At 44.0% G+C, this 286932-nt stretch overlaps 4 protein-coding genes and 1 long non-coding RNA gene across 12 annotated transcripts; 3 read left to right on the forward strand and 2 right to left on the reverse strand.

The window, feature by feature from the left end:
• Nucleotides 1–1278: 1278 nt before the first annotated feature.
• On the reverse strand, nucleotides 1279–26257 carry ITIH2 (inter-alpha-trypsin inhibitor heavy chain 2). Its single transcript, XM_021530943.3, has 21 exons — nucleotides 25704–26257; nucleotides 24125–24199; nucleotides 18959–18994; nucleotides 18042–18214; nucleotides 16453–16557; nucleotides 15972–16134; nucleotides 15357–15464; nucleotides 14501–14629; nucleotides 13724–13840; nucleotides 12366–12534; nucleotides 10620–10745; nucleotides 9449–9630; nucleotides 8476–8661; nucleotides 7359–7498; nucleotides 6964–7136; nucleotides 6012–6146; nucleotides 4720–4833; nucleotides 3488–3686; nucleotides 2887–3059; nucleotides 1877–1988; nucleotides 1279–1626 (listed from the first exon to the last, which is right to left on the reverse strand). The coding sequence occupies exons 1-21, from the start codon at nucleotides 25785–25787 to the stop codon at nucleotides 1479–1481; spliced, it is 2847 nt and encodes a 948-aa protein (XP_021386618.2). The 5' UTR covers nucleotides 25788–26257; the 3' UTR covers nucleotides 1279–1478.
• A 6020-nt stretch (nucleotides 26258–32277) lies between these two features.
• Nucleotides 32278–79506, forward strand: ITIH5 (inter-alpha-trypsin inhibitor heavy chain 5). Its single transcript, XM_021530942.4, has 14 exons — nucleotides 32278–32496; nucleotides 36073–36117; nucleotides 41677–41840; nucleotides 42567–42674; nucleotides 43201–43451; nucleotides 51035–51204; nucleotides 52348–52464; nucleotides 66250–66421; nucleotides 68966–69275; nucleotides 71970–72523; nucleotides 72936–72986; nucleotides 74031–74147; nucleotides 75447–75824; nucleotides 76833–79506. Exons 1-14 carry the CDS (start codon nucleotides 32377–32379, stop codon nucleotides 77129–77131), a joined length of 2856 nt encoding a protein of 951 aa, XP_021386617.3. The 5' UTR covers nucleotides 32278–32376; the 3' UTR covers nucleotides 77132–79506.
• Nucleotides 79507–81741: 2235 nt separating this feature from the next.
• Nucleotides 81742–111503, reverse strand: LOC110470966 (store-operated calcium entry regulator STIMATE). Its single transcript, XM_021531052.4, has 8 exons — nucleotides 111304–111503; nucleotides 100347–100395; nucleotides 100029–100124; nucleotides 98206–98327; nucleotides 90271–90383; nucleotides 89166–89249; nucleotides 88068–88184; nucleotides 81742–82374 (listed from the first exon to the last, which is right to left on the reverse strand). Exons 1-8 carry the CDS (start codon nucleotides 111410–111412, stop codon nucleotides 82261–82263), a joined length of 804 nt encoding a protein of 267 aa, XP_021386727.1. The 5' UTR covers nucleotides 111413–111503; the 3' UTR covers nucleotides 81742–82260.
• LOC146763529 (uncharacterized) lies at nucleotides 98321–124460 on the forward strand. 2 transcript variants are annotated; one of them, XR_014952031.1, is made up of 4 exons: nucleotides 98321–111239; nucleotides 114116–114205; nucleotides 116321–116494; nucleotides 118195–124460. It is a non-coding gene; the product is annotated as an uncharacterized LOC146763529 (long non-coding RNA). The 2 variants fall into 2 exon arrangements; XR_014952030.1 differs by having other exon boundaries at nucleotides 116321–124460.
• Nucleotides 124461–134907: 10447 nt separating this feature from the next.
• SFMBT2 (Scm like with four mbt domains 2) lies at nucleotides 134908–241956 on the forward strand. 7 transcript variants are annotated; one of them, XM_085569296.1, is made up of 22 exons: nucleotides 136204–136347; nucleotides 143242–143445; nucleotides 148515–148675; nucleotides 153026–153120; nucleotides 155760–156000; nucleotides 180698–180786; nucleotides 183949–184195; nucleotides 188965–189062; nucleotides 200730–200831; nucleotides 201490–201637; nucleotides 206259–206341; nucleotides 209405–209531; nucleotides 213688–213801; nucleotides 215042–215084; nucleotides 215668–215738; nucleotides 217443–217582; nucleotides 222002–222111; nucleotides 229031–229206; nucleotides 230644–230816; nucleotides 232590–232838; nucleotides 233644–233772; nucleotides 235736–241956. In XM_085569296.1, the coding sequence occupies exons 3-22, from the start codon at nucleotides 148570–148572 to the stop codon at nucleotides 235874–235876; spliced, it is 2682 nt and encodes an 893-aa protein (XP_085425422.1). In that variant the 5' UTR covers nucleotides 136204–136347; nucleotides 143242–143445; nucleotides 148515–148569; the 3' UTR covers nucleotides 235877–241956. The 7 variants fall into 7 exon arrangements, with proteins under 7 accessions (XP_021386616.1, XP_021386614.1, XP_021386615.1 ...); XM_085569297.1 differs by having other exon boundaries at nucleotides 148534–148675; XM_021530941.3 differs by lacking the exons at nucleotides 136204–136347; nucleotides 143242–143445 and adding an exon at nucleotides 134908–135038 and having other exon boundaries at nucleotides 148534–148675.
• The last annotated feature ends 44976 nt before the right edge of the window (nucleotides 241957–286932 follow it).

Consider the following 286932-nt stretch of genomic DNA (forward strand, 5'->3'; position numbering starts at 1 on the left):
TGCTGATTTGTGGTTTCCAGGGGAAACCTGCACAAAACTGGAAGTGTGCAGAGGTTTAATGAAACAGCTGCTGTCTGAGGTAGTCTGGAACAGCCTCACACAGGACATCAGCTGTCTTTTCAAGCATAAGGTGGAGAACACTTGTCTGTAAATCCAGGCTCTTTGTGCAACCTGGGCTGTGTTAACAGCACTGCCCTCTCTCAGACTGAGAGAGAGGTTTGTGGGAGGGTAATGAGGGCAAGTGACAGAACAGATCAGCTTCTGTATCACTGAAAATAATTAACTTGACATTCTGCAACCTGATGAATTAGAGTAAATATAGTAGGCAAGTTATAAGTTGTGTAGGGAAGACCAGAGAATGGTATCTCACTGAAGTGCCTGCTGCTGAAAGTTGTGGAGGCCAGAATTGAGGGGTGAATTGAAAGAATCAATAAATAATTTGTAGGAAGTCGCTGACCCTTCCAAGAGGAACTTTGAAGGGACATTTCAAAACCACATTGATCCTGACACAGCTGTAAGAAAGATCCTGTACCAGCTTTTAGTGCCTAAGTGAAGGAAACCAAAGTTGAGAAGGGCAAGGAGACTACTTGAGTTCCTTCCCTAAATTAGGGCTGCTGAAAAGGATAAGGCCAATGTGTTTTAATAAGGTGTTCAAAAAGCAGAGTTTTAAATACAGTTTTTGGTACACACACAGGTATTGTTTATTTCACTACTGATCTCATTCATCGCCGAATGCTCCCAAAAAGTAAATGATCTTTTGGGAGCTAAGCCCTCTGGAAGGGAAACTTTTAGTACTGATTATTATTTCTATATAGTGTGAATGTTTCCCACTTTCAAAGATTTGTGTGTGAAGCCCCATTCTGGTGTTGAATTTTCACAAAAAGGCTGGAGGCTGTCTGAGACTCATCTAATTAATTTCTTGCTAATATAGTAGCAACAATTATTTCAAGGACCCTCCTCACCACTGGTTAATCCATCTTTGAATTTTGGAGACTGCTCATGACACCCATTCCAGACCCATGTTCCTTTCCTGTTAGATTTTCCTTATGCACATCCTTCTTTTTGCCCTTCTTTTTGTACGAACTTATATTTTCCCAGCAGTCTGGAAACATAAAGGTGTAAGTATTAAATACATATTAAATATGATCATGTGTGTTACCCACACTGCAGGAGCCACAACAATCTTGCACCTCTACTATGAAATGGATATTAGAAAATAGTGGAAGTTTTTAATGGAGTTTACAGCCCATTAAATCAGACATAGCAAGAGGGACACACTTCCTCCTCCCAGCATGTCACTTTATTACAGATTTAATTTCTCAGCAGAAAAGGGAGTTTACATGTCTTTGAAATACTGATAAAACAAAATAAACAGTGGTGGGGTCCCCTCCAGTCACCCTGGTGTGACAGGTGCTGCTCAGAGGAGTTGTTTGGGCATGAAGGAGCAGATGGGAATTTTTTGTACTAAACTGGAGCATTCAGGGTTTCTTCATGAAGCTGTAGAGGTGGGGGACCAGGTAATCCCTGTAGTGGCCATCTATGAAGCCTTTGCCACTGTTGTGCACAAACCAGCAGAGCACGTCAGTCCCCAGCACACGGTCTGTCCTGTAGTCCTTCTGCACGCCCCTGCAGGGAGAGGACACCCAAAGGAGGGTCACAACATGGCCAATAGTCACTGAGACATCCTGCTCAATATTGCTGCTGTTCTTCCAAAGTGGGGAGATGTTCCTTCCACCAGCAGGAAGTGGCAATAAACACAAAACACAATTAATTTTACAGTTCTGTGACCTCGTGGGCCTATTCTAGGGAGTTCCAGGTTGGGCAGCTTCAAGGACAGAGCCGATTTAGAAAGAGCAATAAAGCACATGATTCATACCTGGTAACAGTGAACTTGTTGCCCTTCACTTCCATGATGGCTTGTGGTTTCTCTGGAGCTTGCCCAGGTGTTTGGTGGTGGATTGACACTTCTGGTTCAGATGCAAACTGACCTGGTCAGGGAGAGTTTGGAGCTGTTTGTGTGGCCTGACCTTTGAAGTGCCATGCTGCTGCCAGGCACTTTTGGAAAATCAAACTAGTTCCAACAGGCAAACCAATCCTGCATGGACCACAGGGCACTGTCTCTCACAAATCAAGAAAACAACCTCTGCTCCTCAAGAGGAGTTCTGCCTGGGTCCAGGACATGGAAGGTTGATTTACCTTATGAGCTGAGGCCTTGCTTTCATTTTATACCACTGCCAGAAAGGGCTGTCATTTAGGGAAGAGATTATTACAGATGTTTGCACAGAAATCTTCCCAGAAAATTTTGAGGGGTTTGTTTTGAGGAGTTTGTTTCTGTCTTTTTATTTTCAACATGCAGCAGTTTAGCCAGGCAGGGAAAGTCCTGTCTCAGTGTCACCAAGTCTACTCAGGTCTGTTTTGAAAACACCCTCCCCAGCTGAAATAAGGAATAATCTCCTGGTCCCTGATGTTCCATTATGTCCTTGGGGCTTCCAGGACATTACAGGAATGTCTCTATTCTCTTTTTGAATAATTTCCATAGCTTTTCCATCAGGACACAATCACCAACAAATTGACAGCATGAAGATGTGCCAGGGGATATTTAGGCTGGATATTTGGAAAAGGTTCTTTGCTCAGGTGGTGGTTGGACACTGGAAGAGGCTCCCCAGGATGTAGTCACAGCACTAAACAAGAATTAAGGAGCATTTGCAAGATTCTGTCAGGCACATGATGGGATTCTTGGGAGTGTCCTGTGCAAGAGCTGGAGTCTTGTGGGTCCCTTCCAACTCAGGATATTTTAAGTCTATGGTCTGTAAAATTCCCTTCAAGCTCTAGAAAAACCCCTTCCTCATGTCCCACCATTCCCACTGCCCGGCCCCCAGCCCTTACCTATCAGCCCATGGGCTGCAGGAGAGAACTGGTTTTCTGGGGGAATGTAGATTCCCAGGAAGTCAACATTCACTGGGTGTTTCTTCCACACACGGTGCAGCAAAACCATGAAGGACATCTCCTCCCCCACAGTGATGGTAACGTTGCTTTCTTTCTTCACAGATATGAGAAGCCTGGCAGAGAAGGACCAAAAGGGCAGGGTCAGTTCATCTGCCCACACCACAGCTCTCAGCCCCTTGAGATTCACTCAGGCATCCAGAACAATCCCACAGGGATGACAGGTATGTCAGAGGATCCATTAAAAACCCTGAACCTTGGGAGTGGTACCCAGAGTTCTGGCAGGACAGTGCCTAATAAACAGGCACTTCATCCCCATGTTGAGGCAACCTAATTTCCCCTAAATTTAAGCTCTTTCTACAGTGAATACAGATTTTGGATGTGATCCTGTTGCCTAAGCAGTGCTGGAGGGTGTCCAGCATGGCTGAGAGCTGTTAACCTGCAGGGGAAGCTCTCCTGGATGATGTGAGTCCAGGCATGGCAGGAACCCTGAGGGTATCTCCAATAGAATTAGGTGGGAGCAGGTGAAAAATGATCAACTCACTGTTTGCGAATGATGTGCCCTGTGTCAGCCCAGGTCAGTGTGATGGCATACGAGCCATCTTTCAGCGTGATTGTTTCCGTGGTTATCTCCACTTTCAGGCCTTTCTTTTTGAAATAAAACCCAATTCTGCCAAAGTATGTGTTGAGTTTCTTATTCTCTGCTTTCTTGGCCCCGACGAGCTGCCCATTGACCACAACTCCTGTGAAGAGCAGAGAAGGAAATGTTGCCTCACTCTTGGAGCACTGCCTGGAGACTTGGAGTTCTGATCTCACCAGGGAGCACCATGGCATCAACAGAAACAGAAACCCTTCTGACCCCCTGTTTCTCATTTTTCCACCCAAGAGAAGAGAATAATTTACTAAATTGCCTCCTGATGCTACTGTTCACCCCTTAACACAATAATCTGGTGGGAATTGCTGTTATATCTTGCTGGGAGCAAAACCCCTTCAGGTGTAGTGTAAAGGATGCATACGACAAGAGGAAGTGGCCACAGGCCATGGGAGGTTTAGATTGGATATTAGGGAAAATTTCTTCACTGAAAGGGAGGTCACTGGGACAGGCTGCCCAGGGAAATGGTGGAGTCACTATCCCTGAACATGTTAAATAAAGCCTGTGGATGTGATTCTTGGGGACATGGTTTCATGGTGGAGTTGGCAGTGCTGGGTTAAAACTTGGACTTGATAATCTATGGTCTTTGCCAACTTCAGCCATCCTGTTATTCCATGGGCTTGGCTCCTTTCTCTGTGTTTGGCCATCCTCACAGTGAAAGGGTTTTCCCCAGTAGCTCACTTCTACTCTGAGTTTCACCTTCTCTCTGTAGCCTCTTGTCCCTTAGCTGTGCACCTTGGAGATGTGCAAGGCTTCACCTTCACCTTCTGATCACATGGTTGAGAATAACAAGATCCACCATAGATCCACCACTTCTTTTCTTGAGCTTAACCAAACTCAGCTGTCTCAGCCTCTCCCTCTCTGTCCTCTGCTTCAGCCCCAAAATCATCTTGGTGGCCACCACTGAATTGAGTCCAGTTTGTCAACATATCTCTTGTACTGGCAAGATCCAAACTGGATCCCTCCAGATGTGGAGGGAAATAACAATTTTCCACAGCTTGCTGCTCACACTCCTGCCAGCACACAGTTCTCCCTCTAGGCACTTCCCCATGCCCTTCCAAACACCTTTCAAACCCAAAAGAAAAAAACTGTGCTGTAAAATAAGCCATGTTTTACTCCCTTACCAGTGCCAGGATCAGAAACCAAGTTTAGGATCTTCCCAGGCTCCGAGTTGATATTGAAGCAGATGTTCCTTTGGCTCTTGGGCAGGTGAATGATGAAATGTGGATCATTGTCCACTGAAACACGGAAACAAACAAGTGTGAGAAGCAGGTCAGCACCTGCCCTAAAGGGGAGAGACACAAAATCTTTTCAAAAATATTTTTAAGCACTTTTTGGGATTCTTCATAGTAAAATGAGGGCCCTTTCCACCCTAAGGTAGCTAAAAAAGTTCTCAGCTGCTCCTCACAAAAGCCCCTCAGACACTTCTTCCTCGTACAATTCCCTGGTTTAAGGGAAGGAAGTGACATACCTGGTTTGAGTGCTGCTAAATGCAGTGAACCATAGTGATGCCAGCTAAAGACACATCCTGCCTACTAATCCCACTGAGGAGTACAATCCAGCACTGGTTCTCACAGTATATTTAATGACCTGACAAGATTGGGCCCCTCAGAAATTCATATATCCTTTAAAATTTGCCTCAGATGAGCAAACAGCTGCACCCAACACTGCAGGCAGCTGCTTCCAGTCTTGCCTTGCAGTGCAGAGCTCTGCCCAACTCCTGCTGGGCTGGTGGTGTCTGGCATTTCTCTGTGCTGAGAAGGAGTTTGGGAGTTCTTTGAGTAACCACTACACAAATACACACATCTCACAGAGAGTTATTGTAGTAACACCGTCTTTATGGGCAGTGAGTCTCACAGCTGGCTTGCTCAAATAAACTGCCACTAAACTGTGGCAAAGGCCCAAGAATTAACAGGATCCATCAGTCACCAGTGCACTCAGAGATTTTTATCTGCCACAGAACATTTATCTGCCATTTACAACAGCAGTAACTCTACAATAGCTTTCATCTGTCATTTACAATGGAGGTAACTTTGCTACTGCAGAGAAGCTAAAGTTAAGCTCAGCAAACAGCCTCAGCCTCAGGGAAGCACGCAGCAGCTTATGAGGTCACTTAGATACTTTACATCCTATTAGGATCCAAAATAGTTTCATCCTTGTAGCTTACAGCATATTTTTACAGGTTAATCCATTCAAAATCAAAATTACTCCATGATTTATAAATAAAAACCTTGGGTTGGAAGGGACCTTAAAGAGCATCTTGTTCCAAGCCCCCTGCCAGGGGTAGGGACACCTTCCACTAGACCAAGCTGCTCAAATGCCCATCCAGTCTGGCCTTGAACTCTTCTAGGGATGGTGGTGAGTCATTAGGTTGATGTGTCTGGTGTTCTTGGCAGGGAAATGCTGTAGGTTTTACCTCTGTTGATGCTCAGAGAGGACACGGGAGGGCTCCTCTGCTCAGGCATGAAGCTGACTGGCACAGCTGTGACATTGGCCCAGGCTGGGATCCCTTTGTTGTTATTGGGTGCATTTGGGGTTAATCCCAGAGTACCTGTTAGATGACAGTCACAATTAGGGTTCTGTAAGTGCTGACATATTTTATAGTGTAATTTTTAGAGCTCTTCAGTAGATCAAAGCCTGATCTTGTTATACCAATATAAAGCAGGTGCAACACCATTTACAGCGGATTTGTATAATGACATAAGGCTGGATTTGCTCCAGTGTCTTCACCAATGAAATATAAGGCTAGATAGTACACCATAAGTTATCAATTAAAAACAGAGCCTGGCTTTTTATCTCTCATTCATGAGAGCAGGTCCCACTTTAACAAAGCCTCCAATGTAAGGGCTAAAGTGTTTGGGCTAAAGTTTTGCCAAGAAAAAACCTGACTTTTAAAAATTCAGCATATGGTAAAAGCTTTGCTGACTTAGGTTCTGAGTTTGAGGTGCCTGAGAAAAGGCAGGACTCTTTCTACATGCTCTGGAATCACCCATGTGATAAAGGTTTCAGAGAAGTGCAATAATTTAATATCTGTGATTATGTTCCTCTGGACTAGCACTCTCTCTGCCTTTGCCATGATGGAGACAGCACAAAGTAACTTGTCCTGTGTCTCTCCCATTCAGTTCATAAAGCAACATGATCTTAAACAATTCATGAAACTTGGTTTGTTTAATATGCTGGGCTGACAGTCACATCTGCTGACCCGGCTCTGAAGACGAGTAAGGAGCAACAGGAGCTGGGGAGAACAGCAGGGCTGAAGATTGCACAGGTCACATTTCTGTCACCATCTTCACCATTGTGTCTAGTTCAGACCAGAGGCTGTTTTTACACAATTTTGGAGACACAGTAATTGGCAGTGAGACACTGACCTGGGCAGCAGCCCTTCCTGGGGTCTTTGGGCTGGTCTGCCAGCATTATCTCATCCTTTTCAGCATTCTCTATCAGCATGGCCGTGAAGGGGGTGACGATGTGATGGTCCAGAGACATCTGCAGGATGGATTTCGTGATGTTCCTCTTCAAAGCTGCGGTGGGGGCTGCGTTTCTGGGTGGAAGCAGAAGCAGAACTCACAGTTAGCAGCTCTACAGGACAGCTGCCATGGCAATTCTGTCATGGAGGGGTCACAGAGCCAAGTGGTGTTGCAAGAGGAAAGGCTGAGGGGATTAATCCTGAGCTGTTCCATGGCTCTCACTCAGGCTCCATGAGGTAAATCTCCACCATTCCATTCCCTCAGCCCCACAGCCAGTTGAGCACAAATCTCCTCACCTCTCTGCCATCATCTGGTTGACAGTCAGATAGGCCCACAGCTTCCTGGTGAAGTCAGGATCTGCATATTTGTCCTTCTTCATGAATCCATCCAGCTCTTCAACATCTCTCAGGGTTTCCATGACGAGCTCTGCATTTGCCTGTGCAGTCAGAGAGAGAAAGATCAGGGGTGGGAGCCAGGAGAATGGGGTGCCTTGAATCCCTCTCTTGGTTGGCATTAAGGACCCACTCTGGCTCTGTCCTTGGTCACTTCTAGATCAGAAAATCCCAACACCGTTGGCCTGACTGCAAGGGAGAGGGAAGATGCAGCAGGAGATCCTTCTGTTAAAGACACTTCTGTGGCAGTGGATTAAAGTAGTTCAAAGAGCTGTTACCAGGAACCCAAGGGGTGCTACCTCATGCCAGAAGGAGAGGCTCTTGACAGAGCTCTGTAATCTGCCCCTCAGGCTTTTTCACATCCAATTCCACAAACCAAATTCTACTTTCTCACACAGACCCTTGGACTGCACTGTGCTTTGGCAGGAAAAAATACTGAAGATGTTTGGGTTTTTTCCAACAACTGACAAATGATAACTCCTAAGCCCTGTAAGAATGCAGATAATTCTGTTCCTCCTCAAAAAGAAGAGTCTCAATGTACTATTCCCATCCCACCACACTCCATCCAGAAGAGCAACCCTGAAAACATGGGAAAGGCACATCACACATAAAAGGGCAGTGCTAGGATTTGATATGCTGTAGATCCACCAGCTTGAACTCCCTGACGGTGGGAAGTTTAGTCATTAAAGGAATTACCTTAGGGGATCACTCCTGCATCTCCACAAAGCATGAAGGAAAATCCATACTTTTGTCCAGATTTAATCTTTTTTGGTACATTTATTAGCAGGAAGTTCCCCTGATAGGCTGCAGGGTGCAGGGAGTGACTATTCCTGACTGTACTTGTTGCTGTTGTGAAACGCTCTTGGGAAAATCTTCCCATGAGTATCCCCATGTTCCCACCCAGAACCCAAGAGGACAAAACCATCCACTGGCATTAACTTTCAGCAGGGAGACTGCACACAGGAGGGAATGGAGCAGCCCAAATCCCCCAAGCAGGTGTCCCAGGGACACCTTCACTCACTGCAGTCGCGGTGACGATGCTCTCCAAGTGCTGCAGGTTCTCCGTGTCCACCTTCCCAGCCACTACTATCTCTGAGCCACCAAAGTAGTTGTGGAAGCTGCTCTGGGTGACATCTGACACTGACTCCTGGGGGTAGTTGAACTGAATCTTCTTCAGGAGCGGGGTGGAGACCTGGTTGTAGAAATTCTGAGAGGGAAGGAGACAGAGAAGTGAGTTTGTTGTGCATGAAGTGAGTCTTGCACAGGCCACTCTTACTGGAAGGACAGCGAGTGACAAATCCTGGAGCCCTAATGAGCAAGAGGGAATTTCCTCATCTCATCAAATGCAGACTTTTTCATGCTTGGCACACTTTTAAGGGGGGTACACAAGAATATGTGGTCCAATTCTTGTGAAAGTCAAAGGATGGTCAGAAGTCCATGGGCTATGGACTTCATCCTGGCCTTTGTTCCCAGACCTAAAAGTCTTGAGCACAGATGGATGTAGGCCTGAATCCCTCCTCAGGATGGTCAGCACACAGCTAGTCCCCACCTAATTCTTGTATAGTTGGTAAATCAGGGAACAGTAACAGTATAAGGATGTCAGAGTTTGATCAGAAACAATTCCTGCTCACTGATTTGGATCCAGAGCTAGACTTGCACTTTGCCTTACATTGGCTAAATCTGGATTATGCTTTATCACTTATATCTAGGGATTTTGTTAGTGATGAAATGGCCTAAAGTAACATCCAGATCTTAATTCAGACTTTAATTCAGAAAATCTTTTTTTATAGTCAAGGCTGTTTTATAGAATATTAATCCTACACAGGGAAGTGAAGTGTGTGTTATAGATATAATTAAAACTGTAACTAGGACCACTTAAGCTGAATTGATTGATATTTTGCAGGACTCTCCAGAATAAATGATGGGTTTTGAGAACTACTTGCTGGTGGAGTTACAGCTGTGAACAGAACAGAGGCAATGAGGCAGAAACTCACCTTCATTTGGAGAGAAGTCTCCTGGTTTCCAAAAATCCTGTGGGCCATGCCACGGTTGTCGGTTGCGATCCTCTGCAGGAAATCGTAATCTACATCGAACCCAATTCCGAGGCAGAAGAGAGAGAATTCATCCTTTATGCTCTGCTTCACGTTCTTCTGGATTGTTGTCAGCTTCAGCTCACCTTGGAGACACAGAAAGGGTGACATTCACCTGAGCAACAGGAAAGTCGCCATCAAGGTGAGCACATTCCTGCTCTCCCCGTGTCTCTGGTTCTCTCTGGATATTAGAGAAATCCAGACAGCAAGCTCAATGCCAGATTTCCATTGCCTACAGCAACATTTAAGCTTCTCCTGGATAGAGATAAACAAAGTGTTTGCACTGAAGATGATTCTTTTGGACACTTTTTTTTGATATCTGATGTGTTTTCATTGTATATCCAGGGCTCTTAGTAACATCCTAGGGGGATTTGAAATTCTAGCACATCTAGAATTCTCCCAGAATTAGTTATTTAAAATCTCTGCAGATTAAGGCATCTCCATGAAGACTTTACTTTGTTTCTCATAAAGATGTTCTCTGTCATCATTGGGACTGAGTTTTTTTTCAGGCTTATTTTTAATGGCAGAATTTTTGGACCTGACATCTTCAAGTCAGCAATTGCTTTGACCTGTACCAAATCCAATCCAAATTAATTTGCTTTCCACTCTCTTTTCCTGCTTTTGATGTTATGCTTGTGACTGCACAGATCTGTGTGGGCTAAGTTCATAGGAAGAGGAAATTTTTGTACAATCATAGGATCATAGAGTGGTTTGTGTTGAAAGGAACTTCAAAGATCATCCAGTTCCAGCTCCCCTGCTATGGGCAAGGACATTTCCACTAGACCAGGTTGTTCAAAAGCTCAATTTCTCTAAGGTTGTTTGGATTACCTGTCCTACAGGACTTGTGCACTTCTATAAATTGCAAAAAAACCCTAACCTGCATAACAAGCTGCTCATCTTTCAAAAGCTTCAGTGCAAAGCCCTGTGGCACTTCTAGCACTTGGCAAAAGGGCAGCAGAAAGGATTGGAAGAAAGATGAATGGAATTTTTTAAACTTACTGCCAAATTGTCTACTTGTTGCTCTTTTCAGGCTTAACCCACCAGCCTTTCTTCTCACCCAAAGCAGGATCCTTACCTACTGTCGGGTCTCCATCAGACACCAATACAATCATGGAAACTGAGTTTGGGTCCAACATTCCTAAACTTTTGGCTTCGTTCAGGATGAAAGTGGCTCGGAGAAGAGCTTCATTGATATTTGTGCCTGTCAAAGACACAATGAAGAAAACAAGTTTTTTACTCTTGTTGACTCCAGATCAGTTCTAAGACTCTAGTGGAGTTAAAAAAGACAAGAGCTGAGATCAAGGCAGCAAAACCCCTCCTCTCTGATGTTTAGCTACACCTTTCTTCACTCTGGTTCCCTTTTTAATCCCCGGCTGTCATCTTCATGAGGTTCCTCCACTCCCCCTCACTAATTCCAGTGTGACCATTTGTGGTGTTGGGAACTACTTGGTATGGGAAGAATTATTTGGTTTACAGGCAGGTGAATGAATGAGAGCATGGAAAACCGTCCTGTTTTGGCCATAAGCCCATTCCTTGGACAAGAAGAGGTATATGTTTGCTGAGCTTATCTAAGGTTTGATTTGTGACACAGAAGGAGCAGAGTAAGAAATCAGGATAAGAGGAACAGAAACCCGAAGGCTGAGCAGTCAGAAAATAGGTAGGGTTTTTTTGTCAAGAAAGAAAAAAATCAGCAGCTCCAGAGACAAGATAATAAAATGCTGCATTTAAACCTGGCTTTGCAGGATGGGATCCCTAAGTTTATCTGTCAATTCTTTTTGAGGTTACAAAGTCAGTCACTCATATATCCAGCTTGGTTTCCTATTTCCAGTACACTGATGATTTTGGACAAGTCTGTAACTTCATGTTCATTGTAGTGAAAACTTCTGAAGTTGAAGGTGCCACAGCACCAGAAGGCTCTGATGTTAGGGAGAGTCTCTACACTGTTGATGCAGAAATAACTGAATAACAAATCCAAAACTGCACTTCAGAGAGTGGCAGATTAAAATCATCGTAAGCCCCTTCGAAAGATCTGTGCAGCTGAAAAAGGCATCTGTTCTTGTTTATCAGACAGGGAATGAAGGCACAAAAAGGAGAAACAGTTTGCCCACATGGCATTTAGCAGCTCATAGAATTATTGAATATTTAAGGTTGGAAACGACCTCTAAGATTGAGTCCAACCATTAACCCCAGTCCAACACTAAACCATGTCCTTAAATTTGTGCAGCTGTTTTTTGTAGGACTTGTGATCCAGCCCCTTCCTCAGATCCATTGTCCTTCTCTGGACATTCTCCAGCCTTTCAAAGTATTTCCTGTCGAGAGGGACCAAAACTGAACATGGGACTGGAGGTGTGGCCTCACCAGTGCCCAGCACAGGGGATGGTCACTGGCCTGGCCCTGCTGGCCACACAAGGACTGATCCAAGCCAGGACACCACTGGCTTTCCTGGCTACCTGGGCACACTGCTGGCTCGTGTTTAGCTGGCTGCCAGCCCAGGGCAAATTATTGTGATTCTCTGCTTAGAGAATCCAGGCCTATGAGATGGACTTCATCTTTCAATGATATTTGGGATCTCTGAGGTGGGAGGTAAAATGGATTAAAGGCAGCTGTTCTGTGGTCTGTGTTCTATCTGCCAGAGAAGGAAATGCTATCCCATCCCCTAATACAATAAACTGCAATTCTTGCTCCTGTTTTAGGCATGCTTTTTCTACTTTGGGAATCAGACTCTGTTTTTAGGAATACTCTGACAGTCTGAAGGCTGTCTGAGGTACCCATCCCTGTGAGAAGCAACTGCTGTGAGCACCCTGCAATCAAAACCTCATACCCCCATTGGGATGGATTGTCTGGATGTACTTCTTAGCATCTTCCACCTGTGATGGGGTGGCTGAGACCAGATTATCTCTCCAGCACCGGACGTTGTGGTTGAAGTCGATCAGGGAGAACTGGTCAGCAGCGCGGAGCTCACTCAATATTGCCTTCATGGCCTCGATGGTCTAAGGAGAAGTTTAAGAGAAGACAGGTTTATGCTTCCTGCTTATAAAAGCCTCTTCTTAACTTGTGACCAGGAGAAAATACTGGCCTTTGAGGAATAAGCACATGAGCACTGAAATCCAAATTAGAATCACCTGTCCTAATCTCTCTCTCTCTCTTTTTTTTTTTTTTACTTCTTGCATAATGTTGACATTTTCACCAATGAAACAGAAAAATTGCAATTATGAAGGATAAATTCATGTGGCTCAACTTGCTTAATTCCTGCTAACACAGAGTAAGTGAAAGGGAGAAACATTTGTGGTTTGGGAGAGAGCAACTGCTCAGATCAGCTCAGGAGACAGCTCTGTCTGCAGCGCAGTCGTTTCAGGCTGGGTAACATCTCTTTGAAGATGTGTGATTTAAACAAGTGACAATTAACTTGTATCCCAGTTTCAAAGCACTGATTTCCCCAGGGAAGCAATCTGCCAAGCTTTACTATTGTGCTCTGAAGGAAATTCAAATATACCTGGATGATCCCCAGCTAATGTTTGTCAAGTCACTTCTTAAAACCCTTCAGTGACACATGATACACAATCTCCCAAACTCCTCACTCAGACCTATATAATTTCCTTAATATATAACTTAAAGCCTCTCCTGCTGCAAATCCATCTGATTCCATCTTATTCTACCCTGTCTGGGCATGAAAGTCAGTTGATGAGTTTCCCTTTTAGAAAAATTTCATATTTGGAGGCTGATTATATTTCTTGAAGCATTTTCTCTTGCAGACTAAAATATCTTATTTTAACATGTCTTCCCCTTTATGGGTTATGTTGCCTAAACAACCCTTAGTGGTCTTCAGAGTGCTGTCAACAATTCATCCATGTTTGGAAAGCAGGGATGTAGTATCCCCATTGAGACTTTCCCAGGATTCAGTATGGAGCGTTAGAGAAAAAGAGGGTCAGAGCCTTTACAAAATATTTTGTGATTTGTCCATTAAAATTTAAATTTAGAGTTAAAATCTGGCACCACCTCTTCCTTAAAGCATGGAAAAAGCATTATAAATAATGGTGTGAAATCATGAAGTATTTGGTTCCAAATATTCTCCAAATTAAGCTGCTAATTTTACATGCCAGTGTACTACGGAGCTGCAAGGTAAAGCACATGGGGAAAGTTTGCAGTACGTTCATTTTACAGCAGAGGTCAAACACTTACTTGTTTCATTTTTAGTCCCCACATCGAGCCACTGACATCTATAACAAATAAAATATTTTTGGGCAGTGGATCAAGATTTTCCGGAGCAAAGAAGTGAATAAAATAGCCATTAAAAATCTGTAAAATAAAATTACAAAATCACAGTGAAATGAGCTATAGTGAAGACTTCAGAAAACTCAAGCCAGCAACAGAGCAGAAAATTCTTATTTTCTTAATGATCTAATTATTTTTCCCTATTGTCTTTTTCTCTTTATTGGCCAGTTCTAACTTTCAGCTTTGCATGTCTCTGTAGCCTTACACCATTTTTACTCAATAAAAGCAGAGCCTGGTTCTCAGACAACTTCCATGCCGTAGCATAGGGAGGAATGAAAAATGCTTTGAAAAAGACTGTTCTGCCTGTAATAATTCAACCTCATAACTCAGCTTCATGTTAACATAAAAATAGTGATGTTCTGGTTGTCTCCTTGTGATGTATTGGTACAACATCCAATGACTCCATCCTCTGATTCTACATTAAATCACTAGAGTGCTGCCAGGTATAAAGGCATTGGCTTTTGGACATGACAGGAATCTTCTCCTACTATATGTAAGCCCATGTCTTAGTCATAAATTAAATAAATCCATTCTGCCCACTTAAAATCCCTCTGTTCTTTCAATTGGATACAGAGCTCGTCCTCATGCTTATTTCCCTGAAGGATGAAGTTTAGCACAGTTTGCTGAAGGACAGCAATTCCTTTATTCAAATCTCTCTGGTCCCAGCTGAGCAGCCACACTTACTTCCAGTTCTCCCCCCGTGGTTTCTCTGTTCACATCGTACTGCACCACAAAATTCCCATCCACGGCTGTGGATGAGCACTTGGGGCACTTTCGTTGTTGATCCATTGTTGGCTTGAAAGAAACGTGAGCCTTGAAATGAGGGGAGACCATCAGTCAGGCAGGTGTTGTGTGAGAGGGGGTGTCTGACACAAAGAGACTCCACATCTTCATGAAATGTCTGATTTCACTGAACACTTTCCTGCTTTCGTTATTTGTGGAAAATGGACTTTGTCACTTCAGAAGAAAAACAGCACTAAGGTTTGCTTCGATATATTTGATTAAATAGTAGCAACTGTGACACAAACCACATGACCCATCTACAGCACCAAATATTTCCACTAGAGCTGTGCAAACCATTTCTAAGCAACACATTAGGTTTTATTAACATTTTTCTAGTTGAAACTATCCATAATTTTATCAACATTTTAAATAGGTTTCTAATTGACTTTTTCCCCCCTAAAAAAAGAGGATTGCCATTTTTCTGTGAATTGAATAGTAGGAAACATTTTCATTGGTCATGTGATTGATTCTGCACACTTTATGGCATATTTTTCTGTTTTAAGTGGATAACTTGAAATTGCCTGAGACGATAAGACTTAATATAGACACAATGTACCTCCGAAATAATTTGCTAAACTAGGAATGGGGGTGACTTTGAATATCAGGAAACAATACTACCTCCATACTCTTATGGAAATATAGACTGATTTTGCTACATTTTTGCATGCTTCTAGCAGGTACAAAAAATTGCCAGGACTGTGTAGAGTTAGCGTGAAAATGGAAGATTTTGGGCTATTTCCAGTCTGTGACTGGTTACCTTTTTCTCTCCCTTGGAGATGGTGGTGATTCCATTGAAATGATCTCCGAGGGAATTAGGAACATGCACGTAGCGCAGTCCCTGCGGCTCAATGATGCGGACATCCACCTAAAGGCAGGAAGGGAGCACATTTATTGTGGAGAGCTGCCCCATCACAGGAAGTTTTCAAGGCCAGGTTGGACGGGGTTTGGAGCAACCTGGTTTAGAGAGGAATGAATGTGTCCTGTCCCCACTCATAAACACAGCTGAGAATCTCCTGAGTCGTGACTGACTCACATCAGAACCACTTGGCCAAACAAGCTTTGACATTTTTATACTCTTGTGTAAACCTGACTGAAGGAAAACAAACAGTACTTGCTATTTTTTGGAGCAGTGCTTTTCACAAAAACCCAACTTCATGAAGTAGTGTCCTATGAGAGCTGATGATTTTTGGTTGTCCCTCCAGAACCATGATTTGTCAGAATCACAGAATGGTTTGGGATGGAAGGGATCCTAAAGTTCATCCAGTTCCAAGCCCCCTGCCATGAGAAGGAACACCTCCCTGAAATCCATGGGTGCTTTCTCAGCAAGGATTCACCTGTGGGGTTCTTCCTACACAGCCCAGCTCTGCTTTACCTCCATGTGCTTGGCCAGGCGTCCTGGCTTCACAGAGATGATGTGCTCGTAGGAGCTCAGCTTCCTTCGGATCATTTCATGGTAGTGAAGCTGGAACTGGATCCTCATTCCTGGGGGCACATTCACTTCGGTTTGGAAGTTTTCCATGTCCAAGGCATTGCTCCTGAAAAATCAGCTGTGGGGTTATTTTGAGAAAATACAAGGAGAAGGAAAAGCTTCCTTGAACTTTGACTTAGATTGAGGCTTTTGATTCTAACTGTGGCCTCTGTCAGGGAGCTGCAGTTATCTTCCAGCGCTGGGTGTTTCAGCAAGCTGAAAGCTGAAACACAGTTTAAGTCCATGACAATTAAATAGCAGAGCTGCTGCAAGTAAGCATTTTCCTTTCCAGGATTCCCCCTCATCTATCTCCTCCTGGGATGGGTCATCTCAGTTCTCCTGTGAGTGAGTTCAGGACAAAACCCAGACACCAGAGTGTTTATACCTGACTATTCCAGCAGCTTTGCCTTTGGCTTTTGCTTGAGCGTACATTTTTCTGGCTTCAGATTTTTCCCGAATATGGCTGGTAAATGTGATACCATTGATATCCCTAGGAGAGAGAAACACAGTCAGCTTGCAAAAGAAACAACTTTACAATCAAGGACTGTTTCTTCAGTTTACATCAGTGAAATCTAAGTCAGTGGGAAATGAAATAACAAGGTTCTTGCTTAACCCCAAAGTAATGAATTCTGATTTCACTAGAGCTCTATCTTTTTCCCTGCCTAATTTTTATTTCAGGTAGCCAGCACCATTGTGCTCTGAGGAGGATCTGCTCTCCTCCAGCTCCTTAACACTTTCCCCATGCTTTGGGCAGGGAAGGCAGTTCCTGATGTCATGGCTGGTTTGGAACATGCATCAGGACATCTCCTGAGCAGCAGCCTGGCTGCTGCCTCTCTGAATGGAAAGTGAACCAGGCCAGGTTCTGTTCAATGAGGGCTCTGCCTGGGTCTCTCTCCTTCGATCTGGCAAGGTGGGGGCTTAGTCTGTTTGAGCCTTTTGTCCATTTTTGTTGATATTGACAACAGCTCAGTCATTACTGGAGAGGAGGACCTGGACAGACAGACAGACTGATGACATGAACCTCTTGAGAAAGCCTGCAAAAATTACACTGAACCTGGAAAATAATAAGAGCTTTTTGTGTTTACAAATACTTCCTTCCCAGCCCATTGAATGCTTCCAGAAGACAAGGCTGATACCTTGTTGATTTAATTGGGCCTTGGGTCTTCAAAGAGACACGAGTAGTTGTTAGTTGTTATGAAGTTGTTTATTGTATGAATATATTAGTTTCAAAGGTAAAGAGTTTAAGGTATTAAAAGCTGTGTTAAAAACTTTCTGGTATAGAGTTCTAAGGTTCTGTGTAGGAACAGTGGTGGTAGTAGTGATAGTTGTTCTCTGATAGAGTCTGATGTTTTTAGTAGAAGTCAGAACTAAAGTTTTTTTTCTTTTTCTTTCTTCTCTTTTTTTTCTTGTTCTTTTTTTCTAATACAGTGGGATTTTTATACATAAAATCACTTATTATCCAAAATAACAATTCTAAAATATTATTTCTAAACTAGTCTAATCTTAATTTTAATGTATGAAAGTAGGGCTAGTTTTTACTTTAAAAACTATGTATATATTATTTATTTATGTAATTATATTATTTGTTTTCTTACATAAAATTTACGCATATACGTTTATTTATTTACATGAATAGTTATATTTATTTATGCATATAGTTCTATCTATTTTAGAGATATAAGTAAAGTTCTGTTATGCTTTTGTTATGTTTGGAGTTAAGTTATTGAACTTTAAACTTAGCCTTTGGGCCTTTACTAGTTAACACAATTTTTAAAGGTACTTAAAATGTTCTTCTACTTATTTAAAATTATAATTTATACTTCTATTTACTTTAAACACAAACTTTTACTTCATATTTATGTGGCTTAATATAACTTAATTTTTAAAAAGGTTTAAATTTTACTTTCATATTCATCTCTCTGTGTGAGGCGCTCAGAGAAGCTTGTATTCCAACATCACCTGACCACTACTTACATGGTGAAGTTGTCAATGAAAGCTCCTTTGGGGACTTGCACGTCAAACACGATGGGCTGGGGCCGCCTGGCGTTGTTGACCATCTTGGCTTGGATCATTGTGTTGGCCAGCCGAGATGTGATGGTGGATTGCACCTTGTAGCTGTAAAGACCTATCTTGTCATCATCCTCCACCTGCATTTGACAAAATCCCTCTATAAATTTAGGGCACCGCTGGGAAAAAACGCCCTAGAGGGCAATATCAATAATTTTTTTAGTCTCAGTGCTACTTTTTAATTGCTGCTCCTTACAATATGGCATCTAGAGGGGGTATGAGCTCAAGTTCAGGACTTCTCCGTATTTTACATGGATATTGTGGTGGGATAATCACATAAATATAGTTCATTTTAACATATCAGCTGAAAAAGGGTATTTTTTAAGCTGGAAGGTTTTCCTTGCTTTTCACCATGTAACCAGTCCTTGGAATGACTCTATGGGTGCAATCAAGCATGAAAAGCTACACAGAAATCCTGAACATCATATAATGAGGAGAGAGCTCACAGTTTCATTTTCCCAAAATTTAGGACTTTCAATAGAAGTCCTAAATAGAGGAGACTGGAAGCGCTGGTTACTGACCTAGTGTTGTAAGTGGTTAAACCACAGCAGGGGGATAACTGTAAGCATTTTATTAAAACATTATCTTTTACTAATCAGTTTTGATGCTTATTTCTTCATATTTACCATACCCTTCTCCCTCCAAGAGCAGATGTATCAATAATATTGTGCAAACAGCACTCTGTTTAAAGAAAATAGGTTAATACCCAACCGGCAGTAAAAACAAGGAACTGAGCAAACAGAGGGATTGATTTCCAAAAAAATGGTTAACTAGAAAATCACTTTGTTCAGTATTACTTACCACAGAGGAAGAAAAACACTCACCAGATCTCCAACGTACCCCCAGTCAGATGTGCTCCGCTGGAAAACAAAAATATGGAGGGGATATTTCAGCAAAGCTAAGAACATTGACTGGCTGTTTCAAGGCAGGGATCAGTGTCTAAAAGCAGTTTTCAAAGATTATGAATCACAGAATCACAGGGAACCACTGAGTTTAGAAAAGACATCTAAGAGCAAGTCCAACCATTAAGTCAACACTGCCAGGGTCACTAAACATTTACATGTTTTTTTTAATATTTCTATCAATACTGACTCCAAAACTTCCATGGGAAAACTGTTTCAATTCTTGACAACCTTTTCATTGAAGAACTGTTCCCTAATAACCAACCTAAACCTCTCCTGGCACAACTGGAGGCCATTTCTTCTTGTCCTGTCCCTTGTAACCCAGGAGCAGAGCCTAACCTCCACCTCATTGTCCCCTCCTGTCAGGGACTTGTGCAGAGCCACCAGGTCCCCCTGAGCCTCTTTTTCTCCAGGCTGAGCCCCTTCCCAGCTCCCTCAGCTGCTCCTCCTCAGATCTGTGCTCCAGACCCTTCCCCAGCTCCATTGCCCTTCTCTGGATATGAATGAAAATTAGTTTGGGTTCCCAAAGTGTGACTATTCCTTTTGTCTTAATTAATTTATTCCTACATGAGATATTAGAGCATGTGATCTCCCAGCTGTGCCTCAGAACCTGTCATAAACAGGACAGCTTTCTTCCTCTGTCTTTTATTTTATTTTTAAAGAAAACAGTCTCTTCTAGAAAAACATTCTTCCTGAAAGCAAATGACGCTGGCAGAAAGTCATCCTCAGACACCCTTGTTTTTAACAGAAAAGTTCTCTTTGTTTTTCCATGAAAAGTGAAACATCCTCAAACTCCAGTCTTCTTTAGCTCAATTTGTTGTCATTTACATTAGAAAATATTTATGTATTTTATGCAATTTGTATAAATTAAGAAACCCATTGTCTAATCGATATTACATTTACATGCTTGTGCCTATGAAAATTAGTTATGCATGGATTACTTAGACAAAATTGCTCATTAATGGTTGTGGCTTTCCCCCTGCCCTATGAATTGCTCCATTTGGAAATTTCTATGGCAAGGTGCTGACATCTTGTGGCCATTCAAATAATTCTCTTTAATTCCCAAAAAATCTCCCCCACATAAGGAAAGTTTCTATTAATCCCCTGAAAGGGAATTTGGCTCACCTAAATGCAACTTTTTAATACAGAGATCTACTTTCATGCTCTCATCACACCTAGGTCAGCTCTTCAGGTCAAGAGGACCCAAAACCACAGAAGATGCTAATGAAAACAGCTTTAATCCCATGATGCACTGGAAGATTGCTCTGTAATTGTTAAGTTCATTTGAAGCTAATTAATATACTGTTTAATGGAAATCTTGTGCTGTATAAAAGATGATGATGTCATAGCAAGTTCATGTTAAAGACATTATTTTAAGGACCCTTTAAGGGCAGATGGAGAGGATTTCTCCCAGCCTGAGAACAGATGCAGGTTTTCATTTTCTAGCTCTAAAAACTCTACCTGAATCATTCTGACTGGGATTTCAGGATATGGAAGTTTATGGCTCTCTAGAGACCCTCTGCAGACTGATCCTGTCACACCCCACAATGTTCACTGTACAGTGGATTGAACTTTCACACCTGATAAAGGACCAGACCACGAGGAATGATTTTTTGGCCCCACATATGCCCTTGGCACAGGGAACATCACCAGCTTGAATACAAATTAAGATTAAACCAACATTAACCAAAACAAATTTAATTTTGGAAAGATGAAGACAAAGACTTTAGAACACAGGGGTTTTGTTTTATTGGGGGTACTTTTCTGGTTCTCAGCTTAGGGCTGCTGACCCACTTTAGGAATGGTGGTTAAAGTTTTCAGGATGCCCAGGTTTCCCTCCTGATTGTTCTTGGTGGAGAAGAGGGGGTATCTGAAGGAGAGGGAGCTTATCATTGACACTTGTGGTGACTGCCAAGGCTGTTGTTAGGGATCAGACATGGGCTGGGCCAGCCGTACCCCTGGGAACTCAGAGGCTGCAGAGGGCAGCCACTCCAACAGGCCAGGAGGACAGAGCTGTACCTTTATCTTCACCTGAGCCCCAGAATCATGGAAACACAGAATCACAGGTTTGGGTTGGAAGGAAACCTAAAGATCCTCTAGTTCCACCTCCCTTGCCATGGGCAGGGACACTTCCCACTAGATCAGGTTAATCCAAGCCCCATCCAGCCTGGCCTTGAAGATCCTACTTCAGGTCTGAGTGCTGATGTGATTGTTGAGAACAGGGATTCCTGTGGCACCTGAGACTGTTTCCAGCATGAGGATTCAGGCAGATTCTGGTTTTTAAACTACATCCAGACCTGTTGATCCCTGCACAAAACCAGGATCCTGAGACATATCTCATGCATGCCAAATTGCTAATCAGAATGAAGACAACATGTGCCTTTGCTCCACATCTGTTTGAAGCACAGATGCTGGGCTCTGTCTTCAGACACTGAGAGGCATCTTCTGAAACCTGTGCAGGACATGGACATTTAACCCTTCACATTGATCTTTGTTCAAATCACTGTGCATGGATGGATATTGCAGTTATTTTGCAAAAGAAGGAGAGCAGAATCACAGATGTCCTGCATTTGACAGAAATTTCTTTTCTACTAGGGCATGAAAAATGTTGAAAAGCAGATGCCCCACAGAAGGAACCAGAAAGAAGATGTGATTTGCAAGTGTTCAAGGCCAGGTTGAACAGGGTTCAGAGCAACTTGGTCTACTGGAAAGTGTCCCTGCCCATGGCAGGGGGTTGGAATATGATCTTTCAGGCCCTTCCTGTTGGAATACCAGTGTTCCAACACCTTCCAACCCAAACCATTCCATGTTTCTGTGATTTTATGATCTACCTGAAATGCCCTTCCCGTTCTTTGAGGGGCTGTTCCCTCATAATTCACTTATTTTCCTGTAAGTTCCTAAGCAGTTTTTAACACACTCCAAATCCATTGCAGCCTCTTCACACTCCTTTCAGGGGATCCTCACTGTGAGATGCAAGAAGAGAAATTTCAGACCTAAGGCAGCTTGTCTTCACAGTGCTGCAGATGCATCCTTGTCTGTTTGGTTACATTTACACCCTGGCAGCTGGGGGAGTCTCCAACCAGCTGATTTAGGAAGAAATTCTTCAGTGTGAGGCTGATGAAATCCTGGCAGAGGATGTCCAAAGAAGCTGTGGCTGCCCCATCCCTGGAAATGTTTAAGGCCATGTTGGGTGGGGCTTGGAGCACACTGGTCTAGTGGAAAGTTTGGAAGGTGTTCCAGGGGGGTTGGAATGAGATGAGCTTTAAACTCCTTTCCAACCCAAACCATACCACATTTCTATCATTCCACCCTATCTCTTTCCATATATCCTTCCTGTGCTGCTTCTCTTGGAGGGGAAACCAGGCAGGCAGAAAAGGAAAAAGGAGTGATCTCACCCCCCTCTGGACAGCCAGAGATCAGGACCCAGATCTGGGCAATGTGTTGCAGAACATCCCACCTCACAGGGTGCCTCACAGGTCTAGACACTTTATCTGTCTCCCAAACAGAGATAACAGCTGTGCACCACCATGCAGAGGCTCACAAGGTCACCTGCATTCCAGCCCATGGAACACTCAGCTGATGTGGTCACGAGGACCATGCACACACCTGAGGCACAGCATTTTGAGAATTACTCACAAGCAAAATAGCAGAACACCTTATCTGTACCTACAAAACCATCCTCTGTGTTTAGAGCCCATCAACAGGGTCTGCAGGGAGCTCTGTTTCCTTGTTGCCAGTGGGCTGGTGAGATCTTTGCAGGAAAGCATAGTGTGAAAAAATTATTTGGGAGGCTGCCTTCTTGCAGTGATGAACAGGAAATAACTGTGTGCCTTCTGCTGGTCAAGAGCTGCTGTCTCAAGATGACTTGCACAGTTCAGTTTAATCTAATTTATTATATTTTATTGTGACTCAACTAATATAAAAGTAGCCGAGATCTTCATTCCACTGGTTTGCAGAGATTTATTTTATAGGTAAAGAATGGGAAATAATGTATGGGAATAAAAGCAATAAAGGGTATAATGCAACCAGTGGTAGAATTGTAAATTACTGCATGCATATGTCTGTGCCTCTATGTACCCAGAAATTTTGGGAAGAGAGGCAACATAATACATATGGCACTGATACAGACATATTGGAAAGAAATGGTGCCCTGAAGAAGTGCAGCTAGGAGGGATTTCTGTTTGGATCATGATTCTGTTTGGATCATGATTCAATTATTTAAATACTGGGCTGGCAAGAGAGAGAAGGCTTGATTCATACTCATGCTAAAAGCTACCATTTTCTTCCACTGTTATGCAGGCTTTACCTATCAATAAATTCAATTCAAAGCCTTAGGATAAAGGAAAATCATGTTTGCCTGTGTGTGACTTCAAAGACTCTGGGAAATCCAACATACTCAAGCAGATCTTTCATTTTCACTACATTGAACAAGCCAAGAAAAGTGGCACCAGAGCTTGGTGGAGGACAAGGTCCACTCTGATCATAATTTCTTTCATACAGTGCAATGAAAAACGAATACATTCAAACAACTGATTTCATTAATATTATAATTAATTGCTACTGTGTAAAACACAGAAAAATTCTTGCAATGCTGCTCTAAATGTTTCTGTCTCCCAAGCCAAGAGACTAAAATAATCTGCAACCCATCAGTGTGCTGGAAACAAATTTTCATCCCAGGTCTCAGATGGTGCCAGCTCATCACTGAGTGTCACTCTCTGACCAGAGTTAAATATGAATGCATGAACTGAATGTTTACAGCCTGCACTTGCCAGTGTCTGAAGTCCTTTTCCACTTTCTCATGGAAAAACCTCACCTGTTTCAATGGGATTTTCCCCAGACATGAAATTAGCCAAGTATCTCCATTGTTTATCACCTCGGGAGCACAGATACAGAACAAAGCCTTGTTGTGCTTAAGGGAGAGCAGCAGTTCTTGTCCCAGCCAGACATATGGAAGTCTCAATGCCTATAAAAACCAGCTGATCCCACATGATTGTACACTCACAACCCTGGACATGGAAAAAGACACCTGGAGAGAGCTCCCAGGCATCCTGGCTTCCCTCCTCTTTGGAGCATTTCTGAGTACTGTACCTGGTACCTGCCATTTCTCGCCTTGGAGGTTGTGGGAAATCCATCAATTTCCAGATCAATCAGGTTTTCCACTTCCTAGAGGAAGGAGAAGAAGAAAGAGTTGATGCTGCCTCACTGTTTGTTTTATAACTTGATTTATTATTGATTAGAACTTTACAGGAGAGTTACGAAGGGAATTTTACCTCCCATGGATGCTAACAGGGAGCACAAACCATCTCAGACCAAAATCCTCAACATTCATTTTCCCTCAGTGGCCAACCAACCATGACCTTTACCATCACTTTACAGCCTTTCCTTCTGAAACAAGGAGTAATATTTAATATAAAATGACCACCAAGAGCAAGAGGCAGATGATGATCATCAGGATGGATCTAGCCATGGAAACTACAGCATTTCAGACACTGATCTCACTCAAAGCAAGTACAGAGAATTTCTCCTCAAACCAGTAGAAATTGTCTCTGGTTTTACACCAATATACCTGAGAACTAAATTTCCCTCAATGACAGCAGAATCAGCTGGAGTGATTCATTTAGAAGTGTGGGTCACACCCACACTTAATTAATTTTGTTATGACTTTAATTTATGGTAATAAAGAAATTTAAGTGCATGAGTTCTTTTACAACTTATGTGATAGCATACCCACAAAGGTTCTCACAAAATTAATTTAAATTGTTTAAGCACGTTGAGGTTGAATTGATAAAGCATCTACAATTAGAAAGAATCACAGATCTGGAATATTTTTCCTGGGAATTACAAACCCGGGTTTAAAATCTCATTGAGTCAAGAAAATGGCTATAAAAATAAAGAAAAACAGGATATCCCACCTCACTGAAGATTTTTATTGATTCTGGAAAGGAAAAGAAAGCCTCATATCATCCCTGCTGACTTCACAGAAATGTTTCAAAACTACAATGTGGAAATGGGTGTAGACACCAAATCTAAGTTCACCTGAGCCTGGGGGTTTAAATTTAGACTCAGTTTCAGAGTCAAAGCTATAACTAAACTTCTTTTCATCATAGTATTATCCCAAGAAATGATGGACTCTTTTATAAATTCTCTCACCCCTCTGCTGAGGAATGTAAAGTCCATAGGATATTCACTCTGTATTTGAATTCCTGTTAACAAAAAACAAATTCCATGCAGAGCTTTGCTGAAGTTCACAGTGTTCCACACAGAAGGCCCCATTCATAAAGATGTCTAGGTGCCCTGTTTCTGCTTATTCCAGGGAAACAGGTATAAAATATGCTGAAGATCTGAGTATAGAAGCCCACTTAAAGGTTTAAAAGTGAAAACCACACCAGAAAAAGCAACACTGAAGCAAAAATATGAAACTGCTTGGAATGAAATTTGGACTTATGCTCACACTCTCCCTTTAATAATATTAAATAGTAATAATAATAAGCTTTAATAATATTTAAAAAAATAAAACAACATTACAAATGAGAAATTAAGACCAATTATCAGAGATAGTCACAGCTAAAAGTAGAAGAGAATTGTGAAGCAGTGACACAATTCTGCTTCCACTGCTGCTTCCACCCAGAGTTCAGCAAGGAAGGGAGACCTGCCTCCAAATACTCACATCTGGGATGTCATCAATAACCAGATCAAAGCCCTCGACTCCAGAAATGAGGAACAAAACCAGGAAGCTGCTCAGATAATTCATTTTCTTCCCGCTTGTCTCCTCCCGAGAACAGCTCACACGGGTACAGACACAAGTTTTTCCCTTCTCTGAGACAAGTTCAAGGAAACAGCCCAGGTTTGTGCAGCATTTTGAGCAAAGTTCTGAAATGCTGACTTTGTTTAGGCTGTAGGTAAATATTAGCCTTGCAACGCAAGCCCGAGCTGTGGTGCCTGAGCAAGGGTTATCCAAACAGTGTCTTCACTCGCCTCTGCCCTCGATAACAGCCCTGCCTTGGATAGGCTCACTCCCTGCTTTTGGAGCTTCCCGTGATGTTTGGCTAATTTCCTGCTAGGCACAGAGCTTGCAGTATCCAAAAACTTCAAAAGATCTCAGCAAGAACTCCAGCGTGTCTGTTTATAGCAACCCAGGCGAAGTTTGGCTCTTGGCTGATGGAGGCAGCGGTGCTGGGCTGCTCCAAGGGCCCTCCCACCCACCAACCCCAGGGGCTGCCTGAGACCTGGCCCACACAAACAGCCTTTTTTCCACTCTCCTGGGAAAAAAAAATCGTAGCTGATGATGGGATAGTTCCAGTTGTCCAAAATCAGTCACTTGAGAACATCTGATGATATTTTCAGGTGTGCGTTCCATGGCTCCTGGGTGCTTTTGAAGGCTTTTTGCCTCGCTGGTTCTCTGGGTGATCAAAGTGATGAGATAAAGGGAGCAAAGCAGAAGGGGGAAAGAAGGGAGGAAGACTCCTTTTGGAAAAAGTTGTTGGGGTACTTTTCCACAAAGAAAGGATTGTTGGAGACACCTGAGCAGCTTCAATGAAAATGACAGAATTACTGTGTGAACTCTGTGACAGAAGAGCAGCCAAATATATATTATTATATATTATTCTATTCTATTCTATTACATTTTATTACATTACATTCTATTACATTACATTATATTACATTATATTACATTATATATTATATTATATTACATTAATGATATGATATGATATGATATGATATGATATGATATGATTGATAGATATGATATGATATTATTGATATTATATGATATTATATTATTAATTATAATGTTCCATTACAGTACATTACATTTTCTTGTATACTATATTGTGCTATATGATAAGCACTATATAATACCAATAATATTCTGTGATCTTGCCTTATGTTATGTTACACTTTGATGTTTCAGTAAAAGATTTCTGTGGCACAAGTCTGCTGTTACTCATCCTTTCTTTTCCACTGATTGTTTCTCAGTCTGAGCCCTGAACTTACCTCCAGAAGTTGACAAGAAATGCCAGCAGAGTCTTTCAGCTCTCTGCCAGGTAAGAGAGATGGGAGAAGTGATGTGTTTGGAAGAGGGGAGTGTACAGCAGGAGGTGGGAGCAGGGTTTTTATCAATAATCATAGAATCATTTAGGTTGGAACAGACCTTCAAGACCATCCAGCACTGCCATGCCCACCACAGCGACCCTCAACTTCCACATCCATGAATTTTTTTAATATTTCCAGGGATGGTGATTCCATCACTGCCTTGATCTTCCTGTTCCACTGCTTGGCACCACTTTTGGTGAAGAAATTTTCCACAATGTTCAACCTGGATATCCCCTGGTGCAGTTTGAGGCCATTTCCTCTCATCCTGGTTACCCAGGAGAAGAGATTGATCCTTGCCTGGCTGCACCCTCTTCTCAGGGAGCTGAAGAGAGTGAGAACTTCACCCCTGAGCTCCTTTTCTCCATGCTGAGCTCCTCCAGCTCCCTTATGGTGCTCCAGAGCCTTCCCCAGCTCAGTTCCCTTCTCTGGACACACTCCAGCACTTCCATTTCCTTCTTGTAGTGAGTGGCCCAAAACTCCAGAGCAGCAGCACAGAGCAGCCAGTCTTTGTTGTGTTGATGGTACCTACTTTAGCTTGAATTTTGTATATAAATTAATTTTTATTCACACATGTACCCCTAGTTTAGGGTGACCAGTCCTGTCTCATCAGAAACTCAAAGCTGTTCTGAAGTCACCTGGGCTTTTGGACCAGGAAGAAAATTCCTGCTGCTCTGAAGAGATGAAAAAGTCCCTTTAGAACAATGTTCATATCAAAAAACAAATTTGCAACCCCTTATTTCAGTCGTCTCACACCCCTTAAATGTGGTTTAATTTTTTTTTTTTTTTTTTTTTTGGTGGTAAAAATATCAAGCTTGGAAAATTAGTTTGACCACTAGATGGCACAAACTGTTCAAATATACTGCCCCAAAGAGCTAAAAAAAGCTGAAACCTCTCAGACAATACGCGAAACGAGTGCTGAGGATGCTCAGAGCCCTACCATCAGTTTAGGTGAACCTCCTCAGAATTTCAATTCCGTGAGGAGGACAGGATCTCAGTAGGATGTTTTGTGCTATGTGTCCATTGGGCTGTTCCATGAGTTGTCCTCTCATGGCTGGGATTCATTTGGAAGGAAGTTTTAATGCACTGCTTGCCCTGAACCATCTGAATTTGTGCTGTGCAGAGCCTGTCCCTCAGAATAATTAAATTTTGCTAGTTTGGCTTGCACCTGGGGAGAAATGTCACAATTTCTGATGAGATATTATGCTGGTCTGATGAGATAACCAGCATCCTCTTCCCATAAGGAATTCCATATCTGGGAATTTCTGGTGATCCAGGTAAGAACAGGGTGTGCCTGCAAGGAACAGACTTGGTGCGACTGCCCTGACATTAATCCCATCACACATCAGCCATTCTGGGAAATTATATATATGAATGTACAGCAGTGCCCCAGAGACAGTCAGACACCCCCAGAATCAAGGCCCTTTTGCAGAGGCTTTGGGCAATTTTCAGCAGAATAATACCAGATTTGGAACTTTTGAAATGCTCTGCTGGGCCATGGTGCATACAGCTAATGGCAGCAGGAAGATCAGCAGACACTGGGACCCCAGAAAATACCTTTCTACTCTTCTCTGTCTTCATGGAACCCTGACTGGAGGGCTTCATCCATAAAAATAATATGTTGGAGCAGGTCCAGAGGAGGCCACAAAGATGCTCTGGGGGCTGGAGAACCTCTGCTAAGGAGACAGACTGGGAGAGCTGGGGGTGTTCAGCCTGGAGAAGAAAAGGCTCTGGAGACACTTTATTGCAGCTTTCCAGAACTTACAGGGAGCTTATAAAAAACAGAAAGACTGACTTTTTACCTGGATATTTAGTGACAGGACAAGGGGTAACAGTTTTAAACTAAAAGAGGAGATGTTTAGATTAGACATTAGAAATAAATTATTTTTGCAGATGATGGTGAGGCACTGAACAGGCTGCCCAGAGATTCCTGCTTTTGGCAGGGGGGTTGGAACTAGATGATGTTTATGCTCCCTTCCAACCCAAACCATTTTGATTCTTTCAGGATCACAGGCACCTCTCAATAGTGTCAGAATTGGAGAGCAGCAGATCACATCCAGATGTTTCAGAGGAGATTGCTCAGATTAAGGCCTGAAGGAAAATACGGAATTCAATTCCTTGAACTTCATGGTAATTAATTTTACCTCAGGACATTTCTCTATGATTACACCTGTGTAACCCTTTGGGAATTTGCCAATTTCTTGATCCATTTGCTGGCTTTGAATGCCACTGAAGTGTACAGTTTGTTGGTGCTTTGGGTACATTTAATTGCTGTTTCAGACACTTCTGGTTGGGCATTTAACCCTGCATGAGGTCACCAAGGTGGTCATGTTTGTGTGTCAACACAGAGAGACTTCCTTGATATAAAACAATCTGTTCCAGGTGAAAGCTCAGCTGTTGGATCATGCCCCTCTCCCTGCTGTCTTTGCTCATGCTGGCTGCAGGCACATCAGGAAATTTAATTTGCTGAGCTCCCATCCAAAGAACATCTGCTCATCCTGCTAAGTCTGCAAAAGTCAGCATTGAACATGTCTGATGTGAGCACACCTGAGTAACTGCTTGTCTCGGACTCCAGCAGCATCCCCAGAACAGTTCCTGCCATGTTCACACCCTGAACCAGGAGAATGTATCCCAAGGAGGAGGAAGAGGGGATAATGTGAACAATCAAGACCCCAGGCTCAATGTTCACTCAGCAAACCCAACTGCATCCGAACCACATTAAAACACACCCTGGTCTTCCCCACGTGCTGTGTCCTTACGTGCCCTTGCTGAGGGGAGCATAAGCAGATCTGGCTGCTCCTAATCCCTTTAGGAAGGGCAGCGCTTTTCCTATCTCACTCTGTCATGCTCCTTGGTTATCCTGTACCTGCTGGAGGATCCTGTTCTGGCTTGAATTCCCTCTTTTCACCAGGTGTGCTTAGGCTCAGCTTTACTGCAGCATCTTTGCAGTGTCTCACTGTTCTGATACACCTCAGATCCCCACGTGGGCAGTGGGAGATGCAGAGTGGCCAAATGCTGCAGCTGGTGAAATTTGGATGGTTTTCCAAATGCCTCCTGACTGCGCAATGGTCATTTCAAACTGGCAAACACCTCCCCTTTCTGACCAGAAACTACTGTTACCTCTAGGGTTAGCAGGCTGCTTTTGGCTTGTGTTTACAGAGGTGTTTTAATTCCCTTTAGGTTTTCCAGAACAGGAGGGAAATCATGCTATATGTATGGCTTGGATACCTGTTTTCAGCATTTCCACCACTGCAGGACTTTTACATATCTCTGTCCCCAGGCCAGTGAAGCACAGAGCACGTTGAGAGCATCCTAATGTCAGCACAAAAGGCTGCAGTCCTATTTCCCACACTGCTCCCATGCACTTCTCTGAGCTAGGCAAGACATGTGGGAGCAAAAACTAACGGGAAACAGAGGAAAGATAGTTAAAACCATCCTGTTGGCGTGTTCTTCAGCCAGGTCTCAGCCTGAACCATCACAGTGTCTTCACTGATTCCCAAATGGATGGTTGAGACCTCTTCTATTGCATTTTGAAATGGTGAAAAGCTGAAGAAAATGCTTCAACTGTCTTCCGGCAGGGATAAAATCAGTACAGGAACCACTTGGGGTGTCCCTGGGGCCTGAAGCATCCTGTCCAGCCTGCATCCAGCTTTCTGCCAGCATCTTCTCTTCCCCATCCACATCAGCCTTCCACCATTCCTTGCAGTGCTGCCCAGTTCTGCAGCTCCCATTGAGGGCTTGGCCCCTACAGAAGCCTTTGGAGTTGACAGTGGTCCCAATGGGAAAAGGACTGGACAGGTTTTTTATTCCTTCCCTCCTGCTGGCAATGAGGAGAGGAGAGGAGAGGAGAGGAGAGGAGAGGAGAGGAGAGGAGAGGAGAGGAGAGGAGAGGAGAGGAGAGGAGAGGAGAGGAGAGGAGAGGAGAGGAGAGGAGAGGAGAGGAGAGGAGAGGAGAGGAGAGGAGAGGAGAGGAGAGGAGAGGAGAGGAGAGGAGAGGAGAGGAGAGGAGAGGAGAGGAGAGGAGAGGAGAGGAGAGGAGAGGAGAGGAGAGGAGAGGAGAGGAGAGGAGAGGAGAGGAGAGGAGAGGAGAGGAGAGGAGAGGAGAGGAGAGGAGAGGAGAGGAGAGGAGAGGAGAGGAGAGGAGAGGAGAGGAGAGGAGAGGAGAGGAGAAAGCAAACACAAAAAACCCCCAAAAAATCAAAAGACAAACAAACAAACAAAAAACCAAAAAACAAAATTCCAAAACAAATCAAAAAGAGGAGGTTTGCTAGATTTGAGAAGTTACTGCTGTCATAGAAGAACAAAGTAACAAATACGCCCGATTTGGGGTGAGGTGAGCGCTGCAGATACAAGCTCCCGAACGCCTGGAGGGAAGAGCTGCCAGGTCGGTGCCAGCTGGCATTGCCATGCCCCAGGAATGTCCCTGGCAGCTGCCAGGCAGAATCCAGCCTGTCCCACAAGTGTCCACCTTCACCCGGGGCCTTTGGGAAATGGCAGGAAGGGCAGGAGGTCACCCCAGCTTTGTCCAGCTGAGAAACACAGCCTGGATGGAGAGAGGGAGGTGGAATTCCGTGTCTGGGCCACCTTTGCGCTGCCAAGGTGAGGGTGAGGAGGGAGCCCTGCCCTGCCCTGCCCTGGGGCAGCTTTCCTAAACCAGCCAGGGCTCTCCAGATGGAGAGCAAGAGAAGCTTTCCCTTCACGGAGGGTGGAACCAGAGGATTTTACCACCCTTTAGGAAAGCCCTAACCTTGAATCATCTCCTGGGCTTGCACTCCCCAAGGGCGTGGGTAGGAGCCACTGGCACTGGGGCACCATCCTGCCCCTTCCAGCTGTAGGAACTGTCCCCTCAGCCGAGAGGGGCTGGAGGTGCCGAAATGACAAAGTGGCAGCGCCTCGGGAGCGCCCGGCACCAAGAGGGGGCTGAGGAAGAGCGCGGAGCCCAGCGGGCACGGGATGCCAGCCCTGCAGGGATCCCCAGCGGGCACGGGATGCCAGCCCTGCAGGGATCCCCAGCGGGCACGGGATGCCAGCCCTGCAGGGATCCCCTGCGGCACGGGAGGCCGCCCTGCGTGGAAAAGGGGCCGGTCCCGAGCCGGGCAGGAGGAGGAGGAGGAGGAGGAGGAGGAGGAGGAGGAGGAGGAGGAGGAGAGGGTGGGTCGCTGTGTCTCCTGTCGGGCTCCCGCAGCCGGCAGCGGGGCTGGCTGAGCGCTGGCCGCGGGGCAGCAGCCCCGGCGCTCCTCTCCACCATGATCCTCTGGCTGTGCCTCTGCTGGGGCTTCTCCCCCTCGGCGGCACAGCCCGACTCGGAGCTGATGGCCAGGTACCTGGAGGAGCAGCTGCTGGCGGATTACAGCATCGCGGAACAGGTAGGTTTTGAGGCAGAGCATCAGGCGGCCGCGGCTGGCTTGTCCCCTCTCCAGCAGAAGTATTGCCAAGAGGGGCAGTCTGATAAAAATGCGTTTATTCCACCTGTCCGTGCAGCCGAGCTGCGTGGGAGGCGCTGCGGGCAGCACGGGGTTGTGCTGGAGGGGCTAAGGCTGGGACCAGCCCGCCGGGCTGGCGCTGCTGCCCCGGCACGGCTCGGTCCGGCACACATCCATCCCCACGGCCGGGCTAAGCTGGCATTCCACAGCACAGGGCAGCCAACGCCGTGTCCCGGCCACGCTCCAGTCCGAGTCATTCCGAGTATTCCGAGCTCGGGGGATAGTTTTTTCTGCCTATGCTCTTACTGTACTTGATTTTTAACTCGTGCTGGATGAAATAAACCACATGAATTTCAGCTTCTAAAACGCTTCTTTGACAATGAAGGAAAAAAAAAAAATTCTGCAAGTGGGGGCTATTATGTTGTGTTATTGTGTGGCTTAGATCTAAGAAAATAGGGTTGAAAGAGCAATGAACAACTTGCAAGAGTTTGAGTGGTAGTTTGGGAGGCTGTGATCTATTTCAAGTGGAAAGTGTTCCTGCCCATGGCAGAAGGTTTGGAACTGATGATCTTTAAGGTTCCTTCCAATCCAAACCACTCGGATTCTATAAAAGAGGGCTTCAGGTCTGTGCTCACATCTGTCAGTTCCATAAGAGATACCACGTGTGACTTTGGGCCACTAAGGGCATCAGTAGTTTATCTAAATCTGATCAGATCTGAGAGGCTCTGTAGCAACTGAGGCACCCATGTGGGCCTGAGACACAATGCAGGAACTGTGGAATACCTGTGCCTTGCTGGAGGTCAGGTGGGACAATCCATTTTGTCCAATATGTCAGTAGTTGTCTGTATTTGGCATTTTCTGCCATGCAGCAGGTGGGAAGAGTGAAACTCTTCACGTGTGTCTGTATCTATCCCACTTAGAATAGAAGGAATCTCTCTCCAGAAGTATCCTCATCTCTCCCCTGTGGGGACACCAAAAACTTTGTCTTCAAGGTCTACTTTTGTGTACATGTCTACTATGGATGCATATTCCTTTTGGGGGAATTCAGACACAAACCAACATTGTTTTTCAAACCCACCTGTCCAAGAGGGAGGGTCTCCACCACTGCCAGTGGAGTGGTATCTGGGATCACCCACCTGCTTTAGGGGAAAAATCAGTTGCAAAGCTCAAAGAACTGGCTCACAGTGCTGGAGTAATCTGGTTGATGTTGCTTGAGGCACAAGAGGGTGTTTTCACAGGAGCTGTGTGCTCTGGCAGGTCAGTGGCAGCAGTCATTTCCACCAGAAATGCAGTGATGTGTAAATAGGTGTGGTGACCTGGTGCCCTGGGACAGTCAGATCTAGAAGAGGACTTCTGTCTGTCCTCACTGAAGACCTGAGCCAGGCTGAGAATCTCCCCTAGATTGAGATACTGCACTAGAAACAAATCCACTGCACAGTTTATGTCCTATACACCATGCTGGGACTAACAGATGGCAGTAACTTAGAGGGTCACTAGTAGCAATTATCTGGCTTTAATGAGTGTGCTGGAAAGCTTTAAAGCTAAATGTTGATGATAATTTGGAAATTGTTCCATTAGATGATGCCAGGGAAGCTGCCTGATTGGAACAGTCCAATGGACTGATAACAAACCCCACAGCAATGTTTTGGCAGTCGTCATGAAGTCCTAGAAAACGAGATATACCTTTCTGGTGATCCTTAGCTCCTCACTGATGTCCACTGGGTATCCCCAAGACTTTAGAAGGTGGTTCTTGAAGTCACACACAGAGCCTTCTTGTGCAATTCAGCAAGCAAAAAAAATGGGTTTTGGTGGGGAAGGATAAGAATAGGAACCAAGTTTCCAGTTTCACTGATTAGTCTTTGAAAACCCCTGTGATCAGAACAACAGGTGGATTTGTTCCAAAAGGTAAACCTTCAGTAAAAAAAAATACTGAGGGCTATTGATCTCTCATCCCTGCCTCTGCTCCAAGCAGAGCCAACTTCACAGACATTTATCTGTCTTGTTCTGAAGAACCTGCAGCCTCTCACAGTAGTCTCCTGAGGGGCTTTGTTTATCTGAGATAACAGACCCAGACAGAAAGTTTTTTCCAAATCTTAAGATGCAAACAATTCCTCTCCTCTCCTCTCCTCTCCTCTCCTCTCCTCTCCTCTCCTCTCCTCTCCTCTCCTCTCCTCTCCTCTCCTCTCCTCTCCTCTCCTCTCCTCTCCTCTCCTCTCCTCTCCTCTCCTCTCCTCTCCTCTCCTCTCCTCTCCTCTCCTCTCCTCTCCTCTCCTCTCCTCTCCTCTCCTCTCCTCTCCTCTCCTCTCCTCTCCTCTCCTCTCCTCTCCTCTCCTCTCCTCTCCTCTCCTCTCCTCTCCTCTCCTCTCCTCTCCTCTCCTCTCCTCTCCTCTCCTCTCCTCTCCTCTCCTCTCCTCTCCTCTCCTCTCCTCTCCTCTCCTCTCCTCTCCTCTCCTCTCCTCTCCCCTCATTTCCCAAGGGAGCTGTTTTCCCTTGATTCTAATTTCACAAGATGTTGGCTAAAATGATGCAGAAGGAAATAGTAAAGATTCTCGTGCATGAAACTTTAATTTCCCCGCTGGGCATTCCTGAGCTTTTCAATGCACAATATAAACAGACATAAAATCATCTCTTTGGCAAGGGCTGCTGCTATTTCAGAGTAAATCAACTGAAAGGGCAAATCAGGTAAAAACATATTGTTGTGTTCTTCTGCTCTCTGGGCTTTTCCTGACATTTTAAGATGGCACTTGGCTTCCCTCATTGACAAAAGACTTGCTTTGGGAAGGGACTTGATTTAGAGATGCTGAACTGGGTCTCACACCATGTGAGAAGAAGTCAGAGGAGTTAATGAGAAGGGTGAGACAGTGAGTACAATTGCACTGTCCTAAGTGAAGCACTTTGTTTCATAATAAGGTCTGTGGCTGAATTTAAATATCTTTATTCCTGTTTTGCACATAACTAGTGCTTTTCTGTCACTGCACAATAAATACACAGTACCTGTGGAGAGTATTTAGGCAACAGAACTGCTCTTGAGCTAATATTCATGCAGCTGAAGCTATGGGATTAATTTAAACAAGTTATAGAACCACAGTATGATTTGGGTTGGAGGGAACCTTAAAGAGGATGCAAGTTCCAAACCCTTGCCATGAGCAGGGACTTCTTCCACTAGACCAAGATGCTCAAAACCCCCATCCAGCCTGGCCTTCAGTACTTCCAAGGATGTCCTTAGCATCCAGGGCCAGTGCTAAAGGCTGCCCTTCCTGCCATCATATAGAGGGTTCCTTGCCAAGCACCATTTGCCAAACAGCCAGCACCTCCTTGCCTGAAACAGCCACATTCCACTGCTGAGCTTTGATCAGTGGGTCTGTTAATACCGAAGAGACTCAGGTTTTAATTTTAACCAGAGGAACATTTGAACCTGGCCATGGGTGATCAGTCACACAGCCCCGTGTCTGGGATTAAACAAGTGACATGTCTGCTGGAAGCTGAACAGAACCCACTCACTCCCTTAACTCTTTGCAGGTTGCTCGCCGTGTCCCAAGACAGGCCAAATTCCTGCAGAGGCTGGTATGTATCACACCCTGTCTTTGTTTTACCTCATGGGAACTACACCTTCCCTGGATATGTGTGTGTGTGTGTGTGTGTGTGTGTGTGCATCCCTCTAATTGATGGTAGAGTGAGATTCTGGGTGTCTTGGTTTGAAAAGACAGGAGACTGTGAAGGAAGGCAAGAGCCTCCTGTGAAATGGAAAAGGTAAACCCCCTCCCTCCAAATTACCACAATTTCAAAATTAAAAGTCTCTCGGGCAAAGATATGGGAATAGGAATAACGGTTCTTTACTAGGAGAAAAACTAAATGAAAAAAATAATAAAAAAATGTAATTAGTACAAACAAAACTACTGATAGAGTCAGAAACCTGACGCCCTGAGGAGTCAGGATGTTGGTAGCAGTCCAGTTAAATGGTGGCTGCTCCTCCTGGAGTGGCAGATGAAATGCTGCTGAAGTGGTGATTCTGTGGAAGGGTGGACTTTTCTCTGAAGTCTGGTGATGGAGTAGTTGGGCCTGGTCTTCCTCTGGGAATCCACCAGGGAAGAAGCTGCTCCTCTGGGAATCCAGCAGGGAAGAAGCTGCTCCTCTGTGAATCCAGCAGAGAAGAAAGCTGCTCCTCTGGGAATCCAGCGAAGGGCTGCCTTGATGTCCCAAAAATGCTGATTTTATGCAGGTAGGAATGCTTGGCTCCTCCCTCTGGGTGGAGCATCTCACAATGGGATGATGGAACTTTACCAGTCATGCAGTGAGTCATTCCATGGCCATTAAGGAGGGAGACATTGTTCTTGGAAGAGATAAAAAAACTGCCCAACCTCCAACAGATGGCAAATAGAATACATGCTTATTTTACAAGCCAAGACAGTAAGGTAAAAAAAGATATCTTCATTTTGATCAATGCAACAGGTACAGGTTCTTCTAATACTTCCCAATCCATTTTCTCAAGCCCAAATTTGGAGGAAGAATATCTAATGTTACCAACCTTAATAACTCAGTGAACATTAGTCTTATGAAATCTCATTGAGTTTGAAGAGAAATGGAGCTTGCTTTGGAATTTGAATATCTCTGTTGTTCTCTGAGAAAATCTCCTGGAGAAAGGAAGAAAACAAGGAAGCCAATATCCTTCTTCCAGCACAGAAATCTAAAATTTAGATGTAGAGAGGCAGAGACTAGAATTGCTGATCATGGCCAGTTATTTTTCTGGCTTTTCTGGGGGACTTCCCAGTTGAGAACTGGTGGAACTCATTTCAGACACTGAGCAGCTGAGCAGCCATCACCTTAACAGCTTCTTATCCCCTTCATCGTTGACATACTGGAATCAGCAGCCTAGAGAGAAACTCTCAGGCTTATTACCAGTTTATTTCTTCTAATCTGAGAGACAGTCAATTTGTTTTGATGAAAGTAACTGATAAAGGCAAAAATACTAAATGGCTTTCATATATTCAGCTCTTTTTTCTGTTCTTCCAAATATTTCATGTAAATAATCATAACATAATTTGTTTGGTGAGAAAATCTCTGCTGCCAGTTCATCATCATAACCAGGGCACCTCGACAAAGCATCCAGCCAACATGCCTCATGGCAGTGTGCTAATCTGCTGCCTTGGCATTCCCTCACTTAATTTTTAATAGGGATGATAAGTCATGGTAATATTAACATTAAATAAATTGTTTGTTTTGCTTTTTTTTTTTCTTTTTTTTCCTTTGAGCTGCCTCATCTTCTGAAGGTTGTCCTGGCTGTCTGAAAAGCCAGGTGTCTGCTAAGGAAGGCAGGAGCTTCCCCTGAAATTGAAAATGTAAACTCCCTCCCCCTGAATTACTGTAATTTTGAAATTAAGGGGCTCTCAGGCAAAGATATGCGAGTAGTTCTTTACTAGGGAAATTAAAAATACAAATGTAATAGTACAAAAAAGAAAACAACCCCCTGCCAGAGTCAGCAATGCCCTGAGCCCCTGTGGGTCAGGGAGGTGGCTCAGCCCCATCCCAGGGGGGCTCAGCCCTCCTGCAGTGCCAGCTGTGCTTCTGCTGGAGCAGGATCCTGCACAAGGGGGGAGTTTTCCTCTGGAGCTCCAGGGCTGGGGGAGATGGGCCTGGGCTCCTCTGGGAATGCAGGGGGAAGGAAGCTGCTCCTCTGGGAATGCAGGGGGAAGAAAGCTGCTCCTCTGGGAATGCAGGGGGAAGGAAGCTGCTCCTCTGGGAATGCAGGGGGAAGGAAGCTGCTCCTCTGGGAATGCAGGGGGAAGGAAGCTACTCCTCTGGGAATGCAGGGGGCAAAGGCTTCTGCGGGGTTCCCAGGTCAGATTGGATCCAGGTAGGAATGCTTGGCTCCTCCCCTGGGCAGAGCATCTCCCCATGGATGATGGAATTTTCTCAGCCATGCAGGGACACTCAGTGGCCATGGACAGCAGAGATCTCCTGGAGGGAGGATGGGCTGTGGGAGAGATCAAGAAAAAAACTGCCCCATGGACAGCAGAGAACTGCCCCACTTCTAACAGACAGGAATAGAATACACACCCCCATTTGCAACCTAAGACAAGGCCTCAATAAAAAGTGCAGAAAACAAATAACATTTGTGCAGCTGTAAGTCAGAGCACCAGGCACTGATGGATTGTGCAAGAGCTCCAGGGAATGCAGCGCAGGAATCACAGAGTGGAACTCGGGCTGCGTGCCCAGCCTGACCGAGCAACCTGTTTGGAAATGCCTGTGCCCCCATCATTTGTATTTTCTATATACAGGGAATAGCAGATCTCTTCCAAGGATGGGAAGGTGAACCAATTCTTTCAACCTCAGCTCTATGTGATGCCCTTATTCAGTGTTTGATTTTCCCAACAGCAACTCACATCCACCAGGAAGAGGGAAGGATGTTGAATGTCTTTTTTTGTTGTGTATTTTTTTTTTTTTTGCCATTCCTCAGATTGTAAGGTTATCAGAACTGGAGCTTGTTCAGTGGGATAGAGATATTTCCCCATCCCTGGAAGTGTCCAAGGCCAGGCTGGACAAGGCTTGGAGCAACCTGGTCTAGTGGAAGGTGTTCCTGCCCATGGCAGGGGTTAGAACTGGATGGGCTTTAGAGGTCCCTTCCAACCCAATCCGTTCTGTGATTCTGTAACAGAGATCAGCTGAAGCCAGCAGAGTGGATTTAGCAAAAAAAACCCTAATGACTTTTTTTTTGCATATAAAACATCATTAAGCTGCGGAACTTGCAGCAGGATGTTGTGGATGTTAAAAGTTTACATGGATTCAAAAAGCAGCTGTGTAAAGTAATAGAAGAGAAATCCACAGAATACAAATATACCACAAAAATACCACCCTTGACTCTGGAGTTCCTTCAGCCACAAATTGCTGAAAACTGAGAGACTATTTCAGGGTAGTATCAGTGCAGGTTGGACTGATTTGCCACTCTACTCTAAGCATGTGCTGTTGGTCTCTGTTAGTGACAAGCTACAGGGTTAGAATGGATTTTTTTTTCCTCACCCAACACAACCATTCTCCTGTTGTTGTCATAACAACAGCAAGTTCATGCTCTCTGTCACATTTGAAAGACTTCCTGAGTTCCTCTGACTCCATCAGTGCATGCACAGTGTCAAACAGGTCATTGCACAGCCACTTGTATCTCAAGTGAAAGGCAAAGGGCTTGATCCTCTTTTGCTGATCATATATCAGCTACATATAAACCCACAGATTTTTTATGAACTGCAGCACATGGGGTGAATGCCAAAGGTCTGACACCAAAGAATTTGCTTTAGTGTCTGATTCTTTCTATAACTTCTGTTATTAAATCCTCTGTGAACCTTGCTATGCCACAGGCAATTAGTGGGATGGACATGGAATGAAACATCAGCTAATTATATCTGAAAACATTCCTACAACTCTATTTCAATCAAAACTCCCCATCTTCTCCACCTTCAGGATAATGAGACCGGGAAGCCATGCCTATGTATCAGGGAAGGTCCTGAGAATAGCAGGATCTAGTTCTAATTAACAGCAGTTAATTAAGCAGTGGTCTAAGGTTGGGACATTAGATCTGTGCAGGGGTGTTCTAGCCTAGATCCACCGATCCATTGCACTGATCTGCCTAAAATCAGTGAGGTGACTCCTATCCTAGAAGCTCTAATCTTTTGCCATTGTGCTCCGTGTGAGCTGAGCAGGATCCTGGGCACAGAGCACATTCCCCAGCTGAAGATACCAATCATGACCAGGTTCATCTGAGACACATTATCAGTCTTTCCAAGCCTTGCAAGTGTAGGCAGGCAGGGCTTTGTGCCAAGTCTGTTGGTAGATCTGTGTTTCCAGTGGATCCTCATTCTTCCATTTGCCTGGAATTCACTAGCCCAGCAGCTTGTTTAGTTGGATTCTCAGTTATTTTTGATACCATGAGCTACTGCACAAATGTTCTTGTTTCATACTTACACAAACACTTGCTCCCTTTCTTGAGCTGTTTGCCAAAATTATTTTTGTTCTGAAAGAAAGCCTGGACATGCAGCTGAAGAGCCTGTTCTTGTCCTCACAACTCTTACGTGACTGTGAGTTTTTACCAACCTCAATAGGAAGAGTCTTGCTGTATTTAGTTTAGTGGGGTTACTCTGTATTAACACCACATTTTACCCTTTATCTGCCTTCTGCATTTGAGGTTTTGGTCTTTGATTGTGTAAGTCGATGCACAGATTTTCTTTTTCAAGGGCTGCTTACAGTTAAGTATACTGAAGTATTCCAGGAAGAAAACATTTGAGCTCCATGGAGATGGTGCTGTCAAAAAACACATTAGTCTGGAGGAATGCTCCAACTCAGGACTTGTGCACGAAAACACATTCCCAAGAAGCAGAAATTGGCTTTCAGCTTCCATTACTACATCATGTGTCATTCACTGCTGTCTCTGCTGCTTCTCTGCTGGAAGGAATCCAGTGTGAGCTAAAAAGCTTAAAATATTTTGTTTGAGATGTCACAGTGTCAATGTTTTTTATTAAGTGTCTTCATCCATTGGTGCAGAGTTCCAGGATGGATTCTCAGCAGAGGAGGACTCAGCTGACTCCATTGACAGCAGTTTATCTGTTTACGTAACTCAGGGATCTCACTGGATGAATTTGGAGGTGCTTCTTTCTAAATGGTGATGTCAGTCTTTCAAGTCTTCCATCTGCTCTTGTGCACAGTGCATAGAGCAGGGTCTGTGACACAGTTCTGGACCCCAAGGGGGATGTATTTTGGGCTTTTCTTCCCAGGCCACAAGGGAATAATCCTGATCCTCTCACACAGTCACAATTGAAGGCTTCAGTTTAGGACACAGATGGATTTTGTCAGGGTGTTTCACAGCTTAAAGGGTGGCATAAGCAGAGCTCTCAGAACTTTCCCAAGCACTGGACAAAGTTTGTGGCCTCTGTGCATGAACAAAGGCAATACCACATTCCTGATTTACTCTTTGCAGCTCACCTGAAATTTTGAGGACAAGCTCACTTTGCCTGTTGCTGTCAGGAGGTCTAATACTCATTGGGAGTTTGCTAGTCCATGTTAAATCTTAAATACATTGAAACATTGAAGGGGTGAGTTATCCAGCTGCCTGTTTAGGGGTGACCTTTTGGATTCCCATAGGAAACCAGGCCTCGGATGTCTGAGTTCCACGTGAGATCCACGATCATTTCCCGGTATGCTTTCACCACCGTGTCCTGCACCATGGTGAACAGCGGCTCCGAGGCACGGGAAGCCGTGTTTGAGATGCAGATCCCAGCTGCAGCTTTCATCTCCAACTTTACCATGTAAGTAAGTAATGCACAGACCAAGTCTATGGGTACCACGGCACCAAATTCAAATCCTCAGTGTAAACAGGGAGGAAACTATTCTATTTCCCCTCTGAGTGTCTTTCAAACACTTCCTTCTCCTCCTCTCTGATTTGAATGAGAAAACTCTCTTCAAGACCTTAAAGACCTTTCCAGAGAAAGTTTCAGCAACACTGGTAGATATATTTATCTCACCTGACTGTCTGTAATGCCTAAGAATCTTCTTGTTATTTCATGTTCTCCACATTGTCAATGGAGCAGAAGTCAACTCCAACCAGCAGATAGGTTCAGTGGCTGCTGGAGATGTGAATGATAAACCAAATAGAGAGAAACCTCATAGTGAAATGATCAATAAATTAAACTTTTGGTCTCAAACATGTTTGGTTTGATCATGCTCAGATCCTCCCTACAGACAGCTTCAGACTTGACCAAAGGGATAGGGGACCCACTCTTTAAGAAATATTTCCATTTAGAGTGAATAGGAAGAATGAGAGACTTTTGCATTTGTACTGGGCTGGTATTTCCAGCCAGGGAACTTCTCAGTTGGCTTCTATCCCAGAGACTTGGGTGGACTCAGGAGAGTGACACCAGCAGCACTCGGAGAGTCTTCTCACATCCAAGTCTGTGAATGCACCCGCAGCAAATGTACACCTGCCACTGTGCTTGGGTGCAGAGTGACCATGCTGACATCTCTGATCTCTCCAGGAGCATTGGCAACAAGACTTATTATGGAGAGGTCACGGGGAAAGAAAAGAAAAATAGCACGGATGACAAAGAAAGGCACAAGAAACCTCCAAGCCCCACAGAAGGAAGGTGAGTGCTGTGCATTTGGCTGTGTTCTGGGAAGTGATGCAGTCTCCTGCCATCTTTATATTGGCTGCCTTGGCATGCCCATCCATGGATTTACAGGAAGGAGTAACTAAACTGAATATTACCTGCACTGCCTGGTGTCATTCCTATACTCCAACCCATGAAAAATTGTGTGTGGCCTTTTCTAATCCTGTCACACAACTTTTTAAATTCCAAGATGCTCCAGGATGTACTACTGGGGGAAAGAATTCTTGTTACTTCTGAATAAGAGAAAGGAAAATAAGGGTGCTGTCATGAACAGAGTTATCCACTTCACTCAAGAGGGAAGCAAGAACATATTTTATTTATATAAAGTAGTAAATGAAGAAAATTCAATGGTAAATGCAACAGGTGTTCAACAAGATTCAATGGGAACGTTCAGTTGATTATTTACAGGGAACAGGGTCAGGCAAAACTATTGTGGGGAGGCAAAGGAGGTTAACGTGCGATGTGCATGGGATGTGAAGCTGCCTTTGGATTTTCCTTCCAGGGAGAACGGCTATGAGACATTCAAGGCCTCTGTCTTCATTCCTCGCAAGATGCAGGCCAGGTTCATTTTGCATTACGAAGAACTTCTGCAGAGGCGCCTGGGCAAATACGAATACACCGTCAGCATCCGGCCCCAGCAGCTGGTGGGGCGGCTCCGGGTGGAGGTGAACATCCTGGAGAACTCAGGAATAGTGTCCCTGGAGGTGCCTCCCCTTCGGAACAGCAAGCAGAAGGGCAATGGGAAGGTTGAAGGTAAGGAAAGATTTTGGTTCTGTTATTTGTGGGGCCTCGATCACTTTTAGAGTGATGGAACCCAGACCTGGTTCAGGGGCTCCGTGTGGTGGAAAAGTCTCTCCTCCAACCCGAGCTTCCAAAGAAAGGCTCAGCAGTCTCTTGTTGTTCGGTCTCAAGGCAGTTTATTGCAAGTTATCTAAAAGATTTTCTTCTCTGGCTACTGTGGTTTGCTCACAGCTCAGGCAGAGGCACACACACACCCTGACATCCTCTCTGACCCCGACTGCTTCTTCTCTCCCCACCCAGGGCTGCTGCTGTCTTTTATATGGTACATAACGTGTTACATGTTTACAGTTTTTCCCCAATGCCTATTACCTATATTAAATGGTGATTTTCTATCTTTTATGTGGTACATTACGTGTTACATGTTTACAGTTTTCCCCCAGTGCCTATTACCTATATTAAATGGTGCTTTTCTACCCTAAACCAATCTGTGAGTGAAAACATCACCAAGAACATGGAGGTAAGGAAGAAGAAAGAGGAAGGACAGGACAGGCCCAAATCCCTCCATCCTAAAACCTCTGACCCCCATGTACAAAGTAAAAACCCCCCTGTATAGGTGTTAAACCCCCCCTGTACTACATTAAAAATTCTTCCCTCTACTTTATAAGTACTTCTACTATAATATCTAAACTTTTGTGACTTCTTGTTCTTCCTGCAAGGTTGGTAAATCGTTCCATGGTTCAAACCCAAAATCACAGCTGTTTCCAGCTGCCTGCCAGGGTCTCAGATGCTTCTGACCAGGGCTTGGAACCTCCAAAAATGTCTGAGGGACATTTTGAGTTCCAGCACTCGAGAAGTGGCCTGGCAGTGCTGAATCTGTTTTCTCTGGGTGGCTGTGTCTGTGTGGAATCTGTGCCTCAGCCTGTGAGGACTTTGAAGCCTAATGAATGCAGGGCTGATCCCATTCATCTCAATTGGGTTTTTTTTTAATTTGCTATTGTCTTTAAGAGCTTTGAACTGGGCCTTCAGGCCTTGTGCTCAGCACTGGAGCAGGCTCTTCCCTGGCCTCTGCATCTCCTGGGAACTGTCTATTTTAAGTGAATTGTTTTTTCCATCCATCCATGCCAAGGAAGATAGGAAATCCTGCACTTCAGGACATGGGAAATTCCAAGAGGAAAATCCATATTTTGCCAAAGCACTAAGTGCTATCTGAGCATCAGCTCTTACCCCTAACCATCCTTGCTCACTGTTCAGACAGTGTAAATGCATTTTTTTTCTGCCACAAATCAACAGCTCAGGATACTGTGGTTGCTACATGTTGTCAAACACCACCAAAAAAGAAGGATGGAAGGAGGATGCAGAGTCTTTTGGGACTTGGCCATCAGTCACTCCAAGTGACACAGTGCCAGCAAAATCAGTGGAGCTGCTCATATCTGCCACAGAAAGATCCTAATGCATGTGAACTGGAGTTAAACTGATTGCTCAGTGGGATCCTACTGATTCCATCCAAATCACATTAAGGCTCACAGTGACTTGGGCTATCTTCAGGTCAAACCTCATTAGTCTCTGTGTCATACATCCACATGCCAAGTGATAAATGTGCTCTGCCCCTCATCAGGAGAGGCAGGAAGCCTTTTTCACCTATCAGGGAATATCACAGTGCATTGCTGGCATGTGGTTTCCTGCAAGACATCTGGCATTGATCAAGGGTAGAGACAGACTAAGCAGAGCAGACACACTGTTGGTCCGGCACAGTATGGAAATTCCTCTATGTAAATGACTACAGGGAGAACTCATGTAACTCACTATCCAAATGGCAATCTGGGAGCACTGACATTCTTGGCATCATGCTTCAGATTTCAAAGAGCTCATATAAAAATGGGCCTGAGCTGTTGCATTCTATAATCCTCCCTAGCCAGTAAAATGTATATAAAATAGGTGTTCCATTGCAGGGCGGGTAATGCAACTGAAGCTCAGATTGCCTGTGCTTTATCTGTGTTCAGAATTCAATTTCAGACCCTTTTGGTCTGGAATCATCCCATGTAGTTGTCCACTATATTCCAGCTGACTGTCACCTCTCAAGATGGATCCAAAACCAAACCATCAGAGCCATTAGTTGCTCCCTGTGAAGCTTTCTTGCTCATATGACACCCAAAAAGGATGGAATTTGCACATCCAGTGAGACCTCCAGGGAAGGCTGTGAATTTTTAAGTGAAAGGCAGGTGAATTGTGAACTTCACATTTCAAGAGGAGATGCTTTGCTGACAGTCTGTATACTGGGAGTAAGCCAGAAAAAAGTGACTGCTCCCTCTTGGATTCCCATGGCTTAAAACTCTTTAGTACCACTTGGTTGGACATTGGAACATTGGAAAATGGTACTGTCTGACTGGTTTGAGGTTGAATATGTCATGAAAGCTCTCTTCCTCTATTTCCTACATCTAAACCATTTCACAGTTAATGATAAAATATGAAATTTTGATAAGTAATTATAAATTACCTTGAGAATAGTGGAAGAAAAATATATTGTGCCATCAAGTTGTTACAACCCACCCCAAAACGTGAGGGTAACCCAGATTCTGGAAATAACACTCATTAATAAGTATTTGTAAATGCACAAATAGGTTTATTTAGGTTTATTTTATTTATTGTCCTGTTTGCACAGGAAATTAGATATGTTTTGCTTCTTATTATCTACAGTAATATGACAATATAAAATCATAAATATATCACTTAAGAATATGTATAAGAGTAGAAAGATCTCACCACCTGAAAGACTTGTGAGGAGACTTGGTTGTTGCAATGTCAATGCCTGTTGGTCAAAGGGGTGGTCACAGGCTAGATCCATCATGTGCTGAGGAGAATCCTAGGGAAACCCAGAAAATGCACAATGTGTTTGGTTTATATTCACTCAGATTCAGGTACCTGCCCAGGGGTGGGGAGCTTGTAAAGGTTGTTGGAATGCTGTGGGTCAAGGACACCTGAATGTTGGAATGTTGTGGATCAGGGGACAATTGGGGAGTTTTTTACACCTTCTTACAAGATACAGCTACCTGATAAATTACCACTGTTGTCAATTATGTCCCATCATGGCCCATCAGCAGAGTGAGCACCTTCAGGTTCTGTGTGAATGTCCTGGCACTGCCCAGGGCAGGGGGGTTATCACAGCTGAGTTCACTTGATAAGGACAAAGCTCTTTCTTTATCTGGTCCAGCACCAGCTGCAGCCTGGGCTGGGCTGTGCTTGCCCCTGGCACCTGGGTGGGAGCTTTGCCCATGGCAGCTTCTCCTGAGTGTTTGAGCCACCAGCATCCCAGTGTCTCTTCCCTAACTTATGGATATGTCCTTTTCTCTCAGAGAGTCCTGCATCCCTCCTCTCTGAATGGGGAGCAGAGACAATGTGATGACAGGTCTTTCTAGGATATTTCCTTGTTTAGTAAGTCTTGTGCACATGGCTCCATCTGGGAGTTGTATTTTTCCCAAAGGAAGGCATTAGGCATGTGAGTTTTGGAAAGTTATCATTTGGCATGTGCAGGTGTTGTCTTCTATCAGATACAAACCCCAAAACAGGAGAAACCCCAGTGATCCTGACCTTCTCTGGCAACCTCAGGACGCAGCCACTTTCTGAATGATGTCCTGGATGCTGTCCCCATCTTGCTCCTGCGGTGTAGCTGTGTGAGAACCAGCCATGGACTTGGGCAGGAGACACAGGCTGCTTGAGGATGACTGTTTCTTTCTGAAGTCAAAGGTCTCAGAAAGCTTTTTGTTTCTTATAACAGCTGTCTGGAAGTTTCCACATGTTAGCAGAGGACAAACTTTGCATTTGAGCTCTAATCCTGAATCTGCCAGACTCCAAAATAATTTAGGTTTAACTGTTCCTCTTGTGAGGACAACAGTTTCATCTGGAAAATGCGTTTTCCTGCTCTGTTTACTTCTTCAGCTGAATTTAGTGGAAAGTTTGTCTGAAGGCTCTACTAACTCTCTCAGTGTGAGCACAAACCAGCCTAAGCATTTGGAGCTCATCCATGCTCTGGACTCTGAAATATCTCACAGATTTTTCTCTCTCTGCCATTTGTTTAAAAAGAATAAACAGAGAAGAGTAATTGTGATCCAGATATCAAGTGCTGCTTAAAAAAGAAACCTGGGGAAGACATAGGAACTGTGTTCAAGAACATAAAAGGCAGCTGCAAGAAGGAAAAGGATACTGTGGCTTCTGTGTCAATAACCAAAAAAACCCCAAAGAAGTCATGGGTTTATAATCCACAAGGAAAAATGTAAATTAGACACTGAAAATGTTCAACAGTGAAAAAAGTGAAGTTCTGGAAAGGACTGGCAAGTGCAGGCACTGAGTTTCCATTACTGGAGGTCTGAAGTGTTTACTGATTGTATCAAAAAATTAAAAAAACAAAAAAACAAAAAAAAACCAAAAAACCCCCAAACAAACAAACAAACAAACAAAAAAACCCTGAAAAAACCCTAAGTAGGAAGGGATTCGGTCTGGGAACATGGGATGAATTAGATAAGTTACCTTCCAGACCTGATTTTTGTTATTCCAGGAAAAAAAAAAAAAAATTCCTGGACTCTCTCTATCAGACCATTTTTTGGTTTCTTACTTCTGTCCCAGGCATGGAGACGAGTGGTTATGAAGAGGATGGGAGCGACTCCTCAGCCATTCTTGTCACATAAACTGGCCTTGTGAGACAGCCTTGGAAACTAAAGCACTGTCTGTGTTAGAAAGGATGACATTTATCACCTACAGAGAGTGTTCTGAGGAGCAATAGAAGGATTCACCTAGACTCTACATTGCTTTAAAAAACGTGTGATTATGCTCATTTAAGAGGTGGGGAAACTGAGGCATACCTAAATCAGCTGATTCCCAATGGTCCAAAGTGTTAAGACTGGAGTTTGTGCTGTTGTGGCACGGCATCTTGTCCTCACCCATCACTGTATTTATGGCAGAGAAACATGGAAGTGCTGCCCAGAGGCCACGGACGTGCAGGAGGAATAAGGAGGGAGCTTCTGACTGGTTCTCACTGACCCTTGGTGTGCTATGAGCAGGCAGCCACAGCAGGCTGTCCTTTCAGCAGCTGAGGGGCAGTAATGTGAAACCCTGAGATCAGAAATGATACATGAACTTTGAAGTCACTTCTACGTATTTTAGGCTTTTCCCACATACTGGAAGTTAAATGGGATTTCTGGAAGCAATAGAAGACAGATGGAAAATTAAGAAGGCAGATACAAGCAAATCTGGTGCATTTTGTATTAAAAACATATTGTATCTGTTGATTCATCAGATCAAAGGGCAGCTATAAAAATAAAAAACAGATTAAGACTGAGGTAAAACCTTATAGTGACGTTGATTTATAACTTTTCTTTGCCAGGAAAAATCTGAACTGTACATAGATTTTAGAAAAAAAAATGTCAAAGTTCTGGGTAATCATTTTTTAAGCCCCCTCTAAGATACAAAACTATGTGATTTCAGTGTATTGGCTGGGACCTCTCTCCCTCTGTTTCCATCAGGATGAATGGCTAGGAGCTCTCACAGAGAAGTTGTGATGCAGAGTCAGTTCTTGATTTTACTGAAATTGTGTGATCTCTGTCATTCAGTCTCCTTGCGCAAGGCTTTTGCTGAGGAGTTTGTTTCACAGTCCAGGTGCTCTGACTATAATTTGCTTGTGTAAAATTTGGCCTGTGATAAAGCCCTTCCCTATCTCAGTAGAACAGTCTTGTATCCTGTCTTTTCAAATGCACTCACAGGACAACTGTAAAAACAAAGCAAAATTTTCCTGGCAGTAACATCCTAGAGTGCTATTGATTTATGAATTTTACTCTAATTTCTTTGCCTAGAAGAACCTAGATTGTACATGGCATTTCACAGTAAAAGTTACAGATTTGTCTAATCATTTCATAAACCCACAAGGACCCTAATCCTGGCATTTCTATGGACTTTCACCTGTGGGAAGTCAGGTACCACCCCATGCTTCTATTATCCTACTTGTTAAATGGACATAATCACATATTTCTGGTTTTGTAAATCACTGTGGGATCTGGATATGAGGCTGTGCTCATTGTTGCTCACTGATATCACATTGCATTTCCCAAATGCTGCTCAAAGCCCTTTACAAAGGTGAAGTGCCACTGCTCATTACATAAACATAGTTATGGGATCCCCTGGAATGGAGCTTTCCCAGCCACCTGCACCTTGTCATTTGGATCACTATTGTTAATTTATTGTTAATTAAAATTATCCTAAAGCAGATGTCTGTCTGGCCAGATGTATCATACCCTAATCTCTGATACTCTTGACCTGATCTCTGCTTGCATAGTGGAGCCTAGAAAATAAACTTATACGTAGCTGTTTGCATTGTGTACACCTGAACTGGAACTGAACCTCTCCCATCCCTAATTTCCCTGTCACACCACAGACCACAGATTTTTTTGGCATTCTTGGCAGACATTTGAGATTTCCCCTAACAGTGTAATCAAGCATCTGATTCCTACCAATTCTAACTAGCCCAGGAGCAGACAAAATAGAACTTCTGTGCCTCAGAGGATTGTTGGAATAATCACTGTGAGAGCTAAGCACCTGAGAGCAACTTCAGCTGACAATATATTTTTGTGTTTTCAAAAGCCAGTTAGGAAAAGGGTGAAAGCCCTCAAAATCTGGAGAAGCTCAGGGGCCAGATCCATCTCATGTAAGGGTGCCAATGGAGTTCAGAGGGAAACAGCTGGCAAACAAAAAAGGGTAAGGTGGGATTTTGTTTACACAGAGAGGCAACAGGGAACTTCCACATCCCTCAACTTTTTGAGAATGAGCACAAAAAACAATACAAGGAGAATTTCCTGCAGGATGACTCAGACCTAAATAATTGTCTTTATCTGAGGTGCCCTCTGCCAGGCACATCCCTCTTTATTGATTCAGGAAGGATTTTCAGAGTTTAGGATGAGTTACATTTTAGGGATGCAATTTGTGTGACTGCACTGGCAGTGATTGCAATTGCAGTGGTTATAATGATAACTTTTGCTGAACATAAAGGCAGCTAAGGTGACTTGTTAAAATGTAGACATTACACATAAGAGAGTTTTCAGATCAAGAGATCAGTCAGATCAATCCCACCCCACATGCCTGCAGTACCTGAACATGCCACCTCAAGAATTCCTTATAATCAATAAGGAAAAATCTGCAGTGTGATTTATCTAATCCTGTAAGAAATGTTCAAACAGGTCAAATGAATTATACCTGCATTGATTGTCAGGATTTCAAGTGTAGGATTTGTGTCCTGGATGTCTAGAGCTACCTGGAATGAACAGCATGTGCATGTCTGAGGTTGTGTGTTTGGCCAAACAGAACTGAATAAAGGAATTTTCACAAACATTTATACCCCTGAGAGCATTGCAAGATGAGTTTCAGTTTAAAGTTTGAGGAGATGGGTTAATTTTTTTTTTTTTTAATCTTTCTTTTTTTTATCGTTGGAGAGCTGAATTTTCAGAGCAAGTCACTCTGCTGGCTGACTTCGCTCCATGGCAACACCACCTGTGCTGTGCTTTGACATCTGTAAGCCAACGGGAAAAAGCTGTAATATTGTGGTTTTATCTCAACAGGTGATGTGTCTCCTCCTCCCTCTACTGTCATTGGGCACACCAAAACCTTAGCTAAGGTTACATTCAACCCCAGTGTTGTTGAGCAAACCAAGATTGCCCGAAATGGAATTTTGGGAGACTTCATAATTAGATATGATGTCAGCAGGGAGCTGAGTGTTGGGGATGTTCAGGTACTGTACACATAATTCCTCTTTTCTGTCTTATTAACTGTGCCTGAGATGGTTCAATTGTTTTGCCTGCTCCAAATTCTTAGAAAATGTTTTCCAAGTGAAGGCTACTCCTCCATCTTGTAAGAACTATCTAAAATAAAACCAATCAATTAGCAGCCACAAGATGTACTTAAATCCCATCTTCATGGAGCTTATTTTTTGTGTGTGCTTTTCAGTTTCTCAACATACTGGCTGTACATATCTGGATACCAGGCCAGTTCCTCAAGGGAATGTTGTGGTTCTGATCTGTGGGCACATATGTTACATCCTTGCTGCATTTGGAAGGAAACCCTGATGTCAGCCATGGAAGGAGATGTGGAGAGCTCCAGCTGGCTCATCCAGTTTGGATAAACTGAATTAAGGGGGGATCCCAAGGGTATCCGGGAACAGAATTCAGAGGGATTCCAAGGAGCATTCATACCCTCCAGTGCAGACACTGTTGCTGGCCGGGGGCTATGTACAAATCACAAACAGGATGGGATTGCTCTAGAAATCATCTCGAGCTGTTTATTTTTTAGCATCACTCTCATTCCATGGTTATGACAATGGGAAGATGCCAGCAGCTCACATCCAGGCAACAGACCAAGAACTTAATGTTACAGCTTACTTTAAAAGCTTTTTGACCAATCACACAAAGCAAAAGCATATTGACAGTAGTTCTATCCAACCACTATAAGCACAAGTACCTTTGGTTAAAACAATGCTTGCTTATTTTGAATACAATACTTGCTTGTAAGCCTTAAGATACAATGCACAGAGCTCCATTATTAAGCTTAGAACTTCCTAATTTCTCACCAGATATACTTTTCTGCAACTTAGGGAGTTATTCTACCCAAGCGTTAATACACAGACCATTGTTCTATTTGTCCTTTCTTTCTACTTCTTGTATAATTTTACTGCTGACAAATCTTACAGCTACTGCTTATCTCTAATCATCATCCTGCTGTCTCTGAGGCCTGCCTTTTGCAACGTGCCCAAAACCCTCTGATTTTAAGGAATCCCACAGACAGAGCCACTGAAAGCACCCAAATGTCCCACAGTGATGTGTGTAGAACATTGCATCACGATCTCCCTTTGATTCCTGACTCCCTTGCTCTTCCACAGATCCTGAATGGATATTTCGTGCACTACTTCGCCCCCACGGATCTTCCTCCCCTGCCCAAGAATGTGGTGTTCGTGCTGGACAGCAGCGCTTCCATGGTGGGCACGAAGCTGAAGCAGGTGAGCTCCTCGTGTCTCTTCTGGGCTGCTCGGCTCTGAGGTGGCAAAGCTTGGCTCAGATTTGTCAAATCTTGGTTCAGATTTCCCCATTTCTCTCCTGCAAAATGTTTGCTGTGTCTGAGGTGAGAGGTGGCTCTGAATACGCCTCAAGGCAAGGTGATCTACCTGCAATGAGAAATGATTGTGTCAGTGAGAATGGGATGGGAACAAGGAATGTGGAAGGATTCATCACCCTATAAAAGTCTGTGCTGCCAAAATTGAGCATAGGATGGTCTGGGGCAGTTCTGTTCTGAGCAGTTTGAGGAGAGGCAGATCAGGCAAAATTCCCAGCAAAGTGCATTCAGCCGACTCTTGTATCCAGTCTAACAGCACAGAGAAGACACTGCTGTCTTTAAATTACCTTGGCAAAACACTTAGTGAAGTATAACTCAAGAGGTTCTGCTGAAAGAAAAGTAATTTTGTCCTCTTTGGGAATCTGAGTCTTTCAGAACAAATCTCAGATGTTTTTCCAGGACACAGACCTTAATATGAGCCACCATACCAAGTTGAAGGGCACATCAAACATAAATGGAATATGGATTCTATGGATCCAAATTTATCTTCCCCAGTGACTGGGGAAGAAGATTACTCATCAAGAGAGTTGTTAAAAAGCAATCCTAGTCCTCCTGAATGAGGTCTCAAATCAATATACCTTTGAATCTGTAAAAAGCTCTGTGGACAGAGCCTGGCTCTTGGCTTTCTGTTATCCTCCTGCTGAAAAATGACCACCCTGCCTCTGAGAATAATCAATTTGGTACAAATGCCCCCAGTCCTCCAGGCTGGAAGCAGACACCCAGTGACCAAGTGCTGAACCAGGGAGATTAAAACTCTAAAGGGCTTTGGTGCTTTTGTGAGCTGCACAAGTAGTCAGCAGATTAACCTTGCACTATGAAAGCTTTTATTCTCCTCCAGAGTATCAGAGTTTCTTTTCATTACACCTACTAATAACAACACAGCCATTAACCCCTAAAGGTTTAATTCATAGCCTAAGCAGTTTGTGCTGCTAAACATGGATCTCAGGCAAATTAGCTACAGAGTGGTTCCTCTTGAGCCTGAAGTGAGAGAAGTGTCTGTCCAGAACCTTTGTGAGGCTGTACCCAACTTTTTGTCTGGTATCTCAATGTATTTTTTTTTAATGGAAAACCACTGGTACATTGGAGGAGTGCTATGGGATGGAAGCACTTACCTTCCTTTGATTCAAGCTGCTCCAAAAAATAGAACTTTGTGGAGTTAAGATCAAAAATCAAAAATCCTCCACACAGATTAATTGAGAAAAGACCAAAATCTAGGACTGGCTGAATAATAAACCTCTCTTGGTTCTCGAGGAAAGTGTGATCAGTTACAGCCGTGTCTGCTCAGTGTCCTTTTTACCAGTTGTTGATGTCATTAAGATGCTTATTAAATTAAAAACAGATTCCCTGGTGGCAGGGTACATCTGAGCAGAGGAAATGTCTCCTTTTTGTCTTTTCTCTTGGACTTTCACAGCTGTGGTGATCTGTGGTGGTATGTGGAGAGCTGGGAAATCCCATGGGACTGTCTTTCCTCATTTCTCTCTGCTGAGTCACATGCAAGGTCAGCTAAAAATACAGTCAGCAATTGTAAAGAGTGCTCCTGTGGGTCAGCTGCAGTGACTATGGCAAAGGACAGTTTTTAAGATGGTATAAGCAAGGATGGGAAACATGAGCTGTGCACCTTTTTCTGTGGCAGCTGGAGGAGATTTTGGACTCTTCAGTCACCTGTCTTCACAAAGTAAATGGCAAAGTGACTCAAGTGGGATCAGGATTTCATGCATCCTACAGTTCCCACAACCCACTTGTGAGTCATTTATCTTTTCCTCTCCCAAGGTTTTCCTTTTTCAACATGAATTTTTATCTGTTGGTGCCATCCCTTTTTTCCTAAGATATCTCAGTCTTTGAAGCAACAAATGTCCAGTTGCAAACACATAGAATGAGACTGATTGATCAGCTTCAATCAAATCATTGGATGTGTTTTAAAAGCATGTGGATGTGGCACTTGGAGACATGGTTTAGTGGTGAGCACAGTGGTGCTGTGTTAATAATTGGACTTGATGACTGTAAAGGTCTTTTCCAGCTTTAACAGCTCTTTGGTTCTGTGATTAGGACCCTTGATACATTCCCCTCATGTCACTAGGAGATGTACTAGCTTTGAGGGGAAGATATTTCTCCTCAGTTTTCACAGCCTCTGAACTCTGGTGATGTCCAGCAGACTCAGACGTGTTGCAGCAGTCAAACTCCTCTGTGAATTTGATCCTTTGCTACAGTCTCATTTTAGCACTGGCAGGGAGAAAAAGTTCATGAATAGGAAATTCTTGAGCATGATGACAAAAAAATATTCATGTGCTCAAGGCTTTGCACATCGTTACTGCTGTCCCACTGGCAAGGAAAATCCCCATGAACTTTGTTCCATCGTTTGCCAAGAGACAGCAAGTTCTGTGTGGAATAGCTGCTTTTAACAACCAGGAGAGCCTGGGGAAGAGGTTATATCTGCAGGATTTACTGGGAAGAATAATTATTTGCCCTTTGAGCAGTCTACTCTGCTGATTTTATGGTACCTTTGGCTAGGTAGAAGGGGATGTAGCAGCTTCACATTGGTATAACCAGGAGAAAAAGGGGCCAGTTTTATTGTGATAACCATCATTGCACCCAGCTTCACTGAACATGGTGAGAAAGGTTCTTGTTACAGAACAAGAACATTCCCAACTGTGAATATGTCCACAAGAGGATGAATTTGCAGGTATTTTGCAGAGGTACGGTAAAATAGAGTTGTTTCAACCACAGATTTGTTTCACCTTACCTTTCCCACAGGCAATAAATGCCACACACTCAGTTAAGCAGTTGGCTTCACCACAAGCCTGGCAACTTGTCAGTGGTGGCGTGCCAGACTGTAATTTTCTCTGAGGTTAATTGCTCCAGGAGGAACCCAGCTGAAACTGGGACCTGCTGGGAATTTGCAAGGGCTTCAGTTCTCTCAGGGTCTGTTGTGCTGGGATGACCCCAAGAGTGTAAAATTCCTTGTTTCCCAGCCCGTGTAGCCAAAGAAGGAGTCTGAATGTATAGGATCAGCTTCTCAAGGTTGTTTTTCCTTATCTATAACATTCTTTCTCTGACCTGCTGAGCTCTGTCTAGCAAGGAGGCCGTGGTAATCTGTGTGTCACCTTGGGCAGCGTTTACATTTTATATCAGAAGTTATGTGTATTATATTTACAATATTGTGCCAATATCTATCATTTATGTTAGACAGTGTGTCTCTACCTTAAACCAATAGAAAAGTGTCACCATAACACCAAGACATGGAGGACAAGAAGAAGGAGAAGAAAGCCAGGACACGTCCAAATCCCTCCATCTTGACCCCCTGACCTACATTCTAAAAGCTCCAAATTTCTACTTTTCCATCCTGTGTTAGCTCAACTATCACACTACTCAAACCCTTGTGGTTTGTAATTCGTCATACAGAGTTGGCAGTTTTTCCACTGGCTAAAATGGAAGCCACAGGTGTTTTTGACTTCATGCCAAGGTTTCTGAGCCCCCTGCCAGGGTCTGGAGACAGCCAGGGCAGCCAGAGGGATGTCCTGGACTCCCAGGCAGTTGATCTGCCTGCACCTGTCCAAGGGACACTGTTGATACCCTTGAGTCACCCACACTGCTGAGCCCATCTGAGGGTCCTGTGTGCCCAGCCCCTCACCCTCTGTGCCTCAGCACTCACACCCCTGAGGAATTTCAGCGTGGTGAAGGAGCAGACAAGCACCTGAGCACTCAATGTTCTCCTTCCAAATTGCCCTGACTTCTGCTGGTGGCTGCAGAACTGGGTGTGAGCCCATTGTCTGTCAGTCCAAATAACAGCTGCTGCCCAGGAGAACAGCCTTAAATTGCCAGGGAACTTTGGAAAAAATGTTAATTCCAATTACAGCCTTCAGAGCATTCAAAGCTACTGTGACGAGGGAAGTTTGGTCAGGTTTTCCATTTCTGCTGGAAAGAAACAACCCCAGAGAACACAGAAGAGCTGTCTGCAGCACCAACAACCCCATGCATCTGCCTCCTGCTCAGGAATACACCACAGCAGTGTTATCTCTGTCCTCTCTGGAGGTGTGAATATGGGATATAAGAAATACTACAGCAAATAAGACATCAGATCTATGTAGACTTTATTTGTTCAAAGAAAATAAAATTTCTCTTCCAAGAGAAATGCAAGTACTTGGCACAAAGCAAAATAATCTGCCTAACCCTAAAACTACTAAATAATGATGGGGTCACACAGAGAAACAACCTTCAGAGCAAGATGCTCTCAAGTATCCAGGACATGGAGCATCTGCTTCTGGTCTTGGGACTCACAGCCAATTTTGCTTCATGCTGAGGCAGTAGGAGCAGAGACAAAATTTCTCAGGAAGGTCCCAGACCACCTATAAAGTGCAAGTCCTTTAACTGAGTTTGGAGTAAATAGGAGGCAAAGGTGAGGGCAGAGTTTGCATGGGAACGCTGCTGAGGCTTGAACTGAAAATTCATGAAGATGCTGAGAGCTCTCCCAAATGTTTCAGTTGGACCGTCACTAACTTCAGCAAAGGATGAACTGGAAACAGGTGCTGCTGATGTTCCAGACACAGCCCAGTGACCACCAGACAAAGCTGTAGTGAAATGGAAGTGGCTAAATGAAGCTGGGAAGTCAGTCATGGACTGGGGTCATTGAGGTTTATGTAGCAGCGCTACAGACAGAACAGGTCTTGGTCTGAGACTGGGATGAGGGCCCAGGCTGGTGCTTAAATGAGCAGGAGAGTGGGTGGAGGCTCCAGCTGGGGCTGGGCAGAGCTACTAAAGACTCTTGGTATCCTCAAGGCTCTGGCAAATGCATAAAAGCCAGTGAAGTGAAAGATCTTTCTTTAGTAGTCCTTTCCAAGCTTGAATTAAAGGGTTTTTTTCCAGCTGCTGGAGCAACACCTGGAAGCCAGACCTGGTTTCTATATGTGTTTTCATCATGGATCTGTTATGTGAATTTAGGTAGGTTATTTTCTTTGCCTGTTCTTGTCTCTTTGCAGAGTCTTGTCTCTTTAGCTGGCAAACCCATGCCTGGATTATGGCTGTACAAAGATCCCCCAGGCCTAAAAGACACCAGACCTTTGTCAAGACTGAAGTTACCAGATTAGCACTGTTTGCAGCAACACTGCTGTTTCCAAGCAGATACCCCTTCACCCTAAATCAGGGCATGTCCCACACATTGCTCAACTGGGGCCATTTGTTTCTGGCTGTGGAGAGCAGCTGAAGCTCAGAAGTGCTTGTGGCACCTCTTGCTGGAGTGGAGTCTTCCATGCTGCATTACTGTCATCAAACAGTGTTCACAGGCAGCTCTGAGGTCCACATGATGTAATTTGAAGTCCCTTAGGAATGAGGGATATGATGCTGTGTCATGAGGAGAGAGCTCTTGCTTGGATAGTTACCCCTGACGAAGTGACATAATCTTCTCCAAAACATCTGCTCTCTTCTCTGCAGAGTTTTGGGTGAAGAATTGGCTTCTTCTCATGTCTGAGGCAGTGGCTTAGGATGGAAATGGGCAGGGGAAGGGCTGGAGGCAGAAATGTGTAGGAGGGAATGGGGATCCTGCAGCTGGAGATGCTGAGGGGGTTTGGAAATGGTGAAAATTGGAAGAGGGCAGGTGTTGGAGGACTGTGAGGGCCCTGTGGCACACTCTTAGGTGGGAAAACTGGCAAATTTGCTTCTTTAAGGAGCAATTTAGTGCTCATGCATTGCTTAATGCTAACCCTGAGCAAAAGTGCTGGGGCTTTGCTTCAATGAATAAACCAGTGTCACCATCCCTCACTGACTGGAGATCAGAGAATCCCAGAATGGTGTGGATTGCAAAGGACCTTAAAGATCATCCAGTTCCAACCCCATGCCATGGGCAGGGACATTTTCCACTACATCAGGTTCCTTCAAACCCTGTCCAGCCTTGCCTTGGACATTTCCAGGGATGGAGCAGCCACAGCTTCTCTGGGCAGCCTGTGCCAGGACCCCACTACCCTCACAGAGAAGAATTTCTTCCCAATATCCAACCTAAATCTCTCCTCTTTAGTTTAAACCCACTCCCTCTTGTCCTATTACTAGGATCTACTTGTAAGGTTCCTACTGCATGTCCTGTAGGAAGAAATGAAAATGGGGAAGTCCCAAGGGAGGAGCAGCACATCTCTCCTGGCAGGTCACACCCATGGATGGGATGTTCTGAGTAGGGGCCAGAAAGCTCCAGAGCTGGCAGGCTTCTGGCTGCTGAGACACCCACTCTGTGAGAGTGGCCACATGATGAAGGATGGTTGTAATCAGTGTGAAGAGCATGATGAGCTCTCAGCTCAATTCCTGCTCTGTAGAACAGCAGCTGATGAGTGCTGAAATTGAGGGGATGTGTTGTGGACAGCTTTTGGGCATGTCAGCTCTTCCCAGCATTGTGTTGGGGCTGATCTTTTTGAGAGAAAATGACAGTACCCAATTATTGGAACAGTTTTTGTGCCCTGGGATGAACTCCATCTTCTGAGGATGGGCAGAGGGAGAGATGTCAAGCTCTGCATCGAGGGCATGGGGCATTTTTCCCTTGGTGCTGACCTTTTTGCTGCTCTGTCCATGGAAATTTTTCGTCATGCTGACAGGGTGGGGGTTTGACTGTCTGATGGGCATGTTTTGGGATCTGATTCCACTTAAAATGAGCTAAGCACAAGAGAAGAATGTGGCCTTCAGACACTGCTGTGTCAGTCTGGCTGTGTGCCCATGCAGCCTCGTTGTTTCCAGTGGGGTTATTTCAGTGTAGCACTGTGGGACAGCCCTTAAGCTTTTCCCTTTGCCTTATTTACTGTACGGAATTGTTCAGTACTCCAACTGTAATCCATTCTGCACTGGGATAAGGGCTTCAAGTAACAATGCTTGGTGCTGATTAGAACTTGCCTCCTTAAATCTTCACACTGGCATTTATTCACATCCTCAGTGCTGCAGTGAGATGGCAAAGACTGAACACCCGGACCCATGGAACTCCAGTTCCTGAGAAATCAGATCTGCTTTTGATCATCAGATTAGTTTTTCATGTTTATCCTCACCATCTTTACTAGACAAGTGAGTTACCCTAACTGCTCACATCCTTGAAGACAGTTTTATCATCTACTGAGCAAAAATTCAGTGCTTAAGTGTCCTGGATGGATGTGCAGCTAAGTGTTTTACTCAATGCTAAATAGAAAACCTTTTTCAGAAAAGGCAATAGGAACAAACATTTGTTCTAAAGGATGGTTGTTTTTCAGCCCGGGAAACAACAAAGCAGTTTTTTTTAAGGCCATACTGGGAGTCAGCAATGTTCAAGTGACCAGCAAAGGACCTGGGATGCTCAGGAGGAGACTGGACCATGGACTGGAGACAGACCTTTATTGTCCAGAACTCCACATTCAAACTCACTCCCATCACAGGCCTGTGTCAGTATTGAACAAAATGCTTGTTGTCCAGAATTGCGAAGGAGTTTTCCCTGGCTACGCTGTTCTTGTCTGCCAGGAAGAAAGCACAAAGATACATTGACAGGGAGAGGGGCAGTTGCAGTTCCTCAGCTGCAGGACATTCCCTGTGGAGGCAGAAAGGGCCAGTTGTCCTCTCTGAGAGTGGGATGCAGGAAGGTAAAACAATCCAAGTGTACACTCCTGGGTTAACCCCTGGTTTTGGTACAGAAGTCCCTGATGCTGGCAGGTGACTTGTCACCAGCATTATGTGGGCAGAAAGGACGCTGGGACACGGAGGAAAGCAAAACTCACGTGATGTGGCTTCCAACCTCAGCAGGAAAAACACTGCCCAAACCTCTCCCCTCCCTGTGACTTGGCTGCTCCCTGCAATGTGGCAATGGTGCTCCCACTGCATTCCCCTTGGCTCTGGATCCAAACCAAACCTATGGCAGCACCTTGTCTGACCCTGTTAGCACCATTTCAGGTGTGACTTTGATGCCAGCCTTTCCTTAAGTCATAGTACTAATTAATCCTTCTATTAGGACATTGATGGGTTTTGGTTGTTGCTGTTTGAAAAACCCAGCTCTGGACATTTTTATCAGCTGCCTCTGCATGTTTGGAAAGGGAAAGAGAAGAACCAAAGCATAGAGGATATTGAAGGGGAAGAAGGAGCTCTTTTGGTTTTTCTCCCTGTATTTCCTTGTAATCTTTTTGCCAAACTATATATTCACTTGTACTTTTCTCCTTTTTGCTGTAGGACATCTCATTTCTGAGCCCTTCCCTGCACTGCTGCACTCTCAGACACATTACTGGACAGAGCTATGGTTTCCTAATTCCCTCTGAGCCTACATCTTGTGCCTTAGCTCCTTTCTTGTCAAATTTTGTTTCTCACAAGGAATCTGGAAAGACAAAGGGTGCTGAAATTTTGTCTTTAGTGGTGGGATCTTTTAGCACATGAATGCAGGTGGCCCCAGGTCTGCTCTCTGCAGGCTGTTCTTGTGCGTCTCCTCCTGTCAGTGGGTGCTGTTTTCTAAAGGCTGTGTTTGGGAATACTTTCCCCTCTGCTAGCAGATCCCAAGCCCAAGCAGCTCCCTGGAGCTGGAAGAGGCTGTGTCACTGGTGATGAAGTCCTGCTGCCCAGCTGTTGCGAGGGTGGCTGGATGAAACACTTAGAAGTGCTCCTAAGGCAATGGAAAGTGTGAATACGTGGGCTTGGGATATGCATTTTAATGAGGTGCTTGAATTCTCCCCTTGCTGCCCAGCAGGGCCAATGTCTGGCAGTGCCACAGCTCCTAACAACCACATATTGTGTCCCTGTGAGCTGCACAGCTCTCAGGGTAGCCAGGCCTCACCCTCGCCCTGCTCCCCAAACAAACAAGGGACTGTGAAAGAAATGTCAGATTCCTCCTAAAAGGTGCCCAGATGGTCTGACATCATCCCAGATGTCTCTGAGGCAGATCTTTGACCCAAAAAAAGGCTGAAAGCTCTCAGCTTTCTCATAAGAGTGTATATCTTCCCATGCTTTGCTCCACCAGTGTTTAAGCAAGATGAGGTCTGCCAGAGCTTACTCCAAGGGCTGGGTACAAGGGTGATAAATCACAGCCAAACTCGATGTAGCTGAGGGAGTTCTGCTCTTCCTGCTGTTGCTGGGGCTGGTACAGCTCTGATTCACCTTGGCTCTGATGCAGGGGCTGCAGCAAACAAGAACCAGACAGGCAGCAGCTGTGTTGCATGTCCAGGTGTCAGTGCAGAGGTGACAAGAAAGGTCAGAGTGGTGGCTGGGAGCTGGCTTGTCTCTGGCCTTGTAGGCTTGAGCAGACACTGTTGGCACATCAATCATTTAATTCCTCTCCTCTCTCATCATTCATGAAGCACGGACCTAAGTAAACTGTGGCCACTCCCTGACAGTCATGGTCACATTGCCTGTCCCCAGCTGTAGAGCAGGGTTGTACTGCTCCAGCTTTGGGGGTGATATTTTGTGGCCCTGGAGGTGGCTGGTTCAGTCCCAAGGTTCCAGCTGTGTTGGCAGCTCATTCACCAGTACAATTTCTCAAATGCAGTGGCAATTCAGTCTCCACCTCTCACCTCAATTTTATCTGAGCCAATTTGAGGGAAATGGAGGAATCTTCCTCCACCAAGTTATCCTCTTTTAAATCCTCATTTAAAACCTGACTACAAACCATTCCCAAATGGTAAAAAAGGATTTTTATTCAGCTGTTCTGTATTGTTACTTTCTGCCATCCTCTCCTTTAATCCTTGCTCCAAATGGATCTCCCCAGGCAAACATGTTGGGAAAAGTATTTCACTTTGCAGCACCTGGCATAGAGGCACTGGACCCCTAAACTCTTTTCTCTCAGTGTGAGTGGGTCCAGTTTATCTCCAAATGAACAAGTGTCATGTGCACAGCCATGGAGGAATGACCTGGCCCTCAGCAGGGTAGAAATGGTTAATTTTCTGCCTCTTTGGCAGCAGTTTCAGTGGAATGACTCACTGTTCCAGGTGGCAGTGGAACTGCAAGAACCCCATTGGCAGCATAGCAGTTTGGGAATCCCATGGCAGCCACAGCCCTTGGCTTCTTGGAGAAGTTCCAGCTGTGGCCTTGCAAGGACAGAAGCAGGAACCTGCTGCTGTATCCCAGCTGGAGCTGCAGCCAGAAGAGCTTTGCAAAGTCTTGCTGGGGTCTGGTGGAGATGGGAGGAGAGGGCTGGGCACCAACTGCGCTTGGTCGTGGCTGAGTCCTTCAGGATTTCAAGCAGTGCACTTTTACCAAGATATTCTACTTATTGAAAGCTGGTTTTGCCTGCCAGCTGCTGAATCATATCCAGCACTCTGAGGGAAGTCACATCTCTCTCATAAGGCATTAGTGGGTGAATTTTTTTATTATGAACAGGTGAGGAAGGCTGATAGATAGAAAATAATGTTGCTCCACCCCATGAGGAGTGTGGTCTTTAGGACATACCTGGGAGTCCTCATGAGCTGGGAAGAGAGATGGAAATAGGAAGAGACAGAGGATTCAGAGCACTCTGGGAGAGGTGGAGAGACAGTTCAGCTCCTTTTGGCTCCAGCAAGAATCAGAATGCTCAGGATGGGGCAGGATTAATTCTTGAGGTAAGTCCCACCTTCTCTGCTTGAAGGCAATGCCTGGAGACAGGAAGTTCCAGACAGTGACTCAGCCCACCCTAAAACCTCTCCAAAACAGGTGGCATGGATTATTCCCTGGAGGTGGCTTCCCCTGCTTTGAGCAGGATTAGATGTGATGCCCAGCTTTCTGATGACTGAGTTGGCAAAGCTGAATCCCACCCTTTATTTTTTGCTGTGAATGGAGTAAAAGCTGCAGGAGAATGAACCATATGGCCTCCCTCACTCTGTTTGCTTTGGAGCAAAACCATGTGCACACACGCACACTTGTACATATGTTTGTGTGCATGTCACATAAATTCAAAGGGTTTTAATTTAAGTTGCAGAGGCAAGCACAGGATACAGATGCCAGAATCCAGGCTGTCAATGCATATCCTTTAAAATATGACAAGTTTTTTCCTGGGAAAAATTGACTCAAACCCCATGGAGTGACGAAAATGAGACAAAAAGCAAAGAAGAAATGGAAGAAGGGGAGAGAGAGAGATGGTCCCAGGCCCACATTTGGCCCCTGTATGAGGGTGTGGAGAAGTGCTGGATTTCCTGGGAATGTGTGTTTCAGTTCCCTCCTGATCCTCTCTGCAATTCTAGCTTGGATGCTGTGTACACCAAGCTACTTCTGCTTTGTGTTGTTTTACTTTTTCCTTTCCTTTTCTTTTGGCTGAACACAGGCAAGAACGTCAAAAGGAATTTGTGAGCACAAGGGAAGTGAGATGCAGCCTCTCTGCAAGTAGGCCAAAACAAGATTATTTCTCCTCTTGCCTTGTTCTCAGAAGCAGCAGAGCTTATTTGGGCCCAATAAATCCCTCTGAGAAAAGTACAGTTTCACAGAATTGGAAAAAAAAAAAAAAAAACAAAACTGAAGAGAGGGGTTTGGTAATGGGAGAGGTCAAGCAATGTTAATTATAATCAGAGCTGTAATATAGATAATGAGATTTGGGGAATTTTTCTTTAACTCCTTGCCTCTAGGAACTTCTGTTTCTCTCCTTTGTGGGAGCAGAGGGGGGATGTGTATGTAGGGAGTTGTGGTCTTGTTGTTCCCTGCTTTAACACCCTGCCCAAATTTCCCACAGCAGATCTTGGCATGGAGGCCTGCTCACACATAGGATAGAAGGTTCTCCATTTTCACTTTCTACTTATTTTGACACATTTTTTGAGGGACAAATACTTGGGCCAACCTTGTTATCATGGAATAAATCTGAGAGTCTTTTCTCCATGGTATGATTCCTGCCTGTGCATGTGTGGGATGGTTTGGCTGACTGAACTGAGGGCTGGGAACCCCAAGTTTTCAGAACCTCTCACTTTCTGACTTTGACATAATTACAAAAGTAGCCTGGTTTTCCTCTCTGTAAAATGGGATGTTGATGGAGGGTGTCTCTGAAGGCTGATGTCATGCATTATCTGAAGCATTTTTTACAATACAAAGGGTGCTGTAAAAGAGCAGATGAGAGAGAGTAAAACCTTCTCTTCTTTTTCAAACAGCTGATTATTTTGCCCAACTTTTCCATTTTCTGTGGACTGTTAGACTGGAGGCAGCCTCCATGTTTGGGGCAGGAATTCACCTTTGTGAAGGTTTGCTTGGTGCATATCATGATGTGAACAGAGTGGGAATCTCCTGTTCTCTTTGAAAGAACCTTTTCCACCAGCATTTGCTTTATTATTCTTGTCTGTGAAACAGTGGTGGGACGTGGAGGAATGTTCCAGCTAAGCAAGTGGAGGGATTAAGCCTGAGATCCCTGCAGAGCAAAATGATTTGTACAGAGGACAGAAACAGGCAGGGAGAGTCTCCAGACCTGGCTCCAGAATGTTTGAAGCTATGGGAAATATTCCCCTTAATTTCAGGTGGACTGGGAGCCAAGGCACCAGCTGTGAGGATTAGATTTGTTTGCATCATTGCATCATCATCTGCCATGCACAATCCAGGGGGATTTTGATGACACAACTTGATCAGTCTTTGAGCCCTTTTCCAAACAGTCTTTACATAGCAACATCAGGCCTGGGCTTAAGTGGTTTCTAGCATTGCTGATTACTTCTACATTTCTTCTGGACAAGCCCTTCACATTTTTTCCTGACAGGCATGAGAGGAACCTTTAAATGCTAGTGAGCCCATAATATAATTTCTTGCATAGCTATTCTTGGAATTTGAAGGCTTAATGGTGGCCAAGAAGGGGCTGAGCTGAGAACCTGCTGATTCCTCTGCCTAGATATTGCCTCATATTTTTGCATCCAAATATAGGGCATGTTTGCATGGACAGAGCAATTTCTCTTGGGCAATTTCTCTGCATCTTACTCAGCTGAAGTCTGTCTCCATGTGAACACAGCTGCATGGCTGCTAAATCCAAGCTGGTCTCACTGAGGGGAGCTGGACACTTCTGCAGTCTTCCTCTTGCCTCTTCCTCAGTGATCTGGCTTTCCCAGAACCCAGGATCCTCAACCTCCTTTGCTAAGAACTCATCTTGTGATCAGCTTTCATCACTCTGTTGCCTGTGTTTACACAGGATGATGAACAGTTGGCATATTGATGAAAAATAATATGCCTGGGACAAAAGTGACTGGCAGGTAGAATCTGCAATGACTAGTCAGGGCTTCTTTTTATATCTAGTTAATTTCATATATTAACCTAAACATTTATTAATTGCTGAAAGTTTTCATTAGAATGTATATGTAGCAAATAGTATCCTAATTATTAACAAAAAGTGTGCATCCTTTGACATGTTTAGTGATTTTTTAAACTTATAAGTCACCTATTTTAAATATATGCCATTGCAGCTTCCTGCCAGTCTAGAGGGCATTAGACAAACTCTAAGAGTTTGTTATTAGTCATTATTATTCACCATCCCTTAATTCAGAACATGGTTCTCCCAATGCCTGGGAGCTTTTATCCTAATTGTGGTGCCTGATTTTTAAGCTTAGTTAGGTCTAGATGTGCCTTACAGGACCTTTTGGACAAGAGTTGTTTTTCATCTCATGTTTGCCCAGCCCCTGGCATCACAGAGGCCTTGAGACAGGGGATATCCCAGTTTTCTTCATCAGCCAAACTGACAGTGTAGAAATATCTAAAAGATCAGCAAACATCTTAAAACTAAATTCTTGCCCACTAAAACACTGACAGCTGTGCCTGCTGCTCTCTTTTCTCTTTCTAGACCAAAGAAGCTCTCTTCACAATTCTCCAGGACCTAAGGCCTGAAGACCACTTCAATATCATTGGCTTTTCCAACAGAATAAAGGTCTGGCAGCAGGACCGGCTGGTGCCAGTTACTCCAAATAACATCCGGGATGCCAAAAAGTACATCCACAACATGTCACCTACTGGAGGTATGATCAGAGATACAGATGGCATTATCTGTGTTGTCCGACTAACTACAATGGAACAGTGAGTGGTGAATGTGGTCCTGGAGCATATAGAATAAAAAGACTTTGGGATTTAGGTCATGGGACAAGGGGATCCCTTTACCTCTGCTCAGGGTTATGTCTTCTTTATTAACATACATGATGGAAAGGTTTCCTCAGGGAAACCTTCCTTTCCCATTGCAGGAGGTTTGGACAAGATGGGCTTTAAATGTTCCTTCCAACCAAAATTAGTCTGTGATTCCATACACTTATTAAAACAAATTTGATTCCATTCTCTTGCTTATCTGGTGACACCCTCAAAATGGGAGATCTTCCAAGGTTATTTCTTGAGGATGCAGATGAAAACATACCCTGGCAAAGGACACACAGTGCCAGTATTGTGTAGTTTCTGAAAGGCTCTGTGAAAGCAGGCTCATGATTTTGTCTGGGCTGGAAATTCCAGGGATGGAGCACACGCTGTGGGATGCTGGATTGACTACTGCAGATTGCCTTCTCACCTAGTACTGTCCTCTTGTCTCTACCAAGGAGTACCCCAAATTATATTTAAGAATTTCTAAGCCCTTTTTGCTTGTGCCTTGTTGCCTGGGGCAAAGCAAACAGAGAAAACCCCAGAACAGTGGCAGAGTGCAGGTGTGAGTTTTAATTTGATTCATAGGTCTCCTGTGAGGCTATGGACAGTAGTGTAAAAAGTCTCCAACTACAAATATCCTCATTACAGTGAGGTTTGCAATCAAACATATTCCAGCAGCTGTGCCTAGAGAGCTGCAAAATGACCTATTCAAACCCTTCCCCGTGGAAGTGGTCACAGCTGGTTGAAGGTCAGGGAGGGCCTTCCCATGGCTGCCCTGAGCAGTGACCACTCCTAGCAGAGGAAACCCTCTGATGGAAAAACACAGCAAACAGGATGGTTGGCTCTGCTGTTTGTGTCGTGTGAGGAATTGCTTAGGAAGTGGTTAAGGGACCTGCCCAGTTAAACAATTACCAATAATGGGACTAAACTCAGAGAACAAAGCCTTTTACTCCTGAAGTGCCAAGAGAGCTGTACAGGAACCAGCTGGGTTTGCCCATGAACCTGCCAGAGAACAAAAGTCAAAGGAAATTATTGACTGTGGTTCAATAGGAAGATGCAGTGTTTCTTCACCACACGTGCTTCAGGTTTTTTCCAGGTTTGGCTGACTCTGTGTTTTCCCTATAAAGTGATGTTCCTTGAGTATCCTGAACACACACAAAGAACATGGTTTGGCTACACCTCTGTGTTGTACTTACACACCAAAGAAATGGGAGAAAAACCCTGCTGCTAAATACCTGAACATGTAACAAAAGGCAGTTTTCAGTTCTTAGTAGTTCTATGATACAACTGAGTATAAAATTACATACTCTGCTATGTGACATGGTTTTCTTCTGGTTTTTGGGAAAAAGTTCTTTCTGAAATTTTGGATCTTGCTGGAGATTGAGAGAGTTAGAATATTTGGGTGCAGGTTTTGTGGTTGAGAACCATTTTGCAGAAGACAGAGTCAGGATTTTGAGGACTTTGCAGAAGCCTTTGCTGCTTTCCTGTTCCTTGTCTTGCTGCACACTGTGCACACTGAGTTTCTAGGTATGTTCTGTATGAGGTGACTTTCTATCACATCCTGTTGATAACCTTCCTAGCTCTCCCTTTCTGGACCCCCAGGGGTCAGCTGTGTATAGTTCTTAAACCATTTCACCTGCTTTGTTTTTAAGAGCTGTTTCTAACCATGATGTGCTGATTTTGCAAAGGTCCCACAGCCAATCCCTCTGTGCTTTGACTAGAAATACATGGAAAAAGTGAATACTTGCACTCATTTTCCTGTTTTCCTTTTTTTTTTTCTGAACACTCAGTGGGCTTGGATCCTTTTCATGCCTATTCTAATGTGCATCTGCTCCCTCATTTACTTTGTTTTCTCCCTCCCACCCCACTTCAGGCAGTTCTATTCTTCACTAGCCAGTTGTTTTGTGCAAATACACTCCTCAGCTAACCAAGCTCTTCCCTTTAAACTTTCTAACCCTGGGGTGTAAAGAAGGAAGCCATCCACTTGTTTTCCCATTTGAAGGCTTTTTTCCTGACTCCAAGTGTTGTGCCCTTCAGAAAAAAAAAAAAAAAAAAAAAAAAAAAAGCTGAACTTTTTAGTTCAGATATCATCTGTGAGAGTCCTGTAATTAAGTTTAACAATTTTTATTTGTACCAGACAGACATAGTAGGACTATTTACCAGGCTGATTGTTGTACATTGAGACATTCAACAGCAATTTCACATGACAAACTGAAATTCATAATTCAATTCATAAGACCATAAACAGCTGTGCCAAACTTGTGCTAAGCAACAGAGCTGAACTGAATTCAAGGGCTACAACAACTTCATGTGGAGAAAAGGGACATCCTGATGTCCCTGACAGAGAAGCTGTCACCTCACTAAAGGGAGCTCAGGGAAATTATTCACACCACTCTTAGAAGGAGAAATGATCTCTGATCATTCTTCTACCTTCCCAGGGACTAATATTAATGGGGCTCTGCAGACCGGGGCAAAGCTGCTGAATGATTACATTGCTCAGAACGACATCGACGCCAGGAGCGTGTCCCTGATCATCTTCCTCACGGATGGGAGGCCGACTGTCGGGGAAACACAGTCATCCAAAATCCTCAGCAACACCAAGGACGCCATCCGGGATAAATTCTGCCTCTTCACCATCGGCATTGGCAACGACGTGGACCACAAGCTGCTGGAGAGGATGGCCCTGGAGAACTGCGGCATGACGAGGCTTTTCCAGGAGGATGAGGATGCAGCCAGCCACCTCAAGGGGTTTGTTCTGCTTTTTCTGTTCCTTGGGTTCTCTGGGAATGTATTTTAGGATGGAAAATCCTTTAATGAGATATGGCATGAAATTGGAGTTTCCCTGAGGCTCAGCTCTGGTTGGGAGAGGCAGAGTACAATCAGGTACTCTGAATGTCTACCCAGAAATTTCCTTTTTCTTAGCAGACCCCCTGAGATGTACTGGAGCTTCCCAGCCCCTCAGAACAAGGCATTTGTTTCCCTAATTCAGATCATTGTTTTGGACATGTAGACCCAGAGAGCTGGGGGCCACAAGACTCAACTCCTCACAGGTAGATTGCAGGATGAAAGGATGCTTTTTACACATCAAATCAACAACATAAACAGCATGGAGGGGATCAGGAATGAAGATTCCAATTTGGAGCAAAAAAATTATTTATTTATTTTTTGAAAATTATAACCTTTTGCCCAAGATCCAAAATATTTGACTTGGAAAAAAACACTAAGATCATTTCTGGATAACTACAGTCACTTAGTGACTGGGGATAACATAGTCACTTAATTTCCTCATTCTTTGTGACTCAAACTCCTCATAAGTTTCCTGAAATCCTCATCCTTTAGTAGGACCAGAGATTATGTTCCTTTTCTGTAAAAAGGGAGCTGTAGTCCAAAGGGAGACCCTGGTAATGAACAGCAGAAAGATGTGTGATGACATCTCTGACCAAAATGTTTGGCAATGTGTCAACGTTTCCAAATAAAAATGTTTGGCTTTCACTCCCAAAATATTAGTGTTTTAACCACAGAAACCAAAAAGAGAAGGTTATTAAGTACTGACCTCTCTCCTGGCTCAGGCCTAACTCCTCTGGAACAATAAATCCAAGCACTTTCCACCAGAACTTTGCCGTCTGTGGCAGTAATGCATGGACAAGAATTCCTTCAAAACTAAATTCTCTAGATCCATCTGTCACTCCACCCACACCATTTCCTCCCCAGGACATGTATTTTGGATAGCAAGTGGCGTTCCCTGGCAGATGGAGGATGTTCTGATTGATTGGGCTGCAGGAGCCCAGTGCTGCAAGAACTTGTTCAAACGCCTCTCTCCGATGAACAGCTCACTGTTTATCAAGCTCAGTCATGGCAAACCCATCTGGCACCTGGTGCCAAATTTATATAGAAAATCACAATCACTGCTGGAGGCCAATTCAAACCTCGGTTGGAGGGAAAACCTAAATGGGTGCCAATGTAATTTTTTTTTTATGCTCTGCAGGTTGTATTTTTATACAGATACTTCCTTGAATTGTACTCTAAGACAGGTTGTGTATCTCCACCATTTGTTACAACTCAGAAATTAATTTACAGAGAGACCTCAAGTTTAATTTAATCATGTTTTTAAATCTGGTGAGGTCTCTGCATGAAAGACAATGAGCGCTCAGACAGACTTTAAAAGAAAGTCAACCAATTCAGGCTTTGGGTTCCCTTGGAGAGAGAATAAAGCAGAAAGTGTGACTTTAGCTTCCAGACAGTCTGTTTAACCAGATGTGTCAAATAAATGCAGCTTGACTAAAAAAAGGGCTGAGGCCAATTCTTTGTTTATTTACCAAATTAAACTCAAATGACTTGCCAAGAGATGAGCAGTTTGGCATTTGAATGGGAAATATGGTATTCTTGGAGCAGCTTGGGAGGAACCTTCAAAAGCACATTGCTGTGGGGAAAACACAGTATTGTAAACTTGGGCTTTGAGCCTTGTGAAGGTTTTCTTGGCTGTACAGTGTGAGGTGTTCTCACAAGTGTGGTTGGTCATGTTAACAAGGCATTAAAGGGTTAAGCTCCCTGGCTCCAGGAAAGCCATGCCCTGACCAACAGAAAATCAGCCACAAAGAAATGAGTTCTCTTGTGCCAGGGTGCCTGTATTGAGCAGCTAGGATTCCTCCATTTCTCTGAGATGTTCTCATTTATGGGGGGCATGGTGAGATTCTTTCTTGATTTACTTTCTCTGTTGGCTCTCAGAAAACTGTATTCCTGCCTGTCCTACACTGACCAACCCAATCTAGGAGTCTTTCAGAGATTCAGAAGCTTTGGTTTGGAATCTCTTCAGCTTTGGTGGACCCAAATTTTGGCCTTACAGTTTCTAGCTCTGGGATAGGTAACACCACTAGAAACCTGTGGGTAACAGCATCTCATCTAAGTACTTTTCTTAATAACCGGGGTGCTTTCTGTAATCTTGGAAGCCAATAATTTACTTTTAAATGGTCACAAATATCTTCTTGCAGAGATCTGGAACCGTAGTGGAAGTGACTCCCAGGCCATGCTGGGATGGTTCTGAACATACTTAAGAGACTCCATTTAGATTCCTAAGGAACAGGCATCTAAACATCCAAAATCTAAATGAGGCAGAGAATAACTGTGGTTGACAGCGACCTCTGGAGATCCTGTAATTCAACCTCCTGCTCTGAGAAGAGCTAACTTCAAATTTAGGTGAGGGTTCTCAGGGCTTTGAAAAGCCCTAAGGGCAGAGACCTTGAAAAAGCCCTAAGGGCAGAGCCCCCCCTGTTTTTCTAGGCCAGTTAGAGTGGATGTGGTAGTTAAATTTGCTTTCTGATGGCCCAAACTACCCCTGAATGACTTCAGAGCCATTTTACATAACCTGACTGTGTCCTTGTCAGTGTACAAGTGCAAGAGTGTGTTCACACAGTGCTAACAGTGAAAAATGTGTCTTGCTTTAAGGTTCTATGATGAAATAGGGACACCCCTTCTCTCTGACATCCGTGTTGATTACCCTGAAGATGATGTAGAACAGGTCACCCAGAACTTCTTCCCCAACTACTTCAATGGCTCTGAAATTATCATAGCCGGCAAACTCATCAACCGCACCTCGGATAAACTCCACGTGGAGGTGACTGCCAGCAATTCCAAGAAGTACATCCTGCTCAAAACAGATGTGGCTATTGACCTGCTGAGCAGAAATGACATCAGAGGTGTCCCCGGCCTGGAGGATGGCAAAGGTGACAATAACTACATTGAGAGGGCGTGGAGTTACCTCACCATTAAGGAATTGCTCAACTCTCGGCTGAAGAGTGATGACACTCAGGAAAAGGACAAACTGATGGAAAAAGCCAAGTCGATGGCTCTAGCTTACAATTTTGTGACTCCCTTCACTGTTCTGAAGATGAAAGAGGCTGGACTCCACTCAGAGCCATCTCAGGAGGAGTTTATCAGCCCTTCTACTGATGGCATCGGGGAAAAGGTGCAGAGCCTGCAGGGGCACAAGGCCCCACCAGGTATGAGAGAAGAATAACCTCATTCTGGTAAAAAATCCTCTTTCATGGGCAATGTCTCATGGCCAACTTTGGCACAGGGGTGATCTAAACAGTGAACTGAGGAATAAAGCTGAGATTTTCATACCAATTTTGCTAATTGTGGGCTGGGTAAGCTGGGTAACCTTTAGCGAACCTTTTAGGCCCCTCACTCACCCCCTTGAAGCACTTACTGCTTTGTAGAAACTATTGGAGAAAAATTTGTGTTCTGCATCAAACTTAAAGTGGCTGCAGGAATATATCCCATAATCTCTCAGAATAATATTTGGGGAACTGTAGTATATTGTATTGTAATATATCTCTTGTAATATATTGTAATATATCTCTTTCTGCTGCTCAATAAGTAATTGTAACAACCTTCCTTCCCCACTTCTAGGTATACGCAGAGGGCAAGATAAACAGAGAATTAAAATCTCCAAAACTTCAGGTCAGTGCCTGTTTTCATGCCTTTCATAATGCAAAATAATAGTGATTGATTTATGAAAACCTCAGATTCATATCACTGTGGTATAACCATCCAAGTGACCAGCCAGAATTCTGTTTGTCAGACCTACAGAGTAGGGAGGAAAATGAAAACAAAACCAAAATACAGAGAGGGTCAGTAATGAGAAGGAATATGAGCAAGGCAGATGATCCTCATGTTTGAGACTTCTGCAGGTTAGGGGAGAACAGAAACACATTCTCTCAGTACTAGAGATAGTGAAAAAACCTTTCTAAAATAATAATGCTGAAATGTAAAAAAAGCTGTTTAAGATGGAAAAAATAGAAAATTATATAGTATTTTACAATTTTTCTGTTCATCCTGTACCTTTACTTAAGTTTTCATACATTAAACACTGAAGAATAAGTCCAGATCAAGAACTCTGACTTGAATTTCTCTTGATAGGGTCAATTTTACCTTAGAAACTAGCATTTTTGGCTTGCCTTATTAATGGCAGCTGTCTGATAGTTGATGATAGGTCAAGGACTGTTGAAAAATTAAAATTGTGGGATCAACAGCTGCTGTTGACTGCTCCAATCTCATACTGAGGGCCAGGAGGGGTCAGTGTGAGGTGGAGCCATGCAGCAGCCCTTGGTCAGAAAGTACATTTCTGTGTGCTGTGGGGGATGTAGCTTGCCAAGAAAGAATGGAGAAGAGGAGTTTAAAACACCTACATGATAATTCCCATAAATCACCAAAATTATATTCCGGGAAGAAAATATCCTGATTTTCATCTAGACTGTTTTGGGTTTCGAGTTGTCCTTGAAAACCCATCCTCTTCTGTGAGAAAAACAAAACAATCTCTGTGAAAAACAAAGCAAAACTTGGCATTTCCTGGCAAACTCCATCTGACCCTCTAAAAACAACAAACCAGGAGGACTTAGAAAAAACAGGGACAAACACACTTTAAACAGCATTTTTGTTGCAATCTTGGACAATGCAGTTTTGTGTGAGCCTCTCCCATTTATCTCTTTTTCCATGTCTTCTCAGCGGATGGGGACCCTCACTTCGTCATTGATTTTCCCTCCAGCAAGTTCTCTGTCTGCTTCAATATTGATGGAGAACCAGGAGACATTCTCCGGCTGGTCTCTGATCACAAGGAATCTGGTGAGCAGCCAAATTAAGCAGTTTCTTGTGGAGGAAAATCAAAGTGTAAAGCCAGCCCTGCAGCAGACCAGGCACCAAGGTGCCTCACAGGCAAGAAAGTGATAGGAAATTAAAAAAAAATTTCTTCTATGGTTCAACTTCACCCAGATATAAAGTCACATCTTGCAAATAAAAGTTTTGGACTCACCAAAATTGCTCTGCTGTGGGTGTTTCCCTCTTTACTCACAGCAGTATTTGATTTAGGACAGAGCAAAGTCAAGCTCACCAAGCATCGTGGCTCTTTCAGTAAAGAACCATCAAACTGGCTAGAGAGTCATGACAGTCTTGAGAAAACCCACATGATTCAGGATCTGCTTTACCCAAGCCAGTCTGAGCCAAAGTGTGGTCTGATCCCATCTGGAATTCTAAGCAGGGCAGCTAATAAGCAGATTATGTCCTGCTCAGGGCAACAGTGGGAGAAAGGGGTGTAAAAACCAGAGACAATTCACAGGCTTGTTTTACAAAACCCCATAAAAAAGTTGTAAGGATTCTGCTCTGTCTGGCAGTGGTCTAGCCCCCATATTTCTGTGTTCATGTCTGCCTTAGTAAAATACAGCTCCAGGCAATGCTTCCCTTCAACTTCCTTCACAGACTGTTTGTGCTACTGCTTGAATGATTTTGTGGCTCAAATGCAGAATGAGCTTGAGGAAAACAGACTCTGTAGCATGAGAACCTTGAATCTTTGAAGACAGAAATGAGAGATCCCATCAGGAATAATGGGATATGGAGACATTTCATCTCAGTGTTAATGGCTTGGGTTGGCAACAAGCCTCCTCCTTAATTGTCATTCTTCAGTGGGTCTTCAGAAGCTTGTGGGAAGTGAGTCACTGTCTTATGGACAATAGGTCACCACAAATATTAAAATGGCTGGGAATCTTACTGTGGACATTTAGGCTTTAATTGACTCAGTAGGCTCTGCACCTTAGAATATTCAAAAGTGATTCTTTTTGTGGCACTGTGTATGCTGTGATTAACGGGGCTGGGGGCACCTGCCTGCAGAGAAGGCCAGTATTTCTGAGCTTGGGTAAATTTATGTGCTCTGCATGAGGTCATAATTTCATAACAGACTGATTATACTCGTTTGAATACTGGTAAGTGAAATAATTGAGCATGAGGTGGCGAGCCTGCATGCCCTCAGTCACAATGCTTGTGTCATTGAGACAATAGACCTGTTCCTGCTGGGCCCCTTCCAGCTCAGACTGTTCCGTGATACTGTGATCCTGGGTTCCAGATTTAATTTACTGATTGTTTTCCTGCAAGGTGTAACCGTGAATGGCCAATTAATTGGAGCTCCTGCACCACCCAATGGCCACAAGAAGCATCGGACTTACTTCAGCACCATCACCATCCTCAGCAATAAGCCAGAGAGGTCTTACCTGGAGATCACACCCAAGAGGGTCATCCTGGATGATGGGGAAAGGCTTGTCCTGTCCTGTGGCCGGAGTGCTGTCGTGAGGAGCAGGAGCCTGGAGGTGTCCATCTCTGCCTACTCCAACATCACCGTGACCATCCGGGACTCCATCAGCTTCGTCATCCTCATCCACCACTACAAGAAGCCTGCCCCATACCAGAGGAATCACCTGGGGTTCTACATCTCCAACAGTAAAGGCCTCTCTTCTGACTCCCATGGGCTACTGGGTAGGTGACAGGTTCTCAGGTTCAGAGCTGTAAATCAGACAAAAATGGTATTTCTGAGCAGAGACAGGAGGGAAAGAGCAAAGTAGGTGGGGATTAAGCTCCCAGGTGAGACTTTCACATCCTCTCTCAAACAACTTCTTTCTTTCTAGCACCTTCAACTCCTCTTATCTTTTCTTGTAGGAGCTATCTCTTCCTATACCAGCTGTGCCTAGTTTTCACATTTCCACTTTCTTAATGATTTTTCAATACAGTTACTATTAGAATACACATGCTTGGGTGCTCCCAGTACAGAGGCAGAAACCAAATCTTCCACAAGAAGTTTTTGTGGCTCCTTTAAAATGTGAAATAAAAAAAGAGCCACCCCTACCTATTGAAGGAACTAGGCTTTAGGTAGGATCAGCTAATGGCCAGATGGTTGTGCTCTTTCAGCCAATGAGAAGTATTGATGTTTTGGGTCATGTACAGGTACAGAACTCTAAAACTTCTGCTGTAGTTTCTGTGCCACTCAGACACTCCCAGGTGAAACAGGAGATGATCCTGTAGGAGTGGTGTTTTGGACTCAGGCCACTCTCATGGACAAACCTCTAAATCCACACTTAGGTTTGGCCTAGAAGAACGTTCTCCCATGAAGGCAAGGGAACAGAACTTGAATCTTCAGGCCTAGGACTTTTTGCTTCCTGAAAGACATTGTGTGAGTTATTAACCTCTAGTAACCATGGCCCACAGAAGGGAGCTTACTACTGGCAGCTAAAAAACTTCTTTAACTCTTTAGTGACCCGTGGAAAAAAAAATAGGGTTTTATTCTAACCTCTGTGTTTGTGGGATTCAGAAATGAATCACAGGAAGAAGATTCATCCTGCTCTTGCAGAGAAGCCCTTTAGAGATCCATAAGCTGAGAATCCTCAAATGCATCCTACCAAAAAATCCAAACAAACCACCAAACCACAGCAACTTATAAACAGGCACAAATCAGCCAGTCATGAACTCTTATTTTATCTTGCCTTGCAGGTCAGTTCTTGAACCATGAAGTTAAGCTCCTTCAGGAATCCCTAAACACAAGTCGTTGGGAGGTTGGGCAGAACCAAACGGAGGCGTTGAAGGCAAACCCCACAAACACCCTGAAGGTGAAGGGGAGGCTGGTTCCTGTCGTGTGGAAGCAGAGGAGGATCTACAATGGCCAGCAGGAAGTCGACTGCTGGTTTGCCAAAAACAACGCAGACAAACTGATCGATGGGAGCTATAGGGACTATCTGGCTTCTCACCCCTTCGACACAGGGACCAGCTCTGGGACAATTCACAGCCTTTAAGACTGGTCACAGCAATGCATTGTAGCAGCACGTGTGACAGCAGGTCCCTTCTGAAGCCTTTACTAGGAAACTTATGAGCATTTCCTTACTTTTTGGTGCCAAAGAAACCAAGGACTTTGTCCTTGGAAATCAGCTGTCTCTCTCTCATGCTAAATGAACATTCATCAGATTCCTGAAGAAAAAGAAGGCTGGGGGAAAGGATGTGGTTAAAGGCATGATTGATGCTGTCTCAGTGGTCAGGGAGGGAGAAATAAGCCAGTGAACAGTGCAGAGTCTCCTGGCCTTAAAATAAATCAATGCAGGGATCTGTGCAATACCCGCTGGGCCTGGTGAGTCACCCCACAAGAGGCAGATCATACAGAACAGTGCCTGTTGAGGTGATAGGCTTTGCAAAGAAGTAACTTGGAGAACCTGCTCCAACCTTGGTCCATGGGGAAAGGAGAGAAAGACAAAAAGAGAAAGGAGATGTGGGTGGATATTCATCTGCAGTGACCCATTAGCATCAAACAAAATCAAAACCTGAAAGCAACAGGCCACAGGAGGGTATTGCTTTCCTGGTTAGTGGGATGAGGTCTGGATTTGCCACTAAACCTGATGTTCCCTGAATCACTAAAAACCCTTAAAACAGTGGTGAAAACCTTGATGGGGTTTGTTGCTGTCTTGGTGCACAGGCTGCATGCTTAAAAAGCACCTCTGGTCCTCAGCAGCAAAAGGAGTGGTGCAGGCTCTCATTCCATGGAGCAATTAATTCAACACAATACAATTTAAATAACATTGCAGGGGTAGTGATTTTTTGAGTCTTGACTCCCTGAGGAAGAAACAAAGTTCCACTGTGAGCTTCTACCAGACCTGCCGTGTCCTTGAGGATCACGCCCCTTCTGCTCAGCAAAGATAAAAATTTCCTAAGGGATGACAAACCAGAACCCACAACAGCTTGTGAGCCTACAAAGCAGCCTCTTGAATTTTGACTAGACGACTCTAGCTGCTTTTGTAATCAGGGAGGAAGTCTTTATTTATTCCAAATCGTCAAAAAACTTTCATCCCGATTTCCCCTGGCTTCTTCTCCTTCCTTACACTGCAGGAATTTGTGCGCAGCAGGAATTTGGCAGCAGGAGGTTACAGAAGGGTCTGCCAGCCACCCCCACTGCAGGTGGTGCTCCAAACCCAAAGCTGCAAGGCTGTGGTGTGTTTTAAAGTGAGGCATCACTGAGCAATGCTATACATCAGCCACAGGGGAGTTTTAGCAAAGAACTTGTCCAAAAAGGACTTGACAACCACAAAGACATTTACATGGCAAGGCCAAACTGAGCTCATGAATACTCTGCCTTTCCAGAATTGAAAAGGAGAGAGGCTGGGTGTGGAAGCATCTCCAGGAATTAAATTATATCCATGTGTTAGGAGAAAACAGTTGCCAGGGACCTACAGAAATAGGTTCAATCTTGCCTGGTTTTTTTTTGGGGTTTTTTTTTTTTTTTCATATTTAACAATTAAATCATATTATTGCTGTTGGAGCTCCAGCTGCTGGGGGTAGTGTGGTGATTTTCCAGTTGCTTGATCAGCTTGTTAGTGCTGCAAGCACCGTGGCAGCAGAGCAGGTGGCAAGCATGGTTTCTTTACTCATACCATGTGCTGCTGCCTGGAAGAGGGAAACAGCCAAAAGCAACCAGCAAGATTTAACTGCACTCTGGAAGATCCTTACCGAGAGCTCAGTTAGCACAAAACTCATGCCAAGGCTTGTACTTTGGAACAGAACATAAAGAAGAAACTACTGCTTTGGGCCCTGCTATCTTGAGAAATAGCTCTCCTGTGAGGGAGGGCTGAAGGCAAGACCTTCAGCACAGTCCTGAGTGTGGAATAATAACAGAGGTTTCATGCTCTGCAGTTTGCTTGTGGGCCAGAAAGAGATGAGGAAGAACAGCTGTGAAGTTGACTTCTCCACCCAAGAAGAGAGTAGGAGGATCACCCACAGCCCATACCCAAACACCCTCCCCTTTCACTAGCAGGGAGTGAGCAGGAAAGTGGCAGGGGATTTCTGGACACCCCAGGGTTTGGCAGGTGTTTCCAAACTGTCCTTACTGAAACCTCCCCTCTCCTCCCACATTGTGCTGTCCATGTGTATTGCTAAGGGGAGGGACTGGCTTAGGCTCTCATCTCCTCTGTATATAGATATGTATATAATATATATAAACACACACCTACTGCTAATAATTCGGGTGCATCATTGCTCCTCTTTCTCCTCCTCCAGCCAAGGAAACACATTTCTTTCAGGGCCTGAAGATAACAAGGATCAAGTCCAATGAAGCACCTGGAGCAATATACTCAAGGTCTCCTTAAGGCTCCAGTTATCCATTTCACAATAAATATTTTACAGTGAACACTGCAGTGAAGCTTTCATTTGGCAAAGGTAAAACAAGCTTTGAAGCTAAGGTTGTGTGTGTTTTATGCTGCTGGACAGGCTCACGTTACCAGATGAATGAAAGAACCACTCATGAGTTAACAATAAGTTGGGAACCAAATGAATTTCAGTGGAAAATTAAAGGTCATTGATGTTCTTTAGTCCCTATGCACTTGGTAGGAGATGAGAACAGACTCTAGGCTTCTACTCCCACATTGAAATGAGTTTAACCACAGACTTTAAATGCAGTGGAATAGGACATGGGAAAACAGTTCGTGCTCCTGCTGCCCCAAGAGCAAAGGCAGGTCATGGACTGTAAATCTCAATTTTTTTCAGCTCTGAAGTGGGTAGCACAACACTTCCCTCTCTCACGAGGGGGAATATATTCAGGCTTGATCCTCACAGCCCTTCATGCTGTCCCAGAGAGCTCCCAGACCTCTGTGCAGCTATTGCAGTAAGATGCATTTGTTCTCATCTCCAAGAGTGTCACAGAGCACTTGGATTCACAGGGATGTGTCTAGTGATTGCACATTGCTCAGACAGCTCAGGAATGAGGCTGAGCACTCACTCTGGAGTGCAATGGAAACAACTGCATGGCACCATTTCAGAGATGGGAAGGGAACAGGGCTGCTGAAACAGCACTGGCTACACAAGGATTGGCAGGGAGAACCTTCCCCCACATTTTACTTCTCCTGCTATTGCCAATTGTGAACCTTCTCTTAGCCTCAGTTAAGAGCCAAATGAAGATCATGTCACTCGCAGTCCAGTTTAGAACAAGGACATTGCTTTGGCCAAATTTGCACTCTTTACCCACTGCAGGATGGCACTGTGCAGCCCATAGCAAGAACAAAAGTCCAAAATACCAGTATTCCTCAAAGCAGGGAACAAGTTTCTAAGAGGGAAGCTGTTTTAATAATCTATTTCCAGTCAAAACCTTGTACAGCACAGGACTTACTCCAACCCTTACCAGTGCAGAACCCCCCAGACAAGCAGAAGTTGTGTTGTGAAACCAACTGCACTGAGCAATATAAATAATCTATTCAGAGAGCTGTATGCCATGTGTTCCAAAAGCCTTTTGATGCACCAGCAGAAGTAGGGTTTTGACCCTTCATTAAGGAAGAAAAACAAAAAAGGACTTAATTTCCAGAAAAACAGTTTAAAGCTGAACAGCTGCAAGTGTAGCCAAGCGTGTCTAGTTCACTGAGGGGCATCCGAGACTTTGATTTGCATCTAAGGCTTCAAACCACTTTGAAGTCAGGAGAAAAACAACAAACCAAACCCCCAAAAAATAAAAAAAAACCCACCAAATTTCTTCACATGCTCCAAGCTCAGCCTTTGCATCTAAATCCATCCAAGTTAGAAAATCCAAATCCTTTAATTTTTACCCCTTAATAAGGGCTGTTTTCTTGGGAAAAGTACAAGGGGGAAAAGAAAAATAAAGCTCATTCCCATCCATCGCTTAAGGGGAGTTGTCTTGCAAGAAGCAAAGCCTGGCTATGGCTCCACCAGGGATAGCAGCCCAGTGGGCCCTGGATCCCTGCTCCAAGGACTGTCCCCCCATTTGGACTCTGGCTGGGTCTCTCACAGCTGTGTCTGCATCCAGCCTGGGTGTGGGGTGCTGCAGCTGCTCTGTGCTCGCTCTCTCCCCAGGACAGCTGCAAAGTGTTTTGCATTTTTGTGTTTATAGACAAATACACCGTGCTAAGAGGAAAGCAAACAGGGCAAAGCCCAGCACTTCACACTTGGAGCAGACAGTGCCAGGCCTGGGGTGACCCAGAGTCTTTTCCAGCAGCACTGCTACCCCAGGTCCTTCCTTACCCCCAAACCAGGGCTAGCTAATAGGGCTTTCAGATATATTTTGAATCAGATCCTGCAGACATTTCTGTTGTTTGTTTTAAGCTAAGTAAAAGGCGAGCTGTCAACTTGCAGTAAACACTCCCTTGTAAGGTGCTGGCTGGGATCCATCTCTGAGTTTGTTCTGGAGCCCAGCAAAGGCTGATGCTGCAGCATCAGGGCTTTGCACTGAAGCAGCTCCTACAGCTCAACCACAGAAACCAAGCTCTGTGGCTCAAGCTCTTCATCTTTAGATTTACCAGAACAGCCCTGCTGCAGAAGCACAATCTTCCCTGGTCAGGAAAGATTTCAACAGCTCCCCTTCCTCCCTTTCACAGCGTTAGGGTTGTGCAGAACATTAAGCACATGAAGGCATTTCATCTATGAAGCGATTTTAGGTCAAATATTTATTTGATTCCTTATAAAACAGTAAAAAGAATCAGATTCGCTGGGACAAGCTTCCCAATTCAAGACATTTAAATACATATTGCAAACCATTTCTTTGAGCATTGTGCATATAAAAGTGTCACAGTTCAGGTAATACAGAATAGAGCTTGTTTTCCTTTATCTATTAAAAAACCAGACAGTATTTTCATTTCAGCCTCTAGCCCTGACAAAAGAAAAAAAAAGTCACACCCAGTTGTCCAGCCAGGGAAAACACATCCCTGTATCCCCAACCTCAACGTGCCTGCGTGTGGGGCAGACAGGTAAAGCAGATCCTGCTCAAACCTGTACAGGATGCACAGACAGCATCCACAGGACAACTGCAGGATAGGTCCAGGGTAAGGCAGGCAAAAGGGTCTCTGTAGATCCACAAGGGTCACCCAGTATTCCCCACCCTGCCCTTCCTTGGCCAGCTCAAGGATCACAGTGCTGCTCCTTCCTCCTTGTCCCGCTGTTGTCAGATGACCACTTGATAGCTGGGCTGCTTCATCTTCTGGGTGGTTCCCCAGAGTCCTGAAGTATCCTGGTCGCTTTCAGACTGCTCAAAATCCATGTCTGGAGAGAGCAATACCTAGAAAGGAGAACAGAGAGATGCTGATGGAGTCAAAGCTCTCAGAGCTTCTCAATACTGCATGCTGAACGAGTCAAGCATTCCTACAGAAGGGTCTGCTGCCAGACCAATCCTCTCTGTCAGATTTGGGTAAGGCTTCAGGGTCATCTAGACCATCTGTCCAATAGCAGCCAAACAGATTTGGGCACAGGCACCACGACCATCCTAGTGCCCTTCCTTGAGAGCAGAATGGGCAGCTGAAGGCTCTGATCCCCATGGGACAGAACTCACACCTGGATGTCCAGGCCTGGCTGAAGCCTCAGCACACATGTACAAAAATGAGGCCACATATTTTGTGACCAGCTGTACCTCATGTAGACCTTTTCCCAGGCCCCCAGCTGCTTGTCACCTCCACAGCTCAGCCAGAAGGGCAAGCAGGGCTACAGGCTCAGCTTCAGCCATGGAGCCAGCTCAGGAGTGGTGCCCCAGCCTGGCAGCACCTCATTTCTGCCTGACACAGCAGCTCCTGGCTCAGTCTGAGCTGTGGGAGCCAAAGCTGAGCACTGACACCTCTCACTGGTGTTCAAGGTAAAAAAGCACTTTTTTTTCTTGCTGGAACCCTTACCCACTCAGTAGTTAACTCCACACCTGAGGATACCATGGCCTACTCTAAATTGGCTCCCATCAGCATATTTGCAAGATGCAGACGGAGCCACATGTGGGCATTTTTCAGCCACATCCTCTGGAAGAGGAAAAAGGCTGGATTTTATCCAGGAGATAGCTGCACTGACTGCAGAAGAACTGAAACCCAATGCCAGCCAGCAGGTGCATAGATAATATTAATGGCTGGACAGGTTAGAATCACTGAATCCTCATGGTTGGAAAAGACCTCCTAGGCTGAATCCAACCATCAACTCAGTGCTGCTAGGTTCACCACTAAACCTAAACATCCCTGAGCACCACATCCACTTGTTTTTTCAACACTTCCAGGGATGGTTATTCCACCATTTCTCTGGGCAGCCTGTGCCAGCGCCTGACCACCCTTTCAGTAAATAAATTTTCCTTAATATTCAATCTAAACGTCCTCTGGTGCAACTTGGGGCCATTCCCTCTTGTCCTGTTCTTGTTACCTGGGAGAAGAGACTGATCCCCACCTGGCTACAACCTCCTTTCAGGGAGTTGTAGAGAGGAATAAAGTCACACCTGAGCCTCCTTTTCTCCTGCACCCCCAGTTCCCTCAGCTGCTCCTCATCAGAGCTGTGCTGCAGACCAGCTCCACCCTGTCCTACACACAATTCCTCCAACACCCACATCTGGGCAAGAGAAGCTGCACTGTCACTATGAAGTCTCCCTGTGCCTGCCTCAGCAGCCTCCCAGCTCAAAGGGATGGATGGCTGGTGGACTTTCAGCCCAGAGCTCACACACAGAACATTCCCAACATTCCAGAACTCAGGATTCCTTGGGCAAAATCAGGAGCAGGGGGAATTACTCCTATCTCCATCTCCACACACAGCTGTGAATGAACATGCCCTCCACTTGCCAGAGCTCAGGCAGCACCAGGGGGCCAGTCACCACAGCAACAAAAGCACCAAACAGGAAAAACACAACTCCAGTGAGTCAGTGACTTCAAAGCAGCAGAGGAGCCGCAGGGGAAGATTTCCTGCTCCCCACCCTCATACACACCGCAGTCCTCCGTCCAGGGCTGTTCTCTTCAGTCAGACACCCAAAGGACAGCAGCAGAGCAGATTAAGCTCTCTTGTCCCCAACATTGATCCCACAGATTTTTTTTTTTTGGTTCAGGACACACATTGGAAAGTTTCCATCTCTCTCACGTGAAGATTTCCTCTGTTTATCACACTGGTATTGTGATGCTGTTGGACCTGAAGAAATGTGTGTGTAGTTACATTATGAACTCACTGAGCTCTGACAGGCTGCAACAGACTGGTTGTGGGGCCTGTTGAACTGGTGATTTGGGTGGCTTTCAGCTGAAAACTCAAATCCCTTTGCAGCCAAGCAGGGGTGGTGATGCAGTGTCGTGCATCCAGACCCATCCAAGCTGCTACCTGCCCACCACACACTTCACAGATTTCACAGGATGGCTGGGTTAGAAGAGACCTTCAAGCTCATCAAGTCCAACCCAGCCCCAACACCTCACTAATGGGAAGTTACACAAGCAACAGTCCCCTGGGAACCTTGCCACAATTCCCAGGAAGCAGCACCAAAAGAGAGCACCTCATCGCCACACCCTCAAATATCATTTGCAAGCCCAACCCTAATTTGGGAGTTTTCAGAACAACTTGGACAAGGCTCTTTCCCTGCAGATGCATCCAGGTCAGGATCACAGCAGGTTGATGGCACAGCTGGGAGTGGGATATGGTTTCCCAGTCCTGGGACAATGTGCTGCTGTCTCACTCAGCAGTCCTCACACACCTCACATCCCACATCATGACTTGCCACAGGTCAGGAGGACTCTGAGGTGGTACAGTTTCCTTCCCAAAGCACCTCTATGTCCACCTTCATTTATTTTCCCTGTAAGGACCTGGCACGTGAGTTCACCACGAGTTTGAGCTGATTAAAAATAAAAAAAATAAAAATTAAAATTGTTTCTTGGCAAATCCAACTTGCTGTTGGACTTTCTAAGTGTTTCAACACTTATAAGTAAGCAGCACTGTACTGGTGTCTATCAGCATCTTCATCTAATGAGTGCCAAAATACAGAGTTCCTTATGAAGGGAATTAGGGCAGGTGGTGAACTCCATCCTGACCAAAGGCAGGCCCTCATGCAGTATATTAACTTTCCTTCCAGCCTCACAGCAGTCTCAAATTTCACCTTAATTTTTCTCACAGGTACCACTGTTACTGGACTTTTGCTTTAAGGGTTGTCTCTAAAAGTTTAAGCCTTCGGGAAAGGAACAGAAACTCATCCACCTCCCTGGGGGGGAAAAAAAAAACCAACTTAAAAAAGATCAAATAAAACATTATTAAAACGGACTTGTTTTCTTGAGTGGAGGAAACAAAGAAATCACTGATAAGATCTAAAGTTCATTGGGAGTTACAAGGGCAAGGGAAAAGAGCCTGGCCAAGGGCAGGACACATACAAAGCCAAAATAAGGGCCTTGTAGATGAATTTCCCCAGGCTGAACAGCACTGGATGCAAACTGGTATTCAAGAGATCCTTTCCTATCCCACAAGAGGGAAAAAATATTACTCCATGAACATTTACCAGGCACGGCAGGAGGCTGAAACAGCACAAAGCTTAAGACTGACATGGAAGGAAAAGAAGGGTGAAATTCTTCCAACCATAAGAGGGAGTTTGTCCCTTTCAGGGATTCATTATAAAAGAAGTAGCAAGAGCTCATCCTCTGGTTCACCAAAGGAGATTTAAAGCCCACAAGAGGCTGCCACTTCCTTGGCTGCAGGAACAGCATCAGTAAGTGACACCAGCAGCAGCACTGCTGTTGCTGGGTTTCTCCTGGCTGCCCAGCTGCTCCACCAAGCCAAGGACAGAGCTGAGGATTCCTGCTGCCCCTGGAGAAAAGTGACAGGTTAACTCCAGCCCACTCTTTCCATTCTCCTTCCTATCTCTTCCCCCTCCTTTTCCAAACACAAACTGCTGGTTCAGGTGAAAATAATGACACTCCATTGGTGAGATAGGCAGAGGGTTGAAATTCAAGTCGGCAGCGAGATGGGAGCTGGTGGCGCCTGCAGCGAGACGGCCCTGATGAGCCCTGATAAACCTGGGGGACACATCAGCTCTGCCCTGCACTCCCCAGCTCCCCTTCCTCCTCCACTGAGCAGCAGGGAAACATGAAATTAGCAGCAACAAGCCCAGCAAATGCACATTTTCTGCTTTTGAGACTAAATTCCAGTCAATCCAGCTGTAGGGCTCAGCCAGTCAACATGATCTTTAGTTCTCAGCTTAAGAAGCTGACACCTGAAGCAGGAGCTTAAGGCTATTCCTGAAGGCCCAGTGCCAAGAAAGAGTTGGAAAACAGGTCACCCACTTCTATATTTCTTCATAAGTTTCCTACTCTGCCCAAAATATTTGTCAGGCCAGAGGCACAGGAACATGTCTGAGCATAAAGGAGGCAATCCCTGCAGACTGCTCAGAGGAGAAACCAGTCCACCTGGTAGCTCCACTGCAGGGATGGATCAGGGGGTTTCAGGATGAAAATATGACCTGCACATTGTTGAATTTTTGCTGAAGTCTTCAGAGAAAAGCAGTCAGGTACTTGGAAGATGAGAGAAACCTTTGGCAGAAAGTGGCAGGTTACGGGAAATGTTTCCATCACTTGAAACTCCTGCCAGAAGAGGCTTTCTTAGCACCTGGAAATTAGGTATTGTTCCTTCAGATTATCCAAAACTGAGCTAGAGGTCACAAAACACTTCCACTTCCAGTGGAACTGGGCAGAGGTCAGCTCCATCTCCACGGAGAAGCAGTACCTGTGACACCATGTGTGACACATCCACAGCAGCCAGCACCTGGGAGCCTGGATGCTGCAAGGTTTGGTTCCAAAAGCTGAGAAGGAGATCTTTATCTCAGAGATGTCACCTCCCCAGCTCTGCCCCTGAGCTGCTGTAATTCTAACTGAGCTTGGACATCCAGTGAGCAGGGCAGGGCTTGACCACCAGCGACCTCACCAGAGCTGCTCATCCAGAGGCAGGGCCAGCAGGAGCGACCCTCCTGTCTCAACAGCTGCTGACATCTGCCTGCCCTCCCTGCCAGAGCCAGGATTCCTCTGACACTGCAGGAGCAGTGGCCACTTCCCCGCTGCACCCCTGGGACACAGAAGCCTTGGCTGCTGTGCAGGCTGCCAAGCACACGCTGTTAAAACATTGCCACCTCTGTGCGTGCTGCAGTGTCACCTGTGATGGGCCATGCCATCTATCAGCAGCAGAGCTGAGTTACTTCTTGTGAAAGAACTCTCAGAGAGCAAGAGCTATTTCTGTTCCTCTGAATTCCTCAGCAGAAGCTCCTCCAGGAGCCAGGCTGCGATTGCCAGAAATTATCTTATCTTGGTAAGTCTCACCAGTGAGCTGCAGGATATCAGCATTTGTACACAGAACACACTAAAACCAGGCCTGGGTGCCAGCAGAAGGAAGGGAATTCCTCCCAGGGACCAAGACTGTGGACTCTGCCCAAAGGTCAGTGAGATGCAGACATCACCTACCCAAAATGATTAAGAAGCACAAAGTCTGCTGGAACTGCAGCGTTTCCTCCCCCACCATAACTTTTAACTGTTGGGCTCAGACTATACAAAGCACAGCCTCCTCCAGCTAAGGAACAATAATCTGGTTGAAAAAATACCAAATGTTGACAAAAATAGGATTCCCAGCTAAGCCTTGTCCTCTAAAAGGGATGCTAACAATGAAACAGAGAAAAGTAAGTTCTACCCAGCCAAAATTAATTAAAATTAAATACAATAAAGCTCAGAGGGACACTTTTAGCCTGCTCACACAGATCAGTGCAAAAGCCAGCTCATCCCCCAAGATATTGTCATCATTCAGGGCAGTATTTCAGCAACACTTCCTGGGCTGTGACATCGCTCGTGGTTAGAGTGAGTTTGACTTTGCAAGGTGATCACCCACATTCATGAAGCACCACCCCAGCTCCAGGCAATGTGATGTTCTGTTATGGGGTTGTGGTAAAACACACAGACCATGCCACAGACTTGCATCTTGGTCTGAAAAACAAGTTTGCATCCCTGGTCTTACCTGAGATTCCTCAGTCCTCCTGGCCCGAGGAGTTTCTGTGGATCCATTGATGTCTAGGGTATCCTTCTGCTTGTATTTCCTCATGATCAAGCTGTCCACAACCCAGAACATAATGGCCTTGGGGAGAAAGAAGTTACATCAACAGATTGCAGAGGCCAAAATGCAGAGTCATTCAATCACAGATATTTCTTCTCCTCTTGGGTTCTCCAGACATCCAGCCTTGATCATCCTTGTATCTAGATCAGCCCTGCATCAATTGTGTCCATGGGGATTGGGTGAGTCAAACTCCTTAAGTCCCTTCTTACACAAGTCCTATTGTTTTCAGATTAAATAAGACCACAATAGGCCAAGTTTCCACCAGAACATCACCACTGAACCAAGCTCCATCCAAAGTTCATCTGCCTGAACCAGTCCCTGCTCAGTTCTTTCAGAATCTGCTTTCCAATGTGGAAATGAAGCCTGGGATGGTGCAGAGAGGCAGATCAATCCAGCTGCGCCAGTGCTGCATCCATTGAAATGTGCATGGGATGAGCTGAAAGCGAGTTCAACTCCCTGCTTGTCCAGGGAGTATCTGAGTGTTAAAACACCTTGCTCCCACTTCCCACCTTAGCAGGAACTGAGCAGCAGCTCAAGGATTACCCAGAATCAGGGGAACCAGGAAAGAGCTGAGCTTTTAAGAGGTTTTGTCAAACTAATTTTGAGAAAAACAACAGTTCTGGGTTCAGAGCACCTTGTCTTGCTGTAATAAAATCTGACATCCAGCCAAATGACTGGATTGTCAAGGTCATGAGCCATCCTATGGGACATTAAAATGTTTTGGGCATCCCCATGCTGTTGAGATGAGCTCTCACCTAACAAGACCCAGCTTTATTCCAAGAGGTGAAGAGTCAGCCCCACAGCAGCTCAGAGAAGGGGAGGGAATTGGGAACAGAGACTGTGGCAGTGACTGATTTGTGACAAGATAGATTTCTTCACACACCCCTCCACCCTGCCCCAGGCACTTCAAGGCTGCCCCCAGCCAGTCCCTGGGCACAGTCCCACGAGGCTGAATGTAATCTCCAAACCAGCCCACCCAGCACCTGCAGAGGTGCCACTTACATTGACTATGAAAGGCACAACAAACATCACCAGGACGAGCTCCAGCTGAGGGTTTGGGATGTAACCCAGGAGGATCTGCTGAAGCTGCAGAGGAGAAAACATTTAGAACACTTTAGCATTATTTGAACTGCTCTGTTGCAAGATCTTTGATGAAAACTGCTTGTCTTCTTACATGAGCAGCCAGAGCTTCAACCCAGCTCTTAAAAAGATTACACAGGATATTCCCTTAGCCCAGCTGCCAAACACAAGATTTTGTACAGAAACAAGTCTTTCAGTGTAACTATCCATGACAACAGCTGGTGGGACTTCCCTTGGCTCCCTGGAGCTCATGTGCAGAACAAGGACACCAGCCACGAACAGTAACCACAGAGAGGAATCCAGCAGCATCTCTGGATCTGGATTTGTGCTGCTCAAGTTCACATCCAAGTGTGAGCACTGTGGGCTCCTGGCTTTGAAGGACAACCCTTAAAGAGATGAGTGCTCCCAGACTGCTGGAGGCAACTCCTCAGTTACACACGGTGCCTGCTGAAAGAGGACTCCAGGCTGGAGTTACCCCTGACTCTCAGGATTAGGTTTTTACACCCATCACAGGTGCCAACAGGTAAGTGGCTAAAAGCCCCACAGGTTATTATTTTTATGTTTTTAAAGATAAGCTTCTGATCAACACAATTAACAGTGCTGGCATACAGAAGCAGCTGAGCAGGAAAACACAACACACTACTTGTATAGCACTTTCCAAATTAATCCCCTGGTTTAAGCACAGGATCACAAAACACCAACATGGACTGACTTGACAGAACAACACAGAAATCCTCTGGCAGAGCTGAAGGAGCTCAGCTGCCAGCCCAGCCCATTTTAGTCTTACAAGAACAAAAAAGAAAATTAAAGTATCATCTTATTCCATTAGCTTTTGACTAGCAAGATAATGCACCAAAAGCCAAACCATTATGAAATTCATGTTTCCCAAAATGTAAGTAATAGCTAATGATTACAGAGTGAAGTCAGTAAGTGTGAGGATTAAAGGCCCTCAATAATGGGAACCATGAATCAGGCAAAGCTGACAAAAAGAAACCACAACAGCTACAGCTAGAAAAATACTGCTTACCTTTGTCCAGCCAGGGATAAGCAGGACAAGGCTAATCACAGTCTTCTCAAAAACCATTATCAGCAAGTAGAGGATGCACTGGCCAATCCAGGCAGCAGCTTGTGGAGGGTCACCTGGAAAAACAGAATATTAAATCTGGGGCAGAGGACAGGGGGAGAGAGTCTTGCAGAAAAGTTGCCTCATGCTTGATACTGACCCTCCTCTTTACAATGACCAGTCAGTACCTGCACACTCTTCTATTAAAAAAATGCAAATAAATAATTAAAAATCTAATCTGCAATGTGCTCCTTGCCAAGCCTTACCCACACAGTTACCAGGAGCAGTTTGAAAATTTAAATCCACTATTTTCACTACAAGCAGCGTAACTTGTCAGGCCTGAGCAGAATTATTTCATTGTGCTGATGAAGTGAAGGCTGGTTATGTGATACTGTCTGAGCAAGAGACAGGGGCTCCATCACCCCAGGTTTTAAAGCAATTCACTCAAAAAGAATCAATGCTAATTAAATATGAATGTTTCCAACGGGGTACTCACCAAGAAATAAGGAAAAGCATATTTGTATTGGTAACAACAATAATGGTTCTGTATCTGTTACATGTGCTTGCTTCAGCCCTCTGTGAGCACCCTGCCAGCTGGTTATCACCTCCCCTGGCTCACCAGAATATCTCAGGTCTGCAAAACTGAGATATTCTATTATGATAAACGATTTGGCTCAGGAAAGCTGCAGCATTTCCTCTTACCACTTAAAGACAAAGATAACCTCTGGCAACACTCGTTCCCAGCATAATCTGCCTGGAATTTGGAATTCCATCCATGCAAGGGAGCCTGTGCAGTTGGCACTGACAGATGCCAACCCTCAGTGAGGTCAGATGGCAGCAGGCTGGGAGCCTTGCTTCACTTTTGTCCACTTTCCCCCACTTCTCAGCACAATTCTGTCGAGATGTGGAAGGGAGAGACAACACCAGCAGTCTGCAAAGGGACATTTATCCACACCAATAAAAACCTCTAGCCACAAAAACTAGCAGCACATCCAGTGGATTTGGTGAGAGCTGGTGTCCAACCAAGCCCTAGCTCTGTGGGGATCAGCTTCCCAGCAAGTGCAAAACAGGTTTTCAGGTACATTTGTCCTTATTCTGTCATTTGGTAGCAACATACCAAAACACCTGTCTCGTTCCAAAGCTACAGCTAAAAAGTAAAAGCATGCTGGTAGTGTCCAAGGTAGGATTACCTCCTGCCCCAAATTCTTAATTGCTCAAGCCATGACTGAGAAGGAAGCAAAGAAGAGGAGAGGGAAGGACCAAGGGTGCAGGGATGAGGAGAGCAAGCAGAGAGAGCCAAAGCAGCAGAACTGCAGGGAGGGAGGGCAGGAAGAGGGAGCCAGGAAGGTTATGTGGAAGCACACCCAGCACAGCCTGTGGAGGATTTTGGAGAGAGGAATCTCTGCTCCCTGGCAGGCAACAGCTTAATGGGTGGTCTGTGAGGAGATGGGAGCAGTGTCAGAGGCAGCTGGAAGCCACAGGCTGGTGTCAGAGAGGCTTTGATCCTCCTAAAACCCTCTCCCAATAGATTAGGAAGCCTGGCTGCCTTTGGCACACACCTTGGGTCTAGTGAAACTTTTTGCCCCTGTACCCCAAAACAAACCAATTCTCCCAGAAACCCCCACATTATCACCACCCATCAGAGCTCTGAGTACAAACAAACCAGGAAAACAAATACATCCGTTGTATCCTTCCTGCATTTGAACTCTTTCCCTTCTGCTCTGTGTTGTCAGCTGTGCTCTGTCCCCCGTGGAGGGACAGGAGTAAAGCCACCCTTTGTGAATTGTCTCTCTGTGACAGCACTTCCCTCTGTCACCTCAGCTTGCCCAAAAAAGCAGCAGCAGGTCTGAGATCTCTCCCAAATACCTGTCCCCTTGCAGGGACAGGTCACTACCATTCACCACCACAACCATGCCCTGTGTTTCCTTGCTCTGCATTCTGTGCACTGCACAGCCTGAGGCAGGTTTTGGCTCACCAGGCCAAAGAAGAGAAAGGAGAAATTAATATTTTACTTCACCCCGAAGGATGCACCCACTGAATTATGACTGCTCTCCTCCAGCAGCATTCCTAGTGCTCCCCACCACCAACAAAACTTCCTTGGGACAGCCCAAGAACCACTGGAGCCCACCTGCTTCTTAACCCACCCTAGGCATGGGCTTGCCTGGGTATTCAGGACTTAACTTCCTCACCCAGCAGGGAGAACAGAAGGTGTTTCTACTGTTATTTTTTCCTGCATCCTGACCTCCCAGGGACAGGAGGCTGCTCTGCAGCAAAATGATTCAAGACAAAGGTGAAAACAAAAGAGCAGCATGGCCTTAAGGGCTACAAAGGTGACTTAGAGACTACAGCTCATTTCCACTTCACCAAGGAGTGCAGCTCTCTGCTTCTCACCTCAGCAGGTGTGGAGTCACCCAAGGACCACCAATCCACCCCAGTGTCCATCATCCACTCATCCACCACTAATTCACCTAACTTCGACCAACACCAGGAGCCTTCAAGCCAACATTTCCTGGAACCTCATCAGGGAAGCTTTATGGTCCCTAGACAAAAATTTGCCCCTTCTCCTTCCACAGTAGGGAAAGGCTGGAATACTGGAGCTGAACTCATGTAAGTGCTGGTTTCCTACAGAAAGCATTTACAGAGGCATCCTCACATTCAGTCTTTGGTGGATCAAGAGCTCCCCAGAGGTGCCCTGCTCTGTAAATTTGGAAGGATTCTTCTTACAGGAAGTGTTTCTATACATAAACCTCAAGGAGAATCCACAAGACTCAGCCACACCACGCTGCCAGCCAGCCAAAACTAATCTGCTACCTAGAGGCTAAAAAAAATTAGAATAAAATAGAGGTTCTCCTCTTTCCTACAAGGAAAGGAAAACTCTTAACACAGCAGGGTGGGGAATTGGTCTGAGTGGCCTTTGCAGCCTCCACATCACACCTGTTGGGTGATTATATGTATCACACTCCCTCTGAACCCTTCCAGCTTCTTGTCCCTGGTTCTAGCTGGGAGGTAACCCAGGACATCTCAGCTCTACCACACTGAGCCTACCACAAACCTCTAGCTTAGAGAACAGCCTCTGCTAAAACCTTCCTGCAGCCATCTCCCATCCTTGTAGAAATTAATATCCTCCTTTGCCCCACAGGATGCACCCACTGAATTATGACGGCTCTCCTCCAGCAGCATTCCTAGTGCCCCCCACCTCCAGCAAAACTTCCCTGGAGCAGCCCAAGAACCACTGGAGCCCGTGGCAACCTCACACAAATGTTTCTCACATTGCACTGGTGCGTGGGAGCCCAGCTGCTGGGGAGCCAGAGCTGCAGTGCCTGAGGTTTTGGAGCTGTTACCACACAACAGGATTAATTTTAATCCAGGCTGCCTAATGCACCAAGCTGTCAGCACAGCCCACGTGTTACAGCTTTATTTACAGTCTTCTGGGGACTTGTGTGCACAGAGCAGGTAGGGAAAAAGCTCAATCCCAGCCAAAGTGAAGGGTTCAGGTGGTTTGAGGAAAGGCAAGTATTTGAAAGCACTGGAAGTTGTACTGGGTGACAAGGTGAGGGTAGGAAAAGTCAATAAAAACTTCTCAGGAGACACATAAATGGTACCTCCAAAACCAAGGGATAATTACCTGTGCCAAGCACAGAGGGTAGGAAATAGCAGTAAAGTTGAATCCTGTGAAATGCTCACCTGGAGGGCAAAACCAGGTTTCTAGACAGGAATGTGGTGCATCAGAGCAGCAGATGGGTCCAGTGGACACCCCAGACCTTCTCTGGCATTTTCTGCACCTGAACTAAAATGACTAAATCACAGAATGGTGTGTGTTGGAAGGGACCCCATAAGCAAGGACACCTCCCACTAGACCAAGCTGTTCAAAACCCATCCAACCTGGCCTTGAGCACTTCCAGGGATGGGGCATTCCCAGCTCCCCTGGACAACCTGTCACACTGCTGAACCACAGAAAAGTGAGTGCACAGTTAGAATCTGTCCCCAGTGTGCAGTGTCACACCAATGCTAGGGACCTTTGGGCCCTGTGGATATTCAAACTGCAGGGAACAGTGCTGCTGTCACCCAAATTCAGGAGGCTCAGAGGTTGCACCCACTCAGAGCAAGGGACCCAACCACACACGATCCCTGAGCAGGACCTTCAGCCTTCTCCTCACTTTTCCCCCTGGTCCTAGGGGTGGAAAAGCCTAGCAGGCTGAGGACAGGAGAGCCTCTCAGGTTAGAGCTATTTCCAGCAGCATTTCCTCAAGCATTAGCAGCCAGTTCCCTTGACTGCTCCAGGACGTGGGAATATTTGTTATGGAAATTTTGTACAACAGCACCACGGGGCCAAAAGCAGCCTACACAGGTCCTCAGTTAAACTCAGCAGCTGGCACAGAGCATATTCTCTTAGCACTAAATTTGACCAGCAGAGTTCAACAGGCCACTAAACAGACTTTGAAGGCCTCCAAGCAAGATGCCTTTCCATTTCCAGACACTGAACAAGCACAAAGCATCAGGCTTAGATAGCCAGTGACCACAGCTACAAGTCAACATCCAGATGGGCAGCCAGAGGGACATTTTCCACTGAGAACACTTTTCCTCCCCCTCATTTCTTAATGCTCCTCCAGAAAAATTTACTTGCACATTGCAGAAAATGTCTCTCTCAATGCAAATTCATCCCATTTGCTGACTTAAAAGAAAATACTGGGGTATTTCTAAAGTAATCCTGAAGAATTACTGAACACAATTAAAATGTCAGGGCACTGCAGCCATACAAAGGTGTTCTCTAGGGAGCTGCTCATTGCCATGGGGAGGGAGAAGAGAGCTGGACCAGTTTGGAGACGAGGCACAAAGTTCAGTCAGGCTTGATCTGCACACCCTGACTGGAGCCAGCACATGCTCTGCTCAGTCTGTCCCAGCCCAACAGCACCTCCAAGAACTTGGGTATCCACCTCCCACATCTTTTGAAGCTTAAATTCTCCTTTATTCTCCTCCCTGTGATGGTTCCCTACACGGACAGCTCCTGTAACCATGACTTGCTACAGCAACGGTGAGTTTGTGGAATTCCACAGAATCATCACAGAATGGTTTGGGTTGAACGGACCTTAAAAATATCACCTAGTTATTACAAACCCTCTGCCATGGGAGTGTCCCAGGGTCCCATCCAACCTGGCTTTCAGCACCTCCAGGGGTAGGAGTTTGTTAGCTCTGAGTAGGTGTAAGGCAACCCTCGTTCCCAAAGCCCACCTGTGCCAGGAACACCAGGAGCCAGGCAGCCTGAGAAGAGACAGCACTTTCCAAACTGCAGTTTCCTGTGCTTAGAGGCAATTCAGAGAGTAATCCAGAGCTTTTGGGCAAAAGATGGAGGAACATAAGTGAACAGGAGCCTTTGATTCCTCACTAGCTGTAAAACAGGTCATTCCTGGCTGCAGCAGGCTTTGGCCATGAGCTCAGGCACAAGAGAGGCTGATCACAGAATGCCTGTTCCTGGGATTTTGGAAATATGGAAATTGATTTTTCTAAACAATTCTGGACAGCTGCATTCTTAAAATAGCAGCATAGATTTAAGGGCTTTCCCTCCCCTTTACTTTACTTCCCCTTCAATGCAGCTCTTGCAGCTGCACAGGGGGAGCCAGCCAGGGCTGTGGAGGCAGGAGAAGCAGCCACAGAGCAGAGGAACTGCTGCAGCCCACACCAAAGGACAACTGCAGTGCTTTGCATCAGCTGCAGGGCTGCTGGAAGGACACAGCTGTGAAAGATTTATTTTTTTCCCCCCTCCAAGTTGGTGCAGGAAGATGGGTACTCGCTCTACTGGACTGGGACAAAACTCTCCTGCTCTGATGGCTGGAGAAATGGCATTAACTGCTGTTTGCAACATGGATTTTGTGCTCCCCTGGTTTTCCCCTCTGCAGGACTTATGTTGCTTCCCTCAATTCTCCCGAGGAGCAAAGTCTGGTACAGCAATTAGCCCAGAAAATGAATCATATTCCTGGAGCCTGCATCAAACTGTACAAAGTTTACAAGCGTCTTCCCAACTGTTTTATAAGTTAACACCAGAGATGAGGACGGGAGTGTTTTCCTTCCCCAGCCCTGCCACAGGATTGCCTTGGACATGTCACTTGGCTCCCACCTGTATTTTCCACTGGGTCACTCTGGCCAGAGACCTGCACAAAAACTGTACTTGATGGATGAGATATTTAACCCCCAGTCCAAGAACCAAATTGAAGCAACAGCACAAACTTGTTTTTTACTAATAAAAGCAAGATTTTCTCAAAGGATTGAGTAGTTTCTAAGCCAGCTCTAATGAGGGGCCAGTTACAGCTCAACAGAAGTTCATCACTGCTCTGCCAACAGACTTTTCATGTTTTTTGCTTCTCCTCAACTGCTGACGTGGCACATGAAGCTGAATCTGTGTCCTGAGGTGGTTGGGCTTCCAGTCCTTGTTGCTCCAAAGGCAAAAAACTCCAGTTCTGAACTTAGAATATTTGGATTTTTCTGCTGGCTCATCTGACTAAGTTTAGGGATCTATTATAAAGGAGGAGTTATCAGGGAAAATACAAAAGGTATTGCCCCCACCAAATGCCTGCTGTCAGGATGCTGAAACTGCTCTGGAGATCAGCCTTGGGGGCCACTCTCAGGTTTGAGAAGATCCAGCCCTGCCACATCATCTCCTTCCCAGTGTGCAGCTGCTGCTTCTGCCTCACCAACCCAGCCTGGCCCTTCACCCTCTGCACAAACTGAGTGAATGCACAAGGCACTGGGGTCCCCAAAATAATCCCAGCTGGGTCCAAGTTTCACCAGCTCAGATGCCACACTAGCTACTAAAAACACAAAGAAACAAGGCTACCTTCAGAACAGACTTAATGATTAACATCTTAATGTTAATCTCAATGAGAACATAGAAGAGAGGGGATTGCTCTCCTTCCTCTATGCCTGGAAATGCCTTGTAGTATGTTTTGCATGTTTGTTTTTAAAAGATATTTTTGTATACAGCATTCAAGTGGTTTAAAAATTTTTTTTTGGGCAACAACTGACAGAACAAGAGGACACGGTCTTAAGCTACGCCAGGGAAGGTTTAGGTTGGGTATTAGGAAAAAAATTTTCACCAAAAGAATAATAAAGTACTGGAATTGTCTTCCCAGGTGGAATGGTAGAATCACCATCTCTGGATATGTTTAAAAAAGACTGGACTTGGCACTTGTTGCTATGGTCTAGTTGAGGTGTTAGGGCATAGGTTGGACTTGATGATCTTAGAGTTCTCTTCCAACCTCATTATTCTGTGACTCTGTAATTAATGGCAAGACTGTAATTTTTATGAATAAGACGTATTTCCTGAAATAGGACTGAACTCATCTGTACATGAGATGTAATGTAGAATAGGCAAAGCATTAATTTTTCCCTTTCCTGCAGCTTTTCCAGCAAGCTGGCTCTGCTCTTTTGGAAGGGAACTGCTACCCTCTAGTGGGGCTGGCCGAGAGCAGCTTTTTGGAAACGCTTTCTCCATCTCAAGGCACGAATTTAAAAAAGAGGCCACACTTGAGAACTCAAGTTTTGGCGTCACACTGTGCCTGGCCGATCCCTACCACAGCTCAAGGCAAATGCAAGAACTCCACATTCTGAATGGAGATAATGGGGAAAAACCCATGGAAGAACCCCAGAAAAGAACCCTATACACCTTAATTTACCATACCAATGTCCTGGGGTATATTCTACAAATAATGTTCAGCTTTCCATCACCACCCTGCCACACTCCAGTGGTTCCAGCACTTAACTCACCCTCCTGAGCTCTCTGAAGAAGGGATAACAGCTGCTCACATTTCAGCCCCAGACTAGTTCTTGCCATTTTCTTGTCCCCATCCCCAGCTGGGAGCACACCAAGCACACCAACCCCCCCTGGGCAGAGCAGGTGACACCTACCATACTCCCCAAAGACCAGGTATGTGTATTTCTTGTGCTGCACGATCCAGGAGACAACTTTCACACCCAGCCAGATCAGCAGCATCCCCAGCGTGGCATCCAGGATGAAATTAATAAGGTAGCTAAGAGCAGAGGAAAATTCAAGGTTTCAGCTGTGTTCTTAAGTATTAATCAAAATATTTCATTTCATAATGGAAATTAATCTTAAAACCCCAAGATTTTAAATAAGCCTGCTTAACAATCCAAACTCGCTTCCTTTCTCTTTTATTGCATTTTCCTAAGCCTTACCAGCAATTTCTTAGTTTAAAAGCTTCTTCAGGAGAGAAGGGACAGGCTCCACCAACTCTCTGGCACTACTCATTTTTTCATATAACAATAAATATTCTTAAAAGTTACCCCCCATAAAGGAGACTTTCCACTTGCAGCATCTTTTTTTTTTTTTTTTTTTTTAATTAAAAAGAATGAAATCCCAAGATTCAGAGGAAACAGAATCAAACTTTTCCCAAAATTTCACCCAAGAAAATGGCAGCTTTTTGGGCGCCACAGCTGCTCTACAAACTGGGCAGCACAAGAGGCAAAAAGTCCATTTTTCTGAGCAGCTGCAAGAGGCTCCCAAAAACACAGACATAGAGTGAGAGGTAGGTTTTGGGAGAGGGGATGGGCCCTGGCTCAGCAGAAAGAACACTGAGGTCCCGAAAATCTCAAATTCAGGTCCCGCTGCAGATCCAGGAGCTGAACCCATCCCTGCCAGGAGATTTTGGCTCCATGGAATTGAGTTCTGCAGCTCTGGATGTTGAAGTGTCACTGGGCAGAGTGCCAGAGGCAGGAGACCTGCAGGGACCTTCTGGGAATTGCAGGGTTCAAGCTCTAATCCAGGGCTTGCTATTTTAATGAACTCCAAAAAAAAAAAAAATCACATAGACTAAATGTGGTTTTTTTATGCAGTTTTCCATTATTGCAGTATTTTCCGCCAGATTTCTACAGCATGAAGAAAATGCCAAGCACAAGGCTACAGCAGTGAACATTTCCTTTTCCAGAACTCGATGCTGCCTCTGAACCAAGAAATTGAAAACAACAATCTGCTTTTGATATCCACTTTGAAAGCATAACATTAAGTTTTTCTACATCCAAAAACTCAGACTGGCTTTTTACAGTTTCCAGCTGCTGAAAATCAGAGCATTCCATACAAACATGGAGCTCTGGTGGTTTATTCTGGGCAGGACACAGAGTATGAGCCTCAAAGCCCAGGGACAGGGCTGGAGGGTTTTAAGCTGCCTGGTTCAGGATGAGAAGTCAGGCAGTGCAGGGAAACATCAAACACACATCAAAAATAAACAACACACCCAAAGGGCACAGCATAAGCATGAAAGGGTTTATTTTAAAACACTGTCTGTTTAAAGAAACAACAATACATCATTTGAGAGGTTATGTACAGCCCCAGCTAAACTTGTGTCTGCTTAAAAAAACATATCAAGGTGCAGAACTTTAATATAAAAAAGGAGATGGGCCAGAAGGTTTTAAGGAGCATTTTGAAGCCTAAAGGAGTTTCTCAAAATGAGATGATGTTCATGCTGAAACTAAATTTTTATCTGCAAAGTGTCTGAAGTAAAGGTGGCACTTCTACATTTACTCTGAGGTTTAGTTTAGAAATTCCTCAAACAGGACAAGCAAAGAAGACAACAGAGACCACAAAAACAAGCTCAGCAGGGTTTATCACCATGCAGTGCTTCAGATGGACCCATTTCCATTGTTCATGACCCTTCCCAACACAATTCTCCCTTTGACAGATGTAGGGCATGAATAAAAGTGCCTCGTGTACTTACAGAGAACAAGGGTCCTCCTCAGTGAGATCAGACAGAAAAACATTGGCAAAGTGGATGAAGAGGGCACCTATGGCTTGTTTGGAGGTATCATAAAACCTGGAGGAAAAAAACCAAGATTTTCTGAAGGAGTTATGCAGGGAATTTTATTTCTAGGGAACACCAGCTACTTTATGGAGGTTTCCTTGGGAAGCAGCAGCACATTTCATTTAACAATTAAATGTCATATAGGATACACAGGGGGCCTAGAAGACTGTTAGTATAAGAGAAAAAAAAACATTATAAACACAGTTTTTTCAAGTTTCAAATGAAAAACCTCACCATATCCTCCAGGGACGCCTCTCTGCCTTTGGTTCCTTAAATCGTTTTACTGCAAAGAGAATTTAGAGAGGTTACATTACCCGGATGAAGCCCTCCATGTGTGCAAACTGCGCTGCAAAAGCAGTCAAAAAATCCTGCAGGGCCCTCAGCATCTGCAAGTTTAAAGCTGAACAAAGGCAAAGGACCTCCCCAGGGCAGTGGTGGAATCACTGTCCCTGCAAGTGTCCAGAAGACACAGATGTTGAGTTTAGGGGTGGGCTTGGCAGTGCTGGGTTAATGGTTGGACTTGATGATCCTGGATGGCTTTTCCAGCCATAATGATTCCATGATTCTGTTCTCTGGCCTGGACAAACCAACCAGAGGCAATGCCTGCACCCAGGGGTCAGCAGGATGGACAGCAGAGGTGTTTGGAGAGAGGTGTGTGCTCCTGGCATCCCTCAGCAGCAGCATTCCTGTGCCATGGGACCCAGGGAATGCTGAGGGAGGGGTCACCATCACCTACCAGCCCTAATAATCCTCCCAGGCAACCTGAAATTATAGTGACAGAGAAGGAACTCTTCACTTCTTGAAACATGTAAGGTCAGGCAGCTGCTCTGTTCTCTCCAGCTGTATTTGAGCTCTCAGGCTTCCCCCAAAGAGCAGCCTGGGCTCCTTCCCCTGGGAAATGCCTTCCTGATCCAACAAGGATGCAGGGACTTCCCTGACAGGATATTTCAAAAGTGCAGCTTTGTACTGCAAGGTGACAGGGCAATAGATGAAGAGAAAGGGGTGATAGGACAATGAGAAAATCTTACAATTAAAAGAAGAGATATTTAGATTGGATATTGGACAAATTCTTGGCTGTGAGGATGGAGAGGCCCTGGAACAGGTTGCCCAGAGCAGCTGTGGATGCCTCATCCCTGGAAGTGTCCAAGGCCAGGCTGGACAGGGCTTGGAGCCACCTGGGTCAGTGGAAGGTGTCCCTGCCCATGGCAGGGGGTGGAACAAGATGGTCTGTAAAATCCCTTCCACCCCAAACCATCCCCCAATCCTGTGATCTCTCCTAATCCCAGGATTTAGTCAGGCACATGCAGGGATTTGGTGCCAGTCTCAAATCCACAGAAACCCAGCACCACAACGACCTGATCCATTATTGCCAGTGATGACAAAGCACCAGTCAAGTCACACCAGACACTGCTGCAGCAGCTTGTCCTACCCCTGTCCAGAAAAAAGCCACCAGTTTCCCTCATCCAGCTGAATCCTGTGGCAAGCACATTTCTCTCCCTCTATGAAAAATCCTGAGAGGTGCACAGAGAGAAATTAAAGAAAAAACAATTTCTATTTCTGCTCCTTGATTTTCCCATGTGGAATGTGCTTGGAGAATTGTTTACCTGGGGTGAGTGCTTGGTTGGATTCTGGTGAGGATTGTTTGAGCCTGGTGGCCAATCCAACCCACCTGGGGCTGGACTCCCAGAGAGGGTCACGAGTTGTGTTAGCCTTAGAGAAAGTAGTGTGTAGTTTAAAGATATATAGTAATTAATGTATTTTAGCATAGTTATAATAAAGAAATCCTTCAGCCTTCTGAATTGAGTCAGACATCATCATTTCTTCCCATTGGGTTCGCCTGCATTTACAATGGAATCCTACCAGGAGATATTCCTGCAGCAAGGACTGCCATCAGCACAGACAGCATCCATCACCACTGATGCCCTTCAAAAGCCAATTTTCATTTCACCTATCCACAAGCATCAGAGCCATGGACCAACCAAGTGGCCAAAAGTGTTTAAAGCAACCCTCAGCTCATGGGGGCAAAGAGCACAACGCTGCAGAGGAGCTGTTGGAGGGGTCTTCAGGCCACCAGGCCAGCCAGCTGACCACCAGCCCAACCACAGGAGCACCAGGGGTGGTTTTCATTATTTTCTTAATGAGAAGTGACATGTTATGTATCCACAGCCACTGAGGCTAGAAATACAGTAATTCAGTGTGATAAGATGACAAGTAAGAGGTAAGAAGTTAATGGTGTGGTGCCTTGTTGAACACAGCTTGTCATGCCTCATTAGATTTAAGAGAGTTATCTGAGACTGTGTAATTATCAGAGACAGTAAAACTGTTGTATTAAAGATAAAAGCTAGTATTATAGAGAAATAATTAACTGCTTAATAGGGCATTTACTGTGCAGAGCTGCAGCAGGCTGTCTCCAAATTAAACCAGAAATCCAGCCAAGATTACCAGAGCTTAAACAGGGAGCAGAGTTGTTTGGTAGCTGTGACCCAGGGTTGTTAAATCCACAGGAGCAGCACCACATCTCTGAAGACTCCAGGAGATGATGGAGCCCTCCATGAAGCAGCACTTTGTGCTCAGTGAGCACAGCAGGGCTCTGGAGAATGAGCAGCAACTGCAAAGCTTCCCTCCCCTCTTCCCAATGCTACAGAGAGCCAAGCCATGGCATGCACAACTTAGCTGGATCAAGCTGGAGAAAGGCTAAAATCTCCTCTGTTCTCGAAATGTGTTTCCAATCACTGCAATCCACTCAGTTTTCCACCAGCTGTGGGTGGGTTTGCTACCCTGGCTCAGACAGATCAGTCCATCTTTAATATTTACTTTAAAGAAAAAAAAAAAAAGTGATATTTGAGTTCTAACATTTACATCAAAATTAAACTCCATAAAAACACCTGAAACAAATTAAAAATGTAGTTTACTGCACACAGAGTTGCACAAGATGGAAGAGAACCCCCATTCAATTAGATTAACATGAGACTGGAATGTAGCTGGTCTGTATCAGAAGGCATCAGGAATTTGTCTTCCCAACAGTGTTCCAACCACAGTACTGAATATTTTAATATTCTCAGCTTTGTCCATGGGCAAAGCAAGCTGCCTTGTGCATGGAAGCAATGTTAGTGCACATCTGGGAAAGAAATTCTTCCCTGTGAGGGTGGGGAGGCCCTGGAATGGATTTCACAGAGAAGCTGTGGCTTTCCCACCTGGGATAGTGGAAGGTGTCCCTGCCCATGGCTGGAGGTGGAACTGGATGATCTTTAAGCTCCCAGCCATTTTGGAATTCTGAGATTTTGGCAGCCAGGAGAAGGGGACCCAGTTCTATCCCATTAAGCACTGGGATGGTGCCTGCCCTCACAAGCTCCAGCTGCTGCAGACAAAAAGCTGAACCAAAAGGGAAGGAAGATGAGTGACAATTCGAGAGATCCCCCTGCCCACAGCAGAGAGAGGGTAGGACAGGAAACCAAATACTTCCCAGCCCTTCCTCTTCAGTCAAGGACAAAAAAGATCATACATGCTTGAAACTCCCTCAGAACCACCAGGCTGGGTGGAAGCTGACATCTGAATGAGAACCTGTGAAAAGTTAAAAGGAAAAAAAAAATTGCTGGACTGTTTCAATATAGATGTGGAAATAGTCAGAAAGCTAGAAGATAAAAGCACAATGACAGCTGTCCTCACTCTTTTTCCAGGGTAATATGGAGGTTAATATTCATTATGGTGTTCTCTTGATGCAGTAGAAAGGGGACAGACAGCTTTGCTGCCCTACACAAAGACAAATGCTGTGAAGTTACCAGAGCTTGTCACAGTCAATATCCCACAGCCTATTTCTGCTTTTAAACAAATTCTCTGATTCTAATAATTGATTAAGGCAAGGACAGTAGCAAAAACAGCCCTAGTCCCTTGTGCTGGAACATCCTCCCTGCATCCCCCATGGACCCCACACTGCATCCAGGCAGATCTGCTGCAGATCTGTGCACCAGCACAGGTATAAAGCAGAATTAGCTGCAGCATCAACCAGCTGCTGATCAGGCTACCAAGTCAAGTTTCTACAAAATTACAGGGGGAAATTATCTCCCTAGGATATGGTTAGACATGCTTGGCTGAGAGCCAGACCACCTCCCTGGCAAATCTTACTGCCACCAACCACAGGATTCTGAAGCTGAGGTTTGGGAGGGAGGTGTTGACTTAACAGACAGAACTTTTGGGATTTGATTTACAGGGATCCTGACCCCACTGAGCTCAGCAGCAGGCCTGGGGGATGGATACTGAAAAATGAACCTGATGTGTGAAGCACTTATAGATGCATTAATACACCTAACTTGTGAAAGGTCCATCAAAAATAAAATCTGAAATGCCCCAAACTGGTGATGCTGCTGCCTGCTTTTAAGAGGGGATTAAATTGACTGCCATAAACCCCATATCCAGGGCCACATCCCACTAGCAAGAGGATCAGGACTTTATTTCTGGCCTGTGCCAAAGAGGACTCGGAGCTACTGTACCAGGGAGGAAACAGAAGCTCTTCCCCTGCCCAACCTCTGTGTTATTTTCAGCAGTACAGTCTCCAATAACACATTTCAACCTATTTTGCAGGACACACCCTTTCCCAGGCCCTTTCCAAGCCCCAGGCAGGAAAGAAGCCAACATGCAGGATACAGAGCCAAAACCCTGGGGTCTGCACTATTCTTAGCCTGAGCTTGCAGCCACTCAGACAGCTCGACCCCAGACACAATGGGAGGAAGCAGCAGCCACTGTTTGCAGAGAGCAGCCAACGTGCTGCTGGACAGAAAAGTGTGAAACTTATATCTCACATCAATTCAGGGAGCAGCAAAAGTGCTGGTTTTCCTCCTCAAAACAGCTGTCAGTGGTTTGGTGGCACAGACTGCTGCTGACTTCCATCCTCAGGTCTGCACTCAGTGTGTTTTGTCAGCCCCTCCCTTGTACCAGTGTTAGGAGAGTGAAAGCCCCTCCAGCAAAACTGGCAGAGGAAGGAACAGAAATTGAGATTGTGAATGGTTTGATGGGAAGGGTCTTTAAAGACATCTTGTTCCAACTCCTTGCCACGAGCAGGGACACCTCCCACCAGACCAGGCTGTTCAGGAGCCTCAGCTGGAGCACTTATCCTTCTGGAGACTGCAACTGCCCCAATGAAAGCCACAGAAGACCCTGGCATGGTTCTCAGTTTTAAGCTCTACCCTTTCTGTCTTCTTTTTACACAGATTTTTAAAGCTGTTATTTTAGCCAAGTGCCAGGTGGTCACCAACCAAAGCTGTGAGAGACCAACCATCAGTTGTGCTGTGCACATTGAGAACAGAACATATTATTTGCTGACACAGTAGGTCCTACAGGACACCTGGACTGAGGCTGGGCTCCAACTCAGCTGCAGAGCATCCTGGAGGAGGCAGTTGTGACTCCCTCCAAAAAAACATCACTACATTACAAGCCAGTCCCTTGAAAAATAGAGTTTAGACAATCAAAGATAAAAGTAAGACCATAAAATCCAAGATCACTAAGGGAACACCACCTGAAGAATCAAGTGAGGCACAAGTTAGCATAGAATTACAGATGGTTTGGGTTGGAAGGCACATTAACCATCATCTACTTTCTACTCCCTTTTAGCATTAAAGACTGCTTTTTATCCCGACCCAGCTTTTATCATTAAAGTCTCTCTACCATACAGTTTTCTTACAAAAGCTGCTTAAAAAAAACAAGCTGTAAATTTAAGAGACTCCTTAAAGCTTTGCATGCTCCACCTCATAATTAGACTTATTTCCCTGTACAGTTTCTTGTCGCGTTGTCACCCATAACCGCAACAGCTCACCACACATTGCAGAACCAACTCAGCCAGGTGCAAGGTGCTCAGCTGCCTGTGGCTCACATGTAACTTCTCATGAAGCTTTACTCTGCCACCTCATTTCCCATCTTCCCCATGCCTTTGTTCTCTCAGAAACCAGGAGCTTCCCAGTCCCCCGCTCGCTCGAGGGGTGACAGCCAAGGAGAGGTCAGAGCAACCAACAGCTGCAGTCCTAAAGCTTTGTGGGAAGCTGTGTGCAGTTTAATGAGGCACACCGAGTGCTGCACAGACCTTCCAGCCCACAAAGTGCAACAACACATGCTCTCCAGCTCATCCAGTTTTCAGGTGTACTGAAGCAGAAGAGAAACGTGCTGAGAGTCCTGCCATGTGCAGCTCGTTGCTTAACCCACAAACCTCCATGTAAATCAGCAAGGGCCCAAGCTTCACACTGCCAGACACAGCTAACCTCTGTGGCTTTGTTCTTCTCTAGAGGGAAAAGCATTTACAGGGGTGAAGTTGGAATTTACATGTCCTTGTGTGTGAATAATTGAAATCGCACACAGTTATGCACTTGTGTGACAGCAAGCAGAGTCAGCAGAGGCTGTCTTGGGCATGGTAAGCCTGCAGTGTTTTTGTGTCTTGGGCAGATGTATTTCAGAACAAAATGGAAGTCTGGACAGATCAAATGCTTTAGCACTTATTTCTTCTTTTTCTTGACATGGACTCACACTTCCACCCACCCTTATGAGGTATTTTCAGTGTAAAGTCAAAACACAAACCAGAAAGCTGTCAGGATGCTTTTGAAGCACATAGACAGCACTTCACTTCAAACTATGTACAGCAACCACCCTGAATTCAGGACTGGGGCAGAATCACAGGATGGTTTGGGTTGGAAGGGTCCTTTGATGGCCACCTCATTCCAACCCCCTGCCATGGACAGGGACACCTTCCACTAGACCAGGCTGGTCAGAGACCCATCCAACCTGACTTTCAATGTTTCCAGGGATAGGGCATCCATCATCTCCTGGGCAACCTGTTTCAGTGCTTCAGCACCCTCATTGTAAAAATTTCTTCTTGTATTTAGTCTAAATTTATCCTTTTTCAGTTTAAAACAAATTCTCCTTTTCCTATTACTAGAGAGCCTAATAAAAAGCCATAAAAGGTGGGTTAAGTTTGATTTATCTGGTGGAGATGAGTGCGACAGCTTCCATGAGTCCCTCTCAAAGTTCAGACACTTCTCAGCGTGAGGATGCTCTCTGCCATTTCACCATCCAGGAGAAAATCAACATGAAAAGCTCAGCTGGAAAAGACACGGGGATCAAGAAAACACAGGCCACAGATCAAGGGGATATTTCTGATCTTCTTTAACAAGTGTTTTCTACCACAGAGACACTATTTCTTTTACAGGAAGTCTGGTAAATTCCTGTTCTGTGGTTTTGCCTCAGGACAAACTACTTGGACCAATGTCTAAAAGACCATCCCAGGTGCTAACAGAGCATCTCCAGCACCAAGTCCTGCAAGGGAGTCAGAACCAGGGTCCCTACTGCAAACTGGCTCTTCTTAGGAGTAAGCTCAAGGCAAGATGTGCTGGAAGAGTGTGTCCAGCAGTGGCATGCAAGAGGAGAGAGGTACACTGCTGCCACATGAGGCAGGGCCAAGACATTTTCAAAAGTAAAGCTGAAAACCAGATTTCCCATGGGGTTATGGGAGCTCAGTCCAGTCCAGATCTCCTTGCCTGGCAGTACGAGTGTTTTCCAAGAGCAACATCTATTTTCATACCAACATCACGAGTGTCACTGTACCTCATTCTGCAGCTCAGAGGGCTGCCAAGACAGTTTCAGAAAAAGCTGGAAGAGAAACAAAGGTTTGTGCATTTCCTCAATGCTGTTTGTGGTAGAGTAGAAAACGACTAGACCAGCTCCAAGGAAAACTTTTTCCATTCACAATGAAGACAAAAATTCTTCAACTCCCCAAATCTGTTTCTCCTGCACTCTAGTTAATTCACAAAGAAGGCTATGGATGTACAAAAGATCTTCCCACATTTCAAAGAGTTTTGCTGTCCCCTGTGCAAACCTGGACAACTTTTGCTAGTCTAGAACCCCTTCCCCCCACCCAAAAAAAAAAAAGTTTCAATGAACAGCAGCAATTTCAAGGACTGAGCCCTCAAAGCACACCCAGCCCTTGCAGCTGAGATAACTGCAACAAGCTTTCTCCACTCAGCTGAGTGATGCTCAAGGAAAAGCATTGCAAACTGCTTCAGTTTGATGGGATTGCACAATTATCCCACTCCTCAGGGCCATGACCTCCCCACGGGACTTTCTTGCACAGGAAGCCAGATTGCCACACGCACACAGCTGCCTCTGCTTTCAAGTGTTTGTGTCTCAGTTCTAGGACTGTCCTTACAGTCAAAGGACCTCCACAGCTACCCCAGGCAGGTGGAAACGTTAAACAACTCTTTGCCACTTGTCTCCCAAAGCTGCAACCAGAGCAAGCTCTGCTCATACTGGGATTAGGCTTGGCTACAACCTTAAAAACCTTGCTGGAACAGCAGGAGAGTGTTCGTAGGCTAAAATGAACTCTTACCAGTATTGCTCATGGGAGTTGACAGAATAATGAAACTCCACTAAACAGCTGTCCTGACTCCCTGCCAAGGCTGGGCATCATTTACTTCTGGGTCCTGCTTTCACCACACAAAGGATCCATTTCACAAAATCCACAGCAATGGTGAGCAACCACTCCACTCATCCCACTCAATCAAGACTAATTTCCTCCTCTATTAGGTCTTCCTACCAGGTTGGCAGAAGAATCTTTCCACAGCCCAAAGAAACACAATTTCAATGACACAAATTGCACTGACACAATCAGATTTATCCTCCCTGAAATGGCCATGCTTAGGATCCACATTCTGGAGGGAGACTCTGAGCACAACCCACACACACACACACCTGCAAAACTTTGCAGAATGCCACATTACTGTTAGTCTGAGTTCCTCAACATGTTTTCAAGAGGTCTGAACAGTCTCTGCACAATTTGGAAATTTTATCTATCCAAATCCAGGTGTTCCTATAGCCGAGCTGGTACTTTAAAGTAGAAGAAATAGAAAAGACATTGGTTTGGACAGAATTCTGTAACATGGTTTTGGGTGGGAAGAGACCTTAAAGATCATCCAGTTCCAACCCCCTGCCATGGGCAGGGACACCTTCCATTATCCCAGGTTGCTCTAAACCCCATCCAACCTGGCCTTGGACACTTCCAGGGATCCAGGGGCAGCCACAGCTTCTCTGAGCAACCTGCTCCAGGGCCTCCCCACCCTCATGGACCTTGTTTCTGCTTATTAAACCATGGTCTGCAACATCCCAGCAAAGAGAAAAATCACAGTAATAAAACCAAGAGGAACACACACCAAGAATGTCACAGTAGTGAAGGAAAGAAGTATCAAAGGGCTGACTCCAACAACAGCAACATCCTAAATCCTACATGATGTAAGTCACCCAGCAGGAACTGCCTGGCTGGGTGAAATGAAAATGCAACCAAAATTCCCAGGAAGTTTTTTGTCTCATCTCCAGAGGCTTCCACACCTCCCAGGCACTGGAGCCATCTCCTTCCCAGAAGGCTGCCAGCTGGATGTGCCACAGAAATAACCCAAAAGCTGCTGCCCAACATGAACCTACCACCTTAGAGTCAGCACACAAACAGCCCCTCCAGCAGATCCAAGGAAGCCTCCAGCTGGAAATGTGTGACTGGGGCACAGGTAGGGAGCAGCCGGGGTGGATTAGGGACCACCAGCCCAGCTGCAGCCAGAGGAGGTGTTGTGGGTGGGATCCCAGGGCTCTAAACACATCTGCCCTCCCGGTCCCAAGCAGCAGTTCCTGCACAGCTGAGTCACAACAAAACCACAAAGGTTCAGCTTTCACTTTCTCTTCATTAACCAAGAGGTTGTTAATGTTCACAGAAATACTAGCCCTTGCACCAGCAGTTAGCCCAGAGTCGCTGACTTTCTGGCAGGGGTTATATACCCTCATCCACAGAGGTATTCCAACATGATTTACTGAAGTCCTTGATTTTATGGGACACCCCATGGTGTTTATGGGAAAATTAACCCACATGCACACATCACTAGGGAGAACAGGAACCGAAAGAGAAATTACCACTATTCTTACTGAAAAATATTTGGTGAAACACAAGCAGTGGCATGTTGCAACTGGGCTGCTCCAGCTGGAAGAAGGGATCAGTTATCCCGGGAAGGACTTGCTGCAATTTTCTCTGGCAGCTTGGCGTTAACCGCAGCGCTGGAGCCTTTGAAAGTGATTTCCAAAAGGCAGAGGGGGCAAGAGAACCTCAAAATCTGCAGCTACTTAGCCAGAAAACTTGGAAGTTTCGGTTCACTGTCACCACAGGCTTTTAAACAAGGAAAACAGATCAAGTTCTGGCATGTTGATTCAACTTGTGCTAAACCACTTAACCCTGAAGAGCAGCAACACACACATTGCTCTGAGCAAAACACAGCTGCAGCACAGAACAACAGTGAATTTTCACGGCTCTTTCAGCCTTAGCGTTCCGCACCTTTTCACAGTATCGCAGAATCACTGAGGTTGGAAAGCATTTCTAATATCATCAAATCCAATCATTAACCCAACACTGCCAAGTCCTGCACTAAACCACGTCCCTAAGTGCCACATTCACACGTCTTTTAAATCTCCCCCGGGACGGAGGCTCCAGCACTGCTCTGGGCAGGCTGTTCCAATGCCTTTCCCTTCCGGGGAATAAACTTTCCCAAATATCCACTATGAACTTTCTACAGTGTAACTTAAGGCCGTTCTCTCTGGACCTTGGAAATCACACCCCGGGTGGTTTTTCTCACTCCTCAACTGATTTCTCGCCTTCCCACTAACCAGAAAAACGCGTTACCCTCTCTAACCTCCTTCCGCAGCCGCTCAAGCCCTAAAATTTGGGGCAGCTGAAGCCACAATCCAACAAAACAATATCACAGCGCAATTAAATCACCCTCAGCACGCAGCGCCGTGTCGGACACCCGCCCCGTTTTTATCAGCTCCTCCCCGGCAACTCGCGGGGTTATACCAATAGTTTGTTGGGTTTTTTTTTTGTTTTTGTTTTTTTTTTTTTACCCTTCATTAAAATTTTCTAAGTGACTGAGCAATGGCTGACAGAAGCGCAGCCAATTTTAAGGGATTCCAGCCGCGCGTTCCGCGGAGCTCCATTCCCGTCAGCTTAGGGCCGGGGACGGGAGTTTTGGAGAAGGAGCATCTGGCGCTGCAGCCGCCGGCTCGGCAGCATCCGCAGCGCGTCCCTTCCTCCCCGATCCCACCGCCACCCAGCGCAAAACTCGGGTTTGTAAGCGAACGGGCACCCACCCCCAGCGGGCAGGGGTGCCCCGGGCTCCCCGGTACTCACGCATGAGGGTGCTGAAGGCGCAGAGAGCCAGCAGCGCCTGCAGCAGCACCCCGAAGCGCCCCAGCAGCGCTCCGCTGCCGCAGCCGTGCGCCGGGCGGGGGGCGGCCATGGAGATGCGGGATGCGGTGCGGGATAACGCGGAACGAAGCGGAACTGGCAATAGGAACGGGGATGGGACAGCCACGGCCCCGCACAAAGGCGGCCCCGAGCCGCCCCCGCCCCCCGGCCCGCCCCGCCGGCAGCGGCACCCGGGGCGGGGCGGGAGGGGAGGGACGGGGATGGCGAAGGGGATGGAGATAGGGACAGGGAAAAGGGACGTGGATGGGGACACGGGCGGGGATGCGGGAGAAGTTGGAGATGAGGATACAAAGGGGACAGAGAGGTAGAAACAGAGGGGTGAAGATGGAGGCAGGGATGGGAATGGAGTTGGGGATGGGGATGAGGATCAGGACAGGGATGGGGACAGAGGCAGCAATTGGGATGTGGGAGAAATAGGAGATGAGGATACAAAGGGGACAGAGAGACAGAGACAGAAGGATGGGAATGAAGCTGAGTTGGGGATGGGGATAAGGATCAGGACAGGAATGGGGAAGGGGACAAAGATGGGGACAGGCAGCAATTGGGATGCGGGAGAAATTGGAGATGAGGATACAAAGGGGACAGAGAGACAGACAGAAGGATGGGAATGGAGCTGAGTTTGGGACAGGGATGAGGATCAGGACAGGGATGGGGACAGAGGCAGCAATTGGGATGTGGGAGAAATAGGAGATGAGGATACAAAGGGGACAGAGAGAGAGACAGAAGGATGGGAATGAAGCTGAGTTGGGGATGGGGATAAAGATCAGGATAGGGATGGGGAAGGGGACAAAGATGGGGACAGAGGCAGAGATTGGGATGTGGGAGAAATTGGAGATGAGGATACAAAGGGGACAGAGAGACAGACAGAAGGATGGGAATGGAGCTGAGTTTGGGACAGGGATGAGGATCAGGACAGGGATGGGGAGGGGGACAAGGATGGGGACAGAGGCAGAGATTGGGATGTGGGAGAAATTGCAGATGAGGATACAAAGAGGACAGTGATAAAGATGGAGATGGGGACAAGAATGGAAATGGAGTTGCGTTGGGGATGGGAACAGGGACAAAGACAGGGACAAAGAGATGAGGATGTGGGAGGGGTTGGAGATGCAGTGGGCACCGACATTGAGACAGAGGCAGCCATGGGAATGGGAATGGTGATGGGGACAGGGAATGGAATGGAGATGGAGATGGAGATGAGTGTGGTGATAGGGAAGGGGACAAATATGGGGACAGAGACAGAGATGGGGATGCAATGGGAACAGGCAGACAGAGAGAGGCATGGAGTTCAGGATGGAAATTAAGATGGAGGTGTGGATGCAATGAGGACGAAGATGGAAATGGGTGGGGATGAGGATGGGAATGAGATGGAGGTGACAATGTGGATATAGATGAGGTTGGAGATGGGGATGGTGATGGAGAAGGAGATGGAAATGAAACGGGAAATCAGAATGGAGATGCAGGCAGGGACAGTGATGGGGACAGGAGTTATGGACATGGATGAGGACAGAGATAGAGGTGGGGATGATGATGGAGATGAGGATGTAAGGTCTTGGAGGGAACTGGGGTGCTGGGTTGGGTAAATTGTGCTGAGCTTTGGAGAGCTGGGTTGGGGGAGTCCTGGTGGGATAGGGGTGCTGGGCCAGGGAGGGTGGATAGGGGTCTTGTTGGAATTTGAAATACTGGACTTTGCATGAAATGCTGGGTTTGAAATGAGGTAATCCCAGAAGCGTTTCAGGTGTCAGGATGTGGAGGTCCCAGCAGGGATGGGGGTGCTGGGTTTGGGAAGTCACACCAGGGTTTGGGATGAAGGGTTTCAATGGGGTTTGGGGTACCAGGCTGGAGAGGATCCCAGCAGGGTTTAGAGTGCTGGGCCAGGGGTAGTCCTGGTGGGATTTTGGATCTGCTGATGAGGTTGTGTTCTCAAACTGCAGCCTCAAATCTCTTTTTGTGCTCCTCTGTGTAACACTGCTGCCACCACCCTCTACAGCCTCCTACCCACAGGGCAGGTTTAATTTTTTCTCTCTTTTCAACACACTTGAGGCCATCTTTAGGGAGCACTGGGGTCACATGGTGAAATTTCCCTCCCTGATTTTGCAGGATGGGAGCTTGTGTTTAGTTACAAAACCAGAGAGGCTGCAAATCTTATCCTGTCATATGACTCTGAGGGATGGCCTTATAAACAGCAGTAAATGTTATGAGAAAAGAAAATCATGGGACCTGGCCTGCTTCCCAAATAGGTCCAGTTTGCAGCACAGGAGGGAATTGTGTTGTTCCTGGGCTTGGAATCCCCTGTTCTGGGGAGGTCATTAGTGCCAGGCAGTTTAGGCTGGAGCCTTGTTCCTCAACTCAGTCAGCACATCACTGAAATAACAAAAATAGTCCCTCCTCTCTTTTTTTTGACTCTTGGGTTGATAGCTGTTCACTTAGCTCACTGACTTTAATCATGGTTTAATCAGGACTCCAGCCAGGAAAGTGGAAGTTTCATCTCACTAACTCATTTTCAGCTGATTTTGTATGTGCAATTGTTAGTTTCATAAAAAGGTTCATTCCCCTGAGCTGGTAAATCTGATTGTGTTCTGCAGTCAGTTGACTTTATATTAAATTCTAAATCAAATATTAAAGTTGATGCTTTTATATAAGCCAGTTGAACACATGGTGTGGGGAAGCATCTATTAAGTACACACTTTAACAGAGATTTCTTCAGGCTCTAACTTTTTTTTTTGCATTTTCTCAGATTTCCTAGGTTGCTGTTATAAAGGCATTTTCAAGAATTGCTGGATGGTAATTTTTCCCCTGGGAGGTGCCTTGGACTCTACTTGCCCAGGTACAGCACAACAATTGCAGAAAAAGAAGTGGGGAGAAAAAAAGACATTTAACCAAGATGAATATTTCTTAAACAAAATTTCATTTTGTGTGAATAACCCACAAATTATCTGTGATGTATGAGGGTCTTGCCCAAGGGGACAATTTTTAAAAAACTCCCACTAAGCCAGTGCTGCCTCCTCCCCTTTCTTCAAGCCCAATTAATGGTGATTTCTCCCAGCTGCTTTATCAGCAGGACAAAGTTGTTATTTCCAGGTGCTGATAGTTTTATGAGGGAGCAGAGTGCCTCCCATGTGTGAAAACACTCAGGCTCCAGGAGGGCAATAAACAGAAAAGCCTTGATTTCCCCCCTCCTTGCAGGTAGAAGCAGATCTCCTTCAGTGGCTGTCGGTGCTCCGTGAAAACACAGCTTTGCTTTATCAAAAGCACCATTTGCACTTCAAAATATTTGTATTTTCTGAACCCATGCAAAGAGTCTTGAAGTTTTGTCTGTATCCCAAGTGGAGCCCAAGAGCTTTGATGATTAAATTCTGATCCTAGGATTTTGGCAATTAAGATGCCTCACCGCTGGCTCCCTGTTTTTTTTTTGTTTGTTTGTTTGGTTGGTTTTTGTTTTTGTTTTTTTAACTCCTTAGGTTTTTCGTTCTCTGAGGAGACTTTAGAGCCCCTTTCAGTATCTAAAGGTGCTCTGAGAGAGCTGGAGAGGGACTTTGGACAAGAGCATGGAGTGACAGGATAAGGGGAAATGGCTTCACAGTGCCAGAGGACAGGTTTAGATTAGATATTTGGAAGAAATTTTTTCCCTGTGAGGGTGGTGAGGCCCTGGCACAGGCTGCCCAGAGAAGCTGTGGCTGCCCCTGCATCCCTGGAAATATCCAAGGCCAGGTTGAAGCAACCTGGGATAGTGGAACTGTCCCCCTGCAGGACAGGGGGAGTGGAATGAGATAATCTTCAAGGTCCCATCCAACCCAAACCATTATATGTTTCTAATATTTGAAAAACATCCAGCAAAAGAAAAAGCAAGTCAAGTAAGCACTTATGCAAGAAGTAGAACTTAATAAAGGAATCATTAAATAAAAAAAAAATACCTAAGAAAAAGGAATTAAAATATTAGGCCATGTGCTTAAGCATAAAATCAGAAACACCAAAGTGGTTTCAAGTGATAAAGAATGTAAAAAACTAACACAGGCTATTTATGAAAGTACAAGGAAGAATGAAGGATGGAGGAAATCTGTGAATTCTCCATAACAACAGTATTCTACTCTGTGATAGAATGGAATACTAAATAATGGAAACCACAGAATATGCCGTAATTTTCCCATCCTTCCAAAAAGGGATTAGCTAGTGAAATTAACTTAAAGCAATATGAGCAGTGATAACACAAGAACAGGTTAAAAGATGAGAGGAATCAAGACTGATGGATTCAAGGGCCTGAAGAAACGTAAGCAAAAGTAGTTGTGAAGTGGGCAGGGTAAAGTCTGGCTCCTCAGGGTTATCACAGGAGAAGGGTAAATGCTGTGCCTGGCTGTGAGGACAGGAATGAGGGTTTGAGGAATCAGAGACCCACCAGCTTCATTCCAGTAGCCAGGAGAACACTGGTAAAAATTATCAAATAATCCATTTTTTAGGCACCTAGCAGATAATAAGGTAATAAAAAACAACCAATGTGGATTTGTCTAGAATAAATCATATCAAGGGAGTTCTGGTTCTGCTCTGAGAGGATGACTGGGTGTATCTTGGCTTGGGGAAGGTTTGTGTTGTATTGTAAATGTAGGTGAACCCAGTGGGAAGAAATTATATCTGACTCCAGTTCAGAAGGCTGAAGGATTTCTTTATTATAACTATACTATAATACATTAATATACTATTTAAAGGAGATATTAAAACTACAAACCTACTTTTTCTAACTACCATATCTAACTCACAACTCGTGACCCTCTCTGAGAGTCCAGCCCCAGGTGGGTTGGATTGGCCATCAGCTCAAACAATCCTCACCAGAATCCAACCAAGCAAGCACCCCAGGCAAACAATTCTCCAAACACATTCCACATGGGAAAAACAAGGAGCAGAAATAGAAATTGTTTTCTCTTTCTTCTCTCTGTGCTCCTCTATGAAGAAATCCTGAAAGAGAGAACAACGTGCCTGCCACGGTGTTGCTGCCCCAGTAAAACCCACGAGCCCTGCAGGAGCACCACCTCCAGACAAAGCCCCACCAGCTGCTCCAGAAGCTGTTTGCTGCTGCATCAGGAGCAGTGTGATGGCTTCAGATGGGCATCTGAAGCTGGGAAAGGTAAATTAAACCCTTAAGAGAATGTCGAGGATATCAAACTAGAAGAGTCTGCAACCCTGCATGAGGTTAGGGTGAAAATTAGGAATTATTTTGTTAAACCGAAGGGATGGTTCCAGAGTCAACAGAAGGAAATGCAGGGAGTGGTAGGGAAGGAAGGAGGCAGAAAGTGGCTGGAAAGAGCATCAGGAGATGTAAATGTCCTGCAGACAGAATGTGAATGGATAGCAAAAAAAGGTGCTGTTATGAGGAATGTTGCAGCTCCCTGTTTTAGGGGGTGATCTGGAGAGTTTTATAGAAAAATTGGGCAGTTGCTGGGTTCAGCCCAGTTTTGCCATCACACAAAGATGTGCTGGAGTCTGGAGAAAGCAATGAAGAATGGCAAGCATTTGAGAAAATAAGAAACAGAAAGGAAATGGGATATTTTCTCCTCCAGATGAAACCCTGCAGAAATAGTAGCCATCATTGGAGGAACAGGCTTTGTGGCAAAACTTTTCTGGTACAGTTAGAAAAAGTTAATAAAGTTATTGGAATCTTTCTGCCTCAAAAAGACAAGTCAATATTTTTTTTTTTTTGTTTCCAAAAAGTAAATTAAAAAAAAAATAAAAAGTATTTTGCAGCACTGGGAATATTGTCCAGCCCACATCTGACACTCGGCACAGGTACCTGCTCACACTCAGCTGCCTGTGCTGTGGCTGGGCCTGGGTTCAAAGCAGACCTGAGAGGAGGACAAAGCTTTTCAAGGCTTCCTCACTTCAAGGGCACTTAATTGTGAAAAGCTGCTGGCTTGGGATCCAGAGGGATACTATTTTTTTTAGGTCTACTCCTTTTTGTAACATTGCCATAGCCTTGGATGCCCTTAGTGCAGTCCTGGTATGGTCACAGGATGGAAAATCCAACCCCTGTTCTGCACAAGTTACTTTTGGGTAGGATCCACCTTAGTTGGCTTCAGATGTCTCCTTTTAAGACATCTCCTGCCTCCTTTCATAGCCAGTGGAGAGGAATAACCTCTCTCAGGACATCTTCCTTTGACTTTGGTTGGATGAATTAAGTCTGCTCCAGCTCCAGGCAGCTCAGCAATGGCCTCATGTCAGAAAAGAGTCACAAAAGCATCAATGTCCATTTTTGCAATAGCCACACAGCATTGTTTTCTTCAGCTCACTTGCCCCCAAAGCACTCAGGTGTTTTGTACTCCCAGAGTCCCCAGCTTGATGGTGGGGATGAGGAAAAGACAGTGGCAGGTCTGCAAGTGGTTATTGTGGTAGATTGGAGGGGGACACACCGAACTGCCCTTTCCAGGATGATGCTCATGTCAATTTTTCATCTGGTTTTATTTACCACACGGTGAAGAAATTAGTTCTGAAAACAAGATCTCTTGGGAAGACTTCCATCCTTTAGCTGATACTTGGAACAGACTTTATTCATGCTGCCAACAGCAGTGATCCTTGCTGATTAAATAGTAGCTAGACCTTATTCTTGCTGAATTACCCATTTTACAAGGCCTAGTACATTGAACAATCAGTTCCAGGTTACATTCATAAGCAAGAGGCCAACACCAATTTTTGTATCAGCCAGGACTTTGTATTGCAGGATACTCCAAGGAGTAATTGTCAAGGTAATTCTTTTCTGTTTTCAATAAGTGCTTTAGCTGTGATGTTCAGTGTCTTGCTCGGAATTAATGGGAATAATTTCCCACTTTACAGGACCTGTGGCGTTGTTGGCTGGCTGTGCTTGGCCTGGAGCTGAGGCTCTCCAATATTGCCAGCCTTGCTCCCCCAGGCTGTGTAAGCCAGAGGGGCAGGGGACAGTGACCTGCAGGTCCGTGCCCAACTGTGAAAGGTAGAAAGAGAAAGGTTTCAGCTTCCCTTGATTTATTAAAAAATATGAATATTGATCTAGTACCAATATCCAACTGTGACAGACAAAAACTCTAACAGTTTAAAGTTAGAAAGTATGTGTTTATTGCATGTGGGATAGCTCCCAAATCCACACAGCAGCTTCCAGGTGATTACAGAGTCTTTTTATCCATACAAGTATTGAATACACAAAATACAAATACACATTCATAATTTTGGTACATCCCATTCCTCTCTTCGTATGCTAATCACTCCAAAAGCTGTTAAGCATGCGTAGTTTGTCCCTTGAAATGGGTCGGTATCCCTTCCATGGGGAGGGGTCCCAAAATGAGGAAGTCAATGAAGTCTTCCTCCTTCTGACCTTTCTACCTTTCCAATGCAAATATGACAAATGAACTCTTGGTAGAACTCCCATTCCTTGTCTTCAACAGAGGAGGCCCCAATTGTCTTATGTTCCTAAAAGCTATTTATCAGTTTCTATATTCTTCATTATAAACCCAGCTAACTAAACACTGTGCTGACAAGCAATCAATTATTAGTAAACTACTAACTCTTAACTTCATCAAGGCCTACTCATTTATTTTAATTAACTATAGTAAGGCTTATTTCTAACTAAAATCTTAGCTCCTCTAAAATCTCCAAATTCCTTAAAATTTACGTTTCACCCTTTTCCCCTCCCCTCGTTCAGCTCTGCAGACCAGCCCCTGGGCACAGCCCACTGCTCTGCATGGCCATCCCTTCACCCTGGACAGGGTGGGAGCTCCTAGAGCAGCACCAAGGAAACCCCCACAGGTCCCACCAGCCCTGTGGGATGATGTCCCTGCTTCAAGTTTGACTCTCTTGAGATCATACATCACCCACATTCCTGCAGAGGTGAGCCCTTGGCAGGGGATTGGACTAGATCACCTTTAAGGTTACTTCCAAACCAAACCATTCCATGGTTCTAAGAGGATCCTTAGGTTTGTGACTGTTTGGACAGGGATAGAACTGCTAGAAAGGCTCAACATTTGCTTTTTCAATCAATTTCTTTCTTGGAAATTAATCTTGTGTTGTTCTTATGTAAGAATGGCCAGATGCAAGTTCCTTCAAGTTTAGGATACATTTGAATTTATGGCCATTGAGGCAAAATTCCCTGGGTCTGAACTGCAAAAAGTGGATTTAGGCTGGCATCAGGACACCTTTTCCAGGACTAAGGCTGGTTAAGAGCTGCAATAAGTTGTTGGGGACAAAGGGAGAAATTCTGCCATTGGAGAATTTTAAGAATATTCATCTTTTTAGAATCAGAGAATCATGTAGGTTGAAAAAGACCTCTAAAATCATCAAGTCCAGCTATTAATTGAGTCCAAGCAATAGTCTTCTGTGGCAAGCCCATTTCTCTCCCTCTCAGGATTTTTCATAGAGGTGCACAGAGAGAAATGAAAGAGAAAACTATTTCTATTTCTGCTCCTTGTTTTTCCCATCTGGAATGTGTTTGGAGAATTGTTTACCTGGAGTGAGTGCTTGATTGGATTCTGGTGAGGATTGTTTGAGCCTGATGGCAAATCCAACCCACCTGGGGCTGGACTCTCAGAGAGGGTCACGAGTTGTGTTAGAGTCAGAGAAAGTAGTATGTAGTTTTATTATCCTTCTTTTATATAGTATATTAATGTATTTCACCATAGTTATAATAAAGAAATCCTTCAGCCTTCTGAATTGAGTCAGACATGGTCATTTCTTCCCATTGGGTTCACCTGCATTTACAATAGTCTTCTCTCAGGGAGAGCTGGGTAATTCCTACTTGAGGTGGGAGAATTGGTGAGCTGATCTCCTAAATTCCCCATGAACTGCATTTTCTTGGCTGCCCTGCTCCCTTTTGCCAGCCTCTATCTCCAGCCTGACCTTGTGTTGCAGTGCTTTGTTGGACAGACAGAAGTGTCCCAATCCTGTGCTTTTGGAGATCTTACTCCTCTCAACATCCTTCCAGTTCAGGGGGATCAGACTCCTCCTCAGGATGAAAAAAAAAAGGGTAAAAAAATAAAAAAAATCTAATCAAATATGGTTTTGTTCCTTGCAGCTCTTTTGTCTCTCTGGCAGACCTGAGGTTGCCTCAGGAAAGAGGGAGCTTTTTTTCTCTGCACAGTCGTGGGTTTGGATGAATCCTTTCAGCTCTGGATGTTGGAATCTGGGTAACTCTTCATGCAAAAAGATCAGTTAGGAAATGGAGACCTTCCCTATTGGAGAAATGTTAAATATTCACAACATTCATGTAGCACAAACCAGAGAGGACCTTGGTTATTTCCCCTGAGTTCTATCACCCATTGAGAGCCTTGAAATAAAATGCTAATTTACCAAGACCTGGTGAATATTCCCTGCTCCCAAGCCTTTCTCCATTAGCACTTGAAAACCACAGGTTCTTTCACAAGCCATCCTTGATGTTTTATAAATGTTATAGCTGAGACATCGCCTCTACTCCCTTTAATGCATTTTTTATAGCTGCAGCAGAGATATTATTTCCATTCAGGCTGCAAAGAGTCATCCTGGAAGGGACCTCAGTTACCTCTCCTGAGGTGTTCCCAAAACAGCACATGCTCCCTAACCTTAAGCTAATAACCTGCTCAAGGACTCCACATTTACTGTGCAATATCAGCTGCAGAGCCACAGGTCAGGAGCCTGATGGATCCTTACAAATAAAGCTTTCAGAAGAGAGCTCAACCTTGGCTGAATTTCACATGGTTGGATTTCCATGAGAAACAACACCTGGATGTGGAAGAAAAGGGGTGTTAATAGTGTTTGGATTAGAAATGGTGCAACAAGTATTGCAACAAACAAACTTTCTCAAGGTTCAGGAAGAAGATTGTCTTCAGCCTAGAAACCTCAGTCAAATCTGCCTCTGTGCTACCTATAGTATTTCTTCCCAGAGATTGCTAAATAAAACTCACGAACTGTCTTAAAATTTGATTTTTACTCACCTAGAGGGTCTCTGATGAGAAACATGCACTCACAAGCCCATAATGATCCTATTGGATACTAAATGGGAGGAGGAATTAAAGCAAGGAGATGTGTATTGCTTGCCTTAGCATCCTTAGGATCCTGCCCAGGCAATCAGTCAGTTTGAGTCGCACCCCAGGTCATTATCCAACGTGCAAATATTGGGTGTGCTCTGCAGAAGGCACAGAGATCTGCTCAGCTAAGCCAATTCTTCCTGAAGACCTGCTGGAATCTTGATTTTAGGTTTAATTCCTTCTTAGTGTGCCACGCTTCATCTAGTTAAGCAAGGAACAAAAGTCACAAAGAAAACACCGAGGGGAGGATTGCTCATCCTGTGATGAGTAGCCTCAGATCTGGTAGTGTTTACTAAAACACTTGGCTGTAAAATCTGCATTTCATTTAAAATGATAACTTAGCTGTTATTATTTTTTTTTTTTTTTCACTACGATATCCAGTGGTTTTCCAAAGCTGTAAGCACAGTGGTGAGGTTGCTTTGGTCAGCCCTGTGTTTTATGAACTCAAGGGAAATCTTTTTTCCTGATTCCAGCTGGCCTTAGATCAGAGGTGTAAATCTTACCCTTAGATGACATCTGACACAAAACAATCTCAGCTGAAAGAATTCATTTACCAGAGCTGTGTTTTTACGTTTTGGTTCCCAAACACTGGATTCATGCCACAATGCACAACTCCTTCTCAAGCAGAATTATTGCAGCATAGATCTGTACACATTCTGAACTCAGAGCCTCCTTCAGCACTGGAAGGGAGGCTGTAACTGCAGGGAGTTGGGTTTGTTGCTTTTGAGGTCTTTGAGATGTAGCCCTGCAGCCAAAATTGGCTCCCTAAAATCATGCCTCTTCACCCCATGCCTGAATTTAGCTTCTGCAAGGATCCTTAAAGTTATTTACAGAGAAGTCCCAGCGCTCACATGAGCACAGCTTGCAGACAAAGCTTTCTGTGGCTCTGCAGCCCAGCACTGTGTGGATGCAAAGCTGTACAAAATGCCTGGCAGCTGTATCCCAGAGAAGCTGCTTCCCAGAGGAGTCATATTTTTACTGCATTTCCATCTTTAGCAGGAGAAGAGAAAAATATTTGAAGGGGCAAGACAGCAGCTGCTAGAGATGGTCTTACAAATCCATCCCACCCTGCAGCCCTGCTCTTGCTTTCTGTAACTGCATGGGCAACACACCTTTCCAATTTGAATGATTCTATAGCACAGCTACAAGTTCTTTTTATAACAAAAAGGGTTAGAAAATTCATTTGCAGAGTGATGTACAAACCCCCACTCACTGTTTGTGTCTGACACCAGAACTGCTCTTTACAAGTTTTCCTGACAGTGAAGGGGTGGAGTATTACACTCACCTTCTTCAGGTACATGCAATTGAAAAAAGACTTTTAACTGTCTTAAATTTTACTTATTCTGCCAGAAGAGTAACTCTACAGGCTGAAAAGCTAATTTTTTTCAAGGAGATTTTTGCCAAGTGACTCACATGAGTTCTGCAGAGTTCGTAGTTTTTGGCATAGCTCAAAGTGAGGTCCCAAGCCTGAGACTTTTCCTCCTTGCCTGGGAGGAATAGGCCTGTACCATTCAATAAGAAATGGTTTTAAATCCAATACTTCTTTCAGACTCAAACAAAACCGTGTTTCTACTTTCTTCTACTGTAGTTTTTCTGTGTTCAGCCTCACCTTAATCAAGGGCTGCTGTTTTAATGGGTGATCCCTTAGCTTGATGCTGATGTAGGCCATATGTTCTTTGCCTCCCCATCTCTTCACTTCTGGATGTTACAGCTGGAATACAAACCCCTGAATGCCCAGGGATTTCCAAAGGCCAGAAGACATCTGCTTGCCATCACAGATGTTTGCAAGTTAACACATGGATGAAATAATATTAGTCAGTGAGATTCAGAACTGATTCAGATTTCCACAATTAAACATAAATGGTGCTTTGATGAATTAAACAGGGATGAAAAAAACTGAAACGTAGGAATCAGTAAGACAACAGCTGCCAAATGTATTTCTACCCTTCAGACTGGAGTGAAGACACCCAAATCAGCTTGTTACAGGAATCAATCTTGCTGTAGTAGGAAGAAATGCCTGTGTGGACTGATTTTGCTCTGTTTTCAACAGGGAATGTACTACAGCAGCTTTGTGGTTTCTGGGTAAGTGTGTCTGCAGCACGGGTCAAGGCCAGGCTGGATGGGGCTCTGAGCAGCCTGGGGTGAGACACTGAAATGTTTAGGGTTGATGATGCCAACATTTGCCCTTTTTTGCTTTGGTGCTGCCAGATTTGCACCCCAGAGAGGGAGGAAAAGAGCTCCTGGGTGTGTGGTGTCATTTCCCTCTAACCTGCCCCTCGATCTATTAACAAGAACCAAGGTGAGTTACCCCCACATCCTGCAGCAGCTTCTAACACCTGGTCTAGTGGAAAATGTCCCTGCCCCTGGCAGGGGTTGGAACCAGATGATCTTTAAGGTCCCTTCCAACCCAAACCATTCTGTGAGTCCAGGGAGGCAAGAGTGAATCTGGAACCCATAATACCAAAGTGGTGGCTTAGCCTTTATATAATGCATAAAAAGAGAGATGTGCCAGCAGAGATGAGTCCCACAGGGAGATCTGGGTGGGTGTCCCTTTTCCTGGGGGAGCCAGCACAGCCACATTCAAGAAAAACACAAAGTGAATTTGTGTCTCCAATAAAGCTGGAATTTTCCCTCTCCATAAATATCGTGCTGTTCAATTGCTGTGTCTGTACTGATCTCCACAAGAAAACATCCCATTTTTTTTTCTGTGGGATCCTATTGGCTGAAGCAAAAATAACTCCAGAAATCATTTATTTCTTCAGAAAGTGTGGGAGTACTTGTCCCTGCTGCTGTCAGTTCCCATCCATCCATTTTATCAGGCAGTATCAACACGCTCTCTTCCAGCGAGGACTGCTCAACAGCACACAATAAAATTGATTCATTACTCATTTTCTCCTTATTATCTTTCAATTGCTCCAGCTCTTGATACCACTTAAAGTGGACATTAGCTCTTCGTAACCAGTGTGTGAATGCTTTTTCTCCAAGCTTTCATTACATCTATTTTCATTTAGTATCATTACACCATGTGTCTTTCTCATGGACTCCTTAGAAAGGCTTTATACACATTTGTGTATGCTCTGTCATGGTGAAGAGTGAGAACCCAAATGGATTTCTTGGAAAAGCTGCCCCAGGTGCTCTGTGGGTGTAAATGAGAAGTATTTAGTGCTGGAAAGTGGTTTTATTTACAGGAGCTGGGTCTTGAGCTCTCCAGAATGAAAAAGCCCAGAATCACTAAGAATGAAACTCATCTTTTGTCCTTATCTTTGGCATGAAAGCAAAACTGATTCAACTCCAGGAGGGGCAAGACCTTCTGTTTATAATAGCCTTGAAATACAGATGGGAGCTGAGAGCTTTGTTTTGGGATGGAGGGAGGATGATTTAAACTTCTGTTTGCTTTGGGAAGGATTACAGTGACAGTGAATTTAATACAGTTTTGCAGACTCTGATTCATACTCTGGAAGGAAAAAATCTTCCCAGTTTTCACACTCATGCAGGGTTTAATTCAAAGAAGTTCACAACAGTGTAGCTCCAGTGGAGCAAACCTCACAAGTACCTGCAAAATCTTGTCATACAAGTAGTTATCCTATGGGGAATCTCTACTCCCTGCTGGAATCTGTGGGACCAGGGTTTCTGCTTGGCTTTGGGTTGGGTTTGGGACTCTTCTCACCCAAAGGTCCAGACCAAGGTGTCTCACAGGCTGTTTTGGGCCTGGAAAACAGTTTTGCTTTATTGAGATAGATTATATTTAATACTCCAACGTGGAATTTGAAAGTCTCAAGCATAGATAAAATATTTGCTATTTACCCTAGAGGGAGATGAATTTCTTTTCCAGGTTCCTGCAGTGATTTCTCCCCCCAATTACAAAGGGGTTTAATACTTCAGCTGCACTTATCTCAATATCTCCTAGCTCAGACAGATGAATACAACCTTCAACATTTCATGGGATCAGATTTCTTTTTAATTAAAGCAGCCCTTTGTTTCACTGTGGCTCTAAAAGTCTTATTTATCATTAAATCCTTTAGAAGTCTCTTAGGAAAATAATTTCCTGCTCTCGGTTTTACTGAGCCTTTGGATCTCCTATCTCTTGTCACCTGTAACAAAGTGCTGTAGGAAGGAGCAGTGCTGTATTGCTTTCATGTTCTCCATCAGCTCTGATATGGATGGTTGTTATAAAGCTTCATACATAATATATACCATGTCTTAAAGCAGCCCTGTAAATGTCTGCACAACTGTAAAGGTTTCTTAACTCAACCAGCCTCCAGCTACCAGCTATAAAAAGGTAGTTAAGCAGATTAGCATTAAAACTACCTGGTGAGATGAAAAATGGGGAGGCAGAATGGCCTAATGATGGATCCTTGGAGTGTGACCAGTCACGTAGCGAAGTCACCTTTCTGTGCCTCCGACCTGCAAGTGCTGGCACTAATAATTTTTGGGATATTTCTCTGTAACTGAGTAGTTTTCCCCACAAGGGGCACCTCTCAGAGCACACACAGGGAGGATTTTCCAAGCAGTCCAAAGGAAATGTTGACCCTCTCCTACTGGTTCTGAGTTTTGTTGGCCTCCTTTGAGAGTGTTGCCTTTGCTGTGCAAATGCCTTTGAATGACTTTGCATGCTGAGTTTTCTGCCTTTTTTCTGTGGCAGAGCTGGAGAAAAGCCTTTGGAGCCTGTTCTGCCAGGAAACGTGGTCCCATTCCTGTCCCAAAAGCTTCAACTGGCCCAGTTTTTTGAAAAGCTGAGCTGAAAATCAAATTCATTTTAAAACTTGTCATGAGGAAAATGAAAGTTTTTTCCTACCTGGACACCTGTTGGAACTCAGCAGGGGAGGAACATGAATGCTGTGCCCTGTGCTGTCACTTTGATCAGATCTGACCTCCGTGGACATTTCTCACTGCTCCCATCCTACCATGGAGTTTGGCACAAGTCATTGCATAGGAATAGAGGAACATAAAGTTACAGAGTCACAGAATGGTTTGGATTAGAAGGGACCTCAAAGATCATCTCATTCCAAACCCCTGCCATGGGCTTTTCCCTAGACTAGGCTGCTTAGAGCCCTATCCAACCTGGCCTTGAACCCTTTCAGGGATAAAGCATGAAAAAATCCCCAAAATATTGACATTTCCACAGGGAAAAAAACCCAATTCCATATTTCAGAATGCAGTCTTGGGTGCATCCACTGAGGTATTCCAAATATGAGACAGGGAGACTGTACTAGCCAGTTTTAGAAGGCATTTTCACATGAACTTTCATGCCTGACCTTGCTTTTCAAACAGAAATTATTCTCCCTGGCCCTGTCTTGTTGGCATCTCTTCCAAAGTCCCCTTTTGCCTTGGCCCCTACTTTTCACTCTTTGTTTATGCTAATAGCTAATGAGTTGCCTTTGTGGATCTTGGATAAATAGGATATTTTACAGACAGTAACATAATCAATTAATTGACTGCAATCATGATTTGTTTACCTAAACAATACTTTAAATCCAACGCCTGTCAGCAAGCATTTCCTCTTGACAGGACTGTGCAACATCCTTTTGTTTGTAAGGAGGCAATTTAAAGGACATTGGGATGAGGACTAAGAAGATTTGTCAGGGTAAAGTATTCTCTCATTTTACATTAAGAAATTATAGGTGTGAGCAAGAAAGCAGCAGTTGTTTGCACTGAGAAAAAACAAATGTGTTTTTTCCATGTAAAGAGTTGTGTTCCTTTAGGAAAAAAACATTTTTTCAGAGCACTAAAACATATTATTTTCTCAACACCATGCCAAGAAGCTTTTACACTTAGACCTCACATGTATAATGAGAGGTGATCAAAAAGCAAGGAAGGAGAAGAATTTTTTCATGGTAAAATGTTTTAGCTGTTGAAAGCACACCTTCCCCAGTGAAGATCCTGAAAATCCTGTCCAGTGGTAGTGAAATGTTACCTGTATCTACCCTGCTAGTGTTGTTTGCTGTAAGGGCAGGTGTCCAAACTCCTGGACAAATCTTGTCCATCCAGCTCATGGCTGGCCTCTTCCCAAAGCCATGTCCACCTTGGTCTCTTCTGGGATTAATGAGGCATCCCTCCATCCCCAAGAAAAAATGTAATTTTCAGCACAAAAAGGCTGAAAATACAGCCCATGAAGGTGGCACTGATGTGGCACATCCCTCCCTTTGGAACCTGGCAGAATCTCCTGAGGGTTCTTGAGGTTGAGGCTTGCTGGGATAGTGTTGGAGAGCCAGGAAGGTAAAATAAAATCATCCTCAGTCCCATTGTGGACAAAGGGAAATCCTCCAAGTGACCCCTGAATGCACCCTGGATTCATCAGAGAACAACCTGGTTCAATGCAAAAGAAAACCTGAAAGATGGTTAATGTTTATAATGTGTGACAGAAACAAGCTGAGAAAGTTTGGATTTTTTTTCACGTTACCACTGAACACACAGAAAAATAGGGCTGGCATGAATGTCAGCATTTAGGAGCTATTTGGAGATGCCCACTGGAAAAGACTCCTGTCCAGACTTCAAATCCTGGCCTGAAGCAATGCCAGTTTATAAAATCAAAAGGGAATCAGTAATTAGGTAGAATTGCACAAGATCTCTGTCTCATTAAATATCACCAGCTCTTGCTGAGCACACCCCATGCTGTTTTTGGGTTTCAGATCAGTTCCACCACATAAATCAGAGTGGTCGACTCAAGATGACACAGTTGGTGCCTGAGGGCACTGTGGGCTCTGTCTGAGGGTGTCTGCACACAGCCAAAAACCAAGTTTTTTTTCTCTAGGATCCTTCCTGTATGTCAATTATGAAAGAGAACAGCCTTTATCGTGCCCACTGGGATCCACCAAAACCCAAATCACTTCTAATTGATGGGCTACTCGGGTAAGAGTCCTGGCTTTGGGGGCTGAAGTTGTATCTCATTCCCTCAACAGGAATTTCTGAGCAGCCAGGATGGGTGCTCATGATTTTCATCCTCTCTACGTGTGGCAGCAGTTACAATTTTTTTCCAAGCTTGAATTTTTTTGGGAAGGTTTGGCTGCAAGTTTGTGACAGACGTAGGAGCTGCAGGATTTCGGAGCGGGTGTGAATTTCAAACAGAGCAGATGCTGCTCTAGGAGCAAATCTTCCTGAGGCTCCTACCAGCCTGGGGGTGCCTGCAGGTAACCAGAAATGTCCTGGGCAGGCTTGCTGAGAGTCCAAAAGTGGAGAAAAGGGTATCAATGTCATCATAAAAGTAAGGACTTTGAGGAACTGACATGATCCTGGAGTCACACCTAAAGCTTCTTGCAGCTTTTTGAGTTCCTTGAAAATCTTCCTACATTCCTAAAACTTATTCTTGGCAATAGGAAATCCAAGAGGGATTAAAATTATTAAATATTTTTATGGACCTGGCTTTTAATTTGCCTAGATTTCAATCTCCCATCCGTACAGTGCTTCCAAAGTACAGGATACTTATAAAGTACAGAATATGGCATTTTTCAGCAGCAAAATCTTCAAGAGGTTTATAAATCTAGGGCATTATTCTTTTCGTTTTAGCGGTGGGGAAACTGAGGCACAGAGGCTGTCACTTGTCAGGGGTTAGTCAGTCTTGGGTAAAACCATAGTCACCTGCAGGCAGGATATGAACTACCAAGGGGGCACGGTCTGAAATGAGACCAGAAAATTCACTTAATTAAAAAAAAAAAACCTGTTTCCTTCTTATAAGCCCACAGCCATGTCTTGCTCAGCAGAGTTCTAGTAAGAAAAGTATTTATACACCTCCCTTCCTGATCCCTGCACTGAGATACTCAGTCCTGTGCTCATTAAGACCTTAAATATGTTACCTATTACCTTTAATGGCATACTGCAGACTCCCCCACTCGTATGCATCCTTATTAAATGTGCTTAGCAACCTGGCAATGAAGAAGTGTCAGCCTCTTCAAATTAAAATAAAAAATCAATTATGCTCTTAGGGGCAGATGGAGATTAAGCTGAATACAATGTACTGCTACTCTGTTGTGGAAGCTGGGGCCTTTATGTGCAATTAGTGGCATTTTGTTCTTAATCTTCCTCCTTAATACAGAAGGAGCCATTAAAAGAGCAAAAGTCATCCACAAGCCCTTTTCATAGTCAGCTGCAGAGAGACACTTCTAAATGTATCATTTTCTTTTTAGTACTGTCCAAAAAAAATCCCTCCAAGTACTGCTATAACTTTTAATACTTTGCTGTGAATTTGGGGGCGGTGCTGAGCGGGGGCTGGAAGGAGGGAGAAGGTCGAATGAGTAATTGCAAGATTAGGTTTTGTTGCACGGTGAGATGTTTGCCAGAGAAATTTTGGGCACAAATTGTGTTGTAGATGGGCTTTTGGGCTGTTTTGGGAATGTGCCAGGGCATTTCTGCCCACAGCTGAGCAGCTCCTAAATCCTATTAGGTACCAAAACCATGGAAATGCCTGAGCTGGGTTTTGAGCCCACCATGCAAGGAAGGCACTGAGAGAGCCAGACCAGCTCAATATTTTGCAGACTATGGTACAGAATTCACTCCACGTGCAGCAATGATGAGAAATGCAGATGTGGTGCATAATTTACACTTTCATGAAACGTGAGCTCCTGGTCATCCTTGTCAGTCAGAGATTTTGGTCTTGTTCTGCCATTATGGATATTCCCGTATGAAGCAGGAGGGAAATGGAGAATTTACTTGTTTGACACCACAAAACTTGGCAGAAATGCCCCTGTTAAGTGAAAGCTGTAACCACAGTGCTGCATCTGATGCTGCACCATTTCCATTGTCACAGCCTTTCCCTGGGACTGCATATCTGTGTGTGAGAGCTCAGCTCCTCCTGCCTCAGTTTCCCCAGCCTCCCTTCCCAGCACCAGCTCATAAAGGCTAAAAACCAGGAGGAGCTTTCCTGCCAAGGCAAAGCCTGTAAAGGCTTGTAATAAATAGAGAAGCTGTTAGTAAATGGTAGAAATGAGCAAGTTTTTGATAGGAGAGTGGATCTCTCCTGTAGTGCTGGCACGATCAATAGGGCTCATAGCTGTGAGCCTCAGTATTGAACCTCAGCGCTGTGATTTATTTAGTATAACATGTGCTTCCTTTTCATTTACTGCTAAGGTGGGAAAGCTATTGTTTAGCACAGGGACCAAGCTTTCTGGGCATTCCTGAGCTGCAGGCATGATGTACTGGCTCAGATTTTCCAGTTAATATTAAAGCCAGTTATTGCCCCTCTGCTGAATAGCCACAACCCCTACACAGCGATTTCTAATCAACAGGCAATAAAAATAAATTAAAATTGGTTAAATAATGTGCTTTGGGCTATGGAGGTGGTGTGTTTGTGTCTGGGGAGAGCTGCTGCTGGAGGCTGTGGGGGTGCCTGGCCCTGAGACCTCCCATTTGAGAGGTGCTGATCCCTTTTTCCCAGGTATTCCTTGAGTTCCTGCAGGAGAAGGGCTACACAAGGGACCTTTTACCTCCCCAGGGGATGTGTTGCCTCTGCAATCACTGCACACAGGGCTGGTGCTGCCAAGAGGTGCAGAGCCTGTGAGACCATAACCCAATGAATATTTTATGAACCCCAAGCCAGCAATTCCTTTGCTCTTCTCAGCATTCAAGAGGCAGGACTTTTACTGTGAAGCATAAAGAGGGAGTTTAAATTTTGGATTAACTTCACTTATGCTAATCTCTTCTTTAGATCATGCCTTAAACACCTGCCTTGAAAGCTTGGATACATCGAAAAGCAAAAGGTATCAGAGAAATTCAGCCTGAATATGATCTCCAGGAGATGGCACTGTGAAACAAGTCTTTCAGCATCCTAATGCCACCTCCCAGGGACCAACTTCTTTCTGAATTAGGGCTGATGGATAAAAAGAAGACAAAAGTAGAAGTGAAAGACCTGGCCCAGGAGCTGTCATGAAATAAGGGCCTGATGCTGTCCTTACCTCCTGGAAAGATTATGATAAAGTGGGGTGAAAACTTGGAAGCTGAAGGCCACATTTTGTTGAGAGGAGAGGGAAAATGCAGAGAAGCTTTGCTGTGAGCCCAGGAACAGTCCCAGGAGATGAGCATGGCAGAGGAACTAATAGGAACTGCACTTGACTGTGATGTGGCCCCAGGTGACATCCTGTGTCTCTTCTCTCTCACACCAAGCTCCTGTTTGACACTCTCCACCCTTTAGCTCACTCAGGCTGGACACTTTTAACCAGCCCCAAATAATTCCCCAGTGTCAGCTGCACAGCCCTGCCCCTTTCCCAGTGCAGGGCAGCTTGGGGGCAGCATCCCAAAAGCAGGCAAATACCTCCAGAAGTGAGATAACCACATTCTTTGGGTTAAAAGGAAACCTGGCTGCCACCAAGGAGCTTTAGCCCACTCTGATATTTATCACAGATGAAGCTCCAGAGCATCAACTTTGCTATTTTACCTACATTTTAGAAAAGTTGTCTCAGATCCCCCCATTTGCTCTGTCTGCAAGGCTAATGCCATTTATTCAAGAACACAAATGTCATCTCAGCACCATGTTAAGCTTGTGGGATGCTCTGAGTCCTTCAGGCACCTGCTTACATTTGGGGCAGAAATGGATAACCAAATACACAACCACCTACAAATCCCATAATGTCCCCCAGAGCATTTCTCTTCCCAAGCCAGGAGAAAGGAGAAAAATTAGGACTGTTAATGCCATATAACATCATTGTTTGTGTGTGTGCTTGTGCTTCCTTGTGTAGGGGATCTCTTTACATCTCCATGTGTCCTCCAAAAACATGAACCTGCAGAAGGGAAAATGGGAAAAGTTTTCTGTCATAGTAATCCTATCCTGCAGATCAGGAACTGCTAATATCTGATATAAAGTAATGGGAGTGTCTGAATTTCACTCGGTTGGAGAATTTTCGTGTGTCCAGCTATAGAAAATTTGGAATGTGAGCAGTTATGTCATTTGGGAGTGATCATCAGAGGCAACAGCAAATGGATGTTTATTACAACTTGGGTTCTTGGTACTCAGGTAAACTTTTTTTTCAGTGCTACTTGCATAAAAATGCTTTAGTTAAAAGAAACAACGAAATTCAGATGTTAAACTTCTGTTCACAACTTGAAATACAAGATCAGGGCTCATGGTTGCCAGGAAATGTAGCACTAAGGAACATGGACAGCAGAAATTAATGGAGTTGCTTTAGATCAGTGTAAGATTGTCACAGAGTGTCACTGAGTCTGAAACTGGAGATGATCTCCGTGTGGGTTTCTGCCAGGGCTTAAATCCATTTTACATCTTGGGACACTACATTGGGCACAATTCACTATTTCTCAAAGCACTTTCCTTTTTTCCCAATGATACTCTCAAAACTAGTATTAAAATGAAATCTCTCAGCAATTACTGTGGTCCATGTACACTAAGAGATTTGTAGTCTCAGCAATGAGCAAGATGCAGTCTTTGCTGCCAATAGGAGCTGTTATTGTCATCTCCAGCTCAGACCTGATCTAAATCTGCACCTTTTCATTCATATCTGAGAGCTTTCTTGTGGCAGCCACTTAGAAAAGTACCAAGGGAATTTTGTCCCTCAGCTTTAGTTACTATTATTTTACTTTTTTTTTTAAAAACCACCTCTTTGGACACCATCCACAGACCTAATTTAGATTACAAACTCTTAGATGGCTTTCTTCAATATATCTATATACAGGGCAAATTGAACCATCAGTGCTTCAGAAATACACTCTAAATGAAGCTAAAAGAGAAAATCAAGGCGAAGAGGGAAGAAAAATCTCCAGAGAAGACAGTGAAACCAAAACATCTGGGAAAACCTCTTAGGCCTGAATGGAAATAAAGCACAAAGGCATCTGGTGTTAAAAGGAGATGGAGAAACACCTGAAGTGTTGTGAGAGCCACTGTGGCGGTGGCTGTCCCTAAACTGGATGATGCCACGAGCTTTAGATGAAGAGAGTCTGCAGCCAGAGGAATCTCAGTGTAACCTAATTCAGAGCAGAATAAAAGGAGAGAACACAGATATGGTGCTTGCAGAGCATCTTCCTTTCAAAAGTATGTTGAGAATTTGAAATGCCACTGTGCTGAAAATGTCACTAACTTCCACAATCATGTGGATAAACAGGGCTTCAATGCTCTCCTGGCATGTAGATGGGGTTTTGGTCTTGTTTTGAAGTTCTGACAGTGTTCCCTTGCTGTTTTGAAATCTTATCCAGCCCAAAGCCTGAAATAGGAACTGCTTGATTTCTATGTTTTCCAGAAAATGTGCTGGAACAGGAGAGGCTGAGCCCATGGCCTCTTGGAGTGTGAATGACAAGAACATGGATTGTGCTGAAGAAACACCGTGTGCAATATTTGCTCTTCTTTCCTAGTCTTCCCTATCTTCTCAAGTGTATTCCAGAATCAAAATATTTCTTCATCTTTATTCCACTCCTCACTTGTCTTCTTGCACAAAATCCACGAGAGGCTGGTGGAAGAGAAAGGGATTGGAGAGAGTGGAAGAGAAAGGGATTTGGGAGGTTCAATGATGAATCCCCAGCAAGAACCAGTGAAAAGGGTGCTGGTGCTTGCAATAGGGCAGAGAAGAGCAGGGGTCACCTGTGGGAAACCAGCACTTCCCCAGGTGTGAGATCACCCTCCCTGCTCCTGCAGGAAGGGATGCTCACAAAACCAACCTGGAAACTTCAATCCTCAGCTTGTAAATGATCAGAGAAAGGCAAGTGGAGACAGCACTTGCATCTGAGCACGAGGGGTGACGTAAATTTGGCAGTCCAGGTGTGGGGCTGGTCACAGCAGCATTTGGGGTTAATTCTGTTATATGTAATATAGATAATTCGTGCCTGTAGAATGATATGTATGTAATGTTTCATATTATGAAAAAGCATATGAGTTGGTATTAGGGGGTTTGCCTCACATATGTTGAAACTGTCTCTGATAAGACCTCATTTACAAATTAGTACACATAGCCCATCTGGAGATGGGTCATTTCTCAAAGGTGATCCGGGAACCCTGACAATGATTCAATATTGGAATCACTGGAACCACCCAAAAGGATACATCTCAATACCATGTTCCCATAACTCCATCAAGGATGTACATCACTTCCCCTGGACACCAGATTGTTCAACTCAGCACAGGGAAAAGAGACTTTATGAATATGTGGGACTTTGAATAGAAAGAAAAGGCTGATTGCTGAAATCCTGGCCTCAAGTAAAATAAATCCTATAAAAATTGCTCACACAGGGTGGGTGGTGTGAAACATAGGGGACCCTCTGCTGTAGAGGTCAGACCTGTGTCTCACCCAGTGCTGATTCCAGGCTCAGCACTGTCCTTTTCTTTGTGGCTGGCTCAGGTAGATTTAAATTGCTAACTAAAAATGAATTTTTATTTTTAATTCAGCTGGATTAGTTTTTTTATCTATATAAATTCCAAAAGGAATTTGTGGAAAGGACAAAGTCCAGGACTGGTTGCTGCCTCAAATCCGGGATGTCCCTTCCTTCTGCTCTCCTCCAGACCTGTTGAATGTGTGTTCCCTGCACCAACCCCCACCTCGGAGGATGCTCCAAAAGCATCCGCTTGAATCCTCAATCCTACCAATCATGCCTGCAGGGAGACGGCAACTGTGGCTTCAAAAATCCCCATCAAAGATGCTTTATACAATCCCTGAGCAGGGCTGCAAGAGCGGGGGCGAAAATCCTGCAAAATTCACCGCCAGCCCCGCTGCTGAGCAAACCGGGGTAGGGGAAGCTCTGGGATCTGCGGGCGGTGGGAGCATCCCGAGAAACCCCGGCTGCAGGAGCGGGGCTTTATCCCCATTCCCTCCCATCCCAGGGGATTTTTCTGACGCCCTCCTCCCGAGAGCAGGACCAGCCGGGCGGGGGGCATGGGCTGTGGTATCTGGCATGATTTTCCAGTCCTGCAGCGGGGCTGATTTTTCTCGGGAGGGGAGAGCAGATTATCTGTGCAATCCGAAAAATCCCGCAGTGTGGCTGTACGTGCAAACACCCCCGCACCGGCACGGCCGCGCACACTGGCGTGCGGCGCGATTCCGCCGTGCATCCCCCGCGCTCGCCAAAGAAAGGGAAAACCACCAAATAACCCGAAAGAAAAAAAATATCCCATCCGATAACCTGAGGAGCAAAGGAGGGAAAGTTGTGCGTGTCCCTGCGCGCCGGGAGGGCGGAGGGTGTCCACCAGTTGATTTTACATCCCGCTTTGTGCCTTCGCCGGCTTTTCTTGATAGATTTCATTTATTTTCTGCAACAGGGAATAAACAGGTAATGCCGGAGGGAACTGGCGGGCTGAGGGATGCGCCGCATTTTTTCCTTTCCCTCTTTTCCCCTTCTTCTTCCCCCATCACCCTCCCTGGAACTTTCTTGGCGACACGAAACGAGGAGGAGAAGCGAAATGAAAGCTTGCGGTGAGCGGTTGGGAGGGGAGACCGGGAGGCAGCGCTCCGGTGTTGAAGGCTTGGTATTTTATGGTATTTTACTGTATTTTACTGTATGTTATGGTATTTTATGGCGTTTATCGCGCGGGCGGCCGGCCCGGGATGCTGCTGCGCGCTGCCCCGCGCCGCGGAGCGCGGCCGAACCGCGGCATCACTTCCACGCGTGGATCCCATCCCTGCCCTCGCCCGCCGAGCCCGGATCCCCGGCGGAGGCGCGGCTCAAGGTGCGGAGGCACCGCGGGCGCGGAGCAGCCGGGGCGGTGTGGCTTGCGATGCGCGCGTGATTATTTTTACGGATATATTTTTTTTTTTTCCCGAATCCCTTTTCTTGAAACTGCTGAAAAAGGTCAACGAAGGAGTTGGCTGCTAAATATTAAAAGGGAAAAAAAAAAAAAAAAAAAAAAGCAAGAAAGAAGGAAAAAAAAAAAGCCCTAAAAAGAGCGGCAGGCATGCGCACTGCGCGGATGCCATATTGGAAGGAGCCTGCCGCGGGTGCGGGCGCGGGCACGGCTGGGCTCCGCTCCGCGCAGCGCCGCGCACCGCTCCGCGGGGGGGAAAACGGGGAAAACACCCCAAAATCAGCCAAACTCGCACAGGTAAGGCACAGCGCCCGGCAGCCACCCCTCTCAATCCCTCCCAGCTGGCATTTCCCTTTATTTTATTTATCGGCTTTAGCAGCGCTTGGGCGGAGAGAGTGGCTTTCCCCTTTCCGAGATGTATTAAAAATTATTTAAATTTTTTTTTTTTTTAAAGCGTGAGAGATGGGTGTGGGTATCCCCCAGCCCTCCCCGCTTTGCAGAGGGTGAGCCCGCGGTGGAGTTGTGGAAGTGCTGGCGAGCCGGGCTGAGCCCCCGGCCGGGACCGGCGCTCGGAGCGCGGCCGCCGCTGCCCGGCTGCGCCCGCGGCCGGAGGCGCCGCGCTGCCCCTCGGCAGCCGTGCGGGGCTGCGTTTTAAACCTCGACACACCGCCTTTTCGATGCTCTCATCTTTTTGCTCCCCTTTTTTTCCCTTCCCTCTTTTTTTTTTTTTTTTTTTGCTTTCCCCCCTTCTTTTTTTTTTTTTCCCTCTTTTTTCTATTATTCCTTCTCCCCATCTTTCTTTTCCTTCTTTTTAAATTTTTTTTTTTAAAGTTACACCTATCGTTTTCTGCTTTCCTCGTGCGACCTCCTTTCGGATTTACGAGGCTGATGCACATCTCTCGGAAAGAGTTATTTTGGGTGTGCGGCTGGGTTTCTTCTCAATCTGCGGGGGAAAAGGAGGCGGCGGGGAAAAAAGCTGCTGCAGGAGGCGAGAGGGAGAGGGAAAAAAAAAAAAGAAAAGAAAAGAGAAGAAAGCAATCAGCTGTGCCAAAATGTGCAGCCCTGATCTAGACGTATTTTCCCGTAGCGCTCCCGAACTGCGGTAAATGAATATTTATAAAGCTTGTTCAACATGGCGGGTTAAGGTGTCTTCAAAAACTGCAAATAAACATTTTGAGGGGAGGAAAAAAGGGGGAAGGCGGGGTGCCACGCGTTTGCTTCAACTCTCTTTTGTTGGGGAGAGGTGCGCTGGTGGATTCGGTGCGGAGGGATGAGGATGGGATTCCCAGTTCGGGGTTCTCCCCCCGCAGGACCCGGCGGTGGGAAAAGTACCGGGGCGTTTGTGTGTGCTGGGAAGGGACGTGTGGAGTTGGAATCGCGGCCGATTTGCCTTTGAATGCCAAAATCGCAAGCGTGCCATGAGAAGGGAAAAAAAAATAAAATAATGCGCCGGGAGACGGAGTGCTGATTTATTTTGCATTAGCTGTAGACATGTCGTGGGATGAGATGTCCTGTTGGAGCTGTCAAACCTTCCTGGGCGCATTCTGCTGGGGATGTCTGGGGTGGTTTGTTTTTTGGTGGTTTTCTTTTTTCCTTTTCTTTTTTTTTTCTTTTTGCATGTTTTTGTTTAGCAAAACCGCTCTGGAATTGCTCCACGCGGAAATTCGGGCGGCAGACAAGCGAGCTGGGCAGTGCGAGCTGCATCTCTTTTGCAGAGAGACCCTAAAAACCCCGCGGGGATGGAGGCGAATCGCAGGTTTTGCAAAGCAAGAGAAGGAGTTTGCACAGAGTTCTCCGGGAGTTGTTTGCGCCCTTCCCGGCTGCCTTTCCCAAATGTGTTTTCCAGGGGAGTGGAGGAGTGAGGCTGCCTCAGAGGCAGGGAAAACTTCCCCAATAGCGTGCAGGGAGCACTTGGGTGCTGCTGTTGTTTCACCGTGGTTGTAAGGTGTTAAGTTTGGAGCATCTGTGGTTTGAAGTGTGGGAGGCGATGGGATGCTCCAGCACCTCAGGCTGTCAGTGCCTGGGTGTGGATGGAGGAGCCAGGGAAGGATGCAGAAGTGGCTGAAGAGCTGATATGCTGCTCATTTCCCCGTGCCTCTTGGAGATGCTGCCCAGAACCTCGCTGTGATTTTGTTTAGCAGGGCTGGTTGGTGATGCTGTTTGCACACCTTGTTGTGTAGGGTGAGATTTTTCCATTCCAAAAGGGCTCTGATCCATCAACTCACACATTTCCCCCTCCTTTCTCCAGCCCCTGCCAGGACCAAGCTGGCTCAGGGATCCAGCAAACACATCACAGGGTACGGTGGTGGGGAAGGTGGCAGAGGAGAAGATAGGGGTGAAATTGTGATTTCTTATCAAACTAGAAGAAAATGACATTAAATTATAAGCAGAGAGGCTTGGAAGGCAGTTACCAAACTGGTGGGATTTGGGTGGCAAAATCCAAGAGCTGCAAGTGGGGTTTTCTTTGGGGTGGGAAGAGATGGAACCATTGCAGAAAGAGAATCTATCTTCCCTCTCTGCCTTCCATACATCTCCCCAACTTTGTTGTCCCTTGGACAGGACAGCTTCTAAAATCAGTTTGTACCCCTGGTGCTCTGGGGAAGAAAGGGTGGTAGCAGAGGGGTGATCTTGTGTCTGAGCAGAGAAGCAGCTTCACCTGGTTGTGTGATAGGGACGTGGAGATGGAAGGGATTTGGAAAGGTCTGTGGAGATCCTTCTGAACCTTCCCAAGGAGTTTCTTCTTCCTACACAGAGAAGGGTGCTGGCCAGGATTCAGTGGATATTGTTTTCTGTCTCTAGAAGCCTTTAGGTGAAAACAGATTTGATTTCCTTTGCTTCTGGCAAAGCAAGAGCAGGTGAGGCAGGTTCTTTCTCCAGGGTTGGGACTCTTGCCTGTGTGAGCAGGGATGCTAGTGACTTTTTTTTTCTTTTTCCTCCCACCAACAGATTATTTTATGAAAGGGGAGAAAATATCCTCACAAGTCTAATAACTTCAGTGCTTATAAAGGATTAGATCCTAATAACTCCTGTGATAAGATGGAGGCTTGGTGTAATCTGTTACTAAGTGAAAATCTAAAAGCCATTTAAATAAATGCAGCAAAGAGCTATCAAGAGATTGGTACCTTGAACACAGCAAGGAAATACCTTTAAATGATTTTTAAGGGGTGCACAGGGTAGTGGGATAGTAAATGCAGTATAAGCAAGACAGTGTAATTTCAGTTCTATGTTGAGAAAGCATTTGCAAATATTCAACAGATGTTACATGTGGCAGAGGTGGAGAGTGTGTTTTGCACAGATGTAAGAACATCTGCAGAAGACAGTATAAAGTTATATAGCTGTGATTATGAGTGATAATTGACTGGCTGGACAGGCAGTTGATGTTTTAATGAAGCATTTATTAAAACTTTATGGAAGTGTTACTAGAAATAGGGTAAACATCACAACTGTGAAAATTTTAGACTGAGGATGCTTTCCCCCCTCTCCTGGCTTGTGCTGTGCTGAGCTGATGTATTTTGGGTCACTGTTTCTGGCCTTTCAGAGCCATGGGATGCCGGTCTGAGATGAGTGAAGGGATGTGACATTAACCTTGCTGAAGGACAGGACATGGTAGAGAAGGTGCCACCTTGTTTATCCAGCAGATACTGGGGAGAAATTCTTGGCTGGAAGGGTAGTGAGGCACTGGCAGAGGGTGCCCAGAGAAGCTGGGGCTGTCCCTGGATCCCTGGAAGTGCCCAAGGCCAGGTTGGACAGGGCTTGGAGCAACCTGGGATAGCAGAAGGTGTCCCTGCCATGGCAGGGGGTTGGAATGAGATGATCTTTAAGGTCCCTTCCAGCTCAAACCATTCTGTGTTTTTGAATCTTCAAGGGCATTTCACTGGTTAAATTCATGTTGGTGTGGGGTAAGCAGAGGCATGGAGAGCATCTGAGGAGGTTTACAAGGATGGTGATGGTTGAAGGAGGTGGCTTGTCCCTGACTGTGTCCAAGTGATAAAATAAAGGAATTGTGAAAAACTCCAGAACTTGGTGACAGATAGCCAAAACTTGAAGCAAAGGAGCCAGGGGTGTGTTCATGAGGGTTCACAAAAGAAAATAATGTGGTGATCACAGGGTCCATCTTTAGATGACCTGAAGGTGTCAGAAGTATTTTTTTACTATGAATATTGATGCAGAGTCTATCAGCTGGTGCAGCAGGGTCCTCAGTGCTGAAAATGAAATGCTGTTGATAATAGTGATGCCACCTGCAAATGTGGGTTTGTTCTGTCATTGTAACATCTGGCCTCTGGAAGCAAGGGTGGTTTTTTTTTTAGGATTAGAGTAGCTGATGGTACCTTGTCAATATTTAAAACTCATCATTTGAAACTGTTGATCTTTGCATAACAGACCTCAATGAAATCTGTCAAATCCATCCTATAGGTTTTTTTGGCAAAAGATTCATCTTTCCTTTATTTTCTGTTTCTTGGGATATGACTCCTACAGTGGTTAAAAATGTTGGAGTTGCAAAATAAGGAAATACAGAAATGAGAGTGAAGACTTCTTCACTGACATTTAAAAAACTCCTGAAAAAGTTTATTTTGAGATTGGCCTTTCGTAAGACCTTAACAAAGCATTCTTGTGAAGGCTGATTTGGAAAATGTGTTCACAGTTACTCCCATTTCTATGAATCAGAAGTGTTAATCTAAAATAAAATAGTAATAAAAAGAAAAAAAAAAAGCTTAAAACCAAGCAGCTCTTGACAGCTGACCCAGGGATCAATTCTAAGTAGGTGTGAGGCTTAAAAAAAAGTATGTGCAGAATCCTTGCTATTTTTACTCCCAATTCCTGCTTTCATGACTAATACTTTTAGCATCACTGGGTGGCTTGTGCAAAAGAGCCATCTTTTCTTGGGTAAAGTTCTGAGACCCAATTAGAATAAAAGTTAATTAGAAAGTCTTGCATTTATTTGCTTGGCAAGGAAGTGGAATTCCCTCCTAAAATCCAGGAGGTGACATTATGCCTGCCTCTGCTGTGTGGGAGATCAGGCAGGACAGCCACAGGCTGAGGATATTTAAAGTCTAAAGGGTCACAAGTCCTTTGTGGAGACTTTTGAGTAGAAAGCCATAGCTCTCCTACGTGCATCAAAGATAGATCTTTAAAGAAAGTTCAGGAAAAAGCAAAAATTAACTGGATCTTCGAAGGTGTTTTGAGTGTGGGAGCTCAGTGCAAGTGCAAGATCAGGCTCCAAGATGTTTGTTGGGGTGGTGGTGAGGCATTAAACCTGGATGTTTTGCAGCAGATCTCATGTTCACGTGAAAGGGAATCAAATTTGTTTTGCCTTGGAGAAATGGGGTGGAATTAGCCCTGTAAATGTGACTTGTAGGACTCTAGGAGTTAAAATGTCTTGTGCAATTTGGTTCTGGATAGACCTTGGCAGGGCTCTGCTGGCTGTCCTCACATGTGCTTGGCCAAGGAAAAGGTCCTCCTCTTCCTGCTGTTGTGCTGTGAGGTGGCTGGAGATGGTGGTGAGGGCTGGATCTTTTTAAAATTTCTCTTTTTTTGGCAGGTCCTGCCAGTCAGTGAAGCTGCTTCTGGATGTAGAGCACTGACAGGGGTGTAAGTGCCTGTAGGACTAAGCCCAAGTGCTCATCAGCTGTGCTGTTTAAATGAGCCAAACAGTGCCAAGATCTAAAATGTCATTTTTTTCCTAAAAAGTGTTGGAATCAGATGACAGATGTTTCCTGGATTCTGGCTTACATCTTGTAGTTTTTTGTTTGTTTTTTTTTTTTTTTTTTTTTTTCCTCTTTTGAGAATGGCTCTGACTGCTGCAAAGACTCAGAAGGCAGAACTGATTGCCCTGGACAATGGGAGTTTGGTTGATGAGGGACTTCTGAATTGGGCTCTAAATTAAGTCTGTGAAAACAGTGTTTTGTGTTTCCTGCTGGGTGACTTCTGTCTCTGGGCTGATTGGTCCCACTCAGGGGGTCTGACTGATTAATTTGGTCCATGTGGCTGCTCTTCCGAGGTGATAAGCATCCCATGGTGGGGGTTGGAGCTCGGTGATCTTTAAGGTCCTTTCCAGCCTGTTCCACTCTGTTCTGTGATTTTGCCTAACAAGATGAGGTATCTCAGGATGATAAAGCAGTTCTGTGTCTTCAAGTTACCCATCTCAAAGTATTCTTGGTTTCAGTTCTGTTTCAAACACAGAGGTGGGAGAAGACAGGGTGTTGCACATGGTTGTTGGCTGTGCTTCTTTCTTGAAGTTTTTTCCTGTTATAAAGGGCATCAAGGACATTGTCCCAGTCTTCTTCACGGCCCTGGTTGAGATGAGAGCTTTAGAAGATGCCTAAATTTAAATATGCCATATTTCCAAGTAGTTGGTGTATGTTGGGTGCTTAGCCTGGGTAGAAGTGCTTTACCAAAGTGGGGGGCAGCATCATGGAAATTGCCTGTTGTGTCATGAAGGAGGTGCAGACACCTGTTAGGTGACAGAACAGCTGGAACAGGAAAGATTAGTACTAGATTAGTATGTGGTGACCTCCCTCTCCTTGGGAGACCTGCTTTGTGAGGTGCTGAAGGTGGGGCTGTCCAGGGTTCACAGGGGCAGGAGTACAGGTGGGGCAGCAATGCTCCCTTGTCCCTGCTTATAAAACGTCCAGCTTTCTCGGGAGAAGGAAAATTGAATGAAAAAGCACTTTAATTTTTGAGGTTTGATCTAGTCCTTGAAGAATTTTTTGGCAGGTTTTGGCTCGAAGTCCATCTCAAGGTTCTTATTTACACACAGGAGAGCTAAGAGGGTGATGTGTAGCCAAGCCTGGGTGCCTGCCTGTTATCTCTCTCTTTTTTCTTAATACTGCAGGGCTTTTTGCTGTAAACAAGTTAAGAGTCTAATTAGGTTTATTTTACTTTCTGTTATCTTATCTTACTACCATTTATCTCTGTGTGTATCCTGGACTCAGGAGTGTGCCAGATAGGCAGGATGAGAAAATTGCTTTGTGGAACAGTTTTGCCTTGTTGGCATCAAAAGTGTGAAGATTTTGGCACCAGTGCAAGAAGAGAGGAGAGCAAGGACCCAGCTGAGTTATAGGGGCTGCCACCACCTTGCACAGTTCCTTCTCCACATGTATCTTCAGAGAAGTTTGCTCTAAGATAGACAATCCAGACCATCCCTGCTCTGGTGGTTCCCCAATTTCCTGTTTTTACATGTTTTTCCTCCAGGCTTACTCATTTATTTTCTGCTGCTGGACAAATGCTGCCTTCAGGAGCAGAAAGATGAGCCCTGTTGAGTGGCTGGAGCAGGGGGACTGGAAGGGGATTTGGGCTGACCATCCTTTACCCCAGGGATTACCTCTACCAAGATCAGTTTCTGGACACATTAGCATCCTAACTCCTCCAAAAAGCAGAGCTCTGTGCCCTTCCCACGTAAGTATATCCTGATTCTTCACCAGATTCAGTATAAGTGATTTCTTCCCCTGCCCAGATCATGTCCCCCCCTCCCTGCAGTTTCAACCAAGCTGCCTTCTTCAATCCACCAAGAACATGGAAAACAGATTATATTCTTTCCCCATTCAGCTGTTTTTTATGTGCTTGAATATTGTGAACATTCCTGGTTCTCCAGAGTACATGGGATTTGTTTCTTCCACTCCAGAGTGCAACGCAGAGCCGTTCAAAGCAGTAAATTTCCCTTATTAAAATCCTTTGGGGTCTTCAATATGAAAGAGAAATTGTCAGTTGATATAAGTGAAAACATTTGGCGAGGGAAGCTCTCAAATAAATAATAAAAAAACCGTCAGAGGATTTTGGAAGAAAAGGTCCTTTAAAGGTTTCCAACTGGTACTTTGAGAGGAGAGACAGACCCTTTTTCTAGGAGGTGAAACTGTTCCTTGCTGTGTTCAGTAGCACTTCTGGATGAGCTTCCACTGCATTGTGCAGATGCTCAGGGATTATTGTGGTTATTGTGGGAGGCTGTCGCTAGCAGTGCATCCTGGATCATGTCCCACAGGGATGAGATCCCTTTGTCCTGCTGCAGGAGCAGGACCACATGGAACACATCCCTTCACTGGTCCAGTGGAAAGTGTCCCTGCCCATGGCAGCAGGGTTGGAACCAGATGATCTTTATGGCCTCTTCCAACCCAAACCATTCTCTGATTGATTCAGCTTGACTGCTGGGAAATTTGGATATTTAAAACATTAGCAGGTGCTGTGCAAGGGCGGGAACCCCCTGAGGGTTGTTCATCTCATCTGAATTTCGGGTGTCTGACTTGGACCACTTAAGTCAATTATCCTTTGGATGTGATTTTTCTTGGCTTGGTTTAGGCTGGATATTTGTAAAAGGTTCTTTATCCAGAGGGTGGTTGGGCACTGCAGCAGGCTCCTCAGGGAACTGGTCACAGCATGGCAGAGACCATAAAGTGTTTGGACAACACTCAGGCACATAGTAGGATTGTTGGAGTTGTCTTGTGTAGGGCCAGGAGCTGGACTTTGATGATTCTGGTGGGTCTTTTCCAACTCAGGACATTCTGTGATTCTCTGACCCTGCAGCCCTGCTGCCACTCTCAAGTGTCACTGTGCTGAGATGTGGCACCATCTCCAGTCAGTGTCTGTTGCTGGATTTTGGAGGGGCCAAAATCAATCCCAGATCTCTAGGAAAGCAGTGGAATTTATTTCTCCACCATCCAGGACTCAGCATTACATTGGCACACCTGGTTCTCTATTCAGGTTTCAAGGATGCAGGATTTTTTTTTGTCTTCACTGTGTCAATCCTGATTAACCAAGTATGCATTGGAGGGAGACAGTAAGTTTTTCAGGAGTAGCTTTAAGGAAGAGTCCTAGAGGTGCTGGATTTGTGTATGGGTAAGAGACCTCTCCCTACAGAGGATCACTCCAAAGGCAGAAAAACCAGGATGGAGGTGACAGGAGATGAGAAGTGTAAAATGGTGCGAGGAAGCCAATGCTGTGCTTGTACAAAGAGCCAATATTGATACAGATGAGAAGGCAGCACGTTGGAGATAAAGGCAGGGCTGAGACTGACAGCCGTGGGAAGGAGGAAATAAAAGAGATTCTTTATTATATTGCCTGGCTTTTCCTGCCAGTGAGTTAAGAGCCTGGATCTGAATTAAATGCCAGGGGAATGGGAGCTGCGTGGGGGGAAGAATCGGATCAGTCTGAGCCACCACTGTGCAGAAACAATGGGCAAGGGATCTGAAACCAGGGCATGTCCCCCCTCCCTGCTCTTTCAAATGCATTTCATAGGATTTTCCTTTGTGCTTCTGCCTGGTGTAATGTCACCTTGTGCCTCTTCTGGTGTTGTTTCCCATCACCTTGTTCCCAGGCTGGCTTGTGGTCCTTGATTTGGTTTCCAGTGGATTTCACACTGGCAGTGGAATTGGAGTACAGTGGTGTGTGCTGCTCGTGTAATGATGATTGCAGGCCAGCCAGTGTGCTACTGTTAACAGTATGGCTGGGGACTCTGTTTGAAGTGTTAATTAGCAGCAATTAATAAGAAGTGAAAAATTAATACCCTGTGTGTCAGCTTTCTTTGCTAGTTAGTTGTATCAACACTGAAGCTCAGCACTATTTTGAGGCTGGTGTTTGCATAAGAGTTTGGTCTTGTTGTCACATGCTGTTGGAAAAATACTGAAGTGCTCTCCTACCATAACTGGTAAACTTGTTATTCCCAAAATAAGCCAAGTAATGGCCTCTGATAGATCCAGTTTCCTTGGGATGTGGATACTCTCAATGTGACGTTTCAAAATCAGTTGTCCATAGCTTAAGCAAAAAATACATTAAAATATAGTTTAAAACCCCAAAAATGTTGACGATGTTGCTGAATGTGCCTCAGAGATTCTGTATTTTCCCCTTTTAATTGAAGTGGGCTCAAAGCCAGCCCCAGATGGGGCCACTGAGGATGGGTCCCAGTTGTGTTGCTGGTACCTTGAGCAGGTTCCTGCTGATTTGCCCATCCACTTTCCATTTCTGATGGGAAATTCCATGATCCAGGGGTTTGAGTCCCTCTCATGGGTCTGGTGGCAGATTTGGGTCCTGGCTGTGTTAAAAAAAAAGTAAAAATAAAAAGGCAAATACTGTTGTTGTCTGATTGGGCACCTTCAGCTTTTTGTCAGCTCATAACTCTGTTTTATCAGCATCATAGAAGCATCACAAGATTTAACTACAATACCGAGAGGATTATGTTTCTTCATGGTATTTATACTGTTACCCCTGAGCTCTCTTTAAGATGATGGATTTGTTGTGTTTAAATTGATACCTCTGCTTCTCTCCGTTCTTTGAATTTTTTTGGTAGACCCAGGTTATCTTCCATCCTTGTCTGGTCCCTGGTAGAACAGTCACATCCCCCCAAGGTTTAGCTTCATCTGGCATCTCCCCTCCTCTCACATTTAACAAGTTTGATGTAAAGTCCTGATACTTAGCTAATTTATTATTAATGATATTTACAGAAGTGTCTCTATCAAAGGAGAAGTGTTTTTTTTTTTTTTGACTTTCAGTAAACTGACTGCTTCTAGTTTCATGGTTAATTGAAACTTAATATACACTGGGGATGAGTGATGTGTATGTTCTGAGGTTAGCTGCACTCAGAATACTCGGAGTCTATAATACACTTAATTCATTAGCAAGTCTCATGTCAACAAAGAATAAAGATGTAGTGCTGTAGTGGCCATGGCAGTGGGAAAAAGGTCATATTTGTGGAGTACTTAAAGTATGCTGAGCACTCTGTGAAGAGACCAACAACCATATTGCTCTGAGCTGGGTTATGATCTTCATGTTTTAAAAGACTTCTTTTTGCTTTCATGAGAATATTCCTTTGGGGTGAGGAACAAAAATTTCTAACTTTGCCTGAACAACTTTCTGTGCAGGCTGAATCACCTGCCTTGGTAATTTGCTCCCACCAGTGATTTTTTTGTGAAACACCCATGGCTTTTGCAGGTTTTAATTGCAGCAGTGATTGCTCCAGCACAGTCCTACCATGGTCCAGCTAATGGATATGAGACACTTGACATGCTCTTCATCTTTTTCAGCTCTGATATAACTGCTCACACACGTCCATTTCTTCTTTCAAATTGCCATAGGAGCAGCTTTAAAATCTGGGAGTGAGAAATCCACAGCAGAACGCTCTCCTCCTTTCTATTTTACAGCCATCATGTCTAGTCTTCTAGAATATGCCTCCAGAGTAGTAAAAGTTGAAAAAATCCCATATATTTTTACAATCTTATTACATCCTGCTTTGCCTGGCCTCTGGCAGTAAACTTCTTTCCTACTTTTAGTCACACGTTTTGCAGAGCAGTTGGCACTGGAGCTGCCAGCACAGCCCTCTCTGTCCTGCAGGATTTGGAGGCTCCTCTAATAAGCAGGACCAGTCCTCCCCATCAGATATTCTGGACACACACCTTCCCTACTGCCTGGCTTTGCTTTAGCATATCTTGTGTGAATAGCTGGTTCCCTCTGTGCCCATAACCCCAGCTCTTGGTTTCTCTTTTGCAGTCATCCTTTGACATCTCATAATTCATCAGCATCTCAGAGTTTTACTGAAAAGCTCACTTTGGAGTTGTTTTTGATCTATTCCTGAAGGTGTATCTTGGGTGTTGCTTGTCTGGTGGCTCAGTGTGGCTGGAAATATAGTTTTCATTTAGTCTGGTGTCTGATGCAAGATCTGATCAGCCTGGGTGCCCTTCCTCATATTGTTTTTCATTTCTGTGTGTTTGTATTCAACTTTGAATTTACTATGGTCACTGCTGCTAGAAGAAACTCCTCTGCTAACAACAACCCAATTTAAAATCAGCTAGTATTTCCTGCCCTGCATGTTAAAACTGGTACAGTTACATTAGGTCAGTCCTCATTCAATAAACAATTGCAGCCAGCACTGTTTCATGAAGGTATCTGCATTTTGCATGCTCAGTTTTATTTTTTAGAGTTACTCCAGTCTCTTTCTCATGAGTATTTTTGCTTCAGTGTTTCCTCTGTTTCATTATCACAGATCTCTCCCTTTGAATATTTATGGAGTGAAATACATCTCACACAGTGTTAGTCATCAAAAAAAACCCCTGGAAATCAGGGGCTGAAATGGCTGGAAGATGGTGGAGATGGTTTTTTAGCATGGGTTGTGCTGTTTTGTGGGCTCATCCTTCTCTCTCTGGTAGCACTGGGAGCTGGAGAGAACTTTGAGATGTGAAGCCTCTGGATGCTGTTTATTACCTTATTATCTTCTCTGTTATTATTTTTGCTGTTGCTCTTATGATGTTGTTGCCACTAAGATCCTTTGTTGTGGTTTTCATCCAGCCCCAGCTTCAGGCTGGAGACAGGATGGAAGGGTCACCATCAGAGGGTCATAGAATTATTTAGGTTGTAAAAGATCTCTGGGATCTTTCATTCCAACCATATCAAGATGGGGTGACATGAAAACCGCGGGGAAAGGCTGAGGGAATGGGTTGGTGTACAATAAATTGCCTTTTTTTTTTTTTTTATAATTTTCATTTTAGCTTGTCCTCCTTGCTGCAGGATGAATTAGGAAGGCAAAGCTTCTTCCTCTAAGCCATGGAGACGAGGGCATCCTTCATTGCCAGCATGAGAGAGACCCAGCAGCTCTCCCCAGAGAAGGATCCCAGCCCAGCCAACGGTGATGGGGAGCAGTTTGATTCAGGTGAGACAGAACAAACATTCAGAAATTTACAGCATTTCTCCTTTGTTTTCACTTTCCCCCTCATTTCCTTCACTATTTTTTGGAGTGCTTCAGGTGAGGCACCTTCACAAGGAGAAGGAGGAGAGGAGAGCTGGTCACATATTGTCCTTGTGCTCGTGACTGGATGCTTTGTAATGCTCTGGGATGGGCTCCTGAAGCTGTGAGAATCTCCTGTGCTAAATTTGGGTGTTCTGTGGTAGATGCAGAAAAGTAAATGCTACATTCTGGTGATTTTTGATGGAATCAGATGCTTTAACTTCCCATATGCAGCCTTTGCGGGAGGAGACTGTGTCATATGATGAAAAAGTACATTATGGCTAGACCTAACCTACTTTCTTTCTGAAGCCAAGCTTTTCCCTGCTTCTCCCTCAGCATGTCAGTAATTTGGCCACTCAGCCTTCAGTTTCCTCATTTCTTGTAGCAGCTCAGTGATTTTCCTGTTTCCTTGGTCACCAGAGCCTTGGATTTCCAGAGTGGACACGTCTGGGCTGGTCTAGTCACCGCTGGATCTATTTTTATCAGAGATAAGAACTCTAAGATGAGATTTAGTTGGCCAACCATAGAATTTTTTTTTTTTTTTTTTTTTGGGAATGAGGAGAACTGGCCTTCAATGCCTAAATTTTGATGGGAATAAGGGTTTTGATGGCTCTCCCAAGGCTGTGCCAGAGGTTTGTGGTTGATCAGATGTCTGTGTGTTTCCCCACACCTGTTGTGGGAGCATTTCAGTGATCTATTCACTCAAAAAGTCATGTGTGTTTATCTAGGTGCTGTAAATAAGATGTCTAAGAAATTCGCCTTAAATACTTTTTCCTATGGTGAAGTCTGGGGAAAAAAATCAGTGTTTCTGGAGACACAGGGTTTGGGTCTTTTATCCCTTTTTTTTTCCATAGCTGAATATTCCAGGGGGCTGTTAACAGCTGGAACAGTTGCATTTTTATAGTGTCAATGTATGAGCACTTTAAAGCCATTGAGAGGCTCGCAGATAATGACTTGTTGATTTTATTTGTCATCCTGGGCTTGTTTATACATCACCATATTGTAAACCAGCCAGCCTTGACTCTTTCATTAAGAAAAAGCTCTGGACCTAAGTAGCAATAATTTGAAAGGGAGCTGGTATGTAAAATAGGTTTAATGCCAGATTTATCACCTTTCAGGGTGTCCTGTGCTCCTCAGCAGTTGGGTTTTTGTGATGGATGAGGAGATTTGTGTGCAGCCCTGTTGCATGTGTGGGGGGTGTTGGGTCCTGTGGGCTGGTCTCATCCCTGTGCCACTCATTGTCTGCTCTGGATGCCCCCCTGCCAGAATTCCAGCAGGGAACAAAGTCCATTAAAAAACCATTTTGAAAACATACAGTCCTTTCAGAATCCGTTGTGGTGAAATGAAGCAAAATAAACCACTGATGCTGTGATAAATGAGTACTCTGACATTATTTTTACAGACCTTGTAAAAGTAATTTCCTGATAAAGTCTGCAGATAAAACATGGTAGAGGAGCCAGGCTGGTGATGTGTCAGAGAGGAATGAGCTGACAGCGAGGGAAGGCTGCAGCTCTCACTCTGCCTTGCCTCTGGGCCTTGAATCCTCTTTATTTGGGTTTAAAAAGGAGAGATCTGGGTGGCATTTCATTCTACAGGTGGTGGTGTGAGTTTTGCTGGGCTTGTGAAAGAACCTGCCAGTGAGAGTCTCTGTGCTGGCCTGTGGCAGAGTAGGTCATTAATGAGGTTGCGAAGGACTTGATGCATTCATAGAAATATAAAATATAACTAGAAGCATCTAGTTATATTTGTTAAAAAGATTTTTCCAAATTGTGGAGAAGACTCTGACCCCCCCTGGAGACATTGCTCCTTGCAAGGGCTGGGGATTATGCCCTGAACTGACTGAAAACCTCTGTGGAATGAATCTTTCCTGAAAGGATGCTGAGGAAGGCTGGAGAAAATGTGACATGTGCTGAAGGAGAGACTCACACAGGAGATTAGAGCAAAAACAGGAATAAAAACTGAGCATACACAGGGAGCATCCTGGGCTGAGGGAAAGGGAAATGCTCTAAAATGGAAGTGCCTGAGCAGGAGAGAAGAGAGAAGAGGACTGACCTGGAAGTCATAGAATCACACAACTATTTAGGTTGGAAGAGCCTTGATTCCAACCATTCCCCCAGCACTGCCAAGAGCACACACTAAGCCATGTCCCCACGTGCCACATCTCTGTGCCTTTTAAATCCCCCCAGGGATGGTGACTCCACCACTGCCCTGGGCAGCCTGTTCCAAGTGTCCTGTCCATGTCCTGAGGTGGAAATAACCTTGGGATTGCTGGAACAGCCCATCCCAACCCCACAGACACAGGTGGATGGAGGGGCAGGGAGAGATGAGGCAGGGGGAATGATGCACTTCAAGCTTTTCATGTCAGGTGCTTCTGACCTTTGGTGGGATGGAGATTGGCTGTGCTCAGGGTAAAAAGTTGCTTAAGCAATTTTAAGCCTGGAATAGATAATCATATCTACCCATCTACTGATGGACTAACATACTTGGTTTTAGAGGCTCAGCCTTTGAAATCTCAGCACACAGCTCTTCTCTATACCATTAACTCTGCAGGGTTGCAGGCATGAAGGCTGAAAAATATCCCTGCTCATCTAAATTGCCTGCCTGCATGATACAGAATTTTTCCACCAAGTTCCTACCTTGTGGTTAAGTTGTGGCTTATCATTCAGTCAAGGTTGAACAAACCCCTCATTCTGGGTCAGATATCTCAAGCAGAGCCAGCTTCTGAGCATGGAGGTTTTTTGCAGTGATTGCAAAAATCAGAACAAAGCCCATTCTTTATTCTGGCATGAATTTGTCTATTTTTGGATTGTAATCATGGAATTGGGTTATTTCTTGCTGAGTTGAAGAGTCATCTGGTAGCCTCTTTATCACTGGAGTAAATGTTGATTTGCATCTCCATATTTAAGAAGATTTGAGTTTAGGGCAAGGAGTCAGACTTGATGCAGCAGCATGCAAGTGTTGTAACAGTGTTGGCAGCTCAGCTTCAAACTCCCAGACAGATCTTCACCCTCTCCACCAGCTCTGCCTCAAAAACCTTCTTCTGATCCCCTTTTTTCACCCTCACCTACGTGGGTCTGGTGCCACAGGCAGCAAATAAAAACTGTGTCTTCCCCTTTTAATAATGAGAGATTCCCCTTGCACAACATAATTTTCTCTGGCCCTGGAAACTGGAGACCTGTAGCAATAATTGCAATAAATTAACCTAGCCTTTTTCTTCATAAAACTGTCTGGGGAGGGTTCTTAATTCAGTTTGTCGTGAGTCACTTTAATTACATCATGACCACACTGATGAATGTTCGAGCAGGTAAAAGGTCTCCCAGAGTTTGCCTGATAAATGCTTATTGCAAAGAGCTCATTGCTAGACTGTAAATATTTTTGCTCTGGGGATGAAACTGGGTTTGCAGGATTGCTTGGGAACGAAATGAAAACAATCTGATTTGGCTGATTTTCTGTAAGTGAAAGAAGATTTATTTTTAATTATTGCTGGGTGCGTTTCAGAGATGGTTTGGGGCCTTGGCTCTGCCTAAGTGTGGTTATAAAGGAAGAAAAGAAAGAGTGGTCATGTCCAGCCCTGGCTGTGGGGAGGGATTGTGTGGAGCAGTGGTGTGGATGGGGGAGAGAGGACACAGAACTCCAAATCTGAAGGGGAGTAAGAAGGCAGTAGGGGTCTAGTGAGGTTTGGGGAAAATGGCTGTGCTTGGTGGAAAAGGGGTTTATCTGAGATTTATGGGTGCAGTGATGCTGAGGAAGGAGGAGAAGGGGTGGCAGGAGTGAAAATGGGTCTCACTCACCCCAGGGGCTGGGATATTTGGTCTACACATGGCTCAGCCAACAGAAGCATCTTCTAATTTATCCCTGGGGCACTGCTGTAATGACCAGTGCTGGGGGAGCCACTTTGAGGGCACAAGGACATTGCACCTTGGTGATGGTGGGCAGGCAGCCACCTCCCTCGCAGCCAGGGAATCATCAAATGCAAAATGAAGGAGCACAAGTGCCTCTAGCAGTGTATGACAGTTTTGTGCCTCCATAGCCATGGAAGCAGAGTAATTTCTGGTCTCAGTGTTGGCTGCTAAAACCCCAGAGTCTGCTGAGTTCATAGTAAGAGCTGGTCAAAACACAGATCCTTAAAGCAAGCTTTCTGTTTTCCCTTCTGTTGATGTTTATACTGGTTGCTATTCTCACCCTGAACTCTTTGACACAACTTTTGCCTTCTTTGGCTGTGTTTTAGGCTGCTTTTCTTTCTTTCATTTTTTAATTTTTTTTTCTTTTGAACAGATGAGGGCTCCAGCATTGAGGATGCAGACTTCAACTGGGACGAGTTCCTGGAGGAAACAGGAGCCAGTGCTGCTCCCCACACCTCCTTCAAACACGTACGTGCTCCCTCTGAGCCTTGTGGCTGTTGTGCACGTTCCCTCTTCTGCTTTTCAGGGGCTCCCTGGAGACCTATAGTGGAGTTTTCCCATTTTGTGGGGGAAATTGTCCCTCCACACATGTGACAGCCTGAGTGGGAATAGCCCCCCAGCTGGTGTTAGGTGAACTTGGTGTGTTTGCTCACAGATTGGAGCTCTGTGTCTGTGCCACTCCCTTATCCTCTGCCTTTGCATCAAATTTTCCATTTCTGAGGGGTTGTGTTGCTCTCCTTTTGCTTCTAATGCACTCATTTTTTTCTCTTCACCTGTTTTCCCCTCTACATTCCTTGTTGTCCGTGCCAGGCTGCAGAGATAAATCTCACAAGAGTGTTGTGGTTCCCCAAAGCTCCTTTAAAGCCTGATTTAGTGACTGGCAGAGTCACTCAGCACTAGAGTTCAGTGTGGCTCGTAGGAAACCATCTCTCCTGCCTGGAGGTGCTGTCAGAAGTGTGGGACTTGGGCAGGTGGTGCTTTTCCTGGGAAAAACATGAACATGGAGCTGTGTTGGTGCTCTGCTTTGTGTTGGCACCAGCAGCATTTGAAGGCACTTCTGGAGATCACCTGGTCGAGCCACCTTTATCTCCAGGTCATTTTGTGGCTTGTTTTGTAGGGCTAAAGGAGCTGCCAGGTGGAAAATCCTCTTTTATCTAGTCTGAAAAACCAGTACAGTCCTCCATTCCCTATTTTGCTTTCATTTTAACAACAGTTAACCCAGAGTACTGCAGGATGAAGGACCAAAATTCTCTATACTGGAGATTTGCAGGGCAAAGCTTATTGTGGAGTTTATTCTTGATCCAGCAGCTGCTTGGAGAGAGCATCTTGTCCCAGATTTCTCAAAGTAGACAGTTTAGTGCTTCATGAAGCCCTAAAGGATGTCTTCAGTTGTGTGGAGATGCCCTGCTGATGCTGCTGACTGCAGTGTCTCACAGCACCTCAATCCTGGAAACGTCAGTATGGAACAAATTGGTGCTGGGAGCAGCCCTTGGTGACTGCTTCACAATCTGAAACTTGAGCCTCAAAAATCTGGCCAAAAACCTGAAAGCTGTTGGAGAAGAGTGTGTTATCTGTCTGTGTGCGTCTCCTCTTGATGTGATTTCCAGTCACAAGTCTCTTGGCTTCCAGGGTATCTTGTTGGTGTTATGGTGAGCACTGGGAGAAAAGCAAAAAAATGAATCAGGTTCAGGTGCTTTGAGCTGCAGCTGCCACTCTGTACTGGGAGGAGGCTAGGAGATCCAGTTTGTACTGGGACGTGGGCCACCCTGTAGCCTGGATTATTTCTGGGGACTCTGAGCATCGCTGAGATCCTGTCTTAGCACAGAATAAAGCAGTGCATGTCACAGAGCACCCTCAGTGTTAGACCATGTCCAGAGGTCCCTCTCAATTTTTCTGTGACACTCTGGGCATTGATTCTGCTGGGAGTGCCCACACAAGGAAAGGCACATGGAGTGCAAATGATAAAAGGTTTGGCTGGGCAGCCCTTGGGGTCAGAAGCTGGAGTTGGATGAGTGAGGGATTACTGCTGATGGACCAGAGGAGTGTTTTCTCAGCAGCTTGGCATCTCCACATCTGTGAAATCCTGACCATGTTATATTTGTAAATAAAAGAGTCATTGAAAACTGCCATTTCTATTGGAAAGCAAGTAGTGACAAGCTTACCTAGAGTTATTATCCCTCTGGAATCAGTAGCTGATAGGTTCTAAGAAACCTGTCCTCAAATATCTCCTGAGGAGTGATAGGTTACATTTTGGATGGTTTTGTGAAGACAAGACTGGCACCTGACCAGTGCACTGGCATCCACCTCTTCTTTATCAGCAACAGCCAGAGGCATCCCACTGGTTCTTGGAACACAGGTTGTGCTACCCAGGCCCTGGTGTTCATCAGCAATGTCCCAAAAGAGATGCACCAGCATCTCCAGTGTCCTAAGGCAGCTTACAGGTGACCTCTCACTGCTGAGATAAGATGAAGTGACATCTCCATCAAATGGCTGGACAGTGACCCAGACAATTTACATCTTTCAGGTCGTACCTTGTTCTTCATGGTGCTGGGAGGGGGAATTGATTGAGGCTTGAGCTGCTGAGGGTGGGTACAGTGGAAATTCTCTCCTTGGTCTGCCTGGTACAGCATTCAGCCCTTGATGCTTGTCAAACCTCTAAAGGTGTTTCAGTGTTTTTATGTGACTAAATATTATTGCTGGGCTTAACTCCTAGAGGTGCTTTGTACCTGCCTTTCTGTGTCCTGTGATTTGCCTGCTGGAGCTGTGCAGTGGGAAATGAAACTCCATTTGAGTTATGCTGACTGTATCCAAGGCATTAGTGACATTTAGGGATTGAAGATGAGTGCCAGTCCTCTCTTGGATGTAGTACACCTGAAGGCACCACTCCTGCACCTGGGAGCCTGTGGGACTTGCATGATGGGACATGAGCCACTGAAGTAGGACTGGAGCTGCCCAGACAGATGGAAAAGGAGAGGTCTGGATTAAGAAAACACAATCAGCTCATGTCCTATCCCAGGGCTGCTCTTTAAGGGCAGCATTTCCAGGGGAGGCAAGGGGATCTCCCTGCAGAAAAAGTAACACCACCATTCCTTTCTCATTTTTGCAAGGTTGAAATCAGCCTTCAGAGCAGTTTCCAGCCAGGGATGAAACTAGAAGTGGCCAACAAGAGCAACCCAGACACGTACTGGGTGGCTACCATCATCACCACGTGCGGGCAGCTCCTGCTGCTGCGCTACTGCGGCTACGGGGACGACCGCAGGGCAGACTTCTGGTGTGACGTGATGACAGCAGACCTGCACCCCGTGGGCTGGTGCACGCAGAACAACAAGGTCCTGATGCCCCCAGATGGTGAGTTCTGCCTGCTTTCCTGGGGTCACGCTCTGCTGTTGGGTTGTTGGTTCACTCCAGGTTTCTGGTTGGTCTGGGGTGGGTATTCCAGGGTGATGTGGGCAGGGTTGTGTCCCCACAGGATTCAGTTTGCCAATCAGCCTTCAGCAAAGGTGTTTTTGCCCTAGTTGGTGACAGCAGAAGGCACTTCCATAGGGAGAGGTCTTTTTACTGCTGAACTGTAATGCTGTGATTTTCACTTTGGAGAGAAAACTGTCCTGTTCTTGGAGAAAGAGTGAGAACAAACTAAAGTAAGCAAGATCAGCTTGAGTGTAACCAAAATCAGAAGCTGACTTTGCACTCCAAAGTGCTTTACCCTGAAAGTTTAAAACCTTCCTTTACCAAACTCTTGATAGCCCTTAATCCCAATGGTAGATGAGTGTGATTAAAGATAGCAGAACTTGATCATTATTCATTAGGGCTTGTCCTGATTGGCAGCTCTTAGGTGCACAAAAGCTGAATGGAAGTGTTGTAGGTTCTTGAGTGGCCCATGTGGAGCAGTTTGTTAAGAACACAATTTGATCCCCAGTGTATAAGAATATAAATATATATTTATATGTATATGTAGGCTATGTGCATCAGCAGAGCAGCTGTGGTGTATCCTTGCTACTACATTGCTCCAAGCAGAGGCTTATTATCAGTGCTGCTCCTAACTATTCCTGCCACATATCCCATTTATTCTGGATCAAGGGAAGAAGAGATGAGTATTCAGCCTCCAGCTTGTGCATACATTTAAGGAAAATCTCATTTTTGGGCTCTGCTGCTGAAGTTACTCTTTCCCTTTCTGCTACATGAGGCCATTGGAAACAGTGCTTGTGCCAGTTGTGTGCCACGTGGGAATTCTTCTGGAGTAAGTGTTCCCTGGCTTCCTCCTGAAGTGAGCTGTAGACACAGTCTTTGAATCAAAGCTGACATTCCTGCCTTGCATATGCCCAACTGTGAGCTAAACTTGTCTTTTTGTTCTGGTCTGTGTGTTTTGAATAAACACAAGATTGATTGCTTTAAAAAAAAAAAAAAGTCTTGAAGATAAATACGGCTGAGAAATCTCTTGGCTTAGTACCAGTAAATCAAGCTGATGTGAGAGGGCGTGAGGTATTTTATTTTATTGGCCTCTTAAATGACATTTTATTATGTGGATTACAATCAGCGTTACCGGAAAGGTGTACAGTGCTACAGACTAAATCTGAAATGCGAGGGTCAGCGGGGGTAAGAGAATTTACTGAATGTCATAATAGAAAATAACAATTCCCTTATAACCTGAGGCAGCTGCTTTTCAGGAATCTGTTGGAATTTGCCCTTTGGGTCGCGGCCACTCTGTGTGAATTGCCTTGCTTGAGTGACTGCAAGTGTGAAATGTGTCCTACATCCCTTCTTCTCTGGGGGGTGATGTGCACCAGGGTTTTCAGTGTGGGCAACTTCCCCATTAGTTCAGAGAGGGTTTTTTTAATTTATTTTCCCACTCCCATTTTCAGTGAATAAACTTTGTTGAATATGTCACAGTATAATTTTCAAAAAGAATACATTAAATACATGGGTTGTGATTTCAAAAGATATTTAAGCATTTAAGAGCTTGGCTGGTATTTTGGAATGAGGCATCTAAAATACCCAAGGGGATCTGAGCCTTCAGGACTTAAAATAATCATAGGATTGGTGCATTAGTAAATGAGAAACTGATGTTCTCTATGAACTCTGTGGAGATTTTTTTAAACTTCTTTATTTTGTTGTCAGACTTTTGGGAGAAACGAAAACCAGCTTTAAATCGCACGGACCCAGTTCTGAAAGCATCAGTTCTGCACATCTTGAGTGCAATGACTCTGTTGGCTAGACCGTGCAAACAAACAGCATGGCTGGGGCTGGTTGTTTGTCATTAGGCTGTGATTTTAATCAGGAGCTGAAGGCTTTGGTTAAAAAAGCAGAGTTGCCAAAATGGACTTGTTTAACAGCCTGAATGACAGCGCTGGGACAGTGCTTTCTTTCTGCTCACGAGTCAGGTTGGACTGATGGGTGCTCATCTCGTAAATGTGACGCCAGACAAGAATGGTAGAGTGATGGGACAAAGAATTTCATTAGATGGGAGAGAGATGCAACAAAATGGGCTGGTTCAGTTCAGCAGATCAATAGAACTTGATTTAAAGTCTAGCAGACACAGAGCTTTTAAGAGGCGGCTGCCAAATAATTGTAGTTTATGATCCAAATCAAAGGAAGTTGATTCATTTGCAGACGGCTGCTCTGTTATTTATGGGGTGCTGGTAGTTGCATCATGGTGCCTGTGGCCTGTGAGTAAAATGTCAAGTCATGTTCTGTCCTCCTGTGACGTGATGCTGCAGTCACCAGACCAGGGATACCTGAGGTGGCAATAAAACGTCTTGGTTTATGGCAGGATGCTTTGAGTGCATGTGTGCTCATGAGCTTCACGCTCCAACCCCCTCCTTCACAGGAAATCAAAGGAGTAAAATTGTAGTTACTTCAAGCTTTGCCATTAATTATATTTTTCTCATTACAAATCGGTGTGTAATTTGAATTGCAAACTCAACTATCCTGGCAGAATAGATCTGTTTACCATTCAAAGCAAAATGAAAATTATTTAAATTAGTTAATATAGAACTCATTTGAATGAATTGGATGTTTATTCATGAACTAGCTGAGGCAAGTGTGAAGCTGTCCTTATGGTCTGTAGCTTTGGCACTGATCAGCTCTAATGTCATGTCCTGGGACAGAAATTTCTTCTTTATTGCATATTAACTGTGGTGTAAGCAGTGGGTAACTACAGCCTGATGTAGCTGAGTGTGAAATTTTCATCCTTCCTGACAAGGCCCTTCAGCAATTGTAATTCATATGAGGAAGAGCAGCCTGCTTCCAAGTTCACTGGCAGGGGCAGCACTGTGGAGGTGTGGGAGGCTTTGTTTCCTGCACTGTAAGGTAGATTTTCCATCAGTTAGTTAAAATTTCTCCATTGTATCAGCCTGCATTGAAACAGGGATAGCATTTATCCCCTCCTGTGTCTTACCCAAAAACTCTCTTCCTCCTCAAAGTGCACTTGTTTATTGCCATCCTCATCCCTTGGACTGAGCATCCTTCATCCCTTTTACCCACTAAGCATTAAAAATGTAAGCCTAACTAAAATTTCCTGACTAGTGAAGGAAAAGAGGTGTCCAGTTCATTTCCATGTGCTGTTTTCCTCTGTTGGTGACAGTTGAGTTCATGGACACATCCACTATCGGGCGCAGGAGCGGCGTGGAGAACCTGACAAGTGTAGTAGCTAAATTATGCATTGTGAAAGAGCAGGGATGTCCTGTGATTGACACTCGGGGGTTTCTGTACAGATTGCAGATTTCCAGCTGAGCTGACAGAGCCCAGGCTCTCCTGGCACTGTTGTAATGCATCCTGGAATGAGCTAAAGACACCGGGTGATGGGATTGTTTTGTACACTTGGAATTGCAGCAGTGGCTCTGCTTTGGTGTTATTGACAGGTGGAAATTCAAACAGGGCATTTCTGTGTGCAGATTTGTGAGCTGGAGGCTGTGGAGGTGGAGAGAAACACAGCAGAGAGAGAACCAGGTCTATATTTTGATTTTGTGGTGTGGATGGGGAAACCTCTGAACATTGGTTGTACCTGGGTTTGGTGACCAAGAAGATCAATCACACTGTGATTCTGTGTAGGAAAGCAGATTTTAGTTCCCTGTTGCATCAATATAAGGAGGATTAAAGTTCAGATCCTGGCTTGAAATAATCTTCTCTTTCATGGTGCTGATCTTGATAAAGTTTAGTCATCAAATATACAATTAAGAGGGGTAGACTTTTGCCTGTCCAGGATTTCTGTGAAGGCAAACACCAGTATTTGGTCAGTATTTGAGACAGGTTTTCGTGTGGCTCTCAGGTGAGATTAACTCCTATCCCAGATGTAGACCAAAGGAGGGAAATTTCACTGTGGTTCCAAGTGCTTGGTCAGATTCTGGGCAGGATATGGCTGAAAAGGGAGATAAAACTTGTGCCACGGCATATTGGGTTGCCTTCAAATGCCAGCTTACTGCTTTTTTTGTTTGGGTGGTTTTATATATTATCATGTGGATCTATCACAGAGCAAAATCCTGCTCTTTGAGGTCAGCAGTGTAAAGGAATGGAGAAATGAATCTGGTTTGCCTTGGTGAAATTTACAGCAAGATGGTTCTGAATGGCCAGAAGATGCTCTGCTGTGTTGCAGGTGTGGATTTGATGTCACTCCAAGGCACACAGAAGGCTTTTTTTGGGGTCACAGCTCAGGGTGATGGTGATGTGGCCCATGCCCTTGGCTTTCAGCATCATTATTGGAGCACCCTTGCTGAATGCAAAGTTTGTCCATGGGCTCTTAAAAGAGGGACACAGAGATCAGAGATAATGTTTCTGACAATGGATGAGGGTGTTCAGAGATTCCCTTTCAGAAAATACAGTTGTGGATATAGTTTTTTGGGTTTTTTTTAAATGAAGTCATCTTCCCCCGGTGATCTCATCCCAGAGGAAGTAAAAATTAAACTGTACTTGCAGGAAGAGGGATTAGATGGGCAGGGTAGACTTCTCCTTTTGCCTTTTTACTGGTATGGAGAGCAGATCTGGCCCTAGTTTAGCTCTTTCACCTGAAATATTACTTCCTAAGAGCTTGAGGCTGGAGAAAATAAGTAGGCATTCACTGAGCTTATGCTGTTTTACATCAGCTAAGAACTGGGCCCTCGAGCCAAGTAAAATGAAACTCGGAAATCTTCTTTGGCAGGTTGCACTGTCAAAGCCTGTGGGTGTTTCTAAAGCAGTATACAGGGCTGTTTCTTAAAATCTCTGCCCAATATTTATCCTATTATTCCATCAAAACTGAGTTTAGACTAACCTAATGTAAATAGATGGCAGGATTTCTTTATTTTAAATGCTGCAAATGACTCTTAGTACAGTGTTTTATGTGTGCTTTTCAAGTTGACTTTAGCAGCCTATTAATTATGCAGGGATGACGTTAGCATAAATAACTAGTCAGCAAATAAATGTCAATTAAATATTCTATTAGCATAGTAGGCAGCTTTATGCATTGGCATAGAGCATTTAGCAGATCATACTTAACGAGCACATAAAAAATAGATTTTTTTTTTTCCCCCCTTAGCTCTCCTGATGACGGCAAAGGAGAGGAGGTAAAAATGCTGGGTTTGGCTGAAATTTGCTGTAGTAGGAGTCAAGTCTGTTGATTCTGGTGTATCTTGGGAGTTTCCAGGAGCTGGAAGTCATTGGAGCATGTCATGGCTTGGCATTTCCTCCCAGCCCCTCATAGCCCCTCGCTCCTGAGAAAAACATTTTAGTTACAGGACCCTCTGTAGTTTTTCCTTCCTTCCCTTGGCATGGCTTAGATCCCTCAGCCTGGGATGTGAAAATTCAAGAGTCTGCTCGTGGCCTGAGTGGCATCAGGATAATGTTGTCTTGATAGGAAAATGCTCTTTTCACTGTGGTGCGAAACTGCAAATCTTTTTCATGTGCTACTGGCTTTAGTTACTTCCAAAAGACTTAGTATTGCCCAAGTGAGGCCCTTTTGGGGTAAACTGAGCATAACAGCCCCCCACGTGTCTTTTGGGAATGTAATTAATTGTTGAGCTACTGTGGAAATGTGGCACAGCCTGGCCAGTGGGTCAGGCTTTGCAAGAAGTTTGAGTTGCAGACTTTATCAAATGCAGAGGGTTTTGGTCATCTCCAGGTCTGCTGGGCTTGAGGTCAACATTTTCTGTTTTGATTTTCCTTTTAATATCATTTTTCAGGTATATAATATATTTTATATATATATATATATATATAATTTTTCAGAGCCTTGCAGGGATGAGATGCTGGCAGGTTTGTTAGGTGGAGGGGGGAGTGGATGATTTATCCTGGTATTTCAGTTGTGAAACTCAGACAAAAAAACACAAACACCTCCTGAGTGGGAAATGCCAGGTGTGCGCTGCTGTGGCTCTGTGAGTGATGGAGAAAATTGAGGGGAAAAAACAATGTTTGGTTCAGCACAGGTCTTTTAGTTTGAAGTGTTTTGGGAGTGCAGTAGAAGTGCTCTTAGGATGTGGACAAGGCTCCCAGCCTTGGCTCTGCAGGGACCCTGTGGCTCAGGTACGTGGCCTTGGGGCACTCTCAGCTCTCTGCTAAGGGGAAAGTTTTCCTTGAGGCCAATTCTCAATTAGCTGGGGTCACTCTTCTTGCTTCTCTTGAGTATCTGGTGGAACAGGCTTAGAAAATTTCCTTTTTCCCCATCATGAAACCATAAATTCAAAGCCTCTGCTTTGTACTCGCCAGTATTTTCCTTCAGGAAAAAGTCAGCATTTTTCCCCTCAAAAACATCAGGATGGCTGTCTTTGTGTTTAAACACCCAAAAAACTGTCTTGAGTTGAGTTGCAGCAGACTCAGCACCCCAAAAAAAAGTGGTTGATGGTTCTTCCTTGCCTTTTTGCCTGGGTTAGGTTTTGTCTCGGGAGGTTTTGGCCTCTCTTTGTGCATTTATCTGGAGATTCTTCTCCTCTATGCCCCATGAGATGCTCTTGTGCCTGGGGAGCCCAGCCCTTGCTGAGGATCAGGCATTTGAAGAACTGAAACCGTGCAAGATTGTTTAGTTTTCCAGTGGAAAAAGGAAAGCCCAGAGCTCGCACATGAAGCAGGCTCTGTTTATTAAAAGCCAGAAAAGAAACACACTTTTATCAAAACCTAATTTTCCAGTAAGAAGCCGTTTCAGCAGAAACATGCCCAGCAAGCCTAGTTTCCAGGGACAACAACATCTGCTTATGCTGTATTTATATTTATTTATGCTCACAAACAAATGGAAGAAGGGAAAAAGGAAGAAGGCCTGACCAGAAAACCTGTGGTCCAGCGAGGCAGGGATGTGTGCAGTGCCAAACTGCTCAGGAACCTGCAGTGCACCTCAAGTGCCTGTTCAGCACCTGTATTTGGGTGCTTTTTTTATCATAGAACCCAAGAATGGTTTGGGTTGGAAGGGATCTTACTGATCATCTTATTTTAACCCCTGCCATGGGCAGGGACACCTTATACAGAGCAGAGTATTGCTAAGGATAATTTGGAAAGTCAGATTTTGCCTGCACCTAGATGAGATATCAGTGCAAGCCCTTAGAGGGTTGACAGTTTCACTGATGCAGTTGTCCCCTAATGCAAACCCTGGATTTTTGCAGATTTCTGGGTGGAAATACTTTTCATCTATAGCTGTAGCCTGTCCTTGTTCCTGTACTGGACTGAGCCATGTAGTCAGCAAACCTTGTAAAAAAATATTACTTAGTTTTACAGCTAACACTGAGGATAATGCAGCACTGTTTACTCCAGTGTGTTATTAACCCAGCTCGGAGCACAGGTTTAATCTGGAGCTTGGCTGGCAGCCAAGGGAGGGTTCAAGAAGTGGTTTTCCAATGGGTGAGGTTTGAAAGCCAGAGACTCAGACGTGGCCCTTCTGCAATGAATCCACTCTCTGCCTGCTTTTCCCTTGCTTGGGTGGACTTTCTGTTCTGACTTTTATCTCCACGTGCTGCTGCCTTCCTGCATAAAGGAGTGATGGGGCCATTCCCACGGCAGCATTTTGTTTGCAGCATTGTGTGGGTCCCTTTTTTGGGTGGTGCAGGGAAGGCTGAGCAGTGAATCCTGTTATGATTAAAGAAGCAGCACCTTGTGTACAAGCAGCAGTGGAGCTGAGGATCAGGGCTATTGCAATGAAAACTGAAAGCCTAATCCTTTTATAAACAGTCTGGAGGGGGGAGAGAGGAAAAGCAGTGATTTTCGGGGACTTTGACAAGTTATAAATATATCCTGAGTGAAACCAATAGTGTGGAGCTTTATGAAAGATTTAATGAATGAATATTTCATGCCCACATGGTGCTTCTTCTGTAAAGTGTGCTGTTGGTAAAAAGCAATAAACAAAGAACCTCCTTCAGGGTTTGTTTGGGCTTTTAAATTAAACTAATTTAATCAACTTTTTCAGTCAAGCTTGATATTAGTTCGTTTCTGTACACAGCACTGTACTGGGTTCTGTTTGTTTTCTCCTGATACCTGTTCTGCTCTTTGGAAGATGCTTGAATATCGGAGAATGATTCATTTCACCCTGCCCTTGTGGTGCATATGGGTTTTCAAGGCAGAGAACTCCTGACTTTTTCCTTTCCCTAAAACCTGAGGAGCCATCCATCCTGTACCATCACAGCTGGAGGTGTTTCAGGACTCCAGCTGAGATCATTATCCAGCAGGAAAATCACTTGAGCGTGCTGGTCATTTCTGATTGCAAGCAAGTAGGATTTTTTTGGCTTTTGGAAGCCTTCAGCACCCAGTTTGCTGCTGCTTGAAGGACTAGAACTAGCCCAAAGTGCTCTGGAGTCTGGCCCCATATGGCCAGCGAGGCTTGGGCACTTCTGCACTGGATATCAGAGATTTATGCAGGGAGATGGAAATTCTCCTCAAGCTCAGGCTCTTGGCAAAGATGGGGCTTGGGTGTGCTGGTGAAGTTTCTTTATGGTTGGCAATCATGACAAATGGCCAGGAGGAAATCAGGGTATGTGTTAGCTCTGTGTTCCATGTCTTTTGCAATAATTTCTAAAAAATCCTTGGGGATGTGATTTCTCCTTGGGAACAGCAGGCCTGAAGCCAGTTGATGTTTTCACAGCTGGACCAGCAAGTGAAAAGCAAATGAGGCAAGTAGGGAGATAAAAAGCAAGGGTGATTGGAGAGGTAGAGCTAACTTTGGGAAGGCATCAGCATGAGCTGGGGATCCTCTCAACCCCACACCTTGCATCATGGAGTGAGGCATTTTGTAGCTGCTTTTGTCGTGAGAAAGTGCAAAAGTGCTTTTTTTTCTTTTTTTTTTTGTTTTTTCTTTTTTTTTTTTTTTCAGTTTCAGTGGAACCAGTTGATTTTGTAGTGGGCAACTTCAGGAACTGAAATTTATCCCTCTTGGGTGGGTGGAGTATGGCCCCATGAGGTTTCTACTACATATGAGCAGGGTTTGTATTAGAAGAGAGCTTGTGTTAGAAACTGGGGGGGGGTTTGCTTCTCCAAACCCACACAGATCCGAGTTCCCTTTTTTTGGTAGTGTTATTAGGCCATGTGTGAGATTCTGTCTCTACAGATCAAGGCTCAAGCCCATTGCACAGCAAAAGAATTAAACTTCATCAAATACTGATGCAACAAAACTCCTTGCAAGTGATTCTGAGCAGCAGCAGCTGATTTATCCAGCCCAAAATGTTGGCACAACCAATTTCTGCAGCAGCTCCTGACCCCCCTGCAAGGAAAGCTCATTTCAGTGGGACTCAGGCTCTGTTCAGGATGCTTGGAGCACTTGAGGTGAGCAGTTGAGACCCCATGGCTTTGCCTTCTGTTGCTCATGATTCTGATCACAGCCTGCAGCCTCCACCGTGACCAAACCATTGGTTTTGAGCCTGATGTTTAGTGCAGGTTGTGCTGGAGGAACAGGGATAGGGCAGGAAAGGAGTAATTGCAGCTTGAGGCAGAGACTGTGAATGAGAAGCTGCATTTCTAAGGAAATACTGCAGGAAAAGGCTGTGAGCAGACACCAGACTTCTCTGCAAGTAGAGATTTCCTCCTTCTTTAGCAGTGAGTGGAACAGGGTGGGTTTTTGGATGGTACCTTTGAGACCATTTCAGAAAAAAAATTCCCTTTGACAATTCTTGCAAAAAACTTCTTCCATCCACTGGATGAAAAAGCATAATCCTCCTCCCAATATGTTTAAGTGCCGAGATGAAAATTATTTCATAATCAGCCTCTGTGAGGCTCCTTAAAAAGAAAAAAAATTTTAAGATCTGCTGGCCCTGTTGCTTTGAGTTTAACCAATGTTTGACATCATCTAGCTCCTTGGTTCAGAACATGTGAATATGAAATAAAATGCAGAAAATTGAGAATCTGTTCAGTGTTGAACAGAAGAATTAGAGCCCCATTTGTAGGCTTGGTGTGTTGTCACTGAGGAGACTATAGTGTCATTATTCAAGCAAACACCACTGACATGTGCACCTTGCTCATGGCTCTGGAGATCTCTACACCTTGAATATCCAGCAGTGAATATCCACAGTTCTTCCACACTCACACCACATCCTGGCACATCTGCTCTCAAGCTGTGGAGCTGAAAAGCCCAGAAACCACAGAGAAATGGGAGGATTGACCCTGAAAGCATAACAGTGGGTGCAGACCACTCATTTTTGTAATTTTCAAGTTAATTAATGTCTGGCTAAATGCATTTTTAATAAAATACTCTTAAAAATTATTAGTTCGAGAGATTTTTAAATTGTCATTCTTGATAATTGAATTTAATTTCCTTTCCCCAGTCTCCTGTAATTTTCCCCAGAGGAGTTCTGGAATGGAAATGCCATCTCAACTATAAGACTAGACTTAGGTAGTTAATGATATAATAAGTAAAACATGGTCAAACTTAATTAATCTCTATTGAAGACATCTGTGGAGATGTAAAAAAACCCCATGTCTTTGATATTCTAAGTTAGACACAGTTTTGGGTGTTTAGATCAGAGAAGGAGGTGATTATTTTGGTACATTGGATAGGAACTGGGAAAGGTGAGTAGCACAAGGGATTTGATCCAGAACATGCCAAAATTGAAGTACACTTTTCTGCAGAGTACCTTTTTTGATCAGTTTGAATATTAAATTATGCCTTTTAGTCCTGAGCTGAGGGAGGATTTTTCTGAGCTCTTTTAGGCCAAGGACAAACCAACATGTCCAGTGCCACGTCTTCAGCAGAGCTTTCCTTCAGGTGCACCTCGGGTTTGTGAGGAGCAGGCACGGAGTGAATTTGGGAAGCTGCTAGTGGCAGATGCAAGCACCAGCGTGATCCCGGGCCAGCTGTGACTTGCACTTGATTTTTCCTTCATTATGCATGATAATGTGGGCTCCCAGTCACCGTGGAAAGGGCTGGATTCCTGAAGCAGACCATATGCTCCTGGAGCCCGTGGAGGTGGCTGGTGATACAGTGTGGAGCTTTAAGGGATGCTTCTATAAAGCATTTTCCTGATGACAACTGAAAATCAATTCTTCTAACCCAGATACCAAATTCTGTGGGTCAGTTCTGGCCCTTCAGCATGACATTGGAGAACTTTTGCTCTGAATTCCCAGATAATGTTTCTGTTCTCTGTGTGAGTGCTCTTGCTTCCATTTGATTTTGGTCACAGAAGGAATAAAACCCAGACCCACAAATGAGCTTAAGGACATGCTGAAACCCAGGCTGATTGATGGTTTATTTTGTCTTGTGAGGCAGAGCATCCACCTCCTGCATTTGTAGCTAAAAAAAGCTTTTTTTCTCCACGCTGTCACTTGGGAGTGAAGAAATGAGGGGAAAGTCAGCGTTTTTAAGTGTAAAAATGCAGCTACTTCCTAAAGTGCTGGAGTTGATGTAGAAGATTAATTATATCCAGGGGAAACCTTTCCCGATTCAGGAAGTTATCCTGCAACGTGTTGTACCAGTTTTACTGAAGAGACACTGCCATGATGAGTACAGAACCTAGAGAGGGGGAAATCCTGCAAATATCCTGTGTCAAACAACTCTGGGAAGGTCAGAGGAGTCCCTGTCCTTGTGAAGCATCTACACCCTGAATGTTCTGACTGCTGAAATTACCTCTTCCATAGATTCCTGCTTTGCTTTCAGCAGTTCTGCTGTTGACCTTGATCTTTTCAGCAGGTGCATCTGTTGGGAAGGCCTCTTCATGCAGAACATCTAAATTTATTTAGAAAGAAGTCAGAAAACCTTAAGAGGAAGCATTGTATGATAAAGATGAGCTTAAGGGCTCACAAACCAATTGAATGAACCATGGCTCTGCACTAATATTTGATTTAGCAGTGGAGGCATTTGGGTTCACCAGAGCATCATCATCTCCAGTCAGAATATCCCAGGTTGATGGAGAAACTGATGTTTTATAATTCAAAGGAAATTTAGAGCACTGTGGAGAAGCTGCTTTTGTTTCAGGTCCTGTAGCACATTGTTATTCTCACTTCACACATTGCCTTGCATAATGTTCCACTCTGATCTCTGATTCAGATTTAAACTCTTCAAAGTTTCAGGGGATGTTTTTGATCCTGGGATTTATAGTTCAAGCCCCTTTTCTGTTTCCAAGTGAAGAAAACACATGTTTAGCAAGCACAAAATGAGCCTTGGTGGAGCATTTCTTTGATGGTGTTGTGATGATGGTTATGAATTTACATTTTGTGCATAGGATGTTGAGCACCTCATGGGGCCTGGCTGTGCTTTGACTGTACCATTAATTTCGGGAAGGATGCATGATGAATGTTCATCAGGCCCTGCAGGTTCTGATTTGTGGTGCTCACATCACACAGCCAAAAGGCTCCGGAGTGATTAAACGGGATTCAGTCATTAGGAGCTGGCAATACAAATGTGATTAATTACAGAACACACTGTAAATTGTGAAATGAGTTTGATGTATTTTTTTTTTTTTTGAAAACATATGTTTCTGCTTCATGGGGTGTCAGAAGTTGGAGTCGTGGTGAATGAGGTTTGTTTGCTATTTCCATGATAATTTGGGAGTGTGCTGGGTCATGGGAATGGTTAGCTTTCCATTGTTGTCCCAACTCTGGGGGTAAGCAGTGAGATTTGGGGAGGGTCACAGGCAAATCCTTAAATCAAACCTTACAAGTCCATCTTGGAGCCCACAGCCAGGCTGTTGTACTGCCCAAGGTGTATCCTTTGAAGGCCTTTTGATACCTGCTTTATTCCTTCAACTCTGTCCAGTCTCAGTTTCAGGCCAGCCTCTTTAAACAAAAGTTCCTCACTAACTCAAGCCCAGTGACACCAGCCTCTCCCTGAGTCCTGACAGAGTTTTCCAACAAAGAATCCCTTTTGCTTCTTGCCTCTGGAGTTCATCTTTGTGCTGGGGGTGTCAGGCTGACATTAGTAATGGTTTGCTTTTCACTTTGAAATCACTGCTGGTGAAAAAAGAAAAAAATTTGGAACATACTGCCCAGGGAAGTTGTGGTTGCTTCATACCTGGAAGTGTTCAGGACCAGGCTGGATGGGGCTTTGAGCTGCCTTGTCTAGTGGAAGATGCCCTTTCCCACAGTAGGGGGTTGGAGCAAGAGGATCTTTAAGGTCTCTTCCAGTCCAAACCATTCTATGATTCTAAAAAAAACTCCCTTAATTTTAAGCATTAAACAAAACTTCAGTCCTTTTTCCTTTTTTTTTTTTTTTTAATTGGTGTTTCTTCTGTTCTGTATTAAACAGTATAATGCATCCAATAAATTGCAAGCATCATCCCCACTCATTCTCCTTTTTCTGTAGAATACAAAAAATGAAAAAAAAAAAAAGAAAAACCCCAAATCCCAGCCCCAAATCAGAATGGATTTCTTGGACATCACATCCCTCTATTTGTCTCCTATGTTTTGACGCTTTTATTTGTAGAGGATATTTGTTGTAGACTGTTGGCACTACCAGGGAAAAACAACATAATTGTGCAGTGAACTGGTTTATGCTTTATGTAAGAACATTGTGCTGCTGTAAATTTGTTGGGTTTTGCAGAGCTGTTTCCAAAGAATATCCTTCAGAAAGCAACCGTGGGGTTTGGGAGTGAGGAGAGGCACTTAGTATGGGGGATAATTGGATGGAGTTTGGAGGTGTGAGGTCAGAGCCCTGGGCAGGATATTTATACTGCAGTGACATCCCCAGATGGAATGGCCCATAAATTTTAGGTGTTGTTATGCCACAAAATCTATTTGGGGCTGGTCTGTGAGATCCCAAAGGCACAGGGCATGGAGCTGCCTCTTGTCTCCAATGCCAAAGCAAGCCAAGGGCAGGGTGTTTGGTGTTCAGGAAACCTCCAACTTTTCTTTCTTTTACTGTGTAGTATCAGTGACACTTGGGGCAATGGGATTTTTTGGGAAGGACCCCATTTCTTACCTACTTTTGGCATGGGCCATTGTATGTGCCCAGTGCTGCCCAGAAATTCTGATTCATCTCTGAACCAAGCTGGTGGCTGGCTTGCAATAGTTCTGGCTGTGGTTAGGAATTCTGGCTTGGAAGGGGATTTATCTAGGAATTTAACATTTTGCTTTGTAGACACATTTTTTCCCCTCTTTCTGTATTTCTGATGTGGAATTAGTACACAAGGAGCTGTGGACTGCTACAGGAAGACCTTGCCAGGGTTGATGGCTGGGAAGGCAGAACAAACATCCTCCCCCATGGCTTTCAAAACTTTTAAATTGGGATTTTACAATTTCTGTTGCATTTGTCTCTTTCAGTCTGCCTGCAAAGATGAATGAATACTCTCTTGGTTTTCACCCCGAGGGGCTACAATTTGGGAGGAAATAACCGTGCAAATGCCTGCTAAATGCAAGGAATCTGGTGTATGCACTTGTTTCTCAATACAGGTGAATTCATAACCTCCTCATGCAGTCACCCTGAGCTCTGTGATCTGGTTTTGCTTCTGAGTACATTGGTTAAGATGCTGATTTTCCTGGGATAACAGTGCTCTCACAATGTTATTGCTATTATTCTTTTATCTCTATGGGATAAAAACTGATGTAGAAATTACAGTCACAATAGCAGGTTCCCCCCTCTTTTCCCTGAAAGCTCCCAAACTGCTGATTTCACAAGGCCTTCATTAAGACTCCTGGGTCTGGAGATTGGGAGCTGGAGCTCTCAGTGCTCGTGATCCATCTCTTCTGAGCCCTGGGCACGGTGCTTAATGCACACGGAAGGAAAAAATAATCAGGGAATGTGCGTGGAGGCTTGGGGTTAAGTGCCAGGAGCTGCAGGGTTTGGATGCTCATTTTCACAGTGAGCCATCACCCTAATGGTCATTGATACTAATGATGGAGAACCCCTATGGTTATGTGGTGTGTGCAGAGCTTTCAAAATCCTGGCATTGCCTGGCTCTCAGAAATGCCTTTCAGGAACTCTGTGTACGCATCCAAGATCATTTAAGGCAGCCAGTCCTGATTTCTTTCAAAGACTGTTGTTGGCAGCAGTGAAATTTAGTTACCTTGTTCCTAGAATTGAATGGGGCAGAGAGCAGTGTTAGTGCTGTTGTTTAAATAAAGAGTGCAGTTTCTGTTTAAGTAAGAAATTTTGGAGCAGCACAAACCACTAACTCTGAGTGCAACACTCAGACTCTGTAGTTACACCTCAGTTTTTTTCCTAATTCATCACAGAGGGAACTGAGACTAAAATCAGCCGATTTTTGCCACGTTGGATTCTGCAACAAAATCACAATAATCAGCCTGCAGATAACTGTCCTACTGTCCTAGGGTAACTTTATGCTGCTTGTATCCCCAATTGTCTGTTCTGCTTCTGATGGATATTGAGTTCTGTGCTTTTAAAACCAGATTTGGGAGCCAAGGGGGGGCGGGGGGGAGGGGAGAAGAACAAGCAGTGGAATGTCTGAGGTGGCTGTATTAAAAAACAGAGATAAAAGCTTCAGCTTTTTCTCACAGACTGTTGTCTGCAGCATGGACAGCAGGAGGGAGCTCTCCTTTGCTTTTAGTTAGTTTTTAGCTAGCTGAGGCAGAGAAGTTCCCCAGACTGTGCCTTTTCTTCTTCTTGGAACTGATCTGCCTGCTCTGGACTGAAAGCCCAGAAAAACATCAGGAGCTCCCACCTGTGACCCACTGGGGGCCCAGGACTTGGCATTTTCCAGCACAGGAGGGACTGGTAAGAGACTGAGTGAGCTGAGCTACACCCCACGACAAGGACTCTCTGAATTTTCCATCTCTTCAAAACAGTGAGAGGTTCCATTGTTTAATAGTATTCATTTTTTTATGCTTGTGAGTACTTTGCTTGTTACATGAACAGGTTTTTTTCCACTTTTCTTGAAGGAGGTTTACGTCCAGAACTGGTTGGGGAAGGGGCTGCTTGAATTTGCTTTCTAGAAAAGACCACTTCAGAAGTTTCTTCCCAAAATTTGTCCTAAACCAGGACACCCACTTAAAATTTGTTGTGTCCAGCAGATATTTTTGCATTCCCCTCCCAGTTTTTGGGGGTTTTAATGAGGGTGGATTTTGTTACCTAGTCTAGGTGACAACGTTGCAGAATTGTGTTTCAGGTGAAATCAGTGTAAAAATACTGTAAAAATAAATTAAAAAATCATAGAATCATTTGGGTTGGGAAAGATCATTGAGCCCAACCATTAACCTGGCTATAAATATGTGGTAAATGCTTTAAACAGTTGAATGCTTCATCATTAAATTCCAACCTGTTAAGGCTGGATGGCCACAGGTGACTTCTTGTTATGCTGAAGGTGAATGAATTGGTTGCATCCCTGCAAGGTGAAGGGTGGGAAGAGATTAATTCCCCTCTCCTCTTGCCATGTCCCACCTGCATCTCTCCCCCCTCATTCCCCATTCCCAGATCCTGAGGGAGAGCAGTGCTGTGTCTGGGTGATTCCAGGCTGGCTGCTGCTGATCACACTTGGGTGAAGCTTTGAAACAAAGGGATGTGACAAGTGCCAAGTGGAGCTGTTGGATTTGCTGCTGTTCCTTATCTGCATAATCTGATTGCAGTTGATAAGTAACTCCACCAAGACAGAGCAGAGATCCTTCCCATTATCAGCACACTTTTTTATCCCTTTTCTAAAATTTTATTTTAAATGCTTCAGTGCAAGCCAAGTGTTGACTTTGAGTGGAGGGAGGTAATTAATCACATTTTCAGTACTTCTGAAAATGATTTACTTGTGAGTAGATAATTTCCTGCTGGCTGGGTCCCTGAGGCTGTTGTGCTCAGGGGAGTCAGGGCAGGCTGGTCTGGGTTTGTGGCACGCTGGGCTCTTGGGATTTAGGAGGCAAATTTCTCTTCTATCTTTTGTTGGAATCTGTGCTATTGATGATTCTGAGATTGTAGAAAGTCTCTGTCAGCCCACTGCCAAAGCAGAAGCCATAATTGGTCTGTGCTGGTTCCAAGGTTGTTTATTCTGTTTATCTCTCACATGTTCTGCTGCCCTGCCCAGCTCTGTCCTGCAGGGCAGCGTGTGGGGCTCTGCCCTCAGTGGGATGTGACAAACATTAAATACCAGAAACTCCCTGGGCTGGATTTACAAGAACGTGCCAATATCTGTCACCTACGTTGGACAGTGTGTCCCCAGCCTGAACCAACAGAAAAATGCCAACACCACAGTGAGACATGGAGGGCATGAAGAAGGAGAAAAAGGACAAGACACACCCAATTTCCTCCATCTTGTCCCCTTTGGACCCCTTATCTAGAATCCTAAAATTTTACTTTTGCACCCGTGCCACACTTAATTATGACTTCTATCAAACACTCAGAGCTGGTAATTCATGCTGTAAGATTGAAAACTCTTTTCCATGGCCAGAGATCACAGACAGTGTCTCTGGGGGCTCTGTACAGGGGGTTCCTGACCCCTGCCAGGGTCCCAGACCTTCCACGGCAGCCAGAGGGAAGCTCTGGATTCCCACAGTCTTGGGCACTTGGACTTGGGAGCAGAAAGCCACAGCAGTGGGATGTCAGGAGAGTGTGTCTGTACCCATAAGGTTGTGTTTGGGGTGAACACAACTGATCCTATTGCATGGGAGTGCCTCAGTAGTTGGTGGTGGTGACCACTTCAGGACAAAGTGTCTTGTTCAGCTTCCTGAGCTGCAGTGATTTAATGGAGGGGATTTTTACAAGATTTTACATAATTAAAAAAAAAAAAAAATCAGTATAGTAGCACCCAGTCACCCTGTCTGCATACAGTGATGGTTTTCTCCCACAGCATCCTACATCCACCTCTTCCACCCACAGTTCCTGCAGCTGGGCTGGAGTTTGCAGCCAGTGCATGCTTCAAGAAATGAAAAAGCAACTCCCAAACCACCCACTGCTTTTTTATTGTTAAAAGGATCGCAGTTAATTAAAGACTAGAGAAACCCCAGGGGAATGGTGTGCATGTCTGTGAAGGGCTCAAAGGATGTTGGGAAGCAAAGTGTCCTCTGGACACTGAGGCAGCTTTTTTGCTCATGAACTTGCTTGTTTTGACCCAGAGGATATAAGCTGCTAATTTCTGGAAACTCTGAATGGCAGCAGGAAGGATAAAAGTCGCATTGTACTGAAATTCAGTGTAGTTTAATAGAAAAAACTCTAAGGGAGCTGTTCAGGTGAGAACCTAAAGCATGTGTTCATGCCTTTATCTGGGTTTTTTTTCCCTCTGTACTTTTTCTAATCAAAGAGTGCTTTTTCATGCAGAGTTGGATGTGCAAGGATTAAAGTCTGTGTTGGCCGTTTCTTGGGTCAAGACCACAGAAACTACAATGTAATATTCTCTTAGAAATGAGATAAAGATGGCTTGGGTAGCTTCAAAAAACAGAGGTCATCAAATATCTTGAAGAAAATTTTAAAAACTTGCAGAATATTGTTATTAAATTAAGTAACTCACATGGGCTAAACATTAAATTGAAGTTTGCACTTACTCAGTTTTATTTTTTCGAAAGTGAGATATTTAACAGCAAGCAGATCAGTCAACAGCTTAAAGGATCATCTACTTAGAGAATACAAGAGTTACACATTCTCCTACAGACTTCACACCTCCTTCCAGCATCTCTTCCTTAGCCTGTTGTAAATTCACATGAGTGGGACCACACAGTTCTGCTGCTCCAGAAGTGTCTTTTGAGCACCTGCATTCTTCTATGGGCAGTTGCTTATGATTTCTGGTTTCCATGAAAATCCTCTCTATATAATATTTTCCTTGAATACTTTATACAAGACAGGTGTCTAGAAGGCAGTGCCTGAGCTCTGAAATTGGGGTCTCATGATATTTGTGGCTGCACCACAAGGAAATCAGATCAGCAGCTTTTGATGCACTTTCTTTTCTTTTCTGAACTGAATTTGCATTATTTTGTGATCCAGTTCAAACCACAGAACTCTGTTGCTGTGAGAACAGAAGACTGTTTGAAGTTTTAAGTAAGAAATTGTTTGAAGATGTCTTTAGCCCCATTTGGCTTTTTTTCAGGGAACCCACAAAAGAATTCAAAGCAAATAGTCATTTTAAAAAAATGTCATTAAAGCACTAAGTAATTTTTTTTTTTTAATGTAGGTTTTACTCGATTTAATTTGGAAATTCTTAATAGGGGATCTGGCTTTGTAGGGTATGCAGTGGAGTATGTTCCCAGCCTTGAAGGTCTTGGGGAGGGTTCAGAAACAGCCTGAGCCTTTACTTGGGGACAGCACTCAGCCCCCTTCCTGTTTTCACATCCAGTCTGGTTCACAGGGATGTAAATAGTGCAGCAAGACGAATGAAAATGTGGGGATTCAACCGTTTCCTGTCAAAATGCTGTTTTATCAAAATGGAAATATTTTGTGAGAACATGTCAGTTTTGACAAATTGTTTTGATGGGTGAAGTCTAAACAAATTGTTTTAGCATTTTATGTTATTTTGATATAAAGACATCTCATTTCGACTCCATCATGTAGACCTTTATAACATAGTTACAACATTTATGTGTTAATATTTTTGTAACTTATAAATATTGCATTGAATGTGTGACAACTTCAAAATTAAAAGAAAATGTCAATATTGTAAGCTTTCTATAGTTTTGCAATATGCTGTTTAGCTTTTAAAAAACTGCATATCTCATCACAGAGTTAAAGAATGGTTTGGTTTGGAAGGGACCTTAAAAATCATCTTTTTCCACCTCCCTGCTGTGGACAGAGGCACTTCCACTAGACTTTGGATGCTCCAAGCCCTGTCCAGCCTTAGTTTTGCTGGCTGGGTGACCTGTAGCAGATCTCCACTATAATGTCACCCATCCCTGCTGGATGGAGTGGCTGGAATTCCCTTGTGTTACCCTTCAGGTGCTCTCCTGCTGATCTGGGATCTTCTCCCCAAGCTCTGGGCATTTCTTTCTGGCACCAGCAGCTCTACTTTAATGTATCTTAAATGTATGTCTGATTTTTATATCTAGTGTATATATATGTATATCTAATCTGTATATCTGTATTAAATTTTGAAAATCCTGAATATTTGTTTAGAAACTTAATCTTTTCATGAGATCCTGGTATTTGAGTTTATTTCACAGTGGAGAGAAAAGAATTGCCTGAATCCTGCCCAGCTATAATTCCCCTTGTTAACTATTTTTTTTTTTTCAGTCCTAGGAAAGAGTTAAATTTTTAATGATGAAAATAGTTTCCATACTGAGAGTGTTGTCACTTAGCAGATTAATCTGAAAGATCTTAAACCATTTCATAAAGCTGTTTAAGATGCTGTTCTTCACATATGAGAAAATTAAAACTCTGCTGTTTAGAGGTTGATGGGTTCCAGTGAGGATTTTCCAGTAGAGGTGTCGACAGGTTGCTGGTGATCCTGGGTTATTAAAAAAAAAAAGAAACCCAACGTGAAGAGTGTTTTGTTGTCTCTTGGTTGTTGTTTTTTTTTAGGTATGGACAAAAGTGAGCATAATTTGATATTACTGCTTGTTTGGCACATGTATCCATGGGGCATGCTGAGGTGTTCCCAAGGCGTAGTTTATTTTCAGGTGCTGTGTGCCTGTAAGTTATTTATGCTACCATTCCTTTATTTTACCAAATGCATCAGTTCAGATCCCTGAACCTTGTTCTTTCCAATCAAGTAGGTTCCTCTGCGGGGGGAAAAACAGTCAAGAAAAATAAAAAACCAACCACGTTCTTCCCATTGTCTTGTTGGTCTTTCAGATTTCAAGGTTTTTCCTGCACTTTGCAGTGTCTTTTTTTTTGGAAAAAAACCCCAGGAAAATGAGAATTTCCATGTAAACCTGAGAGGAGTGGCTCTCAGCAAAACAGCAACTCCTAGAAAACGAGATAAAATCCCAAGAGTTGCTAATGTGATAATAGTATCTCATACTCATTGAATGAAGTGCCTGTGCCTCAGTGCTGTCATGGGACTGCGAATGTGCTTTTAATCTCTTATTTCTCTAGAGAGACAGATAAATCTGAACCCATTATGTGCTGAGGCTGAGGCAGGGCACAGAGATTTACAGGGTTGCAGGAAAGAAGCTGCTGTCCTGGCTCTGGGGGGATTGGAGGGGATGGGCTGTGCATTGCTCCAGCATTTCCAGCTGCTCTTGGAATGGTTTTCATGGTCAGCACGCACAGAGCAAGGGGAAAGGGCTGGGCTTGAGCAGCTGATGGGGAAAACCTGATGATAAATACAAATAAGGCTTTGCACATCAGCCAGTGACCAGCTGGCAGCAGCCCCTGCTCCTCAGGTGATGCCAGCATGGAGTCCCAAGGCACAGCTTAGGAAAATGAGACCAAGTAGTGAAAGTGAGGAGATGGCAGTGGGTCAGAAGGGGAGGGAGGAATGGAGGTCAGAGATGTTGTGGGCAAGGTGAATTGAGTAGAGAAAAGTGGGAAGAATTTGAGGGATATTGGATATGATCTATTTTTTTTGGTAGAGTTCAGGTCTCTGGAAGGGGTACTCAATTTTATAACCTGAGTTTTAATGTTAGAAAGGTTCTTTTTCTTTCTCATTCAGTAATTTGCTGTAATATTTGCCAAACTAGAAGGTGATTTCTGAAATAATAATTTTTTCATGAAAGGAGACAGTGAGCTGCAAGGACCTGTTTTTTGGGGTTTTTTTTCACTTTGCAAGTGTGGATAATTTCACTGAGGTCTGTTGGGAGTGGCTCACCCTTCACCAGCCCATCACTGAGTCTGGGAACTGGTGTATCCCTACAGCTGCTCCTCAGGAATTGGGGAGGGAAATGTGGGATCTTTTTCAGGTGTCTGAAGCTCATGGACCACTTCTGACTCACTGAATTAATTCAAGGCAGGGGAAAATTTGTTGAAAACAGGAATACTAGTGGATTTTGGGTCACCATGGAGCAGGATTCTTTAGCCTGGCCGCATTCCCTTTCCATCAGCTGGCCAGCCAGCTGAAAAAAAAGAAAAAAAAAAAAAAAAGCAGAGTTCACCAAGCCCATCCGGCTTGAGGAGAGGTTCAGTAAAGCCTTTTCCTGTAACTAATGGGGGAAAATGGGAAATAGTGATGGAAAGTTCACTGCTTCAGTCCCCAGGTGCTGAAGGAGTCTGATACACCAGAGGAGCCCCAGAATTTCTGGAGAGGGGTGCTCAGGTTGGAGGGATGCTCAGGTTGGGCACCCATGCATTGCACTCACAGCTATTCTCATTTACCCAGCAAATTTTCCTTGGTTTGAATATATTTGTTTAACATTTTGCTTGGTCCTCAAAGGCTTTTGCAGATACCGTGATCATTCAGATTCACTTCATTACTACTAAAAATTAATATTTGCACTGTGGTGGCTTGAACTGTAAAACTGAGAAGGCTGATGGTGCTCTGTAGGTACAGAGGAAGGTACAAATTCCTGTTTCTACAACTTCCAGTGCCATTTCTTGTCTCTCAGAGGTTTTCAGAGTCGTTTTATCTATGCCACAAAAGCATAATAAAGGAAAACCCTAGAAATTAGATTTGTATGGGAAGGATGGTTCTGAAACCACCTAGAAACTGAGAATAGCTTGGGTTTTTTTTTTCAGCTGATCCTGTTTAGTCTGAAAACAGAGGTCACCTTGTGACTTTCAGACTTGGGAAGCCTCTAATCCAGATCTGAATGTGGAGAGTAGCTTATTTAGATGTCAAACTGTGAGGTGCAAGTCTTTCAGAAAGGACAGGGGATTTTTTTTTTTTTCTCTCTGAAAGGCACTGGGAGACTGACAGACAGCCAGATCTGTGAATCAGGCATCGTTATGACATCTCCAGTTGGGCATCTGGAAGTGGAAGCCCCTGAAATCTGTTAATCTGTTGTCAACTTTGAAAATCCTATTCTCCCCCCATCTCCCTCCCCCCCACTCCTGCCAGCTTTGAAAGTTCAAAGTGTGTGCTTTTTATCACATTTGTCATTCCTTGGTAGTGAAGCTCTGGCATTCAGAGATTTGGCTGACAACTTTGTGGGAATGAGCCAAAATTGAGTTCAACTTGCACCTTTCTGTGCTGCACCCAGTGCTGTTCTCAGGGAGAGGCAGAAGTCTGAGCTAGAGGGAGTCCAGCCTCATTCATTACCACAATTACTGTCCTGTCCCTGATGCCAAAATTCAGCTTGTTTTCTTTATCCTGAGGTAGGTGGACAGGAACTGATGAGGTGCACACAGCAGGAGTGCTGAGAGAGAAAGTGTCATATTGAAACCATTTCTTCTCAGTCTGTTCTTTCATCCTAAATAATGCAAAGGTCATAAATCTTCTGGAAATCATGCAAAATCGGTGCTGCAAAAGACTTAGAATGGTTCCAGGCAAGTTCAAACATTACTTTATGGAGGCTCAAGTCCAGCAGTGCAAGGTTTGATAATTTTAAGTACATTTAAATGCACATTTAAAGTAATTTAGATATCTAAATGGGATATATAGCTCAAGGCTGGGAGAACTGGCTTTTGGGGAAGGAGCACAGCTTAGAAATAAGGTTGAGATAAGGTGCACTGGGTATGGCTTGTGTCTTTGTCCATGCCCAGTGCTATGGATTACCATGGGGTAATGGTCTTTAAACAACTTATGTAGTTGTTTATTCAGAGGAAATGTTTAAATTTTCAAATGCTTTTGATTTTTCCCTTCTATAAGTGTTTCTAAGTTAGCAAAGTAACTGCATTCCTGATGATTCTCTCACACATAAGTAAGATTAATGGGGAGAGAAAACAGTTTCAGATGTAATTTAATTCTCATTTACAGGCAGGTAGAATTAAAGTCAAATTTCTGGATTTTTGATTGCAACTGCACAGTGCATTTGAAGAGGTATCTCTGTCTATCAAGCTGAGATATGCTGAATTATTGCCTTCATGTGTCCACTGATTTAAACAAAAACTGACCCAGAATGTGAATCCTAGAGGCAAAAGTTTTATATTTCAGTTCAAATCTTATAAAACTGCATACATGTCTTAAATTAATGCTGGTTCACAGTGTTTGCCTGAGAAATTACTCATTCTTTTTCCGAAATGAAACAGAAGTTCCTGATAAGGGGAAGACTTTAGTTCTTTCTTCTTGCTAGTGTATTGACTCAGCAGCTGATGTATGATGTTCTCAGGGTTGATTTTTCTACTTCATTGGAAAAGCACCTGGAGTTTCTGGTCTCCTGTCAAGGAATCGAAAGTTTGCACAGCTTCTTTTTTTCCCAGAGGTCATTAGTGAACATACAGAGAGACTTTATAAATCACATCTGAGGCCAGGTGATAAGCAGGAAACGAGTGGTTACACAAGCAGTGGCCAATTCTGAATGGGAGAGATGGGGATGATAAGAACGATGTTGTAAATCACTGTCAGTGGCTACCAGTGGAGCAACACCTTCCCTTTTTTTTGGGATTTAACTGTGTGCAGAGGTTGCCCAAAGAGCTGGACAGCACAAACCAGCTTTTTTCCTTGTCTGTGTTGCAGTTGCAACCAAAACTTTAGAGCTGGTAAATCCCGAGGAGATGTTTCTAAAATGACTCAGTCACAGGATGGTTTGGGTTGGAAAGAACATGAAAGATCACCTCATGTGCAGGGACACTTTCCACTATCCCAGGTTTCTCCAAGCCCCATCCAACCTGGCCTTGGACACTTCCAAGGATGGGGCAGCCACAGCTTCTCTGGGCAGCCTGTGCCAGTGCCTCATGCCTCTAATAATGAAGAATTTCTTCTTAATAAATACACCAGATCCACTGTGTGACACACATGTGGCTGCAGCCTGCTGTGCTAAGCATTTCTTTTCTTCCCTTCCCCAGCAATCAAGGAGAAATACATGGACTGGACAGAGTTTCTCATTCAGGATCTGACCGGCGCCAGGACGGCCCCTGCGAATTTGCTGGAAGGTGTATGTATTAGATTGCAGTTCCTCCTCCTCCTCCTCCTCCTCCTCCTCCTCCTCCTCCTCTCCTCCTCCTCGCTGTGTGCTTGCAGTGTCTGTGTGCCAGCCCTGCCCCAAAATCCATGGCAGCAGTGCCTGGGCTCTGCTGGCTCTGCTTCTCACCCAGTCACGGGGAATTGGTTTTGCCTTTTAGTTCTTTACAAACTCAAAAAAGGCCTGGTGGGGGAAGGAGGGCATGGAGGGGATCCACAGAATGGGGAACCCAGCACTTCAGTGCCCCATTAGATCCATCAAACTGGTGACCTGAGCTGCCAATCCATCTCTGCCCCATCCCTGGAAGTGTTCAAAACCAGGCTGGATGGGGCTTGGAGCAGTCTGGTGTAGTGGAAGGTGTCCCTGCCCATGGCAGGGGGTTGGAACCAGATGATCTTTAAGGTCCCTTCCAACCCAAACCATTCTGTGACTCTGTGGCACAGGTTGGAGAGGGGTTTTAGTAGGTTGTGGGGAGCAGTGTCAGGTTTATCTTTATATGGGAAGTGCTCCCTCAAGGACATTCCCCCCACCTAAATCCAGCAGTCACATTTAGCAGGGAGGTTGTTGTTCTGAGGTGTCCTCAGAAGAGAAGAAGGGTTCATTTTTCAGATGCACCCATCTGTGGCCAAGAGCTCAGTCTGTGCAGCAGGTCCGTGGGGTGGCTTGCACCTGGGCAGCCTCAGTGTGCCTTGAGATCCTGGGCAAAAATCCCACAGCCTCACCTTCTTAAGGTGCAGCTTTTGCCTCCTCCTGCTCTCCTGTGGGGCAATTTGGAGGGGAGACAGATGATCCTGCAGAAGCCCCTCACTCTTTGTCCTTCTGTGTTTAGGCTGAGAGTGGGGGCATACAGGAATTTGTGAAAGTGCTCACGTTGGCTTGTGGGAAGCCTGTGTGCATCCAAGCCCTGTTTTTGATCATTTTGTCCCTGGTCACTTCCACCATCCACAGCTGCATCCTTTTTCCACATGCAGTATAAATGGACCTGGCAGGGAGAATTAATATTGATATTGTACCATTAGTGGTTTTTCCCCCCCAGTCTGAGGGAAGAACAGCCTTGCAGCCCCCAGATAATCCACATCCTCAGGCCTGCTGCTTCCCCATTCCTGGACTACATTCCAGGTGGCATATGCAGAATTCTGCTGGTGTCCAACCCCCATCTCTGCTGTGTGCCAATCCTCCCCTTTCTGCAGGCAGGGAAGAGAGGCAGCCCCAGGCAGAAAAGCAGAGAGAAAAAACCCTGTGTTGGTTTGAAACAGTTTCTGACCCTTTTCTGGTGTTTTATGTGCTCAGTGCTGTCTGTGTCGTGCAATGTATGTTGGCCCCTGTTGACAGATTTGCTGTTCATGAGTGCTGCAGATTGTTGTTAGACTGTTAAATCAATATGTAGTGCTACTTTTAAAATCTTTTTTTTTTGTTAAACGTGTGAAGGGTTCTTGCATTATGGTAAATGTTAATATTTCATGCAAGCCGATTATTAATCCTAGCCATTCAGTTCTCATGGGGTAAGTGACAGCCCATTGGCTTACAATTTAGCACACAGATCAGGGAAGCAATATTCACTTTGATACAGCCAGGGATTTATTATAATAAGTTAAATCATTACACCATCGTTTCATATTAAAGAATATTTTGTTGCAAGCAGTTGTATGAGAGGGGGAAAAAATCCACACTAAAGTGGATTTCTGTTGTATTATTAAATTCTGACACTGCATTTTGCCATGAAATAATATTTGAAGAGATTATACAGGTGCTTGCAGCTTGCACTGTAGAAAAGTAGCTTAATATGGCAAATATATTGTTCTGAGAAATATCTATTAATCATAAATTTGTTTAAAATTGTACATGTGATAAGCTTTTTGTTAATTTTAATTGCTTTTTTTACTGTATTCTCATGCTCTTGTCTGCTTTTTTGGATTAAGAGAGATGTACGAAAATCAATTGCATCTCAAAATTTCAGTATTTTCAATATTCAGTAGGAAAAATAACTTTTTCAAAAATAAGGCTTTCTCCTTGTTTTGTAGCCACTGTTAGAAAGAACCATCCTGGACTGACTCTTGATTTACAGAGTTAATATTTTAAAAAGTAATGTGAGATGTTTATATGGTTTAATTAAGTAAAAGTGGGAAAAACCCACAGGGAAAAAAAAAAAAAAAGGTCTTTGTTTTTAATGTATTTTGGTCTTGCATAGCAACTCCTTTGGGGACCAATCCTTCCTAGTCTTGGGGTTGTTTTAATGCTGCTCTTAAAACCCCAGAACGGAGACATTGCATAAGAATTCAAACTTGTATTTAATAACAAATAAGAAATCTAACCATTATGTTAAAGCTTGAGAACACAGAGATGCTCCCAGCCACAAAACAAAAGCACTGAGCTTTAAAGGGGTTGTTCTGCAGAGCATCTCATGGTTTTGTAATGCCTGTGCTTGCAGGTGGAAAGTTACACACACGTGTAAATGGCTGTAAAATGGGGATCCCAGAAAATAACCATGTGGAAACAAATAACCTCAGTCACTGGGATTTCTTGGGCATGGTGGCTTGACCCAATAAATCCTGTGTGCCTTGGGCTTGGATCCAAACCTGCTGTGGGCTTTGAGCTCTGGAATAACCCCCACAGACTCCTGCATCCATGGCTGGGGAGGATAATTTGCTCTCCATGCCAGTAGGAATAAGATAAAGCTGGTCTTTGGTGAAAGAGATCAGTACACAGAGTGAAATTTCTGGGTCATGCACAAAATAGTCACATTTTAGGTAGATATTAGGGTCCAGTCCTGTGGTTGGTTCTTATCAGCTGCAATCAATGAGAATTTGTTTAAAATCCTTCAATACAACTGGGCTTCGAGTAGTTCTGGAGCATCCTAAATGGGTGTGCCTTACAAGCTGTTCCACCTTTTATTATTCTTTTTTTTTGCTGTTGTTGTTGATGATGTCGGTTGAGAAATTAGCACAACTGTTGTTTTCTGTTTTACTTCTGAATTTGCACTTGGAAGACATTGGGTAAAATAGAAGAAGAACAGACTGTTTGCTGATCGCTTGGATGATGGTGTGAAAAACAAAAATAATCTTCTGCTGTCATCTGTTTCCTTGAGAAGTCTTCAAATAAAGTTTAAAATAAGGAGTTTTGCTTCTATTCAAACAGCCTCTGCGAGGAAAAAACCCTGTAGACCTCATTACAGTTGATTCCTTAATAGAGCTGCAGGATTCCCAGAATCCCTTTCAGTACTGGATAGTTAGTGTGGTTGAAAATGTTGGAGGAAGATTACGCCTTCGCTATGTGGGATTGGAGGAGACTGAATCCTATGACCAGTGGTTGTTTTACTTGGATTGCAGACTTCGACCAGTCGGTTGGTGTCAAGAGAATAAATACAGAATGGACCCACCTGCAGGTAAAGAACCTCCTTGAAATTTTGACTCCCTTCGTGGACATTCACTGATGTTTTGAGATACTTTGTTCTTGTCTAGCATTCACATTGCTTTGTCAGTAGTTTCTGGCTGTGGCACAGATGGGAGGTGAGATCCATCTAATTTGGATCAGAGTGGGTCAGGTGGACTGTATTGTTCATTAAATAAATTCAGTTGAAGTCTTTGCAAGTCTGTCAGACCACATGAAACACCAGGAGATGACAACTTGGAGATGAAGCTCTTTAGGGTTGAGTTTAGTGCTCAAACCAGCTCGAATGGAAAGGGATTGGGACTGCAGTTAAACCAGTCTGGGATCACAGCTTGATCCACCTTCTCCTGTGTAGGTTAACAAGGTGTCCAGCTGTGTGCCTCATTTTCTTTGTGCTGTGGGTGTAAGTTTTTCCATGAGTATTAAGTTCCCCTCCTCTGGGAAGGTGTTTCTGATGTGGCTTCTGTCCCTCACACCTAATGAGGAGAGTTGACCCCAACATGTTCAATTCTCGTGTTCACAAGTTTGTCTGGGTCTTGGGTCTTGCGTGCTTTTTGAAAGTGTGTTTTTCTTCTCTGGTAGGTAGGAATCAATGTACCCCATCACTTCTAAATTAGATGTGAATGCTGGAGAGCATGAATATCACCTACTGTTACTTTACAGAGAAACAACTTTTCATTGACCATCTCTGAACCCTCTTGGCCTGTATAGGTTTGGTGATTATAGAAATGGCCCAGAGGAGATTTGTGCTTCCTCTTTGTTCATTCCATTTGCTTTCTACTCTTTCCTCCTTTTATCCAGTTGTACATCCTCCTCTGTGAATTCCCCTCCCCTCATGCCTTTCTTTTCATTTTTTTCAGTTGTCTTTCTCTAAACTTGTTACTGGACTCTTTATTTGCTGGAGTTGTTTACTTTTCTTCTCCCCTCTCCTTGATTTAACTTTTAAAATTTCTGTCTCTTGTTCTTAACTGTTTTTATCTGATAGCTGTTTTATCTCCTTTCATTTTCTGGCCATTCACTTTTTAGTCAACATTGTTATTAGTGGACTCAATGCCCAGATCTTTTTCATGACTTATATTGACTTAAATAGGTCTTCATTACTTTACACCTCCTAAAGTTGAGCATTTTAGGAGTTTGCTGAGAAAAAACCCTTCAGGTCTGCACTCTTTTGTTTTGCCCAAATTCTCTCCTGATCGCTGCTCCTGGAGTCTTCCATTAATCCCCTCTTCTGACCCAGCTGTCAGGTTCTGCTGGGAGCAGCCAGTCAGGAGTGGAAATCTGAGGAATTTCTGGAGGCAGGAATGTTGGTTGTTCCACTCCTGGTCATTTGATGTCCACCTAACACAGAGTCACAGAATCGTCAAGGTTGGAAAAAACCTTTAAGATCTTCTCGCCCAACCATCCAATGTATTCATGAGGCACAATGAATTAATGAAGTGTATGAGATACTAACTGAGAGGAAGAAGACAGAAAAAAAAACAAGTGGCTGGTCTACTTCAAATTAAAGCTCTGCAAAACGAATCTTGGAGCAGTCAGGGAAGCAGTAGTGAGTTGTGAGGACGAGATGCTGGCAGCAGAGAGCTCTAAAGAAACTCAGAGATGAGGCTATTAAACCACTATTAAACTCAAAAAATAAGTTTCCTAAGGACCTGAGGCCTGGAGTCTGTGCCAGGGGTGCATCCTCCTGTGGCATCTTTAGGGAAGATGTCTGTTGTATGCAAGACCTAGTGTGAATCACCTTAAGAAGGAGAGATTCTGTGGGCAGTACCTTGTTTTTTACACATCAGGGGTTAGATTCACCTGCCATGGTGCAGGCATCACAAGGCAGTTCTGTGTGAGAAGTTGCTTTCTCTTTATATTGGGTAGGGAAAAGAGGGTGCTAAGACACACCTAACATAGATAAGATGACATGACATCTTTTTAAGCCTAATTTTTTCACTCACAGGGGTTGAAGCCAATGAGCACTAACCCAGTTGTCCTAAATGTTGAACATCTGGAGCTAATTGAGGCCATTCCTTGATTGGTAAAGGGAGCAGCCTTAGACTGTGTATTAAAGCTGTTATGTTATGATGCTGAGGACATGTAGCTTCTCCCAAATCAGTCTGTGTGTCCCCTTGCTGTCAAATGAGGGTGTTTTTATACATCACTTCTGCAGCTTCTGCTTTGCCTGCCCTCGACTTGGATGCTACATATCCACCCTGAGCTTCATGTCCCTCTTTGTTTGGGGTGTGACTTTTCCCTGTTGACCCACCTCTGGCACCTGCCAGGTTTCACTTTAAGGTCAGTCTTTCAGGATGCAGAGCATCTCAGATAAAGGAGATCCCATGGACCCAAACAATATTTTGGATGGAGGAGTCTCTTTCCTGAAGCCATCCATGTCCTAACACACACTTAATGTGAAAGAGGGTCCTCTGGGGCTTGGAACTGGATGAGTTTTAAGGTCCCTTCCAACCCAAACCATTCAGTGATTCTATAAAACATCATCCCAGCTGTCTTCTTCAAACGGACTCTGTGTATCTCACAGGCACATTTAACTGAAGCAAAGGGGTTATAGCTTATTTTTCCCTTCAGATGTATATCTGAGTCTGGAATAAGTCTCCTTGCTACTTTAAATTGGCACAGGCTGCTTGACACAGAGCCACTGATGGCCTGAGCTCAGCTGTTTATGCAGGACGAGATCATCCCGTTTTATGCTACTTTCTATTTAAAGACAAATTGCCAGTCATTTTAATTGCTCACTACTTGTGAACCCTAATACAAATTGACACAGTACACTTTGTTCAATTACCTGGAGCCCTGGCACTTAAATAAAATGCTTTATGCTCTTTTAACCATGCAATTTAGTGTCCATACACTTGCCAGCATAAGCGAGATGCCAGTAATTAAATGTGCATGTGATATTCCTTGTGGCCCTTGAAACCACTGGAGTTGCCTCAGTATCTTGAATTTTGTTGATAGTCCCCAGAGAAGTTGCTGTTTTCACCGATTTTGGCCACAGTTGCCCATAACTTGGCCAGAGTTGCCCAAAATGGCAATTTCATCTTTCCTGTGCTTCACTGGCACCACAATAGAAAATCAGGGTTTGCTTCCAGCAGGGAGGCATCAGGCACAGTTTTTGTGAACTCAGACTTTAAACAACAGGCTGCCTGCAGCATGGGGTGAAATCATGTTGTGTTAAGTATTTCCCTGTAAATTAAACCAGAAAAGAAAGAAACAAGGTGAGTTGTCCCCATCCCTGCCCTTCATGCTGATCAGAATTCCTGCAAGCAAGGGAGACGTGGGGCAACAAAACTATAAAATAATGAACAATTAGATAAAGAGTGCACTTCTTAACACTTGTGCTCGCTGCACATGCTGTAAACAAAGACTTGAAATCTATATTCCCCTTAATAACCAGACAGCTGAGGAATTAAAAACACTGCCCCTTCAAGTGTGTTTAAATTCATATGCATATCCTTGATGTCTGTTCTGAAGTAGTGAGATTTGATATAGTGGAAGTATAAATACATCCACTTCAGTGAGTGATTCTGCAAATCCTGTTTTGATAAGGTCTTAAATCTGTTGAGTTCAGAGCATAAAATTCTCTTGTACCATCAGTGCTAGCTGGAAACAGTGCTTGCCAATTCCTTTTTTTTTTTTTTTTTACACATAATTTTTATTCCCTCCTTCAGAATTGTAAGATCCAGCAGTAAATCTTCTGCTAGCTAGTAAATATATATATGGTTATTAGATGTACAGGATTTAAATGCAAATTGGGCCAAATTGAACCTTGATGTGAATGTGGGAAGCCAGACTGGCCAAAGTAAAGCTCCACACTCTTCACTCTGTATCAAGGTTTGAGATTATTACTGAGCAAATATTCATTTCCATTTTAATAATTGTTGCAATCTATCTACCTATCTTCTCTCTTTGAGGCCTTGATATGGATGTTCTTCAATAACTTGTTAGGTGCAAGATAACAATGTGTTTTCTAGGGCAGGAATAAATCCAATATAATGTTCCTCATCACAGTATTGTTTCCTACATTGTTCCTTTTGATGATTCATAGGCATTTCACTGCACTGAACCATAAAGGGCTTGTTAATATCATGATTTAATAATATTAAACCTGTGTAAAGAAACTTACTGGAAGCAATGTGAAGCTGCACAAAGATGTTGCCTAAAAGTATAATGATGAAAATTTATGAGTGTAAGTCCTTGCTCTGGTGTGATGCTCTGGTTTGAGTGTGGTACCAAAAATTCTGTCTGGGTAGAGATTCAGCTGAAATGTTTTCTTCCCACGCCCACCCCAACCCTGCAATTAAAAAAATCAGCAAAATCCAAACATTTTCTGATGAACAGGTGCCTCAATAATGATAATTTTTGTTTTGTTCAAATATGACTAGTATTGCCTGAAGGCGTGAGGCTCCTCAAATTAGGTAACATCAGGTATTTTGAGAAATGAAAATCAAAGGAGAGTTTTTTCACTATTTTCAAGTAATGAGATAATATGATTCTCATTCCTTTAGTGGTATTTGAAGGATGTGAATTTTTCTGGGTTTTACTCCAGGCTATAAAACACAATCTTCCTCCAGTGTGTCCCTGCTAGGTGCTTTTGTGTTGAATTTATCCATGCTGCACAGCTTGGGTTATAGACACTGTTCATTTCACTCGCTCTGTCCGTTCATGTGACTTAAGAACTTTAGTCTTCCAAAAATCTTTGATCTCCAGTCACCTCTTGGTTTTGTTGTTCTTTTTTTCTTTTTGTTATTGTCATTCCTTTAGATATCTATTCTCTGAAGACTATAACTGAGTGGAAATGCGCTCTGGAAAAATCCCTAAATGATGCAGCAAATTTTCCTCTTCCAATGGAAGTGTTCAAGGTAAAAGATACTTTTCCTTTACTTGTGAAACCTGTGATGAATGAACATGCCATGTTTAGCAGCTCATGTTAAACTTTTTTGGAAAGGCCTTTGCTGTAGTACATAACCATGGAACCACAAGTTGGGTGTTCGTAGCATCCAACATCCATAACCATCCAGCCACAAGTTGGATGTTTGTATAAAACACTTTTTATGTGTGGACTTATTTTTTGGTTGGTGTTTTCTGGGGTCTGGGGGTGACCAGCAGAGATTTCTCCAGTTATTTTTCTGTTAGATCTGTGCAAAGACGTCATACATAACTGAAATAGCAAAGTTGTGATTATAAAAGTTGACACAAACTGGACAGATTTCTGTGAGCCTTGCACCAAAGTTTTCACCTGATCACAAGCCACAGGGTAGAGAAACCCCCTTCAGGGACCTGTAGTGGAAGTAAGACATGGATTTTCTTCCTATATCTTCTTTTTTTAATTTTTTTTTTTTACTCTCACTCCAGTGCTTCAGCCCCAAGGCACTGCCTTTAATTTCCCCTGTAAATCTGCACTGCTGTTGACCATGGTGGCTCCAGATAGTCCTGATTTGCAGCTGTGCCTGCCTGGTTTGCAGCAGTTCCATGCTGGCTGGGGTGGGATGGGCAGTGAGAGGATGCTCAGGGAGGTGTGTGGGGCACTGCTGTGCTCCTAAACCATTCAGTGATTTTATGAAACAACATCCCAGCATGTCTCTGGTGTCACCTCTTGCTTGAGGACCTGGTGGAGCTTGCTGGGGACCCTCTGGGTTCCTTCCCAGCCCTTCAGCAGCACTGCACTGGGATACTCCAGAGCATCTCTGGAACTGGTGCAGTTCATGTGTGGATGTGGCACTCAGTGGTGGCCTTGGCAGTGCTGGGTTAATGGCTGGACTTTGATCTTAGAGTGCTTTTCTAACTGAAACAATTTTATGGTTCTGCAGCTGGAACAAGGCTCTTACCATGCCCCATTCTGGCTGCCACAAAACCCTGGTGCCACCTTCACCCTCCCTGCAGGGACGTGGCAGCAGCTTCCCCTGGGGAATCCAGGCTCCTCGCCCAGCCTGGATGCACTCAAATTAGAAATTAGCAAATTAGTTAATTTGGGGACACTTTGCTGATAGCCCAGGCTCACTGGCAGCGTGGGAGAAAAGGAAGATTGGTGTTGGCCTTGGGCACAGATGTGGGTTTGAGGAGCCCTGTGTTGGGATGGAAGTGGCATGTGGAAAGTTCTGGGTCTCTGCCATTCATCTCATCCAAGGCTCCCATCTGCCAGCTCTATTAAAAGTTTGCCTTGGCAGCTTCAAGATCAAAAGTGCTTTGTGTGGGGCAGGGATTAAATCACAGAAGGGAATTTCTAATGTGTAAATTTTATTCCTGTCTGTGTGAAAGAGTGAAGAATGTTTCTGATGAGGCTCATGAAACATCCTTATTAAAAAAAAAAAAGCTTATAACTAACAGCTGTGTTGCTGGCTCTTCCCAGTGTGCCAGACTTATACCCACTTATTTTAATTATTATATGCAGGTCATAAATTTGAATTCAGCAAATCCCAGTTGCTATGCTGTGTGCTTGGAGCTTGCAAAGATCTTCCTCTTAGAAGACAATGCAAAACCTTGGAGTGCTTGAATGGCCCAAGAGGAGAGTTACTTTGGGGCCAAATGTGGTAAAAATGTCAATGTTCAGGTCCATGGTTAGGTCAGTAGGACTTCTCTGTTTATCATAATGTGGAAGGTGAGCACAAGATGAGCAGAATTCAGATTTTGGTGCTGTCTGAGCCCTGGTTCTGGTGCTGAGAAGGCAGGAGACGGAATAAATTTTCTGTGTGTGGGCATCATTTTATTCTGCCCATTTGGGGTGAATCAACCCCATTTTGTACATATTAATTAAGGAGAAAAAGACAAGGTGTCATCTGTGCCTGTCATTAAGTCTTCCTCTAGTAATGACTTGAGCATGAGTTAAGGCTTTAGGAAACTATCTGGGAGTAAACTCAACTGATCTTGCAAAGAAAGCCAAGCATTATGTGTGGGACCTTCAAGTAGAATCCCTGATCCCAGCAAAGAGTGTCATATCCAAAGGTGTCTTTAATAACTTGCTTTTAATTTTAGTCTTTAAAATTTTATTTACAAACCCAGTGCAGAAGTAGTGTCTCTTCATGGTGCCTGAGGCTCCTTGCTATTGTAGCTGTTGTGTGTTAGATGAGATAAAAAACACAAGGTTGGACAGCTGGCTGTTCTTAGAGATCTTCTGGAAAGCTGAAAATGTCTACTTTGGCAGACATGGTAGCTGCACATTGAGCAGTTGCATTCTGCTTTTTCCACATTTCCCTGCAGAATTCCGGGGCTGAGCAGGGTGTAGGTGTGTGCTTGCTCTTTATGAGCATGTCCTGGGCTGGATTATGACTTAAATCCATATTGTCCTTAAAGCTGTGCATGGCTGAGGGAAGTGTCACTGTGGTGCCATCAAGCTGTCCCCAGGAGGTGGCACTGGCAGAGCAGAGCCACGTTTGTAGGTGAGCAGCAGCTGCTCTCAGGGCTCTGTCAGCCCATTGCTGCTGTCAGCAGTGACACTCCTCAGCTTTGGTGTCACAGGCTTGGGTTCTGCCTGAGCACTCAAAAACCATGAGCCTTAATTATCAAAGCTCAGAAATGTGGCAGAGCTGAGCTTGCCACATGGTGGTCTTCAGCAGCACCTCCAAAAACCCCTTGCAGAAACACAACCCTGATCCCCTCTTGGCATCCAGGGAGAGGACACCAGACCACAGGAGGTGGTTGCAAAAATCAGGAAAGAAGGCTGCAGAAAGGATTTTCTTTTTTATTTTTTTTTCCAGTGCTGTTTTACACTTGCCATATGTTGGAAGTGTTTGTAAAATGCTTTAGGATCCTTTGAGAAAGGAACATGATGTTTAGCTGTCACAAAATGCTGCTATTATGCAGCTACTAAACATAGTGTTTTGCAAACTGCACATCCTGGAATAAATTTGCCTCCTCACAAAAGCTTTTTGCAATGCACCTGCTATTTTGTCATTCCCTGCTTTTCAGAAAATATGTTGATCCTTGAAGAAAAATAAATACAGACAGGGTTTTCAAGGATGTTTGAATGGCTTAGGAGCACCAATTGCTCCAAAAGGCCACAACCCAAGGACATGTGTCCTTTGCTGTGTCTGCTCTGATTTCAGGGTGCTGTTGGGATGCTCCCACACTTGGTTTGGTCTGGTCATAAATGATGGCTTGGGCTTCAGGTGACACCTGATGAAATGGTCAGGGCTTGTTGTGATAAAGATGGTCAGAATGTTACTGGGGCCTGATTTCAAGTTAAGTGGAACAATTTCAGTGTTTTGCTTTAGTGCTGGCATTGCTGGTGCTCTCTAAGAGGGAGTCATGCTCCAAACACAGCCCTGATACTACAAACCAGTGCATATTTTAGAATTACAGCCCAGCAGCTTGTGTAAGATGAATGAGTTTAGTTTCCTGGAGAGAGGCAGACAGGAGATCCTGGATATCCTCTCTGACCTCCCATTCTGCTTTCTCCAGATCTGTGGGTGCCATGCAGATGCTGTGGATCCTCACCTCAGACACCTCTGTTTGGGCAACTGAATCCTACCCAGGATTTGGGGTGCTCATCATCTTTCCATGGATTAGCATATCCTGTTCCCAATTCCTATGAAATGAATCCTCTTGACTGGCTTGCACGGAGCTTTTACCAGCCACATCCCTAACCCAAATCCTGATAAACTGCTTGGAGAGCACCTAGAAGAGAGAGGTGTTAGATATCTAAGACGGGTAGAAATTCCTTTGGTCCCATTCCTCTAGCCTCCTCCTTTCCTGAAGTTGGTTTTTCCAGTCCTAAATCTTTCTAGCAAAAACCCCTCTATATTATGCCCAGGCCAGTGTTCCCCTGTTTATGACTTGAGCTTATGGATGTCTCCCTTTACCAGTTAATAGTGTTAATTAATACTAAAACTAATGACATGGAAGGAGTCAGCTGGGACAGATCTCTCCTAAGGAGACAGAAGGAGGGACCATCCACCACCCAGGGAAGAGTTGCCTCTGAAATTCAGGACAGAGTGGTGCTTCTAGTTCTGCACTCACAAGACAAATATTGAACAGAACTCCTTCCTACCAAAAAAACCCTTTTTCTCCATTGGATGAACTATACATTTTAGTAGTGAGAGTAAGAGCAACACTTTCTCCAAGACATACATTTTTTTTTTTTAAAAGGAAGACAACTTCTCTCAGAATTTAATAAACACTGTGGGTGTTTCAGAGTGTTTTCTATACTGGAAGAGTTTAAATTAGAGAAATCCATAAGATCATTTCAACTTGCAGACAATCCTAACCTGACTTCATGAGTAGCCTTGAAGTCCAACAGGGTTTTTGTGTCTTTATCCCCTCTCAGTGGATGGGCTCATGCTTGGAACGAGCGTGGGGTTTGCTTGGAAGCCAAACCCCAGTCCCGAGCTCCTTCCTGCCCTGGTGGCTCGGCGGGCCCCGGCTCCGCACGCCGCGCTTCCATAACCTGCGAGTTGCCGCGTTGTCTGCAGCCTGCCAGATTATTTCTGCTCCATCTGTTCTTCCCCATCTGTGGGCTCGCCAGCCCTTTTCCATGGCTGCTGTTTGCCTGGCTGGGAGACATGCATGGCTTCCCAATGCCTCTGTTGTTCTGCTGCCTTTTGATCCACTCCTGCCTCAGCTCCGTTAAAACCATTTATCTTTGTAAGAGCTAAGGGACGCCACAGAGGGAGTGAGGATGTCTCTGGTAGCAGAGGGTGAGGTGGAGCTGGTGGTGCCTCTGTGAGCAGTGAACAGCTCCCTCCTGACTCTGCAAGGCTGTGCAAGGGTTTGGGTTGGGAGAGCAATCCAAGGAGGTGGGTGAAGCCAAGCCCTGCCTGAGGGTGCCCCCAGGGTCTGTTTGGCAGCACCATATGAAAGTCAGGGTTGGGAGAGAAATGTTAGAGGCAGTTCAAGCCAAGCAGACGGGATGAGTGAGAAGCAGATCCCTCAGCTTTCCTCATCCCTCTGGCTTGTGTAGTTTTCTTCATTACATGCTGGGGTCTCTCAGGATGGGAAGCGCCTGGTTTAGTTGAATCACATCCCTTGGTGTGAGGGAGTTTGTGACATCCTGAGCTCCTGCCTTCCACATCCCTGGGCAGTGTTTTCCACTGAGAGGGGTTGTTGTGCATCTACAGCAGCATCTGCTCCCCTGTACAGAGTGGTGATACCTAAAAGTCACCCATTTTAGGGCATTTTGTGAGGACATGTAGTGATAGGACTTGAAACTGAAAAAGGGAAGGTTTAGGTCAGATATTAGCAAGAAATTCTTTCCTCTGGGGTTGGTGAGGCCTTGGCACAGGTTGCCCAGAAGTTGTGGCTGCCCCATCCCTAGAAGTGTCCAAGGCCAGGTTGGATGGAGCTTGGAACAACCTGGCCTTGTGGAAGGTGTCCCTGTTCATGGCATAGGCTCTGCAATGAGATGATCATTAATGTCTCTCCAACCCAAACCATTCCATGAGTCTACTTGTATGATATAAAGGTGAATTAATGTCCTCAAAGAAAGCAGAAGCAGCTGGGGTCTGTAGCTGTTTCCCAGGGTGGTTGCAGCTCACAGTTTGCATTGGATGGGCTCCTGATCCTCTCTGCTCTCACAAGTTCCTGTTGATTTCTCAGTAATGATTCCTGCTGAGATGTTACTGCTGGCTTCACTCTGAGCACTCAGGCAGCTGTTCCCACCTGTGCCACCCTTTCTGTGTGACTTTGCCCTCCGTGAAGTGGGACGTGGGCATGTAACGCAGCCGGGTCTCACCGGCACTTGTGAATGCTCTGAGATGCTAAAAAACCCAAACCAAACACACCAAAAAAAACCCAAGTGGATGAATACCCATCTCTTCTATCTCTGCCCAAGTTTCCAGTGGCCAGGCAGAGCCAAGCAGGCTCTGTGTGGGAGGGGATTTTGCCCTAATGCCATCTGCGGCGGCCCGAGCCATACGGAGAAGGTGTGCTTGGATTTCCACCGGCTACTCTGCAATGTTGCTGTTTCTATGGTAACTATTTTTTATTCAACAAGAGGAGCTTAAAATCCGTAGGGCTAAATCCAATCCTCGGCAGAAGCATCTGCAGTTTTGCAAGGGGTTCTTCAGTAGGTGCAGTTTGTGGCTGGCTCTGGTTGCTGCAGGGTTGTGGTGTCTCTAAAACCTCCCTCCCAGTGCCCCTTCCTGGTCATCCCACCCCATGTCTCCACATTTTGGTTTTCCTCTGATGGCTCTTGTCACAACAAGGGGTCAGTCTGCACGTGTTGTGTCTTACAGGGATTTCTGTCTCCCTGCAGAGAGTGCACCTTCAGGGAAAATTGCTCCGTGTTTAGCAAAGGAAGTTGGTGAATCACAAACAAGACTGATTCATCTGAAAATAATGCACAGGGTTGCATTGGATGGCGTTTCTTTCTTTATTTCCTTTCTTTTTTTTTTTTTTACCTCAATTAAAAAAACAAATGCCAGATTCCTGTGGAGGCAGTTTAACCACTGCTGTTGCTGAGTTTGTGACTCATTCCCACACGTGAGCTTTGTGATTAAAATTAGGCTTTTAGAAACAGCCAGTTTCTTGAAGAAATTAGAGAGAAAACACAGAGGGGAAGTGATTTCTTCGAAAATAAAAACCAAATCAACTAATATGTTCCCAGTTATACCAGATGTGACCTGCTCCTCTGTGTCCTTTATTAGGGTAAACCAGGAGAGATGGGACTGAAAGCAAGAGTATTTCACACTGCTGCAGTTAAAGGAGGCTCAGGTCAATAATTTATTAAGTGGCCAGTGTTTCTAATCAGCCTCTCAACCTTGCAGCTTTTCAGCATTCAAACTTAATTCTGAATTTTGCATGAAGTTGCAGTTTTGTAATTTGTGTGCATCTCACTGTCATAGACAAAAAGAGCCCTGACTTTCAGGAATATTTGAAAATTAGCCTGAAATTTGAAAATTAGACGCAAATGAGAGCCTTTTGCTCTTTTCTATACAGTGCAACGTGTAAGCTGCTGCATTTAAAATTAGATTGCTCCGGTCTTGAGCAGAATGGACATTTCACAGTCTGAAAGAGATGCCCTTCCTTGGGTTTGGGGACACAGAGCAACCAGCCCAGAGTGCAGCTTCCCCGAGTGTCACAGACAAAAGCAGCTTAGCCAGGTCCCCCTGCTCTATCAGCTTTACCCAGTGCACTGTAAAATTACCTGAGCTCCACTCTTGTGACATGGACAAAATTGAGTTTATTTACACCCAAATGGCATTTTTTTTAGCAGAAATTGCATTTGTTGACCTGGTATTCAGCTACCAGGTTGGGCAAATGGCAGTGATGATGTTGAAATTTCTGAGTCCATCACCTAAAACTAATACTTCCTGACTTAATTATCAGGACTTCAGCATGTCACCCACACAGGTACCTCCCTAAGGCTTACTCACATCCTTAAGAGTATCAGTGCTTTTCTAAATCTACTTGTGGATCTCTTTTGGAGTGACATTTAGGCTGCCATGTCATCTGGCATTTCTGAAATCGACACTGCTGGTAGCTTGTTAGCTGCGAGGGAGAAAATTATGTGGCTATCTCAGACCCTAAAGAAAGAAGGGAATTTGGGAAGGGAATTAATTCCCTAATCTGAGAATTTGGAGCCTGTTTCTGCTCCCAGCACTGTGGCTGACTTGTTAGTTGACCCCCAGATGTTGCAGTTCCCAGCCCCGAGTTGATGCTGGATGCAGTGAGCTGTTACAAAGCCCATCAGTAATTTTTGCAGAATAATTACAGAAACTTAAGCCATGTAAAGATGGAAATCACGGTGCAGATACGTATCAAAGCAGGGCTGTCTTTCAGGTGGCCAGGAGGGTCACAGCCTGTGCATTTGCAAATGCACCCCCTGCTCTAAAGCTGTGAGCGTGGGGCTGAGTTTAATTGCTTTTTTGGGATTATAGTGAGAGCTGTGACAGCTCTGGCTGTTGCCAGTGGGTTTGGGCTGTGAGTGACAGACATTCATTGAGGGCTTTTGCAGTGCTCCACTCATTACCCGGGAGCTGTAATCCATCATGTTAGAGACTGTGACCCTTGGTTGAGCAGCTGTGGTGCCCGTGCCACGTTAATTTGTTGAATGTTTTGTGGCATGATTTTTCACTTGGCTCTAAGGGACTCTGCTGAATCCTTTTTGATTGTCAGTCCAGGTCACTTGTCTGCCCCTCAGCAGCCAGAGGGTGTTTCCATTGCCCTCTCAGGGCTTGTGAACCCCAGGACAGGCGATCCACTGGTATTAATTACAGAATCACAGGATCTTTGCCTCTTTTAGTTTGGAAAACACCTCCAAGATAAGTCCAGTCATTAATCCAACACTGCCAAGCCCACCACTAAACCGTATCCCCAAATGCCAAACCTAGACAACTTTTAAATCCCTCCAGGCATGGTGACTCCAACGCTTCCTGGGGCAGCCTGTGCCAATGCTTGGCAGCCCATTCAGTGTAGAAATTTTTCCTAATATCCAGAGCAAACTTCTGTGTGGTCAGCAAGGCTGCCCCTGGGAAGCACTGACTGCCAGCAGGAGTAAAGGCCCACCGTGCTTGAGGCTTTAAAATGCTCCAGCTGGTCAAAACTATTCTGCCTGTTGATCTCCATTTCAAAGGAAATTGAGTCACTTGGAGAAGTTGCTAGAAAATAATGGCTGCTGACATCCTCGCTGTGTGAAATAGCAGCAAAGGGTCGAATTCTGCCACCCATTATCATGTCAGGCATTTCTTTTGTTCAGCTGCAGAGCCTGCCGGGGACCAGGAGAAAGTCTCACCCCTCCAGTCCTCTCCTTGTAGCTGCTTTTATTAAACAGGCGTCGTTCCTGTCAATGTGAATAAAGGGAAGAGAGAGCAGTTCATTATCCAGTGTATCACTTTGAGTCTAATACTAATTAAAAGCTTTGCCATCACTTCTCTGGAACCTATTCTTAGAAATTATGTAAATTAATTGGAGTTTTGAAGAGGAGCATATGCCAAATCCTAAGTAATTCCCTGCTGGCTGAGGCAGCTCCAGTGCTGGAACCAGAGAATGGCATCAGGAATCTTTCTTCTTTCCTTTTGTGGCTGCAAAAATAGAAAGCTGCTTTGGTAAATTCTGATGATTCTCTTTAGCCAGTGTATGAGACAGATCAAATATCCAGACCCTGACCATTTTCCAGAGAGGTGCAACACAAAGGCTTTTTCTCCATGAAAGCTTTTCCATCTGAAAAATGACATTTAACACAGAAAGGGTTTTTACTTCCACAGCATTTCTCCAAAGAAATGCATGTTTCTGCTTCAAATAGGATTTCGACCCTCAAAAGGGAGATGTACTTGAGATCCTGTGAACTCCCCTTGTGAGTTCACTCTTGCTGTTAATTTAATGGGGAAAATATTTACTTGCTATGCTGAAAGACAAGGGAGATTTGCTCCCAAGGTACACAGTGCTTTTGAAGTAAAATACTTTTAAATATTATTAGTGCTTTTTTTTCCCCCCTGCTTATTTTTCCCCTTTGAAAAAAAGCCAAAACAAATAAAAGGAGAAACACCAAAGAAAATGGTTCGGATATAATGAGAAGCAGTGTGGTTTGGTGTCAGTATATTTTGGTCTCAATCAACAAATCACTTTAAAAGTTGATTAAACTACTTGCGTGTTTAAAGATAAACATGATTAAGTACTTTGGTGGATCTTGGCTTATTATGTATTGAGGCTGGATCTGAGCGTGAGGTGAATCATGGAACGTTTGTGGGGAGATGCTGATTCCAGATGCACATTCTGCAAAGTTGCCTTTTCTTTACAACCTCGCCCCGAGGATTAAGAGAAGCGGAGTGTGGATTCTCAGGCAGGGGGAGGCAACCCTCCAGCCCAAAAGCTATTTTTCCTTCAGGGGTTTAAAGTTCAGTGCGGGTGAGATTGGAGTTTTGCAGCCATCATCTTTCCCCTCTGAAGCCTTTTTAATATTAAAGGTGACAATTTTCCATAGGACCTTAAAGCTCATCTTCCACTCCCCTGCCACAGGCAGGGACACCTTCCACTATCCCAGGTTACTGGCCTGGTACACTTCTAGGGATGGCCATCCACAGCTCCTCAGGGAAACCTGTCCTAGTTCCCTCACAGTAAAGAATTTGTTCCTAATATCTTTTTCAGCTTTTTTTCAGTTTAAAACCATTCTCCCTGGTCCTATCATTGCATACCCTTATGAAAAGGATGCTCAAACTCCTGGATGTCTGCTCCATCCTCAGCCATTAGTTCCTTGGGCTCTGGGCCATTATTCTTAAATATTCCTCAGTTTCCTCATCAGTATTTTCTTCTGCTTTGAGACAAAATTCGTTACAGTTCCGTTGGTGTTTTGTTCTGCTTTTTGGTTCTCACCGAGAAGGGCTCTGTAACACTGCAGGTTGGTAAGATGAAAACAACCATTCATTTAGCTGTGGTTGGAGCTTGTAAAAATCCTTATCTCTAGCAGCAGTTGGAATGTAAGAGCCCAAAATAGAAGGTGTTAAGCCCTTACAAGTGCAGACAATTCTTGGGGAAAAGAAAGCACAATGGAACACAACTTCAGATCAATAGAAAATCATTTTAGAGCAAGAATACCACGTGTAGCAATGAATGTAGATGGGATTGTTGTTGCTAACCACTTATTAGATAGCAAGCTTTCTGCATGTATTTTGGAGTACTCTGTGAGTGTGTGCTAAACACAGCATCATCTCTCTTTATGCTTGTATTGGCTAACGCACCAGTGGTTTAGAAATACTGTGGGACATTTTCATTGAATGAACACAAAATGCAGTCATTTCCCTGGAATTAGGGTGGCAGCTTGTGTGATTGTTAGATAGGGGTCACAAGGGATGGAGTAATTAGGTTCTAAGCTAAACTGGTGGCAAATCAGGGAGTTGAATCTGGGTTGCTTCTGAATTTCAGGACTGCATTCTGCACCCCCAGAGCTGCTGTGGGGAACCCTCTGCCTGTGGATGCAGCCAGGTTTTATCCCAGGTGGAAGTGTTATGTTGGGGATATGCTTGAACACAGCTGCCTGTTTTCCCACCATCATGTTCTCTGGTTGCCCACATTTTGGGTCTGAGTTCACTGTCAAAGCTGTAATCTATTTCCAGTCTCCTGGCTGGGAAAAAAAAAAAAACAACCTTTCCATGTTGCCATCTTGGAGACCATCCCAGTGCTTGTTTTGGTGCCCTGCAGGTGCTGGACATCCATCAGGGTAAATCAGGGCCATGCTGAGCTGTGTTCATCCAACTTGTGCATTACCCTGGGGGCCTTCAATTTGAGTCTTGTCACTTTTGGACTCTGAGTTGCTCCCCTGAGGGTGGTGGCTGTCAGACATGGAGAGGTTCTGCCCACGGGAGATACTCAAGCAGCAGTTTCTCAGCCAAGTTCTCCTTGTGGTGAGCACAGTCTCCTTGTGGACCAAATTCTGGTTGGATGCTGAGATGGACATACCCTGTGCTTTAGGTATGATGGGCTTGGTGCTGTAGATGTGTCCTCTAGGACTGAAGTTGTCTCCTCTCTTTCTGTGGCTGGGTTGGCATGAAAAGAACATGGGACCAGCTAAGTTGACAAAACCCACACATGGATGTCTTTCGGATAGATTTTCAGATGTATTGGCTGCTTCTTGATGTCACCACATGTTCCTCTTCCCACAGGACCATGCTGATTTGAGAAACCACTTCTTCACTGTGGGGATGAAGCTGGAGGCAGTGAATATGAGGGAGCCATTTCATATCTGTCCTGCATCAGTGACCAAGGTGAGTGCTCAGAAAGGAGGGATGGAAAGAGCCTGTCTGGAAACCCTTCCTGATTTTCACTACATTTAGGAAAAAAAAACAAGAATGGTACTTAAGTAGCTGGAGAACATGTTAAGAAATGGATTTTAAATCCATGGATGTTCCTAATTCATTCTTTCTTTCTTTCCCACATACATTACCAGCTGATTCCATGCAGTTAAAACCAATGGGGATGAGCACATTAATCTACCACTTGCATGCAAAAAAAAAAGAAAAAGGATCCCTCTTTTGCCTTTGTCTCCCTTCCATCCATATGTATTTTCCCTTCACATCTGAGAAGCCTTTGGAAATTGAGCAGCTGAATGGAGGTGGTAGCTGGATATTTAATCCACACACTCAAATGAGAGAGGGAGGAAGGCTCAGGGGTCTTCAGGATTGTCTCCAGTCACTGCTCAGTTGTAGGACCCTGAACCTCAGCACTTTCCATTGTTTCTATTCACCCATCTCTAAAACTCAAGCTTTGATCTCTTGGGTAGAAACATTTTGATGCAAAGGTTTAGGTGAAAGCAAATTATTTTCAGTAGTTTGATCCCCAGCTTTGGCTGTTTCAGCTTTCCACGTTACCTAATGTTGCAGCAAATCTAACCCCTGGTTTTGGTCTCTTCTTTTTTACCCTTAGGTTTTTAACAGTCATTATTTACAAGTGACCATTGATGACTTGAGACCTGAACCCAGCAAAATCTCGATGCTTTGCCATGCAGATTCCTTGGGGATCTTGCCAATACAGTGGTGCCTTAAAAACGGAGTCAATCTCACACCTCCCAAGGGTTTGTATTCCTTCTCAGTGATTTTTGGGTTTACTCTGAAGGACATTTGCTTGTTATTATTGCCTTTAAGATTGTGTTGGTTGCTGTAGAGCATCAGCTGAAGTATCTCAAGCCAGAGTAGTTTTTTGGAGTGATTGGGGCTGTTCTAGCTCCTACCAGCCCATGAATATCTCAGCAAATGTTTCGTGCTGGTGGATTGATGTCCCTGTGCTTTGAAGTCTGATTAAGGCTTGTGAAATCCTCGTGAATTCCTGTGGGATGAATCCTAGCAGTTCTTTGTGTGTGTAGAGAGCAAAAGGAGCATTAAAAGTCCAATCACTGTAGAGGCAAACCCTGTTTCATCCACTTTGGTGCAATAGTGAGGCCAAGCAAAGCTCCTAAATCTGAATGTCTGAGCTAAAAACAGCTGCCCAGGAGTGTGGAGGGATTTCCTTGGCTGTCTCAACAAATCCCAGGGCACACTGCAAGCAGTGTTCAGGTCAGAGCCAGGAGAAGCAGCCTCCAGCCCTGCTATTCCTCAGCTTTGTAGCAGTGCAGTTAATTACTCCCAACTTCAGACAACCACCTGTGGTGCCCTAGCAATATTTCTTTGCTTGCAAAATGGGTTGGTTCCCTGGAATTTCAGGTTTTTGAAGCTGGCTGGGTTGTTGGTCTGTTGCCAAAAATCAATGTTGCTTGGGAGTAAGAAATGCCTCAAAAAAAAAAAAAATCAAGTTAAGTTTTGTGTATGAACTTTTGCCTTCATTTTGGAAAAAGCATGGTGCTGCCAAATCCAGGGAAGGGAAGGGTTATTCCCTGCCAGATTCAGAATCTTCTTATGTATATCCAGAGTGCTTCTTCAACACATGTAATTTGAAATTCCCACCAAAGTCCTGGAGCCCTGTGCCTGCAGCTGCATGTGGTGCATCCATGATTGCTCTGCTGCTTCTGCTGAAATAAATCTGCTGTCTGGGGCTTTGGCTCTCTCCTGCTGAAACCCAGGTGTAATGATAATGCCTGTGTAGGCACTCACTGATACTGGCCAGAAAATTTGCTAGAAATCAAAGTAAATGGAATATTTTGGGGGTTTTTCCACCCAAGTTCACATGCAGCTTGCCCAGGCAGGATAACTAACTGAAAGAGACCATAGGCTTAAAAATTTCCAATCCATGCTGACACAAAGCCTGTCTGAGATGTTGGTTTATGGGTCAAGTGTGAATAGTGAGCTCTGTTTTAGATTCCAACATTTTAAGACATATCTGAAGCATCTGTCATGTGAATATTTTCCAACTTGGCCAGGTTTAGTGGGAGGTGTCCCTGCCCATGGCAGAGGGGTGGAACTGGGTCACTTCCAGGCCCCTTCCAGCCCAAAACATTCTGTTTTTCTGTGATCTTGTGTGACACCTGGTTGCTGGGATCCACCTGGGCACCTGAGGAAGGGCAGAAAGTCTCTGGTGAAAATCAAATTGGCATTCTGCTCTGAGATCAGAAATCCTGGGGGGGAAGCTATTAAAAAGGCATAAAGCCAGTGGCAGATAGATGCATTCTGTGTGTTACTGTGTTTTTTATATTGTGTGTAAGGGCTGCATGTCCAAACTGAACTTTAGCACCTTAAAACCTTTTTTATGGGCAGACACGTTGAGTTACTAAAATGTAATCAGATACTAGAATGAGTTATTAGAAAATAAACACAAACTAAATACAACAAAAACCCATAAATCACCAAAAAAGAAAGCAGATGGAAAATGAAAATCATCCAAACCCCTAGTTAATTTAGGCTTGACAAGGAGGTTTTCTGATCTCAGAATCAACTGATTTTTTTTGGTCAGAAGAATATGCCAGGTTGAGTTATTGGAATTTGGAGTCCTTTATTTGTCTGATATCCATTGTCTTTCCTTTTTGCTTATCAGGGCTTTATTGAAGACAAACAAAGAGTAAATGGGTCATGAACAGGAGGTGCAAATATTTGCTACTCGAAATAGAGAGCAGTAGTTTCCTGTACAGTGCCAAAAATGAATACCCATTAACTGCTGCTTGTATAAGCATTGAACAAGCTCTGTTTGTATTTATTAGAGCAGGATTTATAGACTACTTCCCTTTAGAGTAACAATCATTGTTTTATGAGCTATTATTAAGTGGGGGGAAAAAACATTTTGATAAGGTGCCTTGTCGTAAGGCTTACTTAGGAAAAGCCATTTCTAAAACCTCCAGTATGTTTATATTGTTATATTTGCTTCAAATTTTCTTCTCATGCTGGGCTCTTCATGCCCAGATGGCAAACATGGTGAAGGTGCTGCATGTTTGAGGAGCAGCAGCTGAGTTGTGCAGACCCAGCTCTCGGTGTTGTCCCTTGGGCTGAGCCTTCCAGGGTGGCAGTGCCGTGTGCTGGTGGGGGCACCGGGTACCTGGTACCCCCCTGTGTGCTGAGGGAGGCAGCTGAGAGCAGGAGCAGGGAATCAGGGACTCTGTGAGGTTGGAAAAGACCTCCAGGCAAGCTGGGTCCTTGAGTCCAACCTTCGATCGTCCCCTTGTCAGCCAGACCACAGCACCGAGTGTCCAGTTGTTTCTTCACCACTTCCAGGGGTGGGCACTCCACCACTTCCCTGGCCAGCCCATTCCAGTGCCTGACAGCCCTTTCAGTGAAGAAATTCTTCCAAATATCCAGCCTGACCCTCCCCTAGTGCAGCTTAGTGCTGTTCTCTCTCCTCCTGTCCCTGTTTCTTGGAGCACAGCCCAACCCCCCGGCTGTCCCCTCCTGTCATGGAGCTGTGCAGAGCCACAAGGTCCCCCTGAACCTCCATTTCTCCAGGCTGAGCCCCTTTCCAGCTCCCTCAGCTTTTCCTGGGGCTCCAGACCCTTCCCAGCTCTGTTCCCTTCCCTGGACAGCTCCAACCCCTCCAGGGCTCTCTGGCCATGAAGACCCAGAACCAGCCACAGCCCTTGAGATGCAGCCTCACCATGAAAAGGCCACAGACAAGTCAGGGTTCATGTGAAGTCAGTTCCTGGGTGTTCCCCTCTTGGAATCCTCCTTGTGCTGCTGCAGTGGGTTATTTTGAGCTCCCCAGCTGCCCTCCTGGGCTCCATTCCTGCTGAAGCCTGAAGGAAAAGGGCTTCCAGTGGTTCCAGTGGTGCAGGGCCAAGCGTGGTGACAGCACAGTCAAGATTTTACCTCACTAAAACACCTCTAGTGGGCCTTTTCCACCCACTCTGACAAGATCTGTATAGTTTAAAATGGAGATGCAAAACCAATCCACGAGGGGCTTAAATTGGAAGTAAGAGATGGAGAAGACATGTGAAGAAAATGCTGTTGCAGAAATTGTTAAAATACAGTGCAAGAATTTTTTTTTTAATGAAAAAATAACATTCTTTATAAGTAACTTCCCTTTTTTCCTTCCCTGTGCATGTTTAGTTTTTTAATTATTATGCACTTTAATGCCCCACAGAGACAGGCATTGTAGCTCAAGGCTTTATCTCAGTAATTTGTTTGTCATGAATGCAATTACTTGGACTAGAAATCATCTTATCCAAGATACTTGGATCTTAGCAGGATGCTTGAGACGTTGTTTTCAAAAATTTTACCTCCTTTTTCTGGGATCTGGCAGACTGATAGGGGATTACACTCAGTATTCCAGTCCTTGCCTGTGAAAAAATCAAAATTCTTATTGTCATAAATGATTCATTCACATTTGATCTTGAGTGTCCCTTTTTGACTATCAATGCAAAAGGCATTTAGGGATGTTCTGTGAAATGGTGCCAGGCTGAGATTTCTAGGGAGATTGAGGGGAGAATTTGGCTTTTGGGTGACTCCTGAAACCTTCCAGTAAGAGTAGTTCTGCAGTAAAGTCATTAGAGTATCTGCAGGCCCTTGGACAGGATTAGCACTCACTGGTTTCAAGCACTGTAAAAATAGAGACTTAAGAGGCAGGCAAAAAAAAGAAAGCCACCAAAAGTAAATGAAAAAAACCACAACATTTCTGTCCCAAGAATTAATTGCCTAAATTGCCAAGTAAGAATAGTGGATGAGCAGAGGTCTGATTTGTCTTTCTGTGATGGGACTCCTTGAGAGATGCTCATACAAAGGAATCCCTTTATTTTACCTAGAAGCAGAGGCTGAAGGGATGATCTGTTTGCTGAAGCTGTTTGAGGGACATCTGCATTCATTTTCCTGCTCTGCTCCAGATTCCTGTAACATTTTTATTGTGATTGGATTCAGCTCACACACCTGAGCTGCTGGGGAGCCAGTCAGGAAGGGTACATGAATGAAGAGAAGGGAATTTATCTCCTGCTTTGAAAGGGAGAATGGATCAGCTTCTGATTGTGCTGATCCCCTCCCTGTCCACTCCTGAGGGAGCAGCAAATAACCCATGTCCAGCTCCATGACCTTGTCCACCTTTTAGACAGCTAAAAGCAGGAGAAAGAAGTCCATAAGCAGCCCCATGTGGAAATCTGGCACAGTGGCACTTGTCATTAGTTATGGGTTTGTTAAAAGTTGGGAGGTGCTCACTGAAAAGGGAAAACAGGGAAAATAATTATGTCTTACTGCTTTTTAATGGAGACTTGGTAGTAAAATGCAGGAGGTGTGTGAGTTTTGTCCTTTGTCTGTGGTGTGGCTGATGGCTCTTTTTGTTTCGTCCTCCTGCAGGTTACTCTGGCCAGGACTTTGACTGGGCAGACTACCAGAAGCAGTGTGGAGCTGAGGCAGCACCTCATCTGTGCTTTAGAAATGTAAGTTCTTTTTCCTCTTGTGCATCCACGTGAAACAAAACAGCTTGCCCAGAAAAGGTGCTGCAAGGCTTTGAGAAGTTCCCCCAGAGCACCTTGAGGCTGCCTTAGGGAGGAAACTGGGGGAGTGTCCCAAGTCTCCATCCCTAAAAGAGAAAAAAATCCTTATTTTAGTCTTGTCTTTATTTGTAATTATCCAGCTCTTCGTCCCCTCTCTGGTTCTATACAGCACTAAAAGGATCTCAACTGATTATTGCTATTAATTCAAGTGATACTAAAAATAATTCAGGTAAAGAAATTGCATAGTATCATTTGCCTCTTTTTACATTTTAGGTGTTTTATCTGTATCCCAGGGATACAGAGAAACCAAACCACATGTATTAAAATGCTAAATGTTGAAAATGTGTGAGAGGATGATTAACCCTCATGGATGCTCTGGTCCTTGGGACAGTTCAGGTCCTTCCTTGATGCTGCAACAGTGATGTGAGAGTGATGGATGCCTTTAAGATTCACAGCTTTTGAAATAATCTTTTGCAGGCTGTTTTATGGCAATGTGTGCCTTGATCTGACAGGTATTCATTGCTTGGGGAAAGGCAGATGTAGCTTCTGCCTTTTCCAGCAACCTGGTGCTCTCCTTTGTGTGCCCATCAACTGGTAGAGGTTGAGATCCCATCAAAAACTGAAAATACTCCTGCTGGTACTACCTAAATGTTAGTGGTGCACCTAAAATGAGCACAGGAAGATTTGCAAAATAAAGTGGTGGCATGAATGATGGACAGACAGGTTTCTGTAGGAATTGCACAGCTTTTCACTGGGCTCAGAAGTCACGGGACTCAGGGATGGGCTGTTTCTGGAAAGCAGAATGGAGACAGGCACCAGCTGTGGTTTTCCATGGCTTTCCTCTCATCTGTGGTGGCCTAGGGGCAGCCTGGCTTGGAAGCTTTGATGGTGAATTAGTGAATTTTTTATTGATGGACTCAGAGGAACTGCACCATGAGCAGTGTCTGACTTGGGAGTCAAACCAGAGTAAGGATTTCTTGGCCCCATTAAATCCCTTTTCCTGAAGGGACTTAAAGCAAAGCTTTCCAGCAGTCCTGAGGGAAGCTGCATCACACCAATACAGTGGGGCTATTTTTGCATTCCTCTTCTGCAAGCATCCCCACTTTTTCTTTATATCTCTTTTCATTTTGCCAAGTAGTGGATCTCTTCTCTCAGCAGTGGCAGCCTTGAGAAAAGTCTCTGCATAATATCCTCTAAGATTAAGTCAGGTTTGGGCATTTATTGGTCCTTTTTTTTTTTTTTTTTTTAGGAAACATTCACCAGGTGAACATGTCTCTCCTGTTCTTCCACTCTTAATAACACAATTCTTTTCAGAGGGAGCTGCTCTGTTGTCACTTGTGCAGCCTCCTGGCTGGCTGGTCCCCTTGAATTGTGGCTGTGAGGGGCTCTTTGCTGGAAGCTTTTTTTGCATCTCCCACCTCGTGCAGCCAGATGTGGTGCTGGCAGTGGAGGTGCTGTAGCTTTTTCCCCAGGAGGGATTTTTAACAAGGAGAGGCAGTTATGAAATGGATTGACATGCCCCAAATGCTTAGTAAAATAAACTCCACCTAACTGTTTTGCCATTGATTTTGTATAAATGAGCCTCCAGCACCGAACTGCAATGAAAGGAGCCAGGGTGATGATAAATGGCATTTCCTTGTTAGGCAACATAAAAGGCATTTAGACAAACTCAGCCTGCATTCCTGCAGCCCTGGCCATTAGCAGCTTTTGCAGGGTGAAGCTGATCTGTGTGCTGAGCAAGGCTTGAGGCAGTCCAAGGTGTGTTTGAGAGTAGCAGCCTGTTCTTGGATGGAAAAGAGACCAAAGCCATGAGGTTTTAGTCTCTCAGAGAGCTCTCAGGGATTGTTCAAGGTGAAGTGCCCATGGTCCTTGGTGTTGTACCAATAGGAGGAGGGTTGAATTTGAGCCTGGCTTCCAGTTTTCACATAGGATGAGGGTTTGGTGTCATTTGGAGTCAGTGGCAGTTGTTACCCATCCCAGTTATTATTAGCAAAAAGTCTCATTTTGGAGGGGGAGCCCTTTCTGTGTGCAGAGAGATGCAGAACAGGTGGAACAGAAGGGAGGGAAATCCAAGGAAAGGAAGCCCTGGTATGGACACAGGTATTGCATTAGTGTGTTTCCAGGGAGAGTGGTGGGGGAGATAGTGGGAAGGGACTGAGGATAAGTGACAGGAGGGGACATTGGAAGGAAGAGTGGCAATGAACACAACTGGATCCATCTGCACTCCAGCCAATGTGCCTGAAAGCCCTTGTACATTGAGCTTAAAATAGAATCACAGCATAGTTTGGGTTGGAAGGGTCATTAAAGACTGTCTAGTTCCAATCCCCTCATCCCATGGGCACTGCTGCCACTCACTAGATGGGGTTGCTCAGATGTCCATCCATGAAAACTCACCCAAAGCATACTTGAAAAAGTTACTGAGGTATCTTCAGCTTCAGTCAGCTTGGGTGACTGAATGTATGAAGAGGTTTCTCTGGTCTCAGAGCAAGGTGGATTTTTGCTTTATAAGATTTCTCCTAGCAAGGTGAGAGATGCTTAAGCACAGGAGTTCTTGGAAGCCTCTGGGTAGTATCACATCAACAGAAAATGCATCACTGGATGTAGAGCAACCTCCTCCCAGTCCCCCAGGAGTCAGGGATAGAACATGTCATGCATTTCATCATTGAGTTTTCATATGGGTGTTGGTGCAAACCTGCTCCAGCATGGGCTCCTGTCTCCAGGGTCAGAGCCTCCTGTGGGTATCCATCTCCTCTGACAGAGATCCTCCTGGGGCAGCAGCCTCTACTCCCCTGCAGACCCCCATGTGCTGCTGGGGCACAGCTGCTCACCATGGGCTGCACCAGCACAGCTCTGATTTGTTTCTGGTTGCCTTTGCATTCTTCAGAGTATCCTTCCCTTCCAGCAGCAAGCAAACCATGCTAAATTGATGCTTCCCAGCAGACAGTCTGGTTGAAGTTGTGCAGTGCTGCAGTGCTGTGTTTCAGCGTTGTCTGTTGCCTCTTTCAGACATCCTTCAGCCGTGGCTTCACCAAGAACATGAAGCTGGAGGCAGTGAACCCCAGGAACCCTGCAGAGATTTGTGTGGCTTCCATCACCTCGGTGAAAGGACGGTTGATGTGGCTGCACCTGGAAGGTAAAGGCTCTAAAGGCTGCTTGTGCTTGTCTGCTTCACTCACTCACTCACTCACTCACTCACTCACTCACTCACTCACTCAATTTTGTCCTTCATTCTCTGCACAAAATTGCTCTTTCCAACTTTTCAATTCTATACATATTGACCAGTTATGTTTCATGAGGAATTACATTTACCTGCTCTTTCTCTGGAGGAGCTGCAAGTTCCTTCACCCTTCCATCCATGTAGCCTTTATCACCATCATAACAACCTCCTCCCTGCCATCATCATACACTTTCATCCTAGGAATAGAAATTTGCCTCACTTGTGCAGCTTCTACAGCAACTCCCAACCTGACAGTTTGTACAGGAGGAGAGGTCTCTAATCAAAGCCCTTAAAGTTGGTAAAAATGTTGCCAGGAAACCCAAAATATTATAGTTCCTCCTGAGTGTTTGCTTTTGGTGTGCAATGACAGGTTTTGATTTTTAACTCTAAGATGATTGTTTGCCTTCTAGCTCAAGGCAGCAACAGCTTATCTGGAGCCTGGTCTGGACACAGGGAAAATAAATTTTTTTAAATTGCTGGAATCAACAATTGTTTGACATTTTGTGTTCACTAATGCTGTTCTTGAATTTGCACCCATCTGATCAAGGAATTTGACACATTTTGGCAACTTCTTTTTTTAAATGGCCTTCACTTGTCAAAGATGTGGATAGATGCAGGAAAAGGGCAACACACTCTCACGTTGCCTCCTCTTCCTTCCCACATCTCTTTCTTCCTGCCTTTTACTATTTTAATTTCTTAAAGGATGTTTTTTTACAACTTACCATAAAAAAGCCTTGTGTGCATCTACTTTCTTTTGAGTTCTGATGTATACATGCTCTAAGCTTGGTTTATATCTCAATACCAGGAATTGAATGATCTGTCGTAAACAGAAAAGATGCAAAAGACTGCAGAAAATAGAAAGAAATCTTTGCTGCTGTAGGAATACATCACTACAGTATGCACAGTGTTATGCAAAAAGCAGGCATTAAAAAAATTAAAACACAACCAAAAAAAACCACCCTGCTTGCAGAGTTGTAAAATAAATGTGGCTTGAAGTGTGGTATGGGTTTTTTTGTTTTTTTTTTTTACTCCATTAATATAGTGTTGTTTCTAACTGATTATTTATATTCTGGAAGCAGCAAGGCTCCCCAACTTCCACGGGTGCCCCTCTCTGAAAACCTCAGGTCCCACCATTTATCACGTGTGCCTCTGAAGCTTTCATTGTTGCCCTCCCAGTTTCCCAGTTTGACAGCCCAGGCTGCAGCCATAAAGCAGAAGCACAGGAGTTAAGCAGGGCCGAGTTAGACATGAGGGAACATTGTGTGATAAATCACACTTGGTACAGTGGCAAAACCCTAAACTCCAGGGCGAGCGTTTAATGAGCAGCACTGTGGTTCCCCCGTGGTGGAGGAGAAGCTCAGGACTGATGGGATGCTCTGCGCTCTCTGCTACTTTATTACTCATCATCTGCATTGTTAATTTTTACTGGTTCATTTTAGATTTTAGAGCTTGAAGCTTTCTGGTGTGAATTTATACAAGTAATAATGCACGCTGCCTGCACAGCCAAGGAATTTGAGGAAAACCCTTTGGTTAATCACTTCTCCAGGGAGGTTTCCTGTAATTTCCCCTTTTACAGTTTTCTAGAGTTGCTGCTCTGTTCTACCCGTCCTGTAAAATTCATGGTAGACATTTCCCTCACCCTGTTTCTAGTCTCCTTGCTTGCCCTTTAACCTCCCAATTCCCATGGACATTTCTTGCTCTGAGAAGAGAGCAGTATAAAATGCAGCAGATGAAACTAATGAGTCTCAAAAAAGCTGTTTTGCACTCCTGTGAGTGAGGCCAAAGGAAGCAGTCAGATGTTGGAAGTGGAAGGCAGGGTTATCAACTGCCAGAGGGCAGAAGCAGTGCCAGGGAGGACAGAGTAGCTGTGAATATGTCTTACAAGAGGAACAAGGTGTTGCAGGAGAATGGGCATTGTGCTGCTTTCTTGTCCCTCAGGGTGGCTGCAGCTGTAAACTTCAGAAGCAGAATGTTCATAGAACAATTTTGGTTGGAAAAGACCCTTCATGTCTCATTTACCCTGCTTCTAAGCAGGAAAGTACATTTAATCTGGTTGCTTTATAATAAGTTAGAACTGTAGAATAATTAAGATTAGAAAGGACCTCTAAAATAATTGAGTCTATTTTGTCAGAAAACACCATTGCAGTAATGAAGTGATTGGTTTTCCCAGTTCTGGTGACATTTCAGTGGGGTCTATGTTGATTTCTTGCCCTGTTTAGGGTTTGATCCATGCCTTGCTCACTGTGGGCATGTCTTGTCACAACTCACTGTTGTCACATGGGCTCCTTGCTTGGATTTGTGTTGTCAGGTGAAAATGGAGCTCCCCACTGGAGCTCTCATCAGGTTCAAACTGAGCAGTGACCCCATGGTATTATCTTGTGGAGAGAAACGGTTTTTCAGGGAATTTCAGCTGCTGAAATCTTTTATTCAGCAAGTTGTGTCCTTCCCCTGTGCCTTCATCCCATTCTCTTCCCATATTCCAGTATGTATTTTCAATGGATAGTGCATGAACACGATGCAGGGCTCAGAGAAACACCCTGAAGACATCCACGGATCTACACAGACATCATGACTGCATTTTTTTCATTATTTCCTCCAACAGTGTGATCCACCAGCACCTATTTCCCTGCCTCCTTGGGCTTTTTCCTGCAGCCAAACCCTCTCAGAGCAGCAGGTTTATTACTGATCCAAATGCTGCAGCTCAGCCTCAGCGCTGTTCCCATCACAAAGTTCAATTACTGTTTCAATTACACCACAAGCCCTTGATGAACACACATTAGAGGGAAGCTCCCTGTAGTTGTCTGGCTGTGCACAGTCAAACACTTCCTGCCTGAAGCAGGAGGCAAAGATGTTTTAACAGATGCCAAGGAGAGGGTGATACAGGGGAAGCTGCTGATCCTTTGGTCCCTTTTATTAGGAGATCACCCCATGCTGGTGCTGGAGCTCTCTGTCCTGGGGTGGAATTGGCAGAGGGAGGAGGTGAAGTTGCTGGCCCAGCTGTGCCAGGGCAGTTGAACTTGAACTGGAATAGTTAAATAGTGCCTCGACTCAGGACATGAGAGTTGTTTTTGAAAGAACTCAAAGCCAGCAGGAATATCTTCATTGGATTTTGGAAATGAGGTAAATTAGGGGGAAAAAGCAGGAAAAATTTCCTTCACTGAAGGGGTGGTCAAGCATTGGAATAGGTTTCCCAGGATAGTGGTGGCATAACTCTGGAAATGTTCAAAATTTATGTAGATGTGGGCCTGGCAGTGATGGGTTAGTGGCTGGGCTTGATTTTGGAAGTCTTTTCCAGCCTAAATAATTCTTTGTTTCTGTGAGTGGGACCCACATAAATGAAGACAGGAGATTATCTTCTAAAGCAGGTGTAATAACCAAATTGGAAGATAATTGCTTTAACTAGAGACTTCAGGTGAAGTTTTGGAGTCAGCATCGTGCCAGAGACCTTGGTGCATGTCTCCCACTTGGCATTTTCATACTGCTTCTCTCCTGTTGGGTCATCAGCTCTTGTTTCATGTGAGGAATCCTAGGAGAATTTGTGGCACTTCTGGACAGAAAAGTGGCCACCTCTCACCCTTAAAGCAATGGGACTCAAGGGCAGAGTTGCCCAAAAAAGCTTCAGGGAAGCACTGGAATATAAAAGCCTCTCTCCCACATTAGCTGCCAGCCTGGCAAAGCCTGGATACACTCTCTTAACTATTAAGAGCAAGCATTCAACAAGTCCTTCTAACTCAGTTATGCAACTTCACAAAATACCTAGGGGTCAGCCAGGCTGTCTTGTTGAGGGAAGTTATACACGTTTAACCTCCTGGCTTTTGGCTGCTTCACTGTACACCCTCAAAGTGCTGTTAATGGGGTTTTCCTCTGAACCACATTGCACTGTAAGTGCAGCAGCCCCATCCTGGCTGTCTGTGCAGAGCTGCAGATGAAATGGTGCCTGATTTTGGGGCAGGGAAGCAGATTTATTCTTGCACGTTCCATCATTCGCATCCCAGGCCTCGTGATGGATGCTTGGGTGGCTCTGAGCTTGGTGTTCCCATGCCTAAATCCCATTATAAATTTGTCTTTCTAGGTTCACAGATGCCTTCTCCAGAGTATATTGTTGATGTGGAGTCTATGGACATTTTCCCAGTTGGCTGGTGTGAAGCAAATGCTTATAACCTCACCCCACCACACAAAGCTGTTTGTAAGTACATAGAGACTTGAGCAGTGCAGATGATATCAGGGATTTTTTCCTAAAGTCTATAATCCCATTGTTGACACTACCAACCTACCCAGCAGACCAATAACCAGGCTGCCAGTGTATGGTAATAAATCTAGTTAGTGACCAGAATTAAGCAGTTTGTATTTTTCTCTGTGATCAGCCCCTCCCAAACTGGGGTTGTCTGTGCTGGGGAAGGCTGTTCCATGGTTTGGGATTGAACACTGGGTTGTTGGGCAGTGGGGTTGTCAGAGGGAAGCCAGGTTTTGTTGTGCTAAGCCAGCTTCACTCAGGAAGCTGAGTGGATTAGGGACAAAGACCTCAAATTGAGAAAATAAACCATAAAATGTCAGGAGAAATGAACATACAGAGGCCGTCCAGGTGCCCCTTTCCAAAACAGGATCTGCTCCATCTAAATGGAGAAATAATTGCTGCCATTCTGTGATGGAATTTCTGCCCTTTCCCAGGGTATCTGTCCCTTACTTCACTGCCTTTGCCAGCTCAGAGATTTTCCTAGTGTTCAGTTTAAATCCCCCCACAGCACAATTAAGCCCAGGGTGTTTTGTCCTGCCTCCAGTGCATATTAAGACAAATTTCTTTCTATTTGCATTTGAACTCAGTTCATCAGAGCTCAGTGGCTTGGTGTTGTTTTCTTGTTCCAACATACCCAGTCTCAAGCCACCAGGTGAAAAATTGGCCTCTCTGTTTATATTAATTAAAATCCAAAAGGCAAATTTTAAAATGTGTCAACCCTTTCGAAGAGTTAAATATGCTTAAGTTAAAAATCAGGGAGCCAGAGCCTAATTTAGGAGAATACTGCTATGGCAACATTATGCAGCCTTATCACAAGTTATTGCTGGGGATAAATTACACTGGAGGTAATCATGCTTGTAAAATGTAATCTTACCCATATGTGTTCCTGTGTGGAAAAATATTTGTGTTTTTATTTTATTTTTTTTTTCTTTTATGCTGATCCCATAAAACACAGTATTAGCATTCCAGAGGAGAGATTAAGTGTATTATTACATCCTTAAAGTAGGTTTTAATGATGTAGTGACTTACTTAAAAAATACCAAGATGGTGATAGTAATTAAGTACCATTTCATTGTGTTCAAAGTCGTTTTATACTCAGTGCATTTAGACACATTTTTATGCATTCTGGGTGTACTTAACAGGACAGAAGGGTACAAAACTAATTTTTTTCTTTCTTGCTTCATTTTTGCAGTGCGAAGGAAGAGGAGAATTGCAGTTGTGCAACCAGAAAAACAGTAAGTTGTTTTGGGTTTTTTTGTTATTTAAGGTGGTGTTTTCACAGGAATGCATTGGGTCTTCCAGGGGGGATAATACAGCAGCTGTGTGGCTCGGTAACTACTGCTCAGATGCTGCAGCACAGCCAGCAAGAGGATTCTTTTAAGCCTGAAATATTTGTTAGCATATTAGAAAGTCTCTGTAACAGCAGTTTTTTTGCTGGCTGGGGCTGTACAGCCCCTGTCTGATGGCCAGCAAGGGATGCTTAGGGAAGATGGACATACACCAGGAGGGCATTTCCCTGTATAGCTCTTGCAGTTTGTAGAAACTTGAATTTAAGGGGTTTAAGGGACGATATTTGAAGCCTGGAGGTCTAAAGCTGACACATCAGGGTATATTTTTAGAGAAGGGGTGGATCTGGCTCCTTCATCTGCAATGCCCTGCTCTGTGATCAGCCATGTGGAAGTGGAATTGTGTTGGAGGTATCTCCATTCCTCATCCCAGGCTGTTACTGGTGTAGCTTTTGGGGGATCCTTTGTACTGTCTGATGCTATTAAATTCACCAAATACTCTATTAAATACACCCAATTTCTCTTTTAACAGGTTACCATCCACAGTGCCTGTTGAGAAAATACCTCATGACCTCTGCCCAGTTCCTCAGCTAGACACAACAGGTAAGGATCCTTATTTCAAAGACCCATGTCCTGTATGGAAGGGGAGGACCCCAAAAAGGCAGTGAGTTGTCATAGGGCTGGGGAGATGGAACTACATCCTTAGGGGGGTGTAAGGTGGAGTGAACCCACCTGATGTACAGCAGGTGAGGATCTGGTTCTCCACTTGTCTTTCTGGGGCTGTCAGAGTTCCCCTGGAGCTTGCCCATTTCACATTATGATATTAAGACAAGGCTGATGAATCTCTCTGGTGGAGATGGGTGCAGGTTGTTCATTGACACTGACGAAATTGGGTGCAGCAGCACCTGATGGGTCCCCCTGTGTTATGTCAGGACTGTGTGGTGTTGGCTGCTGCTTCTGCTAAAGGCAAATTCCTCTCCCCTTTAGCAGTGGCAGGAGGCTCTGAGTGCAATATTCATCCAATTAATGGTGTAAACCCAGCAGCAGGGACAGGATTTCATTCACTTTATTTCAGCAGGCTGTGGGACACATGTTGGCATTGCAGCCAACACTCCATTACAGTCAAATGGGGAGAATCAGGGTCTTTTAAGGTATGATAACCCAAAAAAAGTGGATAACCACATCTAGAAGTTCCCATTTCTCTCCATGGTCTACAAAGGAGCCCAGAGTAATTAGCCCAGAGAAGGAAAACTGCTCTGTAGAGCCGTGCTGGGTCAGGACATGGCACTGCAGGACTTGTGGGTTTGGACAGGAGCTGAAGAGGGGTTTCTAAGGCTCTTCACTGAGAGAATGTTCTCCCGGAGCTGAGTCCTCTTTGAGGCTCAGCTCATGCATCCCCTCCTGGCAGGTTGCAGTGAGTGTCCCCCTGCACTGTGAGTTCTGGGAGAGCCCTGGCTCATGTCATGGATTAGCTCCTTTCCCAGTCCTCCTTTCAGCAGGGTGTGCAGCCAAATCAGTCACTGCTAAAAACACTTCTGTCCATGCTGAACAGATTTGAATAGCAGAGGCTTCCCTGCCCTCTATCCCAGGGTGGAATTTTGTGCCTCCTTTATTCTCCTTCCCTTCCTCCCACATCTAGGAGGAAGAAGTGTGGAAAATAGAAATATAGAAACTTCCACAGACACAGGAGGGTTTAATTTGCAGCCTAGGAAATACTTGAATTAATGTCAGAAAAAAACAACTACACAGCCATTAAACAGAAAAACCATAAACTTAGGTTTCTATAGTTATAAGTAAGAATATGCTTTAAGTGAGAAACTGTATTGATAAGATAGTGAAGGGTTTATAATATATGGGTATAATTGTATAGAATAAGCTAATACTTTAGAAGTTATGATAAAAGCACATGTATGTACATTTGTTAGATAAAAGTATACACATTACAGTAGAAGTAAGTAAAGGTGATAAGTTATAAAAACAAAACATTTGATAGATAAAAGTATACACATTACAGTAGAAGTAAGTAAAGGTGATAAGTTATAAAAACAAAATATACTTTGTGGCAACTATCCATTAGATTAGAAAGTTATATATTACCTTGTAATGAAAAACTTGTGACCATTTTGAGCTTACTTACTCTCTTAAATCTCACAGCCTCTAAGATTAGTCTTTATTTAAACAATAAATAATTTTTAACCCATCTGTAGTCCCATCCCTTCAATTAAAACAATGATAATAATAAAGAAGGGTTCTTGAGTTATGGTATAGAAGTGCTGCAGGCATCTCACTGCTGCTTTCTCCTTGCAGGCACCATCAATGGGAGATACTGCTGCCCCCAGCTCTACATCAACCACCGCTGCTTCTCAGGTCCATATTTAAACAAAGGCAGGATTGCAGAGCTACCTCAGTCTGTGGGGCCTGGCAAGTGTGTGCTGGTCCTCAAGGAGGTATGGCCCAGCTCTCTTTTGGGGGGATTTCAGAGGGAAGCATGAGTCGTGGCTTGTCAGACCCAGAATTTGCAAACAATGCACCTAAAATTGTCCTGGAGTGGTTTCCATGAGGCCAACTGCCAGCCAGGAAAAAGGGGCAGGTTTTGCATTGTGGGGTTTGGTGGGAGAGGTGATGTTTTGGAAACATGGGGAGTTCTGTTGGTTGGGAGCGACTTCAGTGTGGGTTGTCATCAACACAGGAGCAAACAGCAGTGTCATGGAGACATGGGCATCTCCTTTTGGAGACATAAACAACGTCCCAAGGAGCAGGACAATGGCAGTGGCCCAGCATTGGTCTGTGTTACTTTGCAGAAAAAATTCAAGCTTATTATGGCCATAAACCGAAGCTCATTCTGGCCACGGGAGCCAGTTCCAAATTCTGGAAAGGGTGAAGAGAAAACATTCAGGGTGTTGCTGTACCTGATTCCTGGTGTTGCTGTACCTGATTCCTGGTAGCTGTTGCTGAGATGAGAGAGGTGCCAGCAGTACAGAGAGCCAGGATAGAGGTAAAAAATTGCAGCACAATTGAAGTTCCTAATGTTCCTCAGACCTTTCCAGCCAAGGTCTTGTCCTTACCTCCACCACTGATGCAGTGAAGCATCATCCTGTGTGTGTACCCTTGAATCCCAAAGTCTTAGGTGAGTTGCAAGTACCTCCTGTGTAGTTTAGTACCAAACTTATTTTTATAGCCTCGCTGTTGATTATTCCCAGTGCCAGCACAAGTTTTCTGCTGGGACCACTGGTTTATTGTGTTTCTTTCACTGGAAGAGGCAAGTGAGGTGGCAATGCCTTTTGTTTGACATCAGCTGCAAAGTTTGTCTCATTTCTGAGGTGTTTTCTTGGAAAACCAGTTGAAACCTGGAGCCAGATACAATGGAGACATCAGCTACTGTCATCCAGCCATTGCACCTGGGCTGAAAAGTGGTGACTGTAAGGTAGCTTTTCTGTATAATAAAGGCTGACTTGAAGTTAAATTAAAATAAATACATTGTCAACTTTAGTTTTAGTTTTGGGGTCAGTATATCTAAGAAGCACAAAACCGTTCTTCATATATGCCAAGAACTCCTCAGCATCACTGCAAAATAAAACAAGGTGTTTTCTTAAGGCTCCAGATGATCTATAACCCCCCCATATATTTGAGAAATATGCTGTAAAGATTAATTAGCTTCATTGCTTACTGCTCTTACTATTTTTAAGACACTTTGCTCTTTCTCTATTCAAAAAGAAAATGGACTATGACAAAAGATGCCTTTTAGATCCTTGATCATTTAACAAAAGAATCCCAGATAACTCTTCTGCTCTCTGTCCCACAGACACATCAGTATTCCAAGTTAAAAAAAAATAAGTTTTCTGCCCTGCTTTGAGGCTACCCTGGGATTTAGCATCTCTTGTTAGGTAGGAGTGTGGGATTATATCTCAGATAGAGGAGGGAAATTGAGTTTTTCCTCATAAGAATGCTCATCATTGAGGTCTTAAGAGAAGACCTCAGAGTCTTCTCTGAGAGAAAAAAGCTCTCAGAGAACTCAGTTCTCTTATCAGAGAAAAGAGTTGTGATCATATTTTTAGCTGTACCTTGACAATGAGAGTTAGGAAGGAAGTTTGGAGTTTTCCTAAGAAAACTTCAACCATCTCAAAACTTGAAACTGTTTCAAGGGGGATGGAGATGGCAAATGTGTGAACGCCAAAGAGCTGTGATGGAAGAAAAGTGCTGAACTGCCCAGTGGCACCAGGCACACCAGATATACTCAAAAGAGAGCCCCTGTGGACATGAAAATGGAGAACTTAATGAATATCAGGTTTTTGTGAGGTGGGGCAGAGCCTTCTGATGGTCTTCACTGGTGTGACTCCAGCTCACTCAGCTCTGAAAATCCAAAGGTCAGCAGCATCAAAATAAAACCTCACTGATGGATAACAGCAAAGGCTGAGCTTGCCTAATCCCCCCCTGTGCTCCAAGGCACAGGTGGCTGCACCCAAAGCATTCCTGATGCAGAGGGGTGAAATTAAACCAACAAAATCTCCAACTGGTCATGCTCCAGCCAAAGGAAATTTGACCGGTCTGAGATGGTTGATGTAATTTTCCATCTCCAGAGAGAGTTGGAAACTGGTTTAGGTTTCTTTGCTGGTTTTGTTTAAATCACAGTTAATTTTTTTTCCAAAATTCTGTTTGTTTGCATTTAATAGAGTGCAATATGAAGTGATACTATTGCTAGAAGGTGCCACTCTTACTGTGATGATGAACCTTTGCTGTAGGGTAAAATGCCAAACTCGGTGACTCACTTGAGATACAAGAGAAGTAAAAGCCAGAGGTTTTTTGGGTGGTTTTTTTTTTGTTTGTTTGTTTGTTTTTGTTTGTTTTTTTTTTCCTTTCCTGAAAAGGAAATAATAGTTCTTACAAAACACTCATTTTTTTGAACTGAGTTTAGAAGTTTACAGAGTCCTGCTGGTGACAAGCCAGCTTTGAGAAAAGTCCTGGCACTGTGGGGGCCTGTGCAGGGCTGGAGTTGATTAGGTGTGTGGGAGAACGCCCAGACAGGGCCACACTGGTATTGCAGGGTTGGGTTTTCTTTTCTTGCTCATTTCCCAGCTATTCTGACAGCTCAGACAAGCACCATTTCTCTGGTGAGGGGGCAGGACAGCAGACTTGGTGGAAATTGCTCAGCAAGATGCTTTCTGCCCCAGATGCCCCACCAGCCAGCAGGGTGGGTGTGGAAGTGTGCTTAAGGAGAGCTTTCCCAGCAAACTGCTGCACAGGGGTTAAATAACCCCCTGGATTTACTGATCAGTGCACCTGATGAGCTGTGAATGAGTGTGGCAGCTCCCCAGGCACTTGATGTTTTTGAGAACCCATTTCTGGCTTCCTGACATGAGGTGTCAGAGGCCAGTGCCCCTCAGTTTGTGAGGGGAGAGACCAGCAAGACAAGATGTGGGTGAGCAGCTGGAAGGGCTCACTCAGAAACTGTCTTTCCATAGCAATTTAAAATGGTTTGGGTTGTATGGGACCAGTGCCACCCCCTGCCATGGGCAGGGACACCTTTCATTATCCCAGGTTGCTCCAAACCCCATCCAGCCTTGGACACTGCCAGGGATTGGACAGACACAGCTTCTCTGAGCAACCTGTGCCAGCACCTCACCACCCTCACAGGGAAGAATTTCTTCCTCATATCCAGTCTAAATCTATCTACCCTCTGTCAGTGTTTGGTGCCTCTAATTGGACTTTTTTGAAGAGTGGTTTGAGTTATGTTTCCAAGGGCCCAATGATAAATTAAATTTTGCTTCTAGTAAAGAACCTATCCAAGCAACTCCAGCCAGTGCCATTTTACAGGGTACTCTGCAGCATTAAGTGAAGCCCTTGCCTGAAAATGATTAATCCTGTAGGGTTTTTAAAATGCTAGCAAATCCTCAGGTTGCTGGATTTAGAGGGGATAAAAAACCCAACCAAACAAACATAAACACATTGGTCACTGCAGTATGACCTAGATATATTTTCATTTCTGATGAACTCTGTTCATGGTTGCTGGATAAACTTTATGTTCATCATACTGAAGTAATTTGCAGGCTCCCAAGGAATTAAGAACAGGCGTTAGGTAACGAGCTAAATTAGATGAAAACCAATCCAGATTGACTGTGGGATCATTCATGTGCATACAATGCAGAGTGTTCAAACACACGGTCTGGTGCTGTTAAGAGATTTGTTTTCCTTGTGTTTATCTCCCTATGCCAAGTGTAGGCTATTAAAGCTTGGATTTCCTGAGCCAGTGGCAGGAATCATTTTTATTCTCAGTGACTTTGGATTAAAAGGATTGGCACGTGTGTTCTCTTGTACGGAGTGGACACACACTGGGCTCCAGGCACACCTCCTGCAAACTCTTTTTGTGGAGACTTCATTACTATTCTGTTAATACAGGCAAGGCACACAGCTCTCAGGCTCTTGAGCACATTGCTGACCTCAAATGTGTGAATTTCCCCTCCAGTGTTCACTGTGTGGTGATGCACGTGACCTGTACCTGGTTGTGCCTTCAGAACTGTTTCTGTTTTCATTTTTTTATTAAACTGGTCCATGATGCACAGGGTCCAGGCTGTGCAATCTGCTCTGGGTGAGAGGGTCTGTCACAAAGACAAAATCACTGGTTATCAGATTTTTGGGGTTAAACAGCATTTAATGCAGTTACCTTTTTAGACTCAGGTGTTATCTATGATATGGCAACTGTGATCCATTCTGGGACCCCTCCTCCTTGCATCCAGCACTTAACCTGTGCAACCAGGACAGAAACAAGCACCTGCAAGCTGCTCCTGCCTGTGCAGCACCTGGCAACATATTCAGTGTGGTCAAGGACTACTTTTAAAACCATCATTGTTGTTGTTTTTATCTCCTCATAGGTTCTCAGCATGGTGATCAATGCAGCTTACAAGCCAGGGAGTGTTTTACGAGAACTGCAGCTTGTAGAAGACCCTCAGTGGAATTTCCAGGAGGAAACACTTAAAGCAAAGTAAGTCTTCAATGTGTGTTCTTCTATCTGGGAGGTTTCAGAAAGGGAACTGACTAGTGGGGGAAAAAAAAAAAAGGTTTTTTTTCCTATTGTGACAGTTTTGCTTTTCTAATTATCGTTTTGCTTCATTGAATTATTTGACTCATTCCATAGCAACTTCAGAAATTAAATATTCACCTGAACGGTTCATTTCTATTGTCTTTCTCCAAGCAGCCATCCAGTTTTTGATGAAGTCAAGTCCTGAGTTTTATGATAAGCTGTTCTTATAAGCTTGGCTATTACTGAATGAGCTCAGTTCCTGACTTTCTAAATGGAGGAGTATGGCTGCTTTTAAATTATAGCCTGTCAGGCTAATGCAGGAAAAAATGGTGAGAATAAATGGTACCAAGAAAAGTTCAAACAAATTTTCAGGGACACATTTTTTAGCAGGAGTGTGATTAAGGCAATGTAGTAACAGATCAGAGATTCAGGTCAAGATTTGATGCCTTTCTAGAATATGTTCTTCAATTCTCTTCTAAACAGCACCAAAGAATACTGAATTCCTCCTTCCAGCATTAAAATCTACCTGTTTATGTCTTCTTTATGTAATGGCCACTATACTTAGGATGTATTTCAACAATTGTTGTCTGTCTGAAAGAGAGGAGTCTCACCTAAGCTCTCTCCAGAGGCCTGAAGAATTATTCTTCCCACTTGAAGATGGATCTCAATAAATATTTCTTTGAAGAAAGCTTTCTTTGTTAACTAATGGTCACCTTGACTTTTTAAGTACTGCAGTTAAATGCAGTGAATCTCACCCTTTGTACTGAACTCTGCAACTCCTTTTCAAAGAAAAGCAATTTTCTCTTGGTTATTTGGTATGAATAGCTGCCAAACACAGCACTATTGATGGCTACTGTATTTGATCTTTGCCCATCCAGATATTGCAGAGTGTTCATGGTTGAGGGAGGGAGTTGAAAAACTTTTACTCTGTGTACACTTAAAACTGCTTTCCTGAAGGAGGATTGCAAATGAAATGAAAATCTACTAGAAACATGCTATTTTTAATTTGCTTCTCTCACCCATGTAGAATGTCAGGCTTTTGTGTTTGTTGTGGATAGAAGTCTAAAAGCCAACTTTGTGCATGCAGATTTTCATTTAAAACAGGTCTTTGACCATGACCTGATTTTCATTGATTCCAGGATCCCACATCTTGTGCTACAAATATCAGATAATTCACTCCTACAGGTACTTAGCAATTGAGAAATCAAGTTGTAAGGCTCTATATTACTTAACACCCTCTCCTGCAAAGAACTGAGCTTACAGGCAGTTTTTCTATTGGCAGTATCGTGAGTAGGATTTTGTTGGGGTTTCCCCTTTGAGTGTGGGGATATACCTTGTGCAAAAGCAGAAATACCTATTTCTTAAGGCTGCTGCAATCCATATTCCTAATGGGAGACAGCCTGGAAAGTGTTTAAATGACCATCCATGATGGTATTTTACGTTGCCCCCCCAGTCACAGTCCATGTTTGTGTTCCTGTATGCTGGCTGCCCCAGCAGGCATCCACCTCATCCAGGGAGTCAGGCAGCATCTTTCAACTTTGTTAAGCCACAGATTGGATCATCACAGGCTCAGAGCCAGGACAGCAAGTTTTGTAGTGCCTGCTGAGAGCAGCACTTCTCCTCCAGTGTGGCATTTCCCTCTGGCTCCTGAGAAGACAAAGCTCATGGGGCTGGACAGCTCCTGGTTCCTGCAGCTCTCTTGCTTCTGTGACTGAGCAGTGCTTGGTGGTGGTGCCAGATCGTCTCTGGGTAATTCGATGACTTTTAAGAGTGCATGGCAGAGGTTGACATGCCCCAAGACTGTCTGGCTACTCTAGGTCTTCTTTATTCCTTTTTAGTTTGCTTGAGTTGCTCCATCCAGAAGTTTTAATTGCATTTGGTTGTTCAGAAGCAAAGATGAAAACAGTCATGAAACCAGATACTGTGGAACATACAAACAGCACATGACACCTTCCACAAGGTGTGACAGTGCTCCAGAATCTTAAACAGGGATGTGTAATGAGCAACAGGGACCTGCAATGAGCAACTTCAGTTCCATGGGCTCTGGATGGTGCCTGTTGCTCAGGATGACAGCTCCAGAGCCAGCTGTGATGGGACACATGGTGTCACCTTCTTTCTGATGTGGACTGGCACCTCCTTGCATCTTGGCAGTGCTGTTTATTTGCAGTGCCTGTGGTAGGGTAGAGCAAAGGGATTGGTGAAGAGGAAGCTGCTTTTCCCACTGTCCCAAATGCAAGGTTTGGCACTGCCAGGAATGCATTATCTCAGTCCTGGGGCAGCCTGCGTTCAGTTCACTCTGCTGTCATGAATGCCCACTGTGGAATCAATTACACTCACCTTGCAAAGAAGATAAAACAATTTAGGTTGTCCAGAGAGGTGTGTTTGCAGTGTGTGATGGCAACTGTTTCCCGTCAGTGCTGCTGGTTCCATGTGAGAAGAGTCAAACCTGATTTATTGGTGATGATGAGTTAGAAATGTCAGGCTTGATCCTCTTGGGTTCCCATGAGGGCCAGTTGAAGCTGTCGGCATTCAACACGTATGGTTTTGATGCTCTTAAGTGCAGTGCCTACATCTTGATTTGCCTTCCCAGTTTTACATAAAATGCTTAAGGGACTTTGTGCTTTTCAAGGGTTTTCATTTCTGAGGGCTGATAATGGGGCTGTTTGGATTTACCCATTTTTGCAGGACTTTGGACATAAACACAAGCAGTGTGTGCAGAAGGTTGTCTCCTGGGTCTTGTATGAAGCCCAGTTGATCAAAATAATAAAGATGAGCATTCCTGGACTCCTTCATTAAATGAAATCCTGAGAGCTTCTCAAATCCAGTAGCTAAACTCCAGGAATATTTACCCCTATGCCAGACATCATTGCTTATTTATGAGGCTGCATTTCAAAGAAAGCCTTTTTGCTGCAGCTGCTTTATAGAAGACTGCCTTAAACTTGTGATAAGTGAGGGCAAGGTGTTTGAAATCTTTGCCTCAGCCTTTGCTAGTGGGGGTTTGCTCTCAGGCTTCCCAGGGCCCTGATCCTGTTGGAGGGAGTGAAGTGTTACCCAGAGTAGGTGGAAAGGAGTCTAAAAACTCTGGATGTGCACGAGTGCATGGAAGCAGTTGGGATGCAGCCAATCCTGGGAGAACTGGACAATGTCATTGCAGAGCCACTCACTGGCATGTTTGGAAGTTGATGACAATGAGGAAAGAATCCTAATTTTTTGGAAAAAGGCAGTTATCACATCCCTCATTAGGAAGGGCAAAGAAGGAGGATCCAAGTAACTTCAGGCTGTCAGCTTAACTTTCCTGGAAAGGTTATTAGCCAGATCCTCTTGGAAGCCATTTCTGAGAACATGCAGGACCAGTAGGGGACTGGCAAGAAGCAAAGGGCGAGTTGTGCCTGATGTGATGAGGAACTGGTTTGGGGTTGAGGAAGAAATTGTGGAAATTCATTTGTGTTCATTTTGAGCAAGGCTTTCCAAACCAGGATCAGTGGAATGACTTAAACCTTTTATTTCTGTAATCAGGAGAATTAATAAGACAAGGCCTTACAACCAGAGCATGCCAGTGCCCTTTCTGAATCCTGTGTTCAAGAGTACAAAATGCCACTGGATGATTAAATAGCTTTGAAGGAAGTTAACTCCTTATGTTTGGCAGACGTTAAGGTAGACAGACAAAAGGAGTTTTCAGTCCTCCAAAAGAAAATTGAGACTTTTAACTACTGAGTTGTTCAAAATTTCTCAGGAATTGTTGGAATGCCTTAGAATAGGACTTTTGAAAATGCAGTTCTCAATGTTCTTGCTTTTTGAAGTTTTTCAGCACAAGACTCTGTGTCATCACACAGCAGTTCCTAACTGGAGCTTCTGGAAGGCGCTATGTTCTCATGAACCTCTAAGCTATTTTAAGGAGTTTCAACAGAAGAGTTCTATTGCAAAGTGCTGTTCATTTAATATTTTTGTTCATGGATCAGCAAGTGTATTTTCCACGGAAATAGTTCCAGCATTAAGGTTTTCTCCAAGTTTGGGATCTGAGGGCAGAAAAGGGGGAAGAGGAAAGAAAGATTCTTTTGGTGTTAGCTGAAAAACCTGTTTTTTAAAAAAAGAAGAGTGATTTCTAAGAAAACCAAAACTACTACCCTTGACATAGCAATTTCCCAAGTCTCCAGTACTGGCATGCTGTGCATGCAGATAATTGCTGCTTGCAAGTGATTGAGAAGGTTAGGAGCCCTGGTACAAAAAAATAAATAGGAGCATCAGTAGTTGGTAACTTTTTGAGAGATGCTAATTGAAAATGTTTTCTGACAAAGGAGCTCCTTCCACATGGCTGTCCTAGAAACAGCTCAGATTACATTTGGTGGTGCCTGTGTTAAAAATCTTCAGCGTGTAAGGTATATGGAAAATATTAGTAGAACTTGGTTTATAGTTGAAAGAGGTGCTGCCAAGACCAAAATGATGTAAAAAATATTGCTGTGACCAGTACTAACACCTTGGGTTATTGAGACTGATTGCTGCAGTCATGGAGATCTCCATTTTGCCATCCCCTTTGTTAATTAAAATGTGTGTTGCATTCAAAGCAGATGATGAAATCAGTCAGTTGTTCATTTTCCTAGTTTCATCTTTTCCTTTCAGCAGGCACTGCAGTACAATGGGTCCTTCCTGGGCAGCCAAACACAATAGGAAGCACACAGTTAGAAAAAGTCAGCCATCCTTGAATAATACCCATCAGGCAGCTTTCTTAGCTTATAAGAAAGAAGATCAAGAGGCAATTTGATTAGAGTGCTTTTGCAGGGAAACAAAACCAGATGCAGTCTTTTCATCCTAGTGGTGAAAGTCAGAACAAGGACAAATAAATGTGAGTTAAATTCATATGCATCCAGACATAAAATGAGGTGTAGGTACAGGTGCTCCCTGTGCCATGATTCTTCCAGTGTGGAGACCCTCGAGGCTGGTGCTTGTCTGGAAGTGCTGGTTTAGTCGAAGCAGAGTTATTTGGGGCCAGGTGAAAGCAGCTCAGTGAAATCCTGCAGCCTGTTTCTGAGAGCAGACTCACTAACCAAACCATCCAGGCTGTCGTTAAACTTAATGGCTCCTGGAGAAGTAATAAGTGCTGCAGGAGTCTTTTCAAACACATTGAAAAGAAATATAAAACTTTTATAAGTAGATGCATTGAAATGCCTGTGGCATTTAGTGGTTTTGGTATTAGGTATTGCCAAACCCTGCTCAGCCAGCCTGCCTCTGCAGCTGTTTCATAGGGAAGCTGGGATCACAGCAGTGCTCTGTACCTGAAAGGAACACTTTTCCCTTTTGCTCTGTACCTGAAAGGAACACTTTTCCCTTTTGCTTCATCTGTCCAGATCTGTGTGGAAAGTTGGCTCATTAAGTCATTCATGCATTCAGGTGAATGAATCCAGGACTGTCTTGGCACCAAAAGGGGTATCAGAGCCTGGCACCTTGCAGGAATGCTCATTCAGGTTTTAGGCTGAGGTGATAATTTGGATTGAGGCCTGAGAATGGTTGGACTGGGCTGTTCTCAGATCTAAATTTCATTTGGGGTTCCCCTTTACAACACTCCATGTGCCGCAGTTTCAAACCCTTTTCCCACACCCCTTTGTTTCAGAAAGAGCTGTCTGAATGTTTTAACTCTCTAGTCACATCTTTATTTCACCACCTCTTCTTCCTCTCCCATATCTATCAGCAGCTGCTAGGAAACTGCAGATCTTAATACACTGACAAACGCTTTGTTTCATTTTTCCTGGTGACTGTATCTTTGTCTTTCCTTGCTTCCCATCCAGTAATCTTTCTTCCACTGTTGTTCCCTCTTTTTTCTTTCGTTATGTGTTACTTTTCCCTCCTCTGAGCACATTTGTAATGCCAGCACCGGGCCCTGGTGCAGTTGTGTCTCATGTTGCATTCCTCAGGATGCGTAAAAGATGTTTTAAAAACCTTATCTCACTGTTTACAACAGCTTGCTGCTGCTGTTTAATAAATTATGGGGATAATTGGTTTTCCAGGGTTCACATCTACAGTGTTGTACAGCAGGGATGTAACTGTATCTTTCTCAGCCATTTATCACTCAGAAACACTTCATATGAAACACCGAAATAAATGTTTTAGTGGCGTAGCAAATTTAAGACAAACCTTTCATTGCAGGTTTCTGCTCTAGGCATTCCCTGTAGGAATAGGTTTTAGGGCCCGTTGCTGCAGCCCTGTTAAATAACTCCAGAGACTCCTGATGACTTCCTCAGGTTTTGTAGTGCCCATGTCTCAGAGTGGTGAAGTCATCTGGTCCCGAGGTGGCAGAGATTGCTGTTCTACCCAGATGCATTTTCACAATGAGTGTGTCCTGATAGCCACAGCTGGCACCACGAGTCTTGGGGATTGTTGGGAGCTGGAACATGATATGGGAGCAGGAAAGATGGCAGTGGAGAAAACCAAAAGTGCACTGGGGCTTAGAGAGTTTAATCCAGACACAGGGTTTTGACCAGAAAGCTCTGCAAGGTGTATAAGCATCTGATAATGGGTCAATCATGCATCCCTCTCCCAAAACCTTTGCATCAGTTCACAATAAGGGCTTGCTGTCCTGTGTAGTATCTTCACCAAGCCCACTGAGATTTTTTTCCTTCCCTTGCCATATCTACACATATATCTAGTGTGCACAGAGATTCCTTCCCAAATCATGTCCATACCTTCAACTTTATTTCACCCTTTTATTCCTCGAGTATATCTGAAATGGAGCCACTAAAAAAATTAGACTTGTTCTGCCTGCATTCTCAAGAGAGTCACTCTCCCAAAAGTCCCTGAGGAGGATCTCTGCCTGGCAGAGGAGAGTCTGGTATGCAGCACCACAGGATTTTCGTGGATGGGTGATGTGGGGTCCTGTACTCCTCCCTAGGTACAGGGGGAAGACGTACAGGGCGACCGTGAAGATCGTGCGGACGTCGGACCAGGTGGCAGATTTCTGCAGGAGGGTCTGTGCCAAGCTCGAGTGCTGCCCCAACCTCTTCAGCCCTGTGCTGGTGGCCGAAGTCTGCCCTGAGAACTGCTCCATCCACACCAAAACCAAGTACAGTGAGTACTGGAAAAATGCCTCTTGGTGCTGGCTGGGAACCGGAGAAGTGGGAGATGGTGGGTGGTGTGAAGCAGGAGTTGTGTGATATGTTAATACTGATGAGGATTCATCTCATCTAGGAGCAGTTGTTTAGTTCTCAGACCACCACAGGTTCCCTTAGAATCCTGTACCAGCCAGCTGTCCCTCTCACTCCATCCTAATACATTTGTTTGATTGTCATCATTTTTTGGAAGTCTTGAATTTTCTTCGTATCTAAAGTTAACACAAGGAGCACGTAAAAGGAGCCTGCAGTGGGAAGCTGAGATTTTAACTCTAAGACAGCTTTGTTAGGTGGGATGAATCCTCCTTGTAAAGAGTTTCTGGCATACACACCAGCACAGGCCAGAACCACAGTGCTGGGGTGCTGGGAGGTTTGAACACTGACTCTTTACTCAGAGTGTTTAATATTTAAACATGGCCATGCCTGTTCAGGAAGGCTGTTGTTAGTATTCAGTGCTTTTTGTTGTCAATATTACTGGTGTTATTGGCTTTTAAACAGGTCAGGAAAGTGGAAGTGAGTGTTGCCCTTCTTCCACAAAGGTTGCAGAAAGCAGTGTAATTGATCTAAAGCAAGTCTCTTGAGTTTGGTGCCAGTAGAAGGAGGAAGAAGGAGGAATGCACTCAGGGGGATACTGAGATCCCTGGGATGGGTTTCTGTAGAAATTTACTCCTGAGCTGGAGTCCACTGGTAGCAAATGGAGAGCTGGGGAAGCTCCAGCTGAGGTTGCCCCATTTCAGAGTTGATGGTTTATTTGACTGAATGAATTTTTCCTCAGAACTCCACTGATTTGCTGAAAGGTTCAGTTCAGTTATGAACTTTGCCATGGTGCCAAGGGTTATTTTAGTTGTGCTGGGATACCCTTGCTGGCCAAGGACAGTGTCTTTCATCCCCAGAGTGCATCAAAAGGCATTTAATACAAACATTTAATGTAAGGTCAGAGAACTCTCACGTCCTTAATTTCAACCTGGACCACAAAATAGTTTAAAATAATAATAATAATCCATTCCTCTGTACATGACTGAGGCTAGCTGGCCCTCTCTCCTCTCTGCTGAAAACCTTAGCAACTTTACCTCACACAGAACTGCACTGGATCAAATCTGGAACTTGTTGGCCTCTTTCCCTCCAAATCACGGCTCAGCTCTGCCTAAACACATTGTTAAATTCTGAAGTCTTCATTCATCATCAATAAATCTGGATATATAAGAGCTGTAACACTCTGTGCTAGTCCAACATGACCTATTTATGCTGTGCTTTTTATTTTCCCAAATCAATGTATTTTAAAGTTTAAATTGCACTTAGAGTACAGTCCTGAGCCTGTAGCAAGGAGCAAGCCAAGGTTCTGAACCTTCTTTGGGTGGTTAAAGTTTGTAATGGGCATTGTGCTTCATTTCTCCAGCTTATTATTACGGGAAGAGGAAAAAAATCATTAAGCCACCAATTGGGGAAAATAACAACATGAAAAGTGGCCACGTCAAGCCAGCCAGACGCAGAAAGAGGCGGAAATCCATCTTTGTGCAGAAGAAAAGGAGATCATCAGCTGTGGATTCGAATGCTGCAGGCTCTGCAGAGGTTTGTGTCACACTGGATAAATTAGCAAAAACCCCTTGGTGCCTTTGTCTTGTCCCCCATTCTTCATTTTCCTTTTGAGTGCCTTCTCAGCACACCTGAACACTTCCACTTGCTATTTTGGATCCTTCCTTGCTGTCTGTTCTTTTAAGATCAGACTGGTTTTATTGGGGCACTATGGGGATTTTTACCTTGTCCATTTTAGAGGTAGCAAGCAGATTTTTGCTCCCACCTTCCCAATACTCACTGGCTGACATGCTGCCTAGTATCTCTTTATTTTATTTCCTTCCTTAACAGCAGGCAGATGAGCCTGTTGGATGCTTTGCACAGCATTTAGCAGAATGAAGGAGCTCTGTGATCCATGTCTAAGATCTCCAAGTATTGTAATAAATAATAATAGCTCATAGCCATTGTAGTTTCAAGAAATTCTGTTTTTTTCATTAACTATTCCTAATGTTTCTGGCTCACAACATCAAGCCTTAGCATCAAAGCAAATGGTTTGTGTCCCAAATACATGGAATTTGAGGGCTCAGTCTTCCCAGTCTGCTGTGTGATACAGCAGGGTCTGAGCTTCAGCAAAGATTCATGTCCAAATTAAAACTGGAGTAGACTTAGTTCTGTGTGGGCTGTTTTCTGGGGGCTTTTCCCATGGTGGCAATAACAGAGCTCATGTGTGGTTTCACTTCCTCAGCTGAGTGCTAGTGATTGCTGCTTTGTGCAATGTGAAATAAAATTGGTTTACTTAAATTCCCTCTACTTCAGCTAGAGTAGGTTATTTTATTCAGCTTTCAGTTGATTGCCTGCATCTTCATGGCTTGGTCCTCATTTAGGTGTAGTTCTGCTTCATTTCCTTAGATTATACCTGCTTCAAAGGAACTTAAATTTACGTTAAACCTAAATCAACCATTAGCCAAGTTTTTCAGCCTTTCAGCCAATACAACTATCTTTGTCTAAATTGCTCTTTCACTCAAGACCTGACCATATGGCTTTGGGTGCCTGCTCACACTTGGATCAGTGATAAGCTGTCAAAGCCATTTGGGCAAGTTATATATATATATATATATATATATATATATATATATATGTAGTACAAAATGCACAGTTTCTATCAGTTGGTGAGTGCCCTTAAGCCCTGTGTGACAGAAATAGCAAGAATCTGGTATAATACTTCAAATGGAACTTCGGGCTTCACCTCCAGCAGTTCAGTGTTGGGCTGAAAGCAGGGAAATCTGGGTGAAATCCTATGTCCTTTTGCAACAATGCCACTAAAAGAATGCAGTCTTGAACATCTAGACATTTTCAAAGCGCACTAAAATTTCCCTTTTTTTAGGAGCAATAACACCCAAACCAGTTTGAAGCAATGTGAAAGTTTAAAGTCAAGCCTGTTTCTGATTTTATCTCACTCAATCTGAATCATCTCAGTCAATCTGAATTTCATTTTATCCTATTAGTATTTTCCATTCCTCCTCCTAAGCATCCGCAGCGCCACGAGTTTTGAGATACCAGCCCAAGAGAGGAACATTTCATGCCAGACGAGTTATTGCTGCTGAACTTTAGTTGTGAGGAGAGCAAGCATTTCCTGCCACGTTTGTTTTTTTTTCCCTCATGCGTTTTGTAACAAATCGAGGGCTAATTGACTTAGCGCTGTAATGAGAACGAGGTAATGCAGTTAAAATAAATGTAACCCTGGACCAGCATGGCCATGGGGATGGAGCTGACGCGGTGCCTTTGGGTTTGCCGCTGCGCCCATCTCCTGGGTGCTGTTTGTGCGCGCAGGAGAGCGAGGAGGACGAGGCGGACGCGATGGAGGACGAGACGGGCAGCGAGGAGACGAGCTCGGAGCTGCGCGATGACCAGACGGACACGTCCTCGGCCGAGGTGCCGTCTGCCCGGCCCCGCAGAGCCGTCACCCTGCGGAGCGGCGCCGAGCCGGACCGGCCCCCGGCCGCCGAGAGAGCGCGGCGGAGCCGCCGGCCCCAGCCCCACGCCTGCGGCGAGGCGGAGAAGGACCCGCCACCCAAGGAGGTGAGCGTGTCCCACCTCATGGCACCATCCCTCCCGAAATGAGTGCCAAACTTCCCCGCTCTGAGCAGGGCATCCCTGCCTCTTCACAGGAGTAGTGAAACGCAACCTTTAAGGAATTTAGAGATTTTAGAGGAGCTAAGATTTTAAGCCTTACTAGGGCTAATTAAAATAAATGAGCAGGCCTTGATGAAGTTAAGAGTTAGTAGTTAACTAATAATTGATTGCTCATCAGCACAATGTTTAGTTAGCTATGTTAATAATGAAGAATATAGAAACTGACAAATAGTTTTTAGGAACATAAGACAATTGTGGGGCTCCTCTGTTCTGAAACCAATTGAAGACATGGAATGGGAGTTCTACCAAGAGTTCATTTGTCATATTTGCATTGAAAAGGTAGAAAGGTCAGAAGGAGGAAAAAACTTCATTTACTTCCTCATTTTGGGACTCCTCCCCATGAAAGGGACACCGACCCATTTCAAGGGACAAACTACGCATGCTTAATAACTTTTTGAGTGATTAGCATACAAAGTGAGTAATGGGATGTACCAAAATTATGAAAATGTATTTGTTTTTTTTGTATTCAATACTTGTATGGATAAAAAGACTCTGTAATCACCTGGAAGCTGCGGTGTGGATTTGGGAGCTGTCCCAGCATTGAATAAACATACACTTTCTAACTTTAAACTGTTAGAGAGTTTTTGTCCATCACAGTTGGATATCAGTACTAGATCAATATCCATATTTTTTTAATAACTCAGTAGTTTGCTTTATGAAAAGCTTTCTTTGTTATTTTTTTTCCTCACAGGAAGTTAAGCAAGAAGAGGAGGAGAAGCTCGTCCTGGACAGTAACCCACTGGAGTGGACTGTGACTGATGTCGTGAGGTTTATTAAACTCACCGACTGTGCACCCCTTGCCAAAATATTTCAGGAGCAGGTAGAAGTCCTTTTGTCACTTGTCCCTTTGTGTCTGTGGTGCCTGTTCATGTTACAGGACATCCCACCGTGCTGGCTGGGCTTGGGGCTTTGACAGAGACTATGACCAGACTTCAGGTCCATCAGTCCAAGTTATAACACCAATTTTGGCAAGGCATGAAAATGCTTAGAAACTAGAGTCAGAGCCTTGCCAGATCCTCAGAGTCCAGAAACTCAAGAGCCTTGTGAAAAACCCTTGTGGAAAGCAGGAGGTTTAATCCTTTCCTGCCAATTCCATGGTGTCATACTGATATCCCATAGGTAGGAACCTCATTGTAAAAACAGATAATGGTTACCTGGTACATACCAGGCTTTCTCCAGGCCATATGGGTTCCATCCTGTTCTAAAATACTGGCCTGGGAAGCAGAAAAGTGTCGCTTGAAGCCCAAACTGACTGTCCAAATTTTGCCATTAACACCTAGCTGTCCAAAGTGTGTAGACACCTAATTCCTAACTACGTTCCTCTGAAGATCTGCCAGTCAGGCCTTGGATGACCTAAATTTAGGAGATGCCAGCCTTCTCCCCATTAAGCAGATAGGGTTGCAGGAGCAGAAGCCAGTGTTCTTCATCTCAAGCCTGTGTGAGTGTGTACAGTTTATGTGGAAAGAGCCATTCCTTGGCAAATGAGTCTCAGCCACTGCTGAGGGTAAAGGGCAGCACTAACGAGCTGTAGGTAGGAAGAAGCAAGTGTGGTTAATTGGTCAGTGGTGTGGCCAGCTGCTCATTGAACTGGTTCTTCACCATGGATGACTCCAGCTGCTGTGGCTGGGAGAAGGTTGGAGGGTGAGTTGGAGAAACTCCCCAGAGCAGGATGCTGCAGTTGCTGTGTCACAGCGAGCTCCAACCTTTGTTAACCAGCCTGGAGCAGTGCCAGGGCTTGGAAGCCAACCCTGTCTCTCCTTTGCCGGAGATTTTTACAGTGGCTTGAATCAAACACTGATGACTGGAGCTTTTCCTTGTGAAGCCCTGGTGCAGTGCTGCATGCCATCAACCTTCAGTGGAGGATGGACCTGAGCTGTGGACAGTCCTGATCAAAGCAGCACTTCAGGTGTCTAAATCCTCGTGTTCAGTGCTGCCTAACCAGGGCTTCCTGGGCAGTTTATATTGGCTGTGAGTTGTTGTGCATAGACTCTGATGAAGTTTTGTGGCCTGATAATCTCAGTCTGTTAAAGAATAAAGATAACTTGAGCTCTTTGCCAAGAAGAGGATCATAAAGCTAACAGAGGTTCCCAATGAAATTGCTCACACAGGGTTCTGGTTCATGGAGTTTCATGCATAGTTATTCTAGAAGGAAAGATATGACCTGCAGAGGTTCTTTCCAGCCTACACCATTCTGGGATTGTGGGATATTAGAGATGGCAAGAGCTTTTGGTGGTCCAGGCTCCTCTCTTGGTCACTCAGCAGTGGAACAAGACAGGTCTTGTGTGTACCTGGGTACAGGGCATGGAGCAAGGCAGACATAAACCTGTGCTGAGAAAATTGTGGGTCAGAGTAGATAGGGAAAGGGTCTGACTTGGCAGTGGGACCAGCATTGGTTTCTCCATTCAGCTCCCTCCTGTGTCTCCTGGTGTCTCTCTGCAGCCTACCCCTTGTTGCAGTTCCTCAGGCATGAAATGGGCTGATCAGATCTCTGTGGATTCTGCAGAGATTCTTTAGGTGATCCCTCATTTCAGCAGCTGGGAGGCTTTTCCCAAGCTGGGGGTTAAGGTGAGAACCCATGAAGAGACACTTGACAACTTCTGAAAAATCATGTCGTATCTCAGGGAAAGGAGATACGGGCAGTGTCAAAGTGGGAGAAAAAAGCAGAGGATAAAAGAACTTAATTTTTAGGGCAAGCTGCCCTTCTTGTTGCTCCAAACGTGCTTATTCATCCTGCCCTTCAGAGTCCAGAAGCAAAAACATTTTCCCTGTGTTTCTTTCCCCAGGACATTGATGGCCAGGCCCTCCTGTTGCTGACACTGCCCACGGTGCAGGAGTGCATGGAGCTGAAGCTGGGTCCAGCCATCAAACTGTGCCACCAGATCGAGAGAGTAAAAGTTGCTTTCTATGCACAATATGCCAACTGACTGCACTTCTGCATTCCTTCCTGTCCCCCTCCTTGTTCCCTGTCTTTTTTACCACTTCAGCTTGTTCAAGGGGTTTTCTTCCCCCATACCCTTTTTCTTTTCTGAGAACAATTGGAATTGAAAGCACTGGGAGCAATCCATAGGGGGAAGAAAAACAAAGACAAAAAGAAATGAGCTACAAATGGAACTAACTTTTCTGTACTTATAAAGCACATGGAAAGACTGCTGGCATCTCTCCTCATGAGCCTCTCCAACCCATTGCCCAGTGGTGCAAGGCCAGCAAGGCTCAGGTGGTTTGTCACCAAACCAAACCTACCAGTGGCAGACACATTCCTAAGGAGAAGGGTCAGACGTTTCCAGGTGGTCGTGGTTTGTCTAGGACAATTTCTGGACATGAACCTTTCTTTTAGACAGCTCTGGCACTCTTCTTTCATATTGAAATGCAAGTCATCATTTGTAGAATTACCTGGAGTTTAACTGCAAGTTTAATCTTGCTGGTCAATGGGCCTTTGTTTTTCCTTCTGCCTTTCTGGTTTTACAAAAGGAAAAAGTGTTACACCAGACACATAATGATTATTCCTGACTGGATATTGAAGAAAGGAGACTCAACCCATGGTCTCTGTAACATTAGACAAAATTGCAGTGGACTGACAGGGGTGACACAAGACCTGGTGGGGCAGCAGCACATCCTGAGCCATGCTGGCTCTGCACAATCAGCTGAATATCCCAGTGATGGGATCTGTAGAATTCTCCATTCTTTACAGGAACATGAAGGCTTTCATAGTCAAAATCTTAACTCTTAAATCCAAGTCAATTTAAAGGCCTGTCTTTGAGCCATATGGTGACAGCAGACTGGCACCAGAGACTCCTGCTGACCCCCTGTGCTCAGAAGAACCTCCTGACCAACACCAGGCTGCAGCTGCTGCATTCTTCTTCATTGGTTTCCTTCTTAAATTCTTTGGAGAAGAGAGAGGACCTTCAGATATAAATACCCTGGAATACATCCAGATCTTGCCCAGAGGGTGTTTTAGGCAAGAAGCATTGACTCTGCCATGCATGGGAATTCCTAGCTTGCCTTTCAGCAAGTTTCCTGATTTGTCACTGAGGAATGGGATTGGTGCAACTGCTGCAGGCTGGACCAGATGCTGAGATTTCATCAGAAATGTTTTTACATGGGAGATAAGCAGGCCTGGATCTGTTCTCAGCTGTTGCTGTTCTGAATATTTTCTTCAAGTTTTAATGGGTTCAAGGCAGTATTAGTTGCCTCTGCATCAAATGCTGGGGTTTTGTTCTTCAGAAATGCAGAAACAGGGTTCTGTAGTGGCGCAGATATTAAAAAAACTGGGATTTAGACTGGATTTCCTGCTGACAGTGGCAGTGAAATGTGTCAGCAACTGATTTGTTAACTACTCTGGATCCCTCTCAGGGTCCCCTGAAAGTGTTTCAGTGTTTTGTCTCTGAATACAGAAGGATTGTGCCCAGCAAAGTGAGAGAACAGCTGAGAAAATCAGGGAGGCTGCTTCTCCCAGCTCCTCCTCACTTCAGCCCAGTCCTGGTGTTACATCTGTCAGCAGGAGACAGCTCCTGGGACGATTCTGTCAGGAGAACTGGCGCATGAGGACATTCCAAGGAAGAGAAGCAGAAAGGCTGTTTGCTAAACAGCATCCCAGCACTGATCCTTCACTCATCAAATCCAGCTTCTTCTGCTGCTCTGATGTTCTTGGAGTTTCTGGCCTCTGGGATTTGTCAGAGACATTTCATGCCTTCTGGGATACACTGCAAAAATGTCATTTTTTGTCTGCATCAGCCTTGTAACTGTAGATATTCCTATGGCAGCTAATTCCTTGTGGAGGCATGACTGGGGAGCAGACACACACAGACTCTAAGAGAAACTAGCTCTAGTGCTGACCAGTCATGGAATGGAGGAAGCATTGAGCTAAAAACATGAGAATCTTTATGGCTGTTCAGGGAAGTTAAATCATACTCGAAACTCGAACTATTAAAAAACAAAAAAAGTTTCAATTTTATCTTGCGCCGGCTCTTTTATTTCTGCAGATTTCTCTTTGCTCACTATTTGTCTTTCACTTTATTGTTCTTCAGTGTTGCCTCATTTATCACTTTCTGTCCTCTCAGAGAAGTTGATAACCTGAAATCTTTATGCTAAAATTACCTTGGGTGGTAAATGCTAAATGCTTTGCTGTTTGTTTTTAGTCTGCAGGATGGGAAGGGATACAGGATTGGGTATTGTTGTCTGTTGCATTGGTTGCTTTCCAGAAAAGCTGGAGCTGAACTTCTTGGGTCATTTCTTACACAAGTGGAGAATGAGTGGTGTGGAGTTTAACTGGACAATATGCTCAGATTGAACAGAGATCAGAAGGAACTAATTACTCTTGCCTGGATTTCATTTCAATTCTGGAACGTCAGTAAAGCTTTGGAGTAATATACTTCAAAGGAGATGATGGAAATCCAATCTTGCTGGAGTAAAATGCCACTTAACTTTGCAGTGTAGAAGTGCAAACCACTGTAAGTTTTGTGGGATTTTTTGTTCCAGACCTGGTTGATTATAAGTTAAATTCAGAGCTGCTGCAGTTCCGCAGATGCACTGAGGACAGTGGAGGAGCCACATCTCCCTCCCCGTTCTGAATTTGTCATCCAGGCCTGAAGTTTGTTGTGTCACCAGCTGCAAAAAGTCACTGCTGTGAAGTTCTGAGCTCATGGTTATCCCAGGCCACTGCCAAGGGCTGGGGAGCAGCTCTGCTGTTCTTTCTGGGCTGTTGGATGCTGACCTTCGGAGTACTGACACAGACACTTTGCTGTGCAGGTGTTACTGGGCTCTCTCCAGGCACAGGACCCAAGATGGGAATTCTTGGAACAAAAACAGGGGGCTGAAGAGTGTATGGAGCGTGCTTATCTTTTTCTGCACTGGCTTCTTTGGAGCTTGCACTCACTCAGGCTGAACAAATCCATGGGCAGGTCCCTGCTCCCTCCACAACCCTTTCCTTTACAGAATCAGCCAATTCCCACTTTTCAGAGCCTAAGCATCCATCTCTGAAATTGGATTAAATCATTAACTTAAGGAATGTCCATGATTTCCGGGTTGGTTGTCCTGCCTTCCTCCTGCTGTCATGGATGCTCTTCAAGAAAAATGATCTTTGATTTCAGGGCTTTTCTTCCTTTTTCAGCTCCCAAACACAGCTGCCAGCACGACTAAATCCTTGCTTTTCCTACCTCTCAGAGCACGAAGGCTTCTCAGCTCTAGGAGGATTTCAGGGTTTACAGCTCTTTTGTGTTATCCATATTCCATAACCCTTGATAGTTTGGTCCTGCAGGGTGCAGAAACCTCCTAAAAATGCTGTGTGCCCTCAGAAAACACCAAAATCGAGGCACACCCTGCCCTTAGTGAAGTACTCAGTAGATGGATGGCCTGACCCATCCTGACAGGCATATTTGGATGCCTGCTGGGATTTAAAAAGGTTCTCAGTGGGGCACCTAAACTCCTTTATTTTACTCTGGGCAAACAGCTAATTTGCCTTAGACTGCAAAGTCAGCATTCCTTGGCTTTAACCTTCAGCCTGTTGCAGTCCCAGTTGTGTGGTGTCCCCATCTCAGCCTTTTGAAGGCAAACCAGGCAATATTGGGCTGCCATCATCAACATTGAGGCACCTTAAAGCCTGCCTTGGTCTTTTCAGGGCACAAAATCGAATTTGGCAGAGCTGCTGTGCCATCTCAGTGTTTCAGAGGCTCTGTACAATCAGGGCACTTCAAATACTCTGTGCTTTTCTGGTGCAGTGCATCTGGAGAGCAATGAACTCGGAGTGTTCCTCTCCTTTCCAAATTCAAGTGCCAAAAGAGAACAACATGCTGCACTGAACACCATTAAAACCAGCTTTATTATGCGTGGATAAATACAGTCCCAAGGGCTCCATTTTGGTGCTAAGATATGTCACGCTGTATTTTCCATTGCTTGGGATTGCAAAGCTGACTCCTTACTCCAGGAAATATTTTCTGTAATCTGCAACATCTTGAATATTAGATTTGTTTTTTTTTTTCTTGTGACCGTACACTTGTTAACTTGGATACACTCAATAAATACTCCTTCACCCACAATCCTGGGTGTTTTGGAGATGTTTTATACAGTATATTTATGTAAAAATTCTTACAAAATCTGGTTGCATGTATATTTTCCCCTCAATAATATTCTTTATCACATCAGCTGACGCAGAACTAAAGGAATCTTACTCAGGATTTGATCCAAAAATAACTGAGGTTAGTGTTAGGGCCCTCATGACGTGAGGCTGTGGGACCAATCCTTCACCATTTTCTCTCACATAGAAGCCTGCACTTAATTAACAGAAAATTTAAATGCCTCCTTCTCTTAGCAGGCAGAAATGCAGCTGCAGTCTGTCAGACTTCACAAGAGAGGGCTTGTGTCCTTAGGTGCTCATGAACTCCCTATAAAGGAGCAGAAGCCTTTAATGGTCTCATTTATTCTTTGGTACAATACTCCAGCAAGAAGTGTAAGTGGTGTTAATGGCTGCATACAGAATATGAGCCAGTCATCAAAGATGAGAATTTTATAGCCCAGCAGTGCTTTAAATGTCAACTGTCCTGCAGAATAAGAGTGGTTTTGCAGTGATTTGGTGCCACAGACAGGAATTTTCTTGGAGAAGACACGTGAACTGCACAAACCTAGGTCATAGTTACAAATACTTGTGGCCTTTCTCTTGTTTTAGTCTATTTTGTTAATTTTTGCAGTGAAAAAGGTAAGTCTTGATCACTGCCAAGGATGTGGGAGAGGGGAGAGAGGGTTTCAAGAGGAGGAAGCCTGGAGTTCTGGACTCGAGTTGCCTTTGTGGAGAGTGACCTCTCAGAACAGAAGCACAGCTGGGTCTGTGAGCACCATCCCTGAAAGCTTTTCTTTTTCACAGCAGAGATGGTTTTTGAGTCCCAGCAGGGGCCAGGTGAGAGGAGGGAAAAAAGCTGGCAATAGACTTAAGAGCTACAATGCTGAAAGGTTCTAATTTTGTTTTCCCAGACAGAGAAGTCTGACTCAGCTATCCCTAGGCTCATTGGTTGGATAGGAGGGAAAATCAATCTTTCTTCATTGTACCCAACTCCTGTGTGTCTTCTGGAGTTTGGGGGCTGAATACTCTCCTCTTGCACCTTCCAGACCTCCACAGGAAACATCAGGCTAAAACTTGAGCTCTCTCCCCCAGGAAAAGGTGACAGTGCCCTGAGTTTAGGTTGTGGATATCCAGAACACTCTGCTCTGTGTTGTGATGTGACAGGATGAGAATGCTCATTCCCAGGGCACCCCTCCAGCTTCTCGTTGCTCCAGCCTCCCTGGAGATTATGGACATATGAATGTCCACAATTTATACATTTTAAAGTGTGCATTCCATTTTCCAGTCCCTGTTCTGCCAAACTTGGTCAGGATGTGCCAAGTTGTTCCAGCAGCCTTCGCCTTCAGGGACCTGCTTTTTGGAAAACACTCAGCTGGGGAATAGTACCATGACACTTTCACATGCACAGGCAGGGGTGTCCTGTGTATTCCAAGGGAGGTGAAATCTCAAATGCAGTCTTGGAGGGGAGTTGAGTCTTCTCATGTGCCTTGTGTAGCACAAGGCAAGCACTTGAACTGTCTCTCCTGGAGCAGCAGGAATTGGCTCCACAGCCAGCAGTTACACTCCATTCGTGGTGGTGCATGTTGGAAAACTTTGAATTGTTCTGCATTCCAGTTTGTACTGAAGGTTTTGACTCCAAGTTTGTGTACATAATCCCTTTGGTGTGTTGATACATATGTGTGTATATATATATGTATATATATATGTGCGTGTATATGTATGTGTATATATATATACATATAAATCAATCAATGCTGGTGTTTTTACTTTTTGAAGTTCCCAGGGCGAAGGGCATGTTGTCAGTTTGCTGTAAGATTCTATTCTGTATATATGTTTCCATGTAAATAAGTGAAAATCTATATTCAGAGTTATATTTTAATTTTTATTCAGAATGAAATCCCTTTTTACTTGAAACAGTTGTAAGCCACGTTGTTAATAAAGTAACAATAAGTCATATATCTTTCCAGGCTGTTTTGTTTGTTTTTTTTTTTTTAAATTTTTGTTTGACAGGGCTTTGATGCATCTGTATGTCCAAGCTGCCTGGAAACAGTTTTGCTTTCATTGAGCCCCCAGACTTCCAGAGGTACAACACGACTTCCCTGGCTCAGCACTCCATAGAAGCTGAATAGTTTGGGTTTATGCATCTTGAAGTTCTTCCCAGAAGCAGGACATGAAACAAGAAAGGTGGTGGGTGGTAAGGAGACACAACAGCATCCAGGGACATTTTAAGAAAGTGATGGAGCAGGGTGAAAGACAGGAATGAAAATAACTCATTAACAGGCAAAGGAGGGTGTGGTGCTGATGGTGGCAGGACGAGAGCTACAGCAGCACATGGAGTAGGGAGTCAGAAAATAAAATTTCTCCAGGTGCACAGCAGCTGTTGGAGATGGGGGAAGGTGTTCTACAGCGGGGAAAAAATAAATTCCAAAGGGTGAGCTTCAGACACACCTGCTTTGCCAGACAAAACCTTGGGTGTTTTATCTGCCTCGTGTGATGTTTTCCCTGCATTTACAGGCTGTGCTGAGCTGAAATTCCAGCTTTGCAAGTCCTGTCACTTTTCAGACCTCTCACTGACATCCTGAGTCCTGCTCTAGTCTCTGTTGGGCTGGCTTGGCTACCAAGCATTTGCCACTGGGGTCATCACCTGTCCCCTCTGTCTCAGTGAAAGCAGGGTGGTGCACAACCCAACATTATTCTGTTGATGTGTGCATGGGAGAAAGTGAGCAAGGAGTGCGCAGAATTGGCTAACAAGAGTTTGGATGACTCTCTTTGGTTTCGCCCCATCAATCCTATTTAAATGCTTCTTGTGGATACAGCAAAAACAAAATTTCTCCTTCTATGTTCCATTGTTTTTCCAATTTCATCAAGACTGGCTATTGTCCATCAAGCAAAAACACAACTATGGGCAAGCAGCTGGGGGTAGAGCGACTTAAAAAATAATCAAACCATTGAAAAATTGTTATTTTACAATGTCTTGGGATGATAATCCTGTGGTCTGACTCCTTATGACACTGCTAAAGCCCAGGATGTGGGTGGGACAAAAGTGCAAGTGGTCAGTGTTGTGACCTGTCCAGCCAGCCTTGGGAATAAAGCACCAGAGCAGTGGGCACTGCTGGGTGTGGACAGGACCTGCTGGACCACAGAAGAGCTCACTGAAGGTGAACTAGAGAATGGGAAGGATTTGTGAAAGGAAATAATTCTGAGGTGAATCTGATGGTGACATAAAACCAAAAGAGCAAAAACTTGAATGGTTTATGATATTCTTCAGGATCCAGAGGTGAAAATAAATCCATGTATCTTCCCCTAACTCATTACATAGTCATTTAAAAGTAGTGCAAAGGTCAGACACCGGTTTTTAAATTTCTGCCCCAGCTCAGGCAAGACTCAGAGCTCTGCAAAGAGCTAATTTTTGAAGAATATGAAGCGATTTTAGTCAAACCCTGGCAAGATATTCCAAGTGAGTTCCTCAAAATTAATGATCAACACCTGCAATATGGGGTTGCCATATATAATTTCCTGAGGGGAAAAATACCTGCCAACCAACTTGCTTCTGATATCACAGACCAAGGTTTTGAAGACCATTTTTAGTGTTTTTCATGTGCAATTCATTTGTGAAAGATTTGTTGATACTTGATCCGATTTGGTGACACAATCAAGCAGTTATGTAAGACACCAACATGTAGTCAACCATCCCTGCAACAAAAACACCTACAAAACAAAAGTTATATTTTCAGATCTCTGAGGAAACACCATTTTCTTTCCTGCATACAGAATGAACAAAAGAAGCAGGTAGTTATATTTCACTCCCAAGCTTTCTAGACAGGCTTTCAAGGCAAATAATTATTGTTTTTAATAACCATGTTGTTGCTGTTACTGCTGCTGTTGATAGCAGTTTTATTGCTTTTTTAATTTCAAGATTCATGCCTTTCTGTGAAATTTAATGATTCTCCAAGTCCCTCTACTGCTACAATATTTACTTAAGACTGATACACCTCTTGCTGTAGTGTCTGTACTCAATTACAGTAAGTTGATTTTATAACTACATCTCAGCTGAAGTTGTAATTATGCTGTCTTCTCTAATATGTCATCAAATCTTAAAACCAGAAAAAAAAAATACTGCTGCAGGACACTTTGAGGTGTCAGGTTGACTATTTCCCTCTGCAAGGCAGGACCAATTAGACAAATCTTGTTCCTATTTGGCATTTGTTTAACCTGACCTTCAGATGGGTGTCAAAGTAAGACCTCCAGCAAGAAACCTTTCCCCAGCACTTTCCACAGCATGTAAAAACAAAAAAAAAAAAACAGTGATGGCATTTGGATGATGAAGTGTGATATTCCCAGGCAAAAGCACAGAGCTGATGTTGCCATGGAATGGTCATTTCATTTTGAAAAGCTCAGTCTGACTGGTGATCAATGTAGCAGTTAATAAAAGTAAAAACAGAAAATTCATTGTTAAGTTGGATTAGATTTCAAGGGAGGAAGGGAAGGGAAGGGAAGGGAAGGGAAGGGAAGGGAAGGGAAGGGAAGGGAAGGGAAGGGAAGGGAAGGGAAGGGAAGGGAAGGGAAGGGAAGGGAAGGGAAGGGAAGGGAAGGGAAGGGAAGGGAAGGGAAGGGAAGGGAAGGGAAGGGAAGGAAAAAGGAAAGGAAAGGAAAAAGGAAAGGAAAGGAAAGGAAAGGAAAGGAAAGGAAAGGAAAGGAAAGGAAAGGAAAGGAAAGGAAAGGAAAGGAAAGGAAAGGAAAGGAAAGGAAAGGAAAGGAAAGGAAAGGAAAGGAAAGGAAAGGAAAGGAAAGGAAAGGAAAGGAAAGGGGAAAAGGAAATTATTCCCTACTGAGGGAATCAGCAGCCTCCTGTGATGACAGCCAGCAAAGAAAGGGACCTGTTTAGGGGAAGAAAGTGTTATTATCACTTTCATGGACGTGTCACTCAGAGCTGGGGACCTTGCAGAAATCAGGGACCGTGTTCCCACTGGTTTAAGGTGAGATCACACTTGTCTCTAGGGAAGAGTATGCTGGGGGAGATCACCACACTGAAATGCAAACATTCCTCTGAAATTCACTGTTGTTCATAGCTGGAAGGACCTCAAACATCCAAACTGTGAAACTTTAGGTTTGCACAGGAAGACTGCAAGCTCTGCTGAGCTCCTGGATGTATGATTGACCTAAACTGATTTTACCAGTGCAGTTTTCTATTCAGAGCCTCCACAGCAGGATTTTTCCTGGCCAAGGAGGGATTGAGCACAGGGGGTCTCCAGCACAGCCACTCAGTGCCCTGCCCCTGAGTGCCAGGCTTTGACACCTTGTTTTTGTGCTCTCTCACAAAGACAATAGAAGCACAAAAGGAGAGAAGAACAGGAACCTGGACCATCTGATGACTTCTCTGCCTCTGAGGATCTACTTAAGCCTGGATTAAAGTCCTGAAATATCATCTCATTGAGGGGAAAAACCTCATTTAGTTTTGTGCTTGCTCAGTATCTACAACTGCTGGTGACTTCATTTTTAACCTCTATTATTACAAGTGATACATACATTAATGAGAATATCTTCAACCAAGAACTTGGAATAAATTCATACATCCTTTTTCACTGGGGAAGTCCTGCTGTCTTCTTTTATCACATGAACCACTGAGGCAGGCCAGGATGATCCTGCACATCATGCAGTGTTGCAGTGAAAAATTTGGAATCTCTTTCCTCCTTCTCTCTGATCCAGAGTCTCTAGCACGTATAAAAAGTCAATGTATAACCTTCCCTCTTCTTCAAGTTCTTGAGAACACAGTGTCCCTAAGAGCGTGGCTGGCTGGTACCTTGGTCATGGCATTTCTCAGTGAAATCTGAATTTTTATGGGAGTACACCACATTTGTGTGTGGGAGGACAGGATAGAAAAGAACCAGTCCAAGCCCAAATATTTGTTAAGAATGAGGTGGAGGAGGAGAAGATTGTGGAGGGGGTGGAGGAGGAAAAGAGGTGGAGGAGGAAAAGAAAACCAGTCAAAGAAGGTTCTCTCTCTTATTTCTCTTCTGGGAATGAAGTTGCTATTTGAGGTTGATGCTGGGAGCCTTTTTCTTTTTTTTCTTTATTTTTCTTTTTTTAAATTTTTTTCTTTTTTTTTTTTTTCCCAATTTACTTCCTTTAATAAGAAGCAGCTTTTCTGTTTTCATTTCAAGTTGTTAAGCTGTGGCATCAATGTGTCTGGATGTGTCTCTGTGTGTGAGAGTCTCCAGTCCATTGTGAAACACGAACCAGAATATCCAGTCTTTGCATTGCCTTAGATCGTGGTTTTTATCTGATATTGAATTAAGTAAAGGGCTTAATGTTCAAAGTGGTGTTTGGGGAGTTACTTGCACAAATTCTGTTATTGCTGTTAATGGGATTTGTGCAGATTGCTTTGAAGATGAGCTCCTTCATGTAGAATAGGAAAAGACATTCTCAATTATAACTTATTTCAGACAAATCTATCTTTAATTTTTTTTTTTTTTTTTTTTTTTTTTTTTTTTTTGCTAATAGGACATTAGAGACGTGAAGCAAAAAAAAGCATTAGATTAATTTTTTATTAGTATTATTGACAGGCATGTGAGGACAGGTTTGGTTCAGATAACTGAGTGGATATTTGGGTAATTTTTACAAGTGCACAGAAAGAGACTTTAAATTTTGGAATTTGGTGACATTTCAGAAAATCTACAAAGCTGGAAAAAAATGGTCATAAGATGTTTCCTAGACACCACCTTACAATGCAGATTAAATACTGGTGGAAATCTTAATTTAGAGAGTTGACATCTCAGCCTGCAGCTCAGTAGTGCCTCTTTCAGATATTTCACCAAGTGATGACACCTGTGGGAGGTGTCCTTGCCCATGGTGGGAGAGTTGGAGCTGGATGATCTTTAAGGTTCCTTCCAACCCAAACCATTCTGTGATTCTGTGACCACCCTGGTTTTAAGATGTGGCCAGGAGCAGAAAAGAGCAGACAAGCCTGGCTGATGGGACTGTAGAGAAAAAGGTTGGAGGATCCAGCATTGTGCATTTTCTGGAGAAATCTCACCCCTTCTGACTCCAGAGAGGAGTCAGAACAGGTTTGTCTTTTATGAGCTGAAAACAGGGAATTCTGGGCTGATAAGGATACCTGAGGGCTGAGCCACTAATGCAGAGCAGGGCAATAATTATAAGTGTTATTTAATTTTCAGGTGCCTGGGCAGAGAGTTTCTCACCTGAGTCCAGCCAAAGCTGAAAATTGTGATACCCCAGGGTATCCAAGACATGAATGGGATGGCAAATCCAAGGAACAGTCACACCCTCTTAGAGCAGCAGAAGTGGCATTTTGAGGTCTCTCAGGTAGTGGTAAATGTTTATTTTGTGTCAACTCATTCATGCCCTGCCTGGATTTCTGCCTGTGCAGCTTCCCTGGCTGTACCAGGTGCATTCATAGACACTGAAATACTTCCAGACATGGAGACTTCCATTATCCTTTCTGGGAGAAGCAAGATCCACACTCCCTTTGTTGTTTCTGTCTCTGAAGGGCTACGTGGGGTGATAACCACCCTGGTCCAGGCAGCTCCTCTAAGATGGATGAGCAGTTTAATGCTGCTTTTCTCACTGCTGAGCTTGCAGTGAAGATTTGTGGGCTGCTTCCTCCTCAGATCCTTGCAACCCCTATCTTTTATCCTCTGGTCTGGATAACAAATCTGACAGAAGTTGTATAAATTACAGACTTTGGAGTATTAATGGCCTGTTTCGAAATGATTAATTACAAGGGATTTCTTGCATTCCCAGATTAGTATTAGTGAGTCACGCAGTGTTATCCCACAATATCTCTTCCTCAGTCAGCCTGTCCTGGATGGAAACAGGTTGATAGTTTCTAGGCAGAGGGGAGTGAAGAAGTTACAGGAGAGGAAAAAGTTAGTTTGGACTTCTGTGCTTTTTCTACTTGTCACAACTACCTAAATACAGGTTTGTGGCTGAAAGTAAAGAAGGAGGGATTTAATGCTCTTAACCCACAAGCCAGGGTTACTCTGTGGCTTTGGAGGGAGCAATTCCTGCTTCACTGAGTGGTCCCATCCTCTCCTTTCTCCCTCATGCTTATATCAATTTTGGCATTTGGGAAATTCATCTGGTTAAAGATTCATCTCATTTTATTATTTTGGCAGTTGGGAAATCCATCTGGTTAAAGATTAACCCATTAATTTTAAAGCTGTCAGCAGGCTCATTCCCCCAATCTATCTACAAGCTTTTCAATCAGTGTTTTGGTGTGGGGAGGAAGAAGCACTTGGGAGGGAAAGAAGGCAAGCATCATCTTTTTCAGTTGCACATGGATTTACACGGGAATCAGGATCAGGAGCTGCCACAGTCCTAAGGACAAGGGCAGGCACTTCTTCACACCACATGCAGAGCAGGAGAATTGTGTCTTACAATTATCCACACTTTTCACTTAGATAGAAACTTGGCTCACTATATTTTTGCTCTGTTAAAAAAAAAAATCTTTATGATTTTGAAATGAGATATTCCTCTTTCTCTCCCAAAAACCTGAAAAGGGAGTACTCAGCTGTATCTTCAGGCACTTCTAAAAAGCTGTCCCTAAGGGAGCAACTATTTACCACAAGCCAAAACAGGTACTTTGCTAAATAAGATGATTCCCTGATAATGCAATTCCCAAGGTAGATAGGGACAAGAACAAGGACAGCATAAGAGACTGTAATTGTCTCCCTTTTTCAGCAGGAAGCAAGTTGGAGGAATAATTGTTAATTGCTGTTAATTGTTAATTGCTGCCTACTCCATCTGCAAAGTTTCCATTAGGAACTAATGAAACCTTGAAAGAGCTTGGGTGGGTGTGTTACTCTCTGCCCTAGAACTTTTTTCCTCCATAGCAGGAAGAGGTGAGTTTTCCACTGAGCTTTGCTTAGAAGGATGCTCAGAGCTTCTGCCCCTGCCATGTGTTTTCAGCCGTGCCAGAGGGGCACATCACTGGGAAGAGTTCAATTTCTTCCACAGTTTGATGCATATTTTGCTATTATTTTCATAGAATCACTGAATGGTTTGAGTTGGAAGAGACATTAGAGATCCCCTCATTCCAGCCCCCTACCATGGACCTTCCACTTCCCCAGGTTGTTCCAAAGCCCATCCAACCTGGCCTTGAACACTTCCAGGGATGGGGGAGAACCCCCCAAACAGGTCTTCAGGACACCCACTTCTGCTGTTCTGTCTCCCAAAAGCAGGTTCTTGTGCAAATAAATTTAAGGGCAATTCACCTGGAGAAAATATTGACACTGAGATTCAAAGAGCAGCTGAAAAATTCACTTTTCATTCCCAAAATTAATTATTGTGCAAAAAGTGTCTGTCTGTTGACAAGCTTTGCATCTCCTCTGATCAAGATTTTTACCTCATCCAGCCTTATTCTTTCTTATTTTAGTCAAATCTGGAGGCTCTGGGCTGTTCATGGGACAGGAAGATGGCAAATCAATACCAGGAGCTGCACTTGAGGAGCTGCCTCACCTCCTGCCAGCCACTGCATCTATTTCACGTATTTTTTTTCCATCTCCTTGTCTGTAAAATGTGCAAAGTGTTGCTTACTGCACTTCAAGAATCTTGTGAGTTCCTTAGCTGTGGATAACTAAATATTATGACATATAAAAGCACAGGGTATAGATATATCGTAGACTTCACACTTGTATTTCACACTCTCTATTAATGTGGCACTCCACAGTGACATGATATTTACCAAAAACTTCCTGGAAGCAGATTCAAAATTTTAATTTTTTTTTTTTCAGGGATAAAAACTGTTAAGCTCAGTGTTTATCTGCAATGGCAAGGCAAGGTGCTCAATGAATGGTAATGAAAGGTTTCTAGTCCTAAAAATAACCTTTCCTTGGCTGAGGAAAGAAAAAGAAAGAAAATACCCTGTGAGATTTTTCTGGCATTAAGGCAGTCAAATTGTCTTTTTAAATAGTGTGAAAATTGACAGATTATAAAAAATAGAGAGAACAATCACTGGAGAGTGTACGATAATCTGGCAATATGGAAATCACAAATTTTAATATTTCCCCAGAGCCAATGAAATATGCAAAGGAACAACTGCATAATGCAGCAGGCTCTGTGTAACCCCGAGGTAGCTCGACTTAGCAAAATATTCTATCCCAGTTGTTGTTTTTTTTTCCTTGGTTAATAACAAATCTGCCAAATTACTTCAATGGTGAAGGGCAGAAATATCCTCTCTGAAGTTCAATTGTTGCACAAAGCTGCTCCATTAAATATCCAGATTTAATGATGCTCTGGTAGTTCCTGATCTTGCTGAATTCTTTACTGTAACACGAGAAGTCAGTTGTTCTAAATTGGTGCAGCTGCCATCAGTGTTCAGTTGCCACAATGGATTTTCTTGGTGATCCATCAAACCCAGGTTTTCCTCCAGCAGAAACCAGCAAGCCATCCAGAACTGTGGGGAGGTTTGCTCTCCAGCTTGCAGCTGGTTTCCTTTTTAAATCACAACATTTTCCTGCAAGTTTGGAAGAAATCTGAATGGATGTCACATCCAGGATTCCTGCCTCTTTGGTAATGACACTGCGGAGTAATTCCTTCTTTAAAGAAGATCAATTCCTTCTTTGAAGAGAACAAAATATTTTAACAGACATCAGCCACCAAATGACAAGGTGTTGGTTCCTGCAGGCAAGCAACAGCATCAAACTCATCAAGGAGAATCTGCAGAACATGAGTTTTGCTTAAGAGTTTCTTTTTCCAGGAGCTTTTGTTTGGTTTCATTGCCCGAGCTGCATTTGGAATAATGGATTACAGCAATTTTCAGATACATTTCAGAAAATGCAGCCTGAGCTCGCTCAGGCTCCTGATTCAGAAGAGCTCTTCAACGTGTGCTTAATTTAAGCATATACTTGAAGGTGTGGAGGGCTGAACAACACACTTGTATCTTTCTAATTAGAGATTACTCAAATCATGACTCAACTCATCTTCCCCTAAAGCAGAGCCAGAAGCAGCTCTGGATGAAAAACCTACTTCTCACCAAAAAAAAAAGACAAGGATATGTCTATAGCTAGAGTTACACAGGCATGATCTGGGCTAAACTAAACAGGGAGATACTGGCAGGACTGTCCAGAGAGTCCTGAATGTAGAAATTGGATAAAACATGGAAATCAGACTGTTTTATTCAATCCCTCTCCACTTTTCTTGGGAGGCAGTCACTCTCTGAAGTGATGCTTGCTTTGCCTGGAGAGATGACGTTGACAGCCCATGGCTGACCCACCTTAGGTCCAGACTTACTGAACTTAGGGCACCATGCAGTGGACTTTGCATTGTGCTAGGCCTGGACAAGTGGTTTTCTTTGAAGGCAGGGTTCTGCACCAGTCAGATTTTTCCATTCACAGTTTCCATGAAAAACTTCCTGTTTCCAGTAGTTCTGACTGTAATTCTCCCAAATACAGGTGCTTCAGACAGGAAATCCTCCTCAAACGTCTTCCCTTTTAACAACTAAACCAACTTGCCTTGCAGTGCTTGGGCTTAGAAGATTTCAATAATGGTTTTGATGCAAGTTTATCATCTCCTTTCTCTCTCTTTACAAACTACGGGGTTTTTTTGTTAGATGTGATGGTTGTCCCTGGATCAACAAGCCAGAACAAATATAATCCTCCAGTAGCAAGAAGAGCAGCCCTTTTTCAGGGGGAGCAATCAATCCCCTCCAGCGACACGTGCCTAATGGATCTGTCTCTTTCATTAGCTCTGGGCCCCTAATAACCACTGTCTTTGCCAGATGAGGGATGTGTTATGTCGGCCTCCTCTGCCGTCTTCTCCTCCCTTCCCTGCCTTGTCAGCAGCATGCTAATTTATGTAATCAATTCATAGGACTGCTTAATGAATAGCTTTGAAGTCGTTAGATTCATCTGCTGGTAAAGGGGCTGATTGGTCAGCCTCTGAATCGTTTCCATTTTCTGAGGCTTGAAAGTGTCAGCCAACATAATTGCTTTAGAAACACCCTTGGGAGACACTTGGGAAGTAGCTGTACAATCCCTCTTTATATTTAAGTGGAAGACAAAGTGGAACAATAATAATACTTAGCATTTTTACCACACTTCATATCATTAAAACGCTTCCCCAAACATTAACTAATCCTTGCAGTATGTCCAAAAGGTGAATCATTGCTTCACTTACATAGAGGAGAGTCAGCAGTAAAGACAGTAGATCTCAAGCCTCTTGGATGCTGCAGCTGATGGGTACTTTTGTGCTCAGGAAAATCTAAACCCAGATTCACAGTGTCCCTTCAGTACCCAGCGCCTATAGAAATCCCTAGGCAATGTGAGAATGTGAGCTCCAGGATTTTAAACCACACAGAAGGAAGAAAAAGGCACGTGGTGGGATTGTTGGGGTGTCTGTGCAGGGCCAGTAGATGGCATGAGGATCCTTGTGGGTCCATTCCCACTCAGGATATTCCGTGATTTGTCTGAAATACTGGGAACACCTTCAAAGATGTTTTCCTGCTCCTCTTAGGTGCATGGTCCTGATGGAGGCACAGCAGCCACTCACAGCTTACAGCTTGTGTTTTGGGGCAGCAAGATTTTTGATGTGGATTGACAGCTCAGTGCATGCCAGCCAAGCACCCTTCTGTCTTCACATCCAAGTCCTGACCTCCTGATGGAGAAACTTGTTGAATTCCCACCCCAAAGTGGATGTGCTCAGAGGGGACCCTGTGTGGATGGAATTTGCTGCCTGGCTCAGACCCTCAGGTGTGCCTCGGTCAGCCCCACCTGCACAGAGGCAGGCTGGGACAACAACAAAACCACGCTGATTTACCTCAGAAATGGAAAGCAGAAGGTGAGATTTCCTTTCAGCTCAACTACTTGCTACCAACAGAGAGGAGTGCTCCTCTAATGACTTGAAAACTTTCCAGCACAGGCGGTTTTCAGTGCTTGGTAATGTTTATTCAGACTCCACAGTGAGCTGTGATGCAGGGTGCCCTCTGGCCACACCAGCTCAGTAATGACTCTGGCATTTCTGACAGAGACTAATAGTAGAAATTGTTATCAACGTTTTTAGCAAAATACTGCAAGCTAGAAATTGGATTTCCCCCCTTCTGCATCCTCCTTCACTCGTTAATGAGCCACTTCTTCAAGGTGCCAGTGGTAAAGCTGTAAAGTGAGATGGGCAATTTATTTTCTGGGCTTGAGACCCTTAGACACAGGAACACACAGTTGTTTATTTTAATGCATCATTCACATAAAATTACATCATGCTTTACAGTTGTAGCAGGAAAACAAGTTTCCTTATCCCTGGGACTTATGAGGAGATATTGATGAGATGCCAGAGCAAAATGAGCATGAGATGAAGAAATCTCTCACTCCAGGTGTAGGTGAGGGTTGCGAGAGCAGTTCTTGCTATGCATTACCACTGGGAATTCAGGAATGGACAGGACATTTCTTTCTTGATGGAGATATTTGGACTTTTAAAAAAATTGCTGGAGAGGTGCAACATTTCCAATAGAATGATTTGTCCTGCACTGGTTCAGATGTTTAAAATCAGTGAGATCAATAATGCTCTGGTTACAATTCCCTCTTTCCCATGGTAGCCAAGAGCATATCTGTAACAGCTTCCTGTGTAGGTGTTTCCACCTGCAGTCATGGACATTTCTGGACTGATGTTACCTGTGCAGTAAAATTGTTTTCCTTCATTTGCAGAGCACCCTAATTTTTTGAGGTTGTTTTTCAGGCTGTAGAAATATACGTTATCTCATATTGGATGGATGAGATTTGCTCTTTGTCTGTGGAAACTCAGGCATGCATCATCAGCGAGAAGCTATTTTATAAGCATATTGATATTTTATTAACGTATGAATATATTAATATTTATGGGTATATGAACATCCCTATTAATATTTGAAGGAAAATACAGAAAACAGAATATTCAAGTGTGCAAGCATGTGCCAGTCACTACCAGTGCTGCCCGAGAAATGGACTTCTCCTTTCTGTCCTCCATCAGCCCCATGGGGATTATATCAGGCATCCCAGGTGGGCACAATCCAAATCCTAGAGGTCTCTGTGAGAGCAGCAGCCTTGTGCTTGGACTGACTTGTGGAGCACAGCAAAGAGAAACAGGCACTGAAGGACTTGGGAGAGGTTATCCAAGAGGCCTGATGGAGGAAGAGCCTATCCAGAGGGTACAAAGCACCTGGGAGGGTAGATATTGGTGTTTAATTGGTGGGAAATTCCCTTTTAAGCCTTTAGGAAAGGGTCACTCTAATCTTCTGGATTCTGCACACTGACAGGTGACATCGGGGAAGGACTGCGACAAGGCCTTGATTGTTTACTCCAGGTCATCAGGGATGAAGGAATTATGTTCCAGAGTGGGGACAAGTCATACATGGGCTTTTTGCAGGCAGGAGCAGTGATCCTTGGTGGCTTTTTCTTCCTCATACTTTTTCTTTTTTCTGTTAGTGCTTTCCTTCCATTTGCTGTGAAGGCACTGTGCTGCTCACCACATTTTTCCTTCCAGGGCAATAGAGACAAAATAAAGAGAGCTGTGACCTTCCCTGTGATCACAGAGGGGTGACATCTGGTTTTCCAGGGAATGGTTTCAATGCCAGCCCATCCCAGGTGGGGAATGCACCCCCAGGATATGTGCAACCCTACAGATGTGCCAGCCAGACCCACAAAGCCACCACGAGAGGTGGTGCAGGGAAGAGTCAGGGACACGGTGGGGAGTTGGTCCCTGAAAGGGAGCACAGGGTGAAGCAAGATGGATAAGGACACAGGGGCCAGCAGGCAGGGACGTTCTGTGTGGGTCCTGGTTGTCGCTTCGTTGCTGCTGCTCCCAGGGAAGTCAAACATCACTCATCTTGTCACAGTCTCCAGCCACTGCAGGAACCCAGCAGGTTAACACCTTGCCATCCCTTCTGCATGGTTCACCCAGCCTCAGTTTTAATCTCCAGAGAAGTTTAAACAAGAAAACCACCAGGAGCAACCGAAAGGCTTTGCCTTCACCATGGAAGCAGTTCCATTTCTTGATGGAATTCCAAAGCAATCCCTTCACCTGTGGTATCTCACATAATTACTGACAGCACTGCGAGGAAAAAACCTTGTCCTTGCTGCTCAAGAATGTCCAAGGGACCTTAATGCACTGTTATTATTTTGCAAAACTCCTTTCATTCATGATTTATACAATTTGATTTGATTTATAAAGGCAGACAGCAAAGCAGTTGTCGCCTTTTCTTCCCATGCAGGCATCAGGTCTGAGCAGAGACAAGAGGTGAGTGGTGCTTGGTGACAGGTTATTGCCAAGGTTGAGATATGGAGCCTTTTTGTTTTATTCTCCATCTAAATTAGTTACTGCAAAGAGATTTCCCTGGTGGGAAATGCATTTCAATATTTATTTCCTACCTGACACTTTATTATTTTTTTATTGAGTGGAATGTGTTCTTGCTCTCTCAGAACAGGTTTTCATGTAGAACTTGCCGTGGCACTGCTTTGGTTTATAAACTCACACCATGTGCTTGATCCTGTTGGCTGTGCAAAATGAAAAACTCTGGGGGCTGAAACCTTGTCCACCCTCAGAATTAAAGATAATGCAAACATCCAGTTCAACTTGACTGAAGATGGAAATAATGAACTTCTTTTTCATATGAATTAAAAAAATAAAAAGAGGACTGGGGGACACCTAACACAACATTCCTATGAATTAGCAGAGAAGTTTCATTCAAAGTGGTTCATTTATATTTTGATAATTTGTGACAATAGGAGAATAGACTAAGGTGATTTTTATCCACTGAGGAAGGGAACAGCTCAGTTTTTGGAGACTCCAGAGTCTCAGGTGTTGCTCACTACATCTCTCTGCCTGGGAGCATGTAAATCATAGAGTCATTAGGTTTGGAAAAACCTTTGTGGGCATTGAGTCCAACCATTCACCCAGCACCATAAATGATTGGTGAATTTCTGCATTGTGTGGTTGGACTAGCCTTAAAGGTCCCTTCCAACCCAAACAATTCTCTAACTCTGTGGTCTGATTCTTTCTGCTTTGTACAATATGTTCAAACTATGCACTGGAGGGGGGCTGGAGATGTGGCCTAGAGGGCAGGGACTCCTGAGGACAAGGAACACTCCCTTCTCCAGTAGTTCCCTCTCACAGGTTTTTCTACAATCAGGTAGAGGCATATAAATATTGCACACAAAAAAAGCATCAAACCTGCTTTTCATGGTGGCCTAGGGCTCCAGAAAAGAAATCCCTAACTTAGCAACCTACATGATTTTTATTTTTGCTTCCCTTGAACAGATTTCAAGATGCATTGTATGTCTCCAAGAAGAGAGGGCAACACTCCTCCTTGTGTTACACCTCAGGCTTTCCATTAAAAATGATGAATGTGATTACAGATTCCTGCAGGTCAAGGAAATTGAATCCTGGTCTTCCACCTCACAGCTGAATTACAAAAAAACCCACCTTAAGCAATTTAAATATCTTAAGCAATATAAATATCACATACTAAGCGTAAAACACTGCACCTTCTTAATGCTCTGACTTCAGCAGAATTTCAGTAATTCAGCTGCCTCTGGGGCCCCCTTTATCAAAATATGTGGTAAACACATAAAAATCACCCCTCAAATATGATGGAGAATGATCAACTCTTATGGTACTTTTCCTCAAAATGCAACAAAGTGGTAACCAAAACTGAGTTGAAAATAGATTTTATGTATTTATAAGGTACAGTGGAAAAGATTTAGCAAGAGAATATTTATAATAGAGCTTTTCCACCAAATAACTCTATGCAGGACAATATAATATTACTGAACATATCAGACCTTTACATTAAGAATGTAATCTATTTTTATAATGGAACTATAAGAGTTTCTGCTGATGTTTTGAAGACCGAAATGTGTTTTTCTCCTCCCTGAGCTGATTATTTTTTCTCAATTTGGCATCTTACTTGTATCGTTTATTCTTATATAATTTTATTGTGACATCTGGCTGTAAAATAAAAAATGTAGCCTACAGGAAAACTTAGAATTGTGCTCCCCACAGTGCATCAGTCAGACAATAAAATAGCCATCACTGGAAAAGTGTGTTTACAAAAGCTATTCTTTGTAAATAGAAAGGTTTTTTTGTTTGTTTGGGGTTTTTTTGTTTTTGTTTTGTTTTGTTTTCTGGCTTTACATCTGAATGAATACAGAGGGACAACATTTTAGATGGGGTAATCTGGGTTCAGGATAGCTCTACCAGGTTTTCCTATCTACCACTTCTGAGGTCATTTAAAAATGGACCTCTGATGTGTGATCTTGGGATTGGGTTTATTGGGTTGGTTGTTTGTGTCCCTGTGTGTGAGGATTTCTTCCTTTGTGCTCATCCCACCATTCTTCTCATCCTGTGACCAACTTCCCACACCCATCTCATGGTTTTCTCAGTGATGTGTGGCCAGATTTAGGCAAAGCAATGGTAATTTGGGCTTCAATATCCTCCTTTGAAAACAATGAATAATACAGCTAACAGGTCAGTGGGAGAGTTAATACTGGATTAGAAGCGGCTCCAAGATTGTTATCGCAGTGTTAATACTTTTATCTACTGCAGGCTTAGGAAAAGAAGCAAAGCAGCATGATTACCTTCTTACAAATTGATTACATCCATGCAAACACTGGGAAGGAAAGCACAAAGCATGATTTTGACTGCAAAAGTTACTTTAGCAACCCCTTAGGAAGCAAAAAAAAGGAGAACCTTGGCTGGAGGCCCCAGGGCATGAGCAAGCCTTGCAGAAGGGAAAGATTGGTTTGAGAAAAGGTTGTTTGGAGTTGGTAAATCTGCTCTGTTCACCTGATTGTGCTAGAAAAGTGTTGTACTGAAAGGATTTTACTAAAAGGGTTGTACTGAAAGGATTTTACTAAAAGGATTATACTGCAGCGCTGCCATGCACTGAAATAGAACATGAATGTAGAGATGAAATAGAACATGAATGTAGAGATGAAATGGCACCTGCTCTTACAGATCATGGAAGGAATCAAACACTCCTCAGATATGAACTGTTTTGGATGGTCAGTTTAGCAGGAAATGAGGTGTGCACAAAATCTCCTTGCCTCCACTCAGAAAAGAGGATAGGCGACCAGTCCAGACAAAGAAACCTCCATTATTGTCTTTTCAGTGGAAATGAATCCAGACAGGAATTCAGGAATTCCTGGAAGTGCCATTTTCAAGGAGGAATAGTAAGACAAAACCCCAGATCTGTTGTTTAAATCCCATGCTCTTCTGGTAAAAGTAGAATCATAGGTTGCACAGGTTTGGAAGGGGCCTTAAGGATCACCCAGGGTAGGACGTAGGTAAATATATCATAGTCCAACCTGTAATGCCATGCCACTCAAAGATGTTCTTTTTCTTACCAGAAAACTTCATGGGCTCATGATATTTAGGGTGGCTTTAAGAGCTCCTCAGTAGAGCCACAGGTACTCTGCCAAGTGACATGTAGGAAAAAGATAATTCCAACCTATTTCTTCTGTAGGCACCTGCAGCCCATCCCAAATCATCTTGCTGAGGTTATGGGATTTTATATATATATATATGTTATCACGTGGTAGTGTTTATTATGACCACAGCTTGAATAAATCCATGTGACTAATTTTTTTGCTGGTAAGCATCAGCTCATCCAACTGTGACTGTGCAGATCAGAGTAATTGCACTAATGTTATCCAAGTTATACAAGCCTAATCAGAGTGTCTTGTGACCTAAGATAACCCACAGAATGCATTTCTCAACCTCTTTTACTCACTTCACCCTTACACAGGTGGAGGTGATAGATCAATTCAATCAATTTGGGATGCAACCAAACTCATCTAAAAGGTCCTTCCCTACCTGTCTCATTATCTTGTTAAAGATTTTAGTGAGGAACAATTTATGTTTTCAGAAGGAAACATGACACCAGGGCCCAAGCAACACAGCATCAATAGAGAAGAGCTGGAGACAAAGTGTGGAAGGAAGAAGCAATGAGGATAAATAATTCTGGGTGTTTTCAGCAACCCAGATTCTTGAAGTTTTCTGAGTTCTGTTTCAAAAGTCTTGGGTGATTCTGTCAGAACTGGTGCAGGAATCAGTTGCATACAGGCCAGAGTGTGCAAAAGAGACAAAGCACAAAGATAACTCACCACCTTTCCTCTGTTACTTTTCTTTTTCCAGGCCTAAACCTCCAAGGCAACAAGCTGTGGTCGCATCAGCAGATGGTGACTTGATTTTCTGTGAAGAGCCCTTTGTTTTTCAGTGGCTGCAGATGCCATAGGTTCGAATTCAGCTGATCAGATATGCAACCCATGTGTGTTAGATTAATTCCACCTATGCAAGGTGCAGCACAATGTCTGAGCTGCTAACACCCAGCTCCCCATAGGGGCAATGGACAAAAATATTCATTTTTTAGAATCCATGTAGACAAGTATTTTACAATGAGATGGATGATCTTCCTGAAAGTGCTGTGCCCCACTGACTGTAAAACTAGTCTAGATGAGTAGTTTGGTTGTAGGTGCTGGAAGCATCTTGATCAAGGCAGGTGTGACCACTCCAGGCTGATATCATATTCAAGTAACCTGCAATACTTTTCTGATCAACAATTTAATTAATTTTTAAAATGTTAAAAAGTTGTGAATAAATGCTAGAATATTTACAAATGCGGGGTTTTGAGAGTACACAGTCCAATGTTTGGTTTTTCACTTTAATAAGGTGCTTAAACTGATGCTGACAATACTCCAACATCAAGAATTGGTATCTGTCTGCAAGATGAGATGTGGTTTAGCACAGCTTGTTGATCTGGAGCAGTGATATCTGTAAAAATTATATATACCTGAAATTAAATATCCATGTATCTCTCTGTATTTTTTTAAATTGTATAATCTTGTCTTTTCTGTGGTGCAGTCACAGCATTTAACTCAGATATTTGTACGAAAGGAAAATCTTTTCCCAGTGAGTTAAACTAACACTGTGTAATTTAATTAACCACTCAATACAAATACAGAGCAGTGTAGTCTCAGACTGTAACATTTCTGATGGTAGCAAAAATACACTGTGGATTTTACAGTGTTGCATTTGCTGACATTTTTCTTAATAAGCTTAGTGAGTGAAGCTCACTGAAGCACATCATCTCCAGAGACCTTCCCGTTTAGTTTTACTGTGGATTTGTATTTTTCCATTTAAGGCCATTTGAAATCCCAAATGGTCTCCTTCAAAGTGACTTTCACTTAAAAGAAAGTTGCTGCAACTTCCTGAGTTCTCTTAGAAATCAACTTATCCAAATCATGGCATTAAGTGGGGCAACAGTATTTGATTTCAAACAATCAGGAAATTGACTGTTACACAGCTTTGGTGGTACAAAGATGGCTGGTAATTTCTAATTTTAAAGGTCTTTTGGAGGATTCATAAAGCCTTTGGGAATACTGCAAAAGAACACGGTGCTGTGTTCTGCTGCTAACGAAATAAAGTGTCTGAGAGATTAAACCAGGGGAAATCTTGCATTAGAATAGGTTGACAAGACAGATGAAACATAAAGAACTCATCCAGCTCATCAACAAAGATCTGACTAGATCTCAAACAGCAGAAATCTCTATGCAAACCTCACTTGGATGCCTTTAAAACTGAATCTGACATGCCAGTTTTATATAATTCTTCTTTTCCCAGCACAATGGTGTAACAGCTTCATTGGACAGAGGAATGGATAAATTGTATTTGCAAGAAGCACACAGATGCTAAGATGCAAAATCATACTCCAGTGCCAAGCCCCCCAAGACCCTCTTTGTCTGGGGATACAACCAGGGATTGATCTCTGGGAATCATAGAATCATTAAAGCTTGAAAAGTCTTCAAGATCAAGTCCAGCTTTTGACCAAATACCACCAGGCCAACTAAACCATACCACAAAGTGCCACATACATTTGTTTTCTGAACACTCCCACACATGGTGATTCCACCATTTTCCTGTGGAGTCTGTTCCAATGCTTAACCATTTTTCCATTGTAGAAATTTTATCTAATATCCAACCTGAACTTCCCCTGGAACAACCTGAGGCCATTTCCCCTTGTTCTGTCTCTGGCTGTGAGAAGTGAGAAGAAGCCAACCCTCATCTTGTTACATTCCTTTGTGAAGAGTCTTGGGACATGGCCACTGGCAAAAACACCACAAAACCAGGGCAAGCTGAATCCTGAGATCAAGAAAAGCAACATGATTACTAGAGCTGTTCACTCAGCAAATCCCACCCTACTGCTCACCAATCTCAGTCAAACCCAGAAAACACTTCTTCAGCTACTCCTACAGCCCAGGCAGTTCTGTTGACAGGAAAAGAGGTTTTCTAACTTTATGGGGAAGAAGAAATCAGAAGCTGAGTGTCAGACTCGGCCATCCTCCTACCTGCCTGCTTCAGTTTCACAGGGGACACTAGGGGATGATAAATTCACCTCCTCCTCACAGGAGCAGCAAATTGGAGAAGTCATTCCAGGTCTGAAAAATGAGCTATAACTAAATGATGCCTGTATATCTTTGCCCTTGTGTTCTCTCTCTGCTGGCATTTTCCTCCCTACAGCTGAAAATACCACCCATCCCAGGAAGAGGAGTGAGAAATCCCCAGGGAACAGGAAGGCAAATGCATCCCTGCTGCCTGTAGATCAGACGAGCTGAAGGCTTCACGTCTCACGATGATAACACAGCACATGGCCCAGGACCAGGAGGCTGCAGGACAAGCATCCATCCTTCCTGCACGGGTCCAGTGTCGGAACTCAAAATATCCCTCAGACATTTTTGGCTGTTCCGGGCCCAGGTCAGAAGCATTTGAGACTCTGGCAGGCAGCTGGAAACAGCTGGGATTTTGGGTTTGAGCCATGGAATGAATTACCAACCTTGCAGGAAGAACAAGAAGTCACAAAAGTTTAGATATTGTAGAAGTAGTCACAAAGTAAAGGGAAGAACTTCTGAGTGTTGTACAGGGGGCTTTTGGTTTTGTACATGAGGGTCAGAGGTTTTCAGATGGATTTGGGATTTGGGCCTGTTCTGCCCTCCCTCTTTCTCCTTCCGTACCTCCTTGTTCTTGGTGATGTTGGCACTCACAGATTGGTTTAGAGTAGAAAAGCACCATTTAATATAGGTAATAGGCATTGGGGAAAAACTATAAACATGTAACACATAATGTACCATATAAAAGATAGAAAATCACCATTTAATATAGGTAATAGGCATTGGGGGAAAACTGTAAACATGTAACACATAATGTACCATATAAAAGAAAATAATTTAATATAGATAATAAGCATTGGGGAAAAACTACAAACATGTAACACGTAATGTACCATATGAAAGATAGAAAATCACCATTTAATATAGGTAATAGGCACTGGGGAAAAACGTAACCATGTAACACGTGATGTACCATATAAAATACAGCAGCAGCCCCGGGTGGGGAGAGAAGAAGCAGTCGGGGTCAGAGAGGATGTCAGGGTGTGTGTGTGCCTCTGCCTGAGCTGTGAGCAAACCACAGCAACCAGAGAAGAAAATCTTTTAGATAACTTGCAATAAACAGCCTTGAGACCGAACAACAAGAGACTGCTGAGCCTTTCTCTGGAAGCTCGGGTTGGAGGAGAGACTTTTCCACCACACGGAGCCCCCCGACCCAGGGTGGGCCCCGGCAGTCCAGCACACAGCAGTACTTGAGGCACATTTGTCCAGCTGATGGTTGGACTTCATCAGAAATGTTTCCCCGGGTCACTGACCTGTTAATTGTAGGCAGAGTGCAGGAGATAATAAATAGTCGATGCACTCCCGAGTCAGATCCTTTCCTCACAGTTACCAGGCAACCTCCTCCAGCTCTCCACAGCTCTGCTAAGACTTTTCCCTCCCTTCCCACTGCAAACTTAGGGATGGAGAACGTGTGTTCATCGGAGGGTATGAGACAAGGCAGGGCATGTTTAAGTTGGATGGCTTTTTACAAGCATTAAGCAATGCACTCCTGTAATAAACAACTATGCCAGAGCTAATACTCAATAAACAGTGTGCTTTATAAGCAATTAGGGACTCGCATTGTGGAACAGCCATTTCAGGGGAAGATACACTAACCCAGCAATGCTTAGCAAGATAAGTGGCTTGTTAAAAGCACCATAATTCTCCTTTAAAAATCAATTAACAGTTTGGTGCATTTTTTTTAATGTAAGGACTGCTGGGTGTCTTATTCAAATGACAGTGGATCCAGGGAACTGCATCTCATGTTCTATTCATTGGCTGGTGTTTAACCCCAAAAAGTGCAACTGGAAGCAAACCTGAAAAAAAAACCAACCAAAACTATTTAACTGTAGTCAAGTTCAGTTGCCAAGAGGCAGCTGAAGTTGCTCAGATGAGTCAGATAAACACATTTTCTCTGGGCAGAAGAAAAATCAGAGCACATTATAAAACCATTTCCTTTGTGTTTCTTATTTGGCGTTGGGGTTTCTTAAAATTAAATTAATTAATAATCTCTTCCCCAAATCACAATGGATTAAGCAGCAGAAGTTTAGCTTAGAGATATTTGATTGTGATTTCTACCCAAAAAGGCAGTGCAGAGTCCTTTTCCTGAAGTTACGGAATGTCTTCTTTCTCTTCTAACAAAACCTGCTTTATGGGATCCCCTGGAAAAGAACGGTCTCTGAGGGTACCAAGCACAGAAAAGAGGGAGAGAAAATCATGGGAGAGGATCAATTCTGCTGTGCCTCCCTTCCATCACCAGCAGCAGGGCACTGGAGAGCCAAATGTCCTCCTCTTTTCACCTCACAAAGCCAGAGGTGTTTTCAGCCTCTTCTGCTTGCAAAGGTAAAAAACCTTTCTCTGAGTGAGACTGAATATTTCTAGCCTCTCTAAATATTCACAGGATTACTTTTCCCAGCCCAGTCTGATGCATTCCTGATTTCTGAGCAGCAACTTGCTCTCCTTGCCATTGATTTCCCATCAGCCCTTTAAAATGTCTTCAGTCTTCCCTCCCTGATTAATTATTAAACTATTAAATCAATTGCTGCATCCAAGAGTTGGCAAATCAAAACACAACCTCCACCTGCCTCTCCTCAAATGCAAGTGGCTGCAAAAGAGTTTGGACAGACTTTATAATCCTGCTGGATTGTGCTAATCTCATGGATGAATATACCCTTGCACTGCAGAGCCTTGGAGGTGATAAAAAAGCAAATTGTGCTGTTGTTGATGGGACGTGAAAATGGAAAGCAAAGATTTCACAATCAACCTTCAGAAGGAGTCATGGTGCAACATGAGCTGTTCAGAGAAGTTTCCAGGTATCATGCTTGGATTAAAGTAGCTAGAAAAGTGTTTTTCTGTCATCTACCATGCTTTGTGCTTTTGGGAAATACATAGAGGGGGAAAAAGAATACTTTGGCAGTCTAAAAGTGAAGCAGTTTAATCCCCCCCTAGCCAGGGCTGCAGAGTCTGATGCGTTTTCTCTGCTTTCCATCCCCTGTGTGCCCCAGAGGAGGAACAGTGGGGCTGCTTGCTGTGGTTTTGCTTTACAAAGCTGCTTCTCCCACACTCCTGATTTAATCTCTACATTCTAAAATCTGAGAGTAATTGAACAGGCTGAAAACTGGGAGGGGGTGCCATCCAAAGAGGCTGCCACAGCTGCTCCAGCTAGAGATGTGTATTTCTCAAAAGTGTGTGTGTCAAAATATTTACTTTTCCAGTCTAGAAAATTTCTCATGTCCACCTAACTGATTTTTTTCTCATCTTGACAAAGAACTTCTTCCACTAAAACACCAAAACAAATGGAAGCACTGCTGAAGATAAGCCTGTTCTTACACACCCAAGTCAACATGTAAATATCAACCCAATAACCAGTATCAAAGTCAATAGAGAAATCTGGCTCTTACCCTAAGGTTTACACAACAATAAAAGGTTTGCAGATACAACCTGAAAAATAAACCAAAATTACTCTCTGTATCACCTTATGGCTTTTTTACTTCTTTGATTTTTTTTAAAATTATTTTTTATTTAAATCACTTCAGAATGGGATTATTGGCAGGCCAGAGAGGAGCTAACAGAATATCTTAGGTGAATTTTCATGATCCCCATGATTTTATTTCAGGCAGGTCAGACTCTCTTCAAAAGGAACTGAAAGGCTGTTTGGGACCTTTTTAGTGAAAAAGTAAGATTTTCCAGTAATTTTGGAGAACTTTAGAATTCTCTTCCACCTTTTTGCTGAGGTGGTAAAACAAGAGTATGCCTCTGTGAGCATATTTATACTGATTGCCTATGAAAAATTTGCATTTAATAACAAAAGCAGAGGGTTTAAAAATTTTGCTGGTTCTAGATATGGCAAGAATTAATCTGTCAGGTCTCACAACTTCTTTCCTTACCAAGTACTACTATCTTTTTAGCCTTGGTTTATATTAAAAAAAAAGCACATGACTGAAATTCTGACCTTTTTCACATCTCCTCTCCTCTCCTCTCCTCTCCTCTCCTCTCCTCTCCTCTCCTCTCCTCTCCTCTCCTCTCCTCTCCTCTCCTCTCCTCTCCTCTCCTCTCCTCTCCTCTCCTCTCCTCTCCTCTCCTCTCCTCTCCTCTCCTCTCCTCTCCTCTCCTCTCCTCTCCTCTCCTCTCCTCTCCTCTCCTCTCCTCTCCTCTCCTCTCCTCTCCTCTCCTCTCCTCTCCTCTCCTCTCCTCTCCTCTCCTCTCCTCTCCTCTCCTCTCCTCTCCTCTCCTCTCCTCTCCTCTCCTCTCCTCTCCTCTCCTCTCCTCTCCTCTCCTCTCCTCTCCTCTCCCCCATCATACAAAAAGCAAAGCCCTGATGGTTTATTTCCTCCAGACACAACTAGGAAAAAAAGTGATTTTCCCAATTTTAGCTATAATCTGGCCTATTTCACCCCAATCAAGAAAAGTCTTTTGCCCTTATGCCCCCTCACTTTGTCTCCTAGATGATTTCCAAGACAGCTACTGCTAATGGATCTCTCCTCTCACCACTGATGCATGAGCATCCCCTTGTTATAACTCATCTACACCTCTCAGTTAAAGTCAAAATCATCTTAAACATTCACAATCCAGCCTGGAAACATCTCCTTGGCTCCAGGCTTCCTGGCTCTGTAGAGTCTGGAAAGAAGCATTGTCACTGAAGAGCATCCAAAAATGTGTAAATGTTCCCATATAAGGCCTCTCTGGGCAGTTGTCAGAGTGAGCATCCTTTTGGGAGAAATCACTTGGGATCCATCCCATATAACCCTGCACAATGCACAGAGGCACAGCTAAATATCCTGGGCACCCTGTCAGGGAGGAGCTGGCCACCTTTTAGCCATCCCAGGGAACCCAAAAAGACAACTAAGGAAAGCCAGCCTGCAGTCAATAGATGGGAATTTGCTCCTCAGGGTCTTCATCTCCAGTGTAAAATATCTACAAGGTTTGGCACTCAAAGAAAGGCTTGAACCCTCTACTGTGAAATCACCATAAATATTGCTGCTTGGGCTGGATTTGGATTTCAGGGAATTACACTCTACTCTTCAGAGGGTCCCCTGTCCTCTGGTGACTCAGTTTTAATGTAGTAACTCTGTTAATTGTCCAAATAATCCAACTTGCTCGTATTTGGGCCTTCACAAAGGTTCAGCTTATTTTCAAAATCAATATTTGCCAGGGAGGATGACAGCAAAAGCTCTCTGCCTGCTGTCTGACATCATCTTGGCAATTCCCAGGGGTATATTGCAGTACCACAGAATTTGGTGAAGGCTTTTTTTTTTTTTTTTTTTTTTTTTTGGTAAATCTCCAAGTGTTAAAATGATAAGAGAGTTGCTTCTTTCTATCTTCCTTGTGTTCCTTCTCATTACAGGAAAAAGCTGAAAAGTGGGAACCTAGACCACTTCAAATATACAGAAATAAAACCTTGTGCTTCATTGTTTTTAAATCATATAATTTCTGAAGCCCAATTTTTTTTTCAGGAAGCTGACTGAAGTTTTCATGTTTCGAGTCTTGTTGGTGCTGTGAGTCATGGAAATTCCCTCCGAGATAATCTCAGGCAAGGGGTCTGAAACTCAAATGCAAGCTTGTGTTATCTTTAACCTTGCCTGTTGTGTGGAAGATATACTGCATTTTTAGATAGTCAAGAAGTAGGCAAACAGTATCATATCTTTCTCATAGTATGGAAAATCACTGCAGCAGTAAAATCCCACAAACCCAGCTTTGTAAAACACACGATGAAGAGTTTGCCACGTGCTGCACATTTTCACCCAGGAGTACACAGTGACTGCTCATGAAATCTGTTATGAGACCTGAAAAGCCTTCACTGAGCAAAGCTGAAATGGATCATAAACAAAACATATCCTCTTTTTCTCCAGGTGTGTTTAAGTGTATGGGGGCTGTCAGGGCAAGGTGTACATTCACAAAGTCATAGAATCCAGAGTGGTTTGGGTTGGAAGGGATCTTACGGATCATCTTGTTCTAAACCCTGCCATGGACACCTTCCACTATCCCAGGTTGTTCCAATCCCCATCCAGCCTGCCTTGGACACTTCCAGGGATGAAGCAGCCACAGCTTCTCTGGGCACCCTGTGTGCCTCAGCATCCTCACAAGGAAGAATTTCTTCCCAATATCTTATCTAACCCTGCCATTTGCCAGTTTAAAGCCATTCCCCCTCATTCCATAATCATATTCTTTTGTCCCAAGTCCCTCTCCAGCTCTCCTGGATCATCGAGTCCAGCTCCTGGCCTTGCTCAGGACCACCCCCATTAGTACTAATTAAGACACTCCCAGTGCTTAATTAGGAGTGACTTCAGAGAGCAGCTCCTGATGTCCATTAACAGCCCCTGACAGCAGGACACTGGTACACCGTGACAAGTTTAACCACTCCAGATATCTCTGAAATGCCTGGTGGATCTGGAAGTATTTGAGAAGGGAAGAGTGTCCCACTCTCCCTTCTCCACCCAAGGGAAGTTTGTTATCCTATTTAATGCAGCATGAACACTGCCTCATTTAGCATGACAACTATAACTGCGTGTATGTGAGCTCAACCCAATTTTGACTCCAGTGTGAAATTATTCCTTTCCTGGTTGGAAACGAATGACACAGACTAGAAAATATCTCCTGCTGAAATCCATATTTTACATACATCGTGCACTCAAGTTGCACAAGATGTTGCATCCTCAGGCCATTTTTGTCTTCTGAGATTATTCCAGCAATCCTCAAGTTTCCCTCAGAGGGTTGGGAGCAGCTGTATGATCTCTAGGCATGAAAAACAGCAGGAGGATCTCTGAAACTCTCCTGCAGTGACACACCTTGAGCTCCAAAGGCTGCTGATACTTGAAGAGTGCAGACATAAAGCAGCTTCCACCACATGGCCTGGGGACCATGGCCTGTTCCTTGGACAAATCCCAAACACTGTATAGATGAAGCCTATATAATCCAGGCAATCACTTATCTCCCCGAGGACAAAGACCCCATCTGCAAAATATACTGAATAAACGTACCAGCTTTGCAAAACTTTAATTCAGCTCCTGGCGGCAACTCTTCTAATAATGACATATGACCGCTCTGTAAAAGTGGTTTTAGCTGCCAGGACAAGCACTGGAAAAGGAAGGCCAGGTTATATTTGAGTCTAAAACTTGAATTAGCTCCCCTTGTCTTCGCCTGTGCAGGTGGAATGCATTTTGAGGCAAAGGGGATTTATCTTGAGCATGAGATAGGGCTTAAATAACTCCTGTGATGATGTGAATCCAGAAGATTAGGGAAGAATAAAAATGCCTGGCTGCTAAAAAGAAAAAAAGGGAGAAACAAGAAAATGCTGATAATTCAGTTTGACTTCAACTTCCTTTCCAGAGCAGAGCAAGCCAATATTTACACAATATAGGGTGAACAAGTTGAGCATATATGTGTTTATGCTCTTTCCAACAGCTTGCCTCTATCAGCTGGGCAATAGCCTGCAAGACAATGGAAGTCATTCTCCTGTCTGTCCCCAGTGAAATCCCATGTCTGGATTTGATATCAACCTTCAAGGAAAATAGTTGGGCCAGTGGGAGTGTTCCCAGGGGCAGTAGGGATCATCAGTGTGGTGTGCATGCATGGTCTGCAAGAGCAAGAGAAAGGGCTGGAATTGTTTAAACAGAGGAGAAAGACTTAAGGGGAAGATATAGCAAGGTTCTTAAGAAGGAGGAAATAAACATTTACATGTTCCTGTGGGTGACAGAACTAGAAATGATGGACCTAAATTTCATAAAGAAATTAAAAGGCTTTTTGATTCTCCCACCATTAGTTCAAGCACCGGGCAGGGGGATGCTCAGTGTGCCTCCCATCCTGATTCCTTTTAATAGCACTGCAGGAAGATAAGAATTGGCTACCAGAGATGTCATTGCAACACCTCCTGCCACAGGCACAAATCTGACCATGAGGACATCAAACATCTCCTTAGTGTGCTGCTACCCTGCCAGTGGAATTGCTCCAGAGCTGACAAAACACATGAATATCAGATAATCACAAATCACCTGGCTGCCTCTCCTCCCTAATGGCTTCTCCAGTCTTTCTTCAATAGCACATGTCTTTTTTTCTCTCCCTTTGAACGTCCCTTAGGTGAGCCTGGAGTGCCCCATTTCACTCTGCTCTAAATTCCTCCAAAGCTCACCCTGCTGAAAGAATCTGACCTCCAAACAGCATGGCTGCTAACGCCTCCACATTTATTTCCCAGGAGAGTTTTGCTAAAGCTTGGATAGCAATATGGGATCCTCTAGCCTACCATATACAAAGGAATATTAATTTCCCATTTCTCCCAGGGAACTGAAAATACAGAAGAACATCAGATACATCTGGAGTTATATTTACAGCCTATTGAGGGGGAAGGGCCATTAGTTCCCAGGGATTTAGCTTCGGGAGGAGTTTTGCCTGTGTTGGGTTTGAGGCAGTCTTTGATGTTAGTGAAATAAAAGAGAGAAATATTTCCCTCAGGGAGTGAGAAAAAGATATCCAAAATCTTCAGCCTGAGGTTTTTTGTATCTCTGCTCCAGCTACTGTCTCCAGAACTCATTACAATAAGCAAATACTCATACATCATTGGTTTAATATGACAACTGTGATGCTTAATAAGGCTGGAAGAAACATCACTGTGACTCTATTTGAGCCTCCTAAACAATCAGTTTTTGCTGAGAAGGTTACACCAATTTTTATAGCTCAGGAGCAGATTTGCAATTTGTATTCATCTTTCATTTTGACTAGACCAATTGTGTGTTCTATCTGCATTATCAGCTCCATAAAAATTCATTCCTATCCATAAAAATAGAAGATTTCTAATAATGGCTCTCCTACTTTGTATGGGTGAATTTGGTTCTGTTTAGAAGAGAAAGGCAGTTAATCTGGTAACTGGGTTGTCTTCCTGTCCAGTTTCACTGCAGGACCTAATCCATCTACTCTAAACCTATCCAGTCAGATTTAAACTGAATTGTTTTTATGATGAAATGGGAGAAATTTGTCTTTGGACATTGACAGTATGAGTTCTGAGTAACTGTGAAATTATTGCCTATCAAATATCTCACTGTACAGAGTCACTTGGGCACATGAGGCTCCTGACAGGTATGGCCCATGTGGTCTGAAAGGACGTAAAGAACTGAAACAATTAATGTTTGCAGCCTGATTGAGTAAATGATGCTACTGAGGATTTTTGAGCTGTTTAACCAAGGTCTGTCTCCAGGGAGCTGGAAAATCCCAGTGAAGTAGCAAAAATGACAGTATAGGTGATAAAAAATTATAAAGAGTTGTGAGTAAGAGGAGTAAAAAACATATTTAAGCAATGACAACACCTTTAGTGTCAAAACCAGCCCCGGGAGCCTCAGGCATCTGTGACCTCTATGACTTTCAGGTGAGTCTGTGCCTAGAAATACTCTGTGAGAGCAGAGCCAGTGCTGGGTTGCCAAGGGAATGACAAAACACTGACCTGTCATGGGGAGGTACAAATGCATGTCCAGAGCAATGGGTATCACTGGGGCCCCATCATTTCTCACCATTGATTACTTTGGACATTTGACTGGCCTTTCCTGAGCAAAGAGCCATAAAATAAATAAATAAATAAATAAATAAATAGACAAATAAATAATATATTTATGTAAATAAACAATATTATATGCATAGTTTTTAAAATAAAAACTATCACTATTTTTATGTATTAAAATTATGTTTAAATGAGTTAAAAATGTTTTAAATTTGTACTTTTAACTAATTAAATATAAATAAAATACTTCTATTTTATAAATAAAATACTTTTTAATGAAGTATAAGAAACAGTAACTATCATAACAGAAAGAAAAAGAAAAAAGACTAACAAAAGAAAATAAAAAAAGAAAAAAAACCTGTAGTAGTAAGAACTACAGGGTTTTTAAATTCAAAACATCAAACTCTATACCAAAAAACAACTATTTCTACTACTCCTACTGATCTTAGACAAAACCTTAAGACTCTATACTAAAAAATTTTTAACACCAACTTTAATACTTCAACACAATCTTTAATACCTTAAACTCTTTACCTTCAAAACTAATATATTCCTACAATAAACAACATACAATATGATGGACCTAACTAATATATTCAATTCATATATTCATATTACAAACAAATTTATAACAACTAACAACTACTCATATCTCTACCACCAGCTCCTCCCAGGTGTTTGCTGTCTCCTTCCTAACACAGGTCCTTCTGCAGCAGAGGCAGCTGGAGCAAACAAAAGTCCCAGAAATGCTCATTCACAGCCCAGCACTGCAAGAGAAACTCACCTTCATGAGAAGCTGCAGGTCATGCATGAAACAGAGCAGCTGAGGTGGGGCAGGTGTTTGGTTGTGCCAAAATAAATTTGGGAAAGACAGGTGAGACACCCAGGGTGGGTAGAGGGAGATGGGTAAGAGCTCCTTGTGTAACAATGAACAGGCCTGCAGATACTCAAGCACTAACAGGACTTGTACAACCCTTCTGTTCTCCTCATTCTCCTGATACCTTGAGAATCTGACCTAGAACAGAGGCTGGACAAAGCTAAAGAATAAAGCAGGGATTTATTAAAAACTTCTCCTCCATGGATCCACCTTGGGCAGCACCAGAGCCCAGCCAGGACTGCACCCAAATGAACCAAAATGGCCCCAAAATGCACGAGCGCTCCCGGGGCTCTCCCTGGGATCAGTTCTGCTCCATTGGCACCTTGGAGTTCATTGTCCCATTCCAGCTTCAGCCCATCAGTCCCACCCTGCTTGTTTTTCTCTCTCCAGCCCACGGTGTTTGTGCTCCTGGGCTGAGGTTTGGATCATTTGTCCTTGGTGCCCAGCTGGAGCAGGAATTGTTTTGTCACCCTGGTCTGTGAAGAGAGATCACCATCCCATAATATGAAGCCCAGACCCACACACTAAACAGCACAGAATCTGAAAAATACAAAAGCTAAAACCAGAGGCATTTCCACCCCACTATTCCTTCTTTTCCCTTATTCCTTTTCTCCTTTCCTTTTGCTTCTTTCTCTACCCTGTTAATTATCTGTGCCATGCATGGGTTTTTCTCTTCCCCATGATTATTGCATGCTGCAATACTGCTTAGATGATATACAGGTAGTTGAAAAGAAAATATTTTGCAGCTTTTTCATTTTTGATGCAATATCCAGGTGTGTTGCTGGTCCTGGATGATAGAGCTCAACAAACTCACTAAATATTCTTTTTAAAATATTTTTTTCAAACTTGGTTGCAATTGTTGATCATTGTGATAAAATAAATCCAGAGTTTGCAAGGCTCTTAATAGGGACAGGAGCATATTTAGTTAAGATAGAAGGGTGTAAAACCAGGCTGGCATGATAAAAAGGCAGAGAAGCATCTGTCTGATCTTGGTGGGTGAAAAAGAAAAAAGAATTTGTCTTCAGGCAAGTACACTTCCAGGGGAATTCCAGAGAGATCTCTCTAGCCCTGCATTCTTCAGTGTTCCTGCAATTCCTGAAATCTGTGAAATCCACTGGGCTGTATCCATTCTACCTGCAGTACATAAGCAACAAGCTCTGAAGTTTTGTCTGTGTCTTCATCCCCCGGGGCCTCAGCTCTGGCAGACACCTGGAGGAACAACCTCAGGAGCTCATTCCAGCTTGGCAGTGAGATACCACAGCAGTTGTGAGGCCAAATTTGGGTGTTTGTTGCCCAAAGGCAAGAAATTTAGGCACTGGTGGCTTTTACAGGGCTGGAAACAAAGGTCATCAGTCCGAAGAGAAGAAAGGGAAGGGGGAACTGGAGAAGGGACAGCTCTGGACTACTTGTAGAAACAGAAACAGGCAGGCAAGGCCTAAAGGAACATTTTTACACTTGGCTCCTTCCTGTATGAGACTGGGAAATAAGCATTTATTTCTCACCATTGTAATCAATTAATGTCCTAAATTCTTTGTTAATCCTTACGTTTGTGGACTCCAGCCTTGGCTGGGCCCTGCTCCTTGATTCTTCATCCCCACCTGTCTCAATATCCACCTCCCAATCCATTCCCCAGTGCTCCCCAATAAAATATGTCCCTTTGTCCCCACCAATGTCCCACTTTGGCATGGCTGAACTTCCAAGAAGATAGTTCTCCAGCTGGGGTGGCAAAGTGGGATCTGTGTTAGTTTGGGAAAAAAGTCATAGGGAGCTCTTTCCGAGGAAGCCCTGGAGTCCACAGCCCCTCTTGCCTGCCCTCCCAATGTGCAAACACAGAGGTTGGCCAAAGCTGCAAGAACACATTTCCAGATTAATAAAGGCACCTCAGAGTCTGTGGCTTGTGCTGAGTTTTAACCTGCAAGATTCCCCAAACTACAGCTGTTTCAGTCTCAGATACTCTGGTTTTACATGCCCAAATCTTAGAGAAGCCTGAAGCAACCTCTGACTACATCCTGCACTCTAAGTAAAGGAGTTTCTGGGGACCATTCAGTCCATTCCCTGCTACCTGGACAAAGGGGGACATTAAATTCAAGTTTCCTATTAACTTCTGCTGATTAGATTGCATTCATCGTGAACTGTGGTGAATTTATTAAAGTAGCTTTAAATACTTGAAGCAGCAAATGTAAGCACCTTAGCAAATGGGACACAGATAAGGCTCTTCATCTGTCAGCTCCCAGGCAAAGATCCTTAATATTCAGGTAAATAAAATGAAAAAAATTGGAAGAAGAGAAAGACTTATTATGGCTGTAAGGCATGTCAGGACATGATTATCCTGTTTCACACTGTCAGGGGAATGTGAGATAGAGTAACTGACAACAAGCAAGACTTAATCAATATGAAAAACCTGAAAGGAGACAATTTTAAATGGGAAATTTTCCAAACAACCCACTTTGCCAGTTTAATGAGGACAATGATCAAATGAATGGATTAGAACAGAATCAGTCAGGATGTAGAGCAGTGCATAGATGCTCTCCAAAGCAGGATGTGCACATACCTTACCACAATATACTGTCCTGTATGTATGGGACACTATGTACCAGGGAGAGGAGAATTCACATTTTTGGTCCTTTTTTGCTTGTCCTTTATATCCTAAGCCAGTATACATCAACAACCTGGCCTAAACTTTACCAGCTTTCCTAAAGAATGGATGTTTATATCCAAAAGGCACTACCAAAACCATCCAGTTACAGCTGTTTCCCTAGAAGACACAAGAGGAGTTGGTGGATTATACATTGGACCAGTCTGCAAAGGTCTGGAATTTAGCTTTTCCATGGTACAACCAAGAAATTGTGGTTTACCACCTCATGTTCATTATATATTACATTAGGATCACAAAACCTGTTAGTCCTAGGAGAACTATAGAAGGTATTATTATTATTATTGTTGTAATTATTGTTGTTATGAATAATGCAGTAACCATGCAGTGCCTGAAACCATGAACTGTGGATGGTGGGGACAGAATATTTTCCTGATTTTCCCAGTCTTATTAAAAACAAAATGTGACACCAAACCTGGCAACCTCCTCCATGATGGAAGACAACATGGACCAAATAGATGAAGAGAAACAGCTTCCATCCCTGTGAAGCATCACGCCAGAACAAAATTTATGACAACTGCTGAAAAATTCCATTGGCTGGGAACAGCTGAGATGTCATTTTGTCCAGTTCCCATCTCACAGATAGTGCCCTTTTCTCTCCTTCACTCCTTCCCATAGTCCTATTCTTAGTTTGAAAAAGTATCTCAAGAAATAAACAGAGGCAGGAGATGGAGGTGTGTCACGGGGAGGGGGGAACAGTCAGCATTTTTTTGTCTCAGCCCCAGCTGCATGAATGACATCAACATATCTGGAAGAGCAGGGAGAAAATCAGCATCACCGGGGAGGCTTTGCTGGTTAAGAACAGGAAGCAGCCCTGGAGAAGATGTATGGAGCAATAAGAGATGATTTACTCACACGGATTTTATTGTTTGAATATGCACATTGGCCCCACCCATCCGTTTGCCCCAGCGCGCGCGGCGTTCCTCCCGTCGGAGGATGACGGTGTTGCGTTTGTCGGCATTCCCGCCAATATATCACAAGGAATAGCTTCTCCTGGGCCTGGATGGAGAAAAACAATCCACTCCCCATGCTGGACCTGGTAATGGGAGCTCTCCATCCCGCTGCCAGCTCATGGAGCAGGGTACAAGGCTTGCAGAGCAGGAGCTCGTTGGAAGCGGTTTGGCAAACGTTGTTGTAAAGCCCCCAAAAAGCAAACGCTTCCCAAATTACTCTGTTCTCCTTGTGTGCTCTCATATCGTGGCACTTGCCTTATTCTGAGGAAAAGACGCAGAGAAAAACCCACGGGATCTGTGATGAGCAGCGCTGTTGCCAAGATTTTGATATGATGTGGACAACTCAGAGTGCGGGCAGGGCTGGAGATGTGGAGCTTCTTTTCTGAGATGGATCTGTCACTGATGAGTCTGGCTTGGTTCTCAGTGAACCCAGCCAGACTCCGATTACTGATTATTCCTGCTGAGGCGATACTGGGGGTGAAGAGGGCCCAAACATGGCTGATGACTTTAATGGGGAGAGCCTGAGATCATTAATTAATGGCTTTTAGGTGAAGAAAGGTAGATTTAGATTAGCTATTAGGAAGAAATTCTTCATTGATGAAGCTGGTGGCTAGTGTCAGATAGGGGTGTAAATTAATCTTCTTAAAAACCAAGTGTAAAACACAAAAAAATTTTGATTTCTTTTCTTTGGAGTTTTGCATTACTTTAGGCTTGAACTTTTCCTAGGAATGTGAGAATTAGGTCCTACAGAAAGCCTTTGAATCTCATTTGAAGTCCATCACAATTATTTTGAGTTAGGATTTTCATGTTTTTGTTTGCATGACTTTGCCTCCTTAGTACAAATGGACTCTGCAAGAAGAGGCATTGAAGCCTATGATGGTGTGACTGATAGGTTTATTTTTTCAATTGTTTTATTGCTTTCCTCTAAAGGTATGTTTACATACATTAAATTTTGAGGGGAGTTCTAAGTTATACAAACATCTCAATAATTTCATCTATAATCAAAAAGGCAAGTTATATAAAAGAAGTTATGTAAAGGGAACAGCTGGAATTAGAAACATAATGGAACAGCCAATTGACTGTTGGGCAAATTATGCCTTTCCCTGCAACACTCCTCACAGCTTTGGGGCTTAATTAGTTAATTATTATTTTAAATTCTTTAAATTACTGTTTAGTTTTAGAAGTTAAGTAACTTCTATCTCATTACTGAACATGTGCAGAGGTTTCCTTTCACAATTTTGAAACTGTTCAGCCCATTCCATTGCTCTGATAGTGGCCATATAACATGATGCACTTGGAAAATCCTGGACCTCAGCTGCACAAGTATGCAGAGAGTCTGGGAAATTATCCTGAGGAGCATTTACCAAAACATGATAAAAAAATCTGATGGGAGCTGCTTCAGTGCTTAAAATATCCAGGAAAAAATCCCCCTTGTTGAAATCTATTCTAGAATTTTCTAGAAAGGATAAAGGACTTCCTGGAGGCAAAGGAAGATGTGACTGCTCTCCCTGGCATATTATCTCATTCAAGCTATATTCCCTTCAAGAATTTTTACTGACTCTGCTTTTTAAAATTTGTTAGCCAAATCTGTGAACAGTCTAATTATGTCTTTGGAGATAAATTTTGTTTTGTCATGGTGATAACATGATTACATAATCTTTCCTAGAGTTTGATGAACCCCATTAATATTATATTTAGCTCAAGGCATTATCACCATGTGTACAAAACAGCAGAATTATTTTCCAATTGAGGTTTTGTCTCTGGTTTCAGTAAAGCTGCAGTTAGCTGCAGTTGCATTCTCTTTAGGAGGTCCACAAACTACCCAAACTCTCATTATGATTTCCTTCCAAAGTAGCAGTCTTTAAGATGTTAAAAGTGCATATCTTGCAAGGAGATGCACTCAAGCTGCAGTCAAGACAAAGTTCTCTGTCCATGCAGTCCAAAAGCCCAAAAGCCTGAAAGAATTCAATTTAAAAGGTTAGTTTGGTTCAGTCTTCTCAGATTGACAAAGATGATTTATCAGCTGTACATTTTTCCACCCAATCTGTTCCTTGTTATTTTTAATAAGCTTTTGAAAGTAAGCAAAAACATCAAGAGGAGATTAATTTCTTTATAACAAGAGAACATAACAAAACTGAGCTGGAAGTTTACCTCTTTTCATACCTAACAGGATAAATAGAATGAAGAAAGACTGAATCATCTTAAAAAGCAGTGGAAGGGAATTAGTTTGGGTTGGTTTTTTTTGGTGTTTTTTTTTTGTTGTTGTTGTTGGTTTTGGTTGGTTTTTTGTCTGTTTGTTTGTTTTTCTTTTGTTTCAGAAAAGCAACAGTCCACTTGAAATTGTTATAGCCAAAGCTCTGAAAGGATAAAATCACATTTCCTCACCTCTGCTCAAGGCTGTGCACTCATAAACCATTCCAGCAGATGCTTGTGCTGTTCTGAACAGGTTTGTCCTTGCAACTCTTCTGCATGACAAGGTGACAACTCCAGCTGCTGCACAAAATTGCTTAGAAAAATTTGTCACATTTAGAAGCCTTTCCTGAGCTCCTCAAAAAAAAAAAAAAATTCTCCTGGCTTCAGCAATACCTTGATTTAGCTCAATATTCAAGAAGGCCACCTGATTCTACCAAAATGATTTTTTCATGGATCTCCATGTCTGGGGAGAAATGGCAGTGCTAGAAATCCTGAGGGGACAACAGTCTGGGGACATGTGAGTTTTTGTCTGGAATTTGCCTATGATAAAATTAGAGGTATGTAGCTAGTAGAAAGGTTTCTGTGATACATAAGATAATTTTTATTTCCTTCCCTCTATCCTACACCAGCCTTGGTGTTTCTAGCTCTCAGCTATAGATTTTCAACCCCCTTATGCTCCAAGCAGTTTTTCAGTGCACATGAACAATTCAGGCTTGTCTGAAAGATGAGGCACTCTAAATCAATAATTAATTGTTGTCTGAGTATCAAAATGGAGACATGGGAGTAGGTTTATATTGGGTATTCAAAAAAAATTCTTCTCTGTGAGGGTGGTGAGGCCCTGGCACAGGGTGCCCAGGGAAGCTGTGGCTGCCCCTGGATCCCTGGAAATGTCCAAGGCCAGGCTGGATGGGGCTTGGAGCAGCCTCGGATAGTGGAAGGTGTCCCTGCCCATAGCAGGGGTGGGAATGATAGGATTTTTAAGGCCTCTTCCAACCCAAAGTAGTCTATGATTCTAGAAAATCATAGCTAACCTGGAAAGACCTGATTGATAAATTAGGGGCAGGTAATTCCTGCTAGAATGGCAATATTATTAGTGTAAGTAAATCCAAGTGTACTTGAAGGCATGAAAAACTCCATAGAATGAAAGAACAAGAGGAAAAGTTGTATTTGCCTACATTAAATACTGGAGGTTTTGTGTATTAGCCCATTTAGTCTATCTGAAAGCAAAGTTAATGCTAGTAACATTATAATAATGTGTTGAGTGAATATGGGACTTTGAGGCCACAGTATAATCACCTCATACAAAAACCTAAAAAGAAAATATGCCACTGAATTGCTCCAGCCCATAGGCAGCACAATGAGAAAAAGTGGCTTTGATAAACCTGTCCCAAATTTGGTGCATATCACCATAGTTACTGTAGTTTAGTGAAAATTCCCTTATTTTACACCATTGGCAACATATTTTGAAGAGCAAACCCTAATACCCAAGGGTCAAGACATCCAAGAGGAGTTACCTCTCCATGACAGGATCTGGACAACCAAGTGCATTAGTGAGGCTTGTGAGACTCTATGGCTCACTCAGAACATGCACTGTAATAATCATGTAATTACAGATATTTGTGCAGCTCCTTATTCCTCTGCTTGTCAATGTGAAAGAAAAGCTGCTAGGAGAAGAGAATTTATTTGTATTTATCTTTTCAGCAGGCTTCTTCTCTTGTCTGCCTCCCTCCAGTTCTTTTCTTTTCTTTCCAAGAAAAGAGTAATTTATAGGATCATAATGCAGAAAATTACTCATTGTAAGGATTTTACTATAATTTAGAAGGTGAACCTTCAAGGATGTGTGTTCTTACATCATCACATTCACTCACTCAGTTGCCCTCTGTTGTTATGTGTAGCTCTTTATTCTACATATTCTGTGAATAAATCCATAAATAAACTCTATATGTGCCTAATGCTTTGTGTTTCCCCCAACTCTTACACATTTCTTTCCCTTTTCTGCTTTTTTTTCTATGCTCCACCTAAATATTCATCTGTCCTTTGGAGAGCACCAACACAAACAAAGTGATGTCTGTTTTCTCCTTGAGCAGCAGATGTGCTCTGGATGTGATTTTACATTCCTGTTTATTTATTTTATATTTGTGTGAGTCTCACATTAACTCATGCAGCCTCCTCAAGGGAAGGGAAGGGAAGGGAAGGGAAGGGAAGGGAAGGGAAGGGAAGGGAAGGGAAGGGAAGGGAAGGGAAGGGAAGGGAAGGGAAGGGAAGGGAAGGGAAGGGAAGGGAAGGGAAGGGAAGGGAAACTGATTTCATAATCTCTTTTGACCACCAGCTTTCCATTTGCCTTCCTGAAATTTCCTGGAAGGAGCATTTCTGTCATGCTGGGGCCAGAACTGTGGCCAGAACTGTGGTGTTCCCATTGCTTCCAAACTTGGGACCTAAAATCCTGATGCTAATTGTATTTCCTATTATCCATTCATCATCTTCCACCCAGAAGACCTTAAAGCAGGGAATTAATGTCCCTAGGAGAAGGTGGGACATGGGGTTCTGGATCATTCTGCTATCTACAAGTGGTATTTGGAAATCAAGGGGCATTTTGTGAGCATCTGAGTCCTGTTATGGGCTAAGTGTTCTCAGGATTTTGAGGGATTTGAGGTCCTGTAGCAGCTCAGAGAATGTTTCCAGAGTAGGTCATTGTCAAAGATGGGGATTCCTAGATCCTGAGTCCTCAAGGATTTCATCCCTGAATTGTGTCCCTGCTGCTAAGGCAGTAATTGTACTTGCAAATAAAATCATCCCCAAAAAATCCAGTGAGCATCTTTGCTGATGCAGAGCGGCTGTTACCTCTCACCCCAATACCTGCTGAAAGATCAGGTATTTATGGCTTAGGAAGCACCTGGGAGTTTTTGAGGATGACTGACCCCTCACAAATGTACATTATAATCATTGTCATTCAGACTGGAATCAGCTGTGGTGCTTTATGGTTTAGGGGATTTTTTGTAATATTATTTTTCTGTGTTGATAATATATTCCATATATTCCATATATATTCCAATATATCTGATAATATATTCCATTATGTGGCAAAGTTAAAGATCTGTATTTTTTATTTTTTGTGTTCTGTCATTTTTAAAACACTCTTTCTCCTGCAGACACTGAGTTTTATTCTACATTTCAGTTGGGAGGGCTGTGGCTCTCCAGGATGGAGCCCAGCATTTCTAATGACAGATAACCAAGACCTTTCCAGTTTAAAAACATTTCTATATATACACATAAATTTTTAAGGAAACATTTTGGGAGTTTTGTTAAATACTTGTATTTTCCTTTTGTGCTGCTCATAATGTGCTTCTTTTGGAAACACCTTAGCAAAGAATTAATCTGCCTTTTCCTGATGCTGTAGAGCCTGATGGGTCTGGTAGTTTTAGCCCCATTTTCACCAATAAAATAATCTCCTCAGAGGATTGTGCTTCCACTAAGGAACTGTGCTGACTTCCCACCAGCCCAGCAATGTGGTTTGTCATGGACATTGCATTAACTAGTAATTAGCATGTAATTACTATGAGCAGGAAGCCTGCTCTAGGAGAGTGGAGGAAATGTGACTGTTTCTGTTTTAACTACAGTTCCCACAAGACCACGTGCTGCTGTGAGAAAACAAAGTTGAATGTTGACATGACTCAAAACAAAACCTTTCAGCAACCCAAATGGAAAGGTTTTGATTTCAGGCATGTCGAAACATTTCTCTTCAGCTGAAAATGTCAAAAAGAGCATTTGACATCTGTTGTGTTTTGACCTTTCCAAATTGAATTTCTTTGTCACTCCCTCGTCCATTCTGTAAAAAAAAAATAAAAACACACATTTCTTTTGTCCTGGTGTGGGGGAAAACACAGACCAGAAATATTTAGGGGATTTGCCACGAAGGGACATTTTTCAGCTTCACTTAGGTCTTCATAAGAAAGCTTAGGCTGAAATAAAATACCCCTTTCTCCAATACCTGCAGAGGACTGGCACTGAGCTGAGCCCTGCAGCCCAGAGCAGGGGATAAAGCAGCAAGTGTGATCCCAGGGGTTTGTGATTTCTTTTTGGGCACCCTTCCCTTCTGGGCTCATGATGCAGAGGTAAATAACTCTGCTCCCACCCTGTGTGCTCCTGCAGCAGCTGTATGTATTCCATATATTCCTTCTTTTCCATCTCTTCCTGGCTGCTATCTCCCGTGACACCCTGTCTGGTTTATTCTTTGTACATCTAGCATGAAATCGAATAAATGTCCTATAAGTTACTTTCATCTCAGCATCTTCATTATTTTCATGTCAGAAGTGTCTCAGCGAGGGAAATTCAAGTTTGGGTGAGCTCACAGACATTTCTTTTCACTCGTAAGACATGAACAAACCATCTGGCACAGTTAAGCCACTCAGCGTGATCCTAAAACAAAGACAAACGCTGCCACTGTTGTTTCATTGTTTAAAATAGACATTTTTGGAGCATGGATTATTTGAGTCCAGACCTTCCAGCTCTTTTTTTTGTTAAACCCATACATATTGATACAAGTCCCTGTATGTCTCCATATTGCCTTAAGGAATTGCCTCTTTATAAATTATGCACATTAAACATACATAGCAACCATTTCTGTGGTGTGTATCATAATTCTAAAATCCATTTAAAATAGGAGGGAGGTTAAATGGGGATCTCAGCAGCCAGTGGTTTTCTACTGTAGACTCAAACAAGACATGTGCCACAGAATCATGACATGATTGAGGTTGCAAGGGACCCTAAAGATTATTTTGTTCTAGGCCCTTCCATGGGCAGGGACACCTTCCACTAAACCAGGTTGCTCCAAGCTCCATCCAACCTGGCCTTAAACAATTCCAGGGTTGGGGTGACACCATTTCTACATCTTCTCAGGTCAAACATGACTGTTTGAGACCTAGTTTGTTTATGAATCATAAAGGTGCCCATGGAGGGACAGAGCTCTGAGCCATCCTGGGAAAGAAACAGTTGAAGTACCAATGGTTTGGGGAAAAGCATGAGCTCAGTTTTCTCTTGGATTTCTTTTGACACAGGGATTTTCAGCACTTTGTGTTTTCCAGAGAGGTCTGTAAGGGCTGGGAGAAATTATCCTGCTTTCATGTCCTTCCAGAAGCCATTTCCAAATATATAAAGACAACAAAGCACTTGAGAGAAGTCAACATGGATTCATGAAGGTGAAACTCTGTCTGATCAAAGCTTTCTATAAGGAAAAAATTAGCAAATGGGTGAGAGTAAAGTGGAGATTATTTCCATAATTCAACAAGGCTTTTTACACTGTTTGCCACAACATCTTAATTTTCAAGCTGGTGAAATACAGGTTAGTCAAGTGGACAGTGAGCTGGATTGAAAACTAAGTTAAATGCTGGACTCGGTGGAGTGAGGATCAGCTGGAGATCAGGCAGAAGGGGTGAGCAGCAGAGGCCAGCACTGAAACCAACAAAGTGACATCCTTGCCAATGACCTGGCTGATAGGACAGGGACCTCTTTCAGCAAGTTTGAAGGTGATGCAAAACTCCAGGGAGTGATTGATGCATAAGGTGGTTGTGTTGTTTCCTAAAGTATCTTGATAGGCTGGAAAAATGGTCGGGGGGCAAGCTGTGAAATTCAACAGAAGTGAATGTGGAGTCCTGCATGTGGGAGGAAGCAGCCACAGAGCCCCTGAAAGGCCAGGCAGATGATGAAGAGATGCAGATGATTAAGAGTTTGCAGCATCTGTCAAAAAAGAAGCCTGGAGGAGAGAAATCTCAGGGGGATCTCATCAGTATGTGTAAACATGTGAGGAGGGGAATGAAGAGCTTGGAGCTCAGTTTTCCTCAGAGCTGCCCAGTGACTGGACAAGAGACAAGGGGCACAAACTGGAAAACATGAAGTTGTTTGAACATAAGAAAACATAAGAATTTTTTTTTTTTTTTTTTTTTTTTTTTTTTTTTTGTTATTGTCAGGGTGATTAAACACTGAAACAGAGAGATTGAATATCCATCTTTGGAGATACTCAAAGAACTACTGGATCTGGTGTGGGGCAAACCTGTGGTAGCTGACTGCTCTGAACAGGGCAGCTGGAATGGATGTCCTCTTCCAGCCTCAATGGTTCTGTGATTTTGAGGGTTGTAGATCTTATCCCAAATGGACTGCACTGATACCAAAACAGACCATTTTCTAGCATTGCTAGATTTTCCTGCATTATACAAAAGTTCTGTTCAATAAAATTATTTCTCTGGGGACTCAGAAGAAAATTTTGGCCATTTAAAATGTGCTTACAGGAAATGGAGTGACGCTTAAGGATTCTGTTGCCATCAGCTTTGTGTGTGCTGCAGTTCCACTTGCCTTCTTTGGGCATCTGCTCCTGTGTGATTGCATTTTTATTCTTTTTCAGAAGGGCAGATGGTATTTTTTTTTTTCCCTGTGTGCATAATTAAACAAACACACAACAAACTCATCTAAAGATACTAATTAATTCCTTCTCCTAATAGATTGCAGGCAGTCTATTAATATTACTCACTCCTGGGACTAAGAGTCTGTTAGCAAGAGCTCCTTGCTGCTTTTCCTTCTCCCATGGTGAGACTGGTGAAGTGATCCACCACATCCCTTTAAACACAGCTAAGCTGGAAGGAGCTGTAGCTGATCCTGGGCTGGTCTTGGTGATAGGCTGAGCATCCTGCACTTGATTTGTTAAATATTCTTCAACTTGAGCCCCCTCATCTTCCTTTCTTTGATGATCTGTGTCTGAGTGGCCATGGTGCTGCTTGGGTTCAGAAATGGCTGAGGACTGAGCCATTCCTAGCTCTGTGTGCATCCAGGGAATTTGGGCTCCTTGATATTCCTGGAAAGGGTGTGACAAAGGATAAGAAGTTTAATGGTTCTTCTCTTAATATACAACTATATACACATTAAAAAAAAAGGTGAGATCAAAAATGCCGTTGGATGGCACCGAGTGATTGTCAGCTCTACTATAATTACCCAATTAAAGAGGTGATAATGAACCCAGACTTGAAATGCTGGAGGGAGAAAAGGAGGGTGTCACCAGCAACTCAACATTTGTTTTATCCTATATCTTTATTGTAAAGTAATCACCTGTCAGGAAGTCTGCTGAGGAGAGAGCAGCCACTCCGTGCAGTGCTGTGATCACAGAAACAGGGTGGGAACAAAAGCAGCAGTGACAGATTCAGGTAAGGCAGTCTCCAGCCCAGCAAACTCCAGCAGCCCAGGGCTTTTTTGGGGAACCCACCCCTCCTGTGGACAAGGAGGTACAGCCTGAGCTGGGGACATTAGGTGGAAGCTGTGCTCTCTCCAGATGGTTTTAGTGTTTACAGGATGGGTAATATTTTTATTATGCTGGACAAAAAATAATCCAGGAGCTGTGTATTCACATGTTCAGCCTTAGAAATTCTGTTGGAAAAAAACTATGTCAATCTGAAAAGAACCTGGGGTAGGGCCCCCTCAGAAGCCTAAAGTGTGAATGGGATACTTGTTCATAGTGCTTTAAATAGAGACAGAGGCTCATGGGGAAATAATCTTCTCTTTTTACTTGGCATTTGTCAGACCAAATCTGTTGGGGTGAGTCCAGGTGAGGATCATGGAGATGCTCAGAGGTGGAACATCTCTGCTGTGAAGGCAGAGTGAGAGCTGGGGGTGTCCAGCCTGGAGAAGGGAAGGCCCCAGGGAGAATTTAGAGCTGCTTCCAGTGCCTAAAGGGGCTCCAGAAGAGCTGGAGAGGGACTGGGGACAAGGGATGGAGGGACAGGACACAGGGAATGGCTTCAAATTGACAGAGGGCAGGGTTAAATTGGATATTAGGAAGAAATTCTTGTCTGTGAGGATGGTGAAGCCCTGGCACAGGTTTCCCAGAGAAGCAGTAGCCAGCCCTTCATCTTCCCCCAGGCTGATCCTTCCAGGAGTTTATTCCACTTTTAGGACTACAAATTCCATCAGTCTTCATTGTTGCCTCGGTTATGAGCGTGGTTGTGTTAGATTTCAGTGGGCCACAGGAACAGCTAGACAATCCAGGTGACTGCTCCCTTCTGAGATACAGGGAGGAATGCATTTTATTACATTCTTTCAGCTTTTAATGTGTGCAAAAAATGTGTTTCTTTTCATATGATCCTCATTGCTGGTTTTCAGTCATGTTCAAAGATGACAAAATGAAAAAGATCAAATGATAAATCAAAACAAGAATAACACAAAAGCCTGAGGGATACAGAACTGACAACAGATGATCACAGAAGAAAGTGATAAAATTCTTGCTTATTCCAGAAAAGCAGTCCTTAACTAAGAAATATTTCCTAGGTATGTGTGTAAATGACATAAAAATTTTAGATTGATCATTTCCACTGGATACCGTATGATCAAAATTTCAGTTTATTAGAATTCTAACCACCCAGTTCATCATTTTCAAGGCTGATTAGTACTAATATACATATATAAATATTTTAAAACTCATTGAGCAAGGCAAGGACCCAGCAACTAACAAATCAATTTCTTATTAGTTTACACTGGAAAATAGAGTGTCCAGAAGTTTGAGCCATTCGTAAACATTAGGTGCATCAATCTTGGTTCCTTCAAACAATCAATTTCCCTGTGAAAGGAAGAAAAATACTGAAGGGAAAGAGGGGAAAAAAAAGAAAATAACCCTCCCCTCCCTGAACCTGAATGCAGTAATATCATAGCAGTCAAAATCTAAATCATTGCTGTTCTACTGTGAAGAATAGATACCCCTTTTTTATTTCTTGTGGGGTTTTTTTGTTTGTTTGGGGTTTTTTTTGTTGTTGTTTTTTTTCCCCCTAACTTTTTTGGGGTTTTTGAGCTGTTCTTGTAGCTAATTACAATGGCAACTGGCTTAAAAGCGTTAAGAGGAGAAGATAAATCACTTCTGAAACATGTTTTGTAGTGGATTAGTTAATGCTAGGAGCCTTGCCATCCTCACTGCAGTTATTTCCTGCGTGATGGATTGGTTCCAGCTCCTCTCTGGTATCTGTAGGGATTTCTTCATCTCTCATGAGGGCACTGGGGGAATATCCTGCTCATGACAGGTACCAGCAGAAGAGCTCTAGGCTGTACAGATGAGGACAGACAGACACTTTGCAGCTTTCTGTGGGCCAGGAGCACCTGACCTGGACTAAGGGTTAGGTAGTGTTGGAACTCAAAATGTCTCTCAGACATTTTTAGAGGTTCCAGGCCTTGGTCAGAAGCATTTTAGACCCCGGCAGGCAGCTGGAAACAGATGTGATTTTGAGTTTGAGCCATGGAATGAGTTACCAACTTTGGAGGTGGAACAGTCACAAAGGGTTAGATAGTATAGTAAAAGTAGCTACAAAACAGAGGGGAATTTTTTTTAGTATTGTACAGTGGGG

This window comes from Lonchura striata, chromosome 1A (assembly GCF_050655825.1).
Source record: "Lonchura striata isolate lonStrDom1 chromosome 1A, ASM5065582v1, whole genome shotgun sequence".
Lineage (NCBI taxonomy): Eukaryota > Metazoa > Chordata > Aves > Passeriformes > Estrildidae > Lonchura > Lonchura striata.

Excerpts from the sequence above, each read along its gene's own strand:
- ITIH2 (XM_021530943.3), bottom strand. The coding sequence starts at position 25,787 with ATGAATTATCTGAGCAGCTTCCTGGTTTTGTTCCTCATTTCTGGAGTC. Across the intron at positions 18,995-24,124 it reads CGAGAAATGGCAGGTACCAG|CGGAGCACATCTGACTGGGG; the intron begins GTACAGTACTCA and ends TTTGTTTTCCAG. Across the intron at positions 12,535-13,723 it reads GGGGACTAAAAATGAAACAA|ACCATCGAGGCCATGAAGGC; the intron begins GTAAGTGTTTGA and ends ACTTCTCCTTAG.
- ITIH5 (XM_021530942.4), top strand. The coding sequence starts at position 32,377 with ATGATCCTCTGGCTGTGCCTCTGCTGGGGCTTCTCCCCCTCGGCGGCA. Across the intron at positions 36,118-41,676 it reads CCAAATTCCTGCAGAGGCTG|GAAACCAGGCCTCGGATGTC; the intron begins GTATGTATCACA and ends GGATTCCCATAG. Across the intron at positions 41,841-42,566 it reads TTCATCTCCAACTTTACCAT|GAGCATTGGCAACAAGACTT; the intron begins GTAAGTAAGTAA and ends TGATCTCTCCAG.
- LOC110470966 (XM_021531052.4), bottom strand. The coding sequence starts at position 111,412 with ATGGCCGCCCCCCGCCCGGCGCACGGCTGCGGCAGCGGAGCGCTGCTG. Across the intron at positions 100,396-111,303 it reads CGCCTTCAGCACCCTCATGC|TAAAACGATTTAAGGAACCA; the intron begins GTGAGTACCGGG and ends TTCTCTTTGCAG. Across the intron at positions 88,185-89,165 it reads TTGTGCCTTTCATAGTCAAT|GCCATTATGTTCTGGGTTGT; the intron begins GTAAGTGGCACC and ends TTTCTCCCCAAG.
- SFMBT2 (XM_021530941.3), top strand. The coding sequence starts at position 148,570 with ATGGAGACGAGGGCATCCTTCATTGCCAGCATGAGAGAGACCCAGCAG. Across the intron at positions 153,121-155,759 it reads CCCACACCTCCTTCAAACAC|GTTGAAATCAGCCTTCAGAG; the intron begins GTACGTGCTCCC and ends CATTTTTGCAAG. Across the intron at positions 215,739-217,442 it reads TCCTCAGCTAGACACAACAG|GCACCATCAATGGGAGATAC; the intron begins GTAAGGATCCTT and ends TTCTCCTTGCAG.